The sequence below is a fragment of the Lynx canadensis genome, chromosome B2 (genome assembly GCF_007474595.2).
Source record: "Lynx canadensis isolate LIC74 chromosome B2, mLynCan4.pri.v2, whole genome shotgun sequence".
Lineage (NCBI taxonomy): Eukaryota > Metazoa > Chordata > Mammalia > Carnivora > Felidae > Lynx > Lynx canadensis.
Window position 1 is genome coordinate 107,417,157 of NC_044307.1, and position 288,358 is coordinate 107,705,514.

The 288,358-nt window shown below is 37.5% G+C and overlaps 2 protein-coding genes across 2 annotated transcripts; one reads left to right on the plus strand and one right to left on the minus strand.

The window, feature by feature from the left end:
- Window positions 1–5,024: 5,024 nt before the first annotated feature.
- On the minus strand, window positions 5,025–178,736 carry CEP85L (centrosomal protein 85 like). The gene is made up of 13 exons (XM_030316238.1): window positions 178,577–178,736; window positions 159,960–160,121; window positions 128,231–129,018; window positions 84,158–84,279; window positions 71,634–71,751; window positions 49,524–49,703; window positions 41,755–41,907; window positions 39,671–39,825; window positions 35,238–35,355; window positions 34,137–34,187; window positions 16,769–16,876; window positions 14,594–14,819; window positions 5,025–9,906 (listed from the first exon to the last, which is right to left on the minus strand). Exons 1-13 carry the CDS (start codon window positions 178,647–178,649, stop codon window positions 9,743–9,745), a joined length of 2,418 nt encoding a protein of 805 aa, XP_030172098.1. The 5' UTR covers window positions 178,650–178,736; the 3' UTR covers window positions 5,025–9,742.
- On the plus strand, window positions 119,670–119,828 carry PLN (phospholamban). Its single transcript, XM_030316239.1, has one exon. The coding sequence runs from the start codon at window positions 119,670–119,672 to the stop codon at window positions 119,826–119,828; it is 159 nt and encodes a 52-aa protein (XP_030172099.1).
- Window positions 178,737–288,358: the final 109,622 nt, after the last annotated feature.

Below are 288,358 nucleotides of genomic sequence, written 5' to 3' on the forward strand. Positions count from 1 at the left end.
CTTAATCACATAGCATTTTCTATTTATGTGATAATTACATTATCTGAAACATTTAGGGTCTCTGTTATTTATTGGTTCTGAATTTATGTTTTTATCATTTATAATTTTGAATTTTGAGCTTATGTTCCAAGAGACAAATCCATGAGAATTCTGTGGGGACTGATTCAAAATGCTTTCCTACAGGGAAGATTTATTTTGTCCAGGATTCTAAGGAACTATTAATCCAGAACTCTTTAAGTCAACTTCTGGCTTTAGGATTACTTGGCTTATATATGTAGAAAAAGTTCAAACCTCAATCTATATGAATGTTAAGATTATGGCTGCAAACTTTCTAGGAGACATATTTTTATCCCCTTACCTGGAGCTAAATCCTTAAAAACAAATTTCTTTTAATCTCCTTTTACTAGAGGTCAGATTTTCCTCCATCTCTTCTTTCATTGAACATGTGATCTTTGGGGGATTTTGGTTTTATGTAAAGATCTCAGTTCTAACTCTCTACCTTATATGGACTAAAGCTTGTCATCTGTCCTCCATTTGACTGCTAAAATTGAGGGTGATTATTTAGCACAACCAAGTATTTTTTTTTAATGTTTTTATTTATTTTTGAGACAGAGAGAGACAGAGCATGAGCAGGGGAGGGACAGAGAGAAAGAGAGACACAGAATCTGAAGATGGCTCCAGGCTCTGAGCTGTCAGCACAGAGCCTGAAGCAGGGCTCGAACTCATGGACTGTGAGATCATGACCTAAGCTGAAGTCGGATGCTTAACCGACTGAGCCACCCAGGAGCCCCAGCACAACCAAATAATCTAATTTAGCAGTGCCAATAATGTTACATCATGAACCTCCAAATGTGATGAAAAATACACATCATTCATGTAGCATTTTTAACAAAAATGTTTGACCTCAATCTAATCATGAGGAAGAATCAGAAAAATTCAGACTGAGGCATATTCAGTTAAGCATTAGACTCTTGATTTCAGCTCAGGTCATGACCTCATGCTTTTGTGGGATTGAGCCCTGTGTTGGGCTCTACACTGTGCAGGGTAGACTTGCTTGGGATTCTCTCTGCCCTTCTCTCTCTGCCCCTCTCTCCCTCCCTTTCTCCCGAAATGAATACTTGAAAAAATAATAAATAAAAATTCATTTTTTTTTGAGAAGTTAAAACATGGGTCTTACATGTGTTTTCTCGAGTGAAGCAAATACCTGAATCATTAATGATATAGCTTAAAAGGAGACTTTGGAAGCTCAATTTACTTTTTGTAAAGCTCAAGTATCTGACATCTATTTTATAGTAGTTTGGGTCTCAGTTAAACAGAGCAAGGGAAATAGATATGGAAGTACCCAAGACAAACGTGAAAGAATGGAAAAACAGAATCTTAAAGATTTAACTAATGATTTGTTTAGGAAATGATGTGGAAGATATAATAGTAATAGCCTCCATGAAGATGTCTATATCATATTCCCTGGAACCTATGAAATTACATGTCAAATTACATGGCAAAGAGGAACTAAAGACGCAAATAGAATGAAGATTGTTAACCAACTGACTCTAAAATCGGGAGATTATCCTGGATTATTTGGGAGGGCCAAATCTAATCTTAGGGTTTTTTTTTAAAAGGTTTAGAGGGTGGCAGAGAGAACCAAGTAGATGGCAGGGTGAGATGGGTTTGGCCTGCCATTGCTGGCTTTGAAGAGAGAAGGATGGGGCCATAAGCCAAGGAAAGTAAACCTCTAAAAGCCAAAAACACATAGACAACACTCCAAAGAAACAGATTCTGTCAACCCTGTCAGCCCTGTCAACACCTCAATGTTAGCTCAGTAAGAACCATTTTGGATGCATGACCTCCAGAATTGTAAGAAGATAAATTGTGTTGCAATACACTAGTAGGTTTGTGGAAACTGTTACAGAAGGAATAGGAAACTAATATGGATGGATACGTATGGAAGAAATCACCAGAAATGATTCTTGGAATGAAGGTGTAACTTACAGAAATGGAGCAGTTTCACCAGGAAGCAGCTTTGGGAAGGGGTTAATTCTGAGCACTAAACTAATAGGAGAAGTCCAGCGAGTGGCTTAGAGTCAGGCTTTGGAGTTAAAGAGGCCTGGTTCTTATTATGGCCCTGCCTTTTATAAGCTGTTCCAACTTCATTGAGATACTAAACTTTCCTATGCTTCTACCTTTTTGCCTGAAGTGATGATAATAACAGCACCTACTTCATAGAATATTATAAAGAGAAATAAATGATAACTTATGCAAGGTCCTTGTGGTTGGCTGGCATGTGCTCAAATGTTGGTTGAGAATGATGATGATGGTGATGATACAGAAGGCACTTCCTATGTATTGTTTTTTAGTTATTACGGGCCATTAAACAAGCTTAACCACTTGTTTTATGACTAAAGGATCAGTGTAGGGATAAAAATGGAAATTAAATTACCTTGCTTTCTTGTTTAGAAGGGATGCCAGCTGTATGTACTATTTCTGTTTGAATTATTATTCTCTGGACTTGTGCATGTATGCACTCTCAGACTTAAAGTTAGATGCAACTATATCCATTTTCTAGGTCGATATTTTGCTCCTTTTTAAAGCCAGACCTCACATTTGCCCTTATAAAACCTACACAGCTGGCCAAAAGTCTGATGAGATTGCTATGCTCCAGGAGTGCTCGGACTGGGAAATAACTGTATCTTAATCCTATGCCCTGGACCCACAGAAGGGTAGAAAGCGTATAGTCACAGGAGCAATTAACAAGAGATCCAAGAGACAGAGAATAACAGAACTTGGCTAAATAGGATTTATTATCACTTCATTGCCCTTCTATTTAAAGCTCCACACTCACCTAGAATGACCTATGCCTTAAAGACCATGTTTTCTCCTTGGAGATGGAGTTCTTCCTTCCTGGGGCTAATAACAGGTATTTGTACATCTGTTAGTATATCCTAATTGCTCATGAAACACAAAGTTTAGTAAGTCAAAGTGCCTGCTCTAGAAGAGCTCAAGTCTGGTGGGAAACCGGCACCCAAACAACAAATAGCAAAAAACCAAAACAATTTCTTTGTTTCAGGAAGGATGAGACCAAGTACTTCCCATGAACTGTGGACATTCATGGAACATAGGTGGCAGCATGACAAAGGACAGTTCCCCAGAAGAAATTGAAAACAAAAGCGCCTCTGGTAAATAGGAAGTCTGTTTTCCAACTCTAGCTCTCTACTGTCTTTTTGTGCATTAAACTCTACTCTGCTTTTCAAAAAGCATATAGAAAGGAAGCCTGGGTGGCTCAGTCGGTTAAGCGTCCGACTTGAGCTCAGGTCATGATCTCTCAGTTCATGGGTTCGAGCCTCGTGTCAGGCTCTGTGCTGACAGCTCGGAACCTGGACCCTGCTTCGCATTCTGTGTCTCCCTCTCTGTCCTTCCTCGTGTTCTCTCTCAAAAATAAATAAAACATTAAAAGAAATTTAAAACAACAAAAGCATATTGAAGATAAGCCACAATCAATAGAACACAGGATTGTAAAAGAACACTGTTTCAAACTCTGAGAACCCTACCTAACAGACCTCTGGACTATTTCCAGTTTTTGGCTATTACATTCATCTACAAGTTGCTTTTTAGGCATATGTTTATATTTATCTCTCAAAACCCAGAGCAGAATTTCTGGGTTACAAGGTAGATGTGTGTTTAGTTTAAACCTTCTCTTATGAGGGAATCAGCAGTGACCGTGAAGACAGAGTTTAAGTAAATATAGGTTGACTAAAAAAGATTGTTATTTTTGTGATCACATTAAATTTTTGTCAGGACCGCAGTGTTATTTAAATATTTTGGAAATCTTCTATCCTAAGTTCAAGCCTCAAACTGGAACTCCTTCAAATCAAGGAGAATGTCTTAACTGAAAAGATGTTAGAGTGCTATCATTTTTCAAGTGTTTGCTCTTCTGGATCCATACTCTGCCATTTTGTGCCATTACTAATAATGCATCTCACACCTCTTTTAAATGGAGTCCTCTGTGTTCCCACACAGAATGGTTCTGTTTGGTTGGGGAAATTGGCATAAAAAGAAGCTCAAACCATTGACAAAATCACTGGGATTATACATGATCAAAAGCTCTCTGTTGACTCCCCTCATCAAAACACTTTTTTTTAACCAGATAAAAAATCATCATATCTTTCATTCTGAAGGAGAACTCTTCCACAAATCACCTTAAACATATTCTAGGATTTTATCCACTCTGTTTTTATTCATAAGACATTTGCTTGCAACCTAAATGGTCTGTGATACATGATTTCCAAAGTGGTCCTTCTCCTGCTAACTGAATTAGATGCCTCGCGAAAGATGACAGCAATACCAAGTTAGCTGGACTGAAAACAGATACTGCTAATCCAAATATCAACCAACTTCCTAGAGACACTGAGGCTGCTGCCCATATGCGTTAGAACAGAACCAACAAGGACCGAGGGTGCCATCCACAGGGCATCCCTGGGCCTAGGCTAGCAAACCATCAAAGCTGAGATGTCAACACCCCTGCATGGTTACCTTTTAATGAGGTTGTATTTGCATATATTTCAGTAAGGTTTCAACCTTTGATTTAAGGGGGGAAAATAAAAAAAGGTTTAACTTGTCAGTCCAACCTTCCAGCAATAGGGAAAACTGAAACCAATTGTGTCTGTTGGAAAAGTAGAAAGAAGACTATTGATTTAAATAGGGATTTTAAAAATTCAAAAGGGGGACACAGCACTATCGGCTAAAATAAATCTAGGGATGCCTTTGTATTTATGGCACCTGTCATCAGAAAATCTCAGTGTCCTTCATGGCAAGGCCCTGAGGAAAAAAACTTTTCTCAGTTATAACTATAAAGAAATTGTAACAGAGACTGAAAGAAAAATCCATGTTCTAGTCAAAGATTCTCTTGTGTATTTATAGGAAGCTTTTATCTAAAAGTCAAGTCAGCATATTCTTATACTGAGAATTCAGTGGAGTCTACAATTTCCAATACATTCTTATATTAACATTAGGCACTTGGAAGACATTCATCTTTTTATAAAAAATTTATTTCTCTGTAAATACAAATTCCAACATCACAAACAATAGTCCAGTGGAAAAATACTTAGCCATTAACATTGAAAACTTTTTTTAATTTAATAAATAGAACTTTGGCATTCAAAATTCTAGCTGTAAACCCTATTAGAAAACAAAAACAAAAAAACCCCTTTACAAAAAAAGAGGCAAGAATGATAGATCAGAAGGCATAAGCCAACCAGTGGCTTCACATTCTCTTTACAATAACTGTATTTCAATTAAGTCATGACCATTTTATTTACATATGAGGTATTCTGGGTGGTTCAAAAACTGAACCTAGTTTACAAAACCACCAGTCACAGTGACTGATTATACACTCTGCTGTGCTTTTAATGTAACCACCTAGCACCTTACTACTTCTTGTCATCACACCAATGTGATGCCAAATCTTATGTTTCTGTATTTAAATATTTTTACACATATGTACACACATATACACACAAATAACTACATTCCGAAGGAGTTTCCTGCTCACTATACTGGGAAAGGGCTGGGCTCCAAAGACATATCCGATACCCTCCTCTCAAGTTTCCTAAAGTATTTACCTAGTAATGAAAAACTGCTCCTTGCTTAAGAAAAAATCCTTAATCAGGTCTATTTACAGAAGAACAAGGTGCAATAATCATCAACATTCTTATAACTCATGTAAAATAGAAATGAATGCTTACTGCAGGCAAAAAGGCACAAAAGGTTCTCTCTGTATGCAGCTGCAAGTGTTGTTAATGAATTACTGATTTGAAACTACATTAATATACTCAATACTTTTAAATAAGAAAATTCTAAAAATCCAAAAGCTCTCCCCCTTCATGATTAAATGTGTAATATTATCATACAGTAATATGCCACCATGGCAACTTGGGGTAGGTTAGAAATTATACTCTTTATAATCAAATAGGAAATCATTTTTCTTGTTTTGTGAACACCAAAATTTGCCCAAAATGGAAAGAAACAAAATGAATTAACTTTGGCTCTGAGAGCTCCAGCTACTGGCAGTTTCAAATGATATAGTCTGAGCAAGGTTATGAGAACTGCTTCTTACTATAATTACATATCTACAATGATAGAAATTTACATAAAAGAATACCAATAATCCAAACTAAAGGTGTGCATGAGCTGAGCTATGCTATGTAAAAATATAGTCCAAGTTCTCCGCTGCTAAGTTATTCAATGAACTATCACTGATATCGAAAGAACATTTTCCCAATACAGATTTCTTTGAAAATATCCTCTAAGAGATTTCTATTAATGTCTTGAACTATGACAAAATTAATTTATAAGCTCATTAGTGAGTCAGAAATGTACAATATCCATTTTAGCAACACTTTCCGGCCCTTGAGATTGTCTCCAACAAGTTACTGAAAGAAGTCTAATTCAGTTTAATAAGCTGTCATGACCAAAATAAGTTTCACTAAAAAACAATATTGTTAATATTAAATATTGAACCCCATTTCAAACATAAGAAGGGGCCACACTTAAAAAACATTCAGGCATGACTTACCCAGTCAACACTTGAGCTTTTAAAATTAGAGGCCACTGAAAATTTACTAAGTTAAACTAAAGTCATCCTTTTTGGACACCAAATGAAAAGACAACTACTGTGCCTTTGATTCAGTTAATTTTATCTGCATAGGTAACTGGGTCTTTTATTGAGATACTGTTACTTTATCCTTGCTTTAGTGTCACTGGGGCAGAATAAACTCAACTTCAAAACCCAGCAGATCAATAATAAATGTTAATACTGCATAAGACATTTCCTAAGAAGATAAGCATTTAATTCACAGAAGCATAATTAAAATTTTTTCACATATAAGGAAATTTTCAAATAGATTTAACTTCAAAATTTAGGTTAATTTTCATCTCAGATATATATCAGTATAATAACTCCTAAGAACATCCCAGTTTAAACTAGGATAAGACACTACAGTGTTTTCTATCTGCCCATCTTACTTGACCTAATAGTAAAATCTTTGCTTTCAATGAGATATCACTATTACTACATTCTAACACAAGAGGTTATCTAGGGAGAGGGCAATTTTCTGAAAAACAAAATCAAAATTAAATGCTGACAAATTAGACTACTACTAGTTTCATTACCCCCCCACCCCCAATTCCCTCCAAGGCTTTCTACTTATTATTTAGGTCCCTTCACAAACTCCAGACTCCAAGAGATTACATTTTGTAATTCAGAGTTATACCTGAACTATCACATCTTATTTCCCTTTTTTATTTATGGGGGAGTATACATGTTGGAAACTGAAATACATCAGTAGTTTGTCAATTTTTTACTAAGTTAAAACATTTTTATCTCAAGTAAATTAAGTCAAATTCTGTAAGTTTTAGAAAACTTGTTTAAAAAATCAAATTATTTTATCCTAAGCCAGAAAACAAAAATGTATCTACAGTATATTAAAACAAATGACCAGAAGTTTGTTTAAAACAACAATAACCATAAAACCCCAAAACATATACTAAAAAACCTCAAAGGCATTAAGAACCGAGTGACCCAAATCAGTGATTACTTATGTGCATTAGCACTATCACCTTAGGGTGCCTTTATTTCCCAAACCATGGAGGCTGGGGATAAGGGTAGGGATTTCTATTCAGAGAGAATGTAAAAATGTGTGCTGCATATCTCTTATCTTTCTCAGATGTTATTATCTATTTTACTGTAAAGGCCCATTTTTCTAGATATTTTTACAAGGCAGAATTCTTTGCATCAGATTTTTGGTATAACTTTACTGCTCCCTGATTGTCTTCAAACAGCCAACATTAAGAAAACAAATGAACACATTAGAATGCCACGTTCTTACCAGTGACTTTTCCTTATTAAGTTAGGGACCTTGGGATGCAGAATCACTATAATGCACTGATTTCTTAGTGCCCAGATCCTAAGAAGCAAGAGTAAGGAATACTGAGGCACTGAACAGAAACAAAGTCTGATGTCCTTACAATGTATTATGACTGACTGTTGCAACATAACCTTAAAATAACTTACTGAGCACTGCATATAAGCCAAATTTTGAACTGAATGTCTTCGTGGGCAGTTTCCTTGAAGTTCTTATCCCACATATGTTTTCACTGCTGAAAATATTTAAGAAAAATCTTTTCTAGGAGCAGCCTTTATACCAGTATTTAAGCCTGGCAAAAAAACCCAAAACAAAACAAAACAAAACAAAACAAAACAAAACAAAACAAAACAAAAACCAGACACATGATCTGTTCTTGCCCCAAACAGTATTTTCCTGCTTGATTACCACCCCTTATTCCTTCTCTCTCTTATTTAGTCTTGACCTGTATGAGACCTGGTTGCATCAAGAAAACAAACCAGTTTTTAAAGGACAATGATTGCTATAAGTATTCAAAAGAATGCAATAAATGCTCTAAAGGCATTAAAATACATAGTCCTTCCAAAATACCAACTAAAACAGGAATATACTCATTTGGAAGTTTAAATAATTGTGTCTACTTAACAATCAGTTGCATTTCATAGTGATATCCTGTATTCCTGAAGAAGAACTAACCTGGTCAAGTTTGTAGTCTATGAAAAACCCTGTTTTTAATGTACTTTACTTAATAAATGGAATTGAAACATCACCTGGTTTAAATTTTATGTTAGTGATAATTCAGATATAAAGAATACAGACTGGCTTTTCTTAAAACATATACTTTATGTTTTAAAACTTTAAAACATATACAAAACTCCTGAAATGTAAACGTTTGAGAATTGGATAAATAAACTACTGTTCCAGAGTGACTTTTCAGTTAATCCTTCTTTTACAACAGCCTTAGAAGGTTTGCATTAATTCTTTATGGCTTTGTTTACATTGATATATGTAAGTAAATAGTAATTGTAAATAGTAAGGGACATGTTAAAATTAGTTCAGATTATGTTAAAATGCCTTGTGATATATAAATTACAATGCTAATGAAAAAGATCATCACATCAAAATTTCATACCTCTAAGGCAATCCACAATCACTCTGGAAAAATAGCTGACCTATCTACAGTACTAAAATCAACCCAATCCCACAACCTCATCATCTCAGCACAGTGGTTGTTCAAAATACAAAGGGTTTTGCCAGCTGTACTACTATTAAAACACTTGCCTGCTGTTGAATACTCTTGTTCAGCCAGCCCTTGAAAACCCCAAAGTACAACACAAGCTTCTACATGAAAGAAAAGAAATACAAGAATAAACAGTGTGTGCCTTTCTTAGAAGCTTTGCTTTGACCCTAGAAATCCTTATAATTTTGTGAATAACACACATGCACGCACACACGCGTGCGCACGCACATACACACACACACACACACACACACACACACACACAATTACAGATAAAAAAAAATCCTACCCCATTATCTGAAGGGCACTCTTCACAGCTTGGTCCTACGATCAGTAGTTTGAGAATACAGATTTTTTTTTTTTCTTAAACACTTTATCACATTTTTCAAATAGTAAGTCATTCTTTTGGCCTGATTAGATAAGCCCCTTTGAAACCTCATCAAATCCCCTTTCTCACCCCAATAAAACAAATTTACGGAAAAAAATCCTATGTGTAAGCGATATGTCACTTGTGACTTTCCATTATGGCTCCTAAAAAGAAATATGAAGAACTGTAACACAGCAGCATTTAACAATGGGTCATTATTGCTGTGGGACCAATAGTTGATCATTGGGTAATGCAGTTGTCTCCCATGTCCTGAGCATAGCGGTCTGATATTGTAGTCCTTAATTCGTCAATGTCCCTCCGTAACTGGCATACATCTGACAATTTTTTAGTGAGTGTCTCTGGGCTGTAGTCATTCTCAGTCTCTTCAGCTGAACAGTTCATTGCTGTGGAAATAAAATATGGAGAGAATGTCTCAAACTTTTCCAAATAAAGTCACTTTAGGATTTTTAAACCTAATTATAAGTAGAAATATAATGCCATATGCTGAACAAGAGTCCGGCTAAGGTTTAAATTATGTATCATTCACTATTAAATAGATCTTACTACTTAGTCCTGTTAAAATTTTGCTAATTAAGTCGCATTAAACCCATATAGTAATACAAATGTTCAACATGTTTAAAGGATGACAGTATTCCCAAAGTAGGAAAAAACATGCTCTAATAGTTCTCATCAAGCTCAACGACAGCATTCATTTCTTCTGACTTGACAAAAATCTGAAAATCACTTCTGTTTTCAGGGGTGATAGCTTAAATTTTTATAGACTGCAAAGTGGGTTTATTGGCATGGAAACACAAATTTCCAAAATATATGGTAAGTGTATATATATATGTGTGTATGTGTGTGTGTGTGTGTGTGTGTGTGTGTGTGTGTGTGTATATATGTTGTTGAAAGCCTACAACCCCACACAATTGAATTGAACTGATGGCTAGTTGCCCAATGGCTGAGTAACTGAGGGTGAGGCCCTGAGTCAGCTAGCTTTAATTATTTTCATCAGTTCCTTTCTTTGTCAGCCCATCTCAACCTAAAAGCAGACAGAGCCAATAACTGTAAAGTAAGTCTTTCCTTCTACCATCATTGGCACTGGTAGCTTACTGGAGGCATAAGAGTCAGGTTAACTTATTTGTTATTTTAACAAACACTAACTGAACATGATCCAGGCACTATGCTAGATGCTGAGGCCAGCAAAATAATGGATGTAGTGGCTTATTCTTAATGATTTACATGCACTTTCATAAACAAATAAGCACAGTCAAGTACTGTGAGAGACCTAGCACCATACACAAGCTACAGTGGCACAAAGAAGAGGACAACAAGCTTAACTGGAAAGGGTACAGGTTCACTGGATAGGCCAAGGAAGCAGAATGAACAAAGGTATGTATAAAGGCAGAAAACCAAAGAATCTGAGGAACTTCAAAAAAAAAAATAAATAAAGTCAGTAACCAGCTCTAAAATGGGAGAGTACAAATTATGAGAGGAAAGTGCCACAAAACAAGGCTGGAAGAGGCACGTGGGAGCTGCCTATCTCTATTTTGGGGACTGTAAGTATTAAGAAATCAGAATCACCATTAGGTTAGATGAACTCTGGCAGCAATGTGAAAAAATGCATTAGTAGGGGAAAGTGGGCTAGACAGTGCAGATAAAGGAATCTGAAAGCTTTATTTAAGGCAACAGTGCAATGGAGATGTAATGGTAGGAATGAATGCTAGGAAGGACCGGTAGAAATGATACAGCCTAACCATCATGAGTTGGGTAGGGATTAGGGACTAGGCACAGGAAACACACAGATAAAAGAAGGAGCAGGATGGAAGATAAAATTCTAGGTTGGGATGATAGGTGGATGGTGGTGCTACTCACTGAGAGGAGGAGCAGGTTTAGGGAGGGAAGAAAGGTAGTTTCTGTTTTGGATATAGTGAGTCTATGATGCCTGTGGAAGAACAAGGAACATTCTAGGCAGGGTAAGAGATAAACGTCCATATGGGTCAAAGGTACGGTGCTAACAGAAAACTAAAGAATGTGGATAGTATTACTCAGAGAAAAATATACAAAAAGAGAAACAAAAGCATACAAATTGTTGAGGAAGAAGTAAAATTTTCACTATTTGTAGATGACACTACTTGCAGAAAGCCCTGAAGACTACCAAAGAATTGATAGATTAATTCAGTAAAGTCACAGGATACAAAATTATAGAAATATAGAGAAATATGTTGCATTTCTATGCACCAATAATGAGACAGCATAAAGAGAAATTAAGAAAATAATCCCGTTTACAATTGCATCAAAAAGAATAAAATACCTAGGAATACACTTAACCCACGAGGTGAAGACTTGTACACCATAAACTATAAAACATGGATGAAAGATATTGAAGATGACCCCAACAAATGGAAAGATATACTGAGCTCATAAATTGGAACAACTAGTATTGTTAAAATGTCCATACTACTCAAAGCAATCTATAGATTTAATGTAATCCCTGTCAAAATACTGACATTTTTCATAGAATTAGCACAATACTAAAATCTGTATGGAACTACAAAAGATCCCAAACAGCCAAAGAAATCTTGAGAAAAAACAACAAAGGTTGAGGTATCACAATCCCAGATTTCAAGGTGTATTACTACAAAGCTGTAGTAATCAAAACAGTATGGTACTGGCACAAAAACAGACACATATAGATCAACAGAACAAAGAGCCCAGATATAAATCTATGCTTATATGGTCAATTAATCTTTGATAATAGATGCAAAAATATATAATGGGGGAGAAGGACAGTCTTTTCAACAAATGTTGTTGGGAAAACTGGACAAGCTACATGCAAAAGAATGAAAGTGGACTGCTTTCTTAGACCACACACAAAAATAAACTCAAAATGGATTAAAGACCTAAATATGAGACCTGAAACCATAAAACTCCTAGAAGAAAACATAGGCAGTATTTCTTTGACATCAGCCACAGAAACATGTTTCTAAATATGCAAGGGAAACAAAAGCAAAATCAAAATGTTGGGATTATACCAAAATAAAAAGCTTTTGCACAGCAAAAAAAAACAAAAAACAAAAAAAAACCACCAATAAAACAAAAGACAATCTACTGGATGGGAGAAGATACTTGCAAATGACATATTTGATAAAGGATTAATATCAAAATATATAAAGAACTTATACAACTCAGTACCAAAAACCCCACAAATAATTCAATTTGAAAAAAGAAACAAAAAATCAACAACAAAAGATTTATGAGAGACACCAAAATTTAAGTGGCAGAGAATTCCACAGAAGACTGAGACTAAGCAGTCATAAAGATAGAAGCAGAACCTAGAGAACAAAGTCATGGAAACCATGGTAGCAGCGCATTTACAAAAAAGGGTGGGATGAAAAGCATCAATGGACAGTGGATGGAGTGAGGAGATTCAAAATGGACTGGAGATTCAAAATAATCCACTGGTTTTTGACAAGTGAACAGTCTGGTCAGATTTTCACAGTACCAAACTATAAGGTAAGGAGTATAAACTTTAAATACTGGAAGGGGTATACACTGGGAGGTGAATGTGGCAAACTTCTTGAGTCTTCCTTTCATTCACATTTAGAAATCTCTCTTAATCTGATAACTGGAAAGGTTGACAAATACTATACAGGAGAATACAAATGCAGAAGGTTACAAAAGAACTGAAGGCGTGACCAGCTCTAAAATGGTGAAGAAAATAAGTCTTTTGTGTGTGAGCTTTTGGTTGCTCTGAGAGATCACTGCTAACTAAACCACCCCATGTTCACCTGGCAAATTCTCCCTCCTCTAAGATTCAACCCAAACACCAGCTACCCACGGAGTCTTCACAGCCCTTCCCAGGTAGACTTAATTAGTTTTCCCTTTAGGCTCCCATCATCCTCTGTCCATATCTCAATTATAGTACTCATCACAATGCTCTAGTAGTTTATGTGTGGGCAAGGGCAGTGTTCAATTGCATTATCAGCATCTTAGTACCTGGACCGTATAAGGCATTTAAAAATTACTTCCTGAGTGAGTGAATATACTTAAACTTTCAAATATTTTTTACATACCCACACTCACGTGTGTACATACACATCTGTGAAGTGGAAGGGAAAACTCTACTGACATCTCTGAGCACAGTTACAGTTTCATTTAAAAAGGGATATACTTTGATCAAAAGTATTACTTGGTTTGCCAAAACAACTATCATGATGCCAAATGGTGGAATCTTTTTGATGAAACTGCAAATAAAACTAGTCCCCAGTCTAGTTACATTATTAACCCTATTATTAGATAATTGCTCAATACAACATGGTAGGTGCATAATACTTAAAAGTCTTACTCCATTCATGTCTCTTTACTTATGTCCATTTCTTCTGTATTAAAAAGAGACCAACATATATCAATATCATAATGATTCAGAACCACAAGCAGAGATGTGTGTTTCTGCAAAAGTAGCACAGAAGGACTCTAGGATATTCCTGGGGCAGCTCTCTCGCAACTATGTGTGGAGGAAGATGGAACTGAGGGATAATGGGTGGGTGACACACTGAAAGGGACAAAGTCAGAATGTATGCACGACAAGGGCAACAGATACATGGGCCATGAAAACCAGCTCTTGTGACAGCACTGGTACATATATTAAGTCATTGCCATAGAACATACACTGCATAGGAAAGCAAATGAGTATCTTTTCTCAAATAGTTTAACGCAGACAGATGGCTGGGTCATTAACTTAGAGAATTACCACATGAAAGCAAACAGAATCATTGCTTTTAGAAGAGTAACCAGGAAATCACCCCTAACTACCACTCCAGTCACATATTAACAGATTCGGCAGAGCTCATCCACACAGGCAGTCTGCCAAGTGGCAGTCTGAATCAACTATGAACCTGATCACTTCTATAAGGATAATGAAGTAATAACTGTTATTTACACACCTACAGATTTATTCAGAGATTTATAAATCTAAGTAGGAAAGGACATAAAAACAAATAGAAAAAAGGCAGTCAGAAATTCCTGATTCATGAAGACAGGTTTCTAACTGCTAAGCGATATAGTAAGGACAAGGCATCAGCCACTTACATCTGATTCCCAGTAATAAGGAAAGATTAGGCTCCTTGCCCTGAGCACGCTGATTAAGAATACTACACAATGCCTTCAAGTCAAACAAACAATAGGACATTTCCTTGAACAGCTGATCAATCACACTCAAATCAGATAGTGGCCATTTAGTGAGTACTGTCTGCTGCCTGGATTGGTCTCCTTCCTGGCCTTGATCCAATAAAGAGCACGTCTCCGGTCTTTGGTTCTGCAACGCATAAAGAAAACAAAAATCAGGTTGTTAGATCAGAGGAAGGTACTCAAAGGACATACAGGTTAACATTTTCCACCATCTATAAACAAAATGATAGAGTCCTATTAACATTCACATTAACCAAGTTTAACTGCATACACACAGTAGGGAAAAAAAAAAAAAGAAAAAGAATTTAAACAGTGAAAATGATTCAATGGTTCCTCTGGACCATCTCATGCCCCAGGGTAAACCTGAGAAAGGCAACAAATCCAGATTCAGTGTCTAGGAGTATCTCATATCATATAACATCACCTGATAAGCATCTGGGTTATGTATGTGTTTTTTTATGATGAGATTTATCCCAAGAACAAAAAGACCTATGAAGAAATTTTAAACCTCATCCTATAGTTTTACTGTTAGTAGGGATAACGGTTTAGTTACTTTAAACTATCTGTTGCAAACTGAGGAAAAAGTTTTTATGTTTTGTTAATGTTGACAGGTACCAAAAGTTTCAGCAAAAGAGAAAAAGAAATACAAGTATAAAATCAAAGGAAACAAAACCCCTAATAATCTTGAATTGTGAAATCCGAATTGGAAATATCAATATGAACTCATAAATTATCATACTCAGAAAAAGCTACCTTCACCTTATCCCCCAAACTGTCACCATCTATCTACTCTTCATCCTGAAAACTGCTAATTAGAGACAATATAAAGCTTTCCAGTTGGAACTCTATTTAAAAATTACCAAATAGCTTGCACTGATGAGGAAAAGATTTTTTAATAGATGAATGCCAGCTAATAAATATAAAAATAACTAGGAAAAAATATGATTTTAATCACGTAACGATCCAGACAATTATCACCAGTGAATACGAAAACCATCAAGGGAAAGGGTGCTAATAAACCGCATATTCACACAGTTACCTAAGTAGCTCTCCACACATTACCTACTGTTTGCAGAGGCCATAATGTAACAAAGGGAAGAATAAGTCTGTTATTTTAACCATTTTAACCCGGTGAACTCAGTATTTCTGTCACTTACAGTGTGGGATAACCAAACATATATAGTTTGATGATATGAACAATGCCTACAAAGTATTAATGACAAAAAAATGTTTGACTTGACTTACTGACATCTTTAGTTCTTCTTGTAGCTTATAAGAAATAGAAGGGGTAAAGAACAAGATAAATGACACCATGAGGAGGCAATCAGGCAAATCTAGGTCTGACAATCTGTAACTCTGTAAGACAACAGGCCCAGGTTTGTCGACAAGTCACTAACATGGACAAAATGAGAAACTTTAGATTTATAAGACAAAATAAAATGCAACTCATGGTCTTTTTTGATTGAATGCTAGTTTCAACTGTCATTATAAAAAGCATTTGAATTTCCCAAAGGGGAAATTTTAGTATAAACTAGGTATTATCCAATATCGAGGAACATTATTCTTACTGGGTGTGACAATGGTGGTATGTTTGTACAGGAAATGTCCCTAACTTTTGGAGATGCATTCTTGGGTATTTAGAAGCACAATGTCATGATTAGAGTTAAAAAACTAAAGTATTTTCTGTATAATGTATGCCATATAGGTCAGCTTATAATTAAGTGAAGAAAGTATAATCTGTTCCAATGATGAAGTGTTAACATTGCACCCTTCTTAAGGATTTTCAAGGATAATTTTGTTTATATTCAATTTACACTTTATTCAATTACTTTGGGACCTAATCTCTATATAGCATTTGACTGTTGTAGTTAAGTCTGTGGAGTTGTATTCTAAGACATGAGAAAAATAAAAGTTTACCTTTTTGATTATAAGTTTGTAAGAAACCTAATGGATTTAATTAACTGACATATCAAAATCCAGTCTTCAACTAAAAATATTCCATGATATGTACAAAATAAGCATGTGCTTTAAGTACTGAATCATTCTTTGACAGCAATTTGAATTTTTTTTACTCACATCAAGCAATGTTTCTGTTAATCTCTGTAGGTTTCTTTCTTTCTTTTCCAGCTCTTCCATCATCTTTTGAGTAGTCAATTTTTCTTTAGAAAGCTTCCCTTGCATAGACTAGAATAAAGAGAATTGGAAAGCAGAGAATGTTGTTAATGCTAAAAGCAAAATGCAGTCAGGTAGGTAGACAGGAATACAGGCTCTGAAATACTTTGAATCTGTCCTCCCCCACCCCTTGGAAGATAAAAGCCTTCATTTTAAAACAACCCTTACTGCATCTAGAGTGGATGACAACAAAGGAAAAAACAAATATCATCTTTACCAAGAAAGTCGACAGTCTGGGTAATAAAACATGTTAAACCTAAAGCAGCTGGTGTTGAATGCTATGTTACAAACAGCTCTTACTAACTGATTTTTTGTTCATGTATTCAGAGTGTTTTAGCAAATCTATACCTCCCATGCTCCACACCCCATTTTTCTCGTGGTTAATAAAATACAAGATAATAAGATCATAAGACCATCCTCATTTTCTATCATTTGAAACATAGCTAAACACACTTCTCTCAGTGTATGGTATTCTGAGCAGTGAATATGATGAATTCAGGCCAAAGGTCTATTATGGGACTTTGATAAATGAATCTCTTTCTTAACTCTATAAATTACAAATTATCCATTGTAATAAAATTCTGAGTGTACCAAAACAGTATATAGGATATTTTAAGAGTACTTGGGTCACTTCAGCTGCTAAGTCTGATTTTCAGCTACACACCAAAGATAAACTTGCCATAAACTCTGTAGTTATCAGTGGTTTCTAGAGGTTTTAATTAACACTTTTTCCTTTTGTGAAATCACAAGATCAATAAACATTTGACAAGAAAAGAGATTTCTTTTTTTTCCCCCCTCTCAGGACTATATTTATTTAGTCCCAATTCTGAAACTACTTCAGCATGCTGACTGCTTAAATAGTACACAATACATTATGAAGGTTTCCCCCCACTCATATTATCTCTGGCTAGAATAAAAGAAGATAGCTGTCACCATGGGTTGAGATAAGATTCTGTAAATATAAAGCAGTTTTCTTAGTAACAGATATTCAACTTTGTAGCTTATTACTTGGATTTGTTTGCTAAACTCTATACAAAATTTGTTTACATTTAATAACTCATAAGTTGGTTACAAATGAATTATGCTCTGGGGTGCCTGGGTGGCGCATTCAGTTAAGCATCCAACTCCAGCTCAGGTCATGATTTCCCAGTTCATGGGTTTGAGTACTGCATTGGGCTCTATGCTGACAGCTTGGAGCCTGGAGCCTGCTTTGGATTCTGCGTCTCCCTCTGTCTCTGTCCCTACCCAGCTTGTGCACAGTTTCTCCCTCAAAAATAAACATTAAAAAAAGAAAAGTGAATTAAGCTCTATAACAAGAGTATTTCCTTCCAGGGAAAACTTTATATCTCACAAAATTTAATCTCACAGCAGAAAGTCACATGGATTCTGAAATTCCTTTGTAACTGCATGTGAATGAACCAAAAACCTATTTGAATGATATGTATTTATTTATCTGGCTGAAGATCTAAGCTTACAGGCATAACAAGATTATCTGACTGGAATCCAGAATTTATCCTAAATTTTCTTAAGATTTTTGACTATTTATCTTATTAGCATTGTGGAGGAAAGGCATAACAGTTAAGCTACTCTAAATCTAACATTTTAACAATAAAATCTGACCCTGAGAGGTATTTTCACAATACTATAATGTAATCTAGTGTTTTATATTTTTACCAGTTCAGTCATACTGAATGTGATTAATAATTAGCAAGCAAATCTGACTAACATGTTCATATATAAGACTAAATTTAAATCAGAAACAGGCAATTGTCTCCATCAGATTAAATATGAAATGTTTGGCATTAGTGCTATTTTTCATAAGAAAAAAATCTGGATTTGGGAAATATATTAAGCTTAAGATGTTTGTTATGTTGGTTGGGTTCAGGGTACTTATGAAACAGTCCTTTAATAGGGGAAAGAGTTCACAGATAAACTTATCCTAAAAGGCCCATATGTTGTATAACCTCTAGACTAATATGAGGGTATGAGTGCCATAGCTGTCTGACACAACATTCTATCTATAAGATTATTTCTCTATCCTAAATTGTATGAAAAAGCATATGTTTAAAGCTTAAGAAAAAAAGAGAAAGGAAAATTTCCAGTAATCTTAGAATGGGATTACTAACATTAAAAACTTTAATTTTCAAATGTCTACAATATGTCTATAAATTTCCAGTTAATCATCTTTTAAAAATTCTAAGTTACTAACCTATATATATTTATCACATTCTTTTTAAAAAAATTTTTTTAATGTTTATTCCTTTTTGAGAGAGAGAGAGGGTGGGGGAGGGGCAGAGAGAAAGGGAGATAACAGAATCTGAAGCAGCTCCAGGCTCTGAGCTGTCACCACAGAGCCTGATGTGGGGCTGGAACTCACAGACTATGCGATAATGACCTGAGCCACTTAACCAACTGAACCACCCAGGCACCGCTATCACAATCATTCTTAAAGTTGAAAAATGGTTTTAAAAACATTTGTTGTTGGGGCACCTGGGTGGCTCAGTCAGTTGAGCGGCCGACTTCAGCTCAGGTCATGATCTCGCAGCCCGTGAGTTCGAGCCCCGCGTCGGGCTCTGTGCTGACAGCTCAGAGCCTGGAACCTGTTTCAGATTCTGTGTCTCCCTCTCTCTGACCCTCCCCCGTTCATGCTCTGTCTCTCTCTGTCTCAAAAATAAATAAACGTTAAAAAAAAAATTAAAAAAAAACCAAACATTTGTTGTTTTGATCTAAATATCTAGAAATGCTATCTTTTGTCCCATAAACAAAATAGCTCAAATGAAGGAAAGACAGCTGTGCCTTCACCAATAAATATCATGTATTCCACAAACCCGATTTAAGAGAAAGTATTTTGATTAAAAACTTATGTTAGCAGTTTTACTATATAAACACACACAACTCCATCCCAAACAATGCACCCATACGCGCGCGCGCACACACACACACCACACACAAAAACACCATACAAGAGTTTCACAAATGCAGTTCTTCATGCAATCATTCATTTAGCAAAAATTATAACCAAGCACAGTCTGTGCACTGGATGATGATGCCTCAGTGAATAAACAGTCAAAACTCTGGCCCTTTCATAACTTTTACTAGGAAGTAAAAGATCAAAGAAAATAAACAATGTGTAAGTTACATAGTATTTTGTATTAGAATTTGACTAGCGCTTTGGAGAACAAATTAGCATGGCAAGGGAGAGGAGGTGGAGATCGCAAATGGAGCAGAGTATAGGCTCATGGAAAAAAGGTGACGTTTGAGCAATGGCTTGAAGGAGGTGAAAGACTGCATCTCATAGATGTCTACAGTGTGTTTCAGTCAGTGCAAAGGTTCTGAGCCAGATGGTGTCTTCTGTGTTGAGAAAACGCCAGAGAGCCAGGGTGGCAGAAAATAGTAAAAGATGAAGTCAGAGAAAGCACAGATTGTGTAAGGCTGCTGAGCCAGTGAAAAAACTTTGATTTTTACTTTGGAAAAAATGAGGAACCATTGAAAGATTCTGAGAAGAGACATGACATGATCTGGTTTTTGTTTAATAGGTCACTCAGGCTGATGAGAATAGACTTCAGGCAACCAAGGATGCAAGCAGGCAGAAATAATTCATATGAAGAATAAAGATGTGTTGGACGAGGGTGGTCAGGAGAAGTCAGATGCTAGATATATTTTGAAGGTAATAAGATTTGTTCACAAATACGAGGCAGAAGAGAAGGGTAAGTCTAAGGTTTCTGGAGTGAACAAATGGAAGGAAAAATTTTCCATTAATAGAGAAGGGCCTGAACATGGATGGTAGAGTAGGTTTTACTATTTTCTCTTTGGGGAAGGAAAGAAATTCAATTTGGATTTATTATGTCTGATATGTCAAGTGGTACTGTTGAGTAGGGAGTTGGATGTACAAGTTGTAAGGTCAGGAAGAATTATGAGCTGGAAGAAGTTAGGGAGTAGTGAGCAGACACATTACATGCAAAGCCATGGGACTGGGCAAGATCACTAAGACAAATACAGGTACAGAATTCTAGGAAAGAAACAGACCTTTTTTGAAATATGGTACAACTTGTTGAAAGCATTTCACATGTCTGCACAATAAACTTTAACTTAAATATCACAAATACAATTAAACATATCCCCCTAAATTATAAGAAAGAAAACTTCTAATAAGGTACTTTGTCCAATTTTTATACACTAGCCTACTAGTCTGCCTATATCTTTATTATAATAGGATTTATGTTACAGATGTTAAATTTATTGTGTCCAGTTAAATAAAACAAGAAAATAACAACAAAAACTTTAAAAAGAAAGTTCTTCTAAAATTTTTTCATTTAAAATTTTATTGTATGTATTTCAATGATCTAGATATAGGGCATAAGTAAATCAGTTTGAATTTATTATTGAGAACAGATACAAAGTTTCATGCTGTTATGATTCCATTAGTACAAATACCACTATTCTTGTAACAGCTTACGTAACTATACATGAAAGGTAAGATCATGGCGCTACTAGCATTAGAAATAGCGGTAAGAAGCACGTACATAACAGAAAGGTAATAATGGCATCTACAAAGCATTAACAAGGGGAATGCATTCTCTGAATGAAATTGATATTTTTTCTCAACACCTTTTATTTTATTTTAAAATAGTTTTTCTTTTGTTTTAATGTTTACTTATTTTGAGAGCAAGTACGCCATGTGCACGAGCAAGTGGGGGAGAGGCAGAGAGAGAGAATCCCAAGCATGCTCCACACTGTCAGTGCAGAGCTGGATGCAGGGCTTGATCTCACAACCTGTGAGATCATGACCTGAGCCTAAATCAAGAGTCCGATGCTTAACTGACTGAGCCACCCAGGCCCCCATCAACATCTTTAGAAAAACTAGTTAAAAGAAAGATCATCTCCTAAATGAGGCCACTCCTTAAAGAGTGGGAGAGGTGGCTGTTTTACCTAATGCATAGAAACAACCACACAGAGTCAAAAAAATTTTTGACAGAGTCAAAAAGAACCAGAGGAATATATTCCAAATGAAAGAATAAGAAAACCTCAGAAAAAGGCCTTAATGAAACAAAGATAAGTGAGTTCAAAATAGTAGTCATAAAGATGCTCACCAAGGTCAGCAAAACAATGCATGAGCAAAGTGAGAATTTCAACAAATAGAATATATAAGAAAGTACCAAGTAGAAGTCATAGAGCTGAAGAGTAGAATAGCTTAACTAAAAATATAACAGATGGATTCTACAGCAGACTAAATGAAGCAGAAGAAAGGTCAGTGAACTCAAAGACAGGGCAGACTTCATTCAATCAGAATAGCAACAAGTAGAAGAATGAAGATGGCTTAAGGGACTGAAAGGACAATCCTAAGCAAATCAATATTTGCATTACAGGGTCCCAGAAGGAAGAAAGAAAAAGGGACAGAAAACTTATTTGAAGAAATAATGGCTGAAAACTTCCCTAACCTGGGGAAGGAAAGAGACATCAAGAGCTAAGAAGCCAAGAGAGTTCCAAATATGATGAACCCAATGAGACCCAAAGGGGCACATTATGATTAAATTCAAAACTTAAAGACAAGGAGAGAATCCTAAAAGCAGCAAGAGGAAAACAACTTGTTATATACAAGGGAACCCCTACAAAATTCTCAACAGATTTTGAGCAGAAACTGTGTAAGCCAGAGGGTGCAGCAAAATCTATGCAAAGAGTTGAAAGTACTGTTAACCAAAAATAGTTAACCCCACAAAGTTGTCCTTCAGAAATGAGGGAGAAATAAAGAATTTTCCAGGGGCACCTGGGTGGCTGTTGGTCAGTTAAGCTTCCCACTTGGGGTCAGGACATGATCTCATGGTTAAGGAGTTTGAACCCTGCATCTATGCTGACAGTAGAGAGTCCACTTCGGAGCCTCTGATCCCACTTCTCTCCTCCTCTCTCTCTACCCCTCCTTAACTCGCACACACTCTCTTCCTCTCAAAAATAAACCTTAAAAAAAAAAAAAAACTTAAAAAAAAAAAAAGGAGTTTTCCAGACAAGCAAAAGCTGAAAGAGTTTATCACCACTTGACTAGCCTTACAAGAAATGTTCAAAGGACTTCTTTAGGCTGAAATGAAAGGGTGCTAATTAGTAACAGGAAAACATGTGAACGTATAAATCTCACTGGTAAAAGTAAATATATACTAAAATTCAAAATAACACTGTAAGGGTGGTGGGTTAATCACTTATAAGGCTAGTATGATGGTTAAAACACAAAAGTAGTAGAAACAACTAACTGTGATAGTTTGTTAATGGATACATAAGATAAAAAAGAAATAGTGGCAACAAAAATATAAAAAGATGGGAGGACTGCATCAAACTAAAAAGCTGCTGCATAGCCACACACACACACACACACACACACACACATACAATGAAAAGGCAATCTACCAAATCAGAGAAAATAACTGCAAATCATATCCGTTAAGCGGTTAATATCCAAAATATACAAAGAACTCATAGAACTTAATTAGCAAACAAAAACAATAAAAAATCTGACAAAAAATGAAGTAAAACGAGGGCGTTTGGGTAGCTCAGTTGGTTAAGCTTCTGACTCCTGATTTCGGCTCAGATCATTATCACACGTTTTGTTGAGTTCGGGCTCTGCATCAGGCTCTGTGCCGACAGCATGGAGCCACGTTGGGATTCTCTCTTTCCCTCTCTTTCTGCCCCTCCCTTGCTCTTCGTCCTCTCTCTCTCTCAAAAAAACATTTTTTTTTAATTTAAAAAATGGGCAGAAATTCTAAATACACATTTTTCAAAGAAAATATACAGATGGCCAACAGGTACATGAAAAAGTGCTTAACATTACTACCTGTCAGAGAAATACAAGTCATAACCACAATGAGATATCGCCTCACATAGTTAGCATGGCCATTATCAAAGACAAGAGATAACAAGCTCTGGTGAGGATGTGGAGAAAAGGGAACCCTTGTGCATTGTTGGTGGGAATGTAAACTCGTGCAACCACTACGGAAACAAGTATGGAGGTTCCTCAAAATATTAAGAATACAACTACTATACGATTCAGCAATTCTACTTCTGAAAAACACTAACTCAGAAAGATATCTGCACCCCCATGTTCATTGCAGCATTATTTCTAATAGCCAAGACATGGAAACAAACTATCCACTGATAGATGAATGGATCAAGAATGTGTGATATATACAATCTGGTTTATACAAATGGAATATTAATCCAACAATACAAAACAAGAAAATCTTGCCACCTGCAACAAGGTAGATGGACCCTGAGGGCATTATGCTAAGTGAGGTAAGTCAGACAGAGAAAGGCAAATACCATGTGATCTCACTCACCTATGAAATAAAAAAAAAAACAAAAAATCCTCAGAGATAACAGAGAACAAATTAATGGTTGGGGTGGGGAGTGGAATTAGGGAAAGGGGGTAAAGAGGTATAAAGTTCCAGTTATAAAATAAGGCCTTGGGGATGTACTGTCCAGCACGATGCCTACAGTTATATTTGAAAATTACTAAGAGAATAGATCTTAAAAGTTCTTATCACAAAAAAAAAAAAAAAGTAAACTATGTGGTGATGGACATAAAGTAGATTATTGTGATCATTTCACAATATATAAAATAACAAATCATTAGATTGTACGCCTGAAACTAATATGTTATATATCTGAATAAAAAATAAGTTAACAGTTAAAAAAAAAAGGTATAGAGTTAATGGTAACAGCATAAGATTTTGTAGTAACACAAAACTAGGTTCTGGGTCTACACCTTATGTGCTGTGCAACCATGGATAAGTTATTCAACCTTTCTAGGTTCCAAGTTCATCAGAAAGAATTTCCAAACTTGTAAGGTATTGTGAAAATTATGCAGTGTGTATACAGACATTTTGGGTGCCTGCCTAGTCTCAAATCCCACAAGTCACAAGCAGCCATATTTTAAGAATTCTGCACCTCTCAGGATTCTCACTGAATCAAGCAGAGTGAACGCTTAACCACACCTGAGAACCTGGGATGCAGAGTCTAGGAGTTCATCTCTTCATGATTGGAAATGAACTACAGAATGTAAGAGGCTGCGGACAACTATATTCTGCTATGTGAGCTAAAGAATAAAGGGAGTCTGTGTGCACAGAGAGAAGAGAATGCAATGAGAGAAGGAACAAAGCCTCTTCTTTCCTGAAGCCTGGTTTTATTCCTTCTGATGGGTTCCACAGTATCGCTACGTTCTTTCTACACAGTGGTTCTGTTTTTGCTTAGGCTAAAGTGAATTGGTTTTTTGCTTAAAACCAAAAGCCTAAATGACTTTCACTTGGTACAAAATATTTATGCAATAACCACTAATTCTTCTTATACTATTAAAAGGAGCCCATTTCTTATAACCAATCATCATGATGTACACTTTAAATATCTTACAACTTTGTCAATCATACTTCAATAAAGCTGGCAAAAATAAGAGCCTATTCCAATTCAGCACTGTGGGTTTAATTTTCTTGTGGGCAAAGGTTTTTGGTCTGCTTTGTTCTCTAGTTATCCACCAGAAGAATGCCTGGCCCACGGTAGAAACTCAGTTAAAGTTACTGAACAAAAAAAAGATGAGAAAATAACTAAAACCCAATTTAGTTTTTAAGTAAAAGGCTATATTCATTCATTCAAAAATAGTTACTGAGTATCTAGGCTATACTATACTGTACTAGTGTTCATTTGGATAAGGATTATTCAAAGAGCATAGTGCACCTATTACAAAACTCTTAAATAAATATATCAGAAAACAAAACCAGGCACTTTACTTAATCTCAAGGAGCTAATGATACTACCATATTGCAGAGTGTAATATACTAAAAATTTCACTATGGAGGCAAAATTTCCAAATTCTACTTCTAGGCAACTGAACACAAGGTGCCTTCTACAAGGCTAGTTTTCTGACATGCTCCAGCTTAAGATCTTTCATGCCTGGAGAAGACCCTTAAAACAAGTCTTTCCCCTAAGGCTTACATAAGGAAGATATCAGACTAACCTCTTGTGCCTTTCTTCCTTTCTCTTGGGATGCTTCCCTTTGAAACAGCCAGGAGCAATGCCAAGAGCACAAACTGAGGTCAGACAGGAATTAGAACTGGAGCTGAGACCTTAGGCATATCTCTTTAAATCTTGGCTATATCATATATAAAAAGATGCTCTGTCTTACCTTGTAAGCTTACTATTGAGGTTTAGAAATAGTAAATATAATCAGAAGCACAGTTTCTGTGCCACGTAATATATTCCTCATCAGCATCATCACTGATACCTCTGCACTTATTAGGGGCTCCATTTCTCACTTTAGCCTAATTGTGGAGAAATAGTAAATCCCTTTTCCTCCTTCCTACATACTAATAAAAAGAATTTTCAGGGGTGCCTGGGTGGCTCAGTCGATTAGTGTCCAACTTGGGGGTCAGGTCATGATCTCATGGTTTGTGAGTTTGAGCCCTGCACTGGGCTCTGGGCTAACAGCTCAGAGCCTGGAGCCTGCTTCGGATTCTGTCTCTGTCTCTGTCTCTCTCTCTCTCTCTCTCTCTCTCTCAAATAAATAAACATTTAAAAAATTAAGAATTTTCAAAATACTTATAAACTCTAAGATAAAAAAAATAAGGAATACACAAACACAATTAAAACTGCTATTTTTAGGTTTTTGTTTATAATAATCCAAGACCATGTATAGCTCAAATTCCTTTAACTATCACCTTACTACCTGATTTAACTTTTAAAAAAATCTGAGAATTCTGCTTCCAGCATGACAGTATGAGGAGCCCCTCAGACCCACTCCTCAGTGAAAATTATAAAAGAGCACATTTAAAGTTTCTGGAAATGGCCCTAAGAGCACACAGCAAATGAATAAACATATATTCAAGAAAATCTACTGAAAGAACAGCAAAGTCTAGAATATTTGAACCAAAACCCACTCCATCTTTATGTTCTCACAGCTCTCAGAGAGATGGAAATTTCACTTCTGACTGGGACAGCCAGTAACACACTGGGCTCTCTGTCCCTAGCTCCCCAGCGGAGAGCTATCTTCCCAGGAGGGGCTGATATCAGCATTTCTCTTCCTGCCCTCTGCTACCTGCACCTGAGGCTAAGTTCCAGACCAGTACAGCCAAAAGGTGGAGACTCCCTTTCTGCCCAGGCTCCTTCACGGACTGAGGCTTTACCTTGGGTACAGCATTATGGAGAGTACTGGGGACCTGACTGCTCTTGCCTTGGCTTCTGTGGCAGGGGTTCCACACTGGGAAAGGCAAGCCAAGATCTAGAGCTATTGCCCACTCTCCTTCCACCGAGTGTTTACCTTCTGGAGTCACTCAGAAATTTGACGTTGTTCCCACCAGCACTGACCTGGCTCAAAGATTTTGCCTGGAGAGAAGCCAGCCACAGAATAGAGAGCTCTAAATGTCTCTCTAAAGGAACTGAATTCATGTGCAGCCGACTGTGAAGTTCATGCCTAAGGGCACTCTCAAAAACAGTGAAGGTTGTGGCAAAAGGGAGTTGGGAGGAAACTGTTAGATTCATCGAAGGTACAGGCTAAACTACTGGCTGGCGAGATTCTTCGAGAGAAAAAGACAAAGAAATACCTGGGAAAAGCACTCCTGGGAACAGAAAAGAATCTCAAACATTAACCTAAGGAGCTCTTCTTCCAAAGGAACCAGAATACATTGGTCTGTGAAGCAATTTATACCACAGGGCATCACTGAAAGCAACAGAGCAATCAGCTGGCAGTTAATGTGTGGTCAAGGAAAGAGTCACAAAAGATCACATATTACACTTATATGAGATGTCTAGAACAGGCGAATCTATAAAGATGGGAAGCAGATTAGTGATTGAGATGGATGGGGAGGAAACAGGGTTTAAGGGAGTGACAACTAAAGGTAAGGGGGTTTATGAGGTGATAAAAAGGTTCCAGAATTGACTGTGGTCTTGGTTCCATGTATCTGAGCATACTAAAAATTACTGAATTGTACACTTTAAATGGGTGAATTGCAGACTATGTGAATTCTATCTCAGTAAAGCTGTTATTTAAAAATTGGCACAATATAAAGAAAAAACAACCTGCCAGGTTCCTGTTCGTAAGCTCTTGATCTACTTTCAGGCTTACAAGCAAGAACTACCAAAACAACTTAAATGTGTCGAGAACACACCCAGGTTTCTCAGAACTACTTCTCTCTCTCTTTTTTTCTTTTAAATCTCAGTCTTCCCAGTCAATTCCCACTTTGGGAGCAATGAGCCCCAGGCCCCCCGCCCCCTCCCTCCCAAGCACCCCGACCACACTTCCTAGTGGCACCAAGTGGAGGATGCTGCCAGGCCAAGGAAGCACTGCCCATGGAACATGCTAACAGTGCAGATTTCAAGATTCACCCCAGAGATACTGAGTCATCAGGTTCCCAGTGGGGCCCAGAAATCTAAATAATGTGAATGTTCAAACAGCTTTGGTGACCACTCATAGCACACAACAAGCTCGAGAACATTCCTTCTTGATCCAAGTGAGTGGACTCTCTTCCTGCCTCAGAGCTCCCCACCTTAGACAGAAAGAATTTTTCAGAAGTTACAGGCACCTCTTTTATGTTTTTCACATTTTAATTAACAACTATAATGTGCCTGTAACAGGCCTGCATGTACATGAAAGACTGTTCTCTTTAGAAGTACAAACATTGGCAAGAAAGCTTATTTTTTTAAAAACTACTTTTCCTTTGATAAAAGACACTGTTTGGTTGCTAGGTTTTTCAAAAATTAGTATTAATTTCTGATCAGAATATTTTTAGCTTTTCATGCATTATAAAAGCAATTTCACAAAGGTAAAATGTTTTAAAAATTTTAAAAAAACTAGGAAGGAAGAACTTCATGTCAGGTCACATCACAAAACTAGGATAACATAAAAACAGGAGGTAAACATCACATAATAATAAAGTGAAAATATTAAACCAATTTATCTATTTAGGTTACAGGAAAGTTAAATTCTGCTTATAAGACATTCTAAAGGTTTATGATCCATTTTCCCACTGTTTCTACTGAGAAAACCTGCTGGATGAAGGCTTTAAGAGAGACTTGCTAAATATTGGAATAAAATCTTTGGAGGCTGTGAAAACATGTTCTCTTGAAGTGATATAAATAGGACAGGCTGTTACAGTTTTGAGATTGGTGGTTCCAACCATGCCTTTAAAAGTGAACAGTCTTAATGACCTTAAAGCATTATTGTATCTTTTATTGTTACAATGTTCATTGATAGCTGTCAACTCAGAAGGTCAATTTAAATGGGAAAACTCTTTCAGTGAAAAAACAGTTTCAGTATGTTAGGAAAAACAAGTATATCTAACAAACTTTTTTATTCTGTATGTCCTCTGCCGAAAGCTTATAATAGTTATACAAAATGATAACAGCTCACTGGAAACAGGATTATTTATACAGGTGAAATGTACTTTTAAGGAATAAATAGGAGGGAAGGCAATGCCCAATGAACTAATTCACATTCCGACTGAAGTCACATTTATGGAAATTATGGGGAATGTTCTATTACAAAATATCTTTTTATACTGTACACTGACAGAAGAAAAACTTCTGGTTTTTGAAACCAGTTTAGCTATACTGGTTTCATAAATGTAGACAAAAGCATTATTTCTTTTTTTTTTTTTTTTTTTTAAAATATACTGGCTTTTATTTTTTTTTTTTAATTTTTTTTTCAACGTTTTTTATTTATTTTTGGGACAGAGAGAGACAGAGCATGAACGGGGGAGGGGCAGAGAGAGAGGGAGACACAGAATCGGAAACAGGCTCCAGGCTCCGAGCCATCAGCCCAGAGCCTGACGCGGGGCTCGAACTCACGGAGCGCGAGATCATGACCTGGCTGAAGTCGGACGCTTAACCGACTGCGCCACCCAGGCGCCCCCAAAAGCATTATTTCTAAAGGATCAATGAATAAACAAGTTACATGCCTGTTAACATCACCTTGATGGGTGAACAAAATAGTAGACAAATCTGTATTTTTACAGCACTAAACTCAGTTTCAAAATCAGGATACTTTTACATAAAGTACTACCTTTATATATTCAACAACAAATATAATTAAGAGAAGACTGATTTCTCCCCAACATCAGAATCAATAAATGTGCCACTGACCTAAACCAGCTATGTATTTATTTGACTTCTGGTACATAGTGGTAAGCGACAGCTGTATTTTAAATATAGCACTTTCAACTCTGTAACAATGCCTTATTTTTATCTCCTATAAATTGGACAAAAAATGAATATGGCAAGGGATTTCATTTTTCTCTTTTGTCATAAAATTTAAACTGTAAGAATAACCTGCTTACACCCAAGGCAATGCAATACTCCAAAAGTCAGCCAAATGGAATTTGAACAAATTTGGTCATCTCAATAGTTTGCAGGGACATAAAGAAGTAGTGAAACATGACTTCTACTAATACTACATTTGTTTTGTCTACTAAACCCTCTAAAATGGAAGAACTTCCTGGCACTGTGGATGAACAAAGAACATGCAAATTATAATAGCAGTGAAATTTTACAATAAATTTAATATTGTACTGATAGCTTAATGTATAACTCGGGGCACCTAGTGGCTCAGTCAGTTAAGGAACCAACTCTTGATTTCAGCTCAGGTCATGATCCCCTAGTTTGTGGGATCAAGCTCCACACCTGCTTGGGAGGCTCTCTCTCTGCCTCTACCTTGCTTGCACCCTCTCTTTCTAAATAAATAAATAAACTCTAAAAAAATTTTTTTTAAAGTAATTGTATTAATTCATGTTTAAAAAAATGGCTGGAAAGCTCTACTATCACTCACTATAATGTATTTTGTGTTACTTTGCAAATAACATTTCTAAAATACCTCATTATAAGGTATTTTTTTGTGTCATGCAAAGGAATTTGAAGAAATTAAAAACAGCTATAGCATATAGGAAGGACATCATAATCTATACAGAAGTAAGGCTGGCCATTCCTTATGTAAGCAGGTGGGGAAAAGACTAGCAGTTAAGGGGAAAATTTTTTTTTAATGTTTATTTATTTTTGAAAGGGGGGGTGGGGAGAGGGAGGGAGAGGGAGGGAGGGAGGGAGGGAGGGAGAGAGAGAGAGAGAGAGAGACAGAGAGACAGACAGACAGACATAGGGTGAGAAGGGGAGAGGCAGAGAGAAAGAGACAAAATCCAAAGCAGGGTCAAGGCTCTGAGCTTTCAGCACAGAGCCTGATGTGGGGCTCAAAGTCAGGAACGAACTGCAAGATTGTGACCTGAGAGGAGGTTGGAGGCTTAACTGACTGACCCAGCCAGGTGCCCCAAGACTAGGCAGTTTTAAATAACTAGTAATTAAAGGGAACTGCTCTATTATGTGTATCAACTTGATAATAAGCCCATTAACTATAGTACAAAGCGACAAAAATTCTTCTTCAACTCAAAGTGTTCTCTTTAAGATTCTCTCTGTGGGATGCCTGGGTGGCTCAGTTAAGCTTCCAACCTTGGCTTAATTCATGGTCTCATGGTTCATGAGTTGGAGCCCCACATTGGGCTCTGTGCTGACAGCTTGGAGCCTGGAGCCTGCTTCAGATTCTGTGTTTCCCTCTCTCTGCCCCTCTCTCACTTGTGTTCTCTTGCTCTCAAAAATAAATAAAAGTGGGGCGCCTGGGTGGCGCAGTCGGTTAAGCGTCCGACTTCAGCCAGGTCACGATCTCGCGGTCCGTGAGTTCGAGCCCCGCGTCGGGCTCTGGGCTGATGGCTCGGAGCCTGGAGCCTGTTTCCGATTCTGTGTCTCCCTCTCTCTCTGCCCCTCCCCCGTTCATGCTCTGTTTCTCTCTGTCCCAAAAATAAATAAACGTTGAAAAAAAAAAATTTAAAAAATAAATAAATAAAAGAAAATATTTAAAAAATAATAAAGATTCTGTGATTTCCAATGCTAGGGAAATAACTAGTATCAATTTTTTAGAATAAGCAATATTTTTAGATGTTCACAGAGAACACATCTTTTATATTCATCAGAAACCACCAAATAAAAAAACTAGCTTTTTTAACTGTAAGGGGCCAAAAACTCAAAAGTTTTCATAAGAAACACAAAGCAAAAAATTTTGTCATCATTTTAAGCATATTTGTCATCCTCTATAATTTTCTATTTAAGTATCTTGATAAATATAGCTACCTTGGACAGTTATCAACATTTGCTATCTGTCTCTGTTAGCAAACCATATATAAGATCTATAGATCTAGATGGCCACAATGACTTACTCATTGCTTCAAAAAACAAGACAACAGAATTAATGAGTATATTGTCTGGCCCCAAATATTTGGAAATAAATGCATCTCAATAATTTGATTTTCATTCATTAATTAGTTTGAAAAAATAAAGAAATGTTTACTCAAGCATGTTAAGATCAAAGAATAGAATGGCATATAATTACATATTCTTTTACATATTCATTTATATATGGTCATGATATTTAAATGTGACTAAAAGACTTGGTTGATATGTAAAAATAAATTGTATTAAGATGCCACCACAAATAAGTAAAAGGCATATTTCAATTAATATAAATACATCCTGATAATCTGTAATGTGAGAGACAGTATGTGATGAATTAATAAACTCTTACAAGTCTTAGCCACCAAAATTTCAGTGTCAAAGGACCATCTTCACTGTCCTTAATTTGGATGGAGGTAACTTTTATTTGACTGATTTCTTAGAAAATGTTACCAAGTGAAATATAAATTTCTTTTATTATGGCCTATAATAAATCAAATAATAATGGCTGAAGGAACCTAACCATTTTGTGATTTGAATGGTTTGTAGAACAACTGAAGTTATGTCTACAGGAATGCAGATTAAAGAGTATAACCTTGTGAACCAATCCAGCAGGCCCACACACTTGTTGAACTGGCCTACTGTGTGATTAAAATGATAAATCACTTAACATGCGCAAAAGACAAAGTATACCATCTATAATTCTGACACTGATTTTATCTTTTTATTCTTTACTTCCATTTAAAAAAAAATTTTTTTTTTAACGTTTATTTATTTTTGAGACAGAGAGAGACAGAGCATGAACAGGGGAGGGTCAGAGAGAGAGGGAGACACAGAATCCGAAACAGGCCCCAGGCTCTGAACTGTCAGCACAGAGCCCGACGCGGGGTTTGAACTCACAGACCATGAGATCATGACCTGAGCCGAAGTCGGACACTTAACCGACTGAGCCACCCAGGCGCCCCTTTACTTCCATTTTTAAGAAGTAAAACAATTAGGAGGTACAAAAAAAATAAAATTATTCAGCAAAATTATGTCCAACGGCTTTCCATCATACACAGAATAAAATACAAAGAACATCTAGCCCCAGACTACTTTTCACCATCACCTCTCACCACTCTTCCTCACAATCACTGCACTACTCCAGACTAGCAGCCTTTTTGCTGGTCATGGAGTACAAAAGACACCTTCAGGCACTGGTGGCTCTCTTTGCCTGAAATGCTCTTCCCTTGGATGTCTTCATCCAGAACTCTGTTCAAATATTACTTCCTCAGGAAAAACTTCATGACCACTGTATCTAATGCAGCACTGTCTATTCATTGTTCTCTACCCTACTTTTTTAACGGTACAAATCATTCCTTGACATTATATTTCCATTTTGTCCATCTCACCCCACTAGAATAGCCAGGACTTGCTTTGTTCACTGATGAATCCCCAGTGCCAAGAACAGTGCCTGACACAGATGTAGGTGTTCAGTAAGTATCTGGCAAATCAATAAAAAAAAATGAAAATCCATTTAATCCACAAATTTTGGATTGTGTATTATGAATCAGACACTCTAACCTCTAGATATGCAAATGAGCTATGACAGTCTCCCAGGAAACTAAGCAGGAGGTAAAAACACAAATATGTAAACAACATGTTATACTTCGATAATATAGAAGGAATAATACAAGAAGGAAGAGAAGTGTTGGCCAGTCACAATAGACTGGAAACAGTCCATGATCTTTAATAAGTAGATCACTGATGATCGGATCACACATTAACCAATGTGTTCTCAGTAGTAGACTACACCCAATTAAAAGCAGGAAAGGTAAGGAATAAAGAATAATCTTCAAAATATTTTGAATGACTGATTTACCAAAGAGCATTTTCATTCTAAAAAAGTAAAAGATTAATATTAAAGAATTTGTAACTTCACTTCAAGTGCTATTAATCTTTTCATATAAATACATATATGCTTTAATATTTTTAGATTATATAGCCACTAAGAGTAAATCAGCATACAGCTAAATTAAAATATGCACAAAACATTCCTTACCTGAATTTCTAAAATCATTCTTTCAATCTCATCTTGTTGGCTGTCTATTATCTAAAACACAGAAAATATTATCAGTGTGAATTAAAAATTTTTCCACTGTTTTTGAAAAGTACCAATATTTAGAAAACAAAGGAAAACACAGGAAATAATGAATTTATTTTTTTAAATCAGGGTATGATTTTTTTTTACAAAATTATTCATACCAAGTATCCTTTAAATAGACATATTATCTGGATCACACATACATAAATCTGCAAAAGTTTTCCTCTACTTCTTGATAAAACTCTATGTAATTTATAAAAATAACTTTGAGACAGATGTCGAACAATTTAGGAAGGAAAAGAAACCCTTTTGTTTTGCTAAAAGGCAATATAATTTCTTCTTAGTTTGGCTTTAACAAAAATTTGAATTATTTAAATTTACTTAAATTGTCATTTTCAGAGAGACTGGCTGGCTCAGTCAGTAGAGTATGTGACTCTTGATCTCGGGGTTGTGAGGTCAAGTCCAACATTGGGTGTGGAGCCTACTTAAAAAAACGTGGGGAGCCTGGGTGGCTCAGTCATTGACTGTCCAACTCTTGATTTTGACTCAGGGTCATGATCTCATGGTTGTGAGATTGAGCCCTGCATCGGGCTCTGCACTGGGCATTGAGCCTCAAGATTCTCTCTTTCCTCCTCTCCCTCTGCCCCTCCCCTGCTCTCACTCTTGTTCTCAAAAAAAACAAAAAACAAAAAACACATTAAATAGGGGCACCTGGGTGGCTCAGTCGATTAGGCATCTTACTCTTTATCTTGGCTACAGGTCATGATCTTACAGTTTGTGAATTCAAGCCCTGCATTGGGCTCCACACTGACAGCATGGAGCCTGCTTAGGATTCGGTCTCCCCCTTGCTCTCTGCACCCCGTCCCCCCACCCCACTCATGCACAAATTAAACATTTTAAAAAGTATAAATAAAAGAGTCATTTTCTTTCCAAATAAAAACATTCAAACTAAGTTATTAAGTATTAACAAAAATATAAAGTAACTATAACTTATATGTCCATACACACATAACCAACATAACACAGATTTCATATTTATTATCAAAGACATCAACTGACCTTACTAGCATTCTCATTTTGTTCTCTCAGGGTATCATTTTCATTTTGGAGCTGTTTTGCATCTAACATGGGAAGGCGAATTCCATCTTCAAGGCATCTTTCTACTTTTTGCTGCAAGCTGTATGTTTTAGAAAGACAATTAAATAAAGAAAACCCACTCTATGTGCTGATTTTGGTAGATGACTTCAACATAAAAGATAGTCCCTTCTTAGGGCCTATAATATTTTTTAACTGAGTGATAATGAAGACCTACAGACTCCATATGAATAAGAATGAGCACCTACATCTCATAGAAGTAAAAAATACAATGGACGCTGGTCATCTTTTTAGAAATGACAGATTTGAGACCAGAATCCAAAGCTGCTTAGTGTGTGACATCCTTAGGCCCTAATGAAGTTCCTTATGACCCTAATCTGAGCTCTGCAGTCCAAATCCTGTTCTTTCTCCTGCAAAAGCAGAATTCCTTGATTAAGATGATTTTGTTTGGGAGCCTAATTATATGGATACATGTCTTTTACCTTCATTCTGAGCTCAGCCAAAGTTTGTTTGTAAGGATAGTTGTTGCCAAAACCAGTAGAATTATTACATTTCTCCTTCATTAATAACAGCAGCAATGTATTATTCCTCTGTTATTCATGGCAGAGACTTGAATTACAGAGAGAAAACAACAAAAGGAAGCCCCTCGGGTATATTAAAAGATTGAAAGGGAAAAAAACATGTTAATCTTGAGAAAAGAAAGAATAAGTCATGTTCTGGTTAAAAGGAATGACACCATTAACAATAATGACCAAAGTCAAAACAGAAAGACACCTCGGAATAGTTCCACTCTAGCTTACAATCAGACTTAAGAGTTGCAGAGCACTAAAAGAAACACACTTCTTACAGTTTGGGTTTTGGTATTTTCATTATTTTTTTTATTTTTTTAATATGAAATTTATTGTCAAATTGGTTTCCATACAACACCCAGTGTTCATCCCAACAGGTGCCCTCCTCAATGCCCATCATCCACCCTCCTCTCCCTCCCACCCCCGTCAACCCTCAGTTTATTCTCAGTTTTTAAGAGTCTCTTATGGTTTGGCTCCCTTTTTTTCCCCATCCTCTCCCCCAAGGCCTTCTGTTAAGTTTCTCAGGACCCACATAAGAGTGAAAACATATGGTCTCTGTCTTTCTCTGTATGACTTATTTCACTTAGCATAACACTCTCCAGTTCCATCCACGTGGCTACAAAAGGCCATATTTCATTCTTTCTCATTGCCAAGTAGTATTCCATTGTGTATATAAACCACAATATCTTAGCTCTTCATTTTAGCCACTGACTGGCATAAGGTGATATCTCAGTATGGTTTTGATTTGTATTTCCTTGATGAGGAGTGACGTTGAGCATCTTTTCATGTGCCTGTTGGCCATCTGGATGTCTTCTTTAGAGAAGTGTCTATTCATGTTTTCTGCCCATTTCTTCACTGGATTATTTGTTTTTCGGGTGTGGGGTTTGGTGAGTTCTTTATAGATTTTGGATACTAGCCCTTATTTTTCTTCTTTCAAGTATTATGGCTTTCCTGTGCTTTCTCTCTCTTCTAAAAATAAAGAAGTGAAAGAAGTGCCATACCTACATTCTGGGCAAAGAACTCACAGTCCTACCTGGCACAAAAGCGCTTCCAATATGTTACTAAATAATGGCACCAGACAAATTTTCATGTATTATGAATGCAGTGCACTGCTTTGTAATATATTGTTACTTGTCATAAAACTATTTGCTTTTTTCAGTCTAAAAGTGACAAGTGTATTATTTCTATTTCAGAATGAGCTTTCTCCCTCCAAATCAGTGTCAATACACTGCTTCTATGTAGTTACAACATTCTAAGAAAAATAAATTACATTAAAAACTATTAAGGTCTTTAAAAAAAGGAACCAGCTATGAGAAGGGAACAACATACTGTGTCATGAAAAAGTACCAAATAAGTCTTTTTTCATGTACACATTCTTGTTTTGTTTATATTATGAAGCATGCTCACTTAGGAAAGTAATAAATCTCTTGAATAGCAAAGGTATCAACTTTATTACTAGGGATCCCACCCACATATCTTACTTACATTTTCACTTCTAATGAAAAATTTTATCTGATGTTTAAATACCAAGAGTTTTCATATATTAATAAAGTGGGAAACTTAGAGACATTACATAGGCACAGATAAATGTAATGATATAATTCATAGTCACATACACATCTGAAGTTCTTCTGGAAACAAGAACTTCAGTTTATCATATAGCTGAGGAAACTGAAATAACACCCTTACCTCCAAGTTCAAGTGACACCATAGCTATATAAGTACTGAAGAATTACAGAAGACCTTATTTGGTCTTTTATATCTACTTGAAATTAAAAGAAAATTTCTGGGATGCTAACATCTCTGAAAGTATCAAGGTAAAAAAATGGAACACGGATTCTGAAATGCACTGTACTAAGTCTAATGAAAAAGACTAGGCTCAATTTTGAGAAAATCTAAATATTTGATTTTTAGATATTTGAGAAAATCTAAATAAAAGAGAAGGTATAATATCATATTAAATATATAAAAGCACACAATGGAACAAAACTAATTATATTCAAGTGTTCCTAATTCTATTCATAAAATGGCACAGTTTGAGTTTGTGATCAAAATGCCCTATAAAATCTCTTCTCATTTTCTCTAAGAAAGAAAAAGAACATATGGTTGAAATAGTGGAGGTCAGGAAGCTGTTCTGAGAATAGAGAATAGACTATAAGATGTGGAGTTATAGGAAGGGAAATTAAAGAGCAAGAAAGCAAAAACCAAGGGAAAAATAAATGTAAAGCTAAAAGTATATGAATTTTAGGGGGCACCTGGGTGGCTCAGTCAGTTAAGTGATGGACTCTTGATTTCAGCTCAGGTCATGATCTCATGATTTGTGAGAACAAGCCCCGCGTGGACTCTGTACCGACGGCGGGGAGCCTGCCTGGGATTCGATCTCACTCTCTCTCTGCCTCTCCTCCACTCACTCTCTCACTCAAAATAAATAAATAAACATTAAAAAAAATTGTATGAATTTTTTGAAGCAGAGATTAGAAACACTGAAGACCATAATGTCTCAGAATCAGATGTTTTCTGCACTGAAATCTAAGAAAAAGAGTAGACCAGGCATATTTAAGGCTTTCAAAGTAGTAAAACAATATTAACACGGAATTATCAGATGGATTTTGATTAGAGTTACATGCAATTGGTAAAAGCATGAGGAGTATATTTCTTAAATTTAGTTTTTGTTGCTTTGTTGTCTTATTCTTCCGTATAGTTTTGGCTATTTATATTTGATCATCTATTAAGGTTTAAGTTTTATAAAACAGAGTGCATGTAGTTGCATATATAACATAGTTCTCTAGGTTTTTTAGCAATCTAGTATTAATTTTCCAGATTAAATATATTAGCTAAATATACTAATAAATGATATTCCCTGTCATTCTAACTATATTAATTTAAAAGAGAAGAGTACCATTAGGCAAGATACATGAGTAAACTTGGAAGATACATGACAAAATAGCCATACCTGTTGTTCTACAGTAAGGGAAAATGGGAGTCAATTATTTCACTTTGATGTATCTCATTAAGGAGTGCAGTCTGAGTATTTGCTTCTCTTTGTTTACTTACTTTTTGGCAAAGCCATCAGATTGTGTTAATACTTTCAGTTTCTAATTGTGTTTTTGTTTTTGTTTTTGTTTTGGCAGCGGGGGGTGTTACATTTTCACCATTCTCATCTAAAACTTTTGGCAAGATGTCAGTATGTTGCATTAAAATGTGAAATCAGGGGCGCCTGGGTGGCGCAGTCGGTTGAGCGTCCGACTTCAGCCAGGTCACGATCTTGCGGTCCGTGGGTTCGAGCCCCGCGTTGGGCTCTGGGCTGATGGCTCAGAGCCTGGAGCCTGTTTCCGATTCTGTGTCTCCCTCTCTCTCTGCCCCTCCCCCGTTCATGCTCTGTCTCTCTCTGTCCCAAAAATAAATAAAAAACGTTGAAAAAAAAAAATTAAAAATAAATAAATAAATAAATAAAATGTGAAATCATAGCCAAGACAACCTGCTTCAATGACATTAATACTTACAGTTCTTAAGAGTTCACCTTTCAATTTGACAATAAATTTCATATTAAAAAAAAATTAAAAAAAATAAATAAAAGTCCCCTACTATGGAAACTAATTTGACAAGAAATTTCATATAAAAAAAATAAAAATAAAAATAAAAATAAATAAATAAAAGTCCCCTACTATGGAAGCCAATTTGACAATAAATTTCATATTAAAAAAAAATAAAAAGAGTTCACCTTTAAGATAACAATATAGTAATAATTACAAATTAATGTATCTTAAGTGAAATGCTTTATGAAAAATATGAGTAACAAAAATAAAAAATTACTAAAGGTTTGTTTACCTCTGAACTGTAGTTACCAACTCCTTTTCTTTCTTTTTCTGGCATATTAGTTGTGCCTCTTTTTCTTGACACTGTTTTTTGATCTCTTCAAGCTTTTTTTCTGCATCCAGCAGAGTCTCTTGCAAATTCTTATTTTTTTCTTCTAGAATCTGAAGCTAAGGAGAAAATTCTTAAAGTTTATAACACATAGAATATTAAATGTGTTTCTGCTAGAAACTGTGTGTTCTAAATTAACAAGCTTGTGATTAAAATCACAGTATATTTTATCTAGAGCACTTAATAATACTTTATTTCTTCCTTTGTGTGTAACAGGAGCTAGGAGAATGAGATTACGAAGAAGAAAAGAATGGGGTCAGAAATTTCTAGAGGACAGAGAGAAAGGTAAATGATCTCAATTTGGGGATACTTTAAAATTTTTATTTTTAATTATGCTAAAATATGCAGAACACAAAATTTACCATCTTAACCATGCTTAAATGTACAATAAATAGTATTATTACATTCACATTGTTGTACAACTAATCACCAGAACTCTTTTCATCTTGCAAAACAAACTATATTCATTAACAACTCCCCTTCCAGCTCTGCCCTCAGTCTCCAGCAACCACACTTTGACTTTCTGTCTTTATGAATTTGACTACTTTAGGTACCTCATACCATATTTATCTTTTTATGTCTGGCTGATTTCACTTAGCCCAATGGCCTTAGGTTTATCCATGTTTCAGAATTTCATTCTTTTTTATAGGTGAATTATATGGATATGCGACATTTTATCCATCAGCGATTGGGTTGCTTCCATCTTTTGGCTGTTGCAAATAATGTTATTATGAACATATGTATGTACAAACATCTGTTTGAGACTCTGCTTTCAACTCCTTTGGGTATATATTCAGAAGAGGAATTGATGGTTATTGTTTAAAGAAGCATATCATATGGTTTTCCACAGTGGCTACACTATTTTACATTCCCATCAACAGTGCACAAGGATTCTAATTTCCTCACATTGTCACAACACCTGTTACTTTCTTTTTTCTTTTCTTTTTTTTTTTTATTAGCCAACCTAATGGTGTAAGGTGGTATGAACATGTGTTTTTACATCTGTATTCCTCTCTGTTCCTGCTCATGCCAACTTCTGTGGTACTTCTTTAGTTCCTTCCTGACATTATCCTCTCTTAGTCTTATAGACAGAGAATCCCTTGTAGGCCTAGAGTCTGTAAAATAATGACCCTCCATGGATTAAACCAATGATTCTCAACTGAGAGTGATTTCTCCCCCAAGGTGATATTTGGAAATTTTTGTAGACATTTTTGGTTTTGGGGAGGCAGGAGGGAAGGAGCAGTGCTACTGGCATCTAGCAGGTAGAGGCCAGAAATGCTGTTAAGCATCCTTTAATGCACGGGACAAAATCCTAGAACAAAAATTATCCACCCTTTAATGTCAATAGCACTGAGGTTGAGAATTTCATGATTAGAAAAACTGAAAAAGACTGAAGAGTAAGTTTCACAGATTTATAAATAAGGTTTTGAGAAGAAAGGCTTCACCAGAGTTGGTAGAAAGACTCTGGATAAGGTACTTGTAAAAAAGAAAAATGGTCAGAAGAGGTAAGAGGAGTGAATGGAGACCACAGACTAAGGTGTACGAATTTATGGAAAGGTTAAGATGAATGAAGAAAACAAATACCTGGAAAGACAGTCAAAAAACGTCTTGTTGAGCCTTGGCTGAGCCAGAGATTATTGGGTAAAGCCAGAGAACATATGGTGCATGCATGTATGTGTGGGATGGGGCTGTGAGACTGGTTCAGAAACTACCTTTTAGAGTAAAATGTTAAGTAAAAGAGTTAACATACAGGTTTTTCAGGCAAATAACCATATATTAATTAACAACAAGAAAGATACACTCATGCTTAAAGTTTCTAATTAAAGTTAATTCTAAAGACAGCAATTAAACACATCAATTTAATATAATTAGCCAAATGTAGAACCAAAATTTTAAATTCTAAAAATTATGAAGTTTCTAAAGAGTCAACCTAATAAAGTGGTTACGTTTTCAAGTCATTTAAAAGTGAGCATTTTATTTCATGTTACCTGAAGACTCTGACTCTGTACATCATCTAGAGTTGGAAGATCAGCCAGATACTTTTCCAAGGTCTCAATTCTTCTCTGCTTTTCTTTATTTTGTTCGGATTCCTTCTGACATTTCTTTTTCAGGCTACTGATATATCTATCTCTGGTTTTAAGCTAAAGAAAAAAGATTATGGATCTTCAGAGGCTTTGTGCCATTAAAAAAAATAACAACAGAACCAACAGTTCCAGGTTATAGTTTAGAATAGCACCAACTCGGGTAAGATTCACCTTATTTCATCAATTCTAAGATTCACATTTTTAGAAACTGTCATATCACTGAAGTCAAGAAATTTTTTGAAATTTTTGTTTGCTTTCGCAACTGATGGCATCCTATGAACTGCAGTTAGCCAGGTAGCAGGGATGACATAGCTTTTATTGCCTGCACATGTACAAACTTGGTCAAAGCTATTCATCTCTGTCATTTCAACACTGTGTATATGTTGCAACTATGGGCTGAGTTTGAATGATATTTAAAATACCTTAAAATATTACATTATAATTTGGCGTGGAAAAAAAAGTTACAATCTGGAAAGACAAAGAAATAGAGCCACAGGGTTTAATTTAAGAATTTTAAATTTGAATTTTAAAATCAATGAAGCAAATATTCGTCTCTGGAGGGATGACTTCAATTTCTTATTTCTAACAAAGCTATATCCAAACATTTCATGTGAAATGAGAAAGGAAGATACCCGGGGCCCCTGGGTGTCTCAGTCAGGTTAGCGACTTTGGCTCAGGTCAGTGTGGAGCCTGCTTGGGATTTCCTCTCTCTCCCTCTCTCTCTCTGCCCCTACACCACCTTGCATGCATGATCTATCAAAATAAGTAAACTTAAAAAAAAAAAAAAAAAAAAGAAGGAAGGAAGATACCTAAAAGTAATTAAAGCTGTTTTGTTACTGACTTGCAAAGAAATTGTTTATCATGTACTCAAGAAATGCAATCAAAACCAGGAGAACATACAAAAATCACCAGATACTTGGAAAGAGATATGGGCACTAGTGAGACCAGTCCATACTTCAAGCCAAGACTACTGTTAAGGTATTTATTAGGTCATAATTGAATTTGTAACATATTTTTTTTTTCTCAAAGTTACATATGATAAAGGTTTGCCATACCACTGATGTCATTTTAGGATTGACAGAACATGTTAATTGAACACCTATTATAGAACACTATATGGTACATGATTCCAGTATATCTTAATTTGTGAAGGGTGAACCTCAGATTTTTATGTACTAATTTTTTCACCTTTCCACCTGAAATATACGATCTTTAAATTTCATAGCACAAATTCAAAGTTCTTTCATATTTCAGATCAATTACAAATAACATGTGTACACAGTTACCTAAAAAGTAAACTCCAGACTCTTATTCACCTTAAATTACTAGTCTTCCAAAAACTTACAGGTTTTTACATCCTTTTCCCATATTCACCAGGGAAATAAGTGTCAATAATTAGTAGTATAATAGTTCACTTTCCCAAATTTTATTAAAGCTAACACTTGTGCACAATCTGGTTTCTTTCATGTCTTATCTAATTTCTTTTAAGTCCACTGTGTAACAACTTTTATTAAAACAAGTTCAATTGGAAAAACAAATCACCTCTCCTTTCATCTATTCATTCCATCAACAACTTTAAGATATATTTATTAACTTGGGTAAAGAGCAACATTGATAAAATAGTTAAGTTCTAATATTTACTGGGGCTTTCTCTGTATTAAAGGCAAATGTGATGCTGTGACAATTTGTGATCTTTCAGAACTCACAGGTTGTTGTGACTGGTGATCATCTGAAAGACCACATAATGCCATTCCCTTTTTTCTCCCCTTTTCTCTTTTTTTTATTGGAGGATAATTATCATGCAGTGTTATTTTAGTTTCAGGTGTACAATAATTCAACAAATATATACATTCCTCAGTGCTCATCAAAGTAAGTATACTCTTCACCCCCTTTATCTGTTTTACCCTCCAGCCACCCAACACACACTCGGCCTCTCTGGTACCACCAGTTTGTATTCTGTATTTAAGAGTCGGATGTTGGTTTCTCTCTTTTTCTCTTTGTTCATTTGTTTTGTTTCTTAAATTCCGTGTATGAGTGAACTCATATGGTATTTGTCTTTCTCTGACTGAGTTATTTTGCTTAGCATGATCTTCCCTACATCCATCCATGTTGTTGCAAACAGCAAGAACTCATTCTTTTTCATGGCTGAGTATTATTTGGTTGTGTATATATGCCACATCTTCTTTACCCATTCATTTAACAGTAAACACTTGGGTTGCTTTCATATCTTGGCTATTGTTAAGTAATGCTGCAATAAACACAGGAGTACATGTATCTTTTTAAATTAGTGTTTTTGTTTTCTTTGGGTAAATACCCAGTACTGGGATTACTGGATCATATGGTAATTCTATTTTTAATTTTTAAGGAACCTTCATACTGTTTTCCAGAGGCTACACAAATGTGCAGTGCACAAGGGTTCTTTTTCCTCTTCATCAACACTTGTTATTTCTTACATTTTTTATTTCAGCTATTCTGACAGGTGTAAGGTGGTATCTCGTGGTATTGAATTTCTCTTACAAATGATATATCCAATAAGGAAGTTAATATTCAAAATATATAAAGAACTTATACAACTCAACACCAAAAAACCAAATAATATGATTAAAAAATAAGCAGAGGATGTGAACAGAAATTTTTCCAAAAAAGACATAAATTATTCCTTTTTTGAATATGAGGTCCAGAGATCTTTAGTGACTTAAGTACAAGTCACTGAGACACAGGTGGGATTCAAATATAAACCTATGACTGAAAAGCCAATGTTCTTTCAGTTCTTTCATACTCCGCATAACCAAATTCCCCCAAATTCTCTAGCAACCAGTTCTGCCTGTATTCCCCATCAACAAAGCCTATTCTTGCCTTAGCAAATGACCCTGTAAGTTACAGAAATAAAAATAACCAGCCTATTTTTATTAACGTCGCCCCAATTTATATTTAATTTTTTAAGTGTCTTAAATGTGACACAACGATGTCCTCAAAGAGAAGCCAATGGAATAGGTTAGTCATGCTATCTTCTCCTGTGCAAAGATGTCCTAGTTTGCTTTTTTTTCTTTGGCTGGACAACTGTCTTCTGTGCTGTTGTGTCAAGCTTGCTGCCCTTGATCACAAATATCTGCCAATACTCTCCTACTGGATACTGTTTATGCTATTTGTTGACCACAAGCTGATTACACATAATCACTAAGTCTGGGTTGTTGTTGTTTTTTAAGCCCTGTTCACTGATGAGAAGCTCTTTTGTTTTCTTTTGTTTTGTTTTTAACTTAAAAGTTTTATGTTGGTTACTAAAATCTGAGCTCCAGTAATTACCTCCAGGTAAATCAGCTATCACCAAGAAATCTTCCCTATTCAATTTATAAAAGGTTACTTTTTTTTGTTCAAGGAAATATTATTTAGTATTGAGATTATTTCTAGAAGACAATAAGGAGGGCCCTGTTTTCAGAAGAGGTTTACAAACAAATATATTTTTATTTTAAATACAGTTATTAGAACAAAATAGATTACTGAGGAAATGTTTTCCTCTAAATTTTCTTATAAATAAACCATTATTATTAGAACAAAGCATCAGCTGTAGAGTTAAACCGTCCTGAATTTTACTCCTTGCTTTTCAATAATTTCTACCTACATCCAACTGGACAAATTATTCAACTTGTCTCAGAGCTTCAATTTGCTCAGTTTTTAAAATGGGGATATAGTATATATCTGCCAGGATTTTTGTGAACATTAGTTAACATTAAATGAAAAAATGCACTTAATGTACCTTCACATGCTATCTGGCATATACAAGAAAGAGCTTATCAAAAGGCAATTTCTGGGGCACCTGCGTGGCTCAGTTGATTAAGTATGTGACTTTGGCTCAGGTCATGATCTCACAGCTTGTGAGTTCGAGCCCCACATCAGGGTCTGTGCTGACAGCTCAGAGCCTGGCGCCTGCTTCGGATCCTGTGTCTCCATCTCTCTGTCCCTCCCCCAATTATGCTCTTTTTCTCAAAAATAAACAAACATTAGGGCACTTGTTGGGATGAGCACTGGGTGTTGTATGGAAACCAATTTGACAATAAATTATATTTAAAAAAATTTTTAAAGCAACTTCTATTTGTTATTTTTCACATTGAATGCTTTTCTGTCGTAGTATCAGTCTTGATCAGGATAACAGACAGAAAATGCAGAAGGAAACAATGCAGTCCAATCTCATGTGGGCCTCAAGTGCTGATCAGTTAATGTGTTACCCATGAGTCTATTCACTAGCTTTTACACTCCCTTCAAAAACTCACATCATCTCCATGGCCTCTGACACAAACTCTAACACCAACTCCCCTTCTGAATTTCTCTGGTATACACATTTCCATTCTCAACTGCCTCACTCCATATAAAGACTGTTACTCTTTCCCAAAAGTAATTCTTCCATCTTGGCATCTGTTATCAACCTTTTCCTATTTTTCTCAGGAATTTGCTCTATCATACACTCACTCTGACATCTTTAATATCTAATTTATTCTTATCTCACTCTTATCTCTCTTCTCTCCTCTCTTGGCAAAAATCACTTGAAAGCATTAATTAATTAATTAATTAATTCATTCATTCATTCATTCAATATGCCAGGCACCATGGCTGGTGTTACATATGCTACAGTGACAGACTGATACATCCCTGCTTTCCTAGAACTTACAGAGAAATATTAAAATACAATGATTACTCAAAATTGTGTTAAGTACTAGAAAAACAAAACAAAATGCTCTAAACATACAAAAAGAAGGGGTTACAGGAGAAAGATATTTAAGCTGAGACTTGACAAAATAAACGGGTGAGTGAGTAGTGGGAGAAGAGAGTCGAGTATTAACCAGGTAAAGAAGAAATTCTGTGTAAAGACTCTGATACCAGAAACCAAGACTGACCTGTTGGAGCAACTGTAAGCACTGCACTGTGACACCGTGTACCAGAGGGAGACAGCTAGAGCCAAAGATTATAGTTAGGCAGGGCCTTTCTGGTCAGGGGAAGAATTTGATTCTTACTTTAAAGAAAATGAGATGGCATTATTGGGTTTTATCAGGTAAGTCAAATGACTAGGTCTTCATTTTAAAAAGTTCAGTCCTCCACACGATCAAGAATGGGCTGGGAGGCTGTGGAGCAACTGGAACTCCATGCGTTGATAGAAGTGTTAAATGGTACAAAGCACTGGGAGAACTCGGGTGGTCTTTCCTTTTCTTTCTACCTCACAGGTACATTTATTCACACCAGAAACAATACAGCACTTCTACAAATGTATAGCGATGTTCCATGTTCCCATCTAACAGAGCTTGCTGAAATTTAAAGCCAGCTGACCAGGTTCCATCTGATGTGTACTCCATGTAAAGCTGATTAATGATGACCATAAATAAGCAGCTGCAGGACTTGGAGCTTTCAAAGCTTTACTTCTTTTATGAGCACTCCTGATTTTACAAATGACGAAGCCCATCAACCTCATTCCTACCTCCAAATCTCTTGCTAACTTAGGTACAGCAGGCCTCTAAGTGGGGATCTAAGCATTTTTATAAGGCTTTGAAGCATCTCAGCACAGGATCACTGGCTCAGGATGCCCCAAACCATAAGGCCAACTCAGAAAGGTCACTAAGTGTGCAGAACTCAGGTAGTTTCTTGTAAGTTAAACCTCTATCGTATGAAATGTATGATTCAGAAATTCCACTGTTAGGAATTTACCCGGGAGAAATGAAAATATTCATATAAAAAATGTCTGTTACAGGAATGTCTACAGCAGCCTTGTTGATAATTTCCCCAAAATGCAAACAATTCAAATATCCATTAACAAGAGAGTAGACACACCATGATATATCTATATAATACAATGGAACTCAGCAGTAGATAGGGACAAACTACCAATATATATACAACAATATGAATAAATATCAAAGGTATTAAGTGAAAGAAAACCAACACAAAAGAATACATACAGTATGACTCCATTTATATGAAGACCAAGAAGATTCAAAACTAATCTGTAGTGGTAACAGTGTTTCAGAAACAGGAAGGAAACTAGACTAGAAAGAAGCACAAAGGAATTTCTTGTGACTGAAATGTTTGCTTATTAAGTAAACTCTATGCCCAACATGGGGTTCAAACCCATGACCCTGAGATTAAGAGTTGCATATTCTACTGACTGAGCCAGCCAGGAACTCCTAGTGATTGAGAGGTTTTGATTTGACTATATATAAATTATGCTTCAATTTAAAGAAAATATAATAAATAAAATACACGGAATTGTAACAATAACAACAACAAAAAAAGTGACTGGAGACAGAGAGGAAAGCAGACAGGCAGGGAAAGATTGGATTCAGAGACACCAATGAAGAGGCCCTTAAAAAAGCTTTTGCCAAGAGATGATAACTTGGACCACTCTGGTAGTGTTAGATGGATTGTATATATATTTAGGAGACCGGCTTAATGTTGGCAAGGTTTCCAGCATGCATGAGTAACTGAATATACAGTAATGAACACTAAAGAAAATCTTGTTTTATATTATTTAGGAAGAAGAGGGCACTCAGAAGGCAAAATAAGAATTGTCTTTTGTACATGAACAGCTTGAAATATTTTTCAAGTAACAAAAGATGAGAAAAATCTAGATAAGACATAAAAATATATTTTAAAGTCTGTATCCACCGAATCATCGTAATTTGCACACAATCTTTCAATTAACAAATCTCAGGTGAGAAAATATTTTAATCCCACATCTCCCACATCTATAGAACCAATAAATATTTTCTTAGCTCCCTCCAGATTATGGTATTGCACGGAGCCCCCAAAATACAGAAAAGAAACAAGAAACAGGTACCTAAGTTATTTTCAAGTTAGCCAACATAAAATACATCATACAGCTAAGAGAAACCATGTACATTTTTGTCAGGTTTTGGAAGATCCAAAATTTAACTCACATGTATACATATACAAACACACAAAAATGTCAAATGAGTGCTCTATTAATAACTCCAAACATGCCTGCAGAAATCACGGTGACTGTTTCAAGATCACTTGAATGGAAGTTTCAATTAATAGAATAATAAGCTGGGCATATCAAGAGTCTAAAACCAGTTCTGCAACTAAGTAGCAGCTTAAGGATCTATGCTTCTTCAGTAAATTAGGACTAGCAGGTAATCTACTCGATCTTTAATGACACTATAATGGAATGAAAGGAAATACAAAAATACTTTAATAAAGGTAGAAAGGTCAAATAAATATAAGGATATATCACATGCATAAAGATTTTGTTTTTTCACTACTTGTTCTGAATCAGGGGCTTCAGCTTAAATAACTTTAAGTCATGTTCTTATGAAAAAAGACCACCTTTATTTCATTTACCAATCCTTCATACTCAACAAGACAAAGAAACAGGGACCCAAAAAAAGAGAAGAAAAAGTTATTTGTGTCACATCTCAGTGTAGGCAACAAACTTAAAAAAACGTTTCACTACTAGTTAGCAAGATGTAATATACTGCGGCATTTTTAATCCCTCAAGAAAATCTCTAGATTTTTGTAGATGGCACAGACTTTCTTAAAAGTTACTACAAAACTAATCATTTTAATCTAAGTGTACAACCTGGTATAACACCTAAAATATAGTAGATGACAAAGAATTATATGTTGAAGCAATGTTATTGACCTAATTCAACTTTATTAAAAATATCTACCTTTTCCTCCAGTTTCTTCTTTTCTTCACTAAATTGGCTTATTCTTTGTTTGAGAAACTGGTTGAGCTGTAAAACCTCTTTTTCAGTAGATGCAAGCTTTTGCTCAAGTTCCTCTTGCTGGGAATGGGATACTGACTGATCACAAAATGGAGTTTGGAGTGAACTGTTCTCATACTGTGGCTATCAGGAAAGAAAAAAATAAAACAGGTTAAAGATTTACTTGTCCTGAAAAAATGGAAAGAAACTGGAAATAAGGTATTGTACAGAGAGTGTATATATAGGCTTCTGCAACAGACAGCCCTTGGCATGAATCCCAGCTCTCCCACTTCCTAGTTATGTGCCATGATTAAATCACATTACTTACTTACCAATGCCAAACCTGTCTTCTCATCTATAAATCAGAAATAATAAAGTCTATCTTGCAGTGTTTTTTTTTTGAAGAACAGAGATAAAATACGTAAAGTTCCTAACACACAAAGAAAAGCTTAATAAAGGCAAGGTTTTTGGTTAAAAAGTATAATTAGAGACATAAATAATACATTAACCAGAAATGAAAGGTCTAGGGAGATAAAAACTAAAGAACTAATTCTTCACAGGTGAGCATTTCCAGCTAATATTAAACTCAGTAAGTAATTTTTGAGAGGGACAAAGAGAGTGCATGCGCACAAGCATGGGGTGGGGAGGGGGTGGGCAAAGAGAAAGGGAGAGAGAATCTCAAGTGGGCTCCATGCCCAGCGCAGAGCCTAACACAGGCTCAAGAACACGACTATGAGATCATGGCCTGAGCTGAAATAAGAGTCAGACACTCAACCGACTGAGGCACCCAGGTGCCCCATCAATAAGTATTAATTTTTTCCTCTAACTAGAATGTAAGGTCCATGAAAGCAGGAATTATTGTCCATCTTAGTTGCCCTTATATCGCTATTTCCTAGAATAATCACTGGCATAAAATAAGAGCTCAAAAAATAATTGCTGATTGAACAAATGCATTCTTGTTTCTATGAGCGAGGTTTTATAAGGAATTCAGGTTAGATCTTTCCCCTACCGTGCAGCATTATAATCAGGAAAAGGCAGACAGAAAATACAAATATTTCCTCAAAAAATTAAAATGTTCTAAATACTGTAAAAGATACCAATACAGTAATGTGAAAGTAAACAGACAATTTATTTTTCCACTTACTCAACACATATTTACTTAAGCACATATATTAAGAATTGTGTACTAGGGATTCAACAGTTAATAAAGCAGGTCTCAGCAGTTTAATAAAGTATCACACAAAGAAAGACAATGAAAACTGTCTAAGTGCAAAGACAGTTGTACTGTAGTACCTATGGAAAGGTTTTACAGGAAGTGAACTTGAACTAGACCTTGAAGAACTCATACTTCACCAGAGGAGGAGTTATAATTCAAAAATTATATAAGTAGCATTTATCGTGTGCTGAGTATTTCAAAGATGACAGACTCTACCACTGTCCTTTAAAAACTCAAATTCTAATCAGAGGCATCAGAGAAACCCTCAGATGATTATATATATATAGGGCACCATACAATATGGTAGCCAAAGAAAAGTCGTTTTAAGTAAAAAGAATGGGGAGGTGGGAGGACAAATGAAGACAACATTGGGAGAATGAGGAAAAAGGCTTTACTGGGAGGTGGCTTTTGATACACCCTTTGAAAATAAGGAGGATTCTGGCAGAAATGGAGAAAGGAAGAGCTCAGGTCATGCATGATCTCATGGTTCATCAGATGGAGCCCCACGTCGGGCTGTGCTGAGCATGCTGAGCCTGGCTGGGATTTTCTTTCCCTCTCTCTCTTCCCCTCTCCTGCGCGCTCTCTCATTCTCTCTCTCAAAATAAATAAGTACAACTTAAAAGAATAAATAAATGGAATATATACAGAGAATACCCATTGCTGTTTAAAGTATGGATTGTAAGAAGGAGGATGGATATAAGGGGAAATTTAAAAATCTACGTGGGACCATACTGTTGTATAATCACAAGATTCAGAGTTAAATCTTAACTCATAGGAAATGAGTTAAGGCCATAAAACCACTGGTTATAAAACCAGTGATGGTTTTATAACAACAAAGTAACATGATTTAAGAAGACTGTGAACTCTGTTTTGTAAATCTCTATTCCCTGGCATTTAGCCCAGTAGGCAGACTCTCAATTACTTTGTTTGTGTATTTATTTATTAATGTTTATTTGTTCTTGAGAAAGAGTCAGAACATGAGTGGGGGAGGGGCAGAACAAGAGAGGGACACAGAATCTGAAGCAGGCTCCAGACTCTGAGCTGTCAGCAGAGCCCGATGTGGGGCTCAAACTCACAGACCCGGAGATCATGACCTGAGCCGAAGTTGGATGCTCAACCGAATGAGCCACCCAGGTTTCCCAACTTTCAGTAACTTTTGATTGAAGGGAAAAGAAAAGAGTAAAGAGAACAAAGAGTGCTACAACCACTGGAAGCAGTGGACAACAGGAATTAGAGGATACTGAGAATGGATGAATGGATATGAATATGTCACTTTCAGAAATTATTCTAACCTACTTAGCTGATAAAAAAGAGGAGTTAAACAAGAGCATGGAGAAAAGAATGAAGAAAGTCTGGAAGTAGAATTGAGAGGATTTAGAGAAAATTATTTTTTAAGAAGTGTACAGACAGGAAATGTTAGATAACTAAGGTTTGAGATTTTTAGGGAAGATCCTATTCTGAGCCAAGGTAAGAAGGTCATATAGGAGAACAGCTCTAAGCAGATGTACTTAATTACAATTAGAGCTTATTAAGATTATCATTTGAACATACAAATAGAGAGGAAGTTAGAGAGATGGGTCTAAAATTCAGAAATATGGGTGGGCCAGGATAGGAAACTAAAAAAAAAAAAAATAACACAGACTTATAGTTTATAATCTGGCATGTAATGAGCTCAGAAATTTCCATTCCGTCTGTTTTATTAACAAGTGAAAAAGCTGAACACACTGAAAAATCAACAATTCTTAGATATATCAGAAGTAAGGTCACAGGGTAAACTTCTGCCCCCTAAATTGAAGAGACAGATGAATATAGAAAGTCACACTTACTAGAACAAAATCCTCCTTGCAACCAATGCTGGAATAGGAAAACCAGAACTGAAGTTGATGAATTGCTGGAGGCTCAGAATGGACAATTCTGAGAGTCAAAAACTCCAAGGGAGATCTAGTCATAGGAGACACTCAACTTTTTTGAGTTTTACTGCCACGAGCTCTATCAGGTCCTCACAGTGATTAATTATCAGGGGAAAATCTCTTCATGTTTCTAGCAGGAAGAGGATAAAAGGAACCATTTGGAAATACACCAGAACACTACATTCTTCTTAACAAGACCTGTCTTCAGTAGAAACTATTAAACTAGAGACTACCCTACCTAGAAGGGAACTAACCTACCTAGAAGAGAAATATTCAATTCTAGTTGTCTCTAGCCATCCTATCTCACTTAAGGGTAGGAAAGAAAAAGACAGAAGCACTCACTAAGTTCAGAGTCCAAAATCACAGGCTCACAAAAAGACTAACACCTAACCAAAGGACTACATAATACTTCTTTCTCTACACCTTACCATTATATTATTATTTACCACATTTCCTTTTACCTAGTACATCTGATCTAACTTTCAACAAAAAATTACAAGGCACACTAAAAGACAAAATCACAGCTGGACAGACTAAATAAGCAACAGAACCAGAGTCAGATATGACAGGAATGCTGGAATTATTAGACTGAAAAATTTTTTTTTTTTTAATTTTTTTTTTTCAACGTTTATTTATTTTTGGGACAGAGAGAGACAGAGCATGAATGGGGGAGGGGCAGAGAGAGAGGGAGACACAGAATCGGAAACAGGCTCCAGGCTCTGAGCCATCAGCCCAGAGCCCGACGCGGGGCTCGAACCCACAGACCGCGAGATCGTGACCTGGCTGAAGTCGGACGCTCAACCGACTGCGCCACCCAGGCGCCCCTAGACCGAAAAATTTTTAAGACTATGATCAATATAGGACATTAATGCTAAGGCAGAAAACAGGCAAGAACATATGGTTAATGTAATAAGCACAGAAGTGGCTATCCTTAGAATAAAAAATAAATTTTAGAGATCAAAAATGCTGTAACAGATATAAAGAAGGTCTTTGATGGGCTCATCAGTTGACTGAACACAGTTCAGGAAACAATCTTAGAGCTTGAGGATATGACAAGAAACTTCCAAAACTATAGAACAAAGAGAAAAAAACACTGGAAAAAATAAAAGAGAATATATCCAAGAACTGTGAGATAACTACAAAAGGTATATAACAATACAAGGAGAAGAAAGGAATGAAAACAGCATTTGAAACAAAAATGACTGAGAATTTCCCCAAACTGTCAACTACCACATCTCAGATTCAGGAAGCTCAGAGATCAAGCAGAATAAATTCCAAAAAACTACATCGAGGCATATTATACTTAGATTTCTGAAAATCAAAGATAAAAAAATATCTCGAAATAAACCAGAGGAAAAAACACCTTATCTCCAGACAGGCTAACATAATAGTTGTATCTGACTTCTCAGAAACTGTGCAAACAAGAAGAAAGTAGAGTGAAATATTTTGTGTTGAGAGAAAAAAACCCACCAACCTGTAATTCTATACTCTGAAATTATTCTTCAAAGGTGAAGAAGTAAAGGTTTTCTCAAACAAAGTTGAGGGAATTTGTTGCCAATGGACTTGGCTTGGAAGAAATGTTAAAAGGAAGTTCCTCAGAGAGAAGGAAAATGATATAGGTCAGAAACTCAAATCAAATCAAATCAAATCAAAGCTTTTATTTGTCTTAATCTAATAGATATGCTTATTCAACAATAATGGCAACAATGTGTTCACTTAGTGTGTGTTTGTGTGTGTGTATGCTTAAGTGAAATGAATGACAGCAATGATACAAGAAAAAGGAAGGAAGATTTAGTAGTACTTAATTATTACAAGGAATTTGCACCACTCATGAAAGGTACAGTGTTATCTGCAAGCAGACTTGGGTTGGTTGTAAGTGTATATTGCAAACTCTAGGGCAACCACTAAAAAAAAAAAGTGTAATCTATATGCTAAGAAAGGAGAGAAAATGGAATTATATTAAATGCTCGAGTAAAAGCACAAAAGGCAGACAAAGTGTGGAAGACAAAAATAGGAACAAAGAACAAGAGCAAAAAAACAGTAACAAACATGGTTGGTTTTAACCCAACTGTATCAATAATCACTTTAAATGTAAATAGTATAAATACATCAACTGAAAGACAGAGACTGCCTCAATGGGTCCTAAAACAAGACCTGACTATATGCTCCCTACAAGAAACCCACACTAAAAATAATGACACACAAAGATTAAAAGCAAAGGGATGGAAAAAGATACGTCATGCTAACTTCTCATCAAAAGAAAGTAGAATAGCTATATTAATTTCAGAAAAAGCAGACTTTACAGCCAGGAAAGTTATCAGGAACCAAAATGAGCATTACATGAAAGGGTCAATACTCCAAGAAGCCTTAGCAATCCTTAATGTGTATATGCTTAACAACAGAGCAGCACCATATGTGCTGTAAAAACTGAGAGAGCTACAAGAGAAACAAATGAATCCACTATAATAACTGGAGACTTTAACAACCCTCTATCAGAAATGAACAGACCCATCAAGTAGAAAATTACTAAGAACACAGTTGAACCAAACAGCATCAACAATTGCCTGGATGTAATTGACATGTATAGACTACTTCAGATTACACATACTTCTCAAGCTCATACAGAACATTTACCAAAATAGACCACATTTTGGGTGATAAAACATGTCTTAACAAGTTTAAAAGAAGAAGGATCAAACAATATATGCTCTCAAACCATAATGTAATTAAACTAGAAATCAACAGAAAGGTAGCTATAAAAATCCCAAAATACTTGAAGATTAAATAGTACACTTCTAGATAACTTATGGATCAAAGAAGAAATATCAAGAGAAATTTTAAAATATTCTGTACTAAAGGGAAATGAAAATACAGATTATCTAAAATTTGTGGGATGTAATTAAAGCAGTGCTTTGAGGGAAATTTATAACGTCAAGTGCATATATTAGAAAACAAGAAAGGCTTAAAATCAATTTTCTAAGCTTCCACATTAGAAACTAGACACAGAAAAATAAATCAAATCCAAAATATAGAAGAATAAAAATTAAAGCAGAAATCAATGAAACTGAAAACAGAAAATCAATATAGAAAATCAACAAAATCAAAACTCATTCTGGAAAAGATCTATAAAATCAATAACCTTCTAGTTCAGGCTAAGAAAAAAAGAAAGAAGACACAAATTTATTAATATCAGATTTTAAGGGCAAACATCACTACAGATCCCATGGACATTAAAAAATATAATAAAGGATTATTATGAACAACTTTATGCCAATAAATTTGATGACCTAGATGAAACAGACTAATTTCTTGAAAACCACCACCTGCCAAAACTCATACAAGAAATACATAATCTGAAGAGGCCATTAAAGAAATTAAATCAATAATTAATCACTTTCTAACACAGAAAGCACCAGGCCCAGATGGGTTTACTGGTGAATTCTACCAAGCATTTAAAAATGGAAGAAATCAGGGGCGCCTGGGTGGCTCAAGTCAGTTGGGTGTCCGACTTCAGCTCAGGTCATGATCTTGCGGTCCGTGAGTTCAAGCCCCGCGTCAGGCTCTGTGCTGACAGCTCAGAGCCTGGAGCCTGTTTCAGATTCTGTGTCTCCCTCTCTCTCTGACCCTCCCCCATTCATGCTGTGTCTCTGTCTGTCTCAAAAATAAATAAACGTTAAAAATAAATTTTTTTTAAAAAAAAATTAAAAAATAAAAAATAAAAATGGAAGAAATTATACCGACTTTCTACAATCTCTTCCAGACACAGAAGCAGAAGGAATACTTCTAACTCATTCTATGAGGCCACAATTACCCTAATACCAAATGAGACAAAGACATTACAAGAAAACTATAAGGGCATCTGCCTGGCTCACTTGGAAGAGTATGCGACTCTTGATCTCAGTGTCATGAGTTCAAGCCCTACGTTGTGTGTAGAGATTACTAAAAAAAAAAAAAAAAATTGTTTTAATTTTTAAAAAAAGAAAGCTACAGACCAATATTTTCCATAAATGGATCCTCAAAAAAATAGCAAACTGGATCTAACAATGTATAAAAAGAATTATTCACCATGACCAACTGAAATTTATCCCAGCAATTTAGGCTGGTTCAACATTCAAAAATCAATTAATGTAATCTATCATATCAACAGTCTACAGAGGAAAAAACATTATGATCATATCAATTAAATGTAGAAAATAATTCTGACAAAATTCAACACTCATTCATGCTAAAAACTATAACTTGGAATAGAGGCAAACTTACTAAACTTGATAAAGAACATCTAGAAAAAAACTATAGCTAGCAGCAGTTAATGGTAAGAAACTTGAAGCTTCATCAGGAACAAGGCAAGGATGTTCCTCCCATCACTGATTTTCTACACTGTACTGGAAATCCTAGGGAATGCAATAAAACAAGAGAAGGAAATAAAATGTATGCCAGTTGGGCAGAAAAAAGAATTAAAACAGTTTTGTTCACAGATGATATAATCACTTATATAGAAAATCCAAGAAAACAGACCAAAAAAAAACCAAAACCAAAACAAAAACAAAAAACAAAAAACCCACCTCCTGAAACTAATAGGAAAATAATACCTAGGTTGCAAGAAACAAGATTAATATATGAAAGTCAGGTGTTTTCCTATACGCCAGCAATGAACAAGTAGAATTTGAAATTTAAAACACATTGGCATTTACATTAGCACCCCCAAAATGAAATAAGTATAAATGTAACAAAGTACAAGATATAAGGAAAGTTACAAAACTCTGATCAAAGACACCAAAGAAGGATGAAATAAACAAAGAGATATTCCATGTCCACAGACAGACTCAATACTGTCAAGATGTTAAGTTTTACCCAACTTAATCCACAGATTCAATGCAATCTCAGGCAAATCCAAACAAGTTATTTTGTGGGTAGCAACAAACTGATTGTAAAGTTTCTATGAAAAAACAAAAGACCCAGAATAGTCAACATAATATTGAAGGAAAAGAACAAAGATGCAGGACTGACCCACCTAATGTCAAGACTTATAATAAATCTACAGTAATCTAGAGTGTATGGCATTGAGGAAAGACCAAACAGGTCAGTGGAAAAGAAATGAAAGCCTAGAAATAGATCCACATATAAATAAAGCCAACTGATTTTTGACAAAAAACAAAGGCAGTACAATGGAGCAAAGAAAGTCTTTTCAACAAATGATGCTGGAACAATGGGACATCTATATGCAAGAAAATGAATCTAGACACAGGCTTTACACTTTTTACAAAAATTAACACAAAATGGACTACAGACCTGTTAAAATGGAAAACTATAAAACCCCTGGAAGATAACATAGAAAAAAACCTAGATATGACAGTAACTTTTAGATACACTACTAAAGGTAAGATCCATAAAAGAAACAAATGGGGGCACCTGGGTGGCTCAGCTGGTTAAGCATCCAACTCTTGATTTCGGCTCAGGTCATGATCTCATGGTTCATGGGATTGAGCCCCGCATTGGGCTCTGTGCTGACAGCATGGAGCCTGCTTGGATTCTCTCTTTCCCTCACTCACTGCTTGTGCTCTTGCTTTCTCTCTCAAAATAAATAAACATTTTTTTTAAATGTTTAAAAAAAAAGAAACAAATGATAAGCTGGATTTCATTAAAAATTTAAGCTCTGCAGAAGACATTATCAAGAAAATGAGAAGATAAGCCACATACTGGCAGAAACTATTTGCAAAAGACACATATGATGAAGGATATGTATCCAAACTATAAAAAGAACTCCTAAAACTCAACAATAAAAAACAACACAAATTTTAAAAATGGGGGAATGACCTGAACAAACAGTTATCTCAGAAACTGATTAACTCAGAAACAGTTAACTCAGAAAATATACAGATGACAAATAAACATATGAAAAGATGTTCAAAATCAAATGTCTTTAGGGTATTACAAATTGAAACAACAATGAGCTACCTACCACTATATACCTATTAGAATGGCCAAAATCAAAAACTCTGCACCCAAATGCTGGTGAGGATATGCAACAGAAACTTTTATTACTGGAGGGAATGCAAAGTAATATAACCACTTTGAAAGACATCTTGGCAGTTACTTAAACATATGATCCAGCAATTGTGTTCCTTGGTATTTACCCAAATGCATAGAAAATATGCTACACAAAAAGCTTCACATGAAAGTTTACAGCAGCTTTATTCATATTTGCCAAAACTTTAAAATAACTAAAATTTCCTTCAGTAGATGATTGGATAAATAAACTATGGTACATACAGGCAATGGGATATTATTCAGCACTAAAAAGAAATAAGCTATCAATATGATGATGGGGCACCCTGGGTGGCTCAGTAGTTGAGCATCTGATTCTTAAATTTGGCTCAGGTCATAATGCCAGGGTTGTGGGATCAAGCCCCACACCTCAGGCTCTGTGCTGAGTGTGGGGCTGCTTGGGATTTTCCATCTCTCTCTCTCTCTCTCTCTCTCTCTCTCTCTGCCCAGCACCCACCCTACTTGCCCACGTGCATGCATGCCTGCACGCTCTCTCTCAAAAAAAAAAAAAAAAAAAAGACACAGAGGAAACTTAAATGTGTGTCATGAGGTGAAAGAAGCCAATCTGAAAGGTTATATACTGTATGATTCCAACTATATCACATTCTGGAAGAGGCAAAACTATGGAAACAGTTAAAAGATTGGTTGTTGCCAGAGGTTAAAGGAGAGGAGGGATTGAACAGGTAGAGCACAGAGTTTTAGGGCAGTGAAACTATTCTGTACGATACTACAATAATGCATATAGGTCATTATACATTTGTCCAAATTCACAGAATTGTAACACCAAGTGTGAACCCCAATGTAATCTACGGCCTTTGGGTGATGATAATGGGTCAGTACAGGTTCAACTGTAACAAAGATATCCTGTGACAGAGGATGTCAACAGTGGAAAAAGCCGTAGGTATGTGGGGGCACAGGATATATGAGAACTCTGTACATTCTGCTCAATTTTGCTGTGAACCTAAAACTGTTCTAAAATATAAAATTTATTAATTTTACAAATAAGTTAATACAGATGTTTCTACTACAATGAAATATTCCTGGAAAAGCACTCAAAAACGAAGCACTAAAAATAGGGCTTAAGGGAAAAGGAAAGGCAATAGTCCATTCAAAGACTACGCAACTTAAACCAGATTACTAATCAAAATAGTAACTGGGGAGAAGAGTTGAACTTCTTGGGCAGGCAGTCACAGTTAATATTAAATGCTGGCATCACTTTAATTAGAGCAGGTCTGGTGGGTATTGAGATGATAGAGGTAGAACTCGACTACATTCAGGTGGGTAGGAGGCAACACGACCTGCCAGGAACTGAAGCTACTAAAGGAGGGAGTGCATGTCTCAAGGCAGTACAGTACAATTTTCTGAAAATGAAACTTGAAGAGGCTTCTGCTGCCAAGGCAGCAGGTGAGCCTAGGCCTGTTCTGCAGCCTGCCGAAGATTCTAATTTTACTCACACTATTCTAAATCCCCTTGCCTGGAAAAACAAAACAAAAACCACATATGAACCAATGAGACTTGAAAACTATACTGACCTCATTGTACCATTCATGTATGAGCAAATCTGCACTACAGAAATGTGTTTCATAACAAGACAAATTGTAGAACTTGTACATGAAATTAAGCAGACAGAAAGAGAAAAGCCTGAAGCCAGAACTGCTTTAAGTCCTTAAATTGCTTTTTCAGCCAGAGTGTCTCACAACCACTGAGTCTGTGAAGAAAGCGGGTCTTCCCTTCATTTCTGTAACAATACGCAACCCCCACTCCCACGCCCCTCCACCATGCTCCTTCACAACTTGTGCTCTTTTACTGACTCTAAAATACTGCTGTTCCCTGTCGTTACTTACGGGTCCCATTTTCTTCACTCCCTGGAAGAAGTGATCATGCCCAAGCTTCAACCACCACCTGGGTGGACTGACAAGTCCTATATTTCTAACCTCTCTCTTAGACCTACCTATGAATATCAGCCTCATTCTTCATCTTAGTCCCAAATTTACAATATAATAATATGTAAGCGTAACTCATTATTCTCTAATAGAACTTACTCCTGATGTAGTTGTCTCTATCCTGGCCTTTGGCAATAAAAGCCAATCAATTTTGCCCATCTGAAACTAGGCAATCACTTCTCTCACCACATTAAAGTCATCAAATCAAGCCCATGCTTGGTCACACAGATGTGTAATAAATATTCTTCCTTTTGTCTTAACCAACATTGTTGTTAAACTCAGATGTCCATTTAACTTTTGGACTATTGATAAGAGCTTTCTGCCTGGTTTCTGCCCCAATACCATCCATCTTAAATCCAGGGTCTATTACACCCCAGGGGTGACCAAACTAGGACACTTCAGAGATTGAAAGGGGGTGCTATTAATCACTATGGGAGTACAACAGGCATTAACTGAAACTGTAGCTAAAACAGGGACAAATGGGTCCCTTACTTTTTAAGCCCTTGATACAATTTGACCCCTGCCTTACCTCTCTCTAAGCACACCTCTTACCACTACTCTCTCTCACTTTGCACTTCATCCATACAGAATAATTGTGTAGTTTTCCAAATGCTTTATCTTTGGGCCTCTTCACACACAATATAGCATGCCTGAAGCACTATTTCTCCATTTCCTTAACCTGCCTAAATTCTTTTACTTCATCAGGTTCTCAGATCAGATGTCCTTTCCTACAGGAAGCTTAAGCCTCCCTCTGCAAGGCTAGTTTATCTGTTCTTAGTAGGGATTCCCATATTACTTCATATATATCCCATTTGGGCACCTCCAACTTACTGCAATTATCTCTTGTTTATCAGTCTTCCTCACTGGATTGTACACTTTTTGATGAAAAAACCAACTTCATTCACAGTAAACAAGTTATTTCTGAAGAAATGGATAAACATGTTTTTTGATACAGTCTCTCTCTGTGGGATTGAAGATCATGAATACAGAAAGTATCCTTCACTTTTGCTGCCCCAGAATTTAACACATTAGGTGTTTATGTTTTGTTGAATGAGCTCATTCGTAAAGGTGGGACTCATTTATAAAATGCTCATTAAAACCACAAAACTTGGTAGTAGAAAAAATGGCTGAAGGAAAATGAAATAGAAAAAAATTACATAAATAGAAAAAGGATAAAATGGAAAGACAACAAGAAATGATGCATCAATGAAGCGTAATTAAATATTATCTGCTTGGTCTATTCCAAGGTTCACACCTATGTTAAAAGAAGACATCTCTTCTTCAGTTTTTAACAAAAGATAAAAAGGATCCTTCACATTTTTCCCCCTAAGAAGCCTTGTTAACCACAGGTTAAAATTTTGGTATAGGGCATTATAAAGATAAATCACTCTTCAGTTCCAGCAATTTTACTACTAAAACAATCTAGGAAGTGTGAATTTTTGGATAAAAACCTAGTTCTCATTTTCTACCTATGAGATTTGCTGATGGTTAACTTTCAGGTCATCTTGATCGTAGGCTGTTCAAAGTTTTTAACAAATAGAGTTATTTACCCAAAATATGTTTTACATCTATAAATTCATAAAAGAATGTTATTTTATGTCAAAAATTGACTTTCTTTAACCTAGAATATACAGAATATGAAAAATATATTTTTCTTTGTTTAATTTGCTATGGAATTAGGATGAGCAAGGTATGTGCCCCAAATTATGCACATATAAAATGCTATGCATAAAAAATAACATTGTTCATACATCTAAGATAAAAATTCCTTTGCTCTTCTTCACAGAAATTGAAGAAATAACTCTAAAATCTGTGTGGAACCACAAAAGACCCCAAATACCGAAAGTAATCCTGAGGGGGAAAAAAAAGGAAAAAAATTAAAGCCAGAGGGATCATGCTTCTGGATTTCAAACTATAGTAAAAAGCCATAGTAATAAAAACAGTATGATACTGGTACAAAAAAGACAGATCAATCAATGTAACGGAATAGAGAGCCCAGAATTAAATCCTGGCATATACAGTCAACTGATATTTGACCAGAGAACCAAGAACACCCTATGGGGAAAGGAGAGTCTCTTTGACACGTGTGCTGGGAAAACTGTACAAACACATGCAGATCAATGAAATTGAGCCCCTATCTCACACTACTCACAAAAACTAACTTGAAATGGATCAAAGACTTAAAAGGCAACCAACGGAATGGGAAAAGATATTTGCAAATGACATATCGGACAAAGGGCTAGTATCTAAAATCTATAAAGAGCTCACCAAACTCCACACCCGAAAAACAAATAACCCAGTGAAGAAATGGGCAGAAAACATGAATAGACACTTCTCTAAAGAAGACATCCAGATGGCCAACAGGCACATGAAAAGATGTTCAGCGTCGCTCCTTATCAGGGAAATACAAATCAAAACCACACTCAGGTATCACCTCACGCCAGTCAGAGTGGCCAAAATGAACAAATCAGGAGACTATAGATGCTGGAGAGGATGTGGAGAAACGGGAACCCTCTTGCACTGTTGGTGGGAATGCAAATTGGTGCAGCCGCTCTGGAAAGCAGTGTGGAGGTTCCTCAAAAAATTAAAAATAGACCTACCCTATGACCCAGCAATAGCACTGCTAGGAATTTATCCAAGGGATACAGGAGTACTGATGCATAGGGGCACTTGTACCCCAATGTTCATAGCAGCACTCTCAACAATAGCCAAATTATGGAAAGAGCCTAAATGTCCATCAACTGATGAATGGATAAAGAAATTGTGGTATATATACACAATGGAATACTATGTGGCAATGAGAAAAAATGAAATATGGCCTTTTGTAGCAACGTGGATGGAACTGGAGAGTGTGATGCTAAGTGAAATAAGCCATACAGAGAAAGACAGATACCATATGGTTTCACTCTTATGTGGATCCTGAGAAACTTAACAGGAACCCATGGGGGAGGGGAAGGAAGAAAAAAAAAAGAGGTTAGAGTGGGAGAGAGCCAAAGCATAAGAGACTGTTAAAAACTGAGAACAAACTGAGGGTTGATGGGGGGTGGGAGGGAGGGGAGGGTGGGTGATGGGTATTGAGGAGGGCACCTTTTGGGATGAGCACTGGGTGTTGTATGGAAACCAATTTGTCAATAAATTTCATATATATATATATATATATATAAAAAAAAAAAAAAAAAGAAGCCCATCCCCAAAGTCTTAAAGAAGTAATAAGTAGGACTGAGAAGGAAAGAGGACAAACAAGAAAAAGCAATGTCTTGGACCTGCACTGTTTGGAGCAACTGAAAAAAAAAAAAAAAAAAAAAAAAAAGATCTGATATCATAAAACTCCTAGAATGAAACATAGGGGAAAACTCATCAATACTGGTCTCAACAATGATTTGCTTTTTAGACATGATGCCAAAAGCACAAACGACAAAAAGCAAAAATCAACAAATGGAACTATATCAAACTCAAATGCTTCTGCATAGCAGAAGATCTAATACAACAAAATGAAAAGAAAAACTATAGAATAAGAAAATATTTCAGAAAACTATGTATCAGGAAAGAATTAATATCTAAAATATAAAAAGAACTCAAGTCAATTTAATAATAAAAAATTAATCCAATTAAATATGGGGCAAAAGACCTAAATAGACATTTTTCCAAAGAGGGTATCAAAATGGCCAACAGACACAGGGGAAAATGTTCCACTTCATTAATCATCAGGAAAATGCAAATTAAAATCACAGTGAGATACCATGTCATACCTGTTAGAATGATTATCATCAAGAAGACAAATAGCAGATGCAGGTGAGGATGTGGTGAAAAAAGAACTCTTACACACCACTGGTGGGGGTTAATTGGTACAGCCACCATGGACCAATAAAATAGATCTACCATATAATCTAGCCATCCCATTTCTGGGTATATACCAAAAGGAAATATGTAAACAGGATTCTGAAAGTATATACCCTCCCATGTTTATCACAGCATTATTCATAATAGGTCAGATATGGAAATAACCCAAATGCCTATCAATAGATAAAAATGATGTGTTAAATGTACATAGTGGAATATTATCCAGCCATGAAAAAGGAAGATATCCTATGATTTATAACAACATGAATGGACCTTAAGCACATTATGTTCAGCAATATAAGTCAGAAGGAGAAATATTAAGGACTATATATCACTTATATGTAGAATCTACAAAAAGTTAAACCTGTAAAAAACAGAGTAACTGGTGGTTACCAGAGGATGGGGGAGTTGGGAGGTGGAAATTTGAATAATAGTGTATAAGGATATAAACTTGTGTAAGGGTACTAAGGAGTAGTAAATAAGCCATAAAAATTTAATGCGAAGTGTAATGAACATGGACAATAATATGTACTACAATTATGTAATGTAATAAATACTGCTACTTTAACAAACATAATACATAAGTGTGTTAAATAGTGTGCTGTGCACCTTAAACTTATACATTGTCAAATTAATCAATAAAAAATTGAAAAGCACTGTTCAAACATCTAAATACTTTATTTGCTAAGAAATATTTTTTATTATATTTATTGGTTCTTTTAAACCCTTGCCATTTATCAGCTCTCTATATATATCTACTAAAAAAAATTCATCTCCTATATTTATAATATCCATTTAGTACTTTGGGTTTTCCTTGATTCCCTTTTATTAATTTACCTTATCTTTTGAAGACTAATTTCTCAACCATATTTTAATTCCCCACATAATTTTAAATCCTTCTAACATTTTCAGCAACCCTCTTTTCTATATCTCTTCAGCTATTTCTATATGTCCTTGTAGACTGACTTGGAGAGCCCTCTACTGGCCTGATGCTATGTCAAAAAACAGTTTCTTCAGCTTTCAGATGCATACTAAGATACACATGCCTCTGGTAATATAATAATTGTGTGATTCAAGTTAACCCTTTATTCCGAATAAGAAAGTTACAAAGAAAAACTGCATGGTTCTACAGAACTGTCTTCAAAAAAAATTATACTACTTACATAGTATAAAAATACCACTTTTAAATAACTGTACACTATTAATCTCAGTTCCATAGAGCCTTACTATCATGGGATAGAACTAGTAGATAAGATCACACTGCAATGACCTATTCTGATGTATTAGTAACTGAAGTATGGTAAACAAGCTGGAGTCTCTGTTAAATGTTTTTGCCTCAAGTATTCTGATAATTAGTTGGTCTTCAATATTTCCTGACTTTAATACACCAATTCCTTGAACATATGTAAACAAGTTTGAAAATACAATGGAAGAAAAAAAATCCCACTTAAAATGATTTAATTCCAGAAATAAAGACCTTAATTAGGAAGACAAAAAAATTCCACAAATAGAAGTATATAACTCTATAAAGTTATGAATTCTCACTTTTGACCCTAATAAAAATGCCAATAGTTTATATTCTTTGGGAAATAAGCCAATCATAAAGTCAATACAGAAAAACATACAAACAATTTTTAAGATAAATTCTTTAAAAAAAAAAGTAATAATTGGGGAAAGTCACCCTTCCAGCCATATAAATTTTGTTATAAGGTCTCAAAGACCCTCTGTCTATGTTCCAATTAGACTGTACTCTCAATGGCAAAACTAACCTCATTCACATTTCTATTCTGTGCACCTACACACTGCTTTACCCACAGTAAACACAAATTTTGAAGGAATAGGTAAACATGTTTACCTATATAGTCTCTCCCAATGTAGTTTGAGATTCATCAAGGTAGGAACTATTCTTTACCTTTGTGACCTCATAATTTAACACAGTGGATGTTTAGTAACTGTTCTGTTAAATGGGTCCATTAGTGAAGACAGAACTTATTTGTAAAATATTCATTAAAATTATAGAGACTTCATGATAGAAAGTAATAGATACAAGAAAAAGAAATAGAATGACATAGATAGAAAGAAAATATTATGACAAATTCATAAAATGTATTTTCAAATCAAATTATAAGACAAAGGGCTTCTAAAATCAGTAAGTAAAAAACCAATACCTAACAGAAAAACAAGCAAAGGATATGAAATGACATTTCACGGAAAAGAAATATGAATGGGGCCTTAGATATATAAAAAGAAATTCAACATCACTCAGGAGAAAAACATATTAAAACCATATGAAGAAAACGAGAAAGATCTTACATCAACAACCTAACTTAACAACCTAAAGGATTAGAAAAAGGAGAATAAACAAAATCCAAAATTATCAGAAGGAATGAAATAATAAGGATTAACACAGAGATAAATGAAATAGAGAAAATAAAAATAGAGAAAGTTAATGAAACCAAAATTTGGTTCTCTGAAAAAAAATCAACAAAATTGACAAACCTTCACCTAGATGGTTTAAGGAAAAAAACTCAAATTACTAAAATCATAAATGATAATGAGGACATTAATATCACTTCTGCAGAAATAAAAAGGATTGTAACAGAGTACTGTGAGTAATTAACTGTATGCCAACAAATTGGATAAACCAAACGCAATGGACAAGTTACTAGAAACATAAAACCTCGATCTAAATCATGAAGAAACAGAAAATCTGAGCAGACCTATCAGTAAGAGACTGAATCACTAATCAAAACTCTGCCCTTTAAAAAAGCCCTTGCCCTGGACCTGATGGCTTCACTGGTGAATTCTACCAAACATGTTAAAACAAAAACAAAGAAAGAAAAAAACGAACACCAATCCCTTTCAAACTTTTCCAAACACCGAAAGAGAAGAAACTACTCTTCCTAAGTCATTCTATGAAGCAAGCATTATTTGATACCAAAGCCAGACAGCACAAGAAAACTACAGACCAGTATCTTTGATGCCAAAATCCTCAACAATAGTTACAATCTGAATGCAGCAGTATTTTAAAAGGATTATAATCTATGACCATGTAGAATTTATTCCTGGAATGCGAGCATGGTTCTATATTGAAAACTGATCACATGTAATATACCACATTAACAGAATAAAGGGAAAAACCCATACTCATCTCAATTGATGTCAAAAAAGCACATGACAAAATTCAGTATCTTTCATGATTAAAACACAAAAAACTAGGAATGGAAGAAAACTATTGAAAGAAAACTATTTCAACATAATAAAAGCTATATAGTAAAAACTGATAGCAAACATTATACTCAATGGTGAAAGACTGAAAGCTTTTCCTCTAAGATCAGGAACAAGGCAAGGATTCCACTTTCCCCACTTTTATTCAACAGAATACTGGAAGTTACAGCCAGAGGAATTAGCCAAGGAAAAGAAATACAAGGCATCCATATTGGAAAGGAAGGTAAAACTATCTCTGTTCACAGGTGATATAATCTTGCATGTAGAAAATCCTAACAATTCCACAAAAAACTTGTTAGAACTATTGAGTAAATTCAGCAATGTATTCGGATACAAAGTCAATACACAAAAATCTGTTGCATTTCTATGATGCATTAACAATGAACAATCTGAAAAGGAAATTATGGAAACGATCCCATTTATGACAGTATCAAAAAGAATAAAATACTCAGGAATTAACCAAGGAGGTTTGTGAAAGACTTGTATAATAAAAATTACAAAACACTGCTGAAAGAAATTGAAGAAGACATAAATAAATGGCAATACATTTCATGTTCATGGTTTGGAAAACTTAATATTGTGAAGATGTTAATAATACTCAAAGTGATCTAGTGATCTACAGATTCGATTCAATCCCTATCAAAATCACATTATTTTGCAAAAGGAGAAAAAGCCACTCTGAAGTTCATATAGAATCTCAAGGGACCACAAATAGCTTAAAGAATCTTAAAAAGAAGAAAAACCTGGGGGACTCACACTTCCAGACTTCAAAACTTAATACAAAGCCATAGTGATCAAACAGTGTGGTGCTGTTATGAATAATGTGTGGATAATGAAAGACATATATAGACCAATGGAATGGAATATAGAGCCCAGAAATTAATCCTGGCATACACGGTCAAATGATTTGGATCAGGTGCTAAGACACCTTGTGGAAAAGAGTCTTTTCAACAATAGTGCTGAGAAAACAGGATTATCCACATGGAAAGAATGAAGCTGGACCCTTGCCAAATACCATATACAAAAATTACTCACAGTAGGTCAAAGAGCTAAACATAAGACCTAAAACTATAAACTCGTAAAAGAAAACATGTAGCAAAAGCTTCAAGACAATGAATTTGGTGATATTTCTTGGATATGACCCCAAAGGCACAAGCAATAAAAGAAAAAGTAGACAAACTGGACTTGAAAAATTAAAAAATTTTGTGCATCGGGGCGCCTGGGTGCCTCACTTGGTTAAGCGTCCGACTTTGGCTCAGGTCATGATCTCACAGTCCATGAGTTCGAGCCCCGCATGAGGAGCCTGCTTCAGATTCTGTGTCTCCCTCTCTCTCTGTTTCTCTCAAAATAAATAAACATTAAGAAAAATTTTTGGGGTGCCTGGGTGGCGCAGTCGGTTAAGCGTCCGACTTCAGCCAGGTCATGATCTCGCGGTCCGTGAGTTCGAGCCCCGCGTCGGGCTCTGGGCTGATGGCTCAGAGCCTGGAGCCTGTTTCCGATTCTGTGTCTCCCTCTCTCTCTGCCCCTCCCCGTTCATGCTCTGTCTCTCTCTGTCCCAAAAAATAAATAATGTTGAAAAAAAAAAATTAAAAAAAAAATTTTTTAAAAAAACTTTTTGTGAATGAGAAGACATTGTCAACAGAGCTTGAGATTTTTCTCTTTCCTCCTCTCTCTGTGCCTCTCCCACCGTCCCTCCCACTCTCTCTCTCAAAAATAAACAAACATTAAAAAAAAAAGAAGACATACCAAGAGCCAATAAGCCATAAAAAGATGCTCATACCACTAATCTTTAAGAAAATGCTTATCAAAACTACAATGAGATATCACCTCGTACCCATTGGGATGGCTACTATCAAAAAACAAAACAAAAATAACAAGTGTTGGTGCCATATGGACAAACTGGAACCCTGTAATACTGCTGGTGGAAATGCAAAACGGTACAAGTCACTATGGAAAACAGTATGGTGCTTCCTCACAACCTTAAAAATAGAATTACTATATGATCCCCGTAATTCTACTTCTGGGTATATACTCAAAGGACTGAAGGCAGGGTCTTCAAGAGATATTTATATACCCATGTTCAAATAAATATAAAAAATGTTCATGGCAGCATTACTTACTAGAGCTAATATGTGGAAGCAGACAAAATGCCTGTCAACAGATGAACGGATAAAACAACTGTGATATACAAATGATGGAATATTATTCGCCTTAAAGGAATGAACTCTGACACATGCTAGTGTATGGATGAACCTGGAGGAAACTATACTAAGTGCAATAAGGCAGTCACAAAAAGACAAATACTGTATGATTTATTTTATGCAAGATAATTGGAGTAATCAAAATCATAGAGACATAAAGTAGAACAGTAGTTGCCAGGGGTTGGGGAGGTGAATAGACAGTTGCTGTTTAACAGGTACAAAATTTCAGTTTTGTAAGGATGTGAAAGAGGTATGGAAATGGATGGTGGTGATCGTTGCAAAATATTATAAGTGTATTTGCACCACTGAACTGCACACTTGAAAATGGTTAGGATGGGGGCGCCTGGGTGGCTCAGTCGGTTAAGCGTCCGACTTCAGCTCAGGTCATGATCTCACGGCTCGTGAGTTCGAGCCCCGTGTCTGGCTCTGTGCTGACAGCTCAGAGCCTGGAACCTATTTCAGATTCTGTGTCTCCCTCTCTCTCTCTCTGACCTCTGCCGTTCATGCTCTGTCTCGCTCTGTCTCAAAAGTAATAAACGTTAAAAAAAAAAATTAAAAAAAATGGTTAGGATGAAAAAAATGGTTATGATGGTAGATTTTATGTTCTATGATGTTTATGTTATGTTATGTTTGTATGATGTAGAAATTATGTATTTTAACAGAATTCTAACATTTTTTTAAAAACCACGGAGATAACTCCACCATCCTACCCTTTATGCAACCCACTAGAAAGGCAAAATCTCACAGTGTGTTAATACAATAGCGATTTGACAACATCAGTAAAAGTAACCAACTCTTATTATACCTATAAATTTCACTTCAGAGAATTTAAGTTAAAAACACTCGCATGAGCAAAACAGTGTTTTATTCTTCACAACATTATTCATAGTAGCCCCAAACAAGAAACACCCAAATTATGACTAGTAGGGACAAGATGAATAAATTATGCTATCTCCATAAAATGGAAAATCAATCAGCTGTAAAAGCAAAGGAAAAGGATGTTTGTCTTGTGTAATGACATAGAAATAATCACTGAAATTGTTTTAACAGAAGTACAATTGACCCGCATTACTTTAGTTTCAGGTGTGCAACACAGTGATTGACAAGTCTATCTGTTATGCTGTGCTCACGACAAGTGTAGCTACCATCTGTCACATACAACACTATTACAAGACCACTGATTACATACCTGTTCTGTACATTTTATCCTCCATGCCTTATCCATTCCCTAACTGGAAGTCTGTAACTCCCACTCCCTTCACCTGTTCTGCCCAATTCCTCCAGGCAACCATCAGTTTGTTCTCTGTATTTCTGAGTTTTCTCTGCTTTTTAATCACTGCATTTTATATAATTAATGTAATATAAAGGAGAAAAGCAAGATGAATAGATAATGTATATATTTGATAATTTTGTGAAGATAGAGGAATAAAATACATTTATATCTGCTAGTGATACATATCAACTCTAGAAGGATACACTAGAAACTGATAGCAGTAATTCCTGTGTGGGGTGTGAACCTGACATCTAGAAGGGGATGTGAACCTGACATCTAGAAGACAATTCTTGGGACATCTTTTACTATGTATGTAAACATGAACATGATTAATTAAAAAGCATCCTAATATTACAAGGTCAGCATATAATTAAACACATACTTTATTAATTAAACTACAAAATTCTCTACACCTTACCTGCAAACTAGCCACAAAAGAATCTTCACAGTTCACATAATGTCCTAACATGGCATGTTGTGCCCGTATTTCATTATCCCTTATCCTCTCGTGTAAGTGGCTAATTTGCTGCTTCTGCCTGCAAAACATAAATTGAGGAGACATTATAAAGAATATGCTTTTCTAAGAGACCATTTAAGAGTAGAACTTTATTCCAATAATTTGATGTAAGATTAAGAGTATTATCAATATTAACATTCATAATAGGGAATTTAAAAACCACCACACCATGGGTTATGCCGAATACAGAAAGGGTATTTATACTGTAGAGTATTTCTTGCGTTTTATAAATACAGTATTTTGTAGACTATCCTTCTTAGTAATACAAAGTCATGTTTTGCTTCCTTTTCTCTTGTTACCTAATTTAATAAATGTTATGTCCTCAATTTAGAATGCCTTACCTTAAAATCCATTATTTTCATCCATGCAAATTCTGTTAACACTGACAGTTCTTAGAATCTCACTGTCAGAGATGAAAGGTATTTTCGCAAATATCATCTAGCATAACTGCTGTTCTAGGCCTGCATCTTCTCAGCAACATCCTAGGTTACACAGTCTACACACAACCATCGCCAATGATGGAGAACTCACCTGGTGACAGAGTTGCTCTTTGGAAAGCTCAGACATTTCACTTTAACGTAACTTCATGTTGGAAACAGACACACTGAAGTCAAATCTTTTCTCAGCAACTCATAGCTTACTTTAATCAAGTATTAAACTTTTGTGAATATGTACCCTTATACACAGTGATGCTGAACAAGTGGGGTTATGGGCACTGACCCTCCCTGCCCTGTCATGCAGTTAAAACCAGCATATAATATTTGACTCCCCAACAAGTTAACTACTAAAAGCCTGCTGTTGACTGGAAGCCCTACCAATAATGTAAACAGTTGACTAACACATATTTTGTATGCTCTATGTATTATATACTATATTCTTATAATAAAGCTAGAGAAAATGTTATTAAGAAAATCATAAGGAACAGAAAATACATTTATAGTACTGTATTTGCTGCAAAAAAAAAATCCATGTTATAAGTGGGCATATGTAGTTCAAACCTGTGTTGTTCAGGGTCAACTATATTTGAAAACGGTTATGTAGCTGGTATCCTGTTAAGAGCTTTATATGTATTTTTGAGAATCTTCAAAAATCCTTTAATAACAAGTCTCATCATAAGGTTATGAGGAAGAAAGGCTTTTAAGAAAAAGTAAGCATACATGTGGGTAAACATATAGCTTGGTATTTTCCAAAATTACTCACAAAGTAACTTTTGGAGCAAGTTAGCTTATAAGTTTCAGACTGAATCAGAGAACTTATTCTACTCTGAGCCATTTAATTTTTTAGATACACTATCCTTAAAGAAAATTCAAATAGAAAACATCAAATAGTAAACAGATAGGGGCTCCTGAGTGGCTCAGTTGGTTAAGCATCCGACTTCAGTTCAGGTCATTATCTTGCTGTTCCTGGCTTTGAGCCCTGCATCAGGCTCTGTGCTGACAACTCAGAGCCTGGAGCCTGCTTCAGATTCTGTGTTTCCCTCTCTGCCCCCCCCCCAACCTGCCCCCCTAGCGCTCTCTCAAAAACAAATAAATGTTAAAAAAAAAATAGTAAACAGATAAATTAGGAGAGTCACGACACTTGTCAAAGAATTTCAAGCTTTACCAAGAAAACTAAACTTCCTCTTCTGGCCAAGACACAGTAATAGACACAAGCTGTGCCTTTCTGCCTGACACAATTACAAAACGGAACAAAATACAGGAAACAATGATCTCAAGACACTGGGTATCAGTTAATTAGGAACAGTGACTTCTGAGGGATGGGCAACAAATGAGGTGAGCTCTGTGACTGCCAGAGCCTACTGCTGCAGGCCCTACCCAACACAGGGAAAGAGGCCTCTCTCTGAACTGAAAAGACAAAGCTGGGATGCTGGAGAAACCAAGGCAATCAGAGCTCACAGTGCAGAGTCACCCTGAATATTTAGTTGAGTACTAATGAATAAACACATGAGGAGCTACTTAGAGTGCATATGTGGGGAGGATGGCAGGTGGTGGTCCACCAAAAGATAAGAATGAACAGTGCCTGAAACTTACATGGGTCCTAGAACTGTGCTTGCTTTCAAATGCCACAGTGGAAAACTTCATAATTCACAGGGCATCATTTAGCAGCACTTTTCAACAAAGGGCAATTCTGACTCCAGAACAAAGTTCAGGAATCCAAACACATGTGACATCCAAAAATGTTAAAATCTGTAATGCCTGGCGCTTGATCAAAATTACCAGGCATGCAAAGAAGCAGGATAATATAACTTATATTTTTATTTTTTAAGTGTATTGATTTATTTTGAGAGAGAGAGCAGGGGAGGGGCAGAAAGAGAGTGAGAGAGACAAATCCCAAGCAGTCTCCACACTGTCAGCGCAGAGCCGGATGCAGGGCTCGAGCCCATGAACTGCAAGATCATGACCTGAGCATCAGTGAGCTGTGGGATTTAAGAGGACAAATATATATATATATATATATATATATATATATATATATATATATACACACACACACACACACACACATATATGTAATATATGTATGTATATATATATGTATATAATTAGAATCTCTAAGGGGGTTAGAGACAGGAAAAATATTTGTAGAAAACTGGCCAAATGTTTCCAGATTTAATGAGAACTGTACATCCACAAATCTAAGAATACCAGAGAACCTCAAGCACAAGTAACAAGAAGAAAACTAAACCAAGGAACATTAAATCAAATGGCTTAAAATCAGTGATAAAGATAAAATCTTAAAAGAAGGCTGTGAAAAAAAGATAAGTTCAATCACAAAGACGAAGGTAAAAATGATAGATGTCTCATCTAAAATAATACAAACAAGAAGACAATAGTACTTTAAAGTATTACATTAAGTATGAAAATTTAAAAGGTATCAATCTACAGAATTTTTGCCCAAGGCAATTTTAAAGCAAAATAAAAACTACCAACCTAGAATTCATCAAAGACAGAGGTGAAAGAGACTTTTTTGAAAACTTAAAAAGCTCAAAGAATCCATCACAGCAGACTTCAACTATAAGAAATGATAAAGGAACATCTCCAAGTAAAGGAAACCAATACTAAATGAAATCTGGGATCCACACAAAAGAAAGAAGAGCACTAAAAACGATAACTACATGGACAAATACATAATATACTGTTCTTATTATTTAGATATCTTAAAAGACAACAGACGGTGTAAAGCAAACAAACAAACAAACTGATAATGTATTGTGGGGTTTATCATCTTTGTAGAAGTAAAATGTATGACAAAATATCTCATGGACTGGGAGAAGAAAAATGGAAGTATATTTAATAAGATTCTTATGTTATACATGAAACAGTATATGGTAAAGTCATGCTTGAGGGTAGACTACTGCACTTTAAAGATGTACTATTATAAACTCTATAGCAACCACTATAATAACTCAATAAAGAGTTATAGCTATAAGCCAACAAAGGACATAAAGGGAATTATAAAAAAAAAAAAATACTAATTTAAGAGAAAGAAAAGGGGAACCCAGAACAGATTGGAACAATTAGAAAACAAACAGCCAAGACGGAAATTTAACTTAACTATATCAATAATTACAAATGTAAATGGTCTAAATAACTCCAATTAAAAAGCAGACATTGTCTAAAATGGATAAAGAGAAGATTCAACTATATGCTATCTACAAAAAACAAAAAACAAAAAGCCCCACTATTTTAAAATGTTTATTTATTTATTTGAGAGAGAGAGAGCAGATGCAAAGTGGGAAAGGGGCAGAAAGAGAAAGATGGGGGCGGCGAGAGGCGGGGGGGGAGGGAAGATGAATGAGAATGAATCCCAAGCAGGCTTCACTGTCAGCACAGAGCCCAACACTAGGGCTGGATCTCGTGAACCATGAAATCACGATCTGAGCTGAAATCAAAAGTCTGACACTTAACCAACTAAGCCACTCGGGCACCTCCCCCCTTTTTTCAATGGGAAAGGAAAAAAACACGTTAAAGATACAATTTGGCAAATCTTATTTCTAAAACTATCTGGATCTAGAAGACTTATGATTGTTGATTATACTTTTTTTAAGTGAAGTATAATTGATATATGACATATTAATTTCAAAATATAACAATGATTGAGTATAACACATTGATGTGTATATTGTGAAATAACCACCTCAATATATCTTTTTAAAAATTTTTTTTTAATGTTTTGATTTATTTTTGACAGAGAGAGAGACAGAGCATGAGCGGGAGAGGGGCAGAGAGAGAGACACACACAGAATCCGAAGCAGGCTCCAGGCTCTGAGCTGTCAGCACAGAGCCCGACATGGGACTCGAACTCACAGACCACGAGATCATGACCTGAGCCGAGGTTGGATGCTCAACCGACTGAGCCACCCAGGCACCCCACCACCTCAATATATCTAGTTAACATCATCTGATTATATTCCTTGAACATTACTTATTTATGCAAGTTTTCCATTCTTTTCAAGTCAATTTTGGTATTCCTTTAAAATTATTCATTTTCTTCTGTGTGTTCAGATTTGCTGATGTAAGTTTATAATACTGACTTGAAATCCATAATTTTTTATTACTAATATTTTGAGTCTTTCTTTTTCCCTGATTATAGAACTAAGAGATTTATCCGTTTGATTAATTTCTGTTCTTACTTTTATTATTTCCTTTGTTCTCTTTTATGTTTACTATTCTTTTACTGGTCTTCTTAAGTTAAACATTCAATTAATTCTCTTTCCTCCCCTTTCTCTACTTTTCTTAATAAAAGAAAAAGACATAAGAAATGGTGATAATTGTCTAACATAGATATTTTGCAGTCCTAGTAAAAATATAAGAGAAAGCAATAGAATATTTGAAAAGATAAAGACCAAGAATTTTCCAAAACTGATGAAAAACATTAACCTGGAATCAGAAGTACTTTAATCTCCAAAAATACGAAATATGATGAAAACCACCACAGGCACATTGTAGCAAAACAGCTGAGAACAAATAGAAAAAATGATTACATCCAAAAAATGACAAAATTCAATATGGCAGCAGGAAGACTTGTGGATGACAAGAGAAACCAGAGAGCAATGGAATAAGATCTTCAGAGTGCTGAAAGAAAATAGCTGTCAATCAAGGCATTACATATCAACCAAAATATCTTTGAAAAACAAAGGTGATATTCATAATAGACAAGAGAAAAACACCCTAAATGTCCATCAATGGATAAATAAAGAAAAATGTCATATACATACAATGTCTAAAAAGCAGAAGAAATTCTGTCATATGCTACAACACGGATGAACCTTGAGGATGTCATACTAGGTGCAATAAGCAGTCATAAAGGGACAAATACTGCATCATTCCACTTATAGGACGATTTGACTGGGTTCAGGACATGCTAACCCAAAATATGGCACCTTGGTATACTGAATGTTTTAAGTCAAAGGAGTTTGAGAAAATAACAAAAGCAAGGTCATTCTGACCTCCTCCCCACCCTTGCCCTTCTTCCCTAAACATGTCACAAAACACTCAAGTGGAAGGTGCCCCCCCGCCAACCAAACCCAGAGGAAAGGTACATCCCTATCTCTGAAGACTAAAGGACCCAAGGAAGAATCCTACCAAGAATGCCTTCCTAAATTTCTCCCAGTTTACTACACAATTACCTCATACTTCTTAATCTATCATATTCCTCCATGACTATCCATTCTTCAACAAGCTTAGCATAAATAGGTCAGTTACAATGGGTCTTCACTTCCTTATAAAGGCTCTTACGTCACATAAAACTTGTATTAAATAAATTTGTATGCTTTTCCACTGTTCATCTGTTTTGTCAGTTTAATTTCAAGATCCAGCCAGGGAGCCCTAAAGGGTCAAGAAAAACTTTTTCCTCCCCTACATTATCAAAAAAATGTGGTCAAACTTATGGAAACAGAAAAGTATAATGATGGTTTCCATGGGCTGGGGTGAGGAGGACCTGAGGAGTTGTTGCTGAATGGGTACAGAGTTTCAGGCATGCAAACTGAAAAAGTTCTAGAACTCTACTGTAAAAAATTATGCATAAAGCTAAAACTGTACTGCATACTTAAAGATGTGTTAAAATGACAGATTTCATGTTATGTGATTTTTTTTTTCTTCACAGTTAAAAAAAAAAGTGAGGGGCACCTGGGTGGCTCAGTCAGTTAAGTGTCTGACTTCGGCTCAGGTCATGATCTCACGGTTTGTGAGTTCGAGCCCCGTTATCGGGCTCTGTGCTGACAGCTGGGAGCCTGGAGCCTGTTCCAGATTCTGTGTCTCCCTCTCTCTGCCCCTCTCCTGCTCTTGCTCTCCTCTCTCTCTAAGAATAAATAAACATTAAAAAAGAAAAAAGTGAGAGCTGGTACCCAGTGAGTCCCAGACCTTCCTTTTGCCAAGAATTGACTGAAACAGACAGTAAGGTCCTGACCAGAGTAGGGACTATTACAACGAACAAAAAAGGAATCAGGTAGAATACTTAATAAATATGGCCTTTAAATCAGAAAATATTTAAAAAATTTAGGTCAAAATTGTGAAATCAAGGAGCTGCTACAACAACTATGTGACTAAAAGAAATATTGGACCTACCTAGAAATGCAGTGATCCTGTCCCTGATCCAGGGAACAAATAAGAATATGCACAAATTCAGTCTCTAGTTGAGAAAATACAAAGCAAAAGTATGTATCTGTTACCTTTGAGAAGGTTCCTTTTCTTTTCTAATTAAATTTGGTTTCTGAAAATAGTTTCCCTTGTGAGTTTTAAAATCCTTAATGGCTGGGGCGCCTGGGTGGCTCAGTCGGTTAAGCGTCCGACTTCAGCTCAGGTCATGATCTTGCGGTTTGTGAGTTCGAGCCCCCTGTTGGGCTCTGTGCTGACAGCTCAGAGCCTGGAGCCTGCTTTGGATTTTGTGTCTCTCTCTCTATCTGCCCCTCCCCTACTCGCACTCTGTCTCTCTCTCTCAAAAATAAACATTAAAAAATTTTTTTGTTTAAATCCTTAATGGCTTCTGAAGCCATTATGGATACTACCACCAAATGAATTATGCGCAATATACCATCTGAAATAATTTAGCAGAAATGGTTATCAAAGAGACACCCCCCATGCATTACCAAAATAAAAGGAGAGAGGGGAACTGAAATAAAGGCACAGGTAGCAAAAGATCTAGGATGGAATGAGAAAGACTGATGAGAGTTTATTCGTTTTTTAAGTTTTATTTATTTATTTTGAGAAAGAGAGAGAGGAGCAGAAAGAAAAGGAAAAAGAGAATCCCAAGGAGGCTCCATGGTCAGCACGGAGCCCGATGTGAAACTTGATCTCACGACTGCAAGAATGATCATGACCTGAGCTGAAATCAAGAGCTAGACACTTAACCGACTGAGCCACCCACGCACCCTGAGATTTTATTCTTTTAATTTTCCATGCATTTCCTTTCTCCCAATCTGTTTCAAAAGAGGGCACATAAAAGGAAAAACCTATAACCATGTATAAATGTATCCTCTATTTCATTAGTTCACATTTTTCAAACTACCTCTAGTACTGTAAACAAGGGATAAAACAGTTTTTGAAGAACCTGTCTCCTCACCCTTGGCTTCCAAAATGAGCTTTCACACATGTTGGGATAATATGAAATACGACCCTGGGCTTTAGTTTCGAAATATACTTCTAAATGTACTTTGTTAGTATTTTTTAATTTGAAAAAAAAGAGGATGGATTGTATTAATTTTTCGGGCTAGTCAGAATTTTCAATTTCTCCAAAAGTGGGCCTGCCAAACAAAGCTAAGTGTATAGCTTGAAAATACTCCCAAGGTATATTAAAAGGGTTCTTACATGTGTATCTTCAAATCTTAAGATTTTACAAATAATAGAGAATCAATAAGAAAGAGTTATAAAGAAACAGCCTTTGTTCCTGGGAAGGAGACTCTAAATCTTTGGAGTCTTTATTATTAATGAGCTCCCTGGAAAACTCTCGTATTTATGAGAACGAGGTGACTCACAGGCTCTAGATAGCAGCTTTAGGATGGTGAGGGACTATTCACCAGAAAGCCAACCATGTTACTGGAGGTCTGTGACTCTGAGCCAATCTAACCGCCAGGGAGAGGAGGAGCCTGGTGACCAAGTTCAATCACACAGCCAATGATTTAATCAATTGTGCCTACACAATGAAACTCCAATAAAAATTCTGGGAACTCACCAGATTTGTAGCCAGTTGGTTAGAAGTGTGGATATCCTGGTGATGCCACCTTCAGACTGGCATCTGAAGATAGGCAGTCTTGTTGGGGACTGTGTGCCCTTAAAGCTGTGGAGTCTGATGCTAACTTAGGGTATTAGTGTCAAAACTGAATTGTAGTACAGAAGGTGGGACTGAACTACAATATGACTCTTGGAACAACAAAAGTTTGAAAGGTGCAGATCCACTGATATGCAGATTTTTTTCAACAAATAACATATTATACCATTAAATGTTCTTCTTCCTTATGATTTTCTTAATAACATTTTCTTTTCTCTAGTTTAAGACTACAGTATGTTATACATACAATATATGTGTTGATTGACTATGTTATCAGGAAGGCTTCAGGTCAACAGTAGGCTATTAGCACTTAGGTTTGGGGGAAGTAAACAGTTATACATGGATTTTCAACTGTGCAGAAGGATCAGAGTCCCTAACCACCACGCTGTTCAAGGTCAAATGTAAATTTAGAAATTGATTCTATAATACTATATGCCTAGGTATAAACAACCAAAATATCTTAGCTAGAAATGAACTATTAAAACTAAATGTTTAAAGCAGTTGATAAAAGTAATCAAATCTTGGGGCGCCTGGGTGGCTCAGTCAGTTGAGCAACGGACTTCGGCTCAGGTCATAATCTCACAGTTTGTGAGTTCGAGGCCCGCATCAGCCTCTATGCTGACAGCTCAGAGCCTGGAGCCTGCTTCGGATTCTGTGTCTCCTTTTCTCTCTGCCTCTCCCCCACTAATGCTGTGTCTCTCTGTCTCAGAAATAAACATTAAAAAAAAAAAAATTAAAAAAAAAGTAACCAAACCTCACTTCAACACCTGTGATGAAAAATAACTATTATTGCATTATGGAGTCCCTCTCAAAGTAAAAGACATGTACTACAAATTGCCATGAACAAAATCTCACATGTTAACTGATCAAATACCTAAGGATGGAGTTCCAATAATTTTTAATAACCATAGTATGTACATCTAGGCCTTGCTTTAATAAATCTGATCATAAACCTTAGCATGTAAAGCAATTAAAAGGATGCTATGATTTCAATAAAATAAGTATCCACACTACACCAAAGAATGCACTACTGATTTTTAAAAGCTTACTAATACAATTATGTGATTTTACTTCCACACACAATTAAATAGCAAATATACATATTGCAAACTATAAGTAGCGATAAAATGAGAATTCCCCTCTACTCTGCCAGTGTCATTTACTAATAGCATTAACTCACTGTGTCATTGCAGAAGGTTTAAGGGTGGCCTCTCTGGATCAGTCTCAAGTACAATGACTTATCCCTAAATTTTATCTGATCAATCCAGTAGCAAAAGCTGAGCAATTATAAGAACTACTAGTATCAGTAACAGCACAGGTTAACCAGCAACTTTAACCTCTTTTCCATTACAATGAAGTTATTTCCCCTTAATGAATGTTTGGTGAGTACCTATTATGAGGAATAAAATGTACAAGAAACAGTCTTCTGTGAGGGGGCTGGAGTCTACTGAGGAGAAACAAGCCCAGAAACAAAACTATCATTTGCAAATCATGTGTATGTGGCTACTATTTGCTGATGGTACTCATGCATCTGGCAGTATTAAGATTTTTAAATACACTCACTGAAGCCTCATGCTCTAAAACTCGGTATAAGAAGGGAGCTGCATAGGTAAATGCGACTAGATAAAGAAATGCAAAATTGAGCAACTTGAATTATTTTAGATTATTTCCTTAGTACCTTTCTACAGGATACAAACTTGGGAAATATATATATTTTTAATAGACTATGTTAATAATTATATGCATTTCCTACTGTCATAGACTGTTTGTGCCCCGCCCCAACAAAAATTTATATATAAATCCCAAAGCCCAATGTGATGGTGTAAGGAGATTAGGGGCCTGTGGGAGATGATTAGGTCATGAGGGCAGAGTCCTCATGAACAGAATTAGTGCCTTTATAAAAGAGGCCCCAAGGAACTCCCTCACCTCTTCTACCATGGGAGGTTGCAGGAAGAAGACAGCCATCTATGAAACAGAAAGAAGACCCTCACTAGACAATGCATCTTCTACTGGTGCCTTCAACTTGGACTTCTTCGTCTCCAGAACAAGGAGAAATAAGTTTCTGTTGTTTGTAAGCCACCCAGTCTATGATATTTTATTAAAGCAGCCCAAATGAACTAAGATACCTATTAACTTATTTATACCCAGTGGAACAGTAATTACAATGGTGTTTAAAAAATAATAAAAGTCAATAGATTCTGATTGTTTTGAGGGAGAGTACACCCATATTAATAAAATTCTGAATTTCAGTCTGCTTAAAAATATTAATTTCAAGTATGTACAGTGAAATTAAATTTCTAAGTGTACAAAACATATGTCCATCAGGGTCTATAATTACCCACTTATAAAATTCACTTGTACTAAAAATATCTAATACTTTTATACAGCCTTTTCATAAACTCAATCAAAACTATCTTCTAGAATCTTCATTCATTTATCAAATATGCAAGTGATGTCAGACGGGCAAGGCCTCCAGAGGGAGGGTGTCAGGCCCATGGCCAAGAGGGTTCTTAACTTTGTGTGGGAAAGAATTTAAGAGCTAGCCATTTAGAGAAAGGGGCAAAGATTTATTAAGTGTAGAAACAAGAAAGCTGCTACTTCACAGACAACGTAGTGGTCTCTCCTCCCAGGTGAGGAAGATGGCTCCTCTTTGTCTCTAACAAAGGGTTTTATAAGCTTGTTTTAAAATTAGCTAACCATACAGAAAGGAGCGTACTCTTTAACTTGGGGTTTTTCATTCACATTGGGCAGTTTGGTTTTTCCACTGTTTTCCAGTTTTGGAATTACCCACAGGGAACAATTTTAAGAATGTCCAACCTATGTGGCTTTTACTGCCGGAGGGAGTGGGGTCTTGTGGTTTTCTATGAGTCAGATCTTGTGACTCTTTTTTATGACTTGCTGACCTTCAGGTTAAGAGTCAGCCTAAAATCAAAATGGTTTTACTCTGGTCAACTTGTCTCTCAAGTCTTTCTTCCCTCCTGCCTCACAAGTATCAAACATTAAGCATATACTAAGTGCCAGGATCTGTTCAAGATGTTGGGAACATAGTAGAGAAAAAAGTTCAGATATCCGTGCTCTAGTTACCCTCCAGTAGATACTGCTTAATAATGGTAAATTCCTAAGCAAAATCTTTTGAAACTTCAGCTATTAAATATACTTATCTTTTTAATATCTTTTAAGTTTTATTTATCTATTTTGGGGAAGAGAGAGTGTGTGTGAGCACACAGGTGGGGGAGGGGCAGAGAGAGAGGGAGAGAGAATCCCAAACAGGCTCTGTGCTGACAGCGCACAGCCCGATGTGGGGCTTGAGCCCACAACTGTGAGATGATGACCTGAACCAAAATCAAGAGTCAGACACAACAGATTGAGCCACCCAGGTGCCCCTAAATATATTTAAAGATTTGAACTGGGATTTAATTTTAAGGCTAAAATGTCTACTACTTTATCTCAAATAAGCACATGAAAATAAGTAGTAACTAGCATTAAGAAAAAAATGTCTCCTCAATTTCCCCATTACTACACACACAGGTTTAACTAACCCTAAAGTATACATAACTTATGTAGAACTAATATACATCAAGGATAATATAATTAAAAATTAATGTTTATTGCTCAAAATAATCAGGAGACTGTCTATTAAGTACAAAAACTTTTTTCAGAGCTTTGGTACTCAAAAATGCAACATTTCTGAACTGTCCCCCCAAATTTCCAAAATTCTTATCTGTAAGTCATTTAATTTTAAACATTCATGATTTTCATAGTTTCTTTGCCTTCATATCTAAACACACTAGTTAAAAGTATTAGCACTTTAAAGTAGCTTTCCAATTTGATAGTTTCCAAGTATAAAACACAAAGATACAGCCTGTAGCTCTGACAGTTCATTAGCATTGCAGCTAACTTTCTACATATAAAAAAAAGACAGTGGAGTTTCCAAATGAGTTACTCTAACATAAATGAAAGGATGGTAGAAAACAGAAAGAACACACCAACCCTCAGTTCTGATAGGGGCTCTTTAAGGGGGTGGATGAGGGAGGGACAGAAATGAGACAGTGTATTTGTAAGATTGTATTTCTTAAACTCTAAGTAGTAGATACTATTTGTTTTAGTAATCTACATTTCTGTGTGCCTGAAATATTTAGTAAATAAGAAAATAGACTCACCGATCAATTACAATTTCTTTCTGCCTTAGCAGTCCTTCTTTTATTTTCAGCACTGATTCCCACTTACTGAAATCCTGATAGCCAGAAGGTGAATAACTTTGACGAGAGGATCCGGTCAAAACCTGCACAAATATTTATACTATTAGTACACTAGAAGTGTTTAAAAGAAATATTTATGTGTCATCTAATATTTTCCCAACGATTTTTATTAAAAAATGAGAAAACTCAACCATTGGTTTTTTTAAGACTGTCTGAAATCATACTTGCGAATACAACATAACTTGAAGAATTTCAAGAAAGTTCTGAAGTAAAAGTACAAGTCTAATGATGTAGTGACAATACAATATTTAACCTGCCTTATTACAACACTATATACAAGATTTTATTCTCATCTTGTAGAAGCTTTCTGTAAGTGAGATATTAATCACTCACTGCCTAGGAAGAAGTACAATGAAACAACGTACCATGGTTAGACTAGACAAACATTACTGGAAAGGTTTCTACAAGGAAATAAAAACAGTATCTGTAGTATGCTGACTTCAAATTATCATCCATCACATCACATTTAATTACATTAAAATTTCAAAAGCAAAAGTATTTTCACAAAATAATAAACATATTTAAAGAAAATATGACTTAAGCACATATGATTTGGGTGATTACTGGTCTCCAGTGTAAAGTACACAATTTAGAAAAAAATCTGCTTAGAATTGAAGAGAAATTTCAAAGATTTAAAACAAATCAATACTGATAAAAGCCAATATGACAAATACCCTCAAATTTCTGAAACAAACAAAAAGAAAACCCTAGTAAGTATGACTTAGTATAGTCAGAGATGGATTGCATCTCCTCAAAAAGATATGTTGAAGTCCTAATCCCCAAGAACCTCAAAAGGTAACCTAATTTGGAAACAGGGTCTTTACAGTAATCAAGTTAAGATGAAGTCCCCGGGGGAAGGGGGGATGCCTGGGTAGCTCAGTCAATAAGTGTCCAACTTTGGCTCAGGTCATGATCTCACGGCTCATGGGTTCAAGCCCCATGTCAGGCTCTGTGCTACCAGCTCAGAGCCTGGAGCCTGCTTTGGATTCTGTGTCTCCCTGTCTGCCCCTCCCCTGCTCACACTCTGTCTCTCTCTCAAAAATAAACAAACATTAAAAAAATTTTTTTTTAAAGATTAAGTCACTGGGGTGAGCCCTAATCCAATATGATTAGGATTGGGGAATCCAGTATGATTCCCCAAACTGTGTAATGGGGAAATTTGAACACAAATTCTATGCAAAGAGATACAGAAAGAACACCATTTGAAGATGAAAGCAGAGATTGTAGTGATGCATCTAAACGTCAGCAACATAAAAGACTGCCAGCAAGCCACTAGAACTCAGCCTGGAACAGATTTTTCTTCACAGCCCACAGAAGGAACCAACTCAGCCAACACCTTGATTTTGGACTTGTAACTTTCAGAACTGTGAGACAATAAATTTGTTGTGGACGCTACCCAGCTGTGTCCTTTGTGCAGCTCTAGGACACTAATACAATTGATAAATCAAGTAGGAACATAAATTCCTTGGCAGGATAAATAATCCTATAGAAACACTCCAAAGCAACTTTAGAAGAATTCAAACATTCAGTGATATTTTATCCTTTGTTTTCCAAAGATGCTACTGGCAAGACCTATTTCTGAAGAAACCACTAATTGTGTGACATCAACTAGTCCCATATTAACCCGTTCAATTAAGATGGTTTTCGGGGCGCCTGGGTGGCGCAGTCGGTTAGGCGTCCGACTTCAGCCAGGTCACGATCTCGCGGTCCATGGGTTCGAGCCCCGCGTCAGGCTCTGGGCTGATGGCTCAGAGCCTGGAGCCTGTTTCCGATTCTGTGTCTCCCTCTCTCTCTGCTCCTCCCCGTTCATGCTCTGTCTCTCTCTGTCCCAAAAATAAATAAATGCTGAAAAAAAAATTTTTTAATAAAAAAAAAAAAAGATGGTTTTCAAGTATACTAGGATAGGATGTTTCAGGCAGAAGACAGAACAAGATGAACAGACTAGGAAGGACAGAAACCAGGAGATAACAGGGAACATAACTTTGTCAGATGAGCAGATATTTGGAGTGTAAGTGACACATAACAATATATAGCCAGGTTAGTCAGAGATCCTTCTCTGAATTTCATTCTTTCCTTTGCCTAACATACAACCCAGACTGATAATCAGCCATATGCCCTAGTAAAGATACATCAGTTGCTACAGTACTCAAGTTTTTTTTACCGTGGTTGGTAACTAGCTGTTGTCCAAACCCCCAAAGGTCCTCTCCACTATCCAGGCCACTCCTCAGAACTCTCCATCATCCAACAAATGAAGAGTTACTTCTTGACATTAAAAGGGGCCTTCAGGGGCGCCTGGGTGGCGCAGTCGGTTAAGCGTCCGACTTCAGCCAGGTCACGATCTCGCGGCCCGTGAGCTCGAGCCCCACTCAGGCTCTGGGCTGATGGCTCGGAGCCTGGAGCCTGTTTCCGATTCTGTGTCTCCCTCTCTCTCTGCCCCTCCCCCGTTCATGCTCTGTCTCTCTCTGTCCCAAAAAAAATAAAAACGTTGAAAAAAAAATTAAAAAAAAAAAAGGGGGGCCTTCAATATGCTCCATCCATAAATGGCATCCTTTCTGATTGGTTGGTTCCCTGCAGTAGTCAACCCTCCAAAAATTTTCCATCTCAGAACTACCTACCAGCTTGTATTTAGTTGGCAGAACTGAAATTCAAACAGGGGCACCCCAACAAAAGAGCATGTGTTCTTAAGGAAATTGTTACACTGCTTCTACTATGGCCTAAATAAGGTATTCACAAAATATCCTATCATGAGAGTTGAAAACATTTTTGATAGTAACTGCTCTTAGGAGCTAAAAGAGAATTCCGCACCATAAACAATATTGCTGAAATTATGAGAAAGTCTCTACTTATTGCAACTCCATATTACTTAATGACTACCAATTTAGTGGGTTAAGTCACTTGATTAAATTTATTTTGTCAAATTATAGCTCAAACAGGAATTCATTAAAACTAGTAAAAGCTAATAAGCAAAATAAAAAACCATCTCAACAATTCCAAAACTCAATGTAAGATTTGGAAATTATCAAATTAATGATTTGGTAAGCCATTTGTGCTATAACACTAAACATTTCATTATTTGATGACTAAAAATGAATATACACTTTACATATATATTGAGTTATATATTAATATCCTGATGTCAATAGACAGATATTTAAATAATGGTTTTTGTATATTGTTATCATGACAAAAAAAAATCTCAGGTATAGTTTCTTCTTACAAAGACTTAAGAAAGGCTCCTCCATTTCTGATTACCACATGTCAGGAACGACTGATACTATAATACTGAAGCTATCTTTACCTTCTATATCTCGTTCCTATTTCAATAAGACAAATGCCCACAGCTCAAAAAAGTAAAAAAAAAAAAAAAAAAAAAAAAAAAAAGTAAAAACAACAACAAAAACAACACAAAAGCCCAGGCAAGAGATGATGAACTACTCTACTCTTGATATGTCTTCTGCTAAAGAATTTCCCTATGGCTGACAATTCCCTAATGAGAAGGCTTTTCTTGTTTGAAATACTTCTTGGTATCAAGAAAGAGAGTAAAGAGAACGAAAAAGTAGGTTTGCAAGAGAAAAGCAAATAAGAATAGTTTTGAAGAGAAAAGCAAATAACGATACTGCCTGGCTTACAGCACCTGAATCATTGGCAGAATGGACTGCTAAAGCACTTACCAAACACTTCCATGAATATACACAAAACAACATGAAAATTTATTCTTCTGATTTGTAGCTCCCTTGATCTAAACTCTTTGGAAAACAAATCAAAATTGAGCTATGAAACTGAGCAAACAGAAATAAAGGAAAAAAAGAACAGCTTCCCTTATAACAAAGATGCATTAACATTTAAAAATTGCTAAAAGAGTAAATATTAAAAGTTTCATAATGGAGTGCCTGGCTACCTCCGCCGGTCAAGTGTCCGACTCTTGATTTTGGCTCAGGTCACGATCTCATGATTCATTAGATCAAGTCCCGTGTCAGGATCTACGCTAACAGCGTGGAGTTTGCTTGGGATTCTCTCCCTCTCTCTTCCCCTCCTGCGCTCACTCTGTCTCTCAAAATAAATTTTGTACAAAATAATCCTATGCTAACTTCCGTCAGATTTCTTTTAGCCTTGCCAAGACTGAAGTCTGAACTGCTTCAAGTTATTTTCATCAGTTGTATGGTGACGGATGGTAACTGGACATAATGGTGACCATTTCATAGCATATACAAATATCAAATCATTATGTTATACACCTGAAACTAATATGTTAAATGTCAATTATACCTCATTTTTTAAAAAATGTAACAAAGAATTACCAAATCAGCAGCATGATAGTCTTCCTTACTGAACCTTAACTCTAACTCATAAAAGATTAAAAAGAAGAACAAAATCTGACACACAACTAAATGTTATAGGTAAACTTAAAAGCAATTTTTAAATTTCATTAGTTGTTCCTTTTCTTTAATAGTAAAGCATTGTTTATATTCTATGCAAAATCATAAAGGTACAGGGGTGCCTGGGGGGCTCGATCAGTTAAGTGTCTGATTCTTGATTTTGGCTCAGGTCATGAGATCAAGCCCCAGTTTTAAATATTTGTAGTCTCATATATATACTACACATATACAATATGAGCCCCGTGTCAGGACAAGCTCATGCTTGTGCTCTCTCTCAATATAAATGAATGAATGAGTGAATGAATGAATGAATGAAATGAAATAAATTTTTAAAATATCATAAAGGTACAATGGCTGCCTTGCTAGTTGAGACTTCACAATATGATTTTTTTACAAAATCTTTTAAAACTCTACTTCAGGTCGAATTTTATAACTTTGTTTAATATGGTTTTATTATATAATGATATGACCTTGTTATAAAAGCCTTAGATGAAAAAGTCTCCATAATTGTCATTTTTAATGACAGGCATATATAAACAAAATTTTATGACATAGGAAAATTATATGAAATTTAAAAATCAGGGCTCATAATTAAAGTTTTATTGGAACATAGCCATGTTCATTCTTTTAAAATTATCTATGGCTGCTTTCCCCATCAAAGTTGGGTAGTTGCAAAAGAGACTGCATCTCTCTCTCTCTCTCTCTCATATATATGCAAAGAATACTTTAAACTGTATTTAATATATACAGCATATCAATAAATCTAAAATTTTACATGAAATTGCAAACTTTTTGAGAAAATAACAATTACCAAAAGTGAGTCTACTACTTATTACATCAGGTAGTAATTTATAGGTAGTTTCTACCTAAATGTTAAGAAAAGATAAAACAGTGCAAAAGAAAAATTTTGAGAAACACAGTAAGGGAAGGCTTGAAGAATAATAATAAAGCATGTTATCAACTAAGATTTAAAATACACTTCGCAGCAAATGCAGAAATTCACATTAAAACAGTACCACCATTTTAAAAACACACTTCTAAATAATACATAGGTTGACTGAATGAAATTGTAAATATATCAGAATTTGTGAGATGTAGCTAACACAGGACCAAGAAAAGAATTTATAGCACTAAATCATTAAATTAGAGAAATGGTCTCAACTCAGTGATCTAAACTCCCATCTTCAGAAACTACAAAATATACGCCAAAGAAACCAGATGGAAGAAAACAAGGGTAAGAACAGAAATCCACTAGGTTTTTTTTGTTTTTTGTGTTTTTTTTAACATTCATTTTTGAGAGACAGAGCGTGAATGAGGGAGGAGCAGAGAGAGATGGAGACCCAGAATCTAAAGCAGGCTCCAGGCTCTGAGCTGTCAGCACAGAGTCAAACTCATGAACTGCAAGATCATGACCTGAGCTGAAACAGACACTTAACTGATTGAGTCACCCAGAAGCCCAGAAATCCACTAGGTTTAAAACATGAAACAAATACACAAAAGTCAATGGGGCCAAAAAAATGCAAATTCTTTCAATAAAATTGACAAAACTGGCTAGACTGAAAAAGAAAAAAGGGAGAAGATGCAAATGACCAATATTAGGAATGAAACAAAAGATATCACTACAGATCCTGTAGATATGATGAAAAAAAAAAAAAACGGGAATTATTAGGAGGAACTCTACACACACAAATTGAACCACCAGTGAAATGGGCAAACTTCTCAAAGAGTACAAACTATCAAAATGCATCCAGTATGAATTGGATCATTGAATAGCTCTGAAACTATAAGAGTAATTGAATGTAGAGATTAAAAACAACAACAAAACTCCTGAAAAAAGAAATCTCTAGGCAAACAGTTTCATTGTAGAATTCCACTGAACATTTAAAGAATTAACACCAATCTTCCACAAACTCAGAAGAGTGAACATTTCCCCACACATTTTATGAGATTGGCAATATTACTCTGATATCAAAGCCAGAGAAACAGGGAAAAGAAAACTACAAATCATCATCCCTCATAAACATAAATATAAAAGTTCTTAACAAAATCAATTAAAATAGACATATGGATAGATAATATGACCTAGGTTTACCACAGGAATGCAACTTATCACATTAATAGAATAATTTTTAAAACCTAAAATAACTTTACCAAGGTTGCACAATTCAAGAGCAACATAAAATAATAATTCTATGTGTAGCATATAAACAATTATAAATTTAATTTTTTAATATAATTTATATCCATGAGATAAAAACTTTAACAATACACATGGCAAGATCTGTACATTGAAAACTATAAAATATCACTAAAACATTATGAAAAACTATTTTTAAAAAGGAGAGATGTACGGGGCGCCTGGGTGGCGCAGTCGGTTAAACGTCCGACTTCAGCCAGGTCACGATCTCGCGGTCCGTGAGTTCGAGCCCCGCGTCAGGGTCTGGGCTGATGGCTCAGAGCCTGGAGCCTGCTTCCGATTCTGTGTCTCCCTCTCTCTCTGCCCCTCCCCCGTTCATGCTCTGTCTCTCTCTGTCCCAAAAATAAATAAACGTTGAAAAAAAAAATTTTTAAAAAGGAGAGATGTACTTCAGTATTAAGATATCCTTTGTCTCTACACTGATTTATAGATTAATCACAAACCAAATTAAAATCCAAGCAGATGTTTTAGAAGTTGACAAGCTGATTCTAAAATTTCTGTGGAGGGGCGCCTGGGTGGCGCAGTCGGTTAAGCGTCCGACTTCAGCCAGGTCGTGATCTCGCGGTCCGTGAGTTCGAGCCCCGCGTCAGGCTCTGGGCTGATGGCTCAGAGCCTGGAGCCTGTTTCCGATTCTGTGTCTCCCTCTCTCTCTGCCCCCCCCGTTCATGCTCTGTCTCTCTCTGTCCCAAAAATAAATAAACGTTGAAAAAAAAAAATAAAAAAAAATAAAATTTCTGTGGAAATTTAAGAAAGTTAAGAGCTTACAATATTTGATTTCAAGACTTATTATTATAAAGCTGCAATATTCATGAGAGTGGGGTATTAACATAAAGATAGATGAATGGAACAGAATAAAGATCTACAACAGACCTACCCATAATGGTCAACTGATCTTTTTTCTTTTTAATTAAATTTTTGAGATAATTATAGATACACATACAGTTATAAGAAATAATGCAGTGAGCTCCCATGTATACTTACCCAGCTTCTCTAATGGTAATGTTTTGCAAAACTCTATCACCACCAGAATATTGACACAGCCAAGATGCAAAACATTTCCATCACCACAAAAGAATTCTTCTCATTGGCCTTCACCCCCCCACCAGTTTTATACAGATTTAACCTACACAATGTTAAATAACATAATATTTATTATTTATTAAAAACATTAAATATTATTATTTAAATATTATTTAACATTGTGTACATTGTGTAGGTTTAAGACATACAACTGCTGAATTGATAATGACCCCAAAAGAGTTAGCTAACACCTTCACCACCTAACAAAATTACTATGTTTGTTTTTCCTTGTGAGGAGAACATTTAAGATACTCTTTCAGCACGTTTCAAGTATATCATACAGTATTATTAATTATAATAACCATGCTGTACATCAAATTTCCAGACTTAATTTGTCTTATAATTTTTTAGTGTATACTTTTTTTCCAATATATGAAATTTATTGTCAAATTGGTTTCCATACAATACCCAGTGCTCATCCCAAAAGGTGCCCTCCTCAATACCCATCACCCACCCTCCCCTCCCTCTCACCCCCATCAACCCTCAGTTTGTTCTCAGTTTTTAAGAGTCTTATGCTTTGGCTCTCTTCCACTCTAACCCTTTTTTTTTTCCTTCCCCTCCCCCATGGGTTTCTGTTAAGTTTCTCAGGATCCCCCTAACCTATGGTATCTGTCTTTCTCTGTATGACTTATTTCACTTAGCATAACACTCTCCAGTTCCATCCACGTTGCTACAAAGGGCCATATTTCATTCTTTCTCATTGCCACATAGTACTCCATTGTGTATATAAACCACAATTTCTTTATCCATTCATCAGTTGATGGACATTTAGGCTCTTTCCATAATTTGGCTATTGTTGAGAGTGCTGCTATAAACATTGGGGTACAAGTGCCCCTATGCATCAGTACTCCTGTATCCCTTGGGTAAATTCCTAGCAGTGCTATTGCTGGGTCATAGGGTAGGTCTATTTTTAATTTTTTGAGGAACCTCCACACTGTTTTCCAGAGTGGCTGCACCAATTTGCATTCCACCAACAGTGCAAGAGGGTTCCCGTTTCTCCACATCCTCTCCAGCATCTACAGTCTCCTGATTTGTTCATTTTAGCCACTCAGACTGGTGTCAGGTGATATCTCAGTGTGGTTTTGATTTGTATTTCCCTGATGAGGAGTGACACTGAGCATCTTTTCATGTGCCTGTTGGCCATCTGGATGTCTTCTTTCGAGAAGTGTCTATTCATGTTTTCTGCCCATTTCTTCACTGGGTTATTTGTTTTTCGGGTGTGGAGTTTGGTGAGCTCTTTATCGATTTTGGATACTAGCCCTTTGTCCGATATGTCATTTGCAAATATCTGTTCCCATTCCGTTGGTTGCCTTTTAGTTTTGTTGGTTGTTTCCTTTGCAGTGCAGAAGCTTTTTATCTTCATAAGTTCCCAGTAATTCATTTTGCTTTTAATTCCCTTACCTTTGGGGATGTGTCAAGTAAGAAATTGCTGCGACTCAGGTCAGAGAGGTTTTTTCCTGCTTTCTCCCCTAGGGTTTTGATGGTTTCCTGTCTCCCATTCAGGTCCTTTATCCATTTTGAGTTTATTTTTGTGAATGGAGTGAGAAAGTGGTCTAGTTTCAATCTTCTGCATGTTGCTGTCCAGTTCTCCCAGCACCATTTGTTAAAGAGACTGTCTTTTTTCCATTGGATGTTCTTTCCTGCTTTGTCAAAGATGAGTTGGCCATATGTTTGTGGGTCTAGTTCTGGGGTTTCTATTCTATTCCATTGGTCTATGTGTCTGTTTTTGTGCCAATACCATGCTGTCTTGATGATGACAGCTTTGTAGTAGAGGCTAAAGTCTGGGATTGTGATGCCTCCTGCTTTGGTCTTCTTCAAAATTACTTTGGCTCTTCAGGGCCTTTTGTGGTTCCATATGAATTTTAGGATTGCTTGTTCTAGTTTCGAGAAGAATGCTGGTGCAATTTTGATTGGGATTGCATTGAATGTGTAGATAGCTTTGGGTAGTATTGACATTTTGACAATATTTATTCTTCAATCCATGAGCATGGAATGTTTTTCCATTTCTTTATATCTTCTTCAATTTCCTTCATAAGCTTTCTACAGTTTTCAGCATATAGATCTTTTACATCTTTGGTTAGATTTATCCCTAGGTATTTTATGCTTCTTGGTGCAATTGTGAATGGGATCAGTTTCTTCGTCTTTCTGTTGCTTCATTATTAGTGTATAAGAATGCAACTGATTTCTGTACATTGATTTTGTATCCTGCAACTTTGCTGAATTCATGTGTCAGTTCTAGCCGACTTTTGGTGGAGTCTATCAGATTTTCCATGTATAATATCATGTCATCTGCAAAAAGTGAAAGCTTGACTTTATCTTTGCCAATTTTGATGCCTTTGATTTCCTTTTGTTGTCTGATTGCTGATGCTAGAACTTCCAACAGTATGTTAAACAACAGCGGTGAGAGTGGACATCCCTGTCGTGCTCCCGATCTCAGGGAAAAAGTTATCAGTTTTTCCCCATTGAGGATGATGTTAGCTGTGGGCTTTTCATAAATGGCTTTTATGATGTTTAAGTATGTTCCTTCTATCCCGACTTTCTGAAGGGTTTTTATTAAGAAAGTTGCTGAATTTTGTCAAATGCGTTTTCTGCATCGATTGACAGGATTGTATGGTTCTTATCTTTTCTTTTATTAATGTGATGTATCACGTTGATTGATTTGCGAATGTTGAACCAGCCCTGCATCCCAGGAATGAATCCCACTTGATCATGGTGAATAATTTTTTTATATGCTGTTGAATTCGATTTGCTAGTATCTTATTGAGAATTTCTGCATCCATATTCATCAGGGATATTGGCCTGTAGTTCTCTTTTTTTACTGGGTCTCTGTCTGGCTTAGGAATCAAAGTAATACTGGCTTCATAGAATGAGTCTGTACTTTTTGGCCAACATCTCTTCACTTCCCCACCCTTCAGTCTTTGGTAACCACCATTCGAGTCTGTTTCTATGAGTTTGGCTTTTTTAGATTACACATAAAAGTGACATCATAAAGTATTTGTCATTCATTGAATTCACTAACCAAAAGAAGGGAAACCTTATGTCTACAAAGACCTATAGGCAAATGTGCATTGATAATTACCCCAAACTAGAAACAACCTGTATGTCCATTAAATCGACAAATGGTATGAACAAACTGTCCTACATCTATAAAATGCAATAGGACTCAACAATAAAACAAATGATATATGCAACACATGGATGAATCACAAAAACATTACACTGAGTAAAAGAAGCCATACTCAAAAGGTTACACACTGGTGGATTTTATTTATATGATATCTGGAAAGAGCAAATCTATGGAGACAGGAATCAGATCACTGGTTGCCAGACCTGGGATTGGGTGTTGACTACAAAAGGAAAAAGGTAACTTTCTGGGGTAATAGAAATGTTGTACAACATGACTATTAAGACATACATGTCTATATACATTTTTCAAGACTCCAACTATACATTTTTAAAGGTTCAATTTCACTGTATATAAGTTACACCTCATAATTCTATTTAAAATAGGTGTATTTTGTTTCTTAAGTACCTCAATAAAATTGATTTTTCTAAAAATAGTTACAAGTAAATATGTACATATATCCCATTCAACAATACTAGAAGTAAAAGAATTTATCATGAATTTGAAACAATCCAAATGTGTGTCAACAAATAGTATGTTCTATAGGTATAGAACATAATACTACTCAGTATGTTCTATAGGTATAGAACATAATACTATACTATCTGTTGAGTACAGATACTCAACACATGGATGAGATTCAGAGACATTATATGAGGCCAAAGAATTCAGATAAAGAACCGTACATATTCAATGATAATAAAAGCCAGAACAGTGAAGATGCATGGGATGTTACTACACTATACAAAGAGGGTCATGTTAAATTTATTGGGCATTGGAAATTTTTATATCTTCACTTGAGTGGTGTATATACATTATTAAATAGAATCTTCACTTGAGTGGAGTGTATACATTATTAAATAGAATGAAGCTATTATTACATGGTAAGACCAATTACAGTTATATACTTTACTGTATATATGTTAGACTTATGTTAGACAAAAACCATATATGTATATGTTAGACAAAAACCATACATATCACCTATATTTTATTTCTCTCTCTCTCCCATAGAGTAGGGCTAAGGGGAAATGAAGGCCTTGTTTGCTAGGGGAGAATACTTAAGTACTCAAAGGTACACTGTAGAGAATACAATATACTATCCTGAATATTATTTCATATCTCTTCTTCACTTTGGGGCTATCTTACATCTACAAATAATCAAGAGATAAAACACCAGATGAAGTAAATATAGTACACCAAGAATGCAAGAACAAACTGATAATGAAGAGTAGCAGAATATGCCACCCCATTATTTTGAGCCACAGGCACTTAAAAACAGCAAATGTTGGGAGAGGCTTTCTCTGAACTCCATTATGTGCCTAAAGACAGATCCCCCAAAAAGATCTCAATTATCATAAATCCCCTCCTTGGAAACTTCATCAACCAGGGGAGGACTGACACTTATCATGGAAGATGAGACTTGTAACAGACAATGACTGCACTCAGACAAACTTTCTCACAGACTATCATAGCTCCCATCTATTCTTCTTAGGGCCCATGCATCTTTCCTAAAAATCATTTACTCTCCCCTTAGAGGCCTATATCTTACCCCTACTTTCCTCATTAAAATGATATTTAATCCTGAATTCCAAATCTGCTTCTTAATGACTTCCTCATTTTCCCCTATGTATCTTCCATGGGTATATGATGTATACATACTGATAAACCTGTTTTTCTCTTATTAATCTGTCTTTTACTACAATAGTCTCAGCCAAGAACTCAGAAAGGTGGAGGAAAAATTATTTTTCCTCCCCTACAACAACCTACAACCTGATTCTTAAGAGTTGTTAATACTCCACAACAAAGAAGGCTTCTTTTAAGACAGAGGACAACCTGCTCCCTCATATGAAGAGAGGAAAATATTTTATATTCAAATAACCTCTCCCCTATTGCCCATTAGTAACACATTTTTATCCCAAGTAGTTAGAAAACAATGAAGAATTTCTATTCTATAAAATCACAACTGGACATGAGAGGCATAGTATTTTGTGGCAATTATATATGTTAGTAAAATACACATTTTTACCATATTCCAGAAAACATAGGTACTGCTTTGATAGAAGGTGAATAAGACACACTGAAGAGAGTTTTGAATATTTCTAGAAAAAAATATATATTAAAATTCACATATCAATAAAATAGAAAATTGCTGTTGTGATATTGTTCTACTTAGAATTTCAAACAGTCAGTCATGTTTCTATGTGACTATAGCCAATATAAGTAATCAAGGAGACATTGATAACTTCATATATCGTTTATATTTATAGGCTATGAATAATAATAAAACTTTAACTAGACATGAACATTAAATCTAAAAGATAATTATAAAGGCACGTAACTGTGTGAGCTAATTTGAAATATAGAACAGAAAGGATGTCATCAAAGTAATGAACATTTCAAAATCTGTGCAGGTCAAACAAGGACACTTTTCACAAGTAAACATTTTTCAGACATATTTGGGATTAAAAAGTATTTTATATTCAAATTACCAAACTCAAGGAAAAAGTAGAATTTACCTAAAAATGCCGAAGATACATTATTGCAATTGTGCTTTACAGAAGAAAACAGTAATTTCCTGGTCAAAGAAGAATCATCACTCTTCTGCATCTAGACCCCAACCACCCAGATTTATAGACCCATAATACATATATAGGCATTTCTTATTGTAAACAGCCAATTCCACTCCATAATTGAATAGAGATAGCAGGCATCCACAACCCCAAATACATGCTACTTAGATGAAATCCAGATGCTGTGAAAACTTGCCAAAATATGTCACTTAATGGTCAAACATGCTTCTAAAATAAGCGTACCATACTGCAGCTGAAAATAGCTCAAAATTCTTTGGCCTCAGCTTGGACAAATACTGTTAAATTTAGATAATCTAGTGCTACCACACTTAACTGCAACACAGCCTCTGCAATTCTTCAAGTTCGTTATCTCCTTCATTTGCCTTTGTTCCTTAGCTCGTTTGTTCATCACTCATAACATGTCATACAACACAGTAAATCTTCCTGTTTCTTGGAATTGGTCTATCTGAAGCAATATCCTACAAGTGCTTTTTGGTAAAACAATCATGATACTTCACCCAAAAGTAAATTCACAAAACTCAGTAAGGAAGATGAAAAAAACCTACTAATTACATAGAATTCAGACAACTTCTATTCACCAAGAGTAGGAAAAACATGGATTATATGATTACTTAAAAAAAAAAAACCTGTACATTAAAAAAAAAATATTATATACTATATTATTATTACTAAAAGAAATGTGCACTTACTTAAAAATCTATATCTTAAAGCCCATGTAATTATTTAGAGTGTATTACTACAAATTTTCTCTAACAAAATTCAAACCAAAAGATCATATTTAAAAAACATTCTATCTATAACCTCTTCCTAGTGAACAACTATAAACCGAAGTCTGCATCTTGACTTCTGAAATTTAAATTATAGAAGGAACTGCATTTTAATAATCTCATTATTTCTTCAATTTGTCTTTATTACTAATTCTATAATGCTAGCTATCTTTGCCATCCTAATATGCTTTACTAAATAATAATGCAAATATACTGAGTAACTTCAAGGGCAAAAACCCTGAAAAAAATTGTAAGAACAAACCTGATGAGAGGAAAGGAATACACACCTATATATCTTAAAAATACATGTGTCTGAAAATAATGAGAATCCTAAAAATATTACCTATTTCCACCTTGCTAAACAACCAAATTACTATTAAATTAACTTTTCTTTTAGAAGAAGCGACATTTTTCCTCTCAAAGATCAAACTGCTTTCTGTGCGATCTTTGTTAGTGTTACCATGTTTTCAGAAAATGCCAACTGGGTGGCTCAGTAGGCCGAGCGTCCAACTTCCACTCAGGTCATGATCTCACAGTTCCTGAGTTCTAGCCTCACACCAGGCTCGCTGTTGTTGGCCTGCCAATGCAGAGCCATCTTCGGATCCTCTGCCCCTCCCCTGCCTGTGCTCTGTCAAAATTAAATAAACGCTTAAAAATAAATAATTAATTAATAAAATGCCAGCAAAGGAATGATCCACCATGAAACATGATCTCATTACAGTCATAATTCAAAAGTGAAGGGAGAAATGGTACATCCAAGATTAAGGAGCAAATCATTTTCCTTAAGTAAATCAATTAGAAGACTAAAAAAAAAATAATAAAGCTTAAGTCTTCAAATTTAATCATTAAAACAGAATGTAGCCTTATCCAAACCCTTTATAATTTACTTTTTAAAAATTTAAGATAAAATATATTAACAGCAGAATTTAATAAATTTAATTTAATTGTAATTAATAAACCTGACAGCTTCAGCTTTGGTAACCAAACTGAAAAAAAAAAAAAATATATATATATATAACTGATAACTTATGAAAGGGATACTGCATGAAATGGAAATAGAAAGAAGTCTATCAAAATGAGATATTTAATATAATGTGGGTCTATCTGGGATCTTAGCCAAGGGTATATTTAACAAATATACACACTATAGAACCAGAATCTACTAAAACGGAGCTGTAACATAAGCACTAACAAATTTCATTTATTTTTAAAAGCAGGTTACCAAAATATGTTTTATTCAAGTTGTTTATCGTATTTTACCATCAAGAGATAAAAGAAAAATACATAATAGATGTGTTTTAGGACCAAAGCACTGTCTACATTATTTTAAAATGTACAAAAGGATTTTTCTAAAAGGACAAAAACAACTGTTAATGATGGTTATCTTGTGGAGAGAGAGGAAGGAGGCTTTTACTTTGTATCAGTTGGATTATTTGACTTTGCTTACCATCCACATACTTTTTCTTTTCTAACAGTACAGCTATGGGCCATTCCATGTTTTCTTTTCCTAGATGTTAAGAATACTGTTTTTAAAAAATATTTCAAAGGTCGACAATGGAAAATATTCTCAGGGCAAAGTTGTTGAGAGGAGTTAGAGTCCTCTCTATGTTAGAGCATAAAACATGAGCAAGTTGATTGCTATTCAATTTAAATATCCCTTCACATTGTTTTCTAAAAAATTGTTAGAATCAGAAATATTAGAATTTTTTAAAATCCTGAGTCCAGTTCAACACCTGGCCCACAGCACACAATCAGCCAAATGAATGTGAATAACTACAGTCCTTCAAATATTTTTCAGACATCAAAACAATTTGTAAATATTTCCAACAGCACAAACAGGTATTATAATTAGAATATCACAAAACTAATTATGACAGTGGTTCCTTTCCCAGTTTAATCTGGATCATAAACCATGCCCTATTCTTTTATAATCTCTGGTACTCACAGAACTTGTGCTAAATACTGAGTGATCTAAAAATTTATAATTACTTGGGGTGCCTGGGGTGGCTCAGTCGGTCAAGCGGCTGACTTCAGCTCAGTTCATGATCTCAAGGGTTCGTGAGTTCGAGCCCTGCTTCGGGCTCTGTGCTGACAGCTCAGAGCCTGGACTCTTCTTTGGATTCTGTGTCTCCCTCTCTCTCTGCCCCTCCCCTGCTCACACTCTGTCTCTCTCTCTCTCTCTCTCTCTCTCTCTCTCTCTCTCTCAAAAATAAACAAACATTTAAAAAAACTAAAAGTTAATAATTACAAAAAGCTATCATCTCTCAAATTATGACTACTTAAAATCTCATTATATTTAATAGCAATAATATACATTATAAAAAGAAATATATACACTTTAAAGATTATAGTTCAAAGATCAGTTCATAAACTTACATGTGAATAAAAATATTTTCCTGCCCTTGATGTCTAGCCTCATTTCTTTCAGACCCAGCAATTCTATGAATAATCCACACAACTAATTTAATTTTATTTTGCATTTTAGAGATAAATTTGAAACACAGTCTTCAGTGGCCATACTGCATTCTATGTTGACGATGTGAAGTCTTAAAAGCACATTTGGTCTCTAACATTTATGACACAGATTTACAATTATACAAATATTTTCAGATATTTATTTTAAAATATTTTTAAGATATTTATTTTTTTCAAGATAGATTTAAAAACATCAATATAGTAATGCTGGAGTCAACAATCAATTCTTCAAATATCCATGATCCCAACTAAGCAATAAACCTATAAAAATGAATACATTAAAAAGAGAGGCTCATGAACAACTGTGCCAAAATTATCCTCTTGATAACAATATTAGGGCTGGTCCTAAAACCCACCTATCACCTTTGATCAGTTATTCAAAGGCAAATGCAAACAGCAGATGATGAGATACATCCTTTTGCTTTGTTACATAAGCCTTCAATTTCGAGACGGGTTTAAGGAGGAAGTACAGATGTACTGAGTTGTATCAAAACCAATGCACAACTGCACAACTCTCATTAAATTACAGATAAAAAGTTACAATGCCTAGTGGCACCTGGGTGGCTCAGTCAGTTGAGTAGCTGACTCTTGATTTTGGCTGAGGTCATGATCTCATGGTTCATGAGTTCCAGCCCTGAGTCATGAGTTCAAGTCTCATGTGCAGAGCTTGCTTGGAGTTTTTCTCTCTCTCCCTCTCTTTCTGCCCCTCCCCCATTCAATTGCTTGGGCTTTCCCAAAATAAATAAACTTAAAAGATTTTCTCCTTAAAAAAAAGTTACAATGCCTACACAAGAAGTTGAGCTTATTAATCTTTTCCACTGGGACACTTTATAGCTCTTGCTTTATAAGGTAAACCATGAATTCCACTTTTCAAAATTCCCTTCACATAACCTTTTCAAGAATGCATCTATGCTGAAAAATCAAGAGCTAATTGCATTTGTATTCCAACAACTTCAAGAGGCCTTAATACACAACTGAAGAACAGAAGCTATTTTTTTCCTTCCCCTCCCCCATGGGTTTCTGTTAAGTTTCTCAGGATCCCCCTAACCTATGGTATCTGTCTTTCTCTGTATGACTTATTTCACTTAGCATAACACTCTTCATCCAGTTCTATCCACGTTGCTACAAAGGGCCATATTTCATTCTTTCTCATTGCCACATAGTACTCCATTGTGTATATATACCACAATTTCTTTATCCATTCATCAGTTGATGGACATTTAGGCTCTTTCCATAATTTGGCTATTGTTGAGAGTGCTGCTATAAACATTGGGGTACAAGTGCCCCTATGCATCAGTACTCTTGTATCCCTTGGGTAATTTCCTAGCAGTGCTATTGCTGGGTCATAGGGTAGGTATACTTTTAATTTTTTGAGGAACCTCCACACTGTTTTCCAGAATGGCTGCACCAATTTGCATTCCCACCAACAGTGCAAGAGGGTTCCCGTTTCTCCACATCCTCTCCAGCATCTACAGTCTCCTGATTTGTTCATTTTAGCCACTCAGACTGGTGTCAGGTGATATCTCAGTGTGGTTTTGATTTGTATTTCCCTGATGAGGAGTGACACTGAGCATCTTTTCATGTGCCTGTTGGCCATCTGGATGTCTTCTTTCGAGAAGTGTCTATTCATGTTTTCTGCCCATTTCTTCACTGGGTTATTTGTTTTTTTCGGGTGTGGAGTCTGGTGAATTCTTTATAGATTCTGGATACTAGCCCTTTGTCTGATATGTCATTTGCAAATATCTGTTCCCATTCCGTCAGTTGCCTTTTAGTTTTGTTGATTGTTTCCTTTGCAGTGCAGAAGCTTTTTATCTTCATGAAGTCCCAACAGTTCACTTTTGCTTTTAATTCCCTTACCTTTGGGGATGTGTCAAGTAAGAAATTGCTGCGACTCAGGTCAGAGAGGTTTTTTCCTGCTTTCTCCTCTAGGGTTTTGATGGTTTCCTATCTCACATTCAGGTCCTTTATCCATTTTGAGTTTATTTTTGTGAATGGTGTTAAGAAAGTGGTCTAGTTTCATTCTTTCTTCTGCATGTTGCTGTCCAGTTCCCCCAGCATCATTTGTTAAAGAGACTGTCTTTTTTCCATTGGATAGTCTTTCCTGCTTTGTTAAAGATTAGTTGGCCATACTTTTGTGGGTCCAATTCTGCTGGAGTCTCTATTCTATTCTATTGGTTTATGTGTCTGTTTTTGTGCCAATACCATGCTGTCTTGATGATTACAGCTTTGTTTTTTTTTTTAACCTTTTTTTTAATGTTTATTTATTTTTGAGAGAGACAGAGACAAAGTGTGAGCAGGGGAGGGACAGAGAGAAAGGGAGACACAGAATCTGAAGCAGGCTCCAAGCTCTGAGCTATCAGCACAGAGCCCAAAGCGGGGCTCAAACCCACAAACCATGAGATCACGACCTGAGCCAGTCAGACACTTAACCGACTGAGCCAGCCAGGCACCCCAATTACAGCTCTGTAGTAGAGGCTAAAGTCTGGGATTGTGATGCCTCCCCTTTGGTCTTCTTCTTCAATATTGCTTTGGCTATTTGGGGTCTTTTGTGGTTCCATACAAATTTTAGGATTGCTTGTTCTAGCTTCGAGAAGAATGCTGGTGATTGGGATTGCACTGAATGTGTAGATTGCTTTGGGCACTATTGACATTTTAACAATATTTATTCTTCCAATCCATAAGCACAGAAAAAAAAAAAAAGTTAGAGAGGGAGAGAGCCAAACCATAAGACACTCTTAAAAACTGAGAATAAACTGAGGGTTGATGGGTGGTGGGAGGAAGGGGAAAGTGGGTGATGGGCATTGAGGAGGGCACCTGTTGGGATGAGCACTTGTATGGAAACCAATTTGACAATAAATTTCATATTAAAAATAAATAAATAAAATCTACTCTCAGAACTCATCTTGTAGTTCTGAGATGAAAAAAAAAAAAAAACAGAAGAATTATATTTTAGAGATTCTCACCTAAGGCAAAGACTTCTCTTAAATGTTGATATTATCAATGTCTTTCTATGAAAGCTCAGACCTAAATTAGGGTAAGGTTATCTCTCCCATCCTTAGTGCAGGGGCACAGTTCAAGAGGCCACTTGATCTAAACTAAAAGTGTTACTCTTTCAGCAGGTAGGGTGGCCATTCACATCATTCTGAATATTTACCAGTTTGCGTCTAACCCTCAACCAAAAAGTTCCTGTTCTTAGGTCATTTTCTCAAAGAAGTTCATCTAATTAAAAGGAAATGCTATCAACTAAATACCTAAATTTTGAAAATTATTAAATTGGATTTCACACAAATCAAATTCATTTAAGACCTTGATCATCCTTGAATAGATTAACAGTTAAAACATGTTTACAGAGCCAGGAGACTGAAAAGGACAAAGAAAGATATCAGGTTTACTCATAAAGATGTTCATCACAGTGTTTTTATGGTTTACAATGGCAAAAATTATAAATCACTAAAACCACAAAAGAGACTAATTCAATAAATTAGGTCACGTTTATATGCCAAAAATAACAGTCATTAAAATTTGTAATATATATTGTAATATATAATAACATCAAAGATGCCCAAATTAATAAATAAAAATTATTCTTCAATGAATATGTTGATTTCTTGTAAGAGTCTTTTAAAATATAAGATGCATAAAGACATCCTTTACCCAGTAAACCTGTTTGACTAAAAGAATGAATTAGTAACCAATATGTAAAATTTACATGTTTAATTATTTTAACAGAACTAATATAAATGGCCTTTAAAAATAAGCACATTTTTTGGGGGTGTTTGGATGGCTTAGTCAGTTAAGTGTCTGACTCCTGATTTTAGCTCAGGACCATGCATGATCTCATTTTCACTGAATCTCAAAGAAATCAGTTTGTCTGAAACCTCAGAGGGTCTCTATTCTCACTTCTTCATTGTTCCTTCAACTTATCCTTTTAAAAGCTCATTTATAATAATGGTAAAATAATATTCTAAATATCCATTAAATTTAACTTTTAAGGGATAAGCAGTATAAGGAGAATAGAAAAAATAAATCAGCCTCTATTCATGAAGTTCATGGCAAAGAAAAAATACACCCACTAAATATATAAAATCCCCTTCCAACGACTGGTTTATTTGATTTACCTGAATTATAAAAGATATTACTTATGCAATTAAAAACTAGAAACTAACAAAACAGCCTCCTCCCTACTGATTTTGAACAATGAAGGCTCTTCAGGGGAACAAGAAAGTAAGGAATGGGCTCCAGAAAGAAGAAATAACATATACAATCAAATCCATTATGGTTAGAATAGATGACAATGACAGATCAGGAAAGACTCTATGTAAGGCTGCAAAGTCTGGGCTTTTCACTTTGAAGGAGATGATACAAAGAAAAGTTCTCAACATGTGACAGTCAATTTTGCACTTGAGAAAGCAACTTGGATAACAGGGTAAAGGTTGAAGAGGAGAGGGTCAAGTCAGATGGTAGCAAGACTAGTTACAAGGCTTGTATAAAAGTTCAGAGGACAGCTGATGAAGAAATGGATAAAAGATTTGTATCTGGTAATCTGCATTTTATTTCTTAGTGAATGGGGAATCTGGTAGAAGACAGAAACAAAAATGAGCCTCAAATTTCCATTCTGGATGACAAAATAAATGATGATGCCACCACAAAAACTGGAAATGCAAGGGGCCCAAGTGCTGGGGTGCCAACCACAAAGATAATGAGTTTAATGTGTGGAGAAAAGAACCAAACATCATGGAACTGAATTAGAATCTTAACCACAATGGAATAGCACCATGGTTTATAAAGTTCTGAATAAGTAGCTAGAGGCCTGAATGTTGTTTTTGTTGTTGTTACATCTGTACTCTGGCTTAAGTGTGTGTTTCCATTTCCTATATGGCTTTGGTTCCATCAGCTCCCTTTGTAAAAATATGCAGTTCTCTTAGAAAACCTATTGTTCCTTATTACATGTGCTAATTTCATTCTTAATCTTGAATTTCCTTGTCCTCCAGATGTCATCTTACACTAGTAGTTAACTTCCAAATGTTAAATATTTCATTTGCATAGTACTTGTGTACTGACAGACAAGTTCTTTGAAGCCACAGACCGTACTAAACATTTCTTTCTACCACTCAGAACGTGTTTCATAAATTTTCCAAAAATTGTGCAAACCTTAGGTTTATGTGAGCCCTTACTTAAACTAACTGGCCTTTATTGATGTCAAACTCTTCCCCATTGCGAATTGGGAAATTTAACAAGGAAAGAGAGTTCGAGAGTTCAAACATTTAGGAAAAAATAAAATGTTTGGGCCTCCAAGTATCTGGCAAATCAATTCTAAAAATGAAATCTACCTCCCTCAAATGACCATAAGGTTTGCAGGTTACTTCAGAATTGGTCTTTCTTTTGGGGAGCCTAGGTGGCTCAGTTGGTTAAGCGTCTGACTTCGGCTCAGGTAAGGATCTTGCGGTCTGTGGGTTTGAGCCTTGCCTCGCATTGGGCTCTGTGCTGACAGCTCAGAGCCTGCGGCCTGCTTTGGATTCTGTGTGTCCCTTCCTCTCTCTCTCTCTCTCTCTCTCTCTCTCTCTCTCTCTGCCTCTCTCTCTCTTTCTCCTCCCTTTCTCTCTTTCAAAAATAAATAAATGTTAAATAAAAATTTAAAAAGAATTAGTCTTTCTTTTTTCCCCACTAAGTGAGCCTATTCTCTTTCTTACTGCCTTAGGTACTTCCCTATCCCTTCAGTCTAGGACTACTAATCTTATTCTTTTTTGTTCTTGGATGTTTTTTCAACTAATTCTTCCTTAGGTGGTTTTAAATTTTAAGGCAGTAATTCTCAAACTTTTAACAGAAAAGTGCTCGTAAGAGTTAGGTAAAATATTTCTCCTGGCTTGTCTAGCAGGTCTAACCTAAGAAAGCTCCCTATCTTTGAAATGTTGTATGTCTCGGGGCACCTGGATGGTTCAGTCAGTTAAGCATCCTGATTTTGGCTCAGGTCATGATCTCATGATTTATGAGTTTGAGTCCTGCATTAGGATTGGGATTTTCTCTCTCTCCCTCTCTCTCCGCCTGTCCCCAGCTTGCTCTCTCTCCCTCTCTCTCTCAAATAAATTTTAAAAGAAAAATAGGATGTTGTATGTATCACAAAAACTTACGCAAAGTGTGCAGTTTGCTGTATTATTTTTGTACTGTATTATATTTTGCTTTAATTTCATCACCACTTAAGTTTCCTAAAACTGGTCTACCTTGAAACTTTGCCTCCGACACACCACTCTACAAGTTGCAATGTAAATATTCCATGTAAAAGATATATATCATGATTTCCTTTACATAAAGTTAACTAAAATTAAAAAAAATAATAATTTCAAGGAATACATTAAAAATGTCACAAAACCATATAAAAACAAATGCAAATAAATGAACCCAGGATCCAGAATAATCATTTGCTTGGGTGGGGAAAAGGGGAACATGGCAGGACCAGGTGGTTAGATAGGGGTTATTATTAACATCCTGCCTTTTGTTTTAGGCAGTAATCTTAAAGGTGCATATAACTACAATTTTAAAAATTACTATTAGAATAAAAGCTGAGTAACTACATAAAAACAGGCCATACAATATTCAGAGTATAGAAATTACCACAGATTGCTATGAATCCAATGGGGAGAGAAAATTTTTTTTTTAGTTTTTAAAAGGCTCAATTTGGGAAGCATGAGCTTATCGTGTAACCTTCCTTGGCTCTTAACCTCCAAATATATGTTCAACAATTTTAAATGACAAAAAGGAAAATTATTTTCTGTTATTCTACTCTTGTCCCAAGTGCCTCAATCATTCACATGCTTCTCCTCCTCTCCCACAGTGAGCTTTGAAATTTAGAAGGATTTTTTAACTGTCCTTAACATTTCCTTCTTCAGGATTACACATTCACTACCACCTTGCAATCTTCCTGTTTTTTTATTCACTTGTCCAATCATTCAATCAGTATTTAAGAGTTATAATGAGCCAGGCTCTACAGTAGGTATAGTACCACAGAGAGTAAGTAGTGGTATAAATATGAGTTATTGGATCAGCTCTCAAGGAGACTAAAGTCTAGGCAGATACCACTAACAAACACAATAAAAAAAGACAACAGAGTAACATGCAAAATTGGCACAAGGCAGGGAGGGCTGTGCTGATGTAAACTGAAACAGCCCTTTGCTGAGAATAAAGGTTGGTAAGGAGGAAGGAGGCTTAAAATAGAACAACAGACTGTTGAGAGGGCCACAGCACAGGTTCAGAGCACAGGATACAAAGGAATGTGATAAGAGACAAAGCTAGAAAGACAGAGCCTAAAAAAACAAACTAAGAGGTCTGGATTTTAGCTTATTTGAAAACTCAGTCCTTTTTTCGAAAAAGGGCTGCCCATACAATTACAGAAACACAAAAATTAACTTATGTGCCACTGACTTTTTATGGCAGAGTGCCAAAGCCTACTGATCTGTTCTCAGAATGTTTTTATATCCATCAAATATATAGGATTCCAAATAATTTTATAGACACATCATTCTTAAGGTAGTGAGGCCTAAGTGTGGGCGGTACATAGTTACAGTTCTTCTAGAGAACATGGCAAGGAAGGGGGGAGGAGGAAGTTTATAGCAGAGAATGATGATGGATGCCACACTTCAGCAAGGTGATCAAGGTCAGCAATGGTGATGTCATGTTGATAGTATGTACTCTTAATATGTGATAAAAATGGTACTTCACCTCTCTGGTCTTCCTCTCAAAAACACATTAACCAGTCTAACTAACCATGAGAGAAATATCAGACATATCCCAATTGGGGATCATTCCACAAAATATCTGACCAGCACTCTTCAAAATGGTCAGGGTCATTCAAAAAAGCAAAGTCTCAGAAATTGTCAAAACCAAGGAGACCAAAGGAGCCATGACTAGTAAATGTAATCTAGTACCCTGGATACGGTCCTGGAAAAGAAAAAGGACACTAGAAAACAGAGGAAATCTCAATAAAGTATGGGCTTTAGTTAAAATACTGTTGCAATTGTTATGACAAAGCTCCTTCTAAACAACTTTTTATTTGAGCAATCAAGCTAAAACTAAACGGCAACACTTCCTAGAGCTCCATTTGGACTAATAACAAGCAGCAACAGCAGGTAACCAAAGGGAAAAGGGTAAACCCAGAAGCTCCACACCTATGTACAAATCTACAAAGTAAGTTTTTGTCTCCATTTTCCAACTGTGACACATACAGTCAGCATCCCTTCTAAGGTGGGTGTGTGCACATGCCTGTGTATGGGTTTTAAGCAAACATGTCAACATGTGAGATATCTAGGGCATATTTTCTTCAATCAATGGCAATTTCTTAGTTTATCTCAGTATTACTAATTGTATTTTCTTAGAACTAGAAGTGCTTATAATATAACGATCTATCCCCTAAGCTTCATTTTCAAGTGAATGCATAACTAACTGGCAAACAAGCTTAAAGCAGACTTTCTAAAAATAATAACAGTTTTCAATAATTCACCTACCATCTTAAAATTTCTTACTTGATGTATGCTACTCTGTGAAATCTATATTCACGCTATGACTCCGTCCCCCCAACATGCCCATCTATCAGGGAATTGCTAACTAAATGGATCCGGATCAGTCTGTGCTTAGCAGAGGTGTGATCTTTGACAAACCACTGTGTCCCACTTTAGGCTTGTACTTCAAACCTAGGTTTTGTATTTCAGTTATCACTGGAAATTGATAGTATTAATAAGAGATCCTTGATATGTAAGGACTGAAAAAAAAAATGCTCGTAGCATTTTGAGCAAAATGTCAAAACACTATTCATGCAATTTCTTTAATTTTGGGTTTTAAGTTATAAATTTTCCCTTAGCAATGTTCACAGAGGGTCTTTTGAAGTATTATTTTTCTATTAGTTTTAGTTGATTCCTTAAATAACAAGAGATTTGCTCTAGAGAAGGATTTTATCTTTCTTTGGAAGAAGCCAAAACCATCTCCATTTAAGGACACATACGCAGCTGCTGCAACACATTTTAGTTACCCATAAGAAAGTGAAGCAGGCCGAGTTCACTCTGCTATGAATATATATATATATAAAATCAACAGATAACTCCTCCAGAATTACAGAAAAGATTTAAAAATTAGAATTTGCAGGTATGGTGATTTAAGTAAATCAAATATACAGTATAAACAAAAAAGCAGAGTAAATAGGAAAATAATGCATAGCTTTTCAAACGAATTATTTCCCAGCTCTATTCTTAAACTGTTCTAGAAACTTCATATATCATTCCATTTACTAAAATTTCATTTGTATAGTAATTTTCATGGGAACAACTGATGCATTGAGTCAAACCTTTCAGAAAAATTACACAACTTAAATGTCTAACAAAATGCACGTCTATTTTCAATAAAGTATCATTAACTAGGATGCCACTGATTAGGAATCTGATTATTTCATTTTTAGCAGAAAGTTCCTCTTGACACTGTCTGAGCTTATTAAAATTTAATAATATTTTATGGTAGTTGAATGCAGATGCTAAAAAATCTTCAATTCTGAAATTTGCAAAGTGTAACTTTTCCTAGGGTAATATACATCAGTTTAAATATGATAATTATTGTTCATAAATATTGTTAAAGCTCTAACTGAAGAAAACACAAATACACGTATTAGTTCTTATTTTAACTGTATGATAAGCTATTTTTTTAAACTGAAATCAGTAGCCTGGGTTTCTCACACACACTCCATCCCATATACATAGTGGTATGAAGAAAGAAAACTAGATAGTAAAAGGTATAAAATTTCATCCTGTGAAAATGTTTAATTACTGTATGTTAGGAACTAGCATTATGAAACTATAGTATTAGAGCAATAGCAGTAACAACACAATGAAAGTTGTTTAACTTAAGCTAGTAATATTATCACTTATTAAAATTCCTACATATCTATTTTAGTTCCTCAACATTATCACCATTAGTACACAATTATTTCTAAGCCTGAAGATTCATGAATCTTTAAAAGGAGCTTTATACTACTGAAAACTTAGGTTGGTTTTGTTTTCTTTTGTTTTCCATTTATCTCCCATATACTTTTTAAAAATACAAGCAAAAAAATGTGGCACAAAGTGTTAATGACCTTTCCACACCTAAAGTAAGATAGATGACATTCTAAAAAGTTTGGTGTGATAAGACTATGGAACCAATCATAACTTCAGAATGCTTGTGTGACATCATAAAGACCTCCCTAGAATACTTTTCCTCCTACACCTACTTCATTGTTCCCAGAAGTCTGGTAACAAGTCAGAAAACTTTCTAACTAAACACCGATAAGACTTCATACAACTCACAATACTCTCTATATTGTGATCATCACAACAGCCAAGGTAAGAAAAAGATTTCACTGATTTTGGTCATTCTTGCTTTCTAATATTCAAAATTACTTAACTTTTTCAAAACTTAATCATATTTTATAAATTTCAGTTCAAAGGTTAAATAAAATGCTTAATATGACAAAAACCTTAATCTCTAAATAAATGCATATCCGTTGAGCGACAGTAAACAAGATTTAAATTTAAAATAACAAGGGTTGCATCACCTTTGACCCTGGTTACTGGTTTATCATTTTTGACTTTCATTTTTATTTTGCTTTTCAAAAATGAATTTCTGCCAACTAAAATATCTTTCAATTATGTTACCCTATTTGGTGGTAGTGGAGATTTTATTTCTTCACGCAAAAACAATGGCTTCATCTTGATATGTTACTGTGCTGAAAATCAGGATAGGACTGGGCTTCTATTTGCATCCGTGACACTATGAACAGACATGTGATTGTAAAACATGCATATTGCTGGCATGACTATTCCAATATGATGATTCCTTACAGTAGATATTTAATAGAGTTTTAAACAATATAAAACAACCTACCTTTAAAATGTGTTTAAACACTTTTTCCCTCTCTATAAAGTCCACTAAACTTTTAACAAACACTTCTAAAAAGAATTCTAAGATTTAATAAATTCGGTTACTTATATGAAATCCAGCGTTATATCATGAATACCAAGTTTAGAAAATTTTAAACACCCATCAAAAACACATGTAAAATTAGGGAATACTAATTCAGCATTTTTTTTTAAATACAGAGACATTACTTTGGCAGAATATTCCTAAGTATCTCATTTGAGTTAATTTGATAAAATGTTTATTCTGCCTATTAATAATGAACATGCTGTTATCAAGTTACCATTCTCCATGGTTTCTCATTATTCTATCCTGCAATTAGAAGGGGGGAATGACAAGGGAGAAAGAAATTTTAAAAATGCCCAAAAATGAAGATGATACAATAAATTTTATGACCTCTGTTTGAATTCCACTTACTCTTCATATTACCAATCCTCAGTTTAATATACAAAATGTGTCTTCCTTCTTAAATCTCTGCCAGGACACAAAGAGTATTACATCAATTTTATCTAATTTTTATTTTCATATGTATGCCACAAAATAAAATTTACCTCTAGAATTCTAAGTTCTTATGACAAATTAACTCTATTGCTTTTTACAGAAAAGAACTTATAATTCCACAAGCAGAATTCCTTCAGACATGCAAAAACATTTCTAATTTTTGTCTACCACTGAGGTACTCTAATTGTCTCCTATTACCTTTATACTCATAAAATGTTTTTCCTTTGCTATCATATAAAAGTCACTTGGTGCTGGTGTTTTATATATATATATATTTATGCATTTTTACACAAATACCTATCAAATTACATTCTCACACTTTAAATGAGATATTCATGAGCTCTTTTATGACACCAGAATTTCACCACGTCACATATTACTCCAAAAAGTTAATAATTTCTAGAAAGAGCACAAATTCTGCTATTAAAGCTATCCTTAGATTAAAAATGTGTACAGGTTAATAGAAATCACACAGTTACTGTGATTGTTGTTCAAATTTCAAACATAAATGCCCTAGTGCCAGACATTTTGTCCCAATTTATCTCTATCATAAGGTGAAATTTAAGTACTGCTTTTATTGCTGAAGACAGGATTTTTAAAACTATGGGCTAAAAAAAAAAAGTATCAGATGAAATAGGAGAAATATGAAGGATGTTTTTAAATTATGAAAAATGTTTTAAAAACGTGAAAAAGGCTAAAGTAAGTTGCTTTACTAAGTCAGTTACTATCATTTCCTAAAACGCAAATATCAAAATGTTTTTGACAGTGGACATAAAGGAAAATAATATTCTAGAAAAAAGTGCATTTGGTTATATATTTTTATATGTTATTTCTTATTCTAATTAATTGGAAATAGAACATCTGTATAAACAAAATATTTGTATAAAAATTTGTAAAAAAAATAAACATTGTAATGTATTAAATGTATTATGTCATATATTGTGTAATGTGTTAAATTAACACATTAAATGTTTAAGTAAAAATTAAATGTAAAGATTAGATTAACTCTCTAAGTTAGACTGTATATTTATTGCCAATTCTAGAAATAAAGAGGGTCCATTAAAACTTCCTTCTTTATTATTGAACAATCTTCTAAATGTACTGCTGTATACAAATATTTCATTTGATCCTTTTAACTCCCTGTATGTTTGGTGCTGCATCTCTATTTTACAAATTAGGAAACAGATGCAAAAAGGTGAATTACAAGGTCACAAAGCTAGGAAATGGTGGTACCTTGGCAGGAGCCAAAATTTTAGAACTCTAAACCACATGCACATCACATCCACTGGTCAACATGGCTTAAAAATACATCATGACATTGGCAAAGCAAAATAAACTAAAAGACTTCAAATACTGTTAATGGTACTCTAAATGTAAAGTTAGAGGACACAAACTTCTATTTCAATTTGAAACCACTCCATTTCATTTAAAGCTATTTTACACATGGGGCATTATACCCTTAAAAACCTATATAATATCCTCCTAATCACTTTTAAAGTCAGGGATATTAGAAAGTTATAGATATCCTTGTTATTAAGCAATAAACCATGGACGGCAAAACTCAAAATAACTGCACAGGCTTTAAAAACAATGTAACATGCTACAATCAATGTTTCCTTTTATTTAATTTGTTTCATTCCCAAAATATTCATGCCTTTAATCTATTTAGCCTATATACCTAAAAACTAAGTTTAATTTCTCAAATCTTTTCACAAAAACCACAGTTCTGTACTATATTCCAGTTCCAATATTAAACCCTTACCTTTCCTCAATTTCATTACTGACCTCCTCACACTCTACCATTTAAAGTATCCCACCCCATTTATTGTGAAATGCTTGAAGAGAGGAATCTTGCCTTGTTATTTATGCTATGAAAATGACTCACTTAAATCTACACAATTAACACTGCTGGTCAGAGCAGCAAAGGAATAAACCTAAAGGTTAAAAATCAAGGAAATAATCTATCTAAATTACAATTATGTAAATCAGATAATACATTGTCTCTCTGAACATTTCTAGAAATTGTACTTCAATATTCTTACCCTACATAATTCTGAAGCATGTATTACCAAATAACCACGTGAAAATGAAGCCTGGGCCTATGGCTCCACTCAAGTGCATTCACAGTCAACTGAGGACCTCTAGTGCTTTTATAAATGTACTCCACCTCAAGGACTTAAAAAAAAAAAAAAAAAAAAGACCAATTCACTCAGATTAGTGGGGGTATATTTAACTGGCATTCATTTTTCCTTAAAACTTCCCCCTACACTCCCTTCACACATCTTTTCCCCCAAAAGAAGAATCTGAAGTCTCAACTACTACAGGGTTAAAAAGAATATTTTAACTGTGACTAAATTAATTTTAACATAATAAACAGATAACAAGGACAAGCTTACAGACAAAATAGCAACAGCAATGTGACAATTTCAAAGAGAAAAATCTCTCTATGCTGTTGTTTAACGGATCTTCCTCAAGGCAGAGCTTTACAGTGATAATGTCATTATGGGGTCAACTTAGAGGTTGAGATTTTTATATTTACACAATTCTTTTCATAACTAGGCAGAAGCAGCCTGAAGATTCTTTAAGATAGCCAGTGTGGACCAACAAAGTTGTGGAATACCGCTGCCACAAAGTAACTTCAAACAGAACCTCCAAGTTAGGCAATCTCAAACGGAAAAGTATTTCACCAAAGTGAACTTCTGGATGCCAACAGATTGATTATGATTCTAATGACGAACTGTCCTGATTTAATTCAACAAGTCAAAAAAATACATACACAATCACTTCCAGATTATCTGTGAAAATGACAGCGAAGAGTAAGACTAAATAAAACCCCAAAATAATCTTAATATACATAGGTCTAATCTTCTGAACCAATTACATGGGAAAAATTCTTAGAAAGTATTTGTCAGACTATAGTGTTGGAAAACTTGAATTTACTGGGAAAATATGTGCAGATTTACTAAAAGAATAAGCAGCCAAAAAGGAAGCAAAATTCTGAATTCCCCAAATATAAAGAATCTCAGGAATTTATGGTTTCAGCAGAGAAAGCACCCCCAAACAACTGAAGTTCAGAAAGTCATGCAAAGCACTGAGGATGAAGATTACTGCTTACCATACACAGCATTGTTAAGGCTTCAATGTCCTAGCAAGTAATAAAGCAGACCACTAAAAGTTTTCCAAAGTCTACTGAGACTGAGGATTGTTTTGCACAAGAATGTATCTCATAAATTAAGAAACAGGAAACACTACAAAGTTAGGACCCCTGCAGAAGCTGACACAGTACCTTCCATCCAAAATGTTGCCTACCATGGCATATTAGTTGAAAGATTAGCATCCCATGTGGTTTGTCTCTTTCCTTTTTCTACTTCAAAGAAACAGAGTATTATCTTGAACTTGACAGTATTTACTTCTCAATTTCACTTTTTTGAGCAAATCAGGAAAAGTGGACAACCAAAAACTTTATAAATCCTACAAAGAATAGTAGAGTTATTCTTCCCATTCCTCTAAAAATTAGAATAGATCCCACAGACATACAACAAAATACTCTGTGGGTAACCTTCTGTCAAAAACTCCTATCAAAGAGTATTTCATAGTTTGAATATTCTGATTCTAGGGCCTGGGTGATGAATTAACTTTTAAAGTGTTCTATTCCTGCTGTCCCAAACAACTAATCTACACATTTCTTTTAAAAAGGGGAGCAGGGCTAATTTCTATCTCCATTGCTACTGGTGCCAGATGCAAGTTCACAACTTCCCAATACAATCTCTTTCTGATTATCCTAAATTAATGAAACTACTTTTTCTATGCCTTCCATCAAGTATTACTCTATTACCAGCTAAGGAATGGAGGGGTAAAAAAGACTGTAGGAGTTCTAACCTCATAGGATGTTGTGAGTGCAGAGAAAAGAATGGTAAACACCTGACAACCATGTCATAAATTATGATGCACGGAAGGTCACAGACAACTCTAAAGATAGGATTGTTCTGTTGCCACACAGCTTTTCAATTTTCAATGTGCGACAGGAAGACCCATCTTATAGGGATGAATTCTGGGTTAATTATCATCATACATATTTTGGAAGTTCAGTAGAATCAGGACTCAACACATTTCAGGTTGTGCACTGGGAAATAAATCAGGCCCAATAAATTGAAGGCATACAACTAACATTTCAGTATATAAAGCAGATTTGGTTTTGGTTTTAGCATAAGATTCTAAGCAGCTACAAATTAGTTTAGAATAACGACATATTTCTAAGTTTGACAGGAAATGACACTATTTTTGATTATTGGCTTTACACTCAATTTGTTTTCAGGAACATAGCTGCCTGTTGCTATGATATCTTTAAAACGTATTCATCATACTTTCATCAGAAGAGTTCATCTTTCTAGGGCCTAACTGTTTATATTTCACAAACACCAAATACCCATCTGAACAAAGCCTCGTTCAGGTTAATGTTAACATTAACAACAACTTATGTAAGCTGTAATCCTCTGAGCTTCATTTCCTTCACCTGTAATAGAGACTTGAGAAGAATATTGGAGATTATGTGTTCAACTATCAAATTCTGTTATTCTAACTGGCTAATCTGTTAGCCACAGCACTAGAAAATTAACAATCTTCTGGAAACAGTAAAGTAAATCATAAGAATTCCTTGTTCAACTTCATTGATTTATTCAAATAGTAACAATCATGCACTGCATACCAGAACACAAAATAAACATGTGGTTCCTTATACTCATGAACTAGAAGCCTACTTGTGGGCAAGGACATGTAAATAAAAATTGTAGCACTGTTGAAATAGGTAACACTAAAACCCAACTGAAAACCAGCAGAGGTGACAACCAATTTTACCTTAATGAGTAATGGAAAGTTTCATTAGGAAGTGATATTTAAACTGGGCCTTAAGGATCAACTGAAGTTTGCCTGGCAAAGAATCAAAGGTAGACCGGGAGGGGGGAGGGTGGAGGGTAGACATTCCAGGCAAAGCCAGAACAACATGTGCAAAAGACAGAATCAAAAAAGGCAATGAAGTATTTATGGAAAGGTGACATGTTTCATGTGACTGAAGTACCACTCATCAAAGTGTCAGGGTAGGGAATGACTCGTGTATACACATTTCGTGAGGAACAACTAGACAGCTTCTTCCTTTTCTATGTTTTATCTCAAAATAATTTACATTCAGAATTTTTAGACCATTTAAGTTGTGGGACTTCACAGAAATGTAAGTTCAAATAGGGATGACCAATGTTAGTTCGCATTCCTTTCTTTACTATTCTGTTATATAACCTCTTACAAACTAGTCAAATACATAAAAAAATTAATAATGGGATCCTCCCCACCATTACCCAATAGTATAAATTCATTATATCTATAACACACAAATAAATATAAGCAGGAAAAAACTTTAAAAATTCATTTTCTTTAAAAAAAAAAGCTTTTATTCCTATAGTATTTTATCTGAGGAATTCAAACAAAAGTAATTAAATTAAATAAACATACTTAAGCTGCTCTAAAATCTACTAAGTAGAGGGGTGTTATAAATTAACAGCCACTGCTGTGGGACAGTGAGGAATATATGCTACAAACATACATATGCCAGAGAAACACAGGCTGTAACCAAGTCTTTAAGAGAATGAAGTTTGATGTTAGTAAGTTGTTTGGATCTCCTCACTACATACCAATACCAGAAAGGAGGCCAGAGCCTACAGCCAAATGAAAACCCAGTCTAATATATGATTCAAACCTAACAGAGCCAAGATGAGGTACCAGAACTACAGAATGTAACCATATACCACACGGTGTTTTGGGAACACGAAATGCCTCCTTCTCCCTGATCATGCCTAAAATATATATTCCCCTCTCCCATTCTTTTAGTTCTCCCCTCTGCTCTCTTCAGCACTGGTCTCTCTCAGAAACAGAGCTTACTGGTTGAACTGGGTTTTCACATGATGTATACAGATTAGGGAGAAAATGAAACCTGGAAGCTGGGGAAGGTGGTAATATCTTGATCAACAGCTACATAACAACAAATGTTAACAGCCATGATCTCTGGGCAGTTGATTATGGTTATATTTTATTCAATTTCTAATTGTTCTTGTTTCAAAATTTATATAGAAATATCCTAATTGACAATAAAATATCCCCAAATCTTTGTAAACTATTATCTCCAGACATTCAATTTATAATTTCTAATCTCTAATTTTTCTATAATAATGCATTAAGTTTTATTTGTCTCATTAATTACCACAATTAATTAGGCAGAAACTAATCAATTAATTAGGCAGAATAATTTATGGAAGCTCTGAAAAAAAGCAAACGGAAACCACTGCTCTTGAGTACAGGCCATTTCTAAATAACAACTACGTAGGGGCACCTGTGAGGCTCAGTTGGTTAAGCATCCATCTTCAGCTCAGGTCATGATCTCACGGTCGTGGGTTCAAGCCCCACATCAGGCTCTGTGCTGACAGCTCAGAGCCTGGAGCCTCCTTCAGATTCTGTGTGTGTGTCTCTCTCTCTGTCCCTCCCCGCTTGCACTCTGTCTCTCTCTCAAAAATAAACATTAAAAAAAAATTTTTTTAATAAGAACTGTGTACACAGTGAGATAGTGATGGTTTTATTACTATGCCTTCTGAGCCTGACAGTCTTCAGTATTTAATATCGTCTTGTTAAAACGTAACTCAAGACAGCATATGCTACAAAACTATAAAATCATAAAAAGGAATGACAAACATTTGAATCTATAGTTCTGATAAAAGACTTCTCATTTAACTATTTTATTTTGGACTAAAATCAACATCTGGAAAATAATTTATTGTATGCATTTCTTTTTATCAGATTTTCTCTGAAGCTATCAATGCACTAATGTTCACAACAATAATGCTCTCAGAGAAATAGTCTTAATAAAACTATGTATGTGAGAACTTTTGCTCAAGGGAATAGTGGAAAATGAGCTGCACCCTAAACCTAACTATACTGCTAGTCATTTTGAGAGGCAAAAACTGCAGTCATTAACATTCCGAACATAAGACGAATGAGACATCACGGTGACCCTACCAAAAAAGACACACTCAGGACAGATATAGGGAAACACGTATGTGCGTGTGTGCGTATGCATGAATATTTGATGTCATATCAATATGTACATATTTGATGTCATAAATACAAATAACAATGAAGAAGATGAATTAATAACAAAATTGTGTTTTTACCTGTTCAGAGAATAGGTTACACATATGATCCTAATCCATTCACTATTTTATCATTCCAGGCTACCTAACGGAAGACAGTGATTGAGCTCACAACTGGCTGCCAGCTTTTACCTTCCTCTTCACCATTTAAAACTTCAGACTTCCTGCTTTCCTTGCATCATGGAGAAAGTCCAATACCTCACTCGCTCTGCTATAAGAAGAGCTTCAACCATTGAAATGCCTCAACAAGCACGTCAAAATCTCCAGAACCTATTTATAAATTTCTGTCTCATTTTAATATGTCTCTTGTTGATCTGCATCATTGTGATGCTTCTCTGAAGTTCTGCTGCAATCCCCAGTGATGCAACTTGTCACCAACAGCATAAAATCTGTCATCCCATGAAGAACGGGAAATACTACATACCAGACCACTTCCTAAGTAGAAGAATTTCTTTGTGAAAAGGTCAAGATTCAGAACAAAACAATTGTTAGCAAATGTATTCATCTGTGGGATCTTGTAAACATGAAAGGAGCTTTATTTTCAAAAATTAACTTCAAAATGACTATAAGTGTGTATAATGTAACTACCAAATTCCTTTACAGAGCTTGTAAGTTTCTATCCCAAATTTCTTCTGAGGATGAACTAGAAGTTTAGTTTTGAAACTGCACTGTTAACCCGTTCACTTCACCTATAAAGCATTAGCTTCACTTTTTGGGGTAAATGTATATTGTACTGCAAAAGCCTCTCCGATGTTTAAGTATTTTTCAGGTTTTCACCAAGTTTGTACCAAACTAATCACTCAAATGAAGTGTCATCATTTGAAATAGCCTATGGATTCCTCACATCATTTACTTTTGTTATTATTCAGAAGTCTTTGTAGTAACTCTCAAAACCTACATTTTAAAACAGAAATTGTATTCTTTCTCTACACTACACTAACATTTTTAAGCTTTATGAAAAACAAATATGAAAAGGCAAGGCCATACGCTTACATAAATAAAATTTCTCTTAATTTTTTCAAAGAATTACAGAATCTGTATACATAGGCTAACAATAAATCTGTCCTCTCTAGTACATTATGATCGTCAGATGAGAACTACTGGTTAATTTAACAGCTGACAGTATAATTAGCCATAATTATTAATACACTACTAGAATCTAACCTTAATTTAAGGCACTATAGTTGATCATCTGAGTATATAACTTACTACACTATGTCTTTTGAATCATGAAAGCTTAACACTTTAGAATGATTTTATAGATTGTCTTCTATTCTAACCTCATACTCAATGTAGGCAAGGAAAATAATTTTTAAAAGAATAAAAGAAATATATATTATTTAAAGCATTTAAAAAATAAAAATTTGGGTTCCCCCAAATTAATTATTTGATCACATTTTGACACAAACTTCTTGTCCTACTGTTTATTAAGAGGATATAGCTATTTTCCTTAATCTATCAACCAGATGGTCAATACCTACCTACTTGGCAGGCCATTCTACCATGCTAAGTTATAAATCCAGCAATGCTAATCTACAATTATTTTCTTGCTGAATACATTTTCAATTTCCCCTGTGATCATTTAAAAATACCTTCCAACTCATAATGGAAGTTAAAAAAAAAGTGGTGTTGGAAAATACACTCACCAAAATGTCATGATTTAAGTAATCTGACTCAGTTTAAAATCAGGCCTAAAGTAATTTATACCTATACTGCATAATCCAATAATTTTAGCTTCAATTCAAGACATATTACTAATATAGCAATTACTAAAAGAGTAGAAAACACATAATTTACTGACTTGCCAAAATGAGGTTACTAAAAGAATTTGAAAAGTCAGTATACCAACTCTGGTTTGTAGTACAAGTGCTACTAACAGTGTGGTCTAGGAGACACTGCTTTTTTTCTGGGCATCTGAGAGGTACTGGAGATGGGGAGGGAGACAGTTTTGGTTCACTGATATCTGAGAAAAGAGGAAAAAGGGATCTCATACTGACAGGGAGATTTCTTCAGCAAAGCCTCATCTATGGTCTGGAAATCCCTAACATCAATTAAAAAGCTTATAAATAACAAGCAATACATTTACCTCACTGGTGTCAGTAATTACTTATGAAAAAAGTAACCAAGTTCTATTATTAGCTGCACTGATCTTAAAAATAAGTGGAAAATTCGAAATGCCAAATTTTATGCCTTCCATTATATTGTTCTCTCTAACATCAACATCAAACTATAAAATGTGAAGTCATGGGGTTTTTCCTAAGTAAAACAGAAGTAAGTTTTTTGTTTTCATTCTGCCCTTAACAGAAATTAAAACCTTTTTCTTGAAAATTACAGAATACTGTAACTCAGACTATAATATAGAACAAAAAGCTATTCTTTAAATGGAACTTATTTATTCTGTTTATCATGATATGTAAAGAGTAAGAAATAATAAAACAATGTATTTAAAATTTTTTAAATATCAAATGTTCTTTCTCCTGTAGAATAAATTCTACTCTTAATTTACAGGGTACTAAAAATGAACCAATTTTTCAATGTTTAATGTTCCTTTTATACTTTAGTTGGTTCAAAATGTTTGTTTAATGTAAACCACCTACAATAAAAAGAACTGTTTTGAACTCGGTGAAATCTCTCTTTAATAAACTCATAACTGATATGACCATAAAACAATCTAATTATAAGTAGTTTTGATCTTGTAGGTTTTCAGTGGCTTTTCTCAAATAAAATAAGATCAAGATTTCCTGATACAGACACAAGAGGGCAGACCTACATAAAGTAATGAATTTCCTATTGTCTAGATTTTTACTTCTCCTTTTGATTATTTTTTAGACTTCAGGCAAAGTGGGACAATAATAAATTTTCAGAAAATATTTGCTCTGCCGGTAAGTAAAAGCACAACTTTAAAATGCATAAAATTATGTGCCAATACTATGTAGAAAAATTGAAAGGTTAAAGTCAAACACATTACTAATTTACTACAGCATGTATACAAAACCAATTATATGCTTTTTAGCTACCTATTAAATGTATCACAATCTCACATCCTAACTATTTAGACTGTCATAGGGTCCACATCTTTCAATGCACAGTTACATTTTTTTAACCAATAAAAACAAACAAAAAATTAAAGATAAACAATACAAAAATAAGAAAAAAAGAAAACTTTTTTTTCATAGTATGTAATAGAGTACAAAAAACACTCTCATGTTAAAAATAAAACTTTTTCAGGGGCGCCTGGGTGGCTCAGTGAGTTAAGCCTCCAACTTCGGCTCAGGTCATTATCTCACCTATCCTGAGTTTGAGCCCCACATCAGGCTCGCTGCTATCAGCACAGAGCCCACTTGCGATCCTGTCTCTCTCTCTCTGCCCCTCGCTGACTCGAGCTCTCTCTGTCAAAATAAATAAATAAATAAACATTTAAAAAAAGGGGGTGCCTGGGTGGCTCAGTCAGTTGAGCATCCAACTTCAGCTCAGGTCATGATCTCACAGCTTGTGAGTTCAAGCCCCATGTTGGGCTCTGTGCTGACAGCTCAGAGCCTGGAGCCTGCTTTGTATTCTGTGTCTCGCTCTCTCTCTGCCCCTAACCCACTCACATTCTGTCTCTGTCTTTCTCAAAAATAACCATTAAAAATTATAATAAAAAAATAAAATAAATAAAACTTTTTTCAATCTCTTATCATGTTAAACAAAAACCAAGTCATTTCACTTAAGGTCATTTGATCAAATTTTATTTACATTTTTGATTTAATATCAATTTTCCAGAAAAAATGTTGAAATCATTAGGTGTCATATCTTGGCTGATCAGCCCCTGCATGATTTAATTAGGAAGAAAATCCTATCTTCCTCTTTTTAATAATTGCAACCCAGAACTTAGAAACATCCTAGGGAATATAAGAGAAAAAAAGAATAAACAACTTTGTCCATAAAGAGTCAATTTCTGGGGCGCCTGGGTGGCGCAGTCGGTTAAGCGTCCGACTTCAGCCAGGTCACGATCTCGCGGTCCGTGAGTTCGAGCCCCGCATCAGGCTCTGGGCTGATGGCTCGGAGCCTGGAGCCTGTTTCCGATTCTGTGTCTCCCTTCTCTCTCTGCCCCTCCCCGTTCATGCTCTGTCTCTCTCTGTCCCAAAAATAAAAACGTTGAAGAAAAAAATTTAAAAAAAAAAAAAAAAAAAAAAAAAAAAAGAGTCCATTTCTTCACTACTACCTGAGAGAAGCACTGTGAGCTTATAGGAACCCAATGGATACTGTTTTATACAGAGGTATACAATTTCCATTCCCATCCCATTCCCCTGCTCCCCACAGAAGAAATACAAGAGGGACATAGTAAGGGATACATTCTCTCCAAAGAGAAGACAAGACTTTGTTGTTTGTTTTTCTCTTCTATCATAGTCCTTGTAGGGTCAGAGAGATTTGGGGAAGGGTGACAGGAGAGGGACACCATAGTACAGAGAAAAGACCCAAAGACAGTTTGCACACGGAGGTGTATATATATTCTAACCACCTCAAGGCACAGATGGCTTCTCTTCATTCACAAAGGAAAACGTTCCAGAGTACTATACTACCTGCACTCTGATTTAGCAGGAAATCATGGGAAGCAAGGAACAGCATGAACATTAGACTGCGAGGCTAAGTCAATGATTATCCCTAAGAAGAGCAAAACCTTCCGCATTACAATAGTACCTTTTGAGGGACAAAAGCAGTGGGAAAAAAACCTGTTAAGATCAAATGAGATAAGCTAAAGTTCTATATAATGTATGGTGGTATTAGATTGTGACTCTCAGCCAAATTCCTTTCCATAGTTGTAAAAAGACGGTTTTTTCATGGTGAGAGTTTAGCCAGTTGTGCTTGCAATCTACACATTCTCCCAATTTATCAGATGGGCCAATCCTCATTACGGCTCTTCCCTTTATATAAAAATTAGACTAAAAGGAAGTCAATTTTTTAAGTCTTTTAAGAAACAATTAAGATGAGAACTTGTATAATAAAGGCAACACTTGGAGGCTCCAAGGAGAAGGCACTGAAGACTTCTTCTGTAATAGTCCAAGAAGGGAATAAGAGAAGTGATCATTTAAACATAGCAACTGAAGTGTCTTAAGTGTTCTTTACCTGGTTTCATCTTTCTACTACAAAACTTAAGAGCACTACAAAGAAACCATCCCAAATTTGGTTAATCAAAAGGCAGGACATTCCAGGGCGTGTGCAACTTTTGTCCCTTTGTAGCCTGCTTCCTCTACATGTACTAGGGAGAAGATTTAAAAAGAAGTCTGGTTCTACAGTGCACCTCCAAGCTCCCTAGCCTCTCTGCACTGCTTCAAGATTGGGAAAAACCTAGTTTACAGCAGAGGTTTCTCTGAGCAGAATGAGTGAATTAGGACTTACTTCTTTCAATTCAATTCATCCAATTTTCTCAGTTACCTTTCTATCATACCTACTAAGTTAGGTTATCACAACCTACTAAAGGTTCAGCACCCTGTGAACTACTACAATTCTGTGCAAAAATACCCGCTGGAAAAGTATATGCCTGATCCCTGTTCTCCTATAATCACAAAGCAGTTGAGAACTAAAATATAACAGGGGCGCCTGGGTGGCTCAGTCAGTTAAGCATCTGACTTCAGCTAAGATCATGATTTCGGGGTTCATGAGCTCAGCCCCCGAGTTAGGCTCTGTGCTGACAGCTCAGAGCCTGGAGCCTGCTTCAGATTCTGTGTCTCCCTCTCTCTGCCCCTCCCCGTCATGTTCTGTGTGTGTGTGTGTCTCTCTCTCAAAAATAAAATTAAAAAACTTTTTAATTAAAAAATAAAATACAATAGTCTTTTAAAAATTACATTTCCTATCTTTCAATCACTTGAACTGATAAATCACAAGTCTAGTTAAGTTGCTCTTTTCTGATTTGTAGTTCAGACATCATAATAATGCTTGTTTGGTTATGTGATTTGAATATACATAATCAAGACTATAAGCAGTCTTGCCCAAAACAAGAGTAAGGAAGGCACAAGGGATGTGTTAAGGATTCTCTTGTGAATGTAGCACAACAGGGTGTGTGTACGTTTTGGGACTATACTCAGATTTGTGAGGTTTCTAGATAAGTGATCTCCTTATCCTTCTATAGAATATATTCCTTTAATCTTTATTATTTTTATTAGTAGCAGTAATGAATAGTAATTTTAAATGTTTTCTCTAAGGGAAAGTTTGTAATTTCTGACAGAATTAATTTCAGAAAATTACTGTTTCAGTAATACTGTTTCAGAAAATATTGTTAATAAAAAATGGATGAGGGGCGCCTGGGTGGCGCAGTTGGTTAAGCGTCCGACTTCAGCCAGGTCACGATCTCGCGGTGCGTGAGTTCGAGCCCCGCGTCAGGCTCTGGGCTGATGGCTCAGAGCCTGGAGCCTGTTTCCGATTCTGTGTCTCCCTCTCTCTCTGCCCCTCCCCCATCATGCTCTGTCTCTCTCTGTCCCAAAAATAAATAAACGTTGAAAAAAAAAATTTTTTTAAAAATAAAAAATGGATGATAGAATTTACAGAAAATTCTACAGATAATTGCTTTCCCAGTTAAAATGAGCTGTGGAAATTATCTTGGAATAGAAAACATTTCCAGATTAAAAAAAATGTACACATTTACATGTTACTTTAGGGGATACACACCCATTTTATTTACATGTGATATTTTATAAAGTGCTTTCCTCAAACTGATTAATAAATCTTGATACCCAACTTAATCTTTTTAAAATAAGCACACCTCTATTTTATAAACCTAATAGATTTCAAACACCACCAAAACTTTATAAATAACTTTACTTCCACTTTCTCATTTCATAGATGAAGAAATGAGAAGACATGCACATGGCCAACATATACATGAAAAGGTGCTCAATATCACTATCAGCAAAATGCATATCAAAACCACAATGAGGTTATCACCTCACACCTGTGAGAACGGTGATCAAAAAGACAAGAGATAATAAGTGTTGGTGAAGATATGGAGAGAAAAGAACGCTTGTGTAGTGTTGGTGGGAATGTAAATTTATGCAGCCACTATGGGAAACAGTGTGGGTGGTTCCTCAAAAAATGAAAAATTAAAAAATTCTCCTTCTAGGGGCACCTGGGTGGCACAGTCGGTTAAGCGTCCGACTTCAGCCAGGTCACGATCTCGCGGTCCGTGAGTTCGAGCCCCGCGTCAGGCTCTGGGCTGATGGCTCAGAGCCTGGAGCCTGTTTCCGATTCTGTGTCTCCCTCTCTCTCTGCCCCTCCCCCGTTCATGCTCTGTCTCTCTCTGTCCCAAAAATAAATAAACGTTGAAAAAACATTTAAAAAAAAAAAATTCTCCTTCTGGGTATTTATCTGAAAGAAATGGAAACACTAACTCCCCAAAATATATGCACTCCTATGTCCACTACAGCTCTAATTACAACAGCCAAGACATGAAAGCAACCTTAAGTGCTCACTGATGATTGACTGGATAAACAAAATGTGGTACATATACAACACAATATTATTCAGTCATTAAAAAAAAAATGGAATCTTGCCATTTGTGACATGAATGTACCTGAAGGGCATTATGCTAAGTGAATTACGTCAAAGACAAATACCATATGATCTTTTACATGTAGAACCTTAAAAAAAAAAAAAAATCACGGGGGCGCCTGGGTGGCGCAGTCGGTTAAGCGTCCGACTTCAGCCAGGTCACGATCTCGCGGTCCGTGAGTTCGAGCCCCGCGTCAGGCTCTGGGCTGATGGCTCGGAGCCTGGAGCCTGTTTCCGATTCTGTGTCTCCCTCTCACTCTGCCCCTCCCCCGTTCATGCTCTGTCTCTCTCTGTCCCAAAAATAAATAAACATTGAAAAAAAAAAAAATTAAAAAAAAAAAAAAAAAAAAAATCACAGATATAGAGAACTGACTGGTGGTTGCCATGGGCTGGGGGTGAGCAAAATAGGTGAAGGGAATCAAAAGACAAACTTCCAGCTATAAAATACATAAGTCATGAGGATGTGACTTGTACAGCATCATATACACCATGATGACTATAATTAATAATATTGTATTATATATTTGAAAGTTGCTAAGAGAAAATCTTACAAGTTCTCACAAGGGGAAAAAAAATGGAAACTATGCATAGTGAGGGACGTTAACCAGACTTAAATTTATTGTGGTGATAAGGTCACAAAACATACATAGCAGATCATTATGATGTAGAATTGACACTAATGTAATGTTATATGTCAATTATATCTCAAGAAAAAAAAAAGAAGAAAGGGAAAAGAAACTAAGACCCAAAGAAATGAAGTATTAAATGACAGGTAGAAAATCATCCAGGTTCTGAATTTGATAGAACCAGAAATAAAATCCAAGACCTCATACTCCAGAATTACTGTTTTTTCCAATTATACTGTGCCAGTCCCCATATCTGTTTCAAGTTTCTTTAAATTAAGTATATTTTTCTTTATTTTATGCCCACTTAACAAATGAGAAGGAAAGTGAAAACTAAGTTAGGTACAAGATTTTAAATTTTCCATGTTAATCAGCCTCAAGTCTTTGTTTAACTTTTGTTTATCCAAACAATACTTTGGGAGTTTATACCTTTTATAAACTTGTAGCAACTTTTATAAACTTAGTAACTTGTAGGAAAGAGGAAAAACAAAACCATCTGTGTCTGTGGACACACTGTCATACACTTACTGCAAGTGTGCTACTGTACTCGTAACATCCACTGGAGGGAAGCAAACACTAGACTTTGAGCCATACCTGCACTGGTGTTTCATTTTCTTGTCGAAACTCTTCAATTTGCTGCTGTTGCCAAGGAGCTAAACTGTAAGAGTCCTCTGTAGTTCTATTTTCCAATGGGTTTGTCCGCAACTGCTCCGTAAGCCACATCTGTGTCCTCACAGAAGGTTGAATGGGGACTCCACCTACTGCCTGTTGACCAAGCAGTAAATATTTCGGAGGTTCAAATGCCTCTGCATTTGTCATAATGGGCTTGCTTTCAGGTAAGGCACTGTATGTCATGTCTAAGGTCTGTCTCCTAAGGGTGGAGGAGGAAGCTCTAAAGTCGTCTTTGCTACAGCTCTCAAATTTATATTTGCAGTCCAGAGTTGACGATCGTTTTTTATTTATTTCCTTGTCTTCTAGTTTAAGCATCTCCATACTATCATGTAAGCAGCTAGGCCCAATTGTTCTTAGTTGCGAGGTTAAAACCTTGCCTCTCCCTGTCTTTTCCAAACCACTCCTTGACTCTTCAGTGTGTACAATGCCACCCTGGCTGAAGTTATCCGGGGCAGTGAGTTTGGATAAAGATGACCATTTCCGGAGGGGCCGGAAGTCCTTCATGTCTAGTGAAGAGTCCTGTTCTCCCCTACTGTGGTTTCCCAATGCTTGCATGAGGCTAGTACTCCATTTTGAGCCATCTGACGTCAATGATTCCCTGTGTTTGGAAACTGTAGCGCTGGAGTTAGACGGCATGACATGGGCAGTAGGAAGAGTAACCAACGAACGACTAGGCTTAAAAGATAATGTGCCACTTGAAGTTGAATGATCTGGAAAGAGAAAAGAATGTCAAATTAGTTATAATTAATGGGGGTGGGGGGGAAGGGTCTAAATGTGAAATGCCAAAACAAATATCTGAATATGGTTTCCCAGCACAAGTTTTTCAGAGATACTTTATCAAAATGAGTTTATCATCATTATGTTTACCTGAAATAAACCAAACATACTTTCAAATATTATTTTCTAAAAATGGATACACAATGGAATATATGCCCATTTACTATCTACTTACAGATGACAAAGGACTAGAAAACAGGTTTATAGTCACCTTATTTAATTATTTTTACTTTTTTAAAAGAAAAATCCATCTCCTCACTGAGAGGTCTTATTCATCATCCAGCCCAGAAATAACTTTACCAGAAAATGTATTTTTCATGGTCTTTCCTGAACTGTGGAAATCTATGCCACACTTAAACATTTTAGCACCTGCCCAAACTCTAATTCAAATCAGAAATATGGGCAGGGTGCCTGAGTGGCTTAGTGGGTTAAACGTCCAACTCCTGATTTCGGCTGAGGTCATGATCTTGCACTTCATGAGTTCAAGCCCCATACCGGCCTCTGCACTAAAGGCTGGGAGTCCGCTTGGGATTCTCTTTCTTTCCTCCTCCTCCCCCCTCCACTCACATACACTGGCTCTCTCTCTCTCCCTCCCTCAAAATAAAAAAACAATGGAACATAATCAGAAAGCATTCCAGCAATATATTTGTGGATACAGAGTAATTCCTCCATTCCTAGTCTCCCTTAAATGGCATCATCAATGGTATGATTCCCAAGCTAGAACTCCTGGAGTCTACTTTAGATGGCTATCTTTCTCTGCACATTCACTAAATCCCTAAGTTGTAAGCCTTCACTTCCAAAATGATTACACAGCTATTGCCTTAGGTCAAGCCTTCCTGTGTTATTGTTCTACACACAGTAACAGTTTTAGAGGCTCCATGGAAACCCAAAGCACAAATAAAGACCTCTATATTCCATGAACTTACCATCAAGTTCCAAATTATCATCAAATGTGCCAACTTAAAATTAAAGATTATAAATTTTACCAGAGGAAGCTTCGAAATAGGATAGCAATTGAAAGTATGAAGGGAGAAGAGATGAGTAGTAAAAGGCAACCTTCAGAGTTTATTCTATATTTTCCATACTGTTTGGTACATTAGAATATATTTACTATTACTTGTTAGCACTGATATTGTTTTAAAGAAATAAAATAATGCAAAAAGAAATGATGAAAAGGTCATAAGAAAATTCACATTAAAAAGAGCTAGGCAGACTAATTCAAACAATGAAATTCCAGTAGGTCTTTACACAGAATTTCTTCACTTGGAGATAAAGAAGAAAAAATATTACAGATGGGAGAATACAAGCAAAAGTATTATAGTGAACGCTTATTTAACATGTTCAAGCTTTTCATCAGCTTCTGCAGAACCTTTTTATACTCATGAAAATTGCCACATTATTATAAGTCTAATCACACGAAATTAATTTTAGATCTCAAATTCCCAACATATTCTGCAACTATGATGCAGACATTAGAAGCACCAGCACAAGATTTCAGTTTGGAAGGGAGTCACTTAGAAAACAGGCTCCAGATGGACCCACCATTTTTGGCTGGCATAGGCAACAGCAGAGGCATCGGCCTTCCACAATGGGAGCACCACCCCAGAAGGGCAGCAACTGGGCAGCACTGGTGCTTGGTGGGGCTAGAGAAGTGACAGTTCTCAGAAATGATTTGAGGCATATTACCTGTAAGTTTAACCTGAAGCCTGGTTCTCCAGCCTTCCCCCAAAATTCTATGAGGTACCAAACACCCTTAAATAAATTCTTCATCTTCTCAATCAGGTCAGCAAGCTTCTTTTGCTGATTAAGAACACTAACTGATCAGAGTATAAAGCCAGAAGAATGTAATTCCCAAAGTAAATAACAAATTATCCCATTTGTCTGCTGTATGCAGTGTCAAGAAAAGTTGCTCAAAGGAGAAAATTAACATTTAGAGTTAAGTATATTGCTCAAGATCACATAGTAAGGAGGGTCTTTCAGATACTGCAAACCTGTATCTAATACCAGTGGCTGAACACTAGGGTGGCAGGGGTAGACTTCAGTCCTGCCCCCTATACCCAATCTCCCATCAACTCCACTACACAATGTTAAGAAAGAAAAATCTTTTGTTTGTTATGCAAACCTCGTTTCAGATAAATGTACTTGATTCCCTCACTCCCTTTCCAACCAGTCTGACACATCTTAGGTCATACCTATACAGAAATTCTAGAAATGGCAGTGCTTTGGATTATGTCATATTGCATGCAAACAAAATAAAGTGCCATGGAAATCTGAACTTGAACCATTAGATTCAAAGACTAGTATACTACACATTGCATCACAGCCAGCAAACTAAATTTTTTAAACAGAAAAAAAAAAAAATTGCTCAAGTCAATTCCTGAAAGGTAAAGGTGAAACAGTTATGTAAGTCTTCAAATGCCCAGGTAAGGAAAGAGGCTGGCCTTCATTAAGCAAGAAATGTGATACCACTGAAAGTTTCCAAAGGAGTAACATGATCAAAACCATACTTAAAATGATTATTCCAATAACACTGTTGAGGATTAAAGCAAAATGATTAGCCACATGAAGATTAACAGATTATTATGGTAATCAATAGAAAAAAGGAAGGGAATATGCTACTAAAGGTCAGTTCTAAATAGAAATAGGACAAACGTCACTAAAAGCCTATGAAATATCTGTATTAATACGTTATAGTATTAAATGTGTTTACCAACTATATAATTATGTGTATAGATACATAAACACACACGTTTGTGTCACTATTCCTAAACGAGTATTTGTATTAAAATCATTAAATATCTTTATTTTTTTAAGCTTATTAATTTTTGAGAGAGAGGGAGGAAAAAGGCATGAGCAGGGAGGGCAGAAACAGAATCTCAAGTAGGCTCCAGGCTGTCAGCACAGAGTCTGAAGTGAGGCTTCCGGCTTCAATGTTATGAACCATGAGATCTATGACCTGAGCCAAAATCAAGAATCCAATGCTTAACTGACTGAGCCACCCAGGTGTCCTGAATATCTTTAAAACTAAAAATTTTTTTTTTTATTTTCAGTTATTTACATTGAAAAAACTTAGTAAGTAAAGATAAAGTATAAGGTTAAATGTAACAGTTTTAAAACTAGTCTTTTTAGATTCAAATCCTGGCTCTCCCACTCAGTCACATGTGTTCAAACAACTTACTTAACCTTCTTGCATCACAGTCACCTCATCCATAAAGTAGACATGACAACAGTGAAGATTAAAAGAAAAAATTGTACAGAAAGGACTCAGAAGAATTCCCGGTACAAAGCAAAATGTTAATTATTATCACATCACTGAAATAGCTAAGTAAACATTATTCCATCATATAACAGACAAAAGAGTAAATATCCATACTATACAAGGAACTCCAATAAATTAAAACAAAACAAAACCTAACAAACCAATTTTAAAACAAGCAAAGGAAATTAGAAAGCAAATCACAAGAAATAAAAATAAATAATACATGTTAAAAAAAAAACCCAGATGTTCAAACTCATTAATAGTTAAAGTGTGTTCCCTATCCTATTCATAAAATTATTAAAGGCTATAATATCCTACAATAATGGAATCATAAATTGCTATAGCATTTGAGAGAAGAGGGGCAATCTGTCTATACATATCAATATTTAAAATATGCCAGCATATAAGTGAATGTATGTAAATATGTACCTATTTATGAGCAGAGAAATGGTATGAAAGAATACACCCCAAACTTAACAAAGGTACACCCTTCATCATGGAAAGAGGACATACAATGTCTTATTTTAATTTCTTTTCAAGGAGCATAACTTGACCATTTGGTCAAACTATTGCAAAGATGTTTTGGTTTGTGACCTCAAAGAGTTTAAAATATCTCAAATAACACTGTTACTTAAGTATGAATAATGTATCAGGTGACTGTCTCACTTTCCATGTCACAGCTGAAACCTCTGAGACCAGAGATCACTGCCTTGGCTGTTACTTATATCTGATAATGTGCTACTTTTCTGTCTTCCTGTGCTAGCTCAGTATTTCCCAACTGCATAGAAAATCAACAACTGGTGATAAAAACAAATTCCATATCAGACTAGCATTTACTCCTACAAATCTGAAAAAAATTGATGTATACTATTCAAATATTACACAGAAGATAGAATTTATTCCTAAAAGTCACTTATCTGAAGTTCTCAAACTTTAACACACTAAAAGTTACCTGAGATCTCTGAAGCCCTATTCTAAGAGATCCTGATTCAGTTAAGGTAGAGAGGGGACCAGGAAATATTACTGCTCAGTAAGTGATTCTCTGTTCTATTCACTACAACATCATTCCATCTGGGTCTGATTCCAGTTCTGAAGCCTTCAAGCTTAAATATCCCAACCTCAACCATCACCAGTATCTGAGTTCTAGTGTAAAAACTTACTGACTGTGACTTTCAGAATTCAGTACTGCCAAAACTAAGGATTAATTAAAGCTTAGTCTGTTAACACACATATGCACATACATACACATGCACATACAACATGAAATAATAAAGAAAAAATAAAAATTTGATAGTATGAATATCTAGAAAAGGGACCATTATTTCTCAGAAAGGAGTCCAGAAAAATATTAATTTTAACACCTTAAAAATGTTATTTTGCCCTAATGAAACACAGGCAATTAGGGGTAGACAAAATACAATTCCTCATGTGCTTTATTATACTATCTAATTGTAGACACAAATCTCAAATGCAAGTTATTACAATGGCATCTGGGCCACATCTAAGTCACCACAATGAAATCTGAAACCAGCAGAGTGTAGTCCTTTTAAAAGCCAGAGGACTGGGTCTATAGCATTCACAGAGAGCATAGTACAGCTAATGGTTTCAGACAGATTTCAGCTTGCAAGGGAAAAATATAAGAGGACTTCACTATAACCCGACAAGACAAGTGAATAATATTTAAGATAACATATTCTGAATTCTAAACAAAATCTCAACCTTCTGTTTCACTGTCATGTTATTGTTACCTGGAAATAGATGAATACATTGATTCTATCTTCTCTTGTATATAGAGATAGTCTCTCTCTGCCCTATCCTTTTTAAAGTTAAAAGGAAATGAATTCAAAAAAGACCACACCCTCCAGACCTATATTACAACAATAAATCACAAGTCTTCATAATTAAAAATTAATCAGGAAACTAACCCCATATCAAAATATTTTTATTTAACATAAATATTCTAACAAATTTTTAAATAAAAATTTTAACTCTAACCCAAAGGCAATAATTAAGTTTCATATGCCACCATGATACTTTTTTCCCTTCCTGCTAATGCTTTAATCATATCATACCAGAAAAAAACACATTTTTATGCCACATGTAACCATATCCTTTTAAAACAAATGAACATTTCTAAGCATTCCCTATATTTTTATAAATATTTAAAAATATTCTAAACTACATTCTGGTAGGAAAGGACCTATAGAAAGAAACTCAACAATAATTAAACCGAAGAATCTCCTAGGAATGAACCCTGTACAAGGAACTGTACTAGGTAGAAAAGACAATGAAAATACATTATTCACAAAAAGATGAATATAGCCCTTCCCCTCAGGTTTCATACTTTACCATTACATACACAGCTGCAAACCAAGACTAAAGTTTATCAGAAGGAAACTACAAAACAGCAGACAATGAGATGTGAGCCAGAGAGAAAAGGCAGACTATTCATAAAAGAACTCTCAAGATGACTGCTCTTGAGCAATAATGCTCAACAGCAATAATGGAATCTACAACACAGTGAAGTATTACCTTCAAAGGGTTAATAGTAAATAACTGGCACCCAAGAATTGTTTGGAAAGGCAAGCTATCTTTCAAGAATGAGGTCAAAATATATTTTCAGCTAACAAAAATGGAGCTTATCATCAACAGACTCACCAGAAGAGCTACTAAGATTCCTTTAGTTTCTTTCACATAGAAAACAAATGACCCCTGAATTATAAATAAATAAATAAATAAATAAATAAATAAATAAATAAAGGGCACCTGGGTGAAGTAGGTTAAGGGTCTGACTTTAGCTCAGGCCATGGTCTCTCAGTTTGTGACTTCAAGCCTCGCATCAGACTGTCTGCTGTCTGCTGTTAGCACAGAGCCTGCTTCAGATCCTCTGCCTCCCTCTCTCGCAGCCTGTCCCCTGCTCACACTCGCTCTCTCTCTCTCTCTAAAATAAACATTAAAAAAATTAAAAAATAAACAAAAATAAAAAGTTTTTCTAAGTAAACACATCTAAAAAATGAAGGACAATTGCATAAAACAATAAAATCAGTTGGGCTAAAAAAGATAGAATCAAAATATTTGGCAACTGTGACATACAACTCAAAACAGGGGTAGATCAGTATTCCCATGTTTTAAGGTCCTTATATTTATGAGAGGAAGACAAAGCTTCTAATCACCATTCTAGACAGTCAAGTTAAGGGTTGCATATTGTAACGTCTACATTAACAACTAAAGATAGGTAGACTTGGTACAACTGTAAAGCTAAAGTTGGACCCCTACCTTGCACAATCCATAAGTATTAACTCAAAATGAATCATAAGCCTAAATGCAACAGCTAAAACTATACAACTCTTAGAAGAAATCATAGGTGTAAATCTTCATGATGTTAAGTCAGACAGTGGTTTGTTTTTTTGTTTTTTTTTTACATACAATACGAAAAGCCCAAGCAACAAAAAAAGTAAAGATAAACTGGATTTGATCAAAATTTTTAAAACTTGCTGTCAATGAGACTAACAAGAAAGTAAAAAGACTACCCACAAAATGGGAGAGAAATTTTGCAAATCATTTATCTCATAGGGACTTGTATCTAGATTATATTAAAAACTCTTACAGCTCCATAAAAACACAAATGACCCAATTTAAGAATGGGTGCAGATTTAGACAGACATTTCTCCAAAGAAGATATACAAACTGACTTATGAAAGCATATGAAAAGATGCTGGACATCATGTAGTCATCAGGGAACTGCAAGTCAAAACCACAATGAGATACCACTTCATACCCACTAGAATAGCTATCATCAAAATGCCATATTAATAAGTGTTGGCAAGGATGTGGAGAAACTGGAACCTTCATACACCACGGTGGGAATGAAAAAAGGCCCCATTGCTTAGGAAACAGTCTGGCAGTTCCTCCAAAAGTTAAACACAGAGTTACCATATTACCCAGCAATTCCAATCCTGGATACATACCCAAAAGAAATGAAAACATGTTCACGGAGACATTATTCTTAATGGCCCAAAGCCAAAATAACCCAAATGGCCATCAACTGATGAAAAGATAAATAAACTGTGGTATTATCCATACAATATATTATATGGCAATAAAAAGAAATGAAGTATTAGTATATGCTACAACTTGAATCTTAAAAACATTATGCTTAATGGAAATCAGTCACAAAGGACCATATATTAGATGATCCCATTTATATGACTTGCCCAGTACAAAGATATCTATAGAGACAGAAAGACTGGTGGTTGCTTAGGGAAGATGAAGAGTGATAGCTAATGCATTTCTTTAACAGAGGCTAAAAATGTTCTAAAATTAGATCGTGGTAATAACTGCACAATGAGAATATATTAAAAACCATTAAATTGTATACTGAGTATACACTGTATATATGTGAACTATATGTCAATAAAGCTGAGTTTGTTTTTTTGTTTTTTTGTTTTTTAAGTTTATTTATTTTGAGAGAAAGACAATGAGCAGGGGAGGGGCAGAGAGAGAGGGAGAGAATCCCAAGCAGGCTCCCCACTGTCAGCACAGGGCTCGATCTTGTAAGCTGTGAGATCATGACCTGACATGATCAAGAGTTGGACACTTAACTGACTGAGCCATCCAGGCACCCCAATAATAAAGCTGTTTTCTAAAAACACAGGTAGTGTATAATTCTAATAAACTAGAAGGAAAACGGCATGAAGAAAAAATTCAATCAAAAGAAGACAAGAATAAATGGAAAAAAACCCGAGGCAAAAAGCATAAAAGAAAGCATACAATAGTTTTAAAATGCACCAGAATGTAATAGTCATCACAGTAAGTGAAAAGGTACCAAAAAAAAAAAAAAAAAACTGTTCAAGTAATTTTTTAATCAAAGATAAACCTAAAATATTAAGCCCTCTTTTGGCATTTTGGCATTATGTTATCTGTATCAAGTCTAAAAATAAACACAAAAAAGAATCATATAAAAATAACTGTCAAGAATGTTAGAAAAACTGTATGTCAAGTGTCAGTATCATAAAAATCATGCTTTCCTAAATTTCTTGCTTTTATTTAAGGATAGTGAGAAACTTGTTTCCTTACAGCCAAACGTATGGCTTATACTTTTAGTGATTACTTATGATAGCAACAGTATACAATTCTGTGCATAAGCTTTTCTGTGTATATAAAACAAAATGAAAACTGGTTTCAAAAAAAGAGGGCAATTCTGATCTCCAGCCAGATTATCAGCAACTTAAAGGACAATCTGAGGTACAGCTTAAAGAAGCCAATAACTTAGGGGCACCTGGGTGGCTCAGTCGGTTAACCGTCCGACTTCAGCTCAGGTCATGATCTAGCGGTTCGTGAGTTCTAGCCCCATGTCGGGCTCTGTGCTGACAGCTCGGAGCCTCGAGTTTGCTTTGTATTCTGTGTCTCCCTCTCTCTCTCTGTCCCTCCCCTGCTCACGCTTTCTCTCTTTCGAAAATAAATAAACATTAAAAATAATTTTTAAAAAGAGGCCAATTAATTCAAAACAAAACTCATTTTAAAAGCTAGTCAGTAAAAACAGCTTCTCTTTTTATATAAAAACTTAATTTTTTTAAATGCCTTCTAAAATTTCATTCAACTGTACCATTTTCTGGATATCTCACACTAGTTTTAAGATTATGTCTCACCAGGCAGTTTACCTGAAAAGAGCTATAAGTTATTTCTCTCCTGTAAAAATTTTCACAAATCAAATTACAACTTAATCTCTTAAATTACAATTATTTTTTACAATGCAAACTTTCTTAGAAACAAAACTTAACTATTACAGAACAGACAACAAATTACCCATCTATCCACCTATCTATCCTCTATCTGCAAGTCAGGGGAGACGTGAAGTCATTAATCTCCCTAAGCCCACGGCCATGTGAACAGCCTTTCCAGGTCAATAGTACATAGGGTCATCACAGGGAAGTAAAATGAACTTAATTCAGCTCAGCTTGGTCATCAGGCTCAAGCATTCATATTCTACTAGGCCAAGAAACAAAATAATAAAAACTGAGTGAAAAAAATGAATGGATGGATGAATGGATGAATGAGTAACACTGAAGGTAAAAATGAAGTCCATAAAGATACAAAATATACCTCAAGCAAACAATCCTCCTGCAAACCCAGTAGAGCTGTAATGCCATTACATGCCATGTTTAAGAATTTAAAATCCAAATATTTCATTTTAAGAAATAATGTAGATCAACAAGAAAACTAGAGATGGGAAGCAAAGGAAAAGGGTATTTGCATTCTTGCAAAAGAATGTAAATCGTTATTGTTTGAAGGCTGCCTTGAAATGATTTAATTTCACAAGCAAAAAAAAAATGTTCTGTGCATAACCTCTGACCTACTCCCATATGCAAATGATGAACTAAAGTCCATAAAGGTTAAATTACTTGACCAAGTACAAATCTCAAAATAGAATGCTGGTATCCTGTTTCTCAGTCTAGGGTTACCTAGACTATCCTAAATTACACCTCTCAAGGCTTCTTTCCCTCTAGTTTCTCCCTTCTGAGTACAGATATCTTAAACAGTGGGGTTAGGCAGAGCTCTGAACTTAGGTTTGAAGAATCTCAACTCTGTCACTCGAATAGCTATATAACCCCAGATACATTATTAACCCCCTCTAACTCCTTTTTCACCAGTAAAAAAAAAAAAAAAAGTTAATCATATTTTACCCTAGAAGGACTCTATAATAAAGAATCTTTAAAAATCATGTATAAAGTACAAAACTCCATATTGCAAAAATTTATGGTAGGTATTTTTATTAATGTTAAAGGCCAACTGACTGACTAATCCACTGTAGAATCTGGAAGCCAAGTTAACTGGAGTAACCATTATTACAGTCCTGAAATTTCCAAAGTTATGAACTGGCAAAAACATAGTATTATCCACCAATGAACTAACTGACCATTAATAAAATAAAACAAATATAACTGATTAAAGAATGACTTAAATATTATTTATTTCACCTAGAAAATAGGTATATAATTGTACCTACCGTATAATTTTTAATTAACTGAAATAATGTCCACTTCTTATCATCATGTCTTCTACACAGTAAATGCTCAATAAATATTACTATTGTTACAATGAAAGGGTTAAGAGGGAGCTGTCAATTTATTAAAAATATTACCAAGGGTGTGGGAATAAGCAGAGAAATAATAGCTGGAAGATTGCCATGTGTTATAATTTTTGGTTATATAAATTTGGTGCTGTGTACATGTGGGTTTTACCATTTTACTTTCTACTTTGGCAGATATTTGGAATTTTCTGTAAAAAAGGAAAAAAAAAACTAACAGCAAGAGAATATTTTACTTTAAAATGAGGTGTTTTAGGGGTGCCTAGGTGGCTCAGTTGGTTGAGCGTCCAACTTTGGCTCAGGTCATGATCTCGCGGTTGACGAGTTCGAGCTCCACGTCGGGCTCTATGCTGATAGCTCAGAGCCTGGAGCCTGCTTCAGATTCTGTGTCTCACTCTCTCTCTGCCCCTCCCCCACTCATGCTCACTTGCTCTTTCTCTCTCTCTCTCTCTCTCTCTCTCTCTCTCTCTCTCTCTGACTCAAAAACAAATATAAACATTAAAAAAAAATTTTAAATGAGGTGTTTTAGAGAAAACATTTTGCTAATCTAATAAAACCTAATCACTGTAATAAAATATATAAGCAAAAAGAGCCCTGGGAAATTTTTATGACATCCTCCAAAATTAGTGGCTGCCTAGAGCTGGGGGAATAACAGTGTTCTGGATGATGGCTAAGGAAGAGTGGGGCTTTTTTGGAGGTAATGAAAATGTCCCAAAAGTGATACTGGTAATAGATATACAACTCTGAATACACTTAACGCCACTGAATTGTACACATGTAGACCCCATGCCCAAAGTGGGGCTTGAACTCACAACTCTGAGCCCAAGAGTTGCATGCTCTACCAACTAAGCCAGCCAAGCATCCCTGAATTGTACCCTTGAAATGGCTGAATTGTAAAGTATATGAATTCCATCTAAATAAAGCTGCTTAAAAAGAATGTACTGTTTTCATCTCCTAAATGTCTCCTGAATAACCTCATTTTCTCCTTTCCCACTCTCTTTTTATGAACAAGTCACCAAGGCTCCTACCTGCAACACAGGTGGTCTCATTGCATCCAGTTTGGCTCTCTTCTGCTCCATCCCCAGAATCTCTCACCTTCTAGTCACTGACCATGCTGTTCTCTCAGCCTACTCTCCTGCCTTGTGCCCTGCCAGTTCCTACTTAACTTTTTGGGCCTCAGCTTAAACACCACTTCTGCCAGGGGTCCTTCACCTAATCCAGTGGATCTAGGTATACCCCCTACCATATGTATTTCATCAATCATACTGTTCCTATTTTAATGATAATTGTTTCCTGTCTCCTCCTTATGTACACAAGGAACACGGAAAATGTCTGTTTAATCCTAACCCCTAGCACAGCATCTCATACACAGCAGACACTCAATAAATATTAGCTATGTGAATAAATGACTGAACAAGTTCTTACCTTTCAAGGCCTTCATATCTTCACACGATAAAGATAATGCACCAACTGGTAACTTTTCTAATTTTTCTTCCTTTCTGATATATATTCACAGGATGACCTCAAAATTTATATTATTAAACAGTCCTATTATTTCTTAGTAAAAACAACTAATGAAGATATGATTAAATTGAAGTCCATTTTTATCAGTCCCTCCTTTTGAAATAAATGAGGTTAATTAGATAAGAAAATTATCTCTAATACAAATTAGCAGTTGGAAATTATCAAAGTAAAAAATTACTTAACTCTATTTGTACCTTTTTTAAATAAAATATATAAATATGCTTGAAAATCAGCCCCAAACAGACTGTTAGAAGCTACATTTAAAAACTCAGGTTTAAGAAGATTAAAAACAACAACAACAACATCAACAACACCAAAAAACACAACTGCCTAGAAGCCCTACCTCCCAAGCTTCATGTCATAAGGGAGAGGAAGATTGTCCTGTGGAAGGTGACAAAGCCAGCCTAAGTAAAAATAAGTTCTTTTATTACCACACGGTCCTATACTCCCAGTTTCCTCTTATTTCTTTCCCCCTTAATCACTCAACTCCGGCACCACATCTAGGTTATATCTACACAAGTGCTGCACACTTCAAAAACAACTCCCTTTCAAACTAATTTCTATGGTAACAGCAGCTATTTAACAGCCTCCAGGTCTCAGCAAGAAAACCTCAGAAGTTGGTGATCTGCCGGTGTGGCCTATGTTACTATTTGGTGGTCTTGAAGATGCATGTATCTTCAGGTCACAGATCTATTTTCCTACCAACCTGAATTGGATACCTCATGAACAAATTACCACACCTAAAAGGTCGTATCACTAATCTTAAATTAGTACCTCAACTTCTTGTTGAACAGAAAAACAAAACAAAACAAAACAAAACAAAACAAAACCAAAAACCCTCACACTCTTTTTAGCTTTATTTGAAATCTCAAAATACCATGGCGAAAAGCAAATCACGCAATCGTAATTTTAGAATATATAGTTCTGTACTAGAGTCCTATTCTGGCTAAGATTCTGATGTAATCCTCTCCCTCCATTTTGATCTTTTTCAATTCTCTGGTTCTTAAAAGACATGAAGTTTTCAATAAATACTTATTAAGTAATTAAGTAAATGAACCTCAAGCAGAGGAGCCAAGATAGCGGAACAGCATGGAAGTTTTTTGTGTCTCACTTTCATGAAATACAGCCAGACCAACACTAAACTATCCTGCCCACCTAGAAAACTGATCTGAGGATTAATAAGTGAATGAACCTCTCTAAAAGCTACATGTTGGAGAGGGAAAAAAAAGGAAAGCTACTTCTATATATGTAACGGTCATTTATAAAACTGGATATTTGTTATTCATACAGCACTTATATTCTGTATTCAATTATTCCATATCCATAGAGATTTTAAGTTTTTAAAGAATTAAAATAAAAAAGAATGCAAGTTATTTTTCAGGTGATTCATAGGATACTTTGAGGATTTAACAATGGCCAAAGAGTATTACTTGGAACACCAGTTAAAACCAAACAATAAAAGGAAGAGAATGGGATAGGGGTTAGGGGTCCGATTAGACAGTACTATGCAGTTTAAAGTCTGACTATTTACTTCACAGATGTACTGGTTACTTAAAGCAATGTACCATTGAACTGAATAAAATGATTCCATGTACTTTGATCTATACCCAATAAATTAAGTTTACATTTAGCATACAGAGGTATACCTATTCAACCATAATTGTATTACAGATAAAGAGAAATAATTACTGAGGTAAGTAAGAACTCAAAATTTACTATCACAGGTTAAATATCTAAATTATGTAACATAGTTATTATTTTCAAAAAGCAGCCAAATTTTAGAAGCCGGTAGCAAGATTGGCTCTTTCCTCCTAAACACTCCATTTCCAAACAAATATTATCAAAGCGTGGTGCTATCAGACTCTTCAACCCACTCACCTTCACATGGGTGCCTACTGGCCTCGCAGCAAACTATGCTCTGAGTCTACAGGGGAATGTTCCTTCCTCCCTCCTAATTGAGTCCAAGTGCCTACATCTCAGACCCAAGAAAGGGGAATTCCAGCAGGAATTATTGACATTATTCCTTTTTCTCCATTTCCCAACTGAACAACAGAACTCTTCAGAATTTCAGGAATTCTCCAATCTACAATCTTCCCTACCTAATCCTTTCCACCCCACCATACTCAACTAACTTTCTCTTTGTTAAAGGAGCTAGTGCAATCCCACTGCAGGGAAGCTCTTATCCCTGTCAAAATGATAAAAGGGGTGTGCTCTTGGTACTCCCAGACTGACAGAATATAATTTATCATAGACATAATGTTGTCAATATAAATTTCTTCACATTAAATACGAAGTGGGCTTATAGCTGTTTTGAGAAGCCAATGTTGTTTCTACTTGGAAATATATAAACATATACGTTCATAAAATCTTTGGAAGTAAACCATTTACAAATTATACACTGCCAATACCAGTGGCCCAATATGTCCAACTGAAATGTAACATAAAGTGCACTTGTAATTTTAAGTTTTGTAGTAACCACATATGAAAATAGTAAAAAGGTAAAATTAACTTCAAGAATGCCTTTATTTAACCCAACAAATCCAATATTATCATTTCATCATGCGATCAGTATTAAAAAGTATCAGTAAGATATTTACATTTTTTTACACGAAGTATTCAAAGTCCAGTGTGCATTTTACATCTCAGTTTGAATGAGGCACAGTTTAAGCACTCAATAAGCCAGATATTGCTAGCAGCTACCATACTGGATCACACAGCTCTCTATTACTGTTTTCCATAAACTACATTAAATATCTCCAAAAAAAACTGACTGTAATTTACAATAGTTTTAAGTATATATATATTGATCTCAAGTATAGTAAGTGAAATTGTTGAGTTAAATCAACAGTTTTTAATACAGCTCCATGTGGTATGTAAATCACGTAGTTATTTAATATGTATGTTGAGATTTTTACAATAATAAATCTTTCAAGAATTCAAATGCATTTACACATTTCACCTAAAAGTTGTCACAACAAACCAAAATAATGCAGCACTTCATGCCACAGCATTGGAAATCAAGAAGGAAGATATACCTTCCTCCAAGACAAAATAGGAACAGTAACAGAATTAAAGATAGCTAAATAAAATATTCTGTAGATACACTCTAAAACAAACTCAAATTATACTCGGTAACACTAGTCCAAATTTCATGTATATTATTTTGAAATTAATATTAAGTATATGCCATGGTAATTCTCAGCTGGGAGTTACAGAACAAAGGAGATGAACACTTTTGGATTATTCTATAACATTTGGCATTTCATAAGGATAGATTTAATTTTATAAATGAGAAAAAAACACTTTATAGATCTATGGTTAGTGAATAACAAAAAGACAAGGCCAAAGTAAGTAAAGCACATGACATTCATATAAAATAAACTAACACAAAGTATGTTTAGTTTATAAAGCTGACATTACATTATAAATCTCAACCTATTAGTTATGTTCTAATGCAAGGCTATTTTCAATATTCAGTAATTCTCCACAGTGGTTGTTTTCCTGATCCCTTAACATAAAACACATACGCCATGAAGCAAAGCCCACAATGAAAAATAAGACTTTGTAAGTTAAAAGATTCAGGACAATTACCAAAGAACAGAGAAGATGAAGAGCAAAAGAATAGCTCCCATGAAGTGGATATTACGAGAATTTCAGAAAGACAGAAATTCAGGAGGGAAAACATATCCTAAATGTAATCCAGTATTACATAAACAAACACAAAGCTTTCCTTCTAACTAAACAGATATGCCTGCTCTAAGTGCCTGCTTTAATATACCTCCTAAAACTACTTCCTATATTCAGGTAACTACTACTATACCTCCTAAAACTACTTCCTATATTCAGGTAACATTTTTAAACAGCTGCACTTCACCTTTCCAGATAGTCCATCATAAACGCAATCAAGATCATCCATAAACGCACCAATCACTCAAACCATAATTCTGATTCATTTGCCACAGAAGTCCTAAATTTCTATTAATGTCAGTCTTCCAGAGTTCTATTACTCTATCTAACTTTCATCCACCATTCTTCACACTCCTTCCTTTCCTAGAACTCTTGCCCTATTTGCCCTATGCCTTATCCATATATAATAGCCTTCAAATAACACTACCTATTGTGATCATGCCTTAAACTCAATGGATTCTTTGGCCATTAGGATACTCTGTATAGTTCTGTGCAATATATACCAGTAAAATCACTCATTGCTTCATGTGTTACTAAAAAACTGACAGGGAAAGGAGTTGGGAGTTCAGGTTAGAGGTAACAGCAAAATATAATGGAAGTCCAAAAAATACATCATCTTCATATTGGCTCAATTCAAGAAGAAAGTAGAAATCATGCTTTTCATCCCTAAAAGATTAAAGGAACTTATATTTAACACCCAATGAATTAGTGAGAAAAAGCCATGATATTTGCTACTGTTAAAACAAATAAATTAGGGGCGCCTGGGTGGCTCAGTCGGTTGAGCGTCCGACTTCAGCTCAGGTCACGATCTTGCGGTCCGTGAGTTCGAGCCCCGCGTCGGGCTCTGGGCTGATGGCTCAGAGCCTGGAGCCTGCTTCCATTCTGTGTCTCCCCCTCTCTCTGCCCCTCCCCCGTTCATGCTCGGTCTCTCTCTGTCTCAAAAATAAATAAAACATTAAAAAAAAAATTTAAAACAAATAAATTAATTGAAGAGAGGAGACTGAAGAAAAGGTCATTTTCTAAATAGCAATAGAAAAGTTGAATAATTACATAATAATACACAGCAGGATCACAGTTTCTGGAGATTATGAAAAAGAAACCATTACCAGTAATATTGTCAATAAGGTATTTTCAGTTCTCCAGCCAGTCATTATGAAAAGGTAGCATACAGTCTTGATATTTCATAACCTAGTTTGAGGGGAGGGAGGGAGATTATTTTTAAGCTCTCCTTGGCCAAACTGAGGAAGGAAAATTTCCACCTGGATCCATGTTAACACCATAATATTCAATGGAGGGTGAAGTAACTATTTGAAAACAAAGATTATTGAGTTTATTTCATTTCTGGATCTCAAGTAAATTTTTGAAAAGTCAAAACATAGGACCCAAGTTAAGAAAGAGTATAATTTGCTTAAAGCAAACAGCTTTACAATAACTAAAAAAATCCCAGGGCATCCACTCAGCAACTTTTAACTCCTCAGATCTGTTATCGTTCCCACATCATTCCCTCCTCAAAAAACAAGTTAATTTTTAAAATTCATTGAAGAGAATGGCTAATTACATTTTTTTAAGCCCTCAAAGCAGTTCTGTTTTATTTTCAATTAAACTTAGTTCAAATTGCTCTCCAGCATTTATTTTATGCCTTTCTGTTTAACCACATATAATAGAGTGTTATGGAATGAATTGTGTCCACCCTTAAGATACATTAAAACACCCAGAACCTGCTAATGTGGCCTCATTTGGAAATAAGGTCCGTGCAAATGTAATCAAAAGATGAGGTCGTGCTGAATTAGGGTGGGCCCTAAATCCAGTGACAGGTGTTCTTGTAAGGGGAAAGAGAGATCTGAAGACACTGGGGAGAACCAAAGAAAGCCATGTAAAAGAGGATTGCTGGTAACCACCAGAAGCTAGAAGAGGCAAGGCAGGACAATTCATTCATAGAGCCTCTGAAGACAGCATAGCCCTATAGACCCCTTGACTTTGGATTTGTGGTCTCCAAAACCATAAGTAAATGTATTTCTATTGTTTTAAGCCACCCAATGTGTGGTAATTGGTTATGGAAGCCCCAGAAAATGAACACAGGGAAGTACGGGTTAATGTTTCTGAACCTGCTTTACTTGTACACTAGGGGTTGAACAATAAGTAAATGGATGGTAGGTGGTGGGAGGTATCTCACTGTTGGGAGAGAGAAGTTATATACAGACAAGCAAGGAAAAGGCTAAAATAAGCTCTACTTTACTGGATTAGAGTCAAGAGATATCAGCATGAAACATATGTTTATCTTAATATAAATACTGATGAATACACACAGAAACAATTATAGATATGTGTGTATACACAAGTTGGTAGACATACCTGCATAGCCTAGCTCTGTCCTCTGGGACAGCCTAGAAGCCATGACACCCCAGCAGTAACAAGCATTCCCAGCACCCAGATCTTGATTTCTAAATACCATTCTCCAATAAAAGGAACCAGAGCTCCTTGAAGAAATCACTAATTCCAGGGTGAGGGTAGAGAAAATATAAGACGAGCATGGGACACTTTATAGTACCCAAAATTAGGAAATGCTCAAAAAACAAAAGGATGGGTGTGGGGCAGAAAGTGTCACAGGAGCCAACATGAAAGAGTTCCTAATGGAACAAAGCTGTAATAATTTGAGCAACAAAATAAATATTATTGAATCATAACCCAAAAAAATAAAATATATATGCACAGTCCATACTGATATAAATGAGGGAGATAAGGATGAATCTTTCTTATAAAAGAATTCCAATTCAGGGCGCCTGGGTGGCTCAGTCCATTAACTGCCCAGCTCTTGATCTCAGCTCAAGTCTTGATCTCAGTGTCGTGAGTTTAAGCCCCACATTGGGCTCCATGTTGGACATGATGCCTACCTTAAAAAAAAAAACAAAAAACTAATTCCAAATTATATACATATTTTCCCCTCCAGGATATAGAACTCAGTACCCCACAACCACTTTATGTTTGGGCTGGACTTAGTGATTTGCTTCCAAAGAATAGAATATGAAAGGGCAAAATAATAGTTTTATAGTGGAGAAACCCAGAAAACACATTTTAACCAAGAGATCAAGGTTAACATCACCACTAGTATCAGATAAATATCATGTACCCCCTGACATATGACACTTTCATCTCTGTACTCTTCTTCCCAAAAAGCATAATCTCAATGTAATCATGAGAAAACATCAAACAAATCCAATTTGAGGGGCATTCTATAAAATACCTAACCAGTGTTCCTCAACACTCTTAAGGTTATGAAAAAAGGAAAGCATGAGAAATTGTAACAGACCAAAGGAGATTAAGGGAGACATTACAACTAAAAGTAATGTGGTATCCTGAATAGGAACTAGGAGCAGGAGAACATTAATAAAAAACTGGTAAATTCTAATAAAGTCTGAAGCTTAATTTAAAAAAAAAAAGGAGGTATAATACATGAGCCCACATTGATACAAACAAGTGAATAAATAAATGGAATAGAAAGGACAAATAAATTTTAAAGAATAATTCTAAATATTAAATTCAGGTACTTCCTCTTCTAGGAGGTGGAGTTTAATACTCCCCCTAAGACTGCATCCAAATAACATAATACAGTAGAAAGCAGAAGGGGTGCCTGGGTGGTTCAGTTGGTTAAGTGTCTTGACTCTTGATTTTGGCCCAGGTCATGATCTCATGGTTCATGGGATGGAGCCCACAGGCTCTGCACTGACAGCACAGAGGCTGCTTGGTATTCTCTCCCTCTCCCTCTCTCTTTGCCCCTCACCCCCCCACATTTGCATGCAAGCTCATCCTCTCTCTCAAAATAAAGAAATAAACTTGAAAAAAAAAAAAGTGGAAGAGTTACTATACAGTGGAGAAACCTGGCAATCCAGGTACTACCAGTTCCTGGACCTTATTGAGGACTTTTAATAATATATACTATATTATTACAGCTTGCTAATATATATATACAGCTTGCTCCTGAATTTTTGTTGCTGGTTTAGGTTTCAACTCTTTGGGATCTGCTAGAAAAATTTACTTGTTCTGAATTATAGCTCCCAGAATTTCACTCTTGTTTTGTCTTGTTCTCCTTGTCACCATAGTGTTATTTGTTTTTCCCCGAGTTTCAGAGGGATTTCAGAAAGGAGTTAGGTAAATTAAAGGACAGTATTCAACTTGTTGTCTTAAGGTAGAGTCCTGCTTGAATTTCTAGGTTTGCACATAGAAAGCTACCTAATTATTTTAACTGGATACACAGTGAAATATTTAACCATGTCCCTATTAATATACTTAAAGTTGTCTCTAAACTTTTACTAAACAGTGCTACAGTGACTATATTTGTATGTATGATCTTTGTTCACCTGTCTGTGTGCTAAATCAAGAATATTTATACTTTACCTAGGACATTTACAGGTAATTGACCTCTTTGTGTCTCACTTCCTCCATTAGATGGTTATTGTGAGGATTAAATGAATTATTGTGTAAAGTACCTAAGACATAGTAACAGCTAGAAAGTTGTTAGTTATCACTGCCAAGTTTTCCTCTATAAAGGCTGAATATATGTACTAGTTATGAGAGTACTACTTTTCCCAGCTACACTCAGACTCTGGATATTAGAGTCTATTTTGGGGGAAAAGGGACAGTTTCCCCCTGTTCCTGAAAAGCAGTATCCCATCATCCAGACTTTTATTTCACTATGACTTTGTTCATCTTTTTGATGCTTATTGGGCATCTGTACTTTTCCCATGAATTGTTTACTTTTTATCTATAAAATATTTAAAATTATAAAACATTTTGAATTTTATAAATGAATACCTATTTGGGGGCATTGTCCTTATTTGTAGAAGCTCTTTAAATAACATGAATTATTATTTCCATGTAGTTTTATTTCAAATATTTATTCCCAGTGTGTCATTTCTTAAATTTACTATCTTTTATCAGTGTTCATTCAAAACTTTTGAATTTTCATTAAATCAAATAAATGTGTTTTTAAGAAGTACTTAAGTTGATGGGGCGCGCGGCCAGGTGGCTCAGTCGGTTAAGCATCCTACTCCAGCTCGGATCATGATCTCACAGTTCATGGGTTCGAGCCCTGCATTGGGCTCTGTGCTGACAGCTCAGAGCCTGGAGTCTGCTTCAGATTCTGTGTCTCCCTCTCTCTCTGACCCTCTCCCACTCACACTCTGTGTCTCTCTCTCTCAAAAATAAACATTAAAAAAATTTTTTTTGAATACTTAAGTTGATACGTTTGCTAGAGAAATATATATATAACAGATATTCTAGCCTTTTATTTTATTCCAACTTGTGATTTGGCTCATCTGTTGTAAACTGGTAAGACTTTTATTCATTCTGTGTGTTCCTTCTACTACATCAAAAAATATCCCCCATCCCCCACCCAAAGAAGTCTATTTTACTCTTAAATGCCCAGGAGGTCAAACCCAGTCCCAATCTTATCTCAACATTTGAATGTTTGAATGTCCTTGGAGAAAAGGCAATTCTAGGAGGTGATGTGGACTAGGTCATGTGATTCATTTACAATGAAAATTAATTTTTTAAAGAAATCCAATATAAATAAGACAACAAAAAAACGGAAAGCAAATCACAAACATATATGGAATGATCCAGTTTTAGTTTTATTTTAAAACTTGTGTGTAGGTGAATAAATGTACACAAAAGATCTGGAAGAATATGGAACACACTGATAGTATCTGTTACCTTTGAAAATAAAGCAAGAATTAAAGAAGGGAAAATAAAGGGAGATTTCACTTTTTGTTCTATTTAATACTATATAGGTTCAAATTTTTCAAAGACCACAAATTTAATGATATTTGAAATACAAATTTGCTTTTAAAATTATGTTCACCTTTATGCTTTTTTAAATGTGCGTTTATTACTTTTTAAAAAAAATTGGCGAAGTAGAAGAAATACACAGAATAACTGACACTAAGGAAAAGTTGTATAACCTTTTTTAGTTCTTTTTCTGTTTTTTTTTAAGTTTATTTATTTATTTTGAGAGACAGAGTGGGGGAGAGCCAGAGAGAAAAGGAGAGAGAGAACCCCAAGCAGGCTCTACACCAGCAGCCCAGAGCCCGATGTGGGGAAAGGCTTGAATTCACGACTGCATGATCATGACTAAACCAAGAGTCAGACATTTAACTGACTGAGCTATCCAGGTGCCCCTCTCTTTGTTTTTCATTTATATCTGTCTCACAGATTTTCTGGTTCAAGATTACTGTCTGAGCACACAAAGTTATATTCTCTCCCTTTCAAGGCTCAACAAAATGACAGTAGAAACTCATGGCAATGAAAATTACAGGACCATCAGAGAAAAAAATTGCAAGAAAATCCCAGAAGGTGGAAAATAAAGGGCTAATTATTGAAGCAGAACAGAATACGTGGTATAAAATACAAGTCTGGAAATGTAGCACAGGGAGTTCATTTAGGAAAACATCAAAGAAGGTGTAACCTCAGAAATATCAGGTACAAAAGCAGGCTAAAAACAGGAACCTTAACCGAAAATCTATATATGCACTGTTTTGTTGAACAAAATTGAGCATCCAGTAAATACCAGTTCCTATTCTATGACAGAATAAACAAACCCAAAATAAAGCAAGGGTGTGGGTACAAAACTGTGAGGGTGGCAGTAGAAGCAACACTGTTTTAGATAAGCCAGCTGGTAAACTTCCTAAGACAGAGAAATCTGAGGAAAGGGACACAAAAAAGAGATCAAGGAAGGAGAACACAAATCGTTTTAAAATCAATGATGGTAATGCAAAGAACTGCACTAAGCAATTTAAAAGTCATGCTGTTAAATCTTCATAATACATAAAAACAAGTTATCTCCAAATGAGAGATGAAAAATATAAGGCTGAAATGAGAAATTATTCAAGGTTGCAAAGATAATTACATGACAACAGGTTTAAACACAGCGTAAGCTCTTAACTACCATATTAGTAAGAGCAGTCATTAAATCTTTTGGGAATTAATTTACTCATTTATATAATGGTCTAATTAATTATATTTTCTCTAAAGACCCATCCAATTCTAACACTATGACTACTACCAAAAGAAAATAATCCTACTTATCATTTACGGCTTAAGATAACAGACCATGCTGTTAGTATGCTGAAAGCTTGAAAAAAGTCTCTATAATGGGACATTTTCTTTAATACTTCAGGAATATCACCAGCTTCCCGCTGAAGGACTCTAAAACAAATGTCAGTAGTAGTACATGTAGAATACTATACTAAAATGTTATTTCAGATCAATCAAGTAAAAAAACTCCATTAGACAACTGCCAATATACCCTGTCAATTTCACTTCAAGAGACAAAAATATGAATAAAACCTAAACAGACTTAAAATAAAATCAACAGTTCTAAGAGTATCCATTTATAAACTAAATAAGGCTGTGAAAACAGGATATAAAATCTTATATTTAGGGAACATAAAAAAGAAAGTTAAAGAAATAGAGGTACCACATACTTAAATTATATTAATGTTTCAATTTAACAAAAGAATACTTGTCTTACAATTATTATTTTTTACAATTCACACTCCTATTTATTATTTATCTGCCCCTTCACCACCTTGTATATATTTCCTTCCTTTCCTTGAGTTGTATGTTTTAAATAGTCAACTAACAACAGATGCAAGACCATAATGAAATCAATATTCAATGCAACTACTAGCAAAGTTATGGCAAACAGTAATAGTTAAGATTTTTATTAACATCTGTGAGAAAACACTGGTGAGATAATGGAAAGAACACACTCTTCCCTATATTTACTACTAAACGCAACTAAAAGCCCTAGACATTATATGTAAAACAAACATAAGACTAAAAGTTGGAGAAAATATGGCAGACCAACTAAGAAACTCAGGACCCAAAGAACGAGACAGTGAATTCCTTGAGTTTTCTTTTTGCCACCCAGCTTTGAAGCTGAAAACAAACAAACAAACAAAAAAACAGCCACCCGAAAGAACCATGGGCATGGCCCAAAAAAGTCCCAGAAAAGCCTGTTCTCCCTAGCCAATGGACCAGGGAAGAGGAAGCCTAAAATGACAGAAATTTTCCAGACAGTAAACACTCTTCTCCAGCCAAACACCATACAAAAAACTGCAGCCCTACTTCCACTCACACCAACAAAAGTAAGTGGAGAGCCTAGACTTCCAATCTTGCCATGCTATAACAAAGTTCTCTAAAATAGCCTCACCAGGGTAATTCCAAAGAAGGCCAAGTAGAGAGACATGATTTTCATCCCTGTCTGGCAGTATGGATAACCACTATGCACATATATATTCTTAGGTTATAGCAGAGGGGCCTGCCTAACAGAGAGGCTCAACATTCACCATCTCCCAGCAATACAGAGGTCACACACAAATGGTGTCAGTAATGATGACCTGAAAACCTGGACTTCTACCCCCATCTAGCAGTAACAAGGCACTCCCCTCCAAATTCGTCAGGTATCAACAGAGGCCAAGTGGGGAACCTAGACTCCTAGCTCCATCTGGCAGTAAGGAAGTAGTACCCCTCCTCATTTCACATGCCAGAGCAGTATCTTACAAAATCAGCTAATAGGAAAGGTTTAAACATACCAATAAACATTTAAAATAATTTTATATTACATATACTTATGTGTTTATAATTATAAGACATGTGATAAAAGTATAAATGTAACAATATTTGCCATGTAGTAAATAAATCTAGAATCTCATAACTGTACAAAATACTCCAAATTTCAGTTGAAAATCATTTGCCATACAAAGAATAAATTCCCAAAATAAATGCAAAAATAAATAAATAGATGTCAACACCAAGATAACAGAATTGTTAAGAACTCTCTGGTAAGGATTTTAAAGAAATCATTATGAAATTGCTTTGACGAACAATACAGGCATGCCTGAAACAAATGACAACAAAGCATCAGCTAAGAAATAAAACACATAAAAATAAATAAATAAATAAATAAATAAATAAATAAATATTTTAGAGCTGAAAAGTACAGTAACAAAAATAAGCTCAGCAGATGGGCTCACCATTAGAATGGAGTGGACCCCCCCCCCAAAAAAAATCAGTGAACTGGAAGACAAAATAATAAAAAGTACCCAGTCTAAATAACAAATAAAAAATTGGAGAAGGAGGAAAAAAAGGAACAGAGTATCAGAAGCCTGTAGGACAATAACAAAAGATTTATGATTTGTTCCATCAGAGTCCTGGAAGGAAAGAGGGAAAGACTCAAGTAATCAAAGAAAATAATGGTTGGACACTTCCCAGGTTTGGCAGGAAGTTCAGATTCAAGAGGCTGTACAAATCCCAAATAGGAAAAACCCAAAGAAATCCACCCAAAGACATGTGATACTTAATTTCTAAAGTCTGAAAACAAAGAAAATAATTTTTAGAGTAGCCAGAGGAAAATGACAAGAGATCTGCCATCAGACCATGGAGGCCAGAAAGAAATGGCACAATACTTTTCAAGTACTAAAAAAAAAAAAAAAAAAAAGTCAAACTAGAATTGAATACCCAATGAAATTATCCTTCACGAATCAAGGGAAAATCAAGACATTCTCAGTTGAAAAGAAATTCAGGTAATTTGTATCCTAAAAAATGGCTAAACCAAAAGGAAACAATAAAAAGAACCTTAAAATATAAAGGAAAAAATAACATAGAAAGCAAATATAGGCTGTCTGTTTGCTCTTGAGTTTCCTAAATTATGTTTGATGGTTGAAGTAAATATTATGACACTAATATAGTTATTAATATATAAAGAGATAATATTTGAAACAATTCTATTATAAGTGGGGGATGGTAAAAGAATTCTATACTCCACTCAAACTGTTAAAGTAAGTTATTTACATATATATATATATATATATATATATATATATATATACACACACACATATACCTAGAGCAATCACTAGAAGAGCTATACAAAGACACTTAAAAATACTAAAGGGGCACCTGAGGGGTTCAGTCAGTTAGCTGTCTGACTCATGATCTCATAGTTCATGGGTTCGAGCTTCACACTGGGCTCCATGCTGATAGCGCAGAGCCTGCTTGGGAGTCTCAATCTCCGTCTCTCTCTGCCTCTCCCCGTTCACATGTGCACATGCACATGCACACACATTCTAATAAAGTTTTTTAAAAAATACTTTAGATAAATCCAAGTGGAATTCTAAAAATGTTCCAGCAATGCATAGGAAAGCAGGAATATGAAAAAAGAAAAAGGACAGAGAACTTAAGTATCAATAAATCAATAATTCCATTAAATGTAAATGGCCTAAATATACCAATTAAAAGACCGAAATCAGCAGAGTGAATTGTAACTCATGATCCAACTGTATGTTGTCATAAGTAACTTCAACTATAATGATACAGATGGTTGAAAGTAAAAAAATGGAAAGCATTTACCATTTAAACATTAATCAAAGGAAAGCCACAGCAGCTATATAAATATCAGATAAAGCAGACTTCAGTACAAAAAAATTACCAGAGACAGGATTACTATATAATGACAAAAGGGCCAATCCACCAAGAAAACACAGAAATCCTAAATGTATATTCACCAAGCACCAGAGCTACAATATATGAAACAAAAATTTAAAGAACCAACCAAAGTATACAAATCCACAATTATAGTTGAGACTTTAAAAATCCGCTCTCTCAACAACTGGCTGAATAGCTTCATAGAAAATCAAAGATATAGAAAAAAACACCACTACCAACATGACCTAATCAATATTTATAGAACATTTAACCCAACAACAACAAAATACACATTCTTTTCAAGTGCCCACAGAAGATATACAAAATAAACATATGCTAAGACCTAAAAGAAACCTCAAAAAATTTAAAAGAATTGAAATCAGATGTTTCTGACCACAATGCAATCAAACTTGAATTAATAAGAAAAAGATGGCAGAAAACACCAAACACTTTGAAACTAAACAACATACTACTAAATAACTAAGGTCAAAAGGAAGTCTCAAGGTAAATTAAGAAAATACAATAAACTAAATGAGAACACAGCATATCAAAATTTGTGGGACAAAGCCAAAACAGTACTCAGAAAAAATTATAGCACCAAATGCATACATCTAAAAGAGGGAAAGTTTCAAATCACTAACCAGATTAATCTCCCACCTTAAAAATTTAGAAAAGAAGTAAAATAAACCCAAAGCAAAAGGAAATAAATTAATAAATAGCAGAAATCACTGAACTGAATTAATGAAAGAAAGAACTGATCCTTTGAAAAGATCAATAAAACCGACAAATTGCTACCAAGACTAAAAAAGAAAAAAGAAAAGATAACACAAATTAACAATACCAGAAATGGAACAAGGGGTATCACTACAGAGGCTGCAGACATCAAGAGATAATAAGGAAAAGCTATGAACAACTCTATACACATAAATTTGACAACTAAGACAAAACAGACCACTTCCCTTGGGGTTGAGCAGGTACTATCATAATTTATTCAATTTCAAAGAGATAATTTGAATAACCCTATAACTATTAAGGAAACTGAATTCATGATTTTAAAACTATGAAAAAAGAAATCTCTAGGCTCAGATTACTTCACTGAAGAGTGCTACCAAACATCTACAGAATATCATTCCATACATTTCTCTTCCAGAAAATAGGAGAGAATATTTTCCAATTCATTTTATAAAGCTAGTATTATCCTGACATCAAAACAGGATAAGACAGTTCCTTCAAAAAAGAAAACTACAGACAAATATCTCTATGGATACACAGAAAAATTCCTTAACAAAATACAAATAGAATTCAGCAATATATGTAAAGAATTATACATTATGACCAAGTGAAGTTTATTCCAGGGATGGAAAGCTGGCTCACCATTTGAAAAATCAAGCAATAAAACTTGCCACCATATCAACAAGCTAAAGAAGAATATCATTTATCAAGTGATATAGACAAAGCATTTGCAAAATCTAATACCCATTCATTAAAAAAAAAAAAATCTCAGCAATTTGAGGGAAACTTCCTCAAACTGATAAATGGCATCTACGAAAAACCTACAACTAACAGTTGTTACACAGCTACTTAACACTGGAAGACTAAGCACTTTATCTGTAAGATCAGGAAAAAGACAAGAACGTCTAGTCCTACTACTCATCTTCAACACTGTTCTGGATGGTCTGGTCACTGCAATAAGTGAAGGAAAGGAAATAAAAGGCATATAGATTGGAAAGGAAGAAAATCCCTATTTACTAATGGCATGATTGTGCATAGAGTAAATCCCAAGAAATCTACCAAAAAAAAAAAAACCTCGTAGAACTAAAGAGTGAGTTCAGCAATGTCACAAAATAAATATACAAAAATCAACTTTACTTCTATTGTAATAACAACATATGGACACCAAAATTGGAAATACAATGCCACTGACAATCACTCAAAAAAAAAATAAAAAATGAAATATTCAGGTATAAATCTAACAAAACATGTACAACATTGGTGAGTAAAGTTAAAATCTAAATAAATGGAGAACTATACCACGTTAATGGACTAGAAAACTGAAGAGAGTAAATATGTCAATTCTGCCCAAGGTGATATATAGATAACAAAATTCCTATAAAATTCTCAGCAAAATTTTTGGTACATATAGACAAAATTATTAAAACATATATAAAAGCAAAGGAATGAAGATAGCAAAAACTGTTTTGAAAAAGAATAAAATGGGAATAATTATTCTACCCAATTTCAAGACTTATTGGGCAGAGAACATGAACTTCAATCTTAGTTGTACGAAAAGATTAAGTCACCATGTTTCGGTTTTCAACATCTTGTACATTCTAAGACAGGTTTGACCCTTGTCTGGCTCCAAAGAGGTAACCTATAAACCCTTAGAATATCCTGCTTAATAAGAGTGTCTTTGTTTACCTGGGGACCTTGGGTTGCTTCATATGGTCTATGCTAATAATGCGATTTATGGTGGAAGGCTTGAATCATGTGATACCAGCTTGACCTCTCAAGGACTACAGAGTGAGATAATCCACACATGGAGTCAACCATGCCAACATAACCAAACCATAATAAAATCCTGGACACCAAGGCTTGGGTGGAACTTGCCTGGTTAGCAAAACTCTGTATGTGCTGTCACAAATCACTGCTGGGAGAATTAAGCAGACACAATTCCACTGGGAGAAGACAATGCAAGTTTGGGCCTAGTGTCTCCTAGATCCTGCCCTTTGCTTCTTTCTCTAAGGCTGATTCCATTAGTATGACAGCTCTTCTGAGTTCTGTGATTCCTTAAAGCAAATCACTGGTATGAAGGGTGGTCTTGGAGACACCCAAACATACTTACTTTATAAAAATTTAACTCAAAAATGGATCATGGAATTAAATGGAAAAGAAAAAAATGATAAAAATTTAAGAAAAAAATTAAGAGAATATCTTCAAGATCTGGGACTAGGCAAAGAGTTCTTAGACTTGACCCTATAAGCAAAATCCATATAGAAAAAAACCACACTAAACATCCAATTTTATGTTTATGCAAAAGACACTTTTAGAGAATAAAAAGACAAGCTACAGAGTGGAAGAATATATTTGCAAACCATATAGCCAACAAAGGGTTAGTATCCGAAATACATAAAGAACTCTCAAAACTCAACAGTAAAATAAAGGAAATAATCTGATTAAAACATGGGCAAAAGACATGAAGAAACATACCAACAAAGAGAATAGAGTTGGAAAATAAGCATGTGAAGAAATTGTCCAACATTATTAATCTTGAAGGAAGTGAAAATTAAAACCACAGTGATACCACTACATTCTCATCAGAAAGGCCAGAATTTAAAAACCACCAAGGTTGAAAACCAAGGTCCCCAGGTAAACAAAGACAGTCTTATTAAGCAGGATATTCCAAGAGTTTAGAGGTTACCTCTTTGGAGCCAGACAAGGGTCAAACCTGTCTTAGAATGTACAAGATGTTGAAAACTGAAACATGGTGACTTAATCTTTTCGTACAACTAAGATTCAAGTTCATTTTTTTTGCCCAATGCAGGGCACTTGGGCGGCTCAGTCAGTTGTGTCTGACTTCAGCCCAGGTCATGATCTCATGGTTCGTGGGTTCGAGCCCCATGTCAAGCTCTGTGCTAACAGCTCAGAGTCTGGAGCCTGCTTCAAATTCTGTATCTTCCTCTTTCTTTGCCCCTCCCCCATTTGCGCGCACGCGCTCTCTCTCTCTCTCTCTCTCTCTCTCTCAAAAGTAAATAAAACAGGCAAACCATAAGAGACTCTTAAATACTGAGAGCAAACTGAGGGTTGATGGGGGTTGGGGAGAGGGGAAAGTGAGTGATGGGCATTGAGGAGGGCACCTGTTGGGATGAGCACTGGGTATTGTATGGAAACCAATTTGACAATAAATGATATTTAATATAAAAAAACATTAAAAAATATTAAAAGAAAAATACTTAAAAAAAACCACCAATACTAGCTAGAATGAAGAAAAAACTAGATCCTTCACGATGATCCATGAAATGGAAATGAAATAATCACTCTGAAAAACAGTGTGACAATTTCTTTAAAAACTAAACATACAACTTCCATACAACCAGCAACTTCATTCCTAAATGTTTACCACAGAGAAATGAAGACATATGTTTATACCAAAACCTGCACATGAATGCTTATAGCAGCTTTATTCCCAATAGTTGAAACTGAAAAGTATCTTTCAGTGGGTAAATGGTGAAGCAAAATGTGGTCTATCTAATGCCACCAATGCCAAATACTACTTAGCAATAAACTATTGACATACACAACAACCTGAATGAATCGTAAAAAAAAAAAAAAATTAAAGGGTTACATACTGTATGATTCCTCTTATACAGCATTCTTGAAATGAAAAAGTTATAAAAATAGAGAATAGATTAGTGGATTCCAAGAGTTAAGGGAGATGGGGGAGCATGAGCAACACGAAGTATACACTGCAGTGATAGAAATGTTCTGTATTTTGACTGTATCAATATCCTGGTTGTGATACCATAGTGTAGAGTTTTGCAAGATATTACCATGGGTGGGGGTTGGAGGTACTGAATAAAGAATGCATAAAATCTCTGCACTATCTCTTAAAATTGGATGTGAATCTACAATTATCTCAAAATAAATAGTTTAAAAGTGAATGAGGGAAAAACTAATATGATCAGAGAAAGAATTTTGATATATAACAACACTGAACATTATTAAATATTCAAACACTACTTTATAATTTCTTATAAACAACGAAATACATCCCTTAAATGTTCTCAATGACAACCATTCTGAAGGCTCATGTCTAAACACTCAGAATTTCCGCTCACCTTCCACGCTGTCAGAACAAGAAGTTCCAATGCCGGTGTCACCACTGTCAGAAGTTATACTATGTCTCCTGATATGATTATTTCGATGGTTGGATGGAACAGCTGTGGCCTGCCACAATGACTCATTACCAGGTAACCATGCTGATGAGGAATAATCTGGGCCTACAAAGGAAAGTATGCAAATGTTAGCATATTTACAATGTCTATGAGTAGACAGATCTTTTTTGACCTTAGAAAAAATACACATAAACTAAAAAAAGAAAAAAAAAAGGTTATTTTTTGTCCCAAATAATTAAAATAGATCAGTGATATCTAAGATTCATCAAATAAACTTACATATCATACACCTAAAAATTCAATGCTGATTTAGCAGCTTCCTCTGCTGAAGGACTCTGATTTCCCCTTACAGGTATTTAACTTTTAATTAAACACGTACTGCTGCCTTGTTAAAACTTTCAAATCAGGGGGTGTTTGGGTGGCTCAGTTGGTTGAGCATCCTACTTCTGCTCATACTTTGTCAGCTGGAGCCCCACTTTGAGTTTTGTGCAATTAGCACAGAGCCTGCTTCAAATTCTCTGTCTCCCTCTCTCTGCCCCTCTCCCACTCATGCTCTCTCTCAAAAATAAATAAACATTAAAAAAAATAATAAAATAAAATGTCAAATCGGGATGCCTGGGTGGCTCAGTCAATTGAGCATCTGACTCGATTTCAGCTCAGGTCACAATCCCAGGGTGGTGGGATCAAGCCTCACATGTGGCTTTGTACTGAGCGTGGCACCTACTTAGGATTCTCTCTCTCTTCCTCTACCCCGATACCCCGCTCACAGTCTAAAATTAAAAATAAAAAAATAAAATAAAATAAAATGTCAAATCTATCTATCTGTCTATAAATGCCAGCACTCTGCTCTGGAATATTTGATATGCAGGCATCTATCATTCCACACAGAGGCATTAGCTGAGAATGGAGGTCCAGGGAAAGCCTAATTGAATCATACCGCATGATAATTTAAGTGCAATATGCTAATGGAAAATAAATCTTTTTTTTTTTCTATTACATACTTATCACTTAACATTTAAAATTATCGCGTATTTATTTCTTTAGTTACATTTTGGTAAAAGTTAAACACCATAACATCTTGGCTCTCTGCTCTATTTTCCCTTGAGTTATATTAAATCTTTATTTTTTAGCTAACATCACTTTTCAATGTTCTCCCAGTCTTTATTTTTACTTATCTTTTCCATTTTTAATTTTTATTTGCCTTTTGTGGTTTCATCCTTCATTTTACTTTTCTGCATACTTCATTAATTAGTATCCATTACAATGCCACACAAAGTATATCTGTGAACCAGTACCAGTCTGTGAACTATTTATTACTAGTTTACAAAAGTTAGTATGATCTGAAAGAGCAATTTTGAATCTGTTGAATTTTATATAAAAGCTATAGAAGCACATATCTTTATGAATGGCTAACACAGTGATTCTCAAATTGGAGCCTGAAGACTTGTGGAAGTTAACAAGTTCTATATAAGAATTTGGGGCTTTCATTTCAATGCATCCTTAAAAAATTAATAAGCACATTACAGATGATCTGAGTAATTTTAATGCCCACATTTGTGTTTCATGTTCACGAGTACAGCTACTTCTAAGTAAAGAGCAAATAACACATGGGGCACTTATCATGATATGAAACAAGACATCTTCACAGAATTACAACTGGCACAGTATTGAAACTGGCACCCAAGTGCCCTTTAGTAGCCTTTAGAAAAAATAAAGTTTTTAGATTTCAACATAAGGATCACAGAAAGATAAACATGTCCATAAAATGAATTAAATCATTTTACCACACCTTCAGGATAGCCATTCTTTATATTAATATTAAAAAATCAAAATTCATAAATAGATTAATAATAAAACCAGAACTGAAGCTGGTTTCTACCAATATTAATTCCAACATTAAATCTTTAGTTTTAATAAAACATTATGTCATGTTAATATTAGTTTGAATTTCTATTTACATGTAATTTATAAATTAAATGTTTTGGTTTCATAGATATATAAAACAAATAAGTAGGGGCGCCTGGGTGGCGCAGTCGGTTAAGCGTCCGACTTCAGCCAGGTCACGATCTCGCGGTCCGGGAGTTCGAGCCCCGCGTCAGGCTCTGGGCTGATGGCTCAGAGCCTGGAGCCTGTTTCCGATTCTGTGTCTCCCTCTCTCTCTGCCCCTCCCCCGTTCATGCTCTGTCTCTCTCTGTCCCAAAAATAAATAAACGTTGAAAAAAAAAAATAAAACAAAACAAATAAGTAGCCTTGAAAACCATATACATTTAAACTAACTAAAAATTTAAAATATTGACCAGAGACACCTCTACAAGCTTTGATGTCCAGAACAACCACTTAAAACTCTGTAGGTTCCAGACCTCTCTCTGAATGGGACTTACTTTAATTCACTTAATTAATTACTCACCTATAAAAGCACCAAGTGAAAGTATTCTGTAACCAGGCCTGTTCTCTGATCTGCCTATAATCTATACCAAAATGGTTGCTTCAATCGGCTCCTCAGGTAATATCCCCTGTATATGAACTCAAAGTCCTGTCTAAACCATTATCAAAAAGGGTAACCAGTCCACTACTTTCTCTCCCATATGCAAACCTATTGGAGAAATATTTTTCAGAAATACCCAGCAAATAGCATAAATAGGCTGGGAGTACATGTAAATGCCAAATAAAGATATGAAACAATGTCCAATCTTACTAACCGAGAAATTAAAAAATAAAGGTTTAGATTTTTAAAATTATAGTTGTTCCTTGAACAACAATGGGTTTGAACTGAGCGACTCCCCTTATATGTGGAATTTTTTAAGTAAACATATCAGAAAACTTCCTGGAGATTTGTGACAGTATGAAAAAACTTGCAGACACACCAAGTAGCCTAGAAATAACAAAAAACTTAAGAAAAAGTTAGGTTTGTCATGAACACATAAAATATATGTAGATGCTAGTCCTATTTTATCATTTACTCCCATAAAATATATAAAAATCTTATTACAAAAAGTTACAATTTATCAGAACTTACATAAACACTTCCACAACATACATGGTGCCATTCAAAGAGAAATGTAAATAAATGCAAAGATGTAATAATAAATCATAACTGCATAAAATTAACTGTAGTAGACAGTATACTGCTGTAATGATTTTACAGCCACTTGTTGCTATTGCAGTGAACTCACTTGTTAAGAGCATCCATTTAAAAAGCCATGTGGGGGCGCCTGGGTGGCTCAGTCGGTTGAGCGTCCGACTTCGCTCAGGTCACGATCTCACGGTCCGTGAGTTCGAGCCCCGCATCGGGCTCTGTGCTGACAGCTCAGAGACTGGAGCCTGCTTCAGATTCTGTGTCTCCCTCTCTCTCTGGCCCTCCCCCCGTTCATGCTCTGTCTCTCTCTGTCTCAAAAATAAATAAATGTAAAAAAAAATAAAATAAAAAAAAATAAAAAGCCATGTGAAGGTAATCATCTCTAGTATGTGTAGCACAATAAACTGATCTCTCATGGATCTCACATAGTTTTCATAGTTCATGTTTTGTGCAATAACATAAACTTTCAACGCCATGCGGCCCATATGAAGTATCACCGGTGATGCTAGAAATGCTCCCAAGAAGCAGAAAAGTCAGGACATTAGAAAGAAAAAGGTGAATGCTTGATATGTACTACCGTTTGAGTACATATAGTTGCTTTCTATTTCTTTTTTTTTAATTTTTTTTTTCAACGTTTATTTATTTTTGGGACAGAGAGAGACAGAGCATGAACGGGGGAGGGGCAGAGAGAGAGGGAGACACAGAATCGGAAACAGGCTCCAGGCTCTGAGCCATCAGCCCAGAGCCCGACGCGGGGCTCGAACTCCCGGACCGCGAGATCGTGACCTGGCTGAAGTCGGACGCTTAACCGACTGCGCCACCCAGGCGCCCCAGTTGCTTTCTATTTCTAGATAAATGAATCCAATATCAAGACCATTGTGAAAGAAAGAAAGAAAGAAAGAAAGAAAGAAAGAAAGAAAGAAAGAAAGAAAGAAAGAAAGAAAGAAAGAAAAGGAAATTTGCAAAGCTGTTGCTGCAGCTACACCAGCAGGAGAGCAAAAATATGGGAAACTTTATGAATTTTTTTTTTCTTGATTTGAAAATACAGCTTGTAGGTGGGTGCAAAACGCCATAAGAATGGCCTACCTATAGACTCTAGATTGATTTGAGAAAAAGCAAAGTCTCATTACAGTACATGACAACTTAAGGCAAAGGAAGGTGAAGGATATAAAACTGAAGAATTTAATACCAGCACAGGATGGTTTGATAATTTGAGAAAGAAGTTTGGCTTTAAAGATGTCAAGATAACAGGAGAAGCAGCTTCTGAGACCAAGAGGCAGCAGAGGAGCTCCCAAACACCATTACAAAAATCACTGACGAGAAAGGATATCTGCCTGAACGGCAGACAAATGTATCCTACTCTGGAAAAAAATTTCCACAAAGGATATTTATTAGTAAGGAAGAGGAACGAGCACCAAATTTAATGCAGGAAGGGATAGCTGACTCTACTGTTTTGTGCAAATGCAGTCAGGTGTATGATCAGGACTGTCCTTGTCTGTAAAGCTGCTAACCCCCAGGCCTTGAAGGAAGAAGGTAACCATCAGCAGCCAGACTTTTGGTTGTAGAACAGGCTGAACAAGAACGCTTTTTCTAGACTGGTTCCACTGATGCTTTGTCCCTGAAGTCAGGAAGTACCTTGCCAGTAAGGGATTGCTTTTCAAAGCCCTTTTGGTATTGGACAATGCCCCTGACCACCTAGAACCTTATGAGTTGAACACCAAAGATATCAAAGTGGCTTACCTGTCCCTAATACAAGGTCTGTAATTCAGCCTCTAGATCAAGAGGTCATAAGGACCTTTAAGATTCATTTTGCATGGTTCCCTATGGAAAGCACTGAAAACATTATGGAAGAGAACCCCAAAAGAGAGGATATCATAAAAGTCTGGAAGGATTACACCATTTAAGATACCAACATCGTTACAGAAAAAGCTGTGAAAGCCATCGACCCTGAAACAATAAATTCCTGCTGGAGAAAACAGTGTCAAGATGTTACACATAACTTCACAGGATTAACGACAGAGCCAGTCAAAGGAATCGCGAAACAGATGTGGATATGGCAAAATAGGTGGGAAATTAAGGCTTTCAAGATACGGGTCTTGAGGAAATTCAAAAGCAAATAGATACCACAACAGAGAAATTAACAGAAGATGGTTTGATAGAGATGAGTGCTTCTAAACCAATGCCAGACAACGAAAAAGACGACATAGAAGCATTGTCAGAAAACAAACTGCCATTAAACAATCAGGCAGAACGGTTCTGATTACTCAAGACTGCTTTGACTTCTTTTACAACATGGCCTTTCCATGATACAAGCACTAAAACTAAGGCAAATGGTAGAAAAGTCACTTGTACTGTATAGAAACATTTTTGAGAAAGCGAAAAAGTCAGACCAAAATTATGATGTATTTATGTAAAGTTATACCAAGTTTGCTTGCCTCTACTGTCTTCCCTTTCACCTCCTCCACCTCTACTACTCCTGAGAAAGCAAGACCCTCCTTTTTTTCCTTCTCCTCCCCATTCAACATGAAACACAACACAGATGAAGACCTTTATGATGATCCACTTCCACTTAATGAATAGAAATAATCATCATGCCATACAGTTAAAAAATTTACCTGTTGTATGTATGTCTTTGCATGAAAATCCAGTAACTGTAAGGCAAGAACTGTGTGAGATGTTTTTATGCCATCATCATCATCATCACCACCTAAGTATTCACCATGTATAATATCCTGCGCAAAACCTGTATGGTAGTGGATAGCCTATCTTCACATAGGCATAAAATGAGTAATATTTAATACAAAATTAATAATGTGTTGGTTTTCTTACTGTTTTATAACTTTGCTTTCAAAGAATTACATTACCATATAGTATGCCCCTCTCTCTCGTCATTGAAAAAAACTGCATATCAGCCTACCACACGTAAGTGTTTTTTTAAAAATCTAACAGTTTCCAATAATATATTATGAATATGACTATAATTCTGTATGCCATTAAAATGTTACAATGACTCATTCATTAGTGTATAGGCTAGGCTACTGTGGGACAATCATATTACTGCTTCTTCACTTTCAATGCATGACTTGTTGTGTATACCTGTAATATATGAATGTGTTTTTCAGGTTATCTTTTCATTTTTGGTGTCTAGTGTTAGTTAACACATACAACACCTACACAGACTTGTACCATTTAAGACAATATTGATATAGATACTGACAATTCATCTTATACACAGATGATATAAACTTATGGTACTGACAAACATAGTGTAGTACTGCAAATGTATTTTCTCTTATGATTTTAGTAATGCTTTCTTTACCTTACTTTATTGTAAAAATACAGTATATAATACATATAACATATAAAATATGTGTTAATCAGCTGTTTATGTTATCAGTAAAGCTTCCCAGTCAACAGCAAGCTATTGTAGTTAAGTTTTTGAGAGTCAAAAGATTTACACAGATTTTCAACTGCACAGGGGACTGGTGCCCCTAACTCCTGCATTGTTCAAGGTTCAACTGTACTTCTTTAAAAAAAAAAATTTATATTATATGCCTAGAACACTGAAAATAATTAACAAATGTCATGAATAAAACAACATTCTAATCTTTAATTTAGATTGAATTCATTCATTCTGAGGAGAATGCCATGTCTTGTCTCTATTCAAGTCAATCCAGAAGCACAAAGTAGTTAAGCACTAGAAGGGAAATATGCTTACCAGGGGATATAATAAGGAAAACTATCTTACACTATAGTTGTAAAACTCTGCTACTGAAATGGGAACTACTCAATTTCTAGGTACATGCTATGGACTTTTAAAAAAAAAAATTACAATGAGGCTCAGGGATCTCTGACAATAAAGTCTTACCTAGGTCCTATCATATTACAGCAATTGAATAACTGACTGTAAAATCAGTTTTCTCCAGAACAAAGACAGAAGTACCTTTGTACACTGGAACTTCTCTTTGGAAATGGTATTTTAAATTTTTTAACATGAATTTCAATTCTTTTAAATAGAATACTGAATGCGTGGGAAAAACTTACTTAAAATTATTAATATGTATCACACTGGAAATATAAGAAGGTTAGCATCAAATGAAGAGGTAACCTATTGTTACATTTTCTCTCTGAAGCACTTTTTTAATTGGAAGCAAAAATGCATACAGTATCAAGTCTTCCACAATATGTTGATATACCTATAATTTTCTGCATTTAGAATAGCGACCAATCTTACTGAATTTTTTTTTAATTTAGAGAGAGAAAGCGTGTGAGTGGCGGAGAGGGGCAGAGGGAGACGGGGGTCGGGGGGCAGGAATCGAAAGCAGACTCCAACACTCAGCACAGAGCCAAATGCAGGGCTTGATCCCACGACCTTGGGAACATAAGCTGAGCCAAAAGTAAGAGTCATAAACTCAACCAACTGAGCCACCCAGGTGCCTCTTAATTTTTTTAATGACAACTTTAAGTCAGAAGAAAATTAAAATAACACCACTGACAAAGCATATTTATTTTTACATAAAAAGCTGAATACAAATCATGAACACAAACTGCAGTGTTTCTCAAAATGCAGGTTATCAGTGGATTGAGACCAACCATTTTACATAAAATAAAACAAAACAGAAAATATCAAAGCACACTTACCCTTGTATGACATAAGATGCACATGTCTCACCTTTTAACACCTCTGAAATGTTAACAAGTACAAAGTACTTTTACACAAAGTGGCCTTCAACTGCCCCAATACTATCAGTAGAAATCAACATACAACTAAGTTAAAAAGGAATAAATCCAGAGAACACAACAAAAAAGCTATTCCTTAAACACTTAAGAGTAATCAGTTTCTAAAACTGTTCAGTCCATTTTGAAAATACTAGACTGAATTAGATGTCCACCGTCACAGATCATATATTTTGCCTGGACTGCTGCAAGTAATTCCACCCAAGCTATCTCGACCCTACTACCAGAGTTCTCTTCTGAGAATGAAGTACATTTGTCATTCTCTTGCTTATATACATCTGTAGGTTCCTTCCTGCAAACTACTTAAGTTTGGCAAACTTCTTCACCAATTACAGCCCCATTTTCTAATCCTTTGCAACCCCTACCTCCCTTATGCCAGCTGCCCTACAAACACTCTCTAGCCACACACACTTAATCACTGCCTCCAGACAGTCGAGGTTCCTTAACAACTCCATGCTCTTTTCCTTCTCTACCTTCTTTAAAAGTCCCAGTTCAGAATCTTGTTCTAACTGTCTTCTGACTCCTCCAAGAGGTATTCAGTGGCATTCAATAACTACTAGTTTGTGCTCTCCCAATATATCACTCAAAATTCCAGAACGGGATTTACTAAATTGTATTAACCCATTTGTGTAGGACTTTCTTCTCCCTCAACAAACTAAGAACAGTGAAAGACACCTTTTTTTTCTTTTTTTTTTTTTTTTTTTTTTAGTCTCTAACACAGAGCTCCAGGGTACCAAATAAATGTTCATGGTATAAAATTAAAATTCTGGAAACATTATAATTAGATCTAAAAAATATTCTTCCTTTTAGAAAAAGGATTAAATAGGGGTGGGGGGGGCTTGTTGTCTATTTTAAAATCCAGATTTTTAACTATCCCTTGAGCTAGTCTGCATTTAAGTTCCTAAAGATCAGTAAATATTTTCCGAAACAGCTAAAAAAAATAATAATTATAAGTGGTTTGAGGGGATGATGGCTAAAATACCTAATAAATATGAGAAAACAACCTCCTAGGGCCAAAAAACACAAGTCACAAAAAATTAAAAAGAACATTAAAACATAAAAAAGCATTCACATTAATAGTAACCACACATACACACTGAGAAAAAAACCTCAAACTACACTGGAGAATATCTAGCTAAAATGAAGGACACTTAAAATAACAATATTTATGTTCTTCATTGCCATCCTCCAGTCCATCTGAGTACTGTTTGTCTCTAGGGTAACTGACTCTAATAGTCCTAATTTTTTTCTTTTATTACAGAAATAACAGTGTAGCTTAGTGGTAAAGAATGGACTGTGAAACCAGGCTGCCTGGACTCAAGCTCTATTCCACCTCTTATTAGCAGTGAGACCTTGAGTAAGTCATTTACCTAAACTGTACCTCTGTTTCTTCACATGTAAAAAGAGAAAACAAATTAGAGTACCTCTCTTATAGGGTTTTTGTGATAACTGAATAAATATGAAAAAATATTGTTTCTAAAGTGCCAGGCATAAAAACAAACACACAAATCAATGGAACAAAATAAAGGGCCCAGAATTAGGAGCACCTGGATGGCTCAGTCAGTTAAGTGTCCAACTCCTGGTTTCGGCTCAGGTCATCATCTCACAGTTCTTGAGTTCGAGCCCCGCTTCGGGCTCTGTGCTGAGACTATGGAGCCTGCTTCGGATTCTCTCTCTCCCTCTCTCTCTGCCCCTCCCCTGCTCACTCACTCTCTCTCTCTCTCAAAAATAAATAAATAAACATAAAAAAAAAAAAGGCCCAGACACAAGCCCACACATATAGGGTATATTAATTTACTACAAAGGAGCCAAGAATATACAATGGGAAAATGATGATCTCTTTCAATACATGATGCTGAGAAAACTGGGCAGCCACATGCCAAAGAATAAAACTGAGCCCCTATCTTCATACCATACAGAAAGATCAACTCAAAATGGGTTAAAAACTTGAACACAAGACCCAAAACCATGAAACTCCTAGAAGAAAACGGAGAGTAAACTCCCTGACATCAATCTTGACAATGTTTTTTTTTTTGGGGGGGGGGGGGATTGGACACCAAAAGCAAAGGCAACATAAGCAAAAATGAACAAGTGGGACTACATTAAACTAAAAAGCTTCTATGCAGCAAAGGAAACTATCAACAAAATGAAAAGGCAACATATAGAACGGGGAAAAAGTATTTCCAAACTATGTATCTGATAGGGAGTTAATATCCAAAATATATAAGAAACTCATAAAACTCAACAGCAACAGCAATAACAACAAATCAGATTTTTTAAATGGGCTGAGGACCTGAATAGGTATTCTTCCAAAAAAGATATAAAAATAGCCTACAGGTACATGAAAAGGTGTCAACATCAACATCACTTACCATTAGGAAAATGAAAATCAAAAGCATAATGAGATACTACCTCACACCCATTAGAATGGCTATTATCAAAAAGACAAGAAATAACAAATATTGCAAGGATGTGGAGAAAAGGGAACCCTTGTGCACTGTTGGTGGGAATGTAAATTAAAACTGAATTTTAAGTAATCAAAAACTAGTATTCTTTGCTTTCTTAAACATAAATAGGGAAGTTCATTAACTACTATGAATAATTTTAAACACATTACCGCAAAAGGTATAAGACTACATTCCTTCAATGCAATTCTGAAATTTCCTTATTCTCAATTCTACCATAACAAGGAAGAGTTTTCACTGGTTCAGGCTGAGATTAAAATTACCTCAATTAAGAAGACACCAGATAAATAAGTGGCTTGCCTTTCACACAAAAAATATGAATTCAAACCAATAAATATGCCAAGTACTCATTATACAAAGCAAGGAATTCAAGAGGGTTAGGGCAGCAAACAACACAGACAAGTCTATCTCCTCCTATGACAAAAATTACATGCATGTTGATGTCAATATGTAAACAGGTGAAAGTCCTAGCTTATCTTCTGGTTACTTGAAATGCTGTATTCAAAAAAAGTATATTGGCAGCCATCTGGAATGAGGACCACATTTAATTTACTCTCTCATAAGCCTTTGTTTCAGTTTACACACTGGTAAAAAATGAAGTTTTTAATAAAACCACTACAAATGTGGACAAAGTATACCAAGCAGTATTCCAGAGGCCCACCTTTGTCTCTCACTGTAACTATTTCATAGTACCACTAGAAAAAATATTCTCCATGGTAGCAAATTATGCCAAAACTTAGAAGGATCAACAACATCCAGGAGAAAATAAAAATCCCAATCAAAATAAATTTTCCTAAACTGTCAGACCTAATAAATGCTACTTTTAATTTATGTAGCCATTAACCTCCAAAGAAAGCTGAGTAGGCTAATTATTTCTCAATTAGCTTTTTGTTTACTCATACTTAGGAACCTAAGTGCCACACACAACACATTTAAGTGCCAAAACTGAAACAAAACTTTAGTTCTAAAACATTTCAAATTAAAGTTTTGAGAAAATTAATACATATCTCCCCAAAATTAAAGAACTTAATTTCTAGTCAAAGTTTTCAGTACATCATTCCTAAAATAAGATGTTATGCTCAGTACTACTCAGAAAGCTTCAAAAAAGCTTCTGTAATGTCATGGGAAGGCAACATATATTTCTTACAGTCAAAAAACACACAATCTGTCTACAACGTAACCACCTTGTAGAAAACTTTGAACTTTACACCAAATTTAGCCCAAATATTTCATCCCATTCTCCAGCAGGATAACTAAGAACTACCGTTCATCTCTAACTCTGAATTTTAGTAATGAAAAGTAGCATCAATAAAGTAATCAAGTTTATTCACTAGACATCTACTACACAGAAAAGGTATAGAACAAAGGTCCTGATCTTAAACTCATTCTTTAAAGTAATTTAAAATCTTATCAATGACTTCAATTATTTTAGCACCATGTAATGAAGTCTTAAAACCATTTATCACAGAAGAAACAAAAATAGAGAGTTACTATTTTGAGGCAGATTCTCAGGCCAAAGCATGAAATAAAACTAAATACCAAAGTCTGGTCCCCTGACAGAAAATCTACTCTGGTGGGAAGAACACTTACACTCTTTGAGATGTCCTTGAGTCAAGGTTTAGCCACTGTTCAATGTAAGGCATCCCAGGAGACACTTCCCCTCCCCTAGTCTTGAAACTGAATGTCCCAGGCAAACCCAGACCATCGGTCACCCTAGCTTGAGAAGTAGTAAGGAGAAAGCAATTCAAGATTTTATTTAGCATTTATGTATCAATCTCCATGCAATAAAGAATTGAGTGGAGGGGCGCCTGGGTGTCTCAGTGGGTTGGGTGTCCGACTTCAGCTCAGGTCATAATCTCTCAGTTCGTAAATTCGGGCTCAGATCAAGATCTCTTGCTTTGTGAGTTCGCACCCCGCGTAGGGTTTTCTGCTGTCAGTGCAAAGCCAACTCGGGTTCCTGTTTCCCACTCTCTGCCCCTCTGCAGGCGCACTTTCTCTCTCTCAAAAATAAACATTAAAAAGAAAAAAAGAAAAAAAAGAATTGAATGGATTAGATCTCTAATCCTGGCCAATTTTTAAATTTTTAACAGTCTCTCATGGAAACTGGCCAGGGCCACTGATCTATTCTGACTGATTTTATATGACCTCTTGGAACCACAAGACTTTAGTGATTACTCCTCCCCTCAGCCTCCTCTCTTCTAGAATATCACACTCTGTGGTTTTATTCCTAACTCACCGGCTGCTCCCTCTCAGTTTCTTTGGATTGTTCCTCTTCCTCTCCCTGACAGGAAACATTAAATGCCCCAGAGCTTGATCCTCTGCTGTATTCTCTATATTCGCTCCATGTGAACACCTTTAAACACCATTTATACACAGACATCTCTCAAAATGCCTACCTCCACCTCTCCCATCTCTCCACTGAGCTTGACTCAACACGGTGCCTGCAACCTCTAAAAAAGTGTGGCCAAAACAAGAACTCTTGATTTTATTTGCCTTCCTCTCTCTTCCCCCCACCTCAGGAAATAGCACCACCAAACAAAATTTCTGAAACCAAAACTAAGATATCATTTATGTCATTTATGTCAACTCCTTTGTCATCTCCAAACCATTGGTAAATCCTCCCAGCTTTCTCAAGTATATTCCAAACCCATTCTCTTCTCCCCAAATCCAATCTTACCACTGTGATCCCAGACCATCTATTGTACGTAACCTATTAACTGCAGTATGCTATTAACTGGCTTCCCTACTGCTCTTCTTTCCCCCAACCCTCCAGAATTTTTCCCCACAGAACAGCCAGGAGTGATCCATAAACACCAAGGACAGAGAATGTCTACTGTTTCCCCAATGCTAGAAGAGTGTCTGCCTCAACGTAGGCACTCCCCAGTGAATGAATAAATGAACGGTCATCTCTCCTACCCTTTTTATATCTAGATTCCCCTCACAAGGAACAGAACCCAAACTTCCTACAATGCCTTACATTATCTGGGCTCCCTCACCTCACATTCCTGATCTCCATGCTCCAGATTCACTGGCTCTTGATATTCTTCAGACTCCCCAAACTCATTTCTACCTTGGAGCTGTGTCTGTGCCCTGTGCCTGAACACTCCTCCCCTCACGTCTGGCTCCTTATCATTCTGGCCTCAGCTCAACGTTACCTCCTTAGAAAGGCCTTCCCTGACCAGCCGATCCAAAGCAGCTCTACTCAACCTTTGCCATCTCACCCAGTTTCCCTGTTTTCACAGTACTTACCAGGTGAACTCTCTTGTTGTTGGTTTACTTACAGACAGCTTCGTCCCCACTAGAATGTAAGCTCCCTGAGAGCTGGGACCTTATCTTTCTTGTTCAGTGATGTATTGCTACAGACTAGTACAATGCCTATTACACAATATTTATTCAAAGAATGACTCACAAACATTTGCCAAGTACGTATTATGTGCCAACCACTATACTAGGTAATAACAATGGATTTTTATAATTAAAGAAAAATAGAAAGTAGAAGATATTAGTATGAAAAGCTATTTGACGTTCTTTTTATGTTGACCATTTCCATTCTTTTTTTTAAATTTTTTAATGTTTATTTTGAGAGAGAGAGAGAGAGAGACAGAGAGGGAGAGAGACAGTGTTAGTGGGGGAGGGGCAGAAAGAGAGGGAGACACAGAATCCGAAGCAGGTTCTAGGCTCCCAGCTGTCAGCACAGAGTCTGATGCGGGGCTCAAACTCAGAGTGATCATGACCTGAGCTGAAGTCAGAGGCTCAAGGGACTGAGCCACCCAGGCACCCAGATCATTTCCATTCTTAAAATGAATACTTTATATGATAAATTCTACTTTTCAGAATATTATTTTGGCAGTGTAAAATAGGAACATGCTTAAGGTAGTAATAATAATTAGTATCTCACTGCAGCTTTGGAAGTTATCTAGATGATGACATTCTTCATTTTTTAATGCACATTTTACACATTAGTTCCCACTAATTAAGCCATCACTCAGTAAAATACTATCTAGGACTCTTCACGTCATCACCATTTTCTCAGAATATGCATACAAACATTTCATCCAATCAGAAAAATCATGACTCTAAAATTTTTCTGTTCTCAACATGCAAAAATATTCACAACATGGCAATAGTGGTTGTCAACTCACCATTTATTCCCTGGCCTCAGATTAATTTACCAGCTCCATTCAAGCCAAGAAATGATCAAGTTCCAATTACTAATCAAGTTCATTTCACCACAGTCATTACTAAAATTAAGATTCGCCCCTCACCCCCTAAAGCTTATTATAATAGAACATGTCCAAATGAGTTCAGGCAAAAGAGTTACGTTTCATTGTTACCACAGTACTTTTAGATCCATCTAATTCAGAACCACAGAACAATACCTCAGTATCTGGTGTAAGCATACCAGTTATCACTACTATCATTATGACATCACTAAACACCTTATGGCAATGCATCAACTAGGAAGAAGATTTCAAGCTCAAGGCACTGACATTTCTCCAGATCTCATGTTTTCACATTTTAGCATACTTTAAAACTATCATATCCTGCCCCCAAATGTTGTAAGGGTTGAATATATTAATATTTTTAAAGTATAATTTATAAAATGAATCAAATTCGGTATAACTAGACAAAAGTACTCAAAATACCACTATATCATACTAGATTTTTAAAACATAAAGGAAAGAAAGGGGCACCTGGATGGCTTAGTTGGTTAAGTGTCAGACTTAATTTAGGCTCAGGCCATGATCTTCCTGTTGTGAGATGGAGCCCTGCTTTGGGCTCCAGGAAGGGCACGGAGCCCGCTTAAGAGTCTCTCTCCCTTTCCCTCTCCCTCTGATTATACATTTTGAACAGCAAGGTATTCTCAAATGCATTCAATCAAATACATAAAGACATATCACTTCTTCTATTTAAAATTAGCTTTCAACGGGCAACTGGGTGGCTCAGTTAAGCGTCCAACTTCGGCTCAGGTCATGATCTCACGAGGAGTCTAAGCCTGGCATCAGAGTCTCCACAGACCGTGTGTAGCCTGCTTGGGATTCTCTCCCCCCACCCCCCAACTTATGCTTTCTCTCAAAATAAAATTAGCCATCTAACCATACTTGCCAACACAAAAGGGGGAAAGGGGGGTGTTCTTTGTATGGAAATATATGAACATGTTCATATTATTTACATTTATAAACGTTTACTCTATAAAGCTGAAAAACTGTAGGTACCAAAACAAAATTAAATCCCAAAGCAAAGGTCAAAAGTTCAGTATTCTCCAAACCACACTTGTTATTGTTCCTATTTGATTTTACTACCATTACCTTAAAAAAAAGTTACCTTCAATATTTTCAGCTGATTCTACATTACCACTGATTTTCTCTTTAGTCCAGTTACATATTTCTATAAACAAATCAGTTTTAGGATACCTAGAATTAACCCACATAATGAAATAGTAAACTCATTTCAATACCAGAAATTATTTACTTATCCCTGGTTTCATATTGGCCTTCAGGAATAAAATGATTGCTGACAAATATAATCAGAAAACAACTCTTTGTTTTCACAAAATTCTAAAATTGCTCAAGTTGGTCAAAAGATATACTGAACATTATTTCAAAAATATAAATTTTCTTCAAATTCTCAGAAAGGAAAAGAAATCCCTGCATAAAGCATCTCAGAGGTCATTATCTTGACCTTCACCATCTGTTCGTTTGTAAAAGAAACTACATGTAAGTTTTTCATCTAAGGTATAACTTTATAAAATTAACTAAAAAATAATTTTAAATACTTATTTGCTCAAGAATAAAGCATTGGGGCACCGGGGTGGCTCAGGCAGTTAAGTGTCTGACCAGCTCAGGTCATGATCTCACGGTTCACGGGTTGAGCCCCGCGTCAGGCTCTGTGCTGACAGCTCAGAGCCTGTTGCCTGCTTCAGATTCTGTGTCTCCCTCTCCTTCTGCCCCTCCCCTGCTCTCCCTCTCTCTCGAAAATAGATGAACATTAAAAAACATTTTTTTAAAAAAAAGAATAAAGAAGCATAGCAAAAAGTACATCACTATTACTGTAAAAGTAATTCACTCTCGGCATATCGCTGAAAAAAAAATTTATTGGAAAGGCATGTCCTGACTTACCAATGGCTTATCACTGTCAAAATATGATAAAATATATGCTTTGTAAAGATATCCTGTCCAAATTCCTTCAACCTGGGTACTGTTTATAAATTATCTCCTTCCACTATATTCTTTGTTACAGCAAAGGTCTAGGGCCTGCAATACAACCTCAAAGTCCTTCCTTCAGTTGCTTAACTTCTGCTCACTATGAGGTTTTCTTCCTCATGGAAAACAATGGAAAAATGGATACAATGCTTGGGTGACATTATATCTCCAAACATGTTATTATTACAAATCTCTTTCAAGAGGTTAGGTTACAAAGACACTACAGATGGCTCTTGACAGGTACAGATAAATTGAAACCACTCCCTCCAATCCCTAGGGATAATGAAGTTGTCTTCTCGCTTACTGAAGTTAACTGTGACTGTAGTATTTCTAGTAGTCAGTAAGCATCGGAAACCTCTCAACTGCACTCTCCCCTTATTAGGATAAATAGTATACATCTTAGAGAAGATAATTCCCATTTACATTTTTTTAACTAAATCCATGCCTACAGTAAGTTCCATTATTGCTACAAGTGTTGCAGAACCAAATTTAAGAGAATGATTTTAAATTTAACTCTGGATTTAAAAATTTACATATGTCTCGAATAAAGTACAGTATGGTGACTACACTTGATACCGTGCAATATGCTTGAGACTTGCTAAGAGGATAAATCTTAAGTGTTCTCACCACACACACACAAATATTGTAACTCTATGAGGTGATGAGTATGTTAAATAGCTTGATTGTGGAAATCATTTCACAATGCATACATATACATACATCAAAACATCAAGTTGGACACCTTAAGTATATATACAATTCCTACTTGTCAATTACAGTCCCCCAATAACTAGTAAAATTATACGTCTAAAAAAGAAAAACACATCACAAATTTCTAAACTATCATAGAATTACATTATTTGAAATTTTAATAGCAACTGTGCCTGGTATACTTTAAAGAGCAGAAAATGCTACCAGAAAAAAATTCTCACTTCCACATGCTGCTTCTACGGTTTTTGTTTTGCAAATAGCTTTAAAAATGTATACAAAAATGTCAGTTACAAGTGGAACTCAAAACATTTTGTGGAACAAGGTTACTTAGGAGTTCGAGAACCACCTAAAATTGGAGGAAAAAATTTTACGTCTGTACATATGGCAATTTTTTTCTGGATAAAAGGCCTATATAACTTTCAGCTTCTCAAAGGGTTCAAGATCCAATTAAAGTGTCTTGGGGAATCGTCAGGGTCAGACAACTTGTCACAGGCAACCCAAGCCTTATTTTTTTTTTAAGCCTTATCTTTTTCATCCCAAATTAGGGGAGGATTTATCCCAATCTGGTGGCTCCCACACAACTTCTGAGCGATGCAGGCATGAAATGGCTGTCCGACACAAACCGCTCCCTTCACACAGAGAACGCGGCAATCTCCAAATTTTCCCTGAAGGGGCCAGGGAGAGGCAAACGCATTAACACCCCCGCCGCTCAGAGATCGATTGGCTCATGCAGGACGTGTCCTCCCCTGACGCCAGAGAGAGCTGCGGGGAGGTGACCAGGTTTCACTGAGGGGCTGAAGTCCCCTCGGGGATCACTTATGGAGGAGATGGCATCACCAGCAACCTCCTCCCGCCCCAAAACGCCCCAAGTAGCAGCTGCGGGCGTGGGCGCAGCAGACCCCGGCCCTCCCAGGCGCGCCCCAAGCCGCCGCCGCAGCACGGTCGCAGCGACCTTCCCGCTCGGGTCCCCGTGAGCCCCGTTATCCACGTCGGCCACACACCCCACGAGGGAAAAGGGAGGAGGCCGGACAACAAAGCGCAACCAGAGGAGGCCCTGGCGAGCTTGAAGTTGGGGCGCCGGGGCTGCGGCCCGAGGAGGAGCGGGCTGGACGCCCGGCCGCGCGATGCAGGGGCGGACGGGACCGGGGACGCGGCCCGCCAGATGTCAGCCCGCGGTGCCGGGGTGTCGGCAGCCGGGAGGAAACGGGGCGGGCGGGCGCGCGGCGGCGTCGGGGAGGCGGCCTGGGGCGGGGGGGGGGGGGGAAGGCAGGCCTGAGAAGGGAAGGGAACGGCGGCAGGGTCCCGAGGCGTCGCGGTCGGCCGCGACCCCCACACCAGCCGCGGGGGAGGGACTGTCCCGTTACTTACCCGCCGGGAGACTGCGGGCTCCGCCGGGGCTGTCCCGGCCGCCGGCCTCCGGGGCCAGGAAGCGCCCCCACATAGCGGGCGGGAGGGCCGGGGGCGTACGACTCCCCTAGTCCGTCCTCCCCCGCCTTCGCCTCCTGCTTCTTCGGCGGCGGAAACTTGTGCGGAACCTGGGGCCGCGGAGGCACCAGCAGGAGGGCGGGCGGGCGGTCTGGTTAACGGCTGCTCAGCGACTGGCGGCGAGCGCAGGGGCCAGATTCGCCGCGGCGCCGGCGGCGGCGGCTGCCATGGCCGAGCCCGCTGCGCTGAGGCCCGGGCCGAGGAAGCGGGCGGCTCCGCAGTGACGGCGGCTGGGTCCCCGGCTGAGCCCAGGCTAGGATCAGAGCCTCCAGGCGAAGTTGCAGCTGCGGCTTCTCTCCGCCCCCTCCGCCGGCAGAGCCGGAGCCGGAGCCGGGCAGGGTGGGGGCGGGGCCTGCCAGGGGCGGGGCCTCGGGCGCTTACATAACGCGTGCGCGGCGCGGGGCGGGAACTGCGGGCCGCTGCCGCTGAGTACCCTTACGCCGGTTCGCTTACTCCGGGACTGGTGGGTAGACTCGAAGCACCAGCTGCATCCCTCCCTCCCCGCCCTTGCGCTCGGTCAGATGAGAAAAGAGGATGAATAGAATGTGGCCCGGAGCGGTATCTTTCGGTACCGCCCTCGCTTGGGTAATCCCGCAAGCCCTCCGGGGCACCTCTCTGGAAAAGAAGAGGAACACCTGTCTTCGCTGCATAACTACTGGAGCTAAGAGGCTCTCCTGAGAGGGGTTGAGGGACTGCCAGTCTTATTTGGGATTGGGATTAAAGTCATCATACATTCCAGAAACATCGTTTATAAATCGCTTTGATGGACAGAAAAGAAGTCGTTTTCCTGAACTCGTAAATTCAGTGGCGGGAGGGGGGGTCAGGGGGGAGAGGGAAGCAAAATACCTACTATACAAGAATGTGGGGGCGCCTGGGTGGCGCAGTCGGTTAAGCGTCCGACTTCAGCCAGGTCACGATCTCGCGGTCCGTGAGTTGGAGCCCCGCGTCGGGCTCTGGGCTGATGGCTCAGAGCCTGGAGCCTGTTTCCGATTCTGTGTCTCCCTCTCTCTCTGCCCCTCGCCCGTTCATGCTCTGTCTCTCTCTGTCCCAAAAATAAATAAACGTTGAAAAAAAATATTTAAAAAAAAAAAAGAATGTGCACAGGAAAAAGCAGAAAGGAAAAAGACCAGAGGGTTCAGAGAGGAGCTGTAAATTTTAATCTAGTAGCCCAGGAATTCAGATAAGCAACCAGAGAGGAATCAAAATGGTACCAAAGTCTGTAATGGGAGTAACTTCCTTACACCCTACACCTTCTTGTTCTTCCTACATTTGGTCAGTTCCCACCCTAAACCTGGAGTACAGGAGCAAGTATTCTGGAAGGAAGCATAAAAGGGTCCACCAGCCTTTTCTTATATCTTACTTTTCATTGGCAATATTAGGATCCTTCCAATATTTAGATACAAAACAGTTCATTTAATAAATATTGGTAGAGCACTGTAGAAGACAGCGGGTTCTACCCCTGGCTCGTAAATCAGAGACAAACTGAAAAGGAAGTCCCTACCCTTAACAAGACTTTGAGTCCAGTGATGCCTTTGTTTGTTTTAGAAGCTTGTTAGTAATAAAGGCCTCTTATTTCTACTTAAAGACTTTTGAGTTGGGAAATACTGCTTAAAACTTTTAGAGGTTAAATTACATTTACTTGTGTAGTTTATTACTTACTACATCTGTGTTGTACTTTATTTCATTGCAGTTTTACATTTCGTCTCCCTCCAGTAGAATTCCACTATTTCTCCAAATCATGAGTAGGCGGCCCAAGAGTCACTTTGTTCTGAGGATAGAAAGTGACAGAAATATGAAAGAAGGATATGATTGGCTACTTTTCCTGATTTAAATGTGCATGAGCTCATTTGAATAGTTTAGGCATTCAAGTTTAGGAACTTGAACAGTTGAGGTTCAGAATGAAGCCTAACAATTAATGATAATAAATTCCAAAAAGAATTATCGGAAGCTATAGCGCTATATCACAGTATCCTTTTTTTCATGATTTATAGTTACCATAGTCTCATATTAGGTACAGTATTTGTTAAACACCAAACTTTTTTTAATACAGTTCTAAGAAATGTATGAATTACAGATAAATCTTGGTCTTTTGTGAGTTTAAAATATGTTTATTTGTTATTCCAAAAACTGCCAACTTGCATTCAATTCTAAGTAGTATTTTAGGGGAAAAAAAATCACTTGCTCAAGTTTTCTACATGTTTTTTACCAATGTGAAGGGTGTGCCACTACACATGCAAAAGAACATCTGAAGCTGAGCCTATAAAATATTTTAAATGCCTATTACAGAGTAAGAGGAAATAGTAAAAACATGTTACTTTGGCAGTTGGCACCAAAGATAAAAAATTTTGTGTTCCTACTAATTAAACTTGAAAGGATACAGATCTAATGCAATTAAAATAACCTAAATACTAAGTGAGAATATTCTGTATGTGAAGTAAACTGTAACCAACCATTTTTTTAATCATATAGATTGTGAGTATTCTCAGAATCTGAACTCAGATTCCCCTATATCCATATAGGAGAAACAGTATCCATGTTTCTCCAAATGATTAAAATTTATCATAGCAAAAGTTTGAAAGCCTAAGAACTACTTAACCATTACCAAGCCTGATGTGGTAAACTGGCATATTTTTGGTTTGTTATGATAGTATGAAAAAAAAACTATAAGGAAAATCTTATAAGCAAAGACTGAACTTAAGTATTCCTGAACTTAAGTATTTCAGTAATTGTTCTTGTAAGCAGAGATAATAAAAGCAAATAATGAAAATAGTGACCGTGTATGTTTGTGTATGTGTATACAAATATACATGCTTAGGTGAAATTTAGATACTTAATATCTTGGGAGGGGACTTTTAAAAAATATAAACCAGATCACAAAAGAGTAAAATAGTACAAAACAACACCATATTTAATATCGAACTATATTAAACTTTTCATTTAAAATATTGTATTCAAGGAGCACCTGGCTGGCTCGGTTGGTGGAGCACGTGACTCTCGATCTCGAGGTTCTGAGTTCAAGCCCCATGTTGGGTGTAGAGATTATTTTTTAAAATAAAATTTTTAAAAATAAATAAAATGAAATACTGTATTCAAAAAAGACATTATTTAAAAACAAAAATAAATGTTGCATTTGTAAATCTTTTGGAAGAGCGCCTGGGTAGCTCAGTCAGTTAAGCATTCGACTCTTGATTTCAACTCAGGTCATGATTTCATGGTTTATGAGATCAAGCCGCCACCTGTCAGGCTCTGTGCGGAGAGGACACACCCTGCTTGGGATTCTCTCTCCCTCTCTTTCTGACCCTCCCCTGCTCTCTCTCTCTCTCTCAAAATAAATAAACTTTAAAAATATTATTTGGATATGAATCTCTGATCTGATTAAGTTATATTATATGTATTTTTCTCACATCAATTCATCATATTGGGCAAACAACAACCAGAGAATTGAAGAGTGATGTAACAAAGGATAAAACTGATATTTTAAAATGAGAAGACAATCTATCTTGTGCATAATATGAGGAAACTTCAAGAGAAGTTAATGTTTATAGAAACATAAAATATCAAAACCAACAAAATATAGAAAAATTAAACCATCCGATAACAATTTAAATAGCTCCTAAAGAACAATTGCCACTTTAGAGGGACAGATTTGTGGATGAAGACTAAAAAATTCCAAGGAACAGATAATTCTGGTGTACCAAGAGTGTTACAAGGACCGTGATATATAACCTCTTCCAGGTCACAAAAATGACAAGTTACTGAATTTATTATGGGTGGTTGTAATCTCAAATAATCATTTATAATAATGAAAAAAAGAAAACTAAGAAACTCATTCTTTTAACAATGGATTTGGAAAATCTTATTTATAGTCCTAGCAGATACATTCAACTATAGAAAGGTAAACAGAAGACATAAAGGTCTGTAAACAGAAGACAATCTGTCTGTACCTCACTTTCCTCATCTGTGATGTGGCCAGGCCAAGAAGGTAAGGATACCTAATCTCAACTCCATGATTCCTGGGAGATACAGAAAATGAATCCCACCTGTATCTTTGGCTCCAAAGTTGGGCTGCAATGGCCAATGAGAAAGTAGGTAAGAAATGGACCACTAAATCATGGAGCAGTCCTTTGAGTGGGAGGCAAGGCTGAGACAAATTTAAGTGTTCCACAGTACCATCAATGTTTACTGAAACTGCTTAGGACTGACATATTTGTGAATGGCACTTCATACATGTGTAAAGATACAAGGTCATTTACAGTGAAGGAGGACAGCAACTTTGACAATGTATAAAAAGACAAGTTCTTCCCTGTCTTCCTGGTTAGACATCAGAAAGGTAAGTGCATGGAGTAAAGTGTGCAGTCCAAGAAAGCAGCTCATGCCTTCACTAAACACACACACACACACACACACACACACACACACACAGAGTCTCCCATCTAACCTGCACTAGTGGAGAAGAGGACTGTTTTAATAACTTAAAGCGGCCAAAACATTATGGATTGGATTGAGAGAGATTCAGTGGAAAAGCGGGTTTTCAATAAAGTACAGTTGGTAACAGTAGTGGGACTTTAGAATATATATATTTAAGTGATTTGAGACCTCTTACTAAACCAGTTAAATGTTTTATGTAATCCTCACAACCATCTGTCATCAAAACAAAAATAAAAAATAATTTTTTTTAAAGATGAACAAAAGATAAAAGAGACAGACCAAAAACTGACACTTAATATAGAGAACAAACTGGTGGTTACCAGAGGGGAGGTTGGTGGGGGATGGGTGAAATAGATGAAAGGGATTAAGAGTACACTTATGACAATGAACACTGAGTAATGCATAGAATTGCTGAGTCATAATATTGTACACCTGAAACTAATATAATACTGTATGTTAGTTACACTGGAATTAAAATTTTTTAAATAAATGAATAAAACAACCTGTCATTAATAGTCAATATTAGCTCCATTTTAAAGATTGGGAGAAAAAGACCCAGAGAAGTAAGGTCATACAGGCAGTAAAGAGCTAGGATTCAGATCTAATCCGTATGATCCCAAAACCCATGCTTTTCCCATCATGCTCTTTAATATGTTGCAAAACAAATTATAAGATTTTTCTTCAGATGCCATGTGAAAAGGAAGTGCCTAATTATAGGATTTCTGTATAATGTTTAGGGTTCAGCTAAGATTGGAAACCATGTGACATTAATCTGTGGTGTTGTATGATTTTCTTTAGCTGCACCCAGCAGTTTGAGTATAGGAATAAAGAAGGCAGATAGTATAACAGGATTTTGTGATGTGGGCACTTACGGAAAGGGGGCAAAAAAATTCAAGGATACTGGCTGGAAAATGAGTGAAGTGATGGGAATCTGGGTCTATCCTATCTGGGGAAAACAGTGAAATCAAGAGACAGCTGAAACATTGACAGAAGGTTGAAGGAATAAGGGAGTGGAAGATTCCCATGAAATCGCAAACCAAATACAATGACAATAAGGGAGTGAAGGGTGGAAAGATGGGGCATTAGGGTAAGTGGGGAGAATGTCGTGGGGCTTAAGATTTCAGAAGTGGGGCAGTGGAGGAATTAATCTATGAGGCAGCATTGGAGTTGCATGTCTGTCTCTGATCTCCCTTCAGGAAAGACTCTGATGTTCAGCCACAAGGAATGCAGTTGACTGACAGTTTCCAGCAGTTAGCACCTGAGGGAGGGATCTGCCTCAGCTTTTGAGTGGAGGCCACACTTTTCCTGGATCGCCCCAGCCTGTGACTGAACATGGCAGAGACATGGGGGCCTGCCATTCTTTCCAATGCAGAACCCTTGTAATCATCAGTTTTTGTTTTCTAGCTCTCTATTGGGTTGACTGTGACCTAGCCAGATCTGCACTAGGGTCTGAGTCTTTGCAATCCTATTGCATCTTTCACAGGTGTTACCTTCCAATAAACCTCTTGCACTCCTAACTCCATTTTAACATCTGCTTCCCGGAGAACACAACTGCAACAATCTTTGAAGATATAAGGGAGTTGGATTTGTTCATTTTAAATAGTAAGGTGAGGGTTCTGTAAAGCATGATGAAAATGTTTCCAAGGACAGAAAACAAAGGATGGGTTACCAGGAAGGCAGCACATAGCAACATGGACTGAAACTATACAATAGTATAGATACGCAAGCACCTTACATTTTGAATAGCAGAGGAAGGCAGGATCAAGAGGAATGACAGTTTCGGGGTTTTTTTTAAATGTTTATTCATTTTTCAGAGAGAGCATCAGCACAAGTTGGGGTCAAAGGGGGGGAGGGGCAGAGAGCGAGAGGGAGACACAGAATCCAAGGAACCATGAGATCATGACCCAAGCCCAAGTCAGACGCTTAACCAACTGAGCCATCCAGGCGCCCCTAGAGGAACAACAGGTTTATGTGGACTCAGAATGCCACTCGGGCACACAGACTCCTAAGAGAAAGTTCTGAGTAGCCCCAATTGGGCTGGGGTCCTGGCAACTGCTGCCCCAATGAGAAAGATTTGCCACTATCCAAGGTACTTCAGGAGCAAACAACAAATGTGTGAAATTTGCTGTGTTCACTGAGATTAACAGGATTTTAGCTAATTAAGAGTCATTAATTGGTTGCAACTTTGCGGCTCAAATAATTTTCAAAGGTGAACATGGTTTTCATAGTAGCTTTCTTTCTTCTAGGTAGTAGAGAGAATTCAATTCAATAACTCTGTTAACTTTGGTAAGTTTTCATCCAAAGAATTTTCTCCATATTGCTCATACAATAGAAGAAAACAGTGATCTCTAAAATTGTAGAGTTAACAGCACTAAAACAATTCCTAGAATGATCTGGACTGATTTAAGGATCAGAACTTTTTGCTAAAATTTCAATGGAGGTCTGGAATTTTAACAAGTATTATGTTCAGAAAACAAAACACAAGTCTAGCTGCAATTTTCAGGTTTATGGAGAAACTGATTTCTTATCTTTTTTTCTGATTATAAAAATAATACATATTTTCAAAAACAGAAAGAAGATAGTATAAAAATAATCATGACTTACTCATTTAGTAAATATTTGTTGAGTACCTAAGTAGGGTAGGGAAAACTAGGGACATGTGTGAAAGATTGGCTTACTTCACTATAAACTTTTATAGCTTTTAAAATTTCTATTGTGTGAACATATATATATATCAATAAGGTAAGTGTTGTCTGAGGTTTTTCTAACCCAAATTATCTCTAAGGAAAGGTAGAGTCACTCTGTACTCCAGTGCTTACAGCCTCTCATATTATGGGTTACTCTCTTAATTATTTTGACCAACAACATATTGATTGAAGAAGTCATTTAGCCTGACTCAAATTCAATCTGCAAAATTTGGAATCTGTATTTTTTTAAAAAAAAGATAAGTGAACTTTTAAAGATCACTTTAAAATGTAGTGAAACAGGGGCGCCTGGGTGGCTCAGTCAGCTAAGCATCTGACTTCAGCTCAGGTCATGATCTCAGTTTGTAAACTCAAGCCCCACATTGGGCTCTGTACTGACAACTCAGAGCCTGGAGCTTGCTTCAGATTCTGTGTCTTGCTCTCTCTCTGCCCCTCCCCCGCTCATGCTCTGTGTCTCTCAAAAAGTAAATAAACGTTAAAAAATAATAATAAATAGGGGCGCCTGGGTGGCGCAGTCGGTTAAGCGACCGACTTCAGCTCAGGTCATGATCTCGCGGTCCGTGAGTTCGAGCCCCGCGTCGGGCTCTGGGCTGATGGCTCGGAGCCTGGAGCCTGTTTCCGATTCTGTGTCTCCCTCTCTCTCTGCCCCTCCCCCATTCATTCTCTGTCTCAAAAATAAATAAACGTTAAAAAAAAATTGAAAAAAAAAATAATAAATAAAATAAAATGTAGTGAAACAATTATTACATTGTAGTGGTTGTAAATATATGTTAAATATGACAGTGGAAAAAAGCAACATATTTGAATTAATATGTTAAATATATATAAATAAACTAACATTGTGTGGCTACTTATCTGTTTCACTTATATCTCAAAATTTTAGCATATCAAGTTGTCCCATTTTCAACCTATTTTTGAAAATGCATCTGGAAAAAGGAGATCACCTTATATTTGAATATATCTGAACTAAATTAAAATTAATTAATTAAAATTGGCCTTTTTTTTCTCTACTTTGAGCCACAAACAAGGTATTTCTTAAACATTTCTAATATTTTCACAATGTTATGTTCAGGGAATCCATTTTTAACATTTTTAACTATCTAAAACTGAATATGGAAAGAATAACATTTCACAGACTTTTCTTACAACACAGAAAGACTTACAAGTTTTTTAAAACCTAGCAGAATAACTAATTTATACTTTCATTACAGTAATTGAGACTTGTCTTTAATGAACCTTGAATCTCCAATTACTGAACTGCAAAATGAAATCACAGAAAAGCCACCTGAATATCAAACACATTCATTATCATAAGTGCTCACAGAGAATATAAGAAGAATTAACAATGAACAAAGGAACTACAATTAAATTCACTCTTCATACATGTACTATAAATGATGACAAAATAAATTACATATACATATACATACATATGCATGTATATATAAGTTATACATATGAAATTATATGACATTTTCCTAATTGGGTTATTATACAAATTTTTACATTACTTGGTCTTCATATTAATTAACTAGGTTCTTTTTTTTTTTTTCATTACAGGTAATTTCCTGATGAAGTTATGGAGCAAACTTAGCCTTAGAAAATTTAGGCAAGTTATTTATTCCATGAAAGATCACTGAAGAATAACTGTCTTCAACTGGGACCAAAAGATAGAGATAGCAGTTAGCATATATTTTCATAATCTAAAAAAAAAACATATGATCTCAGCAGGAGGGACCTATAGAGACACTAAAGAGGGGCATGAGTTGGACGCATTTGATCAGCATTGGGGGAAAAAAGAGAGAAAGTCATTATCCAGAGAATCCTGCACAGCGATTGCCTGAACGCTGCTGACTTCTTTGCTCACTTTTGAATGTCAATCTGGTTCTGGCCCAGGCCCAAGAGCTAAGTTTCAGATCATGGCAGGCTTAGGAGAACAGTGCAGAATGGAACATCTAATCCCACCCTGGCTTGCCCTAAAATGGCCCCTGAATTCATCCAGCTCCTGAGCCTGCTGCCTAAAGCTGTTTCTAGAAACTCAGATGCATAGAAGAGCAATGCCACTTTTGCTCCAGTTTTGAGTTTGGGTTTTACCACATAATTTTTTAAAAAGAATTTTCATCTTCCCACATACCATCTTTTAGAACAGACTGCTTAAAATTTCTTAGAGGAAATGAGTCATAGCTAGCCGATGAAAGTGTGCGTCTCCATATTTCCAGGACCGAGGTAGTCATCACCCTTTAGGTACCTACCTGCCACACGGGAAGCTGGTACCAGGCACTGGAGTTTTCCTGTTGCCTTTTCATCCAGGGACTTAAAATGAATTTCCTTAAAATGTTTCAGTACATGTGGGCATTCTCCTGCTAATACAACCTCTGTTGGCAAGTAATGTTTGTAAGCTGCAAAGTGGCCTTCTGCTGAGGTGACAGCCTGCCTCCCAGAGAAGGTGCCAGAAGAAGGAGACTTCGAGAGCCACCGTGAAGCTCATATGCCTTGATCCCTTTTCAGACACTGGCAAAAGGCCAGACCCAGAGTATTGCTACAGTGAGTAGCTGGGCGAAGTGGCAGATTGCCAGGTGACAGCCAGACTGTCATTTATAAAGTGATGGTTTTTATAGACTCCCAGTAACCCATACTGAACCCTGTGGTTTCTGGGAGAAAAAAGTACCAGATTATTCTCCTATTGGAAACAAACAAACAAAACAAACACTGGATTTAGGTTTGCAGGATCTATATTGGTCTTTTCAAAATACTTGGGTATTTATTTCAGTAAATAGCCTTTGCAGGATCATATGTCTGTAACTCACACTTTTACTGAGTCTGGGGATGCTCTTTGCTATTCCAGTTGCCATTAAAGTTCCCTTGTCCCACTATGCCCAGGGGCTTTGTAATGTTGTCTGTAGCTGCCTCATTAACTCTCACCTCTCTTGGGTTCTTTGAATCTGATTTTTTTAATATGATAAGGAGGACGTCATTTAATGTGAAAAGTGTCAAAATATTCAAAGAAAAAAATGAGCATTGATAAACCGGGAAAAACATGATTACCATAAAATGTCCCCTTAAAATGTTCTTATAGTTGAATGTATAAACAAAACTAGTATTTATTAATGTGTCCTATTAATTCATGCAAGAGAGGATTATACTCTATATCCAGAGTACTTCTTTCTTGTACCTTGAAAAAAAAATAATGAAAGTTAAGGTTTCATGAAATATGACTTATTCTTTTCTTATAAAATTAAAGTTTTGTAAATCCTAAAGTTTTAATTTTTTTAAATGTTCATTTGAGAAAAAGAGAGCGGAGACAGAGAGTGCATGCACAGGCAGGGGAGGGGCAGAAAGAGAGAGGGAGAGAGAGAGAACCCCAAGCAGGCTCTACGATGTCAGCACAGAGCCCAATGTGGGGCCTGAACTCATGAACTGTGAGATCATGACCTGAGCAGAAATCAAGAGTCAGATGTTTAACCGACTGAGCCATCCAGGCACCCCATAAATCCTAAAATTTTAATCCTACACCAGCTAACCATTCATAAATACTCAGGACCATTATGGGGTTATTTTAGTTAAAATGTTTAGGGTCAATTCATTAAAGGATGGAAATTCAGATACAGAAATTGCTTAAGATCTTTATTTTGTCTTATAAAAAAACAAAAAAAAAAAAACAAAAAAACCCTCAGAAAAAGGAATACCAAGCCTGGAGATCTTAAATCTCTAACAATGTAAGTATAATATAATTGATAACATTTTTTTTGCTATTGAACTTAAGAGTATATCTAGATTTATAGAAGCTATAAATATTTCATACAGAATATTCAGAAAAAATAGAAAACAATTACAAATGAGAAACTGCGATCTATCTATAATGATTGTGCTAAAAAAGCAATACTAAAAACTACCTCCTGGGCCAACAATATTGTATCATAAAACTGCTTGTTAACTTTCAGAGGTTAACAAGAGGGCAACAACCTAAGCGTGAAAGGTGAGGTACCAGCACCAGAGACCCAGGTTCAGACATGGCCTTGCTCCCTGCCTCATTTATCAAATGGGACTGTTGCAGTATTATCCCATAAAGCTGTTGTGAGGAGCAAAAGTGATCATGTTTGATGAAGTGTTTTGCAAATTTTAGATAATTTAATCTTTTTAAGGAAAACAAAGGGCAGATAATTCAAAAGAGAAACTAGGGTGATAATGAAAAATATTATCCAGTGCTGAGCACTGCACCAAAGATTTTACCTGCCCTGTTCCATGTAATCTTCATAGCAACATGATAAAGCATAGTAGGAATGATTATTATCTCCATTTTATGGATGAGGAAACTGAGGCACAGGGAAGTCGAAGGAAACATGGTTTGCAACTGGCAGAGCAGGAATTCAAAGCCAGTTCTACCTGATTCTAGAACCTGAGTACTTTCATAGTAGTGTTATGGGGAAAAGTTTAACTTCATTAGTAATCAAAGATTTAAAAATTGAAAGATATGGAAATGGAAATACAAAGAAATGGTAAACATCAATTCCAGTTGTCTCTCTGGAGAGAAGGAAGGAAGGAGGGGAGAAGAATTGGATAGAGGTTACACAAAGAATTTAACCATAGATATAATATTTTATTTTTATGAAAAACTGTAAAAGTATGGAAATGTATTAAGATTTGCTAAAACAGGGCCATAGGTTACTATTTTTCTTCATGCTTTAAATAATTCATGGTAATGGGGTGCGTGGGTGGCTCAGTCGGTTGAGTGTCCAACTTCAACTTAGGTCATGATTTCATAGTTTGTGGGTTCAAGCCCCACATCAGGCTCTGCGCTGACCGTGTGGAGCCTGCTTGGAATTCACTCTCTCTCCCTCTCTCTCTGCCCCTCCCTCATTCACACTTTCTCTCTCAAAAATAAATAAACTTAAATAACTCATGGTAAAAAATTAAAACAGTGAATTAATGGCACCCTATTTTGTTTATATGAAAACAAAGTAATTCAGATGATCTGGTTAAAGTCTAGAGAAAGTAATATTCTCATACAGTTCTGGTGATATAAAATGGTCCAACTCTTTTGGAAACTAACTTGGCAATATGTTTCTAAAACTATAAAAATAAACATACTCTTTGGTTCAGTAAATTTCCTTTTGGTACACTATCCTAAGAAATAATTATCAAAATATGCATGCACATTCACATATAAATACACATGCTGGAAAAACTATATGCATAAAGATGTCAACTGTAGTATTATTTATAATAGTGGAATGTAATAAACAATATAAAATTTTAAAAATTGTTAATATGCAGCCTTTAAAGTAACATTTAATTATGAAGGCTATATAGCAATATGTGCAATGGTTGTGAGGTAACATTAGTTGAAAAAAGTCAGAATATGAAATTGCATATCCCCTAAAATTAAATCAATGAAAAAATATGCATAGAATAATGTTTAGGAAGAAACGCCTTATAATGATGAGTATGGAACTAGTACTAGGATGATCAGATCATGAATATTTTTCTTTCCTTTCTCTTTCGAATTTTGGGTAACAATGATCTGACATATTGGGGTTTTGTTTTGTTTTGGTACTTATTTATTTATTTATTTGTTTGTTTGTTTATTTTAAGAGAGAGAGCAAGCAGGAAGAGGGGAGAGAGAGAGAAACAGACAGAGAGAGACAGAGAGAGAGAGACAGAGAGAGAGAACCTTAAGCAGGCTCCACCCTGCTCAGCACAGAGCCCGACTCAGGACTCAATCTCACAAACCATGAGATCGTGACCTGAGCCTAAGTCAAGAGTTGGATGCTCAACTGACTGAGCCACCACGTGCCCCTGCCATATTGTTTCTGTAATGTAAAATTATTACATGGTAAAAACTCAGCTTTGGAAATAATGAGTTATGTCTGAAAATAAACTAGAATTCAAAGGAGAGGACAAGGAGCTTCAAGGAAGACTATAAACAATCCACAGTCAGTTGAAGAGTTCAGAGGAGGGGAGGTCCATCATGCTGGGGTCTTTAGGAGAGTGTCCCGAAGAAGGAGCCACCAGTGGCTTTAATAATTTGTAGAACTAGGCCTAGAGGAGGGTCTAGGAGAAGGGGGCAGGCAAGCTTCAAACAGTAGAAAGATATGAGGTAGGCAACAGCACTTCATGTTTTATTTTCAGGTTTTATCTTCTGATTCTTTTTCAGAAAACGCAATAACTTTAAAGTTGTCATGGTTGAATTAATTCCACAAAACAACTGGTTGTAGAATCATAGCAACATAATTATGAGCTGTGCTTCTGGCTCCAAATCTTTCATCTAAAAATAATCACAATGACTACATCTTGGGAAAACAAAGCCGTTACCTATTCTTGTGCTCCAGCTATCTTGGTAGTCACTTACTGGAAAATGGATCATGGGCAAAATAACTGCATGTTTTTTAGAACTCTGGCTTGTTACTCTTACCTTAACTGAGTTGATTAATGAAATGATTTTTAACTGTCTGTCTACAGGCATTCTCTTAAGTATGAACATGACTTAGGAAAAATCACACAAGCCCGCCTGTGTTCCCCAAAGAACACCACCCTGGCACTCCTGAAAGGCGATGTTGTTCCTTCACGGAGTGTATTTCCTTGTGCAGAAAGGAGCCGGGAGGTCAGGGGTGGAGCTGTGGTGAGTAGGTAAGTCTCCCACAGGGGCAAGATGAATGAGTCTGTATGCTCCACTGCCCCCCACATACGCCAGCTGTTCCTTGCCCAGCTTCCTTGGGTTAGGTAAATACTCATTGAATAATATATGAATTGACGGGATGAATGATGATGGTTATCATTCACAGAAGGATTACTTTGTGCTAGGAGTTTATGTCCATGAACTCATATTGTGCTAAGAATCCTGCTGAGTATAGATCTCAAATGCCAGGGTTCTTAGGTTCTACTAACTTTAGCTTTCTTTATCCTTTTAAAAATAAAAGTGTTCCATTGCCATCTCATACACTGGTGAGAAATCTGCTGTTACTCCCCACTTCTCCAGGTTTCTCTTTCTCTCCTCACATTCTGTTTTCCTGCACAGGCCAGATCATCCAACTCCCCTCTACATCCCTCTTGTGTTTGCCTTCCCTTCTCTTGTATTGCCTTAGTCAGTACCGTGAACACATCACCCCAATTTTGTCACTCCCAAAGTATCACCCACATATGCCTGTGTGTGTAACAGACATTTTTTTTTTTTTTATGTTCAGGTGAAAAGATAAGGAATGTGGTGCCAAAGTGACAACTCAATATCGGATATTAAGACTACTGCCCCAAATAGAGCTACAGACTGGGCTATTTTGCTGATTTCTCTCCTTCCTGAGGTTGATGCTTTCATCTCAAGCTCTAGGATGCTCAAAATACTTGCTAATCATGGAAGACACTTTAGTTCTCTGTCTGGGGCTTCCTTGCTCTCCTCCAAAGCAGACCCATCAGGGTGTTTTGCTACACTTAGAGTATGAGGAATCAGAAGGCTTGCAGTCTGGTGTAGTTTTAAATAGCACCCCCTCCCCCAATGCTATGTTATTATCCACATTTTATACAAGATGAAACAAGGTTAGTGAATTTAAGTGATTACCCAAGAAAAAGGGCCAGAACATGAATTAAAAGCTTGGCTACCTAACTCAAAACTTATCCTCCTCCTATTAAACCAGGATGCATATATGAGAGAGTCAATATTTACTGAATGTTTATAACATGCCTGGCTCTGTTCTAACAGCTTTAGGGGCATTAGCTCATGAAACCCTCACATTAGCTACTATCAACTTCACAGGTACAGAGATAGTAGGTAATTTGCCCAGAGTCACATAGCTAACAAATGGACAGGTCAAGATTGGAACCCAGAAAGTCAGTCTGTATGGTTCTAATCATTAGCTACAGTGCTCTACCAGTTACATGCTCTAGATCCCCTCAGTCCTTTCTGTGGCTGGAAATGGGGGCAGAACTGGGTGACAGTTCAATCTGTACCATGACAATGACCCCAGTGTGGTTTGGAAACTCACATTTTCTGAAGCCATGAGAGTGCAGGAGCATTGTGGGGTCTGAAGGTATGAACTAGATTTCCTCAGTGACAAACAGCGTGATAACCTTTATAAATGCTGCTTTTGAAAATAATAATGTAATTGAGCCTTTTCTTATTGAATGAGTTGCTAGAATTTCATTTAATTCATTTAGGTAGTCATTCGAGATTTATCTATCGTGTCTTCTGTATGTCAGGTACAGTTAGGCACTGACCGAAGAAAGATGAATCCTTCACACCCAGGTCCTGGAGTAGCTCCGAATCTTGTGGGGAACTTACAGTCTAGTGCACACTATAACATGACTCATTTGTCAGAACATTACACATTTGCTGATACTTAAAGCTTGAGAAAGTCCTACTTAAGATCAATATATATAAGAAATGTCTAAGAATTTGTCTTTGGAGAAAGAGAAATGGCTCTCTCTTCAGTGGAAGCAAACCCTCCAACATAAAAAAAAAAAAATAGATAAGCAGAGTCTGAGTGACCACCCACGTGGCCTTGCCACCAAGATTCTACAAAGAGCATTCAAACACATGATGACCTGAAAAGTTCTCAGCCTGGAGTTCATGATTCATATTCCGAGTGTTAAGAGGTCACATCAAAAGGAGTATTGAGATCCACATGAAGGCTAAAAAGGCAGGTTAAATGGTAAGATCACAAAGAATGTTTTTTCCAATACTGATCTATGGAGGATAGTGCCGAGATTCTAGAATTCTCTGCCAAGTTCTTTAGAGAAAAAAATTATTAGTATAAAGGAGGCATTACATTGGATCATCACTGCTTGATAGTACCATTCTTCAAGAATACAGAACTTGCTTTGATTTATTTTATGCTCAAAGCTCCATTCTAAAGTTTGGTTTCCTGAGTGGACATGACCATTAGGGCAAGATGTCCCATGAAGATAACAACTAGCAATTCTTTGGACAGGAACATCTCTCACTTTAAATTAATAAATAGACATCTTCACTTATAAAATGGATCTTAAATATGAACCAAAGCAGTGGTTTTTGAGCTATATCCCTAGGGCCTCACTTGCAAACAGCAAGTTTTAAATTGCATGAAAACTGTGCATTGTTTTGTATTTGGTTTATATACTGGAGAATCTCAAGAAGATTTCATTCAAGAAAAAAAAAAAAAGAGGTCCACTGCAAAAAGTAAACACCTCTGAAATTTTGGTCCATTTCTCTATTCACAAAGAACTGAGGCCCAGAGGGTTTAAATGATTCACTAAAATGGCAGAGGCAAATCTTAAAATTAGGCCACCACTTCCAACCAATCCACTGTACAGACTTTTTTTTTTTTTAATTTTTTTTTTTTGAACGTTTATTTATTTTTTTGGGGACAGAGAGAGACAGAGCATGAGCGGGGGAGGGGCAGAGAGAGACGGAGACACAGAATCGGAAACAGGCTCCAGGCTCTGAGCCATCAGCCCAGAGCCTGATGCGGGGCTCGAACTCACGGACCGCGAGATCGTGACCTGGCTGAAGTCGGACGCTTAACCGACTGCGCCACCCAGGCGCCCCTGTACAGACCTTTTACACCTTGTCTCACAAGGCACTGTGAGTCTGGAGAGCTGGAAGTCACCCAAGCCAGTGTAACTCTAGGAAACCTATATATTTCTAGTACTGCATCAGCTAAGGATTAGGCTTCAACTGGGAAGATTTTACTAAAATACTGACGGGCCAGCCCCATTTATTATTTATATAATTAGGTGCTACCTAATCTAATTTGATCTTGACAATAATCTATTGAGTTGGACAGAGCAAGCATCTCCCCAGGGCCACCTCTCAAAGTTGTCGATTTCCTTAAGCAAACACATAGTAGATTTTTAAAAAAAAAAAAATACTCCAAATTCTAGTCTTCTGACTTTAGAAAGACAGGTTTAGTTCAATAGATTTTGTCCTCTTTGATCCAACTAACAAGGATTTGCAGTGCCTTGGTAGACAGGAGACCAATGATGTTACCAAATATATAGAAAACCCTAAAGACTCCACCAAATAACTTCTAGAACTGATAAATGAATTCAGTAAAGTTGCAATATACAAAATCAATGTGCAGAAATCTGTTGCATTCTTATATACTAATAATGAAGCAGCAGAGAGTGAAATTAAGAAAACAATCCCATTTATAATTGCATCAAAAACAATACAATATCTAGGAATAAGCTTAACCAAAGAGGTGAAAGACCTGTATTCTGAAAACTGTAAAACCCTGATGAACAAAACTGAAGACAACACAAAGAAATTGAAAGGCATTCCATGTTCATGGGTTGGAAGAACAAATATTGTTAAAATGTCTATACTACCCAAAGCAATCTACAGATTTAATGCAATCCTTATTAAAATGCTAACAGAATTTTTCACAGAACTGAAACAAACAGTCCTAAAATTTGTATGGAACCACAAAAGACCTTGAATAGCCAAAGCAATGTTGAAAAAGAAAAATGAATTCAAGTTGTATTACAAAGTTGTGGTAATTAAAACAGCATGGTACTGGCATAAAAATAGACACATATCAATGGAATAGAATAGAAAACCCAGAAATAAACCCACAATTGACAAAGGAAGAATGAATATACAATGGGAAAAAGACAACCTCTTGAACAAAAGGTGTTGGGAAAATTGGACAGCTACATGCAAAAGAATGAAACTGGACGATTTTCTTTCACCGTACACAAAAATAAACTCAAAATGGATTGAAGACCTAAATGTAAGACCTAAAACCATGGAAATCCTTGAAGAGAGCACAGGCAGTAATTTCTCTAACATTGGCAAGGTAACATTTTTCTAGATAGGTATCCTGAGGTAAGGGAAATAAGAGCAAAAATAAACTTTTGGAACTTCCTCAAAATAAAAAGTTTCTGCACAGCAAAGTAAACAACCAACAAAACTGAAAGGCAGCCAACAGAATGGGAGAAGATATTTGCAAATGACATATCCAATGAGGCCTTAGTATCCAAAATATATAAAGAACTTATAAAACTCAATGCTCGAAAAACAAATAACCCAATTAAAAAATGGGCAGAAGACATGTACAGACACTTCTCCAAAGCAGACAGACAGATGGCCTGCATGAAAAGATGCTCCACATCACTCATCATCCGGGAAATGCAAAACAAAATTAGATGAGATAATCATTTCACACCCGTCAGAATGGATCAAATAAAAAACACAAGAAACAACAAGTGTCGGTGAGGATGTAGAGAAAAAGGAACCCTCGTGCACTGTTGGTGGGAATGCAAACTTGTGCAACCATTGTGTAAAATGGTACGGAGGTTTCTCAAATATCCTACAACCCAGTAATTGCACTACTACTGCTACAAAAAATACAAAAACACTAACTCAAAGGGAAACATGCACCTCTATGTTTACTGCAGCATTACTGACAATAGCCAAACTATGGAAGCAGCCCAAGTGTCCACTGATAGATGAATGGATAAAGAAAATGTGGTCTATATGTATACCACAGATATATATGTGTGTAGATATAGATATAGATATAGATATGTATATATATATATAGATATATATGTGTGTATATATATATGCATATTATTCAGCCATAAAAAAGAATTAAATCTTGCCATTTATAACAATATGGATAGAGTCAGAGAGTATAATGCTAAGTGAAATAATCAGTCAGAGAAAGACAAATACCATATGTTCTCACTCATATGTGGAATTTAAGAAATAAAACAAATGAGCAAAGGAAGAAAAAAGAGACAAACCAAGAAACAGACTCTTCACTACAGAGAACAAATTGATGGTTACCAGTGGGAAGGAGGTGGGGGAGTATCAGTGAAATAAGTGATGGGGATTAAAGAGTACACTTATGATAAAAAAAATATATTTCAGGGGGCACCTGGGTGGCTCAGTCAGTTAAACGTCAGACTTCGGCTCAGGTCATGATCTCACGGTTCATGAGTTCAAGCCCTGCATCGGGCTCTGTGCTGGCAGCTCAGAGCCTGGAGCCTGCTTTGGATTCTGTGTCTCCTTCTCTGCACCTTCCCACCCTTCTCCAAAAAATAAATAAACATTTTAAAATTAAAAAAACAAACCTTTTTAAAAACATTTATTTATTTTTGAGACAGAGAAAGATGAGCCAGGGAGGTGCAGAAAGAGAGGGTGACAGAGGATGTGAAACAGGCTCCATGAGCCCGATGAGGGGCTTGAACTCACGAACTGTAAGATCATGACCTGAGCCTAAGCTGGATGCTCAACCAACTGAACCACCCAGGTACCCCTAACAAAAATGTTTTAAAAGAAAATCTGAAAGAAGGAATTAAGAAATATTAAATCAATCTAGACATTGTTTTAAGAGATTATCAATTGCAAATAAGTGATACTGACTTATATGATAAAACTATAACATTGTATAATATTTTCTAAAATAATTTATCATACATGATCCCATTACAACATATGAACATGATGTGTACAATCATGGTTCATTTTGGAATCTAAGTACTGTTTGAACAAGTTTATCAATGGCTTCAGTAGTTATTAATTCATAGAGCAAAGTTTCTCTAATTTGAAATTAATAAAAATTAAGAACTATGATCAGTCAAAAAAAAAAAAAATTTGCATGGCCTATGGAGACAGGAGACCAATGATGTCATAAAATAGAACAGCTTCCAAAACTGACAGATATAAAAGATAGAGGATGGGGGGGGGGCACCTGGGTGGCTCAGTGGGTTGAGTGCCCGACTTCGGCCCAGGTCACGATCTCATGGTTCCTGGGTTCGAGTCCCACGTCAGGCTCTGTGCTGACAGCTCAGAGCCTGGAACCTGCTTTGGATTCTATGTCTCCCTTGCTCTCTGCCCCTCCCCCGCTCATGATCTGTCTCTCTCTGTCTCAAAAATAAATATAAACATTAAAAAAAAACTTTTTTAAAATAAAAGATTGAGGACAAAGTTTAGATCCCAAACTATAAGTCGTGGAAATTTGCGAACTTTAAAATGATTACAAGGAGACCCATAATAGTTCCTTGAAGTATGCTTATTTGTATCCTGAATAAGGTGGTTTGCATTGGTTTGTATTCCTATTCTTCAAATGAATATAAATGCTCTTTTTTCAATAAGGCATAACTTTAATTAAAAGCATTACTGAATTCACAATTATGTGTTTTGTCCTTATATATTTTCTCCATGAATTCTACTAAAATTACAATTACTATTACATGGGGCTATGTGAATTTTTTTTAGGTTAAAATGAAATCATACTTAAAAATTTGGGGACCATTTGTTTCAGGCCAAAATAAAGGGAACAGAACAAGATTAAGTTAGGAAATAATTATTTTAAAATGTATTTTGCATCTTTTCTTGTGCTTCTATTTTAAAGTTGTATAGCTAAATTATTACTCTTTGTGTTTCATGTTGAATGGCTGCTTCTTATCTGGTTTTGTTTATTATGTATGGTCAGATCACTGATTCTCAGAAAAAACTACCCTCTAGCTTAGCCCTACATTCCTCCAAGATAATATCATCTACAGGGGTCAAGTTTCTTGCCAGGAGAGCTGATACACACAAGTAAACAAACTGGAAGTAAAACCATAAAATGTTAAAGAAGTTGTCATTCTTGGCCAGGACATTGATAACAAATACTATCTTAACTATTAAGTGTCTCTAAAAAAAAAAAAAAAAAAGGTAATATCCGGTGAAACTGACTTACAGAATTGGAACAGTAAACAGACCACAAAAAGGGCTGTAAGCAATACCGTCTAGGAACAGTGAGGAAATGGACAGGCTCCATGTCTGCCGAGGACTCCAGGAGAAACAGCTGTTCCCTTCTCTCAAAACAAACCCTACTCCAGTCCACTTCAGTTCACTTACCATTTGAGCTCTGATCTGCTTTTGAGGAGTAAGCCAAATACATAGCCCCTGGTGATTTACCTCAGGGAGGACATTAGGGAAACTGAAAAAACAAAAGTCACCCAGAAAAGGCCCTGTTTTATATCTTTCCTCCATCTCTGGCAGTCTTCCATCCTCAGTCCACCCACCCACCCTCTAGCCCTTCCTTACATTTGATTCTTTGTCAGACGAAACATGGAGACAATGGAAAGCAACTGGGAAACAAACATTTCCTTCTGGAAACATAACCTGTTTTTAAATAACAACTCAGAGTCTAAATATTTTCATTACAAAAACTCGATGAAAAACCAATTCCTCCAAGTCAGAACCTAGAATTTAAGGGCTCCCTTCAGTGTACTACCCAAACTCTATATTCACAAGCAATCTAGGCTTTTACCTCTGGAAATTGAAGGTTAGGTCCTTAATCATATATCCATCTCACTAACTAAACTCCTGAAATTCCATGTAGAGCTAGGGTTTAGAGGTGGAATATCGAGGCATCACAACGTTTAGGTCAACATAGCAGAACTTAGAGCTGACTTATACCAAGTCCCATAAGCTCCTTGGGCCCCAGATAACTCATGTATAAAATGAAAAGACTGGGGTGCCTGGGTGGCTCAGTCGGTTGAGCGACTGACTCGATTTCAGCTCGGGTCATGATCTTGCAGTTTGTGGGATAAAGCCCTGTGTTGAGCTCTGTGCTGACAGCTTGGATTCATGGATCTGGCTTGGGATTCTCTGTCTCCCTCTCTACCTCACCCCCACTCTCTCTCTCGCTCTCAAAATAAATAAATCAACAGCTAAAAAAGTGAAAAGATCGTCCTCAACAAACTTTAAGTTTCCTTACAAGTCTAAAGTTGTATGATTCTTAGAGTACTAAATGGAAAACAAAAGGTGAAGGGGTATAGCAAATAGAATTATTCCCTGATAGAGAGTTACACAGCATTTGTCAACTGGCTTTGCAGTACTTTCCGTCAGAGGAAGCAGACCGTTTTTCCCACCTATTCCGTGTTGGGCTTGCTTATGTGATTTCCTCTGGCCAATTGAAGTTAGCAAACGTGATGAAAACAGAGGCTTTCCACATGTTTGTCTTTGGCTTTACTTTTTTTCTTTTGCAATCTACTGACTACCCACTGGTTCAGGAACAAGGAGATGTGGAGCTGACCAAACCCTGAGCAAGAAAATCAAATGTTTGTTCTTTTAAGCCTCTGAAATTTGGGGTTGGTTGTTATGCATCACTTCGCACCAGAAATCTCACAGAAACCACAGACATCTTGCTATTTTACTTTTTTTGGTGTATTTTATCTAACAATATGCCTACCTATTTGGAAATTTCCTCAAGGCTGTTGAGCTGCATTAGAGGCATCTAAGCATTTCAAATTGACCATGGAAATGTTCTCCATATTACGACCAACATCAGGGTAATTGTCAGTGCTAAGAACACTGCACAACTTAAAATTAGTTTACTGAGCTTTCTGTATAAAGAATTGTATGCTTTTAACCTATATTGAGAAATAACTCCTATGAAGTTGTACTGCGTTAGTTTTAAAGATGGTGATCATTATCACTTATAGTATACTCTTTGTAACAACCTTTTGGAGAAATTTCTGTCTAGTTTCAGTAACTGGAGAAGTTGTGTTCATCCTGAGCAATTGGCTTGTTTAAATCTATAGACATCGACTCTATAACTGGTTGTGAGCAGTCTTGAAATTGCTTGGAAAAGTCAGAGCCTAACATGGGGCCTTCCACAGCAAGTGCATGTAGGTGACCTTGCCCCATAGCTTCTGTTTACCAACATCTCTCCTGGTTTCATCTTTTTTCCTACATACATTTTCTCTTTTTATGTTTTCCTTATAACTTACTATTTTTATTACATTACATTAAGATTTGTTATATTGTATGTTTTTTCAGCCACTGTAAGTCCTTTCGGGAATAGTATTGAGAATATATAAAACACTACTGTTACTAAGACAAACATTATTTTCAATTCATACAATGAAGACAAAAGTACAATTTCATATCATTGATCCATCAACTCTGTTGTTGTTAAAATTTACTGAGAATATGTTATTTCTCTGCTCTAAATTACCTTTAAACAGTATTGTGTATAAAGCACTGATATCCATCTGTACCATTTCAAATCTACCATCAAGATACATATAAGGATGAAAACTATCTTCAAGCTATTTGAAATATGGGCGAAGCTTTTTATTTACTAAGAATTTATACATTATTACCTTAATTATTCAAGTGAATTCTTTTTTTTTTTTTAGTTTATTTTTATTTATTTTGAGGGAGAGAGATAGAGAGAGCAAGCAGGGGAGGGGCAGAGAGAGGGGGAGACAAATAGAATCCCATGCAGGCTCCATGTTGTCAGCACAGAGCCTGATGTGGGGCTCAAACCCACAAACTGTGAGATCATGAACTGAGCAGAAATCAAAAGTCAGATGCTTAACCAACTGAGCCACCCAGGCACCCCAAGTAAATTCTATTTTTTAAAGTTTATTTATTTATTTTGATAGAGGGAGCGTGCAGGAGAGAGAGAGAGAGAGAGAGAGAGAGAGAGAGAGAGAGGAAGGGAGAGAATCCCAAGTAGGCTCCATGCTCCAGGCTCCATCGAGCCCCATGGATCCCAATATGGGGCTCTATCTCATGAACCATGAGATCATGACCTGAGCTGAAACCAAGAGATGAATGCTTAACAGACTGAACCACCCAGGTGCCTCTCAAGTGAATTCTTTAACCTATTTGTGGAACACCTGTTATGTGCATGCATAGGTGCTAAGTGCTATGAGAAATATAAAGACGAATAAGGTACTTCAATATCCTTCCAAAGCCCCTGTATGTGTGTTAGGCACTTCTATACTACAAAGACTTGGTTACTTTAAATGTAATTGGGGTTCACTATAAGAATGAAGAAAGGTGAGGCAATGTGGAAATACTAGGGGCCTCCAGCAGAAGCACAAACTGGTCTCTGATCCTTGTCTAATTCTCTAAAACATCAAGAAATCAGTCACCAAGGTCAGGAGAGGTGATGGAGGGGGCAGGAGAAGTATAGGGAACACCAGCAAAACCACAAAATAATCATTTAGGATGAGGAGAATAGGAAGCTGAACTGGCTTCCATCTAAGCCATGAATACTCAGTAATGAACAGAGCCAAATTAGAAGCTAAAAGAAGGGCTCTGATCAAAGACATTGAGTTTATGGGTTTTAACTACTACTGAATATGTGAAAAAGATATAAAAATGGGGAATGTGAATTGGCACTTGCTAAAGTGTTCTGTGTCTAGAGGCAAATGTGAGATATAGGGCAGTCAGGGAGGGACAAATAATAATCCTACCAACAGCTATGAGAAGACTATCAAATGGTCCATATAGAGCAATATCCCATGACATCCAGCTTCCCTTTGGTATACTAAGTCACAAAAGACAAGGAGGAATTCTGTACTACATGGTAGAGTCTGGCCCGACCACTTTGGGCTGTAATTCTTTCCCTACTCCAACAGACAGCTGGAATTCGATTTATTAGAGTAGAACTATCGTAAATCTTAACTTTTCCCTTCTCCCTTTGTCTGCACCTAGTATTTTAACAGGACCTGCAAACATTTATTTATTATTATTATTTTTTTTAGTGTTTATTTATGTTTGAGAGAGAGACAGAGCACAAGCGGGGGAGAGGGAGAGAGAGAGAGGGAGACACAGAATCCCAAGCAGGCTCCACACTGTCAGCCCAGAGCCCGACGCGGAGCTCAAACTCACAAACCGTGAGCTCATAACCTGACCCTTAACTGACTGAGCCACACAGGCGCCTTGACCCACAAACATTTCTGAAAACTGTGAACTCCATGGATGGACATGAACACAATCATAAAAATGAACAAGCAAAAGAACCATCTTCTAAGTTAAAAGTTAGTTTTAATCTATAAAATGAGATTAAAAAGAGGAATAAACTTAAATGATCACACCCATGAAACAGTTAATAGTACAAAAAAAAATTTTAGAAAATATCTCAATGCCAGAAACTAGAAAGATGCTAGGTTATCAAAATTCAAAAGAACATTATGCCATATGTACACCATATGCAAAATTTAACACAAAAATGGATTGTAGACCTAATTGCAAGAGCTAAAAGTATAAAACTCTTTTAAAAATGTATATATATACATGTATGTGTGTGTGTGTATGTGTGTGTGACCTAGGATTAGGCAATGGTTTCTAAGATATGACACCAAAAGCACAAATGGAAAAAGACAAAAACAGATGAGTTGGACTTAATCAAAATTAAAAATTTTTACACTCCAAAAGTGAAAAGACAATTCATATAACGAGAAATATTTGCAAATCACATAACTGAAAAGGGACCTCATCCAAAACTCTTACAACTCAACAATAAAAAGACAATCCAATTTTAAAATGATCTGAGTAGACAATTCTCCAAATAAGATAGACAAATGGTCAGTAAGCATATGAAAAGATGCTCAACATCATTAGTCATTAGGGAAATGCAAATCAAAACCACAATGAGAGGGGTGCCTGGGTGGCTCAGCTGGTTATGCTTATGCATCCCACTTCGGCTCAGGCTCAGGTCATGATCTCACTGTTTATGAGTTCAAGCTCTGAGTTGGGCTCTGTGCTGGACCCTGCTTCAGATTCCATGTCTCCCTCTCTCACTGCCCCTCCCCTGTTCACACTCTGTCTGTCTGTCTCTCTCTCTCAAGAATAAATAAACATTAAATCCCTCCCCCCTACATACACACACACAATGAGCTACTGCTTCACACCCAGATGGAAAGCTATGATATAAAAGGATGATAAAAAGTATTGGGGAAGGGTGTCTGGGTGGCTCAGCTGGTTGAGCACCCTACTCCTGATTTCGGCTCAGGTCGTGATCCCAGGGTTGTGGCATTGAGTTTGGAGTCAGACTCCAAGCTAAACTTGGAAACTGCTTGGGATTCTCCCTTCCTCTCCTTCTGTCCCTTTCCCTGGCTCCCAATCTCTTGGGGCCAGTGGTGGTGGGGGGTGATGGGAAGGATTGGTGACAGGGGTGCCTAGATAGCTCAGTCAGTTAAGTGGTTAAGCATCCCAACTCTTGATTTCAGCTCAGGTCATGATCTCACAGCTGTGAAATTGAGCCCCATGTTGAGCTCAGGATTCTGTCTCTCCCTCTCTCTCTGCCCCTCCTCCACTTGCACATGCACTCTCTCTCTCAAAATAAATAAATAAACATTTTTTTAAAAGTATTGGTGAGGATGTGGAGAAATTAGAATGTTCATATATTGCTCATAGGAATGTTAAATGGTGCAGACATGTTGGAAAATAGTTTGTCAGTTCTTCAAAAGGTTAAACGTAGTTACCATATGGCCCAGCAATTCTACTCCTAGGTATATACCCAAGGGAAATGAAATGCACCCCAAAGAAATGAAAACATATGTTTATGCAATACTCTATAAATGAATGTTCATACCAGCATTATCCTAATAGCCAAAAAATTTAAATAACACAAATGTCCATAAACATTTGATGAATGGATAAACAAAACTACACACACACACACACACACACACACACACACACACACACAGATATTATTCAGCAATAATAAGAAATGGAGTACTAATACATGCTATAGTATCGATGAACATGCTAAGTGAAAGAAGCCAGACACAAAGACCACATACTATATGACTCTATTTATGTGAAATGTCAGTAAAGGCAAATCCATAGAGATAGTAGATTAGTGATTGCCAGGGGCTGAGCAGGCTGGGGAAATAGGAAGTTGTTGTTAATAAGTGAATGGGGTTTCTTTGGCAGACGATGAAGATATTTTGAAATTAGATAATGATGATGATTGTACACTGCTATGAATATATTAAAAACCACTGGATTGTATAGTTTAAAAGAATGGATTTTATGGCATATGAATTTTATCTCAATAAAGCTGTCCCTTTAAAAAATAACATTACATATACGCTAACTAATTTGGATGTAAATAAAAATAATAATAAATAAAAAAGATAACATTACATATTTAAAATGGGAACAATTTGAAATTAGGAATGATTGCTTCAGAAATAAGAATAGGATTGGTAAAGTTAAAAAAAAATGCAACAGAAGGAGCAAAGAGTAAAATTGGAAAATGCCAAAAATCAAATCAATGAATCTGAAGATAAGCTCCAAAAATCTCTCAGAATTTGGAGAAAGTGATAAAGTAATGAATAAGATGGGAAGAAAGATGCTGTATTGGGAACAAATCTAGGATATCCAATAAAGGATTTCAAAAACAGAGGATAAGCGGCACCCAGGTGGCTCAGTCGGCTGAATGTCCGAATCTTAATTTCGGCTCAGGTCATGATCTCATGGTTCGTGAGTTCAAGCCCTGCATTGGGCTGTGTGCTGACAGTGTGGCAGCTGCTTGGGATTTTCTCTCTCCCTCTCTCTCTGCCCCCACCCAACTCGTGCTGTCTCTCTCTGTGTGTGTGTGTCTCTCTCTCTCTCAAAATAAATAAGCTTAAAAAAAGAGGATAGAATAATTATATAACCAATTTTAAAAATTTTCCTGAGCATAAGACTAAGCTAAGATCCAGAGAATCAGATAAAAAGTTACTTGTTCATTTTATTTTATTGCTGTTATTGTTATTTCTTACAAACTATTAGCTTAAAACTTGTTGTTTGGAAAAATGTGGAGTCTCTGGTCCATGTTATATGTAGCAGAACATTTTAATGATGTTCTAGATCATTAATGATCTAATGATCTGGAAATCTGGGTCCCAGCTCTGTCACTAACCCAACAATGTGGCTTTGAGCAAATCGTTTAGCCTTTTTGGGCCTCAGGTTGTCATCTGATAAAAACAAAGAAAAACTTGAACTAGATGACTTTAACACAGCTACCTTAAGCATATGATATGGGCCAAGGGATTGGTGGGAGGTAAAGCAAGGTTAAACAGGGAAAGATAATAAAACCCTTATCTAACAGAACTAAAATATTGGGGGGTGAGGTTAGGAGGGGGCAGGGATGTGCAAGAAATTTTGCCACTGTCCATAGTGCTGAATCATCATTGTTTTGTCTGAATACCAGTTGGAGGAGTCAGGAATTGCTTCGGTTAGCACTATGGAAATCTGAGCATTTTAGAGCATACAGTGATACTTTCAGCTCATGTATATCTGTGTATTTAACTACTACATAATATGCTAATGGTCCCCAAACCTATATGCCTAGTAGTGTCCTCTCTCCTCATCTCTCAATGCATGTTTTCAACTATCTGCCAAGCATCACTTGCATTTTACTACATTGAGTTGACTTCAAACTCAACTGGTCCAAAAATGAGTTGATCATATTCACTAAGGGTCTTGTTTATTCAACTATATTTTCCACCTTGATTAATGGCACCAAAATTTATTCTTTTTCTCAAGCCAAAGACCCTGGGAGATCTTGTAGAACATTTACTTTGTCTGCCACCTGTAATCAATCACCAAATCCTGCCAATATTGCCAGTGAATACCTCTTACATCCATTTCATTCTCTCTACTCCATAGTCATTGTCTTTATTCAGATTTTAAACATTTATTGCTTACATTTTTTAAAGATATTTCTAACTAATCTCTCTTCTGTTTTGTACCCTTTTAACTTACACACATGATCATGTTATTTCCTTGGTAAAAGGTCTTTGTGTATCCAACTGATATTAACACAAAATCCAAGTTAGTTAAAATGGCATTCAGTAACACTTCATAATCTGTTCAGGAAAGATGACTGTGTGTGAAACAGAGACTAGTGTTCAGGACACTTACTAGAGAATTCCTTGTGGGTCACTACTCACGGAAGGGAAGGGAAGGGAAGGGAGGGAGACCGGAGTAGGCAGAGGGAAGAGTTGAGCTTTTCTGCAGTCTCAGAAAGGCCTCTCAACCTACCCCACAGGGAGCTCTGTAGCTGAAATGACCCTTCAGAATGTTCCAAGTTTGGGGGAGGGGGGAAGAGCTTTATATAACACATTGATCAAGGACTGGATGCAGGATGTTCCTGGAAGGAAATATAACCTTGAGCAATGCTACAATTTGAGGGTTGTCTTCTAGCAGCACTCCCAGAAAAAATTACACATGAAGGGGAACCAGCAGCACATCAGAAAATCTACCATACTGTTGTCTACCTCTGCACATCCTTCTGTGCTTCCTTGACCTCCAGTATTCACTTTGTCATAACACTTACTACACTGTATCTTATTGCCTCTTCTCTGTGTATTTTATTAGACTGTCATCTCTGTGCAACAAATGCTTTGTCTATATAAATCACTGTTGTATAATCAATGCTTGACACATAGTAAGTCATTAAACAATTTATCAAATGAATCATGAAATAAATGAATAACGCGTATTTCCTTTCTCCCTATTCCTTACTCCCTGTGCTCCAGTCAAACCAAACTAACTGCAATTCCTTGAATCTCCCAGGCCTTCCCTTGAACTTGTGCCTTGGGTTTGCTCTTCCTTTGGCTTCAAATGCCTTTATCTAAGTTGCTCACCAGCTGAATGTCCACTTCTTTCAAGACTTAGCTCAATTGCCACCTTTGGAAAACTTTTCAGGCATTATCACAATCTTCATTCTCTCTGGTTCTATAGAACTCTGTTCCTACCATGGCAATCCTGTTACTTTTAATTTACACATCTGATCCCCTTCAGGGGATGTGAAACTGTGAGCTTCCTATCCATTTTTTGTTTCCTGGCACACAGCAAAGAAAGAATGAATGAATAAACAATAAATACATGGGTAAAGTGAAGCTCTAGGAATATTAACCAGGAAATGTGTGCAAAACAGATTAAACAGAGGAAGATGAAGGGGATAAAATTATAAGGTTATACAAGACGCATGTGACTGTAGACACTGAATTAAATGTAATTCCTTAGTTCTGAAATTAGTTTTTCCCATATGCAAAATGAAAAGCAGAATGATGTCATTAGCACAACTATTGCTTTGTCTAACATGTCTCAGTGACATTATTTCTCAGTCTACTAAATGCTAAACTAAAGGTGTTAAATTCAAATGCCTCAGGTGCCAGGCAGCTTACCTAAATATGTGGTGAGCCTCTGGGGAACAAAATGTTCATGCAAGGGGTGTTCAACTTCAATGTTTAAATCATGTAGTCACCAAACAGAACAGGCATTTGGACTTGATGTGGTCGGCAAGCTGCTGACTTACCTCTCCTTCTACATGTTTTGAAATCAAACATACTCTGAACTACCCTGGAGCTGAATGGAGAGAGACGTGGACAACCTTTTCAACCTTGTAGAAAAAGAGGATGTTTCTATATTTACACTAAGAAGCTAAATTCTTTCTGAGATGGTTTCATAGTCTGCCAGAATATCAGAGCAGAAATTTCACTGGCAGCCAGAAATAATAATAATAATTTTAAAAAAGAATCTTTTCCTGTATACAAAATATCTTGATATCTATCCTTGGAATTGGTTTTGTTTTTTTCTAAACAAAGTTTATTTTCTAATTACAAAACAACACAAGCTCTTTGAAAAATATTTGGAAAATGTAGGAAAAAAGAAAATAACTCCTCAAAATTAAACTACTGGTGAGCAACCTCTGCCGGCATTTCAGATTATGCATTAGATTCGAGGTGGAGTCGTGGACCTGACGTGCATAACATAGGTAACAGGTAGGCAGGAAAATAATTTAGTTCTAAGCATCTGGGAATCTGTCAGAATTTATGGCCTAACAGAACTATTAAAAACATTCTTAGGTGTCTCTCCAGTGCCTGGCTGGGACTAGATGTCTACAGAACATGGACTGATGAGGAGGGGTTGCTATTGTTGAAATGGTACTTGGTTCTGAATCCACAACAGGACTATTGTGTGTATGACATTTACTTGGAGAACTAAATTCTGGACTGACAGTAAATAAGAGCTATTTAGTCCAGTTTATAAAGAACCTTCACTTGGTTGCCAAGAAATTCAACATAGGAAACTTACTTACCAGGAATTCAACATAGAAAAGTACAGTTGTTGACCTTAATATTGAATGCAGTCATGATAATTTAAAGATGTGGATTTCTACAAGTCAAATGTAGAAATGAAAAAGAACACATACAACAAACAGAAGCAGATTTTTATAAGGAACTGTGCTATGTTTTTATTTAGAGTGTACGGTGTCCAAGTACTCTTGGATACATCTATAGAATCCTAAGATGGAGAAAGAAAGTTTGGGAAGAAAGTAATTGGACAAGACAATACTAATTATCAGGGATCTGGGGTGAAAAAACCCCCGGCATGTCCATGATTAATATAAACAGATCTAATGTTAATATTTTCAAGAAAAAAGATTTCAAAATCTTTTTGTTGAAGTTGTTCTATTTTCTCCCACTGACTATTTAAATTTTTGCGATTTTCCTTTTTTTTTTTTTTTTTGAGAGAGAGAGAGAGAGAGGAAGCAAGTGAGCAAGGGCAGAGAGAGAGAATCTTAATGAGGGGCAGAGAGAGAGAAGCAGGGCTCACCCAAAGCGGGGCTTGGGTTCACCCAAAGCAGGGCACGAGCTCACCCAAAGTGGGCTTGAGCTCACCTGATGTGGGACTCTAACTCATGAACTGTGAGACCATGACCTGAGCCGAAGTCAGATGCTTAACTGACTGAGTCACCCAGGCCCCCTGATTTTCATTTTAATAGTACTTATATCCCTGCAAAACTTTCCTGCAAACTTGAGATGCTTCCACCCACATTTTCATTTCAAAATTATTAATCTCAGAAAAACACAAAGAAATTGAAAATGTGGTTGCTTTTGAAATCCAAGCAGCTGTTTATTCAAACTAAATATCATAAACTGACCTTATTAATAATACTTTATATTTCGTAGTCACAGTAGTTTGTAAATATGTGCTTACTAATTTGTTGATTTATTTGTCAATCATGTTTTTAGTACTTTATGTACTAGGGTTATACCAGGTGCTGGGATTCAGAAACACAGACTCTCTGTATGTGAAATACGGGCTTTACCTCCAAAGGTCCACAGTTTAATTCCAAAAAGAAGTGTTAAGCACAAGGCACAGAAGTGTCCTCTCTACCACTAAGTTGTTCACATTTCTTTGGTTTGTGCTTCAGGTAGAGGTGAGTGAAGCTTCAAATAATAATGTGTCCAAAAGTTAAGTCCTCCTACTCTTGAAATACACACACACACACACACACACACACACATTTTAAGCCTTCTTTAAATTTTTGCTCTTGAATATCAGATACTCAATACTAAAATATTACTTTTGGAATTCACAGATCCAAATTGGAAATGTTTCTAGAACTTGGGTGTCTTTCTTGAATTTCAAGAGTGGTAATAATAACCACAGTAAGGACAAGGAACCCAAACAATGCCCAATAGGGAGCTATGGCCCAAATTTGAAAAGGTACAAGATTTTATCAGGCATGAAGATTAAGGCAGTTGGAATCTTATAGTTGCTACTAAGAGAAATTGTGGAGCTCCTGGAGGCCTCCAAGGAGTGATCCATCCTAAATTACAAAGGTGTGCATTTTTCTGAAGATCCTAGACAAGATGATTTTGTGGGTTCTTATACTATGGTTGGAAAAACCTGATAGTTACATTTAAATATAGTACGTTGGGGCACCTGGGTGGCGCAGTCAGTTAAGCGTCCGACTTCAGCCAGGTCACGATCTCGCGGTCCGTGAGTTCGAGCCCCGCGTCAGGCTCCGGGCTGATGGCTCAGAGCCTGGAGCCTGTTTCCGATTCTGTGTCTCCCTCTCTCTCTGCCCCTCCCCCGTTCATGCTCTGTCTCTCTCTGTCCCAAATAAATAAATAAACATTGAAAAAAAATGAAAAAAAATAAATATAGTACATTAATGGGGTGCCTGGGTGGCTCAGTTGGTTGAGCATCCGACGTCTGCTTGATCATGATCTCCCAGTTTGTGGGTTTGAGCCCTGTATCAGGTTTGCCATGGCCAGCACATGGAGCCCGCTTCAGGTCTTCTGTCTCCCTCTTTGTCTGCCCCTCCCCCACTCATGCTCTCTCTCAAAAATAAAAATAAAACATTAAAAACTTAAATTTAATTGAATATAAAAAATAAATAAATTTAGTGCAATGTTTTTACTATTTAGGATTACAGCAATTTGATTGGACAGCTTCATTTTGGGAAGACTTCCAAAGCAATGTTTGGAGAAGAAGCCAATCTTTTTCATGCCAAGCTGGTGGGAATTCATTCCCCACCCCCCACCTTTAAACGCCTATATGGAAAGATATGAACCATATACATTTCTATATGCAAACTTAATTTTTAAATTTTTTATTGGCTGTTTGCAGGAGTCACTTGGCCCAGGTGGGCATGAAGAGTAATATTCCCCAAGGTACACTGCACCCACTCATCTGTCTCCCTTCCCAACTCCAGCAGTAATGTTGGAAAATCAGTGCCACATCTGGGTGCATTTGTAGCATGGTTTGACAAAGATCACAATATTCTCATCAACAGATAGTGACAGGTCAATGCCCATTCGTAAGTTCCAATGCTTTTTCTTACTGAAAGAGGTGATTAGCACCCGGGTGTAACTGTCTACTACAGCTACCAAATTTTGTAAAGCATATAGTAAATTAAAGGGCAGGATTCAAAAGCATGGCCAACTGAGTAAAAGCCCTAAACTTAATCATATGGTTCTTACAGATTTCAACCTGTGGGGTAAAAAGGTATTTGTTGGATCATAGCCTACTTACCTCTGGGGATGATCCTTCCAAAGAACTGGGCCTTTTTTTTTTTTTTTTTTTTTTTTTTTTACTCAGGGAGCCTAGAGGGTGAGGGCCACCTATTTTGCCAAAGTCCTTTTTTGCCTTGCCAAACTGATTTTCCTTTCAAAATAACTATGTGGAAAATTCATGTTTAATTTTTGTAATAATATTTTCTCTCTGATTGTTTTTTTTTTCCAGTAATTTCATATCTATACTCAACACCCATCCAAAGGATTTACACAGGAAATGGAGACCAGGCTAAAACAAACTCACACCCTTTTCTATAGCAGCCTATTTTAAAATTAGCAGTCATAAATGAAAATATAAAACCAAACTTGTTTTGCTGAGATACTCTCCCCCTAGGTTGCATTAGAAAATTCCACCCCACACTTAAATGGAGATTTTGTTGTTTATGATCTTAGATTTCATTATTGTGGCTTAACAAGTATATGGAAGGCTTAAAGATATTTGAAGATGCAAAGAAATCTCATAAATTATGAGCAACCCACAGGAAATGAAAGCTCAGCATTGTTTCTTCCTACACTTCTCCCAATAGGGCTGAACAGTTTCTTTACGCCCCTGAATGCACTCTGCCTTGACATGTCTGTATATATCCACCTCCCTTAGGGCAAGACATAATAGTAACCTTATTTCATAATCTCACATAACAGGGCATTATGATCTGCAGTCCTGATTGTTTCCTGTAAGCTGAATTTTAAAGGAATTTAGAATCTCACTTATTTATTTATTTATTTATTTATTTATTTATTTATTTTTTATTTATTTTTATTTTTTAACATTTATTTATTTTTGAGACAGAGAGAGACAGAGCATGAACAGGGGAGGGTCAGAGAGAGAGGGAGACACAGAATCCGAAACAGGCTCCAGGCTCTGAGCTGTCAGCCGAGAGCCCGACGCGGGGCTCGAACTCACAGACGGCGAGATCATGACCTGAGCTGAAGTTGGACGCCCAACCGACTGCGCCACCCAGGCGCCCCAGAATCTCACTCTTTTAGATATTCATAACCAAGAAGTGAACTCTGACAATTGAGACTATTAATATACTAATTATTCCCAGAATTGTATATTTCATGTGATAGTAAGATCCAAAAATGAAGAATCTGTCTTCTGTTCCACTGACAGGGAAATTTAGTTTTACTTAGCTACATCTATGATTGTCCTTTTGCCTTTAAGAATATAACAGGAGGGGTGCCTGGGTGGCTCAGTCAGTTAAGCATCTGACTTTGGCTCAGGTCATGGAACAAATACAGAGAAAGAGTGATGGTGACAGTAAAGAAAACAGGGAGAGAGAGGGAGGGGCAGAGAGAGAGGGAGGATCCCAAACAAGCTCCATGCCCAGCACAAGCCCTGAGGCAGGGCTCTACTTCACGACCCACGACTGTGTGATCAGGACCTGAGCCAAAAGAAACCAAGAGTCAGACCCTTAACCGACTGAGCCACCCAGGTGCCCCTGAAAATAAAGTTTCTTAAAACAGTTGCCAAAAACTGAGAGAAAGAAATAAGTGGGCAGAAGACGATAGATTTCTTACAGAGGAAGAGACCAACCTGCAAGTTCTGAAAATCAGAGAAATAGGGAATGTTTGGAAAATGGGGACCATCTCCTAAGAGGGAGGAAAGTTGGAGAGGAAGAAACATTAACTCAATTGACTCGCAAAGCAGACCACTGGGGACCAGGGCCACTTGCTGTCTAAAGCAAGGGGAGTTCCGAGGGGGGGCGGGGCATCGAGGGGGTGGGGGAAGTCTGTCAGCCAGTCCAATGTCTGTGGAGACCTGGGGTCTATATGATCTGAGGATAATATATTCTCAATTTAGAAATAACTATATGTTTTAAGAAGCAACTTCATTGAGGTATAATTTACATGCCTTGAAATCCACCTGTTTTAAGTATGCAATTCAGTGATTTCCAGTAGATTTCACATGTTGTGCAACCATCACGGCCACATTCCCATCACTCCATTCCGGTCCCTCCTGCTCCTTTGCAGTTAATCTCTGTTCCCATTCCCAGCCTCAGGCAATCAGTAATCTGCTTTCTCTATATATAGATCTGCTTTTTCTGGACATTTCATATAAATAGAATCTTGTAATATGTGGTTTTCTGGGTCTGAATTCTTAGCCTGAGGATTTTGACGTTCATGTTGTAGCAGGCATCAATATTTCTTTTTATTGTTAAATGGCTTTCCATTGTATGCATATATGCTTGAAAATAACACATTTTGTTTTTCAACTCCTCAGTTAACGGACACTTGAGTTGTTTCCACTTTTCAGCTATTATGAGTAATGCTATAAGAACAGTTGTGTGTAAGACTTTGTGTGGAAACCTATTATGTGTTTTAAACAAAACGTGACTGAGAGTCACTTGTTCATGGAAAACACAAATATCCAGGTTTGTTGTGTTCCATGAATACAGGGAACACAATTGCCCATGAACACTGCACACAGCAACCAGAGTGGGTTTTGTAAAATTGAAAATCAGATCTCATTCCTCCTCTGATCAAGATTTTCTGGTGACTTCCATCTCACGAAGAATGAAATGAAGCCTTACCCCCTTGCCATAGCCAGCAGGGCGCTGCCTGACCTGACCTCTGCTGACATGTTTCACCTCATCTCTTCCTACTTCCCTCACTCTTGACTTCACCAGTGTTGCTCCTGTTGCTCCTCAAACATAAGAGCTCCTGCTGCCTTCCAAGCTCTTACATAAACTGTTCATCTTGCCTAGAATGTTCCTCCCAGACCTTCATTTGGCTTGCCCCTTCTCATTCAGGTTTCTCCTCAAATGTCATTCATGTAGAAAATCCTTCTATGACCACCCTATCTGCTATAGCAGCCATATTTCTCTCTCTATTAGCTTCTGCTGTTTCATTTTTCACCAGCACCTGTGACCCAATAATCTAAAATTACCTTACTCCTTTGTTGACTATCTCCTAACCAGAATGCAAGCTCCGTGAGGCAGGTACTTTGTTTATCTTGTTCTTGGACATATCTCCAGCATGTTGCATGTGGCAAACGTCCATTAAATAGGTTGAATTAATACATAAATAAGAAGCAAAACTTGGCCCTCTTATGTATTTGATCTCTACAGTTTCTGAGACGTTGGTTAGATCATGATATGAATTTAGTTTGTGAATTCCATTTTTTTTAAGTTTTATTTATTCAATCTCTACAGCCAATGTGGGGCTTGAACTCACAACCCTGAGATCAAGAGTCACACACTCCTGTGACTGAGTCAGTCAGGCACCCCTAGTTTGTGAATTTCTTTTTTTTTAATGTTTATTTATTTATTTGTTTATTTATTTATTTTTGAGAGAGAGAGAGAGAGAGAGGGAGGGAGACAGAAGATTCTAAGCAGGCTCTGAGCTGACTGCAGGGAGCCCGACACAGGGCTCGAACTCAGGAAGCATGAGATTATGACCTGAGCTGAAGTCAGATGCTCAACCAACTGAGCCACCCAGGTGTCCCTAGTTTGTGAATTTCTAAACCAATGGACTGAAAATCAAATACTGGCAAACCATGTATGTACCATATTTGGTCTTCACATATGTTTATTTTATATAGCAGATACTTTGGAGCTCCATTCCCATTCCCTTGGCCGTCTCTGTTTTTAGCTATTAAGTGTTAAGGTTCACCTTCTGTTGACAAGATCCTAACTCAAGCAGGTATAGAATTATTCCACTTTCGGTCTTGTGCCTCTTCCATGCCTTGGAGCCACTGGTCTTACGTATAAACACAGCCCTGAAGTTAGCTATGCTAATACTCCCCAGGGCAAATGTCAGCCATTAGCCAACGTGGGAACCATATTTCATCCTCACTTCCCTCAGATAGAAAGTTCTGAAAAAAATTCATACTTCCCAAAAGTTTCAGCCAAACTGAGTCCTTGTGCCTTCAGCAGAGACTTAAATAACACACCCTTATATTGACTTTTTCTTCTCTTGTCTCACTCTCCCTGTTTCCTAGAATTACTTCCTTAACATATGATCTGCAGCCAAGTCTTTGTCTCAGCCTGTGCTTTCAGGGAAAGCCAAATTGGGTCTATAACTTATATACTTTTTAAATTATTAATTAAAGTAAATTCATTAAATTTAAAGTTCAAAAATATTTCATGTTAAATTCTGGATATGCCTTATATGGCATTTGATCTTATATGGGATTTAGGCTTGTCTAATACTTTGGAGACCATTCTCCACAACTCTGGTGATGTAATGTTTCAGATTGCTTATGACTGAACCAGTTTTATAATTAATAATTCACAATTTTTTCTGTGTCTGACCTGTAGACCATAGCAAATTTATCTTACTATGACTCTAATAATCTCCTGCTGTTTTATACCTACATCTCTAGAACGAATATTGGGACTACCATAGTGTATCTGGATCTGTCACTTTTTGAATGCCCTGAGGTTTTTCCTTTAGGAAAATACCACTCTGCTCCTAGTAAAACTGCCAACCACAGGGCACTCCTTCCACAGGAATAGTTACATTATCTAGGCTGGCCAATCAGAGCCTCCATCTGCCAGTTACAGGATTGGTTCAGAGAGCCACACTGGGCCAATCAGAGCCATCTCTTAAGATTTTGATGGACCCACACCAAAAGGCAGGGATTGCATCATTCTCTTTTCATTGGGACTGCTGTAGTTTAAGGTAGATCTAAAGTTGCTAATGCCATTTTTACTAAAGTGTGGGCAATTTTCCTTGGAGATGGACTTAAAGGAAAGGAAAACAAAGAAGAATAGACGGGGGGGGAGAGTTCTAAACAAGAGTAAGACTGAGATAGAGAAAAAGAGAAAGCACGTGAAAAGCTCTGTCAAATGACGAAAGACAGATGACAGTCATTTGAACTTCCTTGTTCGGCCCTGCCTGAAAAAGCAAGATCTGTCTTTTCAATTATCTTTGCCAAAGAATTATGTATTTTTATTAAGCAAGTTTAAGATAAATTTTTGTCATCTGCAGTTGAAAGAGGCCTGACTAATGCCTGATATGTGTGCTCAGGATAGGACTGGTAGGGTTAGGCTATGCCACTGGAGATGTCTTTTCTTCCTTCACAAAGCCTGTGGTTATTACCAGGATCAAATATCCGGGGAAGGAGGCCCTCAGGTAGAAATCCAGAGCTGAGATGATGGGCCTAAGGTAAATGGAAGTTCCCATCTCTTTCTGGGTCTTAAGAGTGACAAGGCCAGCTATTTGGGGATATGGGCTTGCAGAAACAGAACACAAAACATAAAGGAAAAAGCCCTATAATGAGTTAAAAGCTGAAGATGAGTAAGTTATACAATGTATGTTATATTATTTACTCTTATGGTCCTACTCTTAGTAATTGCCATTTCATTATATTCTAGCCTTTTGTGAAGTTCAATTTGGGTATTAAGTATCTCAGTTGAACTAAACGGTGTCCAAGGAAGAGGCATGTACCCATATATGGGACAAAGCATTGAAAGCAATCAGCCTTTGCTCCCAAAGCCAGCAGGTGATATAGCCATTAAAATAATCCCCCAAGGACAGAGTTCAGAGCTAAGCATTGCCACTATAAAAAACAACCTCCCCGCCCGTCCCACCCCAACACGAAAAGACTCACCCTCATTGACTAATTTGAAACATCTGGGTCTTACAAAAGTATAAGATAATACATCTGAAGTAAATAAAAATATTAATCTCTCAAAAGGAAAAAGCAACAATGCCCAACTTCTTTTCATCTAATAGATTTACTGAGACTTCCCACTACACTTCCATACTTGGGGCACAGATGGCAGTGAGCTAGGCCAGTACAGAGGAAATGAAACAAAGTATAGATGTATTGACAGAAGAGGGCATGAGGGATTTTTGCTGGCAGGCAAGGAGAGAAATCATTAGAAAGGAAGTCCTACTAAAACTTGAAATTTGTATCTTTGGGATGCTGAAGCATCTTTAATGCCAAGAAGCATGCCTGGCATATAGTAAGCCAAAATGTGAGGCTGGGGCTATTTAAATTCTTCTTACCTCTGATTAGCATTGGCCTGAAAGTATAGACATACAAAGATTGTGAAGGTAGGAATCATGTGGCCCAAATTGTTGAGATGAGATGGAAGGAAAGCAGAGAATTCAGGATAGTTTGAAAAATTGGTGAAACTACAACATACAGTTCATGAAAAAGGATAGTCTGATGATACATTTTAAAAGTCTCTGTGAGAGTTAAAGTTCTGCCTATTTGTTTCAGGAGCAGTAGTAAGTAAAAGCTAGCACCAAAACTTCTATGTAAGGTATTGCCTTTATTTTCCATTTCCAATTTCATATTTTTCATTTAGTCCATTATTAATTTTAAATAAATTTTTAAAATTTCCATGTCTTACTCCTTAGTTATTTGTACAAGCTGGAGATTGATCCAGATGATACTACTGGTAGGTGGATGAACATTTGTCTTTCCTAACTTTTTTTTTTTTAACGTTTATTTATTTTTGAGACAGAGAGAGACAGAGCATGAATGGGGGAGGGTCAGAGAGAGAGGGAGACACAGAATCTGAAACAGGCTCTAGGCTCTGAGCCATCAGCACAGAGCCTGACGCGGGGCTTGAACTCAGGAACCGCGAGATCATGACCTGAGCCGAAGTCAGATGCTTAACCGACTGAGCCACCCAGGCGCCCCTTTCCTAACTTTTAATAACATCAAAAAGTAAAACTTGCAAGGAAACACTCAACTCTGAAAACAATGATAGTGCTGTAAAAATGCTTTTCTTTTGGACCAATATCTCAAAGATCATTTGATCCAGATCTATATCTGCCAGGGAACCTCACGGCAAACAATAGAAATGGACTATGACTGGTTTGGGCAGAAAAAGGATTTATTGAAAGGCTTATGGGTTAGCTCAAAAACTGTCCAGGAGAGGGCTTCCTGGGTGGCTCAGTCAGTTGAAGTGTCTGACTTCAGCTCAGGTCCTGATCTCGAGGTTTGTGAGTTTGAGCCCCACCCACATCAGGCTCTGTGCTGACAGCTCAGAGCCTGGAGCCTGCTTCAGATTCTCTGTCTCCCTCTCTCTCCTCCCCTCCTTCCCCTCAAAAAATGAATAAACGTTAAAAACAAAACAAAACAAAACTATCCAGGAGAGCAGTCCAGTTCAGAAGCCATGCAGCCAGGGACACAACCAGAATCTAACACGAAACTAGTCCTGTGAGGACATGGGTGCTGCTGCCACTTAGTGTCAGCTATTACAGCTTGCACAGTTGCCATTGTCAACACCATACTTTTTGTACTACCACTGATGCAGTTAGCAACGCTATCTTGTAAACCAGATGTTGCTGCTACAACCAATACAAGCACAAGTGCAACCCTCTCTTTCCTTCTTTTTAAAATTCTTTTAAAAGTTTTTATTTATTTTTGAGAGAGAGAGACAGTGTGAGCAGTGGAGGCGGAGAGAGAGAGAGAGAGAGAGAGAGAGAGAGAAAGAGAGAATCTGAAGCAGGCTCCAGGCTCTGAGCTGTCAGCACAGAGTCTGATGCAGGGCTTAAACCTGCGAACTGGGAGATCATGACCTGAGCCAAAGTTGGATGCTTAACCGACTGAGCCACCCAGGCACCCCTCTCTTTCCTTATTTGTAAGGCTAACTCCCATTTCCAAGTGAGGCAGATGAAGGGACCATCTTATTTTCTGTCTATCTATCTATCTATCTATCTATCTACCTATCTATCTATCTATCTTTCTATTTACCTGTATATTGAGAGTGTGAACAGGGGAAAGGGACAGAGACAGAGAGAGAGAGAGAGAGAGAGAGAGAGAGAGAGAGAGAGAGAGAGTACCAAGCAGGCTCCATGCTGTTGGCATAGAGCTGGAAGCGGGGCTCCATCCCACAACCCCAGGATCACAACTTGACTCAAAATAAAGAGTCGGATGTTCAACCAACTGAGCTACCAAGGTACCCCTTATTTTCTTTTTAATAGATGAAGAAACTAGCACAGAACTAACCCCCCAGCAGACTTCCTGCAATGTCTTATTGGCCAAAATTAGGTCACGTGGCTTCTCATAAACCAACCACTCGTAAGGAGATTAGATAACTGTGATTGGCTAGATTAATTGATTCACCTGCTGGGTGTAAATGCGACCAGCCTTCCTTGGAGTATAAAGTCACATGCCTGGATACCTGTATAAAATTGAAGTTTTATTCACAAGAATGGATATTGGGCTGTCAGTCAATATTATGGACATGTATATGGAACCTAACTATCTTTACACATGGGCCTATTTTATGAGACCCACCTACATGCTTCTTCCCAAGCCTTTTTGTCACTAGTCCTCTGGCCTTCTTACTCTTTTCATGTCCATGTCAATCTGACTAAATCATCTGTTACTGCCTGTTAACTTATCTCTCTTTCCAGGGAAAAAAACAAAGGTGTCATACCTCTCAAAGTTGTACCTACTGGTAAAATTTTCCACCTTCACTTCAGTGGGACTGAGTAGGACTCAGCAATCCATTTGAAATGGTTCCAGCTTATTATGCAAAGCCATCTGTAAACTATGCTCTCTTTTTCTTTTTCTTCAGTTAACTCATAATAGAGAGTTAACTGTTCATGATTCTATGGGTTGGTTGGTGGAGAGGTGGCAGTGTGGCATGAGTAGGCATAACAGGAAGATATCAGTGTGTGAGACTGGAGTTTTTAGGATCTGCTAAGATGCACTCACCCACAGACTATTTCCACTTGGATATGTTTGACTTTATAGCTGAGTAGATCAGATAACATTCAGTTCATGATAGGTAGCTTATATTTCATAAGTACCTGGTTTTTATGGCCCAGGTATATGGCTGGCCCAATAGCAGGCCAAGCACTATTCCTCCAAAGAAGAATCGTTATTCACTGAAGGAGGTATAGCGTTGTCCTAAAACTGTGATCTTTCTGCTGTGAATCTTGCATTAAATCTTTCCACACCACAGACTTCAATTGATTTTTAATGACCACTAACCTCACTGGATCCTACAAGGCCATATGGAAAAGCTGCAGCCTGGACCACATGGAGAATTTTCCTTTGGACTCTACTCAAAGCTGTCAGCCTTTCAGGTGTCTCAGGAAAGAGCTGAAGGACACACAAAATGTGATATATGCTGCTTCTAAAATCTAAACAGCACCATTAATCACAGCACTTTTCTCTAGATGTAGAAAACAAATTGTCCTTGACATTGGAGAGGATAAACTCACATGCCACACAAAACAGATCCCAAGAAACTTCACTGTATTAACATATGATTTATTTCCCACCGTCTGGCATGCCTACTTTTAGTCTAAGATACCAGCACTTTCTGCTCTCTGGAACTCATCAGCATATTATCACCAATTTAGCCCTGGGGATGGTTAGACAACCTAATTCTTGTAGACTCATTTATGGCACATAGAATAGAGAATTAAGATAATCTTGATTTGAAAATCTATTTCTGCCACTTTAGGCAAAATCAAACTACTTCTGGTATTCTCTGTGTTGGAACGGAGAAGAAGATTTGTCCAGATAAAAGCTGCAGTCAGTATGCCACAGCATATGTTGATTTGCTGCAATAAAGCAACTACACATGGAAGATCATATGTACTTGTAGTTACTACTTGACTCAGCCTATAGTAATCCCCTGGATTCTCAAAACTCTCCCATCTCCTTTTTTGAAATAATCTCTATGCCCAACATGGGGCTCCAACTTCTAACCTCAAGATCAAGACTTGCACACTCTATCAACTAGCCAGCCAGGCACCCCAAAATTCTCCCATGTTTTGCACTGGCCCAAAGTGGGGATATGATAGGAAATACAGTAGCCTCATCTCAGCATATTCTTAAAGAGGCAGTTAAAAAAATTACAGTATTTTTAATTGTTTTTTAATGTTTGATTTATTTTTGAGAGGGAGAGAGAGAGACAGAGCGTGAGGGGGGAGGGGCAGGGAGAGGGAGACACAGAATTTGAAGCAGGCTCTAGGCTCCAAGTTGCCATCACAGAGCACGACACGGGGCTCGAACCCACAAACCACGAGATCATGACCAGAGCCAAAGTCAGATGCTCAACCAACTGAGCCACCTGGGTGCCCCTCGGTAATTTTTTTTTTTTTTTAATTGAGGTCTGGGAGGTTGAGCTCCTGAGTTTTCACTAAACTATTCCTACCATAATATCTTTGGTAGCTTCTAATCAATAGATCAGAAGTCAATGTTGGAATTCTGCCATTTTCTGAGAGTATCTATCCCAATAATATACCCAGAAACTGAAGAAAGAATCATGGCAAGAGTTTAGAGCTCTAGTGGAATGCATCAGTGAGTGTTATGTGCACTGTACCACTCTAGGTACTTTAAGTAGAAGAGTTTTAAGACAGGAGATTAGGTGCTTACAAAATCACTGTAAAGATTGGAGAGGCAGGTGTCCAAAGGCCACCACCAGAACTACTGAGTTCAAGAACACATCACTAGAACTGTAACCACTAACCCTGGAGTATTTTCCATTATACAAATGAATTAGAACCCTAACTTATCATCTATTTTGATCACTGTGAGTCTCTTACATATAAAAAACTTGCAGAAACTTTTGAGAGTTGTATCATTTTGAACACCATGCCAGCTCTATTGTTATTATGGTCAGCATGCCCACCTTGACTTTGACAGTTAAGTGCCACTACTTGCCCTCTTCCATCTTAGCATGCCAATTTGAAATCAGGAGTGCTTTTCAAACGCAGAGTATTTTCTTCTTACCCCAGCATATGAAGAGCCACCGAAGTGCTTTTTAAGAAGTGGGATCTTGCATACACCTATACAATTCTCAAGCCCCTGGTATGGGAAATGTTTTCTGGTCATTTCTTCCTCCCCCTAGAAGAAGGAAACAGGGAATAGGTGAACAATTCACAGGAGATAATCTACCCAATATTTATATCTCCATAAAACTTCTGGATTTCTTCCCCTTTAAGAAGAAATTTCTAGTATCACAGGTTCATTTAGAATGGGCTACTGTTGAGCACAGCTCATGAGATAATTTAGCAAATAATTTAGACAACTTCCAACTGTTTGAGCTAGAACATTAAATCCAGAATCTCCAAAAACTGCATCCCTAGTGATAAATTCTATCTGATCTATAATTGTGTTCTTCCTTCCTTAGTCTGGTACTCTCAGAATCCATTTCCACACATATTCTCCATATTTTACCAACATAAATTAGCAGTCTTTCAATTCCTCTGATGGGTGTGTTTTCTCTTCTTAGATTTGCTTTAAAATGGATCTTGTGAGGCATACAGAGATCTCAATCTGCTTACAGATCTGGCGATTTTGAGGGGCAATGGAGTGGAGTATGGAAAGAACTGACTTGCCTTGTGAAACCATTCCATGTGAGATCATTGAGGACTCCTCAGGTTAAACAGGAACAGCATCATCAGATAGGAAGGATTCTTTTGGCTACAGGCAAAAAAGAAAAAAAAATCCTGTATGAAACTGGCCTAAAGAGTCAGAACACTTATTACATAACACAAGAATTCTAGACAGAAGGTGACATTCAGGAGCCTCAGTGTATTACCTTTGTCCTTAGGTGACCAGTCCTCATGGTTATTAAGGTGGCCACCAGATCATAATGTTTATGTTCAGTAGAAGAGAGACCATTCATCTCAGAGTCATGGATTATAAGTCCTCCCATTCAGAGTGATTTGCATTCTCTGCATCAATAATGGTCACCATGGAAATGGCATGTACAAAATAGCATTCAATATTGGATTTCTGAACTGGTCATTAGGATAGAGGAAAGGAATTAACATGATGGCTCAATCTAATTAGTGTGCCTCTGTATAAAAGGGATAGGTTGAATACCTGAATAAAATTGAGGTTTTTATTAGAGAAAAGGACGGAGAAAGGTCCATATGATGTAACATCTATTGACATGGTACAACAACATGGAAAATGAAAAATGTTCACTCAGTAGTCAGAGAAGAATAAATTTAATACAGTATTTAAAGCTTAATGCTCAATCTTAGAAAAGGCATTTTTTTCCTCTATATTTATTCTCCATATACAGCTTTGCTTTGGCATAATGTGGCTTCTGCTTTCTAGGGGAAATTCTATGCCTTTGATATCATTTTCTAGTTATACCTAATTATATATATGCCTACTAAGTTACACCTCTTATTTACTTAGATAAAAAATGTTGATGCAATTTCAGTTACAAAGTTGTTTAAAGAAAATAAGCGGTGGTAGGGAGGAGTAATATGTGCATTTCTCTAAGTATTCCTCTTGATATACTTACACTTTCTAAAACAAGCTGACATTTTCCAAATGTGGTGGATTAAAAATGGTCACAAAATTGTTTACAGCTCCTTTCATCAAGAGGTGGAGTCTATGTTCTACTCCTTAAATCTGGGCTGGGCTTGTGTATTAGTCTTCTGAGGCTGTCATAACAAAATGCCATAGACTGGATGGCTTATCCAATAGGAAAGTATTTTCTCATAGTTGTGGAGGCTGGAAGTCCAAGGTCAAAGTATTGGCAGGATTGGTATCAGGTGAGACCACTCTCCATGGCTTGTAGAAGGCCACCTCCTCACTGAGGCCTTTTCTCTGTGCATGCATATCCCTGGTGTTGCTTCCTCTTCTTAGAAGGGCATTTAGTCCTATTGGATGAAGGTCCCACCCTTATCACCTTATTTATTCTTAACTACTTTCTTAAAGTCTGTACATCTCCAAATACAGTCACATTGCGGGTTAGGGCTTCAATGTAAGAGTTTCAGAGGAACACAACCCGGTCTATTACACCTTGCTACTTGCATTAACCAACAGAATGCTGCAGAAGTGAAGAAGTGATGTCTATGACTTCTAACAAGTCCCCAAGAAGCCTTTGCAGCTTCAGGTCTTGCCTTCTTTGGAATCTCAACAATACGTGAGGAAGCCTGAGCTCGCCTGCTGGAGAAACCATGTGGAGAACTAAGGCACCCTAATTATTAGCCCCAGCTAAATGCCCACTGATTGCAATTGCAAGTAAGCCTACTTGACGCCACGGGGGGCAGAGATGAGTCATCCGGACCGCACCTTGAACAAATTGCTGACCCAAGAATGGTTTTCTAATAAATGGTGTTATATTAAGCCACTAAGTTTTGAGGTAGTTTTTATGCAGTAATAGATACACCAAGCTTTTTATAATTTTCATTGCTTCTTCACGGCCTATCCTTTCACTGTCAGTTTAGTGAGATTTGAGAAAGAAGCAGACCAAAAAGTGTATTGTCGTTTAGCCATGCTTAACTAGAAATTAAATGCTACAGATAAAAGAAGTGTTTTTGAAAGAGGATTAACTTAAAAACTTAGTCCTATTTTATATGTAGCTAATGAGTAACATATAGAGTTGATAAGGTGGTAATATAAATAATGGGAGTTGATAACATAAGTAATTCCATGTATCCCTATAAAATATGAGGTGATAGCTCTGAGCAGGGAATGGAAAAATGTCATTCCACTTGTATTTACTGCAAATACCTAATGTCCCCTGTTCCATGCTACCTCCTAAGTTATGCCCTGTGGTTGGTAGGTAGGTAGGCTAGAGGAAGAGTGGGGAAATGAAGGTAAGGATAAGGAGGTGAAGTTTCCATTAACAAACAAAATAAAACCCTTAAGCAATTAAATAAAATTAAAAACACATGTATGTAATTTTATCTTGTCATATTCTAATGACCCACGTATCATTGGATAGTATATGTATGTTGCTTATGAATAAAAATGTACATATACTGGGAGGAAATGCTCACGATATTTTGACTTACAAGTGTAAATGGTCAAAAAATGCAGAGGATGGGCTAGGAAGCATGGTTGCCCTTTTAAGAAACAAATGTAGAAGACAAGTTTACTGGTCATGTAATATAAACAAACACCCAGGCCTACAAGATGTCATGTAACTGCCATGTCAAAGGCCCTGGGACTACGTCAAGGCTTATGTATCCATAGTAAATACTTTTTTGGCCTGCTCTGTGCTATGACATTGTAATAAGATTTTGAAAGAATCAGAGATGGAATTAGGAGTTTTCTTGCCAGATCTAAAGTTTCTCCAATTCTCCTGGGGTTGCCCTTTTGGGTCAGAACTGATGTAGTGGTCTAAAAACCTACAAGTTATTGTAGGGTTATTCTATGGGTTCATACCTATTCTAACATGCTACCAAAATATCCCTGGAGCTATCATACCTCCTGGCTCATCTTCTGAGTAGCCTAATCAGACTCGGTGGTGTGGACTTTGTTCTGGGCACCTTGCCTCAAGCCTACATGACCTCAAACTCAGATTCCAGGAACTGTGAGTTCAATACATGGGAGGATTCTCTTCCACCAATTAGTTGCCTACCAGCTTCCCCTTTAGATGGTTTCTTATTCTTCTGGCTATTTCCATCTTTATTTCATTTATTTTTTTTCCCAAATGATTTTATTCATAGTATTCTGGTTTTTAAGTAACTACTACATCCATTTCCATGCTTTTCCTTTACTTCTCATTTCCCTCTTAGCCTTCTTCCACCACTGCATCTGCTTTCTTTCCTTTCATTTTCTCCCCATTCATTTATTCCATGCTGTCATAGCTGCTTTCCTTTGTTCAGTTCAGAACATCAGCCAGAAGCTTCCTGTTGCTAAGTAACAACATCACCAACACACACTCTTTTCCACTCTTGGCTCATTTCTTCTGCTGCTTTTGTTAAGCCCATGGGTCAAATAGTCTCTAAAAGAAAATGAAGGGTGCTCTGTCTTTTCTTCATACCAAAGAGATGCACACCATCCTGCACAGTGCCCCTCTTATTACATTTTGACTTCTTGTTTTATCTGTTAATTTTCCCCAGGCTGTGAGATAACACAAAAAAACACAAAACATCCTTTCCAGCTTGGACAATTTGTAGATGGGCAGCAGGGATATAATTTCTGCTAAAGGAACAATGAAGGAGAAAATGCTTAAAGTTTAGTTACAAGGCATGGCATGGCTTCATGGAGGGCTTTTGCTTAGACCTCTGAATCAAATCCAGGTTTTAAGAGGTTTCCATGAGGGATCAAAGGAGCTAGCAAGTCTTTCGTACAGACCTTGACCTTGTTGAGTTTTTTGGAAGCTACTAATGGCATGGTGAGTGTGGATTGCACCAAATAAAGGATAAAAACAATACAAGAACCCATTATGCAGTTTTCCAAATCCCCCTCCTTTTGCAGACATCAATCTGACATGATACTTGTATCAAAGGCATAATTGGAGTTGTGTCAGCCCTTCTACAACATGCTCTGAAGAGATTCCAAGTCTTCTGCCACATTTTAATAGTTTAATGGCAATGGTGACTCCATATGTTTAAACACTAGGATACAGTATCAGAGATACCAGGACCTTGAAAAAAAAAGTCTTTTCACCCTTGCAATGCCATAAATAATTTCCCTCCTTGGTGTGAATTCTTTCTGTCTCCTTGGGCATTTATGTAATGCCTGGAGGCCTTCCCTGACAACTCGGTCCCACACTGTTGCTCTCAGCTCTTTGCCCACAGTCAACACCGAGCTATTTGGGGGATGCTGGAGGCTGCTTTGTTGTTAGCACCACAGCCTTTCTCTTGCTGTGTCCCTGCTCCTCGGGCACTGCTCTCTGTGAGGGAAGGACTCAGATCCTGCATGTCATGTATACTTGATAAACTGCCTTAAATTTAGTAATAATAGAACACAGATGCTTTGACAAGGCAGTTGTTTTTAGTTTCATTTTCTAAGAGGAGAAGGAACAGTAGTTTGTATTTAAGTCCAAGTTTATCAGCAATCAAAGTACCAGAAATGAAGTAGATGTGTTTCTGTCATTAACTAGGTCTGCAGACCGAGCATTGCAGTAGAGAACATTTTCAAGAGCTTTATTTGTCAGGACCTGTTGATACCCTGGAAGTGGGATCCCTGTGAGACTAAAATCCACTCCAAGGTATTCTAGGAATGCCTGACCAGAACTAGAACTGGCAAGTTACTACAGTTTTCCTTCTAGAAGTGAGCCCCTTGAGATGATGCTATGTTTTCTGAGAGGTTCAGAAAACTTTTATATGATTTAAGTTTTTATCTTCAAGTAATAACAAATGATGAGACATGTATTTGAACTTCCTGGAATTTTTGTTTTATGTGCTGTGTGCTTTAAACAACTGATAATTACACGCAATTTTCACTGCTCTTCAATATTTACTCCTCTCTTTTAAGTCTTTTCTCCAACTTGAAGTATCAGTCAACACCACGTACATCATAATAATTTCTTTTCTTCACATCTCTATGTATTTAATTCCTTTATCCCCTTCCAACCCACCTCATCGAGGTGGTTTTGAGTCTCACAGCCCCTGCTGTCATTGTAAACAGTGGCGCTTTCCCCCATAAACAGACTTACTCCTCACCTGGAACATCTACATGGTGATATATCCAGCGTCCTGGAGGCCTCTTTCTCTCTCTCTTTTTTTTTTTTTTTTTTGATCCCTCTGTTCATTCAGCCCCATACAACCTCAGCCACACCCTCAACCCACCACCCTGGACTGCTTCACCTCAGAAACCCTTAGGCAAGAATTTCTCTCTCCAACCACAATACCCTCCACTTCCAGCTCTCAGTTAGCTGGTCTTCACACAGGCCATCAGGACTATTCCAGGCCTTCACATCAGCCTTGTCCCATCTGCCCCTATTATCTCCTCCTCTCTTCACTCCTTCCCTACCCAGCAGAGATCCCATGGTCCCTCACTTTAACCACTCCCTCTCGTGTCTCAGCTCCCTTGCTCCTCATTAGCCTGGCAAATCCCCAAGCCTGAATGACTTCATCTTTATGTTTCCCTGTGTGCGCCCACGCTACTGCATTCCCCTGGGGAATAATACCACGCAGCCACGCGTGCTAGGCCAGCTCCACGTCATTAAGCACTAGTCCCTCAAAGGGGCCCAGAAACCTTCATCATATCCCTCCTCATCTATTTGTTATAAAGCATCATTCATTCACTCATTTACTCATTCCTTAAATATTTATTGAGTGCCCACTCTAGCAGTAGGCTGGGTCCTGAGAGGTAACTGTGAGCAAAGCAGGCAAGCTCTCACCCGCTGAGAGCTGAGGATCTAGCCTAGAAGACTGAAACTAAAACTAGATCAGAGAAGTGAGTTATTTGGAGGCTGATGTCTGAGAAGAAGGTGAGTGGATGAAGTATTTACTATGGCAAGTGGAAGAGAAGGTGACTAGGGAAACACAGGAGGGTTGCTGGACAGCTGTGAGGGACTGCGGCCTAATGACACGGAGTTGGAGAGTACCCATGGCCTAGTCGTGTTATTTCTCCAGGACACCTCGATAATGTGGGGTGGGGTGCACACAGGGAGACATACAGGTGAACTCACTCGAGGCTGGGATCTGCCAGACTGATGAGAGGAAAGGGAGTTGAGATACCAGAGAGAAACCCTATGGACAAGATAATATTTCAGATTAAAAACTACAAATGGATTTGTAGTGTCTTCTCTTCTTTTCTTTTCTTTCTTTCTTTCTTTTTTTTTTTTTTTTGTTGTTGTTGTTGTTGCGGGGAGGGGCAGAGGGAGTGAGAGAGAATCTAAAGCAGGCTCCACACCCAGTGAAGAGCCCAGTGCCATGAGATCATGATCTGAGCTGAAATCAAGAGACGGATGCTTAGCCGACTGAGCCACCCAGGCACACCCCAAGATAATTATTTCTTTTGTAAACAGATACTAAATGTATAACTACTATCATATAACTGTCCAGAAAATTACTCAACAATTAAAGAGCATCCTTAGACTCCAAAAAGTTGTCATCTCCTTGAATATTGTTCTGAGAGATACAGAAAACATTGATTTTTGCTAATTACTAGTTATTTTCTCTTTTCATTCTGAACATTACACAAATACCAAACAACGAAACAATTCTCACTTTAAAAAAAAAAATCAAACATTATAGAAGTACTCAGAATAAAAGTGAACTCTCAAAGCATCCCTTTTCCCCTTTCTCTCTCCCTGTCCCCGCACAGAAGCCTGTTAAGAGCTTGCTGTTATGTCCATACAGTGCTCATTTCTAAGGGTTTACATACAAAAAGATGTTTGCAGGCATATGCATACACACTTACGTTGTGGAAACTACATAGTTAAGTCATCTTTTCGAGAGGGCAAAATGTAAACATTAGAAAGGCGTGTCTTCCTTTAAATAGGAATAAAACTTTACGGCCTATGAAGCAAATCACTCGGAGCTAAACTTAAGCTACTTTCAATAAACTGATAAGAAAGCTAAATGATAGAGAACATTAACGATCCAGGGAACAAAACACAGAATTTACTTGCCAACTCATTATATTGAGATGATGATCTCAAGTAACACCGAATTTTGTGATACACTTTTATCACAAACTAAATCTAAGTTAGGAAACACAACAGAGAGGATCTGAAAAGATAGGGACTCTATTAAATGTTTTCACTACAAACACAGAATTTACCCATCTGAACTGTAAACTATCTTTAGCTATCAATATCAGAGTTTGTGAAACATGTGTCAAATAATACAGAAAGTCGTCACAGAAAGAAACATAAGATTAATAATTAATCGTGCCTCTTGCTAGTCACTGCACAACTAATTGATCCCTCAAGGAACTGACTGAGTTTTCTACCTATGTTTCTTTCTCTGACACCTCGAATTGGTCATATATTTCCCACATTATAAAAACTCAGTGAGGGGCGCCTGGGTGGCTCAGTCAGTTGAACGTCCGACTAAGGCTCAGGTCATGATCTCATGGCTTGTGGGTTTGAGCCTCACGTGGGGCTCTGTGCTGACAGCTCAGAGCCTGGAGCCTGCTTCAGATTCTGTGTCTCCCTCTCTCTCTGCCCCTCCCCCACTGTGCTCTGTCTCTTTCTCTCTCTCAAAAATAAATAAACATTAAAAAAAAACCAAAAAACACAAAAAACAAACCTCAGTGCATCTTTTGGAATGTGACCTAGCTTTTACAATAGTAGCTATCTGCTTGTTGCTGCGTGAGTCAAAAAACAGTTTCTCATTGTTTCTAAGATTAAGGACAAACAGTTTCTTCCACTTGTGCATTTCTAAATATACAATGTAGGGTAATACTATGCAATTCCTCTTCTACAACTTGCTTTTTTCATTTAACAATAGGCTGAAATCCTTTATGTAGTACATGATTTACCTCATTTTTTAAAATGCTTCTTCTTGTTCCATAATAAGAAAACACCATATATCAAACTACCTTCTTTTCTTAAAACTTCAGCTTTTGTTACTACAATGCTCTTATGTTTGTAGATAGGATGCTTATGCATATATTATGCAGATGGGATGTAATAGGATACTTACATGTATATTTTTGTTTATATATCTAAATATTTCTGTATGATACATACCTGCAATTGGAATTTTTAGGTAAAGAGGACTTTATACTTGTTTTTATATATATATTGATTTAAATGCAAACTTTTATGTGGCAAAATAGGCAAAATATATAAAAAGTTAATTCACAGAACAGCAAGTCTAAATCACCAACAAACACTCAAACTGATGAATAGCCAGGAAAATAAAAATTATACTATTAAACTAGCAAACATTTAGAAGACCAATAAAACCTACTACTGGTGGAAATATGGGAGAAAATGCTTTAACTTTTTTGGAAAGCAATCTAGCAACATATATTAAAATGGGGCTCCTGGGTGACTCAGTCAATTAAGCATCCTTGATTTCAGCACAGGTCATGATTTCCTGGTCGTGGGATTGAGCTCTGTGTCGGGCTCCGCATTGAGTGCCGAGTGCTGAGCGTGAAGCTTGCTTAAGATTCTCTCTCTTCCTCTCTCTCTGCTCCTCCCCCACTCATGCTCTCTCTCAAAATAAATAAATAAACATTAAAAAAATAAAACTAAAGTAAAATTAAAAATATAGAGACTTCAACCAACAAACTCACTTTTGGAATCCAATTCCATAAAAACAAAAAAGTCCGTAAAGTCAGAATATATAAACAAAGATGTTTTGCGCAGCACTCATTTCTTTCTACAAATATCTGTTAAGTGCTGATTACGTTGCCATCACTTCAGAAGTGAACAAGGCACAGGCCCTTCCTTGAACGTACTCACAGCCTATGGGGAAGACAGAGAAGTTCACAAGCAATTGGAGTTCATGGAAGAGGTGCTAAGGAAGCAATCCAGACCTGGGATGGAAGGCTGCAAAAAACTCACTGAAAAGCACACTTTGCATGACCTTTTATGATACAGCATGGTTCTAAGACCTTGGATTAAGTTGTGTGGTCCAGGACAGCCGAACAGAGTAGAGATAACTGGACATGGGGAAAACACAATCCATAAACTTGCTATAAAACAAAACTGTGTTAATAAAAGTCACAGGTAATCTATTTTATTTTTCAATGGCATTGGAGACAGAATATGAGGTGCAAAATGAAAAACAGATTTAGTTTTGGGGACTAAAATCCAGAGTATGTCCTTAAATGGTAACCAAAATTTCTATTTTATTCATAATGCCTAGTGTACTCTTTTTTTTTTTTTTTTAATTTTTTTTCAACGTTTATTTATTTTTGGGACAGAGAGAGACAGAGCATGAACGGGGGAGGGGCAGAGAGAGAGGGAGACACAGAATCGGAAACAGGCTCCAGGCTCTGAGCCATCAGCCCAGAGCCCGACGCGGGGCTCGAACTCACGGACCGCGAGATCGTGACCTGGCTGAAGTCGGACGCTTAACCGACTGCGCCACCCAGGCGCCCCACCTAGTGTACTCTTAAAAGGTATTTGTGGGGGCACCTGGGTGGCTCAGTCGGTTAAGCGTCCGACTTTGGCTCAGGTCATGATATCACGGTTCCTGAGTTTGGCCCCGGTGTCATGCTCTGTGCTGATAGCTCACAGTCTGGAGTCTCCTTTGGATTCTGTGTCTCCCTCTCTCTGTCCCTCCCCCACTCATGCTCTGTTTCTCTCTCTCTCTCTCTCTCTCTCTCAAAAGTAAATAAACGTTAAAAAAAAATTAAAAAGAAAGGTATTTGTGGAACCAATAAAGTAAGACATAGGAAGAGCATATAAAAAGGTTTAGCTCAGACAAGACTTTCTCTTGAATAGACTTTTCCTCCCTCCCTCCCCCCCTTCCCTCCCTTCCTTCCTTCCACCCTTCTATTCTTCTCCCCCACCATTTTTCAAAAAAAGGAAAGACTCCAGTCCAGTTGGGATTCTAATTCTCTTAACCTCACTTTGACCCTGTTATTTCACCACTTAACAACGAGGCAAAATCATCAGCTCTTACATCATGAACTTTAAATGCCAAAATAGTGCTGAGCAATTTTTAAAACACAAATGTTTATGTTAAAAAAAAAAAAAGAATGCCTAACATTAAAAACAAACAAACGAAACAGTTTGTTAGAAACTGGTAATCTATGACAACTGGGATTAGGTAGATAATGGATTTCAGGAAGGGACTATTAGCCTGTGGAGAAACAAAAGCAGCAGCACATCTAGGAAAAAGGTACATTTTCTCCCTAACTATTGTCATTAAAGGAAAAGACATTAGTCGGGGTTCTCTTATGGAAAGGCTGGGACTCTGCAGATTAATGAAAATGTTCCCAGTATCTAAGTGCTGCCTGGCATTGCTCCCACATCAACAGCAAAACAACTGCATAGCAACCTACATTTGCCCATTTCCTCACCCATTACTGTTTGTCCAGAGAAAACAACCCTACTACTCCCTGTCTGCCTTGTGAATTTTGTCAAACAGGAGTTGAGTCTGTATGCCAAGTTGAGGAGCGACACATGCTGGCATTTCCCAGCACATGCTGTTCACCACGTGGGTTCCTGGAGCTGCCTCTTGGCTCAGAGGAGCTCCCCTCCCCTCCCCCACTTCCTCTCGCAAGGACAACATGCAATAATGATTATCAAGTGTGTGTATGTGTGTTCCCAACTGGCCAAGCGCCCTTTAGACCCAGTGACCTGTTTTACGAATATTAGAAAAGCATTTCCAACTTGTTTTTTGCATTCTCTGGAATACACAGAGTTCACCCTACGAGCAGAATAGCAGTCACTTCTCAAACAAAGAAAACCCCCTCTAAATGCTGCTTTGCAAGAACTATTTGCCATCTGTTTATTTCCTCATGGCAGCACTGTGCATAGGGGACTCTAGCAATGGCACCAACGTACAAATCCAGACTGAAATACTTTTCCTCTTTCCAGAGGGTGTTTCCTTGAACTTTCCCATCTGCCTCTGAGTAAGATGTAGAAAATATTATTTATAAAATAAGACTAGTAAATGACTCACGGTGAATAAAAATAAATCAGGGTGCCGTTTGTCATCTTTAAGAGAAAAAGAAAAAGTAAAATGCTCCACAATTGGAGAAATAACTCACTTTTTCAAATCCCCTCAAGGAACGTCTTCAAAAGATAGGCAGGAAGAGGGTTTGTGAGGGTTAAGCTAAACTCAAGAAAACTCAAGAGGCAAGAGCAAGACCCAGCCCCTCATGCATATTCATAAAAGGCAACCTGAACTGTTTGAAACCACAAGGGTGACAGTGTTTCCTGCATGCACTTTGCCTCCCACACTGCCAGGAAACAGTATAAGATGAAGAACCCAGTGCCCGGCTTTGTAACATGGTTCATCAGAATGAGGATTGTTCTTCACAGACTTAACCCACACATTGACTGGATTTTCTCCATCGGCCTTACGATAGCTCAAGAAGTACCCATCTGTTGGGGCGCCTGGGTGGCGCAGTCGGTTAAGCGTCCGACTTCAGCCAGGTCACGATCTCGCGGTCCGTGAGTTCGAGCCCCGCGTCGGGCTCTGGGCTGATGGCTCAGAGCCTGGAGCCTGTTTCCAATTCTGTGTCTCCCTCTCTCTCTGCCCCTCCCCCGTTCATGCTCTGTCTCTCTCTGTCCCAAAAATAAATAAAAAAAACGTTGAAAAAAGAAAAAAAAGAAAAAAAAAAAAGAAAAAAAAGAAGTACCCATCTGTTAGGATCCATTTTAGAGCCATCCTTGTGCAAGTGTGAATTTCAAGACTCTGGCTAATAATAAGCAAAAAGGAATATGGCTATTTATTTTCAATAGAGCTTTGGGCATTTATTATTAATAGAAATAGGTCAGTGTAACACACACAGGAAGAAAATTATAGTCTACACACTGCTTTTCTTCTAAACAGACTTTGCACAACAAAATACCCAGAGTTAGTTTGACCTGCCAGCTAACATAAACCAAGGACCTTGTTGTTCCAAGGAATTTAGGGAGGCCTGTAGTGAATTTTTCATTCATCCACTCAACAAATAGCCACTGAGTGTTACTATATGTTGAGTACTGTTCTAGGCATATGGAAAACTGCAGTGGACAAAATAGGTAAACATCCCTCCATCCTGAAGACTATGACAGCCTATTGTCATGTTCTTCTAGGGGAAAACAACACCTTATTGCATCACAGAAGGTCCTGGACCGTTCTGTTATATGTCTTTTAAGTGCCCTCGATGACTCTGTGAATGAAGAAGCTCCTGTGTGTGTTCATGTGTGCTGTATGAAAGAGAAAAAGAAAGAGAGAGAGGGATGGGGGGCAGAGGGAAGGAAGGAGGGAAGGTAGGAGAGAGGAAAAGACAGCAGCATTCAAATACAGAGAATGACCTGAGAGAGATTATTTTGAAAGTGATTAAAAAAAAAAAAAAGATTTACCTTTATGATCTGGTAAAAACACAAAAGACACCAGTGCTAGGAAACACTAAACAAACACAAAAGAACACTAGCCCAAATGGGAAAAACTTACAGTGTTCTATGTTAGGGAGACAAAAAACATCAAGATGTAAACACTCTCTGATCTAATCTACAGTTTTGACAGAAGACCCAAAATCTTCATAATGATGTTTTGAACTAGATAAGCAGGTTCTTTTTTTTTTCTTTTAAGTTTATTTACTTTGAGGTAGGAAGAAAAAGAAACGCAAGAGCAAGAGAGAGAGAGAGAGTGTATGTGTGCAGGAGGGGCAGAGAGAGAGAGAGAGAGGGAGAGAGAGAATCTCAAGCAGGCTCTGCTCTGTTAGCACAGAGCCCGATGCGGGTCTTGGACTCATAAACCGTGAGATCGTGACCTAAGCTGAAATCAAGGGTCAGACATTTAACCTACTGAGGCACCCAGGCGCCCCTAGATTAGCTGGTTCTAAAGAAGAAAATCTGGGGCTGAGACTAGAATGCAATGAGAGAGGACTAATCCTATCAGATACTGAAATATAGAGCTTCAATAACTAAGAGTATGATACTAACTGTAAGCACACAGACAAAACAATGGAACTGAATTAATGCCCAGAAATAGTTCCAAATGTACATAGGACTGTAATATCTAATCAAAATGACACATTCCCCATAGATCTGCTTGCCTCACCACCACTGTCAACCATGCTACATTATCCTTTGTCTCTTTCTCACTAAGAGGCTCAGTGCTAACCAGAGGCCCGTGACACAGAACAGCGAGGAAGCAGGAAAGAGTGCTGGGCCTAGATGGCAATAAAGCAAAGCATCAATTCTACTTTACTTGTAGCTTGGGGTGACGAACCCACAGCTCAACTGAGCTGAGCTTTGGTTTCATTGTCTATAACTTGAGAATAATAAAAGCCATCTCAAAGAATTACTTCGAGGGTAAAATAAATTGATATGTATGAATGTACTTAACGAATTCAGTACCTAAAAAATAAACATATCCTAGCTAAATAGCTTAATAGGCCTCTTAATCTCAGATTAATAGCTTGTGCAGAGAAAAATGCTCTTTAAAAATCTCAAATCCTCCTTTGTCACCCAACATTTAAATAAGATTTGGAAAAAAGAGAGAACGGTTTTAAAACTCAGCTTTTAGGACCAATGATTTCTTTACAGAGAAAACTCTTTACAAAGGAAATCAAGGTATTCAGTGGATTAAGTCTAGCAAGAGAAGTTTGGTCAAATAGCCCAAGGAAGGACTTTTTGACTTCAACATTTTGAAGGAGAAGGTGGAATTTTTTAAAGATGATCTTGGACTGAGATGGGACTAATAGGTCTTTGGGCAGCAGGGTTGGGGGGGGGGGCTTGGTGCCCAAGGCTTGAGTGGCATCAAAAATGGAAATTGACTCTTGCATGAAAGAAGCTGGAGGAAATTATGGAGAGGGTGGAAATACAAGCACAACTGCATGTAAAATTTTAACTTCTACCTTTAGTTGTCTTGTACAATTCAGTGCCTAAGGGATAAAAGGATGTTAAAGCAAGTTGTGGGAATAAAAACATGGAAACCACATACACCCTGGGAAAGCATCAGGACAGAGGACAATCTTGAACAGTGTTGGAACACAAGTGGCATCACCTGGTGGGACGTGCCAGGCCAAATCTTCTGCAGATATCTCAGAGGCAGAGGGTCTTTGAGGGAAGGGACAGTAACGGGTTTGTAGCCACAGTAAAGGCATACAAGACGATGAGGTGAGTAAAAAATTGATAGAATACTTGCTGAATGACCCTGACTTAATTTTGTCAGGCAAGTGATCAAAAGTGTGCTTGCTGTTGGCAAGGGTGGCTTCCATGAAGAAGGAACTCAAGGTGGGGAGGAAAAAGCTATTCCCATTGTCTAGATACGAAGTTTCGATTCAGTCTGGCTTGTTTTTGGGAGAATGGACACAGTATATGGCTTATGGCTTTGAGAAGCCCTGTAGAGCAAGGAATCAGGAAATTGGTGATTTTCTGGACAAGATCATAGAAGGGAAAGGTTTGACAAGATTAGGAACATAGGAGGCTGGTAGGAGAATGGAGAAATTCACAGTAACAGAGAACTTGAGATCTGATAAAGGTGTGTAAGGAGAACAGGGACAGAAAATAAGCCTGATTCCGTCTGTATTTACCTGTGGCCAACATATGACCCAAACTCTATTAGAAGCAGAATCAAAACTTTAAATATAATAAATTCAAAATTCTTATCAAAAGAATACCATGCTTTTTTTTTTCATAATGAGGCTAATTTTTTCCCACTTATAATATGCATAAGAAATATTTATGGGGGCACCTGGGTGGCTCACTTGGTTAAACATCTGACTCTTGATTTTGGCTCAGGTCATGATCTCACAGTTCATGAGTTTGAGTCCGGCATTGGGCTCTGTGCTGACAGGGCAGAGCCTGCTTGGGATTCTCTCTTTCTCCCTCTCGCTCTCTGCTCCTCCCCCACTTGTTCTCTCTTTCTCTCTCTCTCTCAAAATAAATAAATACTTTAAAACCCATAAAAAATATTTATGAAGTTCATGCTTATCACTGACCTATATCTTATTTAAGGAAAATATATCTATTACAGGCACAAATAAAAAAATCTTTCCTCCTACATCTTTGATAGAGAAAATAGCAAAGGAGCACATTTTTGGCAATCTTGCTGAGGGAGGAAATATTTCACGCAACATCATCACCTCCACCATATGTTTTGTGCTAAAGTTTACCAGGTGCTAAATTAATGCATTTCCTATAGGTCATCATTTTGGCCCTTTCCTGGATACAGGTCACTGAATAGGTGAGACGTTTCTAGGTCACTGAGTAGACTCCATGACAAACATCAGTGTCGGGGCCACAGTTGGCTGTGATGGAAATACAGGGTGTATACAATTGTATATGTCACAATGTCACATAAAAAAAACCTGACATCATTATTTTATCATTCACTCCTGTTTTTTTTATAAGTGGATTATTCTCCCAACTCACCAAATTTGGTTTTAAAAAGTCCTCAAGTATTTTCCCCCCATAAGACATGTCTTCAATGGGTTTTCAAAGAATTTTGAGAATTTTCAAAATAATCTATTACATTTTCAATAGTTTTTAACAGAGCTTTTATTTTGCTAATGAGAACACCTACACAATAAATAGTCAATGGGGCTCCTGAATGGCTCAGTGGGTTAAACATCTAACTTAGACTCAGGTCATGATCTCGTGGCTCCTGAGTGCAAGTCCTGAGTCAGACTCTCTGCTGTCAGCACAGAGCCTTCTTCTTTGGGTTCTCTGTCCCCCCTTTCTCTCTGCCCCTTGCCTGCTTGTGCTTTCTGTCTCTCTCAAAATAAATAAGCTTAAAAAAATTTTTTTAAATAAATATTCAATAGTCATGAAGATCTTTCTCAACCTAAAGTTTCAGGGATTGATGGAAAATATGTCATTTTTGGTGACCCTCTGGAGTATCTGTGGAAATGAAATCAATTCCAAAAGAGAGCCTCGCATCTTTTGAGCACCAACAGAAAAGTATAGCTCCCAAGGAGATTGCATGCAAGAGTCAACGCTATATGGGTCTGATGTGCTTTTAAAAACATTAGCCATACCTTGTGGTACATAAAAGCACAGGCTTTAGAGTCAAGTAGACCTGGGTCTGAATCCTGATCTATGATCAGCAGGCTACTTAGCCTCTCCAAGACTCAGTTTAAATATCTCTGAAATGGATATAATAATACTCATCTTAAGATGTTGTTAGGTGAGGAAAATGAAGTAATGTGTGTAAAGAGCTAGCATAGTGCCTGACATATAGCGAGTGAGTACCCAAAAATGGTAGGTAATAACAATAATTATTATAGTAGTAACCACAACCACGACAACAACAACAATTGCCTTACCGTATAGAGTATAATCACCACGCTGGTAAGAAGGAGCTGTGGAATTGGTAATAAGCTCATACCTGGCTAGTCTGATCTGGAATGGGATTTCTAATTCTCCTAACAGAAACAACATCAGCAAGGCATTAAGGAATCAAAATACCATCTGGGTAGGAAAGCCTCTTCAATGGATACCTCGAGCAGGTATCTGTGATTTTTGTTAGAAGACCCTGACAGCTAAATTAGGCTATCTTCCTTCTGTCAGGATCCTTGAACATTCTTCTATAGAATAGACATTGTCTTATTTTAAGAACCTCCAGGGAAACAGATTCTGTAATTTCCCTTAACCTATTTCAGTGTTTAGTAACTGTCCCTCTTAGTAAATCTTCAGAGCTAATCTAAATCTTTTGTGTTCTAGTTTTATGCCAGCCATCCTACATTTAATTCAGATTTTATTGATACTTGTATCGGTAGGAAACCAAATTACAGCTAGAAAGATACAGACACATGTTAACATGAGCTTTCGGTATGAGCATATACTCTTGATAATCGATCGTGGTGAGTTAACATGCAGGAAAGAGTAGCATTGCTAATGTAATCAGAAACACATTAGCAGTGTTTGCTTAAAGGTGCAGCCCAAGTTCATCCTTGACAATTGTCACACACTGACTTGTGTGACATGAGTCAGAAATGAGCAACATTTTAAAAACCAGCAGACTGAAAGGAACTGTCCTCCAAGTGGTTTCTCCGTGTGGTTTCTCCAAGCAGCCTCCCAGGGCATTGACTCATTCTCTTTGGAAGGTGTCACTGCCTGTTCACCTTCTGGGAGGTCTCAACCTTCTGCACAGTGTCTAGGATCAATCAAACAGCAATAAGAACAATAAAGCCCGGGCGCCTGGGCAGCTCAGTCACTTAAGCGTCTAACTCTTAGTTTCGGCTCAGGTCATGATCTCACATTTCGCGAGTTCGAGCCCCGCATCGGGCTCCGCAGCTGGCAGTGCGGAGCCTGCTTAGGATTTTTGGTCTCCCTCTCTCTCTGCCTCTCCCTTGCTCATGCTGTCTCTGTCTCTTTCAAAGTAAATCAATAAACTTTAAAACAAACAAACCCCAACAAATCCCTGAAGCCATCATCAAGGTGTGAGTGACTTTTTTTTTAAATTACTTTTTTAATGTTTATTTTTGAGAAAGAGAGAGAGAGAGACAGAGAGCGAGCAGGGGAGAATCAGAGAGAGAGAGAGGGAGACACAGAATCCGAAGCAGGCTCCAGGCTCTGAGCCGTCAGCACAGAGCCCGACATGGGACTCAAACTCACAAACTGAGATCGTGACCTGAGCCAAAGTCGGACACTTAACTGACTGATCCACCCGGGCGCCCCATGCGTGACTTTTCTTTATCATTTCGTGTCAGACAAGTGCCAGTCCAAGGGCCACTACTTTGTTCAGTGAATTAGAAAAGCAGTGCTAAAAAGAGACTCAAGTGGATGAGAGCATGTGCCCAGACCCTTCAGGGCAGAGCCAGACTAGCTACCAAAGACCCCACGACTTTGCGTTCAGACCAGGTCAGAGTTCCTGAAGAGTGTTTTTTGAAACATGGTCCCTTAGGTACTCTCCCCTCCTCACCTCCCTTCACCCCCCCCCACCAAAAGAAAAACCGGTAAAAATTTTTCAGAAAAGATGGAGTATAGAGATGGATTAACATGAGCTAAGAAGGCATTAGCTTTATTTGTATGGGTAACATCCAAAGCTGTGCACCTAATTTATACTCATGATTTTGTGTGGTGTGGACCACACTTCCCTGGACTGCTCTGAAACCAGCTTCCTCTTCTGTATAACAAGATTAATAATATTTTGCCCTCACTTAGTGCTACTTTTCTTGAAAGGGACACCAAAGAGAGCTCTAGGACTCACAAATCTGGATCCCACCCCTGACTTCATGCCAAATTCCTCTTTGGGAGATTCATACTGCTTGTTTGTTTATTCAACTAAGTCCTGAAGGAAAGCCTTCTGCTTAATTTTGTGTGATCTAATGTTTCTTCCTAATGATGGAACACAGTGACACTCTCTCTTACCCAGTGTGTAGCCTGTCACATGGGAAGGAGACAACAGGTGAGTGAATTCATGGAGACGTCATGTCATGCCCTCTCTGGAGGTCCGCATGTCCTCCAATCTCCACTTCTCTAGACATTCCCTTCTTAAGGACATTTCAATGGGCAGGTGAGCAGGATTCCAGAGTCCCCATCCAGTTCCCAGACATCCATTGGAGTGGCTGTCTTTTCCAGAGGTTTCATGTCAGACCCATTGCTACCCTCAGTTAGAATCTTTCAGTTCCGAGGAGGCGCAGGAAGATGGCGGCGTAGGAGGACGCTGGGCTCACCGCGCGTCCTGCTGATCACTTAGATTCCACCTACACCTGCCTAAATAACCCAGAAAACCGCCAGAGGATTAGCAGAACGGAGTCACCGGACCCAAGTGCAGACGAGAGGCCCACGGAAGAGGGTAGGAAGGGCGGCGAGGCGGTGCGCGCTCCACGGACTGGCGGGAGGGAGCCGGGGCGGAGGGGCGGCTCGCCAGCCAAGCAGAGCCCCCGAGTCCGGCTTGCAAAAGCAGAGGGGCCTGACGGACTGTGTTCCGACAGCAAGCGCGACTTAGCGTCCGGGAGGTCATAAGTTAACAGCTCTGCTCGGAAAGCGGGAAGGCTGGAGGACAAAGGGAGGGTGAGCTGCGGAGCCCCCTGACGACAGAGCTCAGTTTGGCGGGGAACAAAGGCGCTCGCCAGCGCCATCTCCCCCGCCCATCCCCCAGCCAAAATCCCAAAGGGAACCGGTTCCGGCCAGGGAAATTGCTCGCTCCGCGCAAACACCCAACTCTGTGCTTCTTCGGAGCCAAACCTCCGGCAGCGGATCTGACTCCCTCCGGCTGCCACAGGGCCCCTCCTGAAGTGGATCACCTAAGGAGAAGCGAGCTAAGCCTGCCCCCCCTCCCGCCGTGCACCTTGCCTTCCCACCCCAGCTAATACGCCATATCCCCAGCATCACAAGCCTGGCAGTGTGCAAGTAGCCCAGACGGGCCACACCACCCCACAGTGAATCCCGCCCCTAGGAGAGGGGAAGAGAAGGCACACACCAGTCTGACTGTGGCCCCAGCGGTGGGCTGGGGGCAGACATCAGGACGGACTGCGGCCCCGCCCACCAACTCCAGGTATACACCACAGCACAGGGGAAGTGCCCTGCAGGTCCTCACCACACCAGGGACTATCCAAAATGACCAAGCGGAAGAATTCCCCTCAGAAGAATCTCCAGGAAATAACAACAGCTAATGAGCTGATCAAAAGGATTTAAATAATATAACAGAAAGTGAATTTAGAATAATAGTCATAAAATTAATCGCTGGGCTGGAAAACAGTATACAGGACAGCAGAGAATCTTTTGCTACAGAGATCAAGGGACTAAGGAACAGTCACGAGGAGCTGAAAAACGCTTTGAATGAAATGCAAAACAAAATGCAAACCACCACAGCTCGGATGGAAGAGGCAGAGGAGAGAATAGGTGAACTAGAAGATAAAGTTATGGAAAAAGAGGAAGCTGAGAAAAAGAGAGATAAAAAAATCCAGGAGTATGAGGGGAAAATTAGAGAACTAAGTGATACACTAAAAAGAAATAATATACGCATAATTGGTATTCCAGAGGAGGAAGAGAGAGGGAAAGGTGCTGAAGGGGTACTTGAAGAAATAATAGCTGAGAACTTCCCTGAACTGGGGAAGGAAAAAGGCATTGAAATCCAAGAGGCACAGAGAACTCCCTTCAGACGTAACTTGAATCGATCTTCTGCACGACATATCATAGTGAAACTGGCAAAATACAAGGATAAAGAGAAAATTCTGAAAGCAGCAAGGGGTAAACGTGCCCTCACATATAAAGGGAGACCTATAAGACTCGTGACTGATCTCTCTTTTGAAACTTGGCAGGCCAGAAAGAATTGGCACGAGATTTTCAGGGTGCTAGACAGCAAAAATATGCAGCTGAGAATCCTTTATCCAGCAAGTCTGTCATTTAGAATAGAAGGAGAGATAAAGGTCTTCCCAAACAAACAAAAACTGAAGGAATTTGTCACCACTAAACCAGCCCTACAAGAGATCCTAAGGGGGACCCTGTGAGACAAAGTACCAGAGACATCACTACAAGCATAAAACATACAGACATCACAATGACTCTAAACCCGTATCTTTCTATAATAACACTGAATGTAAACGGATTAAATGCGCCAACCAAAAGACATAGGGTATCAGAATGGATAAAAAAACAAGACCCATCTATTTGCTGTCTACAAGAGACTCATTTTAGACCTGAGGACACCTTTAGATTCAGAGTGAGGGGATGGAGAACTATTTATCATGCTACTGGAAGCCAAAAGAAAGCTGGAGTAGCCATACTTATATCAGACAAACTAGACTTTAAATTAAAGGCTGTAACAAGAGATGAAGAAGGACATTATATAATAGTTACAGGGTCTATCCATCAGGAAGAGCTAACAATTATAAATGTCTATGCGCCGAATACCGGAGCCCCCAAGTATATAAAACAATTACTCATAAACAGAAGCAACCTTATTGATAAGAATGTGGTAATTGCAGGGGACTTTAACACCCCACTTACAGAAATGGATAGATCATCTAGACACACAGTCAATAAAGAAACAAGGGCCCTGAATGAGACATTGGATCAAATGGACTTGACAGATATATTTAGAACTCTGCATCCCAAAGCAACAGAATATACTTTCTTCTCGAGTGCACATGGAACATTCTCCAAGATAGATCATATACTGGGTCACAAAACAGCCCTTCATAAGTTTACAAGAATTGAAATTATACCATGCATACTTTCAGACCACAATGCTATGAAGCTTGAAATCAACCACAGGAAAAAGTCTGGAAAACCTCCAAAAGCGTGGAGGTTAAAGAACACCCTACTAACGAATGAGTGGGTCAACCAGGCAATTAGAGAAGAAATCAAAAAATATATGGAAACAAACGAAAATGAAAATACAACAATCCAAACGCTTTGGGACGCAGCGAAGGCAGTCCTGAGAGGAAAATACATTGCAATCCAGGCCTATCTCAAGAAACAAGAAAAATCCCAAATACAAAATCTAACAGCACACCTAAAGGAAATAGAAGCAGAACAGCAAAGGCAGCCTAAACCCAGCAGAAGAAGAGAAATAATAAAGATCAGAGCAGAAATAAACAATATAGAATCTAAAAAAACTGTAGAGCAGATCAACGAAACCAAGAGTTGGTTTTTGAAAAAATAAACAAAATTGACAAACCTCTAGCCAGGCTTCTCAAAAAGAAAAGGGAGATGACCCAAATAGATAAAATCATGAATGAAAATGGAATTATTACAACCAATCCCTCAGAGATACAAACAATTATCAGGGAATACTATGAAAAATTATATGCCAACAAATTGGACAACCTGGAAGAAATGGACACATTCCTGAACACCCACACTCTTCCAAAACTCAATCAGGAGGAAATAGAAAGCTTGAACAGACCCATAACCAGCGAAGAAATTGAATCGGTTATCAAAAATCTCCCAACAAATAAGAGTCCAGGACCAGATGGCCTCCCAGGGGAGTTCTACCAGACGTTTAAAGCAGAGATAATACCTATCCTTCTCAAGCCATTCCAAGAAATAGAAAGGGAAGGAAAACTTCCAGACTCATTCTATGAAGCCAGTATTACTTTGATTCCTAAACCAGACAGAGACCCAGTAAAAAAAGAGAACTACAGGCCAATATCCCTGATGAATATGGATGCAAAAATTCTCAATAAGATACTAGCAAATCGAATTCAACAGCATATAAAAAGAATTATTCACCATGATCAAGTGGGATTCATTCCTGGGATGCAGGGCTGGTTCAACATTCGCAAATCAATCAACGTGATACATCACATTAACAAAAAAAAAGAGAAGAACCATATGATCCTGTCAATCGATGCAGAAAAGGCCTTTGACAAAATCCAGCACCCTTTCTTAATAAAAACCCTTGAGAAAGTCGGGATAGAAGGAACATACTTAAAGATCATAAAAGCCATTTATGAAAAGCCCACAGCTAACATCATCCTCAACGGGGAAAAACTGAGAGCTTTTTCCCTGAGATCAGGAACACGACAGGGATGCCCACTCTCACCGCTATTGTTTAACATAGTGCTGGAAGTTCTAGCATCAGCAATCAGACAACAAAAGGAAATCAAAGGCATCAAAATTGGCAAAGATGAAGTCAAGCTTTCGCTTTTTGCAGATGACATGATATTATACATGGAAAATCCGATAGACTCCACCAAAAGTCTGCTAGAACTGATACATGAATTCAGCAAAGTTGCAGGATACAAAATCAATGTCCAGAAATCAGTTGCATTCTTATACACTAACAATGAAGCAACAGAAAGACAAATAAAGAAAATGATCCCATTCACAATTGCACCAAGAAGCATAAAATACCTAGGAATAAATCTAACCAAAGATGTAAAGGATCTGTATGCTGAAAACTATAGAAAGCTTATGAAGGTAATTGAAGAAGACTTAAAGAAATGGAAAGACATTCCCTGCTCATGGATTGGAAAAATAAATATTGTCAAAATGTCAATACTACCCAAAGCTATCTACACATTCAATGCAATCCCAATCAAAATTGCACCAGCATTCTTCTCGAAATTAGAACAAGCAATCCTAAAATTCATATGGAACCACAAAAGGCCCCGAATAGCCACAGGAATTTTGAAGAAGAAGACCAAAGCAGGAGGCATCACAATCCCAGACTTTAGCCTCTACTACAAAGCTGTAATCATCAAGACAGCATGGTATTGGCACAAAAACAGACACACAGACCAATGGAATAGAATAGAAACCCCAGAACTAGACCCACAAACGTATGGCCAACTCATCTTTGACAAAGCAGGAAAGAACATCCAATGGAAAAAAGACAGCCTCTTTAACAAATGGTGCTGGGAGAACTGGACAGCAACATGCAGAAGGTTGAAACTAGACCACTTTCTCACACCATTTACAAAAATAAACTCAAAATGGATAAAGGACCTAAATGTGAGACAGGAAACCATCAAAACCTTAGAGGAGAAAGCAGGAAAAGATCTCTCTGACCTCAGCCGTAGCAATCTCTTACTCGACACATCCCCAAAGGCAAGGGAATTAAAAGCAAAAGGGAATTACTGGGACCTTATGAAGATAAAAAGCTTCTGCACAGCAAAGGAAACAACCAACAAAACTAAAAGGCAACCAACGGAATGGGAAAAGATATTTGCAAATGACATATCGGACAAAGGGCTAGTATCTAAAATCTATAAAGAGCTCACCAAACTCCACACCCGAAAAACAAATAACCCAGTGAAGAAATGGGCAGAAAACATGAATAGACACTTCTCTAAAGAAGACATCCAGATGGCCAACAGGCACATGAAAAGATGTTCAGCGTCGCTCCTTATCAGGGAAATACAAATCAAAACCACACTGAGATATCACCTCACGCCAGTCAGAGTGGCCAAAATGAACAAATCAGGAGACTATAGATGCTGGAGAGGATGTGGAGAAACGGGAACCCTCTTGCACTGTTGGTGGGAATGCAAATTGGTGCAGCCGCTCTGGAAAGCAGTGTGGAGGTTCCTCAGAAAATTAAAAATAGACCTACCCTATGACCCAGCAATAGCACTGCTAGGAATTTATCCAAGGGATACAGGAGTACTGATGCATAGGGGCACTTGTACCCCAATGTTCATAGCAGCACTCTCAACAATAGCCAAATTATGGAAAGAGCCTAAATGTCCATCAACTGATGAATGGATAAAGAAATTGTGGTATATATACACAATGGAATACTATGTGGCAATGAGAAAAAATGAAATATGGCCCTTTGTAGCAACGTGGATGGAACTGGAGAGTGTAATGCTAAGTGAAATAAGCCATACAGAGAAAGACAGATACCATATGTTTTCACTCTTATGTGGATCCTGAGAAACTTAACAGGAACCCATGGGGGAGGGGAAGGAAAAAAAAAAAAAAAAAAGAGGTTAGAGTGGGAGAGAGCCAAAGCATAAGAGACTGTTAAAAACTGAGAACAAACTGAGGGTTGATGGGGGTGGGAGGGAGGGGAGGGTGGGTGATGGGTATTGAGGAGGTCACCTTTTGGGATGAGCACTGGGTGTTGTATGGAAACCAATTTGTCAATAAATTTCATAAAAAAAAAAAAAAAGAAATGAGAAAGATTAGGAGAAGGAAAGATTTACTACTTTCTTAAAAAGGATAAAAAGCTATTCTTAGCAAATGACAAGTCTAAATTCAAAAGACAATTTCAAATCTATAACCTGTGGTACTATTTCCCTACTAAAATATAACTTAGGTCAAAACTTTTTCAGCTGTGGGAGATGCCAACATTTTTTACTTTGTATCCATAGCACTAAGGTTCATAGCTATGTTCATCTCCCAAGAATAAACCATATGATATTGGTTACGGTACTAATAAAAGATATGGTTGGTATCCTTACGGTACTAATAAAAGATATGGTTGGTATCCTTAAAAAAAAAAAAAAAAAAAAAAAAAGAATCTTTCAGTTCCCAGGCAGGTGTGGCTGCTTGAGGACATAAGGAGAAAAAAGAAGTGGGAAAAATGCTAGAAAGAACAATAGTGACTAGTAAACTGTCATTATAGTTACACCAAGGAAACAAAAATTGGATGTGAATATAGTACTTAAAGAGGTGTTTGTAAATTTTTGTATAGGAGTGAAGTGACAATCATGTTTTCCTTTCTTTGTAAGCATTCTGTGTTTAGGGGGAGGAAGGAGACCTTAAGTTCTACTTTAATCTTGGGAAGAGAGGGCTGCCTTCACCTATTCATCATGCCTTTTCCAGAACCCTGATTAGGGGAGAAAGACATGTTCTTGGGCTCCCCAGTCTCCCCAAATGTAACCTACACACTGTATTCCCAAAGATCCACTTGTCCCAACCTCAGAGGAGGGACCTGGTAGGGGATGGAGACATGGAGGTCTGAGGCATAAATGGCTGACCCAATTTCCATGTATGATAGGCATGGGCCCTTGACAAGTTTGTGGGTTTTTTTTTAAAGTTTATTTATTTATTTTGAAAGAGAGAGTTGGGGGAGCATAGAGAGAGGGAGACAGAACACCAAGCAGGCTCCACACTCAGGTTGATTTCACAAAGCGTGAGATCGTGACCTGAGCTGAAACGAAGAGTCAGATGTTCAACCAACTGAGCCACCCAGGCGTCCTGAAAAGTTCGTTCTTGAAGGGTAGAAGTCCTTGTGGTGGAAAGAGGTTCTTGTAGGTGACCTCCTATAAGGAGGTCAGAGGATGGCTAGAGTCACAGCCTGCCACCTACCGCTCCTGCATAATTTCTAGCACCCCTCTAAGACCCAGTTTCCTCCTACATGTAACAGAATTAATGGGACCTGGTCTGCGTCTAACAGTGCTTACTAGCAGTTGCACCTGAGCGGGTGGTGAACTGATCATCTGGGTCGACGTTGAATGTCCAGCAAGCATTAAACAGAAACCCCCTAGGTGCTGCATGGCCTACTGCCCATCACCCAGACCAGGTCCCCTGTCATTTTCACTTCCTCCTGCTCCGATTTCACTGCACAGGTGCAGGTGACACAGCTGGAGGTGACAACAGCTAAATGCCACCAAGGCCAGCTGCCAGCGGTGGTGCACATGCTCTCGCCACAAGCACCTGCACGGGCATGAAAACTGAGGTTTGGTGCTACAGCCTTAGGAAGAGGGGATACTGATCACAGGGTGGTTTGGGTTCCAGTTTTTGAGGTTTCTGGTTTTTGTTCTTTCACCCAGGAAGGCATGTGAGTGCGGGCTTAACTTCCTGGCTGATTTCTTTTGAGTCTACCCTTTTTCTGTTCTTATCTAACTGGACTAACGTTCTTAATTTCATTTCACTTTCTCTTTTTCCTTTGAACTCCCATCTCTCCCTCTTCTGTTTTTTTTTTTTTTAATTTTTTAATTTATTTACTTTGAGAGAGGGTGAGAGCTGGAGCGTGCATGCGAGTGGGTGTGGGGCAGAGAGAGAGGAGGAAAGAGAGAATCCCAAGCAGGCTTTGCAACGTCAACACAGAGCAGGACGTGGGTCTTGAACTCACGAACCGTGAGATCATGACCTGAGCCAAAGTTGGATGCTTAACCTACTGAGCCACCCAGGTGCCCCTCTCTGTCTTCTGTTCTGATCTCCTTTCTCCACATTCCCATCCTTTTGGCTTCCTTAATCCCCTAAAGTCCTTTTGCACAGTTTCTGCACAGACAAGCAGATTCGCTTTTCTCAGTAGCGATTAGGGGCGACTCCTCTGCAGGGAAAGCTTCTCCATGCAAACATCTGCAGCTGCCTCGTGAGCCCCTAGATTTTTAGATGGTTTCACTGTGAACATGTATCTTACACCATAAGCCAGCACATGCGCGCAGATATGACTGAAACAATCTTTATCCTAGAACACGTTGAGCACCCTGATAATCTTCATTTTTCTCTTCCTTCTTTCTTTCCTTCCATCCATCTTTTCTTCCTCCCATCCCTCCTCCATCCCTCTTGCCTTCTTCCTCTCTCTTTTTCCTTCTCTCTTCTTCTCTATTGCTGTTCTTCAACCTCTAACCTGATCTCAGGACTCATTACTGTCATTAACGGAGGACTGAAACTTGTACTTTGAAAACTTGATTTAGAAGCACTATCCACTGGCCCTGGGGGGAAAAGACCCTTGCCTTCATTTTCCTTCAACACATACTGTGTCTGTGTATAATGAGAAACCCACTCCTCCTCAAACATGAAATTTCAATTCCCCTGGGGTGAACTGAGAGACAAGGACAGAAGGAACAACAAGTCTTTAGAGAATATTGTGGAGGCATCTTGGGGTTCAGGAAATGGTGATAATTGTCCTGATGCTTTCCCTGGCTTCTCTCTTCACAATGCCCCAGTGTTTCCTGTCCCCCTCCCTCCTCTCCCCAAAAAAGTTTTGACAAAGGATCTTGTGGTAAGCAGATTAATGCCCCTTCCCAAAATGTCCATATCCTAGTCCCTGAAACCTGTGAATGTGTTGGTTATGTTATGTGGCAAGGGTAAATTAAGCTTGCAGAGGGAATCAAGGTTGCTAATCAACAGGTCTTGTAATGGGGAGAATGTCCTGGACCAGTTGGTTAGGACCAATGCAATCACAAATATCCTTATAAGTAAAAGAGGGAGGCAGGAGGGCAGAGTCAGAGTCAGAGAAATTCAATGTAAGCAAGGCTCATAGAGACTTCCGGTCTCTAGTTTTGCATGCAAGGAACTCAGAAGTTGCCACTCCATCCTAACAACACAACAAAAAGCTGAAGAGACTGGGAAATCAACATCTCTTCATAGATCCAAAAGAGAATGGAAGACACAGGGCAAGCCACTGCCCACAAGGTTAGAGAGACAGGCCTGTGTGCCTGCATCAGAGCTTCCCTGGGCAGGGATGCAAGACAGGAGACACAGTGGGAACCCGTGCCAGGGTAAAACAACCTGCCCAAAGCAGCGTGAGACTTACCTCCAGGAGCTCTACCAGGGTCCCTCAATAAATATGGGAGAAACATCCTCTCATGCTTCTGGCCAGGGGAGAGGGAAAGGAACCATTTTGAAATACACCAGAGCACTCTGTTCTTAACAAGGCCTGCCCTCAGGGGAAACTAGTTAACTAGAGCCTAACCAGCTGGGGTATTCTCAGAGCCTAACTGACCTGGGAAAGGAAATGCCCAATTCCAGCCCACTTTAGCCATCCCTTCCCACCTATGGGGCAGGGGAAGACAAAAACTGAGACACATTTGTGAGCTCACAGTCCAGAGGCACACACAGGCTAACCAGAGGACTGAGAACTGATCACGGGAGTGTGGAATGCTTCCCCATCCCCCACACCTCACCACCACATTATTGAAGGTCTATTTACAGTAGTTCCTTTCACCCAGTACATGGTAAACAGCTACAAAATGACAAGGCATACCAAAAGACCAAAACACAGTTTGAAGAGACAGCTCAAGCATCAAAGCCAGAAATGGCAAGGATATTGGAATTATCGGATTCAGAATCTAAAACAATTTTGATTAATATGCTAATATGGTTAAAGTAGACAACATGCAAGAAAGACTCCATTAGCCATTGTTAGCTTAGAAGATGCGAGAGAGCCACAAGCCAATGAATGCAGGCAGTCTCTAGAAACTGGAAAAAGCAAGAAAACATATTCCTCCCTCCATGCTCCAGAAAGAAAAACAATCCTGCCAGCACCTTGATTTTAGCCCAGTGAGACCCATTTCAGACTTCTGACCTCTAGGACTATAAGATAATGTGTGTTGTTTTCAGCCACTAAGTTTGGAATGATTTGTTACAGCAGCAATTGGAAACTAATACAGATGTATTCTCTGTCGATTATACCACACTATGAATTAGAACATTTCTGAATCCAGAGTTTATTTAAAATACCTGCTTTCTGGGGCTCCTGCGTGGCTCAGTCAGTTAAGCGGCCAACTTCGGCTCAGGTCATGATCTCACAGTTCGTGAATTCGAGTCCCCTGTAGGGCTCTGTGCTGACAACTCGGAGTCTGGAGCCTGCTTCAGATTCTGTATCTTCCTCTCTCTCTCTCTGCCCCTCCCCCACTCATGCTGTCTCTCAAAAATAATAAATGTTAAAAAAAATTAAATAAAAAATACCTGCTTTTTCTTCTTCCAAGGCTGGCCCTGACACTTGGCATTGTCCTCAGCCTGGGAAAGGAATCATGAGCCGAAGTCTGGCCTCCAACAGTGGTGCCAGGGGCCAACCTTCTGAGCCACTGAGACCAGGTAGCTGGCTGAACCCTGGAGGGTAGGGTGGGTAACTGGGATGCTGAGGAAAGTGGGCTTCCTTGAAGGGCGGGTTCTTCCTCATACATCTCAGCAAAGATCATGGAATTCAGTTACCCTTCAAATTGTCATTTTACCTGTTTGTTTGTTTGTTTAAAGAATAAAGGCAGTCACTGAATCTTAGTCCTCCGAGCCTGAGCTAGGAGACCACTCAGCTACAATTCTGGAACAGAGATTTTCCCAGGTGGTGATGAGTGCTGTATGAGCTCCTGTTGGACTAGACCTGGACGTTCTTCCCCATGCCCTCTTTTTAAAAAAATTTTAGAAGTAAATGCCTTGATAAGGTTTTTTGTTTTTTGTTTTTTGTTTTTGCCTTAAATGTTTATTCATTTATTTTGAAAGGGACATAGAGTGGGGGAGGGGCAGAGAGAGGGAGAGAGAGACAATCCCAAGCAGGCTCTGCACTGTCAGCGCAGAGCCTGATGAAGGGCTCAATCTCACAAACCATTAAGATCATGACCTGAGCCATAATCAAGTGTCTGACGCTTAACCAACTGAGCTACCCAAGTGCCCGCCTATATTAGTTTTTTACATTATAATCTCCCTTTAGAAAGACTATGAACATATACTGGTAAATGTGGTTGTCTCCTTTTTGTAACTGAGATATAATTAACATATAACATTATATTAGTTTCAGGTGTACAACATAATGATCCAATGTTTGTATATATTGTGAAGTGATCACCACAATTAAGTCTGGTTGGCATCCATCACCACATAGTTACAAATCTCTCTTGTGCTGAGCCTTATGTGGATCCTCCAGTTCTCCTTATCCCCTTCATGACTGGATTCTACCCCAGGACTGCCATCACCTAGACAAGAGGTCTTGAGAAAATAAGCTCCCCAGCCTTAGTTTCCTCTTTGATAAAATGCCAGCACTGCCCAGAACAGCATAATATTCCACCGCAAGTACTCAACCAAAGCACTAGAAGGACAGTCTGTAGATTTTTTTTACTGGTGTACAGCTGCTTTCTCTTTGCTGTAAAGTCCCAGGTTTTGTGCACACTCCCATCGGACTTGAAATGGATTATATACATACATATAATTGAATGTATACATACATACAAAATTCTGTTTCTAACTGTGTCTGCTCACTAGGGCCAACAGTTTCTCTATTCAGGATCTTCCTCTCTATGAGGCCAGTTAGGATGATACAGCATTTGTCACTTACACCAGAGGAATACTAGGTATAGATGTTTTGCCAAGACTTTTCCTTCCAGCCCAGAGCTTAGAGTGCTTCTACTTCAAAATGTTCTTTGTGTCATAAGTTTTTAAATTCTGACATGCTTTGTGGTCTTCAGGATGCTAGATTCTTTACTGGTAGACTCCTTATATTTGAGAAGCTGCTGAGAATACTAACAGCTGCCAAAACTCAATGTCTTTAAATGAATGATTCCATTTTCTCATGATTCATCATTGACCAGTTGGCTAGCCCCCAGTCCTCATGGCCCTAACCATTGCCCTGCTCAGCCTGGAGTCAATCCTGACTTGATGCAAGAGGAGTATAAACTTCAGCCCCAAATTCTAAAAGTTAGGCTCAGTCACCCTTTCTGGACCATCTCTGTGGCAAGATCTAATAACAGGGATTCTGAGTACTGAGAATTTTGCCTTTCCAGGCTGCTAAATTGTCTTCACTTGAGGCTTGAAGCTCTGCCATACTCTGGTCAGTCTCCCTTCTGGGAATAATCTAAACAAGGAACTGCTAACAAACTTCTCCAATATCCTCTACCTGCCTAAGTTCTTGTTGAACCCAAGAATGCCACCACCTGCCTAAATTCCACATTGGGACACCCTGCAACTTTGTTGTAATGGATCACCCCACTACTCATTCCTGCCCTGTGGAGTAGGCCTGCCCTGCTACCTGTTCTGCTGACTGCATTTCTTCTTGGCACCTGTTCTTGTGCTTGTCCCCCACCCCCTCCTAGACTGCCTGTTCCACTACAGTTAACTGGGTTATGCCTGGCCATATCCCAAGATATGCCAACAATTGATAGATCACACTTTAGGAGCCAGAAAATCTTATTAGACTGAAATGTTAATTAGGATAGGAACTCTCGGAATGTAGCAGCAGCCAGAGCCACCAGGGTTTGGACAGTGGGGAATGTGTAAGCATCACATTAGAGAATTACTCTCTAATATAAAATATAAAATGAGATGCCTCAGACTGAGGAAAAAAATAAATGGCTGCTGATTTTACAAAGTCTAGAAGTTTTTAAATTTTTTTGTTGTTTTTGTTTGCATTTTAAAATTATCTGTAATTGCAGTAAAATACACTTAATGTAAAATTTGCCACCTTAACCATTTTTAAGTGCATAGCTCAGTGGCATTAGGCACATTCACATGGTGCAACCATGGCCATCATCCGTTTCCAGAACTCTTCATCTTGCAAAACCAAAACTTTGTATCTATTAAACAATAAACTCCTCTTTCCTCCCTCCTTCAGGCCCTGGAAACTGCCCTTCTATTTTCTATCTCTAGGAATTTAGCTACTCTAGGTATTTCATTTAAGTGGAATTGAACAGTATTTGTCTTTTTGTGACTGGCTTATTTCACTTAACATAACGTCCTTAAGTTTCATCCAGGTTTTAGCATGTATCAGAATTTGCTTCCTTTTTAAGGCTGAAAAATGGTCCACTGTGTGTGTGTGTGTGTGTGTGTGTGTGTGTGTGTGTATACCACATTTATTTATTCATCCATCCATAGATGGATGCCTGGACTGCTTCCACCACTTGGCTACTGTGAATAAAGCTGCCATGAACATGGTATATAAATAACCTTTGGATCCCTGTTCCATATTTTGGGCTATACCCCAAAATGGAATTACTAAGTCAAATGGCAATTTTATTTTTAATTTTTTGAGAAAACATACCATTTTCCATAACGGTTGCACTATTTTACATTCCCACCACTAGTGCACAGAGTTCCAATTTCTCCACATCCTCTTGAACACTTGCTATTTTCTTGTAGTAGCCATCTTGATGGATGTGAGGTGATATTGTTTTATTTTTATTTTTTCATAAATCATCTAAATTTCCATCCTGTGAAAAGATTTACAAAAGATTTATTCATTCCACATAACTTATTTGGCTCTTAATATGTACACTTTGTGGAAAGCATTTGTATTGCCCACCAGATATGTATAGCTCTCCTAGCATAGGATAGAATCAAACTTTCCCACCCCTTGAAGTCAGGTGTGAACATGACTTGCTTTAGACAATGACACATGAGCAGAAGTGACAATGTAACATTTAGGAGGAAGCTCTAAGAACCATTGGGTGATTCATCACCTTCCCTTCTTCCTGCTTCAATGATTATAAAATCAGTATCAGAAAGGTGTCCTCATTAGCCTGGGTTCCTGAGTGACTATAACGAGCAAAACCCCCATGCCAATCTGTGATGGCCATATAGAAGGACGGAGAAATCACCTTTGTTGTTATAATCCTCCAAAATGTGGGGGTTATTTGTTTCTGCAAAATTTGTTTCTGCAAAATAACCTAGCTGCTCCTGACCTGCATACATTTTACTCCTGTATTTGACTGCTAATTTGTGTTTGCACTCTCTGATTGGATCCTAATCCCTCTGAAAGAAAGAACTATGCCGTATAGACCTTTGACTTCCCTTTTTCCAGTCCAGTGCCACAAACATGTAGACACTTTATGAATGTTTGGTGATGGTAGGTGGTGGTGGTGGTGATGGTGATTATGACGATGATGACGACAATGGTGTTAGTGGAGAAAAAGATAAAGACATGAAGTGACGTACTTAGATTGTGAAGCAACAACTTTGGTCTCAGTATTCTTGATTTTAAAAAAAAGTCCAGGGGCGCCTGGGTGGCTCAGTCGGTTGAGCGACCGACTTCGGCTCAGGTCATGATCTCACGGTTTGTGAGTTCGAGCCCCGCGTCAGGCTCTGTGCTGACAGCTCAGAACCTGGAGCCTGCTTCTGATTCTGTGTCTCCCTCCCTCTCTCCCTCCCTCAGAAATAAACATAAAAAAATTAAAAACAATAAAAAACAAAAGTCCAGTTAGAAACAGACTCAAGAATGTCATGATTTTTGAACTTATAAAATATGTACATTTTGATCATATTTCCTATGTACTCTAGGAGTCTGTTCAAACAAACTTATATGTAAACAATGCTGGTTCTAGTCATATTAATTTTCATGTAAAATTTGACTGTTAGCTATAAATCATAATCAGATTGTGATTAAGAAGTAGTCTTCCATAAACATGGTTTCAACCTGTTGCTTATCTGGCTTAAAACATATTTCCCTCTTTATTTTTCTTTATAATGCCCAGTATAGTGCTGGATATTGTGCCATCTCTGTAGTGGCTTCAAGGCTACCTCTGTTCCAGATTCAATGTCCATCTGTTCTCAAAATATCCTGTTACCAAATAAAAAAACAAAGCCATCCCTGGAGTTTAGCTTTGGGTGACCCTAGATGGTTTGACCTGCCATGGATCATTTTCTCCCTGGAAACAAATAAGGGCTTCCTACATCGCATCATTTGTACAGCCTTGGACAAAGGATTATGGTAACATTTGCCACGTTTTCCTATAAAAACAACTGAGCCCAAATCTAATTTATAATTGGATCTTGAAAAGTATGATTATTCTGTTGGGACCACTTTCTTCAGATTACTTAATCCTGAGAATTTACAGGGCACATAAAGAATGAAAGAGAAATGAGGTCAACCCTCCTGTTTGCTTGTCCTCAACACGGTCTGTCATCCTCTCCCTTCTCCCCTCTGGTTCACTTTAATACCATTGATACAGGCTCTTTGTCTCCCACAGCTCTACCTTCACTTTTTCTCACAGTCCCGGACTTGGAATTTCTCCCCCTTCCTGACCTTCATCAGTATTTCAACCTCCCATCCTTTCTCCAATTACAAGGCATATCTTAAACATTGATTCCATACCCCTGTTCTCATTTTCTGTTTCCCTAAGTGCTTTTGAAAAAGAAGATAATTGAGGAATGTCACTAAGAGATCACTATCTTCTGCTGACACTGAACATCTCCCCAAATGGATGAATGGGTAAAGTAATGCTTAGAATAAAGACAGGAAGATGTAGTGGAAGATCAAATAGAGGAGAGATAGAGGGTGGAGTTCATTTTGTGGCGTCTGATTGGTGGAAGCTGTTGAATCACATTTAGAGTTCAATAATACGTAATGGAGTATGGTAGAGACAGGGTTTTACTTTATCCTTGAAAGCTGGAGGAATACTAATTAAAGCTGCCATCAATTATTTGTCTCTGTAACACACTTCCTTTCACTGAAAATAATTAGTAGAACTGACCATTTATTTATTACAAATAAGTACTGTATTAGTCATGATTTTCCAGAGAAACAGAACCACTAAGGTGTGTGTGTGTGTGTGTGTGTGTGTGTGTATGGATTTTTATTATAGGAATTGGCTCATAGGATTATAGAAGACAAGAATTCCCCTAATCAATTTATTGTCCATAAGTTGGAGAACCAAGAAAATCATTGATACAATTTAGTTTGCGTCCAAAGGCTTAAAAACCAGGGGGCTGATGGTATGACTCTTAGTCTGAGTCCAAAAACCCAAGAATCAGAAGTATAGATGTCTAAGGGCAGGAGAAGATGGATGTCTAAACTCAAGAATAGAGACAGCAAATTTGTCCTTTCTGGCTTTTTTGTTCTATTCAAGCCCTGAATGGATTGGATGATACCCATTCACAGAGGTGAAGACTATCTTCTTTACTAAGTCTACTAATTTAAATGCTGATCTCTTCTGGAGCCACCCTCACAGACACATCCAGAAATAATATTTTATCAGCCATCTGAGCATCCCTTAGCCCAGTCAAACTGATGCATAAAATTAACCATCATATGGAGCAAAAATCCACACATTATTTATGAAATCCTCATTAAACTAAAGAAGTTGCAACCTGAGATGGATATTCCCACTGTCAGCCATCTTGATGTGGGAGTGAGTTGGCCTAAGATAGAGGAGGGAAGGATCTTCTTTTCCTGAGACTATACTCTGATATAGGAAGCTGTCTGGGTATGCTCTTTGGAGGAAGCAGCCCCCTCCATGTTGAAGCCTAATAGAAGTTTCCTTTAATGCCTCTTGCTGAGACTGATTTGGGCTCATTATCCATAGGAGCACCCTTCTAGCAGCAGTGTCTGCTGCTCTGTGCTGGATGTCTGTTTATCCCCACCACGGCCTGGTCTTTGCTGAGCTGTGAGGACTAAAGACAGCAACAAGAACCTCTGCTCAGAGCAACAGGCATGCAGAAGTAGAGCAGCCTGAGGAAGCCAGACCCAAGTTAGACTGGAGGATTTGTAGACAGGATTCAGCAGATTACACACCTTCTTCCCCTAAGATGTCCAGAAAACACTAAAGAGGCAATCAGTAGAAAATGGGTTTCTTCTTGTCCACGAAATGAGGCTTCATTGCACTTTGGATATTAAAGGATGAAGGTTCTTGTTTTTTAGCTGATAAGATCTGGGGATATATCAATTATATCTAATTGGGAGTATGGAGAGAAGGATTTGAGTCTCCTGTTTCTGGCATCTCAAGAGTATTTCCAATCATTCCAAGCAGAACCATAGCTGTCCCAAACATTTCTCAAGGAAAATTTTCAGAAAAAAAGGTATTCTAAAATATAATGTCATCTTCCACCTATTAAGGGATGGCAGACTGACCAACTAGAGTGTGCAATTTGTCCCATCAGAAAAACGAGCCTTCCCTGGATATAGTTTTCATCATTCGACTCTTTAGTCCCAAATAGCCAAAGGCTCCCTTCTTCCTCTAATATCAAGTTGATATTCCACTCCTCAATTTTTCCTTTGCGAAAACCCTTCCCAACCATGAAACTTCTTACTTTCTCCCCTCATAAGCTTTCTTTCTAAAAAAAAATTTTTTTTTAAACATTTATTCATTTTTGAGAGTGAGAGAGACAGAGCCTGAGCAGGGGAGGGGCAGAGAGAGAAGGAGACACAGAATCAGAAGCAGGCTCTAGGCTCTGAGATCTCTGCACAGAGCCTGATGCGAGGCTGGAACCCACGGAGTGCACGATCATGACCTGAGCCAAAGTCGGACACTCAACCGACTGAGCCACCCAGGCGCCCCATAAGCTTTCTATCCCGTGGGTGGTTTCTCTGCCTACAACCTCCCTTGTTCATCCTGGCTCTTACCTCTGCTTATTTTGTTCACATCACCTAGTACTGGGTGCTGAACAATTTATCCTTAATTTAGCCACTGTCTTGATTATGAGCTAAGAGTTTTAATCTATTTGTTTTGATCCTTCAAACTAATGACAATCTCCTCCAGGGAAGAGTATCTCTTACTTCTTAGATCTATTCCTTATTGCACTAGCACCAGACCAGGCACCTTACACGGCTCAATCAACACATTTTTATTAAATCTTGAAGAAGAGGCTGGGAATCATGGATCTATAACTAGTTCTCATAATTAGTTCTAAGTGCCCTTCTTCCTGAATCCCATGAAGAGTTTGTGTTTCCTAATGTCACCGTAACAACTCGTTACAAACTTGATAACTTCAAAAACAGCAATTTATTCTCTCAAAATTCTAGAGGCCAGAAATCCAGAATCAGTTTCAGTGGCTCAAAATCAAGGTGTCAGCATTGCTGCTCGCTCTGGAGGTTCTGGGGGCAATCTGTTCTTTGCTGCTTCCAGTTTCTCATGGTGGCCAGCATCCCTAGGTTAATGGCCATGTCACTCTAATCTCTGCTTCCCTGGTCACATTGTCTTCTCCTCTTCTGCATGTCAAATGTCCCTCTGTCTCTCCTTTATAAGGACACTTGTGATTGCATTTTAGGGTCCTCTTGGTCAATCCAGGATAATTTGCTCATCTCAAAACCCTTAATTTAATCATATCCACAAAGATCCCTTTTCCATGTAAGGTAACATTTATATGTTCCAGAGATTAGGACATGTTATCTTTAGGGGTCATTAATCATCTCCTCCAAGTTATAATTTCAACAATATTCTTAAAATTTGATGAAATAAATATAAGAACAATGGAAAAAGAGAATATTGAACAAACATAACAAACAAACAAATGTAGTTCTCAATTCAATAAGGACCAGTTTGCACACACATATGCATGAGTTTGTATGTTAGCAAAAGTATTTCCTATTCCTTCTTCAGCTTCCCTATAGACTATCTTATTTAGAGAAAAAAACAAGACCAGAATTAAAACACATGGTCGGGGCATTTAATTGATACTGCCAACATAACAGAAAGATTGGGTTCTATGTACAGACAGATTTTTTTATAACTAAAGTATTTTGAAACTTCATCCAATAAAAATAGCATTTAAGGTTAATATGTGTTAAAGAATGATTTGGGTAAGTAGCCTGAGATAAGATACACTTGAATTTGCAAATATTTCTATCAAACTATAATCTTATTCCACTATTCCTTTCTAAACCCCATGAGGAATTAAGAAATAATGTGAGATATAATTTTAATTCCCAACATTTGTATAACATGTATAGTTTTCCAAAGCTCTTGATATATCAAACCCAACTTGCTTCTCACCAAACCTGGTGAAACAGACAGAGTGAGTATTATTTCTCCCAGACTTCAGATAAACAATAGATTCAGGGAGTAAATGACTTGCTCAAGAAACCTGGCCAATAGTTGTCAGACGTTAACAATAACTCAGGCTTCCTTCTTTCAAGTCAATATACCTTCAGGTACACTAGTATTTCAAGATTAAAGTGACAATAATGAATGTAATCCTTAATTAAGAAGTGTGTAAACTGATGTGTAAGAGACAGTTGTCTGCTAATAAGCTGTTTGTTTTGCTGGAACCCTGGTAGCTTTTCACTCTACCAATCTGTCTCTTCCATATTTGTCTGGGGTCTACCTCTAAAGTGGCCTTAAACTAGATCCAAATCTGGGGACATTCCTGACATACAAAAGTACTGGCAGCTAGACCAGAAATCTGGTTTTTATTTTGGTTCTGTAGCTTAGTTTAATGAGCATATCTTGGAATTCAACTTTCAGTCATTCAAATGATATTATTTATTGATCCAAAAATATGTGTATGGCATTGTGTCAGATACTGTGAAGAACCTCAGAGAAGCATCAATCACTCACGTCATCCTTCCATCCATACATTTACTCATTTATTCATGTAATATTAATACATCATCTTCTATAGTGAGGCACTGGGATCAAAGATGAACAAAATAGGGTTGCCACTATTGAAACTCACAGTCCAAAGAGGGGGAGAGACTTAACTGATTGGGAAAATAAGATGCCATAAATCCAACACTGGAGTTATACGTAGGGATAAGGAAGGTATTCCCAGAAGCACATCTGAAATGTATCTTTAGAACAAGTGGAGTCAGCAGGGAGAAAGAAGAGTAAGAGAGGGGCAGAGGACACATGAACAAAGGCCCAGAGCCCAGATACAGCACAGTGTGCATTAGCCATGTTTCTGCATCCTCAGGATCAACATCTCAAATCCCATTTTTCAACCATCTGCCACTGTAGGCTACCAACCGAGAGCCATAGTCATAGGACAGGCCATGGGCAAGATCATTTTATTAGCTGTGGGGCCACTATGTAGTGTTTGTAGTGGATGAGAAACACAGGACCATACGCTTGAGTTTATAGCCCTGCTTTAAGTGGAGAGAAGAGAAGGAAGGGTCTGGCTTCTCATGCTCCACCAGTCCCAGGTTGAGTGAGGGATCAAGAGCACCAAAAGCTCACCCCAAGGAGGAATCAAAGGAAAAGGGGAGGACCCAGAAAGATCATTCAGGAGGAAGCAAGAATTTCTAATGTCTCACATTTTCAAGCCTCCCAGCACCTCAGCTGTTTGTCTTGGACCCTTCCCAACATTCCTTTCCTCTTCCCAGTGGGGTGAGGCTGTGGACGGGGGGGAAGCACAAGCCCTGGTGGTTGGAGTGTGACACTAAGTGATATGGGAGTGGGGTGCAGGCCCGGGGGGCTCAGGGACTGCTAGTATTTCCTAGAACCTGAAGTGAAAAGCAGGGTGTCATAAGCAGTGAGGCTAGAGAGATAAGCCAGTGTGTGGCTCTTGGGGGGTCATATCTGCTGTTTCTAGTAGTCTAGAGCAGTGCTCTTCCAAAAGAAATGAAATGCAAGCCACGTATGTATTTTACATTTGTAATATCATGTCAAAAAAAAACAGCAAAAAGAAGCAGATAAAATTATTTCAATAATCATTTAGTAAACTCAACATATCCAAAATTTTATCATTTCAATATGTATTCAGTATTAAAAGTAATTGATGATAAACTGGTTTGTTTTGTTTTTGTACTAAATGTTCAAAACCTGCTGGGTGTTTGGCACTTACACCAATCCCAGTTTGATGGGCCACGTTCCAAGTGCTCCATAGCCATGTGTAGCTAGCAGATGCCCTACGGGAGCTCAGATCTGAATTTTCCTGAATGTACATGGAATCACAAAGGAATTGTAAGCATGGCAGTGGTGAGATCATATTTATATTCCAGAACATATCATTGGGGCAGATTTGAGGAAGGTAACTTAAAGGAGAGGGACCGCAGGCAGGAAAATGAGAGAGGAGACAATGACACAGAGGTATAGGTTGCGGGATGACCAGGGTCTGCACAAGGAGTGAGGAGGAGGAAGGGAAGGGTAAGGGGCAACTGTTAGTTTAGGATCCAGTCAGAGAAGCAGAAATGACCCTAGGTCTTTCAAAGAGAAGGAAACAGTTACAGTGAATTGATTATCTAGCGATGAAAATGATGAAAAGCCTAAGAAAGGACAATAATACCGTACGGAAGCTAGCAAAAGCACAAGTCACTGTCACCCCCAGGCTGGAAGACAAAGGGAAGAGGTAGAGTAGCCCAGAGCCAGAAGCTGGGCCATTCCGCTGGGAGACGGAGCCATAACTGGTTCTGGCTGCTGCAAGCCGGCACAGGCAGCCCAGAGCTGTCGTGGGGCAAATGCTAGCAGAGGCAGAGCAAGAGGGAGAACTACACTGGCTTTCTCCCTTCTGCCTACCTTCCAGCTTCCAATGGCTCCTCCCATTGCCAAACCTCAAGCTGAAAGGGGAATGTGCTTTCCTGCTGAATAGAAGGCAGGCTGGGGAATGGGCCTGAGTGCACATTGGCAAATAAACAGTCAGGACAAGGAGACACATTTTTAAAAAATTTTCAAGAGGCAAGTTGGCCAAGTTGAAGATTGTACGTACCTACTATGGTCCCTCTATATAATGTTTTATGTACTTATGATGAGGTAGTTTCCTCATCTGTCCTATAGGACCACATAAGGGAGAAAGAGAATCAAAGTTGACCATTAGGTTTCCCAGACTCAGCAATCCCAACCAGTCTAATCTGCCCATACATCTCTCCTTTGATAAGAGTCCTTTCCCAAGGGGACTTGTAATCCTTTGTGTAAACAGGTCTCTGAAGCAGACCCACCCTTCCAGTTGGCCTGACACGAACAACACTTGTCAAATTCCAAGCAGGGGCTCATATTTAAGACCTCACTTACTCATGTACTCTAGCTCTGGTGACAAGGTTCTATCAGATGAGAGATCAAGAGAAGCAGATCTGGGGAAAGAGATCTGAAGTCTCAGTGTTAGAAACATTGGTTTCGAGGCACTTTTAGGATGAAAAGAAAGATGACTGAGAGACATTCAGACATTTGAGCCTGAAATTCAAAGGAGGGGTCCATGGCTGAAGATCTAATTGTGAGTCTTCAGTATGCTGGGGAGCTAAAACAGAAGGTTGATGAGATCACTCAGAGAAAGGGTATAGAATGAGAGGAGATGCAGACAGTAAGAAACTCAGGAACAGCAGAACAGAGGGATTTTTCTTTTAATTTTTTAATGTTTATTTATTTGAGAGAGAAAGAGAGAGAGAGAGAGCAGGAAGGGGCAGAGGGAGAGGGAGACACAGAATCTGAAGCAAGTTCCAGACTCTGAGCTGTCAGCACAGAGTCCATGCAGGGCTCGAACTCACGAACCGCTGAGATCATGACCTGAGCCGAAGTTGGACACTTAACCAACTGAGCCACCCAGGCGCTCCGGAACAGAGGGATGTTGACAGAAAGGACGTCCATGAAGGAGGGCTGAAAAGAATGGCCCGAGAGGAGAACCAGGAGGGTGCCAAGTCACTGAAGCCCAGGAGTGGACACGTTGAACGAGTCTGCCGTTCATTCATGTCCACTAATACCATTGAGCTCCTACTCCATGCCAGGCACTGTTCCAGAATGCTCTGGATACAACAGTGAACAAGCAACAAAATCTCTGCCCGATATGATTTACACTCTGGTGTCAGTGCAGCAAAAAGGTCCAGCTAGAGGAAGATGAATAAAGTCCCATGGATTGAAAATTAGATAGCTTTGGTGAATAATTGGTGAACTGCTTTGGTGAGCAGTTCCAAAAGTGATAAGCTCAGAAGACAGACTGTTATGCCCTGAGCAAATGGCAAGTGAAGGATAGTGTGTGTAAACCATACTTTTAAGAAGATGCTAAAAAGGAAGGGGCAATGGGGCACTTGATAGAGGGTAGCACAAGTTCAATGAATGTTTTCCTTTGGCTAAGAGACTCTTGCGTGCATTTACGGGCTAGCCACTAGAGAAAGGAAGCCTGGAAATTCAAGAAGTTGAAGATGGGAAGAGGATGCTTGATGGAGCCAGATTCTGAAACAGACAGAAGGGGAAAACTCTCAAAAAGCCCTGTAAGCCAAGGACATCATGAAGGTTTGGTATTTTTCTAGTGACTACAAAAATAGCATCCCATTCAAAAGGAACCTAAGGGTAGCTTACATGTTTCACTGGGTTTAAAAGAGGGACAGAGGGAAGCTTTTTCTTTTCTCCTCCTCAACCCTCCTCTTTGCTTCCACCCTGCTCTTCCACATGACTCCATAATATCTTAGTGGCTAACACATACGTACAAACGGGACCCCAAATGGCCTCCCCAGCCCATTCAGAGCCCTGCTTGCCACAACTATCCACCTAATTGGGTCTTTACCTAAGAATGCTAAAGTGCAAAACTGCCCAGGCAGCAGAAGTGCTCAGAATTCTGGGAGCAGCAGCCTGGAGGGGACCAGGCAGCACCAGCCGTCACTGACAGCAGAAGGAGGGACTTCTTCCTGGGGTTCCCAACTGGCATTGTGGAGCTGGGCTGCTCACAGACACAAGACAGCCCCCAGTCTCTAGGACATCCTTCCCCAAAGAAGAGTTTCAGGCTAGTGTGAGCAGATTTAGAAGGAAGAGAGAGGGCTGCACACCAACCTTCCACCCCAGCTCCTCTGTGTCTTCTAATGAAGACAGAACTGATTTTAAAGAACCAACGTGAGGTGGTTTATCTTCACAGACTGCACTTTCATTGACAGCAGGTCCAACAGGGAGGCCTCTGGCTGCTGGCTCCTTTCTGAGGGCGCACTCAGCCTGTAGGGCAGAGACCATGTGGAAGGCGTCTCGCCCTTCTGGCTTCCCTGGGATCAACATACCAGCATGTGCTCCATGCAGTGTCAGTGCGTCACACGCTCACTGAGTTTTCCAGGACACGTTTACGAAACTCTTTCCTTCCTGACATAGTCAAAACAAACTCCATCTTCCTGGGGCGGTGAGGTCAGACTCTTGCCACACACCTGAGGTTGCAAGCCAAGTCCTAAACTATAATAGTCTAAAAGAATATAACAAAAAATCTCTAAAGGGCATATAAAAGAGAAAAGCTAGAGATTTGCACATGTGTATATGTATATATCTGCATATATCAGTTATATATATATACACACACACATATATATTCCAATATATGTATACATGTGTGTATATTATACACACATCTATTTACATAGATGTGTTATGTGTACTTCTAGTTGCAGATATACAGATAGATTCAAACACACCCACAAAACTAAATAATAAATGTGCACTAGGAAAGCCAGAAAATAATAGATTTCATTCAAGTACTCACCTACATTAAAACAGAATAGAAAATGGGAGTTTGGGTTTTAAAAAATTAGTTCTAATGTAATTTGTTTATGGTTACAAAACAACCAGATGGAAAGCAGTCTGGGGAAAAATCTGTTTCATCACTGGAGTGCACAAACACAATTAGAATGCTAAAAACATTAAGTCTCATGAAACTGAACAGAACAGGGACTTTTTTTTTCTTTTGAATGGCGATTAGATGAATTATAGCCACCTAAGCTCAGTAATCTCTTGAGACTCAATATTCCTTATAGCATCAGCTGTGGGCAAAAGAAAAAGAGCTGGCTAATTTGAAGTCAATCATTAATATTCATTTTTTATCTTGCTGCAGCTGTAGTGACTGTGGTCTGTCATCTTTACTTTCCATGTGGCAATTCATTTCTTTGAAGAAAGCAGGATTGGCAAGTTTCCTTTAGTCGCTTGCTCATTCCTTCATTTGTCATTTTCTTCTTGAAAGAAAAAAAAAACACAACAAACCCTAGAGTGCTTTTCAAGTGACTTTTGAGCAACCTGAGCTGAAATGATTAGATACCCATTTATTGTGACTAGAGAAATTTTTTTCTTTTTTAAGCTATGTGAGTATTTTTTTTTATTAAAAAAAATTTTTTTTTCAACGTTTATTTATTTTTGGGACAGAGAGACAGAGCATGAACGGGGGGAGGGGCAGAGAGAGAGGGAGACACAGAATTAGAAACAGGCTCCAGGCTCTGAGCCATCAGCCCAGAGCCCGATGCGGGGCTCGAACTCCCGGACCCGCGAGATCGTGACCTGGCTGAAGTCGGACGCTTAACCGACTGCGCCACCCAGGCGCCCCCAAGCTATGTGAGTATTTTAAACATACTTTTCATCGATTATATTTCAAGTACTAGGAGTTTTTAAAAAGTAAAACCCACAGAATAATTCTTGCCATCCATTTCAACAGAAATCTAAAATTAACATACATAGAAAGAACACTGAACCAAAATGTTCCTTAATTTTTTAATCAAATCGTATTTTTACTATCAAGTTCACTTAAAAAATTTTTTTTAAGTTTATTTTTGAGAGAGAGACAGAGTGCAAGTGGGGGAGGGGCAGAAAGAGGGAGGCACAGAATCGGAAGCAGGCTCCAGGCTCCTAGCTGTCAGCACAGAGCCCGACATAGGGCTCGAACTCATGAGCCAGGAGATCATGACCTAAGCCAAAGTCGGACGCCTAACCGACTGAGTCACCCACGTGCCCCTCAAGTTCACTTTTAATAAATATATTTTTATCTTTGAAAATAGAAAAAACCTGGTATCCTACCATACTCATATAATCACAGTAAGCATTTGAATTTTTTCATCATTTCTTCATTTGCATAGATTTTCTGCTAATTGTTATCAAGTTATATTAATAATGTTTGATTCTGCTGTTTAGGACTTACTGTTAGCTCCCTGATGTTTTTCTTATGACTATATAGTTTTCCTTTTCATAACTGTGGTAAATACACATAATGCAAAGTTTACCATCTGAACCATTTTTAAGTGGACATTTCAGTGGTGTAATCACATCCATACTGTTGTGCAACCAGTCTCCAGCACTCTTCGTCTTGCAAAACTGGAACTCTACACCATTAAGCAACAGTGCTCTATTCCTCCCGCCCTCCAGTCCCTGAGAACCACCATTCTGCTCTCTGTCTTTATAAATATAACTACTCTAGTACCTCCTGTAAGTGGAATCATGCAGTGTCTTTTTGTAGCTGGCTTCTTTCACTTAACATAACGTCCTCCAGGTTCATCCATATTGTTTCACGTGTCTGGATTTCCTTCCTTTTTATTTATATACCATATTTTGTTTACCCATTCATTGTGGATGGACACTTAGGTTGCTTCCACCCTTCGGCCACGGTGAATAATGCGGCTGTGAATGTGGGGTGTACAAATATCTCTTCAAGACCCTGCTTTTAATTCTTTTGGGTATATAACCAGAAGTGGAATTGCTAGATCATATGGTAATTCCATTTTATTTTTTTTAAGGAACTTCTATACTGTTTCCATAACTGCACCATTGTACATTTCCACCAATAGTGCGCAAGGTTCCAATTTCTCCACACCTTTGCCAACACTTGTTATTTTCTCAATTTTTTTTTTCATTGTAGCCACCCTAACAGGTGTGAGCCAGAGTATACAGTACCCTTAATGAGCATTTTAAATGACTATATAATATGTTGTCTGGTATATATCCATAATGATTTACTTAACTATAATGCTTTTGTTAAATATTTACGTTTGTTCCCATTTCCCCCCCAATTATAGATAACACTGTGGCAAACATTTTCAGTATATACTTTTCCCATGTTTTAAACTTTTAAACTTTTCCCATGTCTCCTTTGGGTAGATTCCCAGAATTAGACTTATAGGTTTATATTGAATAAGTCTTTATTGCTATTGATATATTTTACTTTAATAACTTTTCCTGTAGGTATTGATTAGCTTTGAAATAATTTGCAGGGAGCAAATTATTGGGAGCCTACAAACTACATGGGAGCCTTCCAGGGGGGTTCTTTTCTTTCTTTCACCTATGTCCCAAACAACATATCACACATGGAATAGTCTGCCTAAAGCAACACTTCCTTTAGGTTTTTCATGACACTGCCACCAGAATTTCTCTTTTGAAAACACAAAGTCTGGAGCGCTTGGCTGGCATGTGAAGAGCATGTGACTCTTGATCTCGGAGTCATGAGTTCGAGCCCCACGTTGGGTATAGGGATTACTTAAATAATAAAAACTTAAAAAAAACAAACAAACACAAAGCTCATGTAGTTGATCCCTAGTGTTCTCAGAGTCAGTATTTTGCGAATTTGCCCATGGCTAAAATTTACTCATACCCCCCAAACCAGTGTTCCCAGTGCTCTCAGAGACAGTCATGAACATGCACAGAGTGGTGAAAAATTGGAGTCACTTACGGCATGTTCCCAGCTCAGGTCAAGGCTCATGGTATACGTGAGTACCCTTTGCAGTGTATTTAGTGCCACAGTTTCCACACTTTTGTGCTTTTGTTGGTGACTTCACTGTTTAAAATGGTCCCTGTGTATAGTACTGAAGAGCTTTGTAGTGTTCTTAAACACAACAAGTGATGTGCCTTGTGGAGGAAATATGTATGTAGATAAGCTTCATTCAGGCATGAATTACAGTGCTGCTGGCTGTGAGTTCAATGTTATGAACCAACAATATAACATTAAATAAGGTGTCTTTTACAGAAACACACACTAAACAAAGTTACGTATTGAACGGCTGATGAATGTGTTGTGACCGGACTCACACCCTGAATATTCCCCTAGAAGGGACAAGCTCAGTATTCGCCAATTCAGCGTTACCGGAGACTTCTAGAACATCACTGCCACAAACAATGAGAATTGACTGTATTTGTATGCTTCGTTTAAAAAATTTTAAAAACTCATTATTACAGTTTATATTTACTAAGTCTGTCATTTAAGGCCTACACCTTTATGCCCTAAATGAGTTCTTTAACCTTATCTTTGACTAATCCCCAGTGTGGACTTTTGCTGCTGAGAAAGATTCACCTACAATGGTAAGAGACAGCTGCTTGAAATAAATGCCTTTAGTTCTGCCAACAGAAAGCTATCTGGTGGTAAAAATAAATTCTGCTCTCAGGGCACCTGGGTGGCTCAGTTGGTTGGGCATACGACTTCAGCTCGGTGTCACGATCTCGCGGTTTGTGAGTTCAAGCCCCGCATCAGGCTCTATGCTGACAGCTCAGAGCCTGGAGCCTGCTTCAGATTCTGTGTCTCTCATCTCTCGGCCCCTCCCTTGCTCATGCTCTATGTCTCTTAATAATAAATAAACGTTAAAATTTTTTTTTTTTTTTTTTTTTACAAATTCTGCTCTGAGATTAAATTCTACAGCAAAAAGGCCCTTATTTCTCAGGCACCTTAGAAAAAGGCTCTTGCTCTTTTATTTCTCCTGGCAGCACCTGTCTTGGTCTTTCTTTGTTTCTAGGAACTGTTTTTGTCGTTAGCATGTTACTGCTTCATCCAGAATCCTATAGCCACATTGGGCTCTAATTTTCCCTGTGGATGTGAGCTCCTGGCACACTGATGTTAACTCTGACATTCTCTTAGAGTGTATTCAGCCTCGTGGCCAGAAACGGCTCCAGAAAGCATAACTAAATAGTGATAGCACAGAGTGGAGCCTTTGTGGGTGAGTCCTAACATTTTTAATCAGCTTTCAGAGGTTTCTGGCACTAAGAATTGCAGATCATGGGATTTAAACCCGTATTCAACTCCAAGTAGATTTCTTGCTCTAATGTCAACCTTCTACATCACCCTAACCCTTCGATAGTCTGATACGTCTTTACGGCCTGCATGACGGTGTTGAGGGAAATAAAAAGAGGTATGGCATCCACATTCACCTCTCAGCTGAGGACAATGTAGAAGTAGCATCATTGTGCCAAGTAGCACAGTAATCCTGGCGCTCCAGGCTGTGACCGGCAGCAGTCATCAGTAGCGGTAGGAAAGAAGCAGAGTAGCCAGAGAAGCAACCGCAGTGTGGAACAGGCTCAGGAGCAGACGCGACATGACACCCCTTCCCCAAACGTGCTTGCAGGCCAGCCACAGATCTGTGTCCTACACCATGCACAGACATGTCACTCCCACAGAAAACCACTACCCATGCGATTAAGTCCAAATTCTTCAGCCTCAAAACTCATAAACTGGTGCCAGACCCCCCTTCCCCCACCATTTCCAGCACTTTCTTTCCAGCCTGGTCTACTGACCCTGTGGGGGGATTACACTTCTTTGCTCAGTGGTTAGTTCCCCTAAACTGTCATCTTTGCTGGGCCTTCCCAGAACCACTCAGATCCACACAGGGTCACCCACCCCTTCCTGGGTGCCCTACTGCATCTTCTTATCCTGACCCTAGAACCACCTGTATTGGACTATGGTTACTCATTTTTATGTCTGTCTCTTCTACCAGGCTACAGAGCTTGCTGAGAGGAGGGAGAGTCTTTCTCCTGTTTGTGTCTCTCATGTCAGCCTGGTGCCTCTCATGCAGAGGTGTAAAGGGTGTCCTGATGATTAGATGAATGATGCAGGGACACATCTTTGTGATGTTAATTAACGTACTTTGGCCTCAGGGGTCCTAGCTGGTAGCTCCCCTTAACGTTGGCTGGCAAGCACTTGCTGTTCTAGGAAAGAAGGAAATAACAAGAGAAATTCCAAAATGGACACTAAAGGGAAGTGGAAGATCCACTCCGTCCAGTCCAGTGGAGAGAAGGAAGGCAAAAAAAGGAAGTCCAGAAACCAAACACTTCGTCAAGTATGTTCTGACTTCTCTTCAAAACAAATTCCAAAGAAGCGGGTCCTGCTAGTTGAGGAGAAATGGAAAGCAGGGGGATCTTATGCCCTACTCCCTCATTAGAACTCCGGAAAGAGACAAGCAGGATGACCCCAAGCAAACAGCAGGCACCCACACTCAGGGAGGGTGCGCTGATTAGTCTCCGGAGGCCCCTCTCTTCCTCTGTGGCTGAAAGGTAACTGCCATGATGATCAAAGAAGAAATGGTGGGGCTACTTCTGCACAGAGGCCATGGCATGGACAACATAAACCAGAGGCCAAATGCAGAACTCAGCTAAGACACAAAGGATTCACAGTAGCACCAAGAGCAGAAGTGAGGTCCAGTCTGCAAGTGAAGACCACCAGGCCCTGCGAAGCCAAGGAACAGGCCACAGACCACCAGCCTCAGGCTTCAGCTGCAGATACCAACAGAGCCCTGTGACTGGAGGGATACCTGGAGGACTTTGCGAAGTCTAAAAGGCCCAAGAGATCTATGTCCATGGGCCCAAACCCTCTTCCAACCCACAAAGTCATATCCATATCTGATCATAGTTACTGCCTTGGGAAGAGCAGGGACTGGGAAAGAAATCTAAAAGATGCAGTACTGATATGTAAAAGAGCAAGTTAGATCATTAAAAGCAATTAGAATATATATTTAACTGGCCAGATGGGAGTTCCCACTTCACCTTCCTCCAAAAAGTGAGAGCCTGGCAGGAGGATTTGCCAGCTAAACAGAAACTATATTTGGGGAGGTACATGCCTGCTGTATGCTATATGAATTTTCCAACCCCTACTGTCAATGAAAAAAAAAAAAAAAAAGATGAAGGAGAAGCAATCAGGTAGAATACATCTAGTGAAAAGGCTCCCAGCAGTGAAACAGTGATGGTGATCTGGGGACTTCTGTGCCATTTCGTCCAACAATATGCCTCCCGTTTACACGTTCACGCTTTCCTCTTTTGTGAGAAATCTGTACTTCCTCAAAACACTGAGGAGAAGAAATCAAGCTACTTAAACCCTGATTCTGGGTTAAAAAGTCAGTGGCTGCTGCTGCTGCCGCTCCCATCAGGTATAATTTACATCATGGCTGCCTCTTGCTGATACCTTCAGAAGCTCTGTGAGTGCACGGGTGTGTGCGGTGTGTGTGTGTGTGTGGTGTGTGTGTGCACATTCTGTATGTGTGCACATGTGCCACTCTTACTGATCTTTGGGCTGGAGGGGTCTCAGGGAATCAAAGTCCAACGTTCACAGTTTACAGTGAAGGGTGGGAGGGCTTGCCACCTACCTTGGTGTGAGTAGACAGGGAGTAAGCAGGCCCCCTTGAATCTGACGCCGTGAACTCTCTGGTCTACCTGCAAGCCCTGCTTCCCAGTTCACATACCTTTGGCTCTTCTGGCCTCTCCAGCAAGACCTCAGACTTGATGCCAAAACCCAATGGCAGATTCTCTCAGTTCTCTGCTCTACATGGCTTCTCTGCCCAACTTCTAATCTGGCTCCTACAGACCCTGCAATCTGTGTGAGAACTCCAGAACTGGGCTCTTTAGAGTAAGAAAGGACACTGGTTGCTTCCTTCTCCCTCCAAAGCCTCTCAACTGCTCTCCTGGTAATTGCTGACTTCCCTCTGTCCAGCCTACCACCTGCCACCCTACCTGATGCTCACAGCTTGCCCTGTATCTCTCTGGCCATGACTGGCCCTGGTTGGCCCTGGCCTTCCCACACTTACTCTTAACTTTTATTTTTGTACCATTCTGAAAATTCACATGGGGATATTTTTGTTACAGTTAGGGTTACCACATACTCATACATGTAGGTACCATGAAGGGTAACATGCACCGATTCATTTAATCCTTCAAGTGGCCTAAGATATTGCTGTTTTACTAAGGGGGAAACTGATGTTTAGGGGGCGTAAGAGTTTTACACAAAACACACAGCTGTAAATTGTGGAAATCCAAATTTGGACCTATGTCTGCTTACTTCCAAGGCCTGTATGCTTAGCTCCACGTGAGGAGTCTTCACCCTAAAGAATGTTCCTCTGGCTCTGAACCCACCTCCCAATAATTTCCAGACAAGACCCCTACTTTTTGGAACCTTCATTAATTAATTCATGCCAATGAACAACTGGTCGTTGTTTTTTTTTTTTCCTTCACCTACATCTCATTGTCTAAGGCAATTTTTTAAAGGTAAAATAACGACTCTCATGTTATTATAAAATAAAAACAAGTAGTGCTGAGATGCTGAAAATGAATTTAACTTGCCTGCAAAACTGGTCAAGAATCTGCAGGGCAATAATCAATTGCACGTGCCAACTGCTCATTGCATTTTTACAGACAACAATCATTTGCATTATTATTATTTTCTACAACTTAGAGTACAAAATGTCTCAGAGATAATGGAAGGTGGACATATGTGGGAGGGTGTGTTACACAGAACACTCAGCAGTTATTTTTACACATTTTAAAGTCTTTTGTACTTTTTGACATCCTGAACATAATATTTTATGATATGAATGTATCATAATGTAATCACTACACACACACACACACACACACACACACACAGAATGAATATAATATAAGCACCTAGTCTTCCAGCTTTTTTTTTTTTTATTTTTTTTAATGTTTATTATTTTGGAGAGAGAGACAGAGCATGAGCAGGGGAAGGACAGAGAGAGAGACACACAGAATCGGAAGCAGGCTCCAGGCTCTGAGCTGCCAACACAGCGCCCGACGCGGGGCTCAAACTCACAAACTGTGAGATGGTGACCTGAGCCAAAGTCGGACGCTCAACCAACTGAGCCACCCAGGCGCCCCTTCCAGCCTTCTTCAAGTGGAATCTATCAGAGATAAGAATTCCTCAACCAGCCATGTATTACTCCAAAAAATTTCCCCCAATATCATAGGTTACTAACATTTTCCAAAACAGTGTCACGCACAGATTGTACTAGGATAGTCACCTCCTATATTTAACGGTGTCAGTGTTCACACGGCAGTCAATCACAGTACATTTTCACAGAGATAGGAAGTTTTGAAGACCCATTAAATATTTTGACTAGAAATCAGCCTTTGCTTTGACAAAACATCCTAGCATGAAACAAATATTTACCAAAAATATTCCTAAAGGAGGATATGGGTCTATCTGTAAGATAGAACCCACTAAATTTTTCCTTCCCTAAACACCTGTTTCCTGCCTTGAGAATTGAGGTTCTTTTGGTCACTAGTAATGGCCACTTGCTGAGTAAGGACACACCTGGTAAAAGGAAAAAGCTCCAAGATGCCAGGCACAGCCACCCAGGAGGGTTTGGCAACTGGTGTTCAAGATTCAGTATCTAAAAGTCACCTTCTTGCCTCCTGAGGGAAGCAGAATCTGAGATAAGAATTCATATGCGAATACTTTATTTGGGAGGTACAGGAAATACTTGCAGAGGATAGGGAAGAGAATAGAGTAGTAGGCAGGCAATAAAGGATGTCTGATTAAGCCACTATGACAGCGGGTGACTGAAGCTTCATCTGGCAGGGAACTGGAAGAAATGGTGCAAAACAGAAACCCAGATGTATCCTACCCCAGGGGCAAAGGACCTGGGTAGTATTTATATATCAACTCCAGGGAGCCATTGATTGAAGGCTATTCTTGAGAGGTGCTGATTTCCTGGTACTTCTAGCCTATAGATTCTGCAATAAGGCCTTTAGACTCAAAGACACAGATCCTGGCAGCTAGAGTCAGCCAGAGCCACTGAAAGGCTAGAGGGAGAAGAGGGCTGGGGAGAGGAGATATTGCTAGTTCCTGCTATCCCTCAACAGCGGCTGAGGAAGGATGGTTTTCCCTCCAGTGCTCAGCATTAATGTGCCTCAGCCTCTCTCTTGGCCTCGGCTTTCTTGCTTTTTCTCCTGCTACCATATTTCCCAGTTTTAATTCAGCAAGAGAGAGCATGAGAGAGAATCTGATTAACAAACTCACTTTATCATCATCCTTGGTACAGAGCTTATTGCTTTGGGCCAGTTCACAGACGACCGGTCAGCCTCTGGACTGGCTGTCCTGGAGAGGACCTAGAGACACCTGTCCAAGAGACACCTGGCTCTAGTGTCTGAATGTAACAGTCAAGTGACACAGAGCATGAGCACTGCTCCTGGAGAACAGCCTGGGGCTGTGAGCAACACAGCACCTGGGAGCCAGCAGGCATCATGCACAGTCTGTGCCCGCACAGAGATGGCACAGGCCTGCCTCTGTCAGTTCCACGCTTACATTCACCTCACTGGGGGGAAAAGTTGGGGCTTGAAGTCATTAAATCCCTCACCTGAAGCTGTGCTTTGCCATATTTATGTTTTCCTTTAGAATGTAGTTCGTTCCGGCTAGTCCTAATTTAAAACTCACATTCTACCTCTTACCATTTCCATCTTCTCACCTGACTGTTTTCATGAACCAAAGCCTGACGTATGTGCAGTAGGATTTCACTGTATCAAGAAGTGCTGTAATTCTTGGCTTCCAGGAGCACATAACATTTAAATGTGAGACCACTGTATTCTAATTGAACCCCTGGCTACCTTCTTTATGCTCCCTGAGGGGCCTTGTTCTCTCAGATATATGTTCCCACCATGTTTTCTTTGTAGCATTCAGCACTCTGTACAACTTCTCTTTTGTTGGGTGTGTTTTTTGTTTTTTTGTTTTTTTACTATGGGTTTCCTGACTCCCCACATAAGCCTCAGAAGGGCAGATGCCAGAATGAGTGTTCAATTAATATTTGTTGACTGAAATTATCATTAAAGCAAGGGACCTTAAGGTTTGTTTGTTTCTAGAAAGTGTGGGGGAATTAGTTTGGACTGACCCAGTAGTATCTGTGGTTTTGTCCACAATGTGACACGGACGTGTACTGGGCTGGCAACCGGCCAGCGGACAGAACTGAAGTTGTGGCCTGGGTCTCATCAGCATGGCTCAGGCCGCAGAGTCCCGCCTTGGAGATGAAAATCTCGTGAGGAACCATCAGGTAGCTAGTGGGTTAGGGACAAGTGAGCCAGGCAGTGAGCAACATGGAAACATCTGGCAGCCATCAGGGCAAAGGGCAGAGGGTAACCCACTCAGACCTGCCTCTTGCCTCTCTTGGTCTGGGCGAGGAGAATTCCAAGTCAGGGAGGGAATTCACAGCAGTCACATTGCTGACAGCAGCCACCCCACCGCAACCCACACTCTGCATGCCAAAGCTCTCACAAGGCCAAATAAACAGCTGCAGAAAATGATTCTTCGGGAGATCTCCAATACACTGTCCCTTCTGGAGATGCTCGTGGAGGTTTGCACTCACTGAGTGCCAAGAATCAGCACTTACATTTATCATCTGTGTTCTGGTCTTCTTTTCTGATTGTGGAAATTTACATTGGGGTATGAAATTTTAAAAATTTTTAAGTAGATAAAATTAAGTAGACAGAACGTCAATATTTTCTATCCTGACTGCCCTGTATCCAAACAGTAAAGCCAACAATACATCAGAGGAGAATAATAAATGGCACTCAACCTTTATGTCATTCATGAAAGCTATCCTTTGGAGAAACTGAATAAATGAGAACAACTTCCCCCAGGAAACATTCCTATAAAGACTTCGAGACTGCTGTTAATTAGCTAAGTAGCTTTCAAATCAAGGGCAATGTAGGCAGAGGCTGATTATCTCCAAGTGTAAGAACAGTAAAACATGAGTTTCAGAAAGGCATGGCAATTAATTGCTGGTTAGGCTTAGAACTCATAGAAACCACACACTTGCTGGCATTGTCCTATGTCACTGAATGTATGGAGAAGAAATGGATTTCTGTGGTACATTAGGAAAAAAAGTTTTATACAAGCTCCAGTGTAAATGTAATTGCTAAACTGTAAGAAAGGAGAAAAATCCAGATGTTCAAGGCCCTGGATCAGGATGTGAAGAATGTGTCACATTAACATGTTCACTGTTAAAAGTAAGTCTCAAGGGCAGATTATTCAAAGAAAAGTGACAGCAAAGAATTTCCCAAAACTATGAAGAATTCTCTCTCTTTAGTAAGTGCACATCTATAAATTCCCTTTGTTCATTTTCAATGCACATTATTCTTTTTGTTCAAACTGATATAATGATATATTCTGAAATAATGTTCTTTAAGTTAAATTTAGAGCTTCAAAACAAGCATGCTGATATTCAATCTCAAAAAGCCCTGAGGTTTCTAACCATGTTTCCAAGATTTACTGCCAGAAAAGAGATTGGTTCTAAAACTACATGACGGTAGGGCACCTGAATGGCTCCGTTGTTAAACATCTGACTTTGGCTGAGGTCATGATCTCATGGTTCATGAGTTTGAGTCCCATATTGGGTGAATTTAAGCCCTGCTTGTGTGAGCCCTGTTTTTCTCTCTTTCTCTCTCTCCTCCCCCCCACCTTCGCTCACTTGCACCCTCTTTCTCTCTCAAAAATAAAAATAAAACTACATGTAGGTGACAGCTTTTCAGAACTCCCTAACTTCATAGTATTCTCACATCCAAAGGCATCAATTCCATTTCATTCCATTTTAGCCCTTCCTTAGCATGACACACCTGTCCTGAATACTCCTATCATCAGTCTGACCACTGCTCTCTGTCCTGTACATTCTCCTAGTCAATCAATGCTGTGTCTGTACTATAACCCCTCATTAGGACGTCCATTCATTCAACAGTGTATTAATACCCTACTCTGTGTTAGGCATTGTTCTGACAAGACATCAGTGAACGAGGCAGACAAGAATACCTTGGGGGGTATGGTATCCCAAGGTAGATAGTAAACAATAGACATAATAATAAGTAACATGTTATGTGAGAAGGTGATACATGCTCTGGAAAAAATAGGGCACACTAAGAGGGATCAAGGAAGGCAGGGAGAGAGGGTTGCATTCGGTGGGGTACAGCAATCATCTTGCACCAGCTCTTGAGAGTTGATGTGGCTTCTCTTTGCCAGAGGCCACATTCAGCTATATCAATTCAGTGATATCATGTTGGTAACTTGAAATTCCTGAACATTTGCACCATGAAAATGTGCAATGAGACATAGTTCAGCTTCTTTTTCCCAGAAGAGCATCTGATAAACATTTACCAGCATACCACTTGTGTGATTTTAAATCAAATATTGACATTTCAACAAAGACATGGATGAGGTAAGGGAGTCAGACTTGTGGGATCTAGAAGAACATTTGAGGCTATGGAACAGCCATGGCAAAGGCCTGAAGTAAGGAGCAAGACAAGTGTGTTGTAGGAATAATAAGAAATGCAGGGCGTCTAGGTGGCTCAGTCAGTTAAGCATCCTACTTTTGGCTCAGGTCATGATCTCACAGTTCATGAGATCAAGCCCCACACTGGGCTCGGTGCTAACAGCATGGAACCTGCTTGAGGTTCTCTCTCTCCTCTCTGCCCTTTCTCTTCTCACGCACATGCACGCTCTCTCTCTCAAAATAAGTAAACTTAAAAAAAAACCAAGAAGTACAGTAAAACTGAAAGCAGAGGGAGTGGTAAAGATGAGCTCAGTGGAGTAATTTGAGACACATTGTGGAGGTGTCATAGGTCATTGGAGGGACTGTACTTTTTACTCGGAATATGTTGGAAAGCTATTGGAGGTTTTAAAACAGAAGAATGTCAAGATCTAACATACTTTTTGTTCTTAAGTTTATTTATTATTTTTGAGGGAGAGAGAGAAAGAGAGAGCGCTAGTGGGGCAGGGGCAGAGAGAGAGGGAGGGAGAGAATTCTAACTAGGCTCTGTGCTGTCAGTGCAGAGCCCGACGCGAGCCCAATATGGGGCTCGATCCCATGACTGTGAGATCATAAGCTGACTGAAATCAAGAGTCAAACACAACCAACTCAGCTACCCAGATGCCCCAGGATCTAATACATTTGCAACCATTTGACTGTTATGTTGAGAATAGATTGAGGTGGGGAGAGATGATGGGAAGTAAACAGATATAAGCAAGACAAGATATTCTGGGCATATCCATTCTATTGTGTAAGTGAAATATGATGGCTCAGAGTACTAGTAATGGGTTGTAGTGAGAAATGGTTGGCTTCTAGATATATTTTGAAAGCACCTACAGGAAGTGCTAATTGATTGGATTAACAGTATCCAAAAAGAGTAAAGTGGACACCAAGACTTTTGGGATTGAACAGATGGAAGGATGGAGCTGACATTAACTGAAAGACTAGGGTGGAACAGATGCAGGAGTAGGGCAGGGAGGGGATAATCAGAAGTTCTGTTCTGGACAAAAATTAGTTTGAGATATCTATTATGTTGAGTGAAAGATGGAATGTATAAGTCTGAATTTCAACAAAGAGTTCTGGACAGGAGATAGACATTTGGGAGGCATAGGTGGCGGTTAAAGTCTTGGGACAGGATAGCATGCCAAGGAGTACAGATAATGAAGAGAAAAGGAATGAGGATTCAACTTTAGGATATTCCAAGGTTAACAGGCCAGGGAAAAGAGGAGGGTCAGCATAGGAGAGGGAGGAAGGAGCAGCCAGAGAGGTGGGAGAAAAACCAAAGGTATGGTGCCCTAGAAGCCAAGTGAAGAGATTGTGTCAAGCAGGAGGAAGTGACCAACTATGTCTAATGCTGCTGATTGCTCTAGTAAAATCAGAATTGTGAATTGATTAGAGTATTTAGCAAAATGGAGGTCACTGGTGACATTGACTCGAGTATTTCAGTGGAAAGAAGCCTGACTGGAATGGGTTTAGAAGAGAATGGGAAAAGGGAAATTTAAGACAGTAAATATAGGAGACTCTTTCAAGGGCATCTGCTGCAAAGTAGAGCAGAGAAATGGGGCAGTAGCTGGCAGCGGAACTGAGGTCAAGTGTAGGCTTTGTTTTGTTTAAAGATGAGAGAAATACAGCAAGTTTGCATGGTGTTGGGAAAGAGCCAGTAAAGAGAGAAACTTCAGAAGAGGGGAACTTTAGTCCCTCAACCTCTAAGGCTGGTTTCATTTCCCTCTTTGCTTCATTTCCCTCTTTAGCCAGCCTGATCCCATGACTGGCCTTTTCTATTATGCCTTTACTAACCCCCTAGAATGCCTCCCTTTTGTTACTCCTTCTTTTCCAAGCCCACCATTTTCTTTCTTCTCTAGAACTCTTGGGTTGCCAGTTGGCTTTACTACAATAGATTTATGCTACTAACCTCAACTGAACCTACAGAGCTGTCCAAGTGTTCTTTTATTCTATATTCTTTCATGGTTTGTTTCCTAGCAAATGACCAGCAGTGTTTATTCTAATTTTTTAAAAAATACTCTTAATCAGCATTCATTCAACACACATTTATTGAGCAACAACTGTGTTGCAGACCCTGGGGGCCTGACACCCAACCACCCACTGCTCCTCGGACTCTCAGCAGATGACCTTTACTCCACTTTACCGAAATGACTGATTGAATTTCTTCAATCTTCTCCCCTATGTTCTCAATTTGTAAAGAGACATCCTTTCCATCATTACTTACAAAAGATAAAGTTTCCTTGCTTATCTCAAAGATTAACTCTTTTACTTGGGCCTTGATTCTATACCCTCTTATATTTAATACTTTTAATTTAACAATATTTAATATATTTAATGTCCTACCAATTAATCTCATTATGTCTGTAACATTGTCCCTCCCCGATTACGGTCCCCTTCCTTCCTTCCAGAGGTAACAACTATATTGACTTTTAAACAAATCATTTTTGCTTTTCCTTATTATTTTTTTCATATATATATATATATATAAAATACATATACACATATATAAATATAAATACATTCATACAATATACATATAAATAATATATGTATATGCATATACATACACACATATATGTGTATGTGTGTATATATGTGTGTGTGTATATATATATATATATAATTTTTTTTAACAATATGGTGTTCACTTTTGACAACCTGGAGTTCTGTTTGTACTTTAAGTAAAATTAAAGTTATGTATGGAGACAATTTTGGTAATACGAGATCAGCCAAAGAGATTCTATGGGTTATAATTTGGCCTTCAGCTTCCCCTTTTGGGCCCTGTGTACAGGTCATAGTGAGTCCTGGAAACATGGAGTTAGGGTATCTGGCAGGAAAATGGTGAGGGGTGGGTGCTCTGAATTCCTCTGCTAAGTACACCATGGTTTGTCTTCACATTAGCCCGCCTGAAGCTCTGATCACTTTACTCTCGTTATGTCCATCTTTTTTATTATTATTATTAATTTTTTCTTATTTTAGAGAAAGAGAGCATTAATGGGGAGAGGGACAGAGGGAGAGAGGAGAGAGAGAGAGACAGGGGGAATCTTAAGCAGGTTCCATACTCGGTGTGGAGCCCCGACATGGGGCTTGATCCACAACCCTGGGATCATGACCTGAGCCAAAATAAAAAGTTGGATGCTCAATCGACTGAGCCACCCAGGAGCCCCTATTTCGGCTCCATCTTTAATTCTCCTGTTGTCTCCATAATAAATTCTAAAACGATCAGGACAGCATTATAGTCCTACATAAAATCCTACATAAAGTTTTCGTTACCTTTAGAGCAGTATTTTCCCCTATTCCCCTTTTTGCTTCTTATGTCAAACTAAACTACTGCAGCTGTTACACTGAATGAGCAGGATTCATAGGACACAATCAGAAGACAACCTGGTTCCTTCCCCTCATAGCCCATCCCACCTGCTCTGGGGCACTCGTCACTATCCTCAGTGAGGTTTCAGCAGCTCACCTGTGAATAATGAAAAGTTCTGTGGTCAACGGGAGTCCTAATAATAGCCTCATTCCAGTAACTTTTGAGTCACACATAGAACTCCAAATCTCACTCAAGCCTCTCTTCCCCAATTAAGGCTGCTCCAAACTGATGCTATGGGAAAAGAGAGCATGATGGCTTCTTTTTTTTACTGTATCTGAGCTTCTGACCATGCCTCTCTGTCCTCTGTTCATGGGGCTAATCCTGGATCCTCACAGAAGGGGACCCAGGGAGAGACAAGGGTAGGAGCAGGACAGTTACTGCCTTCACTTGTGGCAAGGAACCTGGCACTGGTTTCCTCCAGCTGGAAGAGGTTTAAGCTGGTATTTCTCTTGGTGTGTGTTTGTGGATCTATGGAGGCTCCACCTGGAATATCCCTCCATTACTCCTGAGATAGGGATGATTTTTTTCTCCATCCAATGTCTTCCCTCAACCCCTGGGACTTGGGAATCCACTCCTTCTGTTAAGGTCACAGCCTGCTTTAAGAAGACTATTGGGCAGATTAACTCTCTCTCCATTGTGGCCACTTCGAACCCAGGGAATAATCACTCAAGTACCCTTTGTCCCAACAACTTCCATTCCCTACACAATTTTCCAGTCATAGACTTTGACTTCAGGATTTCCAGTCATAGGTCCAGTAGCAGCCTCTCATCCTTACAGAATCCAGTGGGCACATCTCTGAGTAGTGTCCTTAAAGTTCCCTTTTAATTGGCTCAAGAGGAAAGGAAATACTTCCAGAGGGGAGAAGGGCTGCCATAGTACTCCCACAACTTTCTCCAAAGAAATTAACTGTCAGATTTCTAATCTCTTGCCAACAATAATCTCTTGTATGTAAATTCTAATCTTTTGTACATCCTCCAATTGTGTAAGGTGCCAAGAGATGCAGAACTTGTTTTTTGCCAACCTCCTCTGAAAGTCCTATGAAGGTGGTCTGGAAACTTAACTTTGAACAAACAGGTATGTGTCATCATTCCTTTGATTCTAACTTTTGGGAGCTGCAACTAAACTGAGACAGAACTTGTTACAGGATACTATTTTCTTCTAAAAGACTCTGGGCTTTTCTCTGGGCTCCCTCATGTCGTTTCCTCCATCTAGAATGTCCATCTTTCCCGTGTCATCTATAAGGCTCAGCTCAAAGAACCACTGCCTGCAGAGAACTGTCCCAGATTCCCACAGCTACAAGTGACCTCTCCTCCTTGCAACATTTTTATCCTTCTCAAACAGTGGTTACTCATACTCTGCCCTTGCATTGAAATTATTCCTGAGCATGCATTTTCCCTTACTGAATATAAAAGCCTTCGCCACAGAGAATCTGCCTGTATGAGTTTGTCAGGGTTGCTATGACAAGTACCACAGACTGAGAAATGTAAATAACAGAATTTGTTTCCTCACAGCTCTGGAAGCTTGAAGTCTAAGATTAAGGTGTCAGCAGGTTGGTTTCTTCTGAGGGACTCTATCCTTGTCTTGTTGATAGCCATCTTCTCTCTGTGCCTTTACATGGTCTTTCCTCTGTGTTGTCTGTGTCCTAATCCGCTCTTCTTATAAGGACATCAGTCAGATTGGCTTAGGGCCCTCCTCAGTGATCTCATTTAACTGCAGTCACCTCTTTAAAGATCCTGTCTCCAAATCCAGACACTGACTGATGTACTGGGGGTTAGAACTTCAACATATAAATATTGAGGGGACATAATTCAGCCCTTATCAACACTTTATTATCTTTATACCCCAACCTGTTGTCCACCTGGTGCTTATTTAACATGTGCTTGTTGTCTTGTACCGAAGAACTCCTTGAAGACTTGATGCCAAAACCCCCGAGAAGACAGCATGAATTATAATGCTTGTGATAAGAGAGTCACAGAAAGTTCTGACTCCCCTCAGAGTTGGAGTGCATTGGGGATAATTCATTCCTTTTTAATAACTGAGGCTTGGAGTGTAAAGGAACTAGTAACTGAAAGAAAAGAGGAGGAAATGGTGCTGATGGATTACACCAATGAAAGAGATACATGAGTATCCCTGGCATGTAAAACTGACACGCCCTGGCCAGATACCTTTTTCCCTTCGATGTGGCATGTTGCCTGGCAGGGACACCAAGGGACACACAGGAGAGCCTGACTGCTCCTAACATCAGTGACCTGAAAGCAAATACTGCCTCCGAGCAATGCCACTGCCTCACTTGGGATCTGTTACCTATTAATTTATTTTGTTTCCCGAACATATAGGGCTTATTGTTTCCATGATAGGAAAAATAACACATACACAGAGTAAGAAAATACATCTGTAAAAAAATAATTATACAAGCTAGGAAACGAAAGTCTTTTCTTCAGGAATCTATAGCCCATATTAGAAGAAAACACAGAAAATTGAAGTGTGAAACTTCCAGGTAGAGAAGTTTGGGGAAGGGCAACAAATACACACTAAGAAAACAGGAGGAAAGAGCTAACAAAGATACAAGAAGAAAGTAACAAAAGAAAACAAAGATATGACAAAGATAGTCGATAAAACTAAAGCTGTTTCTTGGAAGACCAATAATATAAACAAATCTACGGCAATGTTGCTCAAGTAGAAAGAAAAATATATGAAGAGTGTTTATAATGAAGAAGGAGCATAGGCACGAAGGGAGCAGATGAAAAAATTGAAAATGTGATGAAAAAACGTCATGCTAAGTTTTCAAGATTAGAAGGAACGTACGAATTCTTAGAAAAAGATAACAAATTATACAGACTCCATGTGTATCATCTATTTGCAGTCCACATAATGTACAGAAACATCTGATATCTACATACATATGAGTTTGTGTGGGTTATAACATGTATCTCAAAAAGAAACACCAGGCCCAAATACTTTTGGAGATAAGTTCTAGCCAGATATTCACGGAGATAATCCCAATATTAAACAAACAAATTACCCTACAGGAGGAGGACAGATAAAATGAATCCTGACCACATGCCACAGATAAATTCCAAGTGGACTAAAAACTCAGTATGACAAAATGCTCAAAATCCCAAGTTTAAAAAAAATTATCATTTCATACCCATCATTTTGAAAAAAAACAATAAAAGGCTGAGAATATCAAGTGTTGACTGATAAGGGTTAATATCCAAAATATATAAAGAAATCACACAACTTAATAGCAAAAATACAATCTGGTGAAAATAATGGGCTGAGGACCTGAACGATAATTTTTAAAAGAAGGCATACAAATGGCCAACAGGTACACGAAAAGGTGCTCAACATCAAGAATCATCAGGGAAATGCAAATCAAAACCACAATAAGATATCACCTCACACTGGTTAAATGGTTATTATAATAAAAGACAAGCAATAACAAGTGATGATGAGGATGTGGTAAAAACAGAACTGTGTGCACTGTTGGTGGAAATGTAAAGTGGTGCAGCCACTATGGAAAACAGTATGAAGTTTCCTCAAAAAATCACAAATAGAAATACCACATGGTCCAGTAATCCCTCTTCTGGAAAGGAAATGAAAACAAAATCTTGAAGAGATCATCTCTGCTCCTATGTTCACTGCAGCATTATATATAATAGCTAAGAGGTAGAAACAACCTAAGTGCTCATCAATGGATGTATGGATATAGACATATATATACATACACACAATGGAATATTATTTATCCATAAGAAAGAAGGAAATCTCGCCATCCGTGACAACATGAATGAAGCTGGAGGGCATTATGCTAAGTGAAATGAGCCAGACAGAGTTAGACAGATACTACATGGTATCACTTATTTGTAGGAATTTTTTTTTTAAGTCAAAACTCATAGAAACAGAGTGTAGAAAGTGGTTGCCAGGACTGGGAGGTGAAAGAAACAGGGAGAGATTAAAAGGTACAGACTTTCAGCTATAAGATGAATAGGTCTGAGGATGTAATGTAAATGTAATGTAAAACATGTGAATGGGCACCTGGGTGGCTAGGTCAGTTGAGCGTTCACTCTTGATTTCGGCTCAGGTCATGATCTCATGGTCACGGCATCGAATCCCATGTCGGACTCAGCACTGACAGCTTGGAGCCTACATGGGACTCTCTCTCTCTCCCTCTCTTTCTGACCCTCCCCTGCTCATGCTGTCTCTCTAAAATACATAAACATTAAAGAAAAAAAACTTCAAAAACCCATGGTGAATATAGTTGATAACACTGTATTATGTAATTGAAGTTTGCTAAGAAAGTAGAACTTAAATCTCATCAATCAATCAATAATAAATGTGTGAAGTAATGGATGTGTTAATTTTTGTTATGGATGTGTTAATTTAACTAGGTGAGGGCAATTTATCTTACAATCTTATTGGTCAATTATACCTCAAAAAAGCTGAAATAAAAGAAACTACCAAGTGTTGCCAAGGATATGGCCCAACAAGAATGCTCAGATACTGTTCTTGGGAATGTCAACTGGAACAATCTCTTCAGAGTTTGGAAGTGGATGGATGTTAATTGCCTAAACATTAGACATTTCACTCTTCTTCCTTGTCTACCAAACCCTAAAAAATTTAGGGCAGTAACATCCTGAGGCTCAGCGTATGAATAGTGTATGGTTTAAGCCGATCATAACCAACCCATATTCTTTTGCCAGACACTTGCTTTGCCATTTCCTTAACACCAAGGGGTTGCAAACCCATTCTAGCCAATGGAATGTAAAGGGAGATCTGATGAGGAACTCCTGGTTCCCAGGACAAGAGAGTATCCAAGGGTGGGGCGGGGGTAGAGGTGCCACTGGCCTCCTCACCCATGTCCTCCTCCTAAGTCAAAAGCAGCCTAACCCTAAAACTTAAGAAGGTTTTTTCCTCTTTGGGAAACAAAAGCAAAAACAAGCAAACAAACACATTTTCCACATACTCTATTCTCTTTTTTGGAACACTGAAATGAGGCTGTGATGACTAGAGTTCTAGAAGCCATTCTGTGATCATGAGGTGATAAGCAAGAGGAATAAAGCCATCACACTAAGGTAGCAAGAGTGAGAGCATTAAAAAGTGGCTGGGTCTTTTGCTGACAAAATAGGGGCAATTAAATCTTTTTCCTTAAACAACTGTTAGCGAGCTTTCTTATAACCCGTAATCAAAAGTTTTCCTGGGGCACTTGGGTGGCTCAGTTAGTTAAGCATCCGACTCTTATTTCAAGCATCTCTCTTATTTCTGAGCATCATCTGATTTCAGCTAAGGTCATGATCTCATGGTCCATGAGTTCAAGCCCACATCAGGCTCTGCCTTAACAGAGAGCCTACTTGGGATTCTCTCTTCCTCTCTCTCTGCCCCTCCCCCACATGTGCTCACTCTCTCTCTCTCTCTCTCTCTCTCTCAAAATAAATAAATAAACACTTTAAAAAAGTTTCCCTGATAAAACAGTTGTCTAGTAAAGTGAAAGAAAAGCTAAAAATCCAGAAATTCTTCTCCTAGGTGTACATCCTAAATAATCCTCTCAAATATGCCCAAGAAAACATGTCCAGAAATGTTCATTGCAACACTGTTTGTAACGGTGAGAAACATCAAAATGACCTAAATATTCACCAATAGGAAATACGGATAAATAACTTGAGGTCTAGTCATACAAAAGAATACTCTAGAGAAATTTAAATAAATAAACTGGAATTACGTGAATCAATAGACTAAGTCTTA

What these genes read in the sequence shown, in the direction of transcription:
- PLN (XM_030316239.1), top strand. Translation starts at nt 119,670, where the DNA reads ATGGAGAAAGTCCAATACCTCACTCGCTCTGCTATAAGAAGAGCTTCA.
- CEP85L (XM_030316238.1), bottom strand. Translation starts at nt 178,649, where the DNA reads ATGTGGGGGCGCTTCCTGGCCCCGGAGGCCGGCGGCCGGGACAGCCCC. An exon ending in AAAATGAGAATGCTAGTAAG is followed by an intron (nt 34,188 to 35,237) that starts GTCAGTTGATGT and finishes TCTGTGTTTTAG; the next exon opens with ATAATAGACAGCCAACAAGA. An exon ending in CTTATTACTGGGAATCAGAT is followed by an intron (nt 9,907 to 14,593) that starts GTAAGTGGCTGA and finishes TTATTTCCACAG; the next exon opens with CAATGAACTGTTCAGCTGAA.